The 261,660-nt window shown below is 35.6% G+C and overlaps 26 protein-coding genes, 2 long non-coding RNA genes, 1 other non-coding gene and 3 pseudogenes across 39 annotated transcripts; 16 read left to right on the forward strand and 16 right to left on the reverse strand.

Annotated features, from left to right (window-relative positions):
- The first annotated feature begins 1,334 nt into the window (after window positions 1–1,334).
- On the forward strand, window positions 1,335–3,287 carry LOC106361088 (plant intracellular Ras-group-related LRR protein 9). 2 transcript variants are annotated; one of them, XM_048750404.1, is made up of 4 exons: window positions 1,335–1,599; window positions 1,684–1,741; window positions 1,818–2,007; window positions 2,383–2,824. In XM_048750404.1, the coding sequence occupies exons 1-4, from the start codon at window positions 1,503–1,505 to the stop codon at window positions 2,536–2,538; spliced, it is 501 nt and encodes a 166-aa protein (XP_048606361.1). In that variant the 5' UTR covers window positions 1,335–1,502; the 3' UTR covers window positions 2,539–2,824. The 2 variants fall into 2 exon arrangements, with proteins under 2 accessions (XP_048606361.1, XP_013656242.1); XM_013800788.3 differs by lacking the exon at window positions 2,383–2,824 and adding an exon at window positions 2,858–3,287 and having other exon boundaries at window positions 1,336–1,599.
- A 20,353-nt stretch (window positions 3,288–23,640) lies between these two features.
- Window positions 23,641–26,061, reverse strand: LOC111211909 (annotated as a pseudogene).
- Window positions 26,062–29,126: 3,065 nt separating this feature from the next.
- On the forward strand, window positions 29,127–32,559 carry LOC106359773 (endo-1,4-beta-xylanase 5-like). Of its 2 annotated transcripts, XM_048750406.1 has the most exons (6): window positions 29,310–29,407; window positions 29,493–29,539; window positions 29,621–29,840; window positions 29,943–30,106; window positions 30,607–31,494; window positions 31,798–32,484. In XM_048750406.1, the coding sequence occupies exons 1-6, from the start codon at window positions 29,356–29,358 to the stop codon at window positions 32,155–32,157; spliced, it is 1,731 nt and encodes a 576-aa protein (XP_048606363.1). In that variant the 5' UTR covers window positions 29,310–29,355; the 3' UTR covers window positions 32,158–32,484. The 2 variants fall into 2 exon arrangements, with proteins under 2 accessions (XP_048606362.1, XP_048606363.1); XM_048750405.1 differs by having other exon boundaries at window positions 29,127–29,407; window positions 29,621–30,106; window positions 31,798–32,559.
- An 829-nt stretch (window positions 32,560–33,388) lies between these two features.
- LOC106359774 (endo-1,4-beta-xylanase 5-like) lies at window positions 33,389–39,177 on the forward strand. Its single transcript, XM_013799412.3, has 6 exons — window positions 33,389–34,731; window positions 34,898–34,944; window positions 35,018–35,237; window positions 35,327–35,490; window positions 37,315–38,202; window positions 38,654–39,177. Exons 1-6 carry the CDS (start codon window positions 34,683–34,685, stop codon window positions 39,005–39,007), a joined length of 1,722 nt encoding a protein of 573 aa, XP_013654866.1. The 5' UTR covers window positions 33,389–34,682; the 3' UTR covers window positions 39,008–39,177.
- A 19,987-nt stretch (window positions 39,178–59,164) lies between these two features.
- LOC106358969 lies at window positions 59,165–62,745 on the forward strand (annotated as a pseudogene).
- A 25,788-nt stretch (window positions 62,746–88,533) lies between these two features.
- LOC125584700 lies at window positions 88,534–88,640 on the reverse strand. Its single transcript, XR_007321609.1, has one exon. It is a non-coding gene; the product is annotated as a small nucleolar RNA R71 (small nucleolar RNA).
- Window positions 88,641–88,719: 79 nt separating this feature from the next.
- On the forward strand, window positions 88,720–96,167 carry LOC125583296. Its single transcript, XM_048749942.1, has 5 exons — window positions 88,720–91,045; window positions 92,012–92,358; window positions 94,852–95,271; window positions 95,332–95,656; window positions 96,085–96,167. Exons 1-5 carry the CDS (start codon window positions 88,771–88,773, stop codon window positions 96,165–96,167), a joined length of 3,450 nt encoding a protein of 1,149 aa, XP_048605899.1. The 5' UTR covers window positions 88,720–88,770.
- An 11,138-nt stretch (window positions 96,168–107,305) lies between these two features.
- LOC106361089 (fatty acyl-CoA reductase 3) lies at window positions 107,306–115,334 on the forward strand. Its single transcript, XM_013800789.3, has 10 exons — window positions 107,306–107,485; window positions 109,173–109,276; window positions 109,444–109,643; window positions 109,940–110,040; window positions 111,583–111,775; window positions 111,895–112,056; window positions 112,313–112,394; window positions 114,176–114,442; window positions 114,738–114,865; window positions 114,971–115,334. Exons 1-10 carry the CDS (start codon window positions 107,395–107,397, stop codon window positions 115,119–115,121), a joined length of 1,479 nt encoding a protein of 492 aa, XP_013656243.1. The 5' UTR covers window positions 107,306–107,394; the 3' UTR covers window positions 115,122–115,334.
- Window positions 115,335–121,205: 5,871 nt separating this feature from the next.
- LOC125583450 lies at window positions 121,206–125,572 on the reverse strand. The gene is made up of 3 exons (XR_007320476.1): window positions 124,575–125,572; window positions 121,795–124,202; window positions 121,206–121,622 (listed from the first exon to the last, which is right to left on the reverse strand). It is a non-coding gene; the product is annotated as an uncharacterized LOC125583450 (long non-coding RNA).
- Window positions 125,573–126,466: 894 nt separating this feature from the next.
- On the forward strand, window positions 126,467–128,025 carry LOC106358971. Its single transcript, XM_048749943.1, has 2 exons — window positions 126,467–127,208; window positions 127,316–128,025. The coding sequence occupies exons 1-2, from the start codon at window positions 126,467–126,469 to the stop codon at window positions 128,023–128,025; spliced, it is 1,452 nt and encodes a 483-aa protein (XP_048605900.1).
- A 1,804-nt stretch (window positions 128,026–129,829) lies between these two features.
- Window positions 129,830–132,767, forward strand: LOC106359776 (inositol-tetrakisphosphate 1-kinase 2-like). The gene is made up of 9 exons (XM_013799413.3): window positions 129,830–130,348; window positions 131,145–131,226; window positions 131,328–131,360; window positions 131,468–131,588; window positions 131,674–131,766; window positions 131,843–131,962; window positions 132,048–132,280; window positions 132,365–132,449; window positions 132,535–132,767. The coding sequence occupies exons 1-9, from the start codon at window positions 130,086–130,088 to the stop codon at window positions 132,624–132,626; spliced, it is 1,122 nt and encodes a 373-aa protein (XP_013654867.1). The 5' UTR covers window positions 129,830–130,085; the 3' UTR covers window positions 132,627–132,767.
- A 1,528-nt stretch (window positions 132,768–134,295) lies between these two features.
- LOC106361090 (aspartate--tRNA ligase, chloroplastic/mitochondrial) lies at window positions 134,296–138,530 on the forward strand. Of its 4 annotated transcripts, none has more exons than XR_002657333.2 (16): window positions 134,296–134,714; window positions 134,823–134,966; window positions 135,043–135,152; window positions 135,250–135,361; window positions 135,450–135,521; window positions 135,624–135,715; window positions 135,818–135,938; window positions 136,084–136,206; window positions 136,419–136,614; window positions 136,730–136,917; window positions 137,008–137,079; window positions 137,170–137,268; window positions 137,359–137,439; window positions 137,510–137,567; window positions 137,793–138,014; window positions 138,209–138,530. XR_002657333.2 is itself a non-coding variant. In XM_013800790.3 (16 exons), exons 1-15 carry the CDS (start codon window positions 134,352–134,354, stop codon window positions 137,960–137,962), a joined length of 2,001 nt encoding a protein of 666 aa, XP_013656244.2. In that variant the 5' UTR covers window positions 134,296–134,351; the 3' UTR covers window positions 137,963–137,994; window positions 138,209–138,530. The 4 variants fall into 4 exon arrangements, 3 of the variants coding, with proteins under 3 accessions (XP_013656244.2, XP_022555847.2, XP_022555849.2); XM_013800790.3 differs by having other exon boundaries at window positions 137,793–137,994; XM_022700126.2 differs by lacking the exon at window positions 138,209–138,530 and having other exon boundaries at window positions 137,793–138,159.
- A 239-nt stretch (window positions 138,531–138,769) lies between these two features.
- Window positions 138,770–144,315, reverse strand: LOC106359779 (pathogenesis-related protein 1-like). The gene is made up of 2 exons (XM_048750409.1): window positions 143,600–144,315; window positions 138,770–142,793 (listed from the first exon to the last, which is right to left on the reverse strand). Exons 1-2 carry the CDS (start codon window positions 143,847–143,849, stop codon window positions 142,528–142,530), a joined length of 516 nt encoding a protein of 171 aa, XP_048606366.1. The 5' UTR covers window positions 143,850–144,315; the 3' UTR covers window positions 138,770–142,527.
- A 2,780-nt stretch (window positions 144,316–147,095) lies between these two features.
- On the forward strand, window positions 147,096–150,107 carry LOC106361092 (LL-diaminopimelate aminotransferase, chloroplastic). Its single transcript, XM_013800793.3, has 10 exons — window positions 147,096–147,272; window positions 147,552–147,628; window positions 147,790–147,857; window positions 148,105–148,221; window positions 148,395–148,457; window positions 148,646–148,750; window positions 148,838–148,888; window positions 148,986–149,306; window positions 149,379–149,585; window positions 149,688–150,107. The coding sequence occupies exons 1-10, from the start codon at window positions 147,190–147,192 to the stop codon at window positions 149,979–149,981; spliced, it is 1,386 nt and encodes a 461-aa protein (XP_013656247.1). The 5' UTR covers window positions 147,096–147,189; the 3' UTR covers window positions 149,982–150,107.
- Window positions 150,108–150,181: 74 nt separating this feature from the next.
- Window positions 150,182–151,982, forward strand: LOC106361093 (L-galactose dehydrogenase-like). Of its 4 annotated transcripts, none has more exons than XM_048750412.1 (5): window positions 150,182–150,388; window positions 150,553–150,783; window positions 150,888–151,057; window positions 151,495–151,623; window positions 151,720–151,982. In XM_048750412.1, the coding sequence occupies exons 3-5, from the start codon at window positions 150,998–151,000 to the stop codon at window positions 151,849–151,851; spliced, it is 321 nt and encodes a 106-aa protein (XP_048606369.1). In that variant the 5' UTR covers window positions 150,182–150,388; window positions 150,553–150,783; window positions 150,888–150,997; the 3' UTR covers window positions 151,852–151,982. The 4 variants fall into 4 exon arrangements, with proteins under 4 accessions (XP_048606369.1, XP_048606370.1, XP_048606368.1 ...); XM_048750413.1 differs by having other exon boundaries at window positions 150,200–150,388; window positions 150,925–151,057; XM_048750411.1 differs by having other exon boundaries at window positions 150,200–150,388; window positions 150,959–151,057.
- A 154-nt stretch (window positions 151,983–152,136) lies between these two features.
- Window positions 152,137–157,663, reverse strand: LOC106361091 (dynamin-related protein 3A). 2 transcript variants are annotated; one of them, XM_013800792.3, is made up of 20 exons: window positions 157,163–157,663; window positions 156,807–157,089; window positions 156,685–156,713; window positions 156,469–156,570; window positions 156,198–156,266; window positions 156,058–156,117; window positions 155,655–155,768; window positions 155,166–155,214; window positions 154,959–155,068; window positions 154,742–154,834; window positions 154,510–154,602; window positions 154,292–154,429; window positions 153,950–154,063; window positions 153,780–153,878; window positions 153,601–153,640; window positions 153,306–153,454; window positions 153,073–153,219; window positions 152,805–152,857; window positions 152,618–152,717; window positions 152,137–152,515 (listed from the first exon to the last, which is right to left on the reverse strand). In XM_013800792.3, the coding sequence occupies exons 1-20, from the start codon at window positions 157,568–157,570 to the stop codon at window positions 152,318–152,320; spliced, it is 2,448 nt and encodes an 815-aa protein (XP_013656246.2). In that variant the 5' UTR covers window positions 157,571–157,663; the 3' UTR covers window positions 152,137–152,317. The 2 variants fall into 2 exon arrangements, with proteins under 2 accessions (XP_013656246.2, XP_013656245.2); XM_013800791.3 differs by having other exon boundaries at window positions 153,780–153,881.
- Window positions 157,664–158,100: 437 nt separating this feature from the next.
- On the reverse strand, window positions 158,101–162,033 carry LOC106361094 (protein EXECUTER 1, chloroplastic). The gene is made up of 11 exons (XM_013800794.3): window positions 161,526–162,033; window positions 161,339–161,455; window positions 161,175–161,240; window positions 160,969–161,075; window positions 160,771–160,852; window positions 159,776–160,528; window positions 159,558–159,681; window positions 159,170–159,339; window positions 158,936–159,010; window positions 158,749–158,841; window positions 158,101–158,648 (listed from the first exon to the last, which is right to left on the reverse strand). Exons 1-11 carry the CDS (start codon window positions 161,937–161,939, stop codon window positions 158,556–158,558), a joined length of 2,094 nt encoding a protein of 697 aa, XP_013656248.2. The 5' UTR covers window positions 161,940–162,033; the 3' UTR covers window positions 158,101–158,555.
- A 559-nt stretch (window positions 162,034–162,592) lies between these two features.
- LOC106358973 lies at window positions 162,593–169,352 on the reverse strand. Its single transcript, XM_048749944.1, has 5 exons — window positions 169,245–169,352; window positions 168,960–169,010; window positions 168,742–168,824; window positions 168,441–168,513; window positions 162,593–164,054 (listed from the first exon to the last, which is right to left on the reverse strand). The coding sequence occupies exons 1-5, from the start codon at window positions 169,350–169,352 to the stop codon at window positions 163,719–163,721; spliced, it is 651 nt and encodes a 216-aa protein (XP_048605901.1). The 3' UTR covers window positions 162,593–163,718.
- A 914-nt stretch (window positions 169,353–170,266) lies between these two features.
- On the forward strand, window positions 170,267–171,965 carry LOC106358974. The gene has a single exon (XM_013798748.3). It carries the CDS (start codon window positions 170,397–170,399, stop codon window positions 171,792–171,794), a length of 1,398 nt encoding a protein of 465 aa, XP_013654202.2. The 5' UTR covers window positions 170,267–170,396; the 3' UTR covers window positions 171,795–171,965.
- Window positions 171,966–175,648: 3,683 nt separating this feature from the next.
- LOC106358975 lies at window positions 175,649–178,851 on the forward strand. Its single transcript, XM_048750415.1, has one exon. It carries the CDS (start codon window positions 176,250–176,252, stop codon window positions 177,624–177,626), a length of 1,377 nt encoding a protein of 458 aa, XP_048606372.1. The 5' UTR covers window positions 175,649–176,249; the 3' UTR covers window positions 177,627–178,851.
- Window positions 178,852–181,476: 2,625 nt separating this feature from the next.
- On the reverse strand, window positions 181,477–183,858 carry LOC106361095 (beta carbonic anhydrase 5, chloroplastic). Its single transcript, XM_013800795.3, has 9 exons — window positions 183,612–183,858; window positions 183,480–183,535; window positions 183,113–183,256; window positions 182,986–183,034; window positions 182,775–182,888; window positions 182,630–182,683; window positions 182,187–182,269; window positions 181,984–182,089; window positions 181,477–181,899 (listed from the first exon to the last, which is right to left on the reverse strand). Exons 1-9 carry the CDS (start codon window positions 183,756–183,758, stop codon window positions 181,699–181,701), a joined length of 954 nt encoding a protein of 317 aa, XP_013656249.1. The 5' UTR covers window positions 183,759–183,858; the 3' UTR covers window positions 181,477–181,698.
- A 902-nt stretch (window positions 183,859–184,760) lies between these two features.
- On the reverse strand, window positions 184,761–186,130 carry LOC106361096 (annotated as a pseudogene).
- A 3,851-nt stretch (window positions 186,131–189,981) lies between these two features.
- Window positions 189,982–190,843, reverse strand: BNAC03G66540D. The gene has a single exon (XM_013799415.3). The coding sequence runs from the start codon at window positions 190,384–190,386 to the stop codon at window positions 190,102–190,104; it is 285 nt and encodes a 94-aa protein (XP_013654869.1). The 5' UTR covers window positions 190,387–190,843; the 3' UTR covers window positions 189,982–190,101.
- A 1,144-nt stretch (window positions 190,844–191,987) lies between these two features.
- LOC106359781 (protein STABILIZED1-like) lies at window positions 191,988–196,983 on the reverse strand. The gene has a single exon (XM_013799416.3). The coding sequence runs from the start codon at window positions 196,115–196,117 to the stop codon at window positions 193,259–193,261; it is 2,859 nt and encodes a 952-aa protein (XP_013654870.2). The 5' UTR covers window positions 196,118–196,983; the 3' UTR covers window positions 191,988–193,258.
- A 205-nt stretch (window positions 196,984–197,188) lies between these two features.
- On the reverse strand, window positions 197,189–197,942 carry LOC106359782. The gene is made up of 2 exons (XM_013799418.3): window positions 197,475–197,942; window positions 197,189–197,397 (listed from the first exon to the last, which is right to left on the reverse strand). Exons 1-2 carry the CDS (start codon window positions 197,794–197,796, stop codon window positions 197,375–197,377), a joined length of 345 nt encoding a protein of 114 aa, XP_013654872.1. The 5' UTR covers window positions 197,797–197,942; the 3' UTR covers window positions 197,189–197,374.
- Window positions 197,943–202,213: 4,271 nt separating this feature from the next.
- On the reverse strand, window positions 202,214–203,423 carry LOC106360340. Its single transcript, XM_013799923.2, has 2 exons — window positions 202,338–203,423; window positions 202,214–202,236 (listed from the first exon to the last, which is right to left on the reverse strand). The coding sequence occupies exons 1-2, from the start codon at window positions 202,660–202,662 to the stop codon at window positions 202,214–202,216; spliced, it is 348 nt and encodes a 115-aa protein (XP_013655377.1). The 5' UTR covers window positions 202,663–203,423.
- Window positions 203,424–203,612: 189 nt separating this feature from the next.
- LOC106361097 (copper-transporting ATPase PAA1, chloroplastic) lies at window positions 203,613–205,216 on the reverse strand. 2 transcript variants are annotated; one of them, XM_013800796.3, is made up of 5 exons: window positions 204,714–205,215; window positions 204,555–204,608; window positions 204,299–204,452; window positions 203,945–204,014; window positions 203,613–203,863 (listed from the first exon to the last, which is right to left on the reverse strand). In XM_013800796.3, the coding sequence occupies exons 1-4, from the start codon at window positions 205,092–205,094 to the stop codon at window positions 203,986–203,988; spliced, it is 618 nt and encodes a 205-aa protein (XP_013656250.1). In that variant the 5' UTR covers window positions 205,095–205,215; the 3' UTR covers window positions 203,613–203,863; window positions 203,945–203,985. The 2 variants fall into 2 exon arrangements, with proteins under 2 accessions (XP_013656250.1, XP_048606373.1); XM_048750416.1 differs by lacking the exon at window positions 203,945–204,014 and having other exon boundaries at window positions 204,714–205,216.
- A 4,166-nt stretch (window positions 205,217–209,382) lies between these two features.
- On the forward strand, window positions 209,383–210,719 carry LOC106358976 (transcription factor MYB54). Its single transcript, XM_013798749.3, has 2 exons — window positions 209,383–209,743; window positions 209,849–210,719. The coding sequence occupies exons 1-2, from the start codon at window positions 209,584–209,586 to the stop codon at window positions 210,442–210,444; spliced, it is 756 nt and encodes a 251-aa protein (XP_013654203.1). The 5' UTR covers window positions 209,383–209,583; the 3' UTR covers window positions 210,445–210,719.
- Window positions 210,720–211,922: 1,203 nt separating this feature from the next.
- On the forward strand, window positions 211,923–215,615 carry LOC106361098 (BRASSINOSTEROID INSENSITIVE 1-associated receptor kinase 1). Its single transcript, XM_013800797.3, has 11 exons — window positions 211,923–212,307; window positions 212,437–212,569; window positions 212,636–212,707; window positions 212,793–212,936; window positions 213,058–213,129; window positions 213,221–213,292; window positions 213,372–213,448; window positions 213,526–213,657; window positions 213,728–214,069; window positions 214,609–215,003; window positions 215,091–215,615. Exons 1-11 carry the CDS (start codon window positions 212,235–212,237, stop codon window positions 215,412–215,414), a joined length of 1,836 nt encoding a protein of 611 aa, XP_013656251.2. The 5' UTR covers window positions 211,923–212,234; the 3' UTR covers window positions 215,415–215,615.
- A 565-nt stretch (window positions 215,616–216,180) lies between these two features.
- On the reverse strand, window positions 216,181–219,729 carry LOC106361099 (peroxidase 47-like). Its single transcript, XM_013800798.3, has 4 exons — window positions 219,402–219,729; window positions 219,139–219,327; window positions 218,885–219,047; window positions 216,181–216,749 (listed from the first exon to the last, which is right to left on the reverse strand). Exons 1-4 carry the CDS (start codon window positions 219,627–219,629, stop codon window positions 216,370–216,372), a joined length of 960 nt encoding a protein of 319 aa, XP_013656252.2. The 5' UTR covers window positions 219,630–219,729; the 3' UTR covers window positions 216,181–216,369.
- LOC125583451 lies at window positions 216,768–218,437 on the forward strand. The gene is made up of 2 exons (XR_007320477.1): window positions 216,768–217,870; window positions 217,974–218,437. It is a non-coding gene; the product is annotated as an uncharacterized LOC125583451 (long non-coding RNA).
- Window positions 219,730–223,071: 3,342 nt separating the features above from the next.
- Window positions 223,072–224,801, reverse strand: LOC125583297. The gene is made up of 5 exons (XM_048749945.1): window positions 224,417–224,801; window positions 224,189–224,301; window positions 223,871–223,960; window positions 223,550–223,773; window positions 223,072–223,444 (listed from the first exon to the last, which is right to left on the reverse strand). The coding sequence occupies exons 1-5, from the start codon at window positions 224,799–224,801 to the stop codon at window positions 223,072–223,074; spliced, it is 1,185 nt and encodes a 394-aa protein (XP_048605902.1).
- Between the last annotated feature and the right edge of the window lie 36,859 nt (window positions 224,802–261,660).

Below are 261,660 nucleotides of genomic sequence, written 5' to 3' on the forward strand. Positions count from 1 at the left end.
TGAAAAGTCTAGAATATGGATCTTTTAAAACCGGATGGAGTATATGCTAATAACTCTACAAATTTGCTTTCTTCTTCGATAAAAATACTAATTTTTTTATTCAAATTGAAGAGAGGACTCCATATATTGGATTTTTATTCTTAAAAGTCAGTGGCGTAGGTAGGATTAGAAATAGACATACGGTCTCCTGTTTAATATGTGTGAAGTTTGATATTCCGGGAGGCAGTATATTTTTCAATTCTTATTATTTAACGTTAAAATCATTCGATGAAATATCATGAAAGATTCATTACAGTAGCCCAAAAATGTTATTTTCCATGTATAAAAGCAGTTTCTGTTGTGTTCCCAAATCCATTGCTCATAAGATGGCTGCAAGACGCTATGGAGCTCCTAACTAAGTAGTTAATTTGTTATAATATGTTTGCAGTAGGATATGCACGAATCGAATATATAAAATTTTGTTTTCTCAAAAAAAAAAAAGAATATATAAACTTTTGGAGGTATTTGTAATCCGATCCATTTCGGCCGAATAACCAATTATCCGATCCGATTTGATTCGTAGTTACTCAGATATTCAGTGTCTAGATATCCAAACTTTTTTTAATCTCGATATCAAATTTGATCCGTACAGATAAAATAAATAAAAATAAATAATCCTAAATAATATAAAATAATAAAATTTTATTACAAAAATAAAAATTACTTACTTTTTAGAAATCCAAAAATTATTATAAAAATTACATAAAATATAATATTTATATAATTCATATACATAATTTTTTTAATATATGTATATATATGTACATATAAGAACAGATCGGATGAATACCCATTCTCCAAAATATTATTCCCTCCGTTTTTTAATATAAGTCGTTTTAGAATTGTGCACATAGATTAAGAAATCATTAATTTTTTATATTTTCTAAACAAAAACATCATTAATTATTTACCTAACCACAAATCAACCAATAATTAAATAGAAGGTATATTATCATTGGTCATATAACATTAAGTGTTAATAAATTTTACATAGAAAACCGAAAACGCTATATAATTTGAACATAAAAATCGACTTATATAAAAAAATGGAGGAAGTAGTATTTTTGATTTGCTTCATTTCTTACGAATATACATATTAATATTTATCTTTTCGTAAAATTACCGATATCCGGATTTTTGGGTCCGGATAGGAACATATAACAAATCGTATCAAAACTTACGGATATATATTTTATCCGCCCCTAGTTTTCAGCCACATATGGTACGTTCTTGTGTAGCCTATCTGATTTCTCTTGCCAAAGGAAGTATATATATATATATATATGTATATGATAGTGTGAACCATGATTTTCCATCACACAAATTTCATAAGTCTACAATGAAGATTTGTAATGCAGTTCGAAATTGGGAATTAAGAAAAAAGAAAAATAGATAATAACTGAAGGCACGTATCTTAATTAATTAGGGGTGGAAGAAACGTTTATTATTAGACACGTGTCTAAATGGCGATCTCACTCTTGTCTTCTCCGTCCTGCTTCAATCTTCCACTAACGCCATTGTTAATCCTTCCAAAGTCAAGCAGGTTTCATCGAAATCCAGGTTTGTTTGCCGAAAAGTTCGAACCTTTCAATGTTAAAAATTCGATGAATCCGAGAATTTATATGGTTTGAAATTGTGTTTCAGGGCGTTTGTTTATGAAGGGTTTCTCACGGAATTGGGATGTGATCATATGGTTTCGCTTGTGAGTTTTTTCTTCCCTTTCATCTTCTTTGCTTGGTTTGGAAACTTCTAAATTTCGATTTGTTCGTTGAAAAAAGGCTGGTGAGGATTTATGAGTCTGTGGAGGTGGATGAGGAGGAGAATGTTAAGGAGGTGGAGGTTGTGGGAATACTGCAGAAGGCGTTGGAGAATACGGTGGATTTGTCTGGGAGGAAGCTGAGGTTGCTTCCTGAAGCGTTTGGGAGGATACAAGGGTTGCTTGTTGATCTCTCCAACAATCACCTCCAGGTTACTTCTTGTTCCTTTTGAAATTACAATTTATTGCATTGTTGTGAAAGGGGTAAGTCTTGGGTCTGTTCCTGGCTTCTATGGAACTTTTATGGATGGAACTCAACTCGTGCTTTGGAAGTTATGGACAAATTGTTCCCCAAGGTACTCCTTTACTTAATTACTTTCTTGTTTGGTTCTTTCCTCATTTATATAGATTCTTAGTTTCTTTATGCTAAAGACCCTACATCTGTTACCAGATAGATGTCTCTTATATGCCTGGTTCGAGTTTTTCTAGGTTGTTTAGCTGTTTTTTCTCTTACAAAACTTTCCTGGGATTTGATAGTTTTGTAGAAATATGAGCTTAGGTATTTGAAATAATTGTAACGGATGCAGGGTGCTTTGGTACAACCTTCTCTGGTAGTTGCATATTTTGGAGGACCGAAGTCTCGTGCTACGCACTGGAAACAAACAGTCATGTACCTTGAAGATAGGTTAACAATATGTGAAGGTGAGACAATCACTGGAAGCATGCATGTCGGTTTCTTATAACAAGAAGAATCCTCGAGACGTTGACATAAAGCTAAGCTATTCTTTGGATGGTCAGCACTCCAAGGTTTCAAGAACTCAACACTACAAAGCGTTGAAGTTCCCTCAAAAAGAAGCAGAACTTCAAACTTGCAGCTGTAACTGAGAAGATACAGTTTCTCTAATTGTGATATTAGTTTTTGTATTTCTTTTTTCTTCAAGTTTTGCAACATTCCCTTTGCTTCACAGTCCACACTGCTACATTGGTCTTTATGCTTCAGAGTTTCAAATATAATTATTTTCCCCTAAACCAGCTCTTGTATGCGTCTGTCTTGTGTTACAGAACTGGTGTTGATCAACACGTAAGTGACATGTTTGTCTTGAGCTTCAAGTGTTAGATAAACTTGTTACCAGTCGGTTCATATCCGCCAGCATAGTGAAAGTATGATCCAACAATGAGAGCATGATCTGCGTCACCAGTCGATGTCCATATCGAGATTGCTTTAGTGAAGAAGCAACGGTTGGAGAAGCTGCAGAGATAAAGACAAGAGAGGGAGTGATCCGTTTGAGAATCCACAAGACTTGGCAGGTTTGTGTTAAAAGAGAACCAACCTCATTAGAGCGAGTCCTCCTGGCTTGAGGATTCTATTCATTTCCTTGAAAACTATAAGTGGTTTTGTAAGATAATCCACACTTACCTATTGACATACAAATAAACACATTGGTTAGTCATGACTTGAGTTTTAATTATGAAGTTTACTTTTAAACACTTATTTTTGTTTTTATGTTTTTATTTTAAAATCAATGTTAATAAGAAAAAAAAAATTGATGTTTAATTAAAAAAAAAAAAAATTAAGAATCCTTAATTAAGAGACTTGTATTGGAGCAGGTAAATTTCCGGATCTCTTAATCCAGTTTCTTAATTCACTTTTACAATTAAAAAATATTTAAAAAAAAATAATAGACCCATTTAGGATCTCTAGGTTAACGGTGCTCTAACTAAACAAGCTGCAAGCATAATCTTTCCACGTCCGTTCTTACCGTCACCTTAATTAACTTCTTCCACGGCTTCTAAATGTCGCCGTATTTCATGCACCGTGTGTTTGATGAATAAACGAGCAAGTGCAGATGATAGTCAAGTTCAAAGAGCTACGTTGACTATCATGATATACAGAGACTGATAGACACAATGGTTATGTTTTTTATTTTATTAATTTGGTATTCCAGACCTATAGAAAAGTATATATACTAGTAATATTCAACCGGAGATGCAACCTACGGATACATTATTTTTCCTATTATTCAAATGAAGATTAAAGCATGGTTTCTTACCCAAAAAGGCCAAATATAATAAAAAAAAGTTTTATTACAATAAAGAGGACAAAATACGGGTGCAGTATGGAAATGAGAAAATGACTAGGATATCAATAAAAAGGTTTTTGTATAGTCTCTAAGAATAAAAATGACCAAAATAGCATTTAATGTTTTATCAAAAGAGATAAATATACACTTATACTTCAATAGTAAATTAATTTAGACATTAGGGTTTAGAGTTAAGGGGTGGAGTTTAGGATTTAGGGTTTAGGGGTGGGGTTTAGGGTTTAGAGTTAAGGGGTGGGGTTTAGGATTTAGAGTTGGGGAGTGGAGTTTTGAGATAAGATTTCAAATTTTGAAAAATAAAATAAAATAAAATTTTTCAAAAGATAAAATGATATTTTGGTCATTTTAGTTTTTGTGACATAAACTTAGAAATGTGCTATTTTGAAAATTTGTTCTACGGAAATTTCGAACTTGGATTCGGGGGTTCAGAGGATGAGAACGGTGACCAACTGAGCTCTGTCATATTACTATATTAAGTTTACAAATCAACTTTTTATATTTAACCGGTGTCAAGTGGACCTGTTTTTCCTCTATGGGTCCACCCTCGCATCTACACCGATTTAGTATCGTGGAATTGATTCGAACCCGAATCGGTTAAATTTCCAAAACTCACCTACAATATAGACTATCCTTGTGTGGTTGAGACACTGATTAAGCTCTCGCATTGGTTTTCATTACTACGTTATCAACCATATGTCACCTTTTTGTTTGCATGCCACACTACGAGTATTGGTGCATATCATAATGAAATAATCACAACAAGTTTCAAAGCAAAGAAAAAATTCATAACGGAATAACGACAGTCATCCAACGTTCCAAACCAAAAGAGAATAGTTTACGTAAAACTTCCCGAACCATTGTATGAATGATGGCCACATAAAAACTTCGGCCGCGAAATGTCCATTCCCACACGTTTTAATGAATAAGACCATTTCATAGTTCATGAATAATTTACTTAATTCTCACAATGGAATGTTTCAGTACTGGTTCTGCGCATATAATTTTCTACAGTTGGATTTTTTATTAAATTTAATTGTTCCCATGCAACAGCTGTGTTTGGACCATCGTGTATATAATATATATAGCTATTATTCCTCGACAAGAGTTTGAATATACATAATATCAGGGGATTAACTAAGAGTGCCAGATTTTAAAGTATTTATTAAAAGTAACCAGAAAAGCATATCCATTGTTTCCACTACAATATTATCAGCAATCAATATTATTTTTGGCAATCAATATCAGATATTTGATATTTATTTGTGTTCTTTATTCATATATATTCTCAAGAAAAAATATACAACTAACTTCTTTTTGTCAACAATTAACTATTGTTTTAATACTTTGAAAAGTAATTACAATTTTTTTTTTTTGGTAATCGTGGAGATCCCAAAGACTTTATACTTTTATAAACCCACGAAACCTTACATCCGAATACCAACTAATCCATCTAAATGGCATGATTAGTCTAATTGTTGACAAAAAGAACTATTGTTTTAATACTTTGAAAAGTAATTACGAATTTTTTTTTGATAATCGTGGAGATCCCAAAGACTTTATACTTTTATAAACCCACAAAATCTTACATCTGAATACCAACTAATCCATCTAAATGGCACGATTAGTTGGTTAATGCAAATCAAACTCATGATTAAAATTCCAGCTTGAACTCATTTACCGTTAAGCCGAGAAGACTTGGTTAGTAATTACAAGTTCTTTATTGCATCAAACTTCAATCAGTTTCTAATTCATAATTTCATGAGTGACATCAAAACTATAATTCCGCAGCTCTATCCAGTTAATCCAAAAGTGATTATAGAATGTATTGCTACAGATTTATCCATTTTATAAATGTATTGATATCTGTTAATAATTTTGTTAAAAACTGGAGTATAAGTTTTTTTAAAAATGGTTCTCTTTTAGCAAAAAAAAAGTTTCTCAAAAACAAAACATAACGAAAGTTTATGGTTGTAAGAAAAGCATAAACAATTATTGGAATATTTTAAGAAATGTCAACTATATTAGAACAGGTAGTATTCCATTCAGGAATCATATACATACCGCAAGTAAAGTTATGTAAATTTTAAAATTGTCTTTATCAGAAGAAGAATGAAAAATTGACATGATAGCTATTAAAAAGATTTTTAATGTCAAAACCTCTCAATTATGTTTCATTCGGGTATAAACCCCCTAATTATTGATTCAACGTAGAAACCCCTTAATTCACTTATCTTAGTGTAACAGCCCCTCTGTTAGTTTTACCGTTTAAACAAAACGTTGAGTTTTGATTATTTTTGAACTACATGATTTCTTAATAAAAACAACACCGCATTTATTTAAAACATCAGGTAGTACTTATGACTTACGCTTTCTTTAATCTCTAACTATTTCTCAAACTATCGAAAGAAAGAGATGACGACTCTTACGTTTTTCAAATTATGGGAAGAAATAAGTATGTTGTGCGAGTAAGAGACAATGTTTCCTGCACTTGCCGAACCTATGACGTAAGTGGCATTCTGTGCTGCCAGAGACTGTTGTATCGGACTGATATTAATTATATTGAGAAGTGGAAGCTCTGTTACAGCTATCTTATTTTCCCTGTCAATGGGATGTAGTTATGGGATAAACATTCTAATGTAGTTGTCATGCCTCCTCCTGATAGAATCATGCCGGGAAGACCAAAAAAGAATGACAGAATCCGTGATCCGAGTGAAAAAGACGGCTGTGAACCAAGTCAACCCCAAGATAAAATCTCTGAGCCAGAAGAAACTCTTTTAGAGAAAATTGTTGTGGTAAGTTTTTCTGTTTTTTGGTTAATATTTATGCCTCAGTGTCTGCTTGAACTTCGCTTTTTTTTTGTAGAAATGTTCTAATTGTGGAGCTCCCGGACATAACAAAAGAACCTGCAAGAAAGCACCAGTCAATCCACCTAATCCACCAAAACCACCTCTGGAATTTTCTTCATTTCATGCCAATATTATAATGGTAATGATAACTTTTTATGGTTTCTTATTGCAATGCCTATCAGCCTAAGTTATTTCTCTTTATTTCTTGTTTGATTCATTGTTTTCTTATTTTGTAGACATGTAGTAACTGTCGCCAAACTGGACACAATAAGCGAAAATGTAAACTACCTTCTGTGCCTAAGCCACCCAATATGCCACAAGGAAGACCGTCCAAGAAACCGAAGAAATCCTCACCATCCACTGAAAACGACCAAACTGAAAAGTCTTGATAAATTAGCTTATTTTGATGTTTTTGTTCAGGATTATCTAAGGTTAATGTGAGGCTTTGGTGCCTCTTGGGCCATCCGGGACTGGGCTGGTTAATGGGCTTCGACTTAAACCTGAAAGATAAAACAAGATGGGCTTAGTCTTGTGCAATAAGGAGTCCAAGTTCTAATAGGAAACAAGATCAGATGCATATGACGGTGGATTGATAAATCCTTCTCCAATTAGAACTAGCACAAATCAGGTTGTATAAATATAGGTCTCATCTCTTCCTTGTAATACACAGAAACATAAATACTCTCTAAAGCATAGAACACGCAACTAGTGCGAAGCTTGTAACGTTTTCGATTCATAGTGATATAGAGTTTGTCTCCGGTTTGGAGAGGACTCGCCCAACATATTGTTGTGTCGATTTACTTGTTACAAGAAGCAGCCAAGGTCGATTCTCTACAAGTGGTATCAGAGCTAAGGCTAATCTAGATCCAAGTACAGAGATTCGAAGGCAAGATTCAATAAAACAAACAAGCAGAATACTTATCTGGTGTGGTAAGAAGGTCTCAGCTCGTTGTTATTGAAGCTTGAAGGTCAGGGCGCGTTACATCAACCTGCAAACAAAGAAACAAATAGTTTTCGGGTTAATAGAGAGATGGAAGCAACATCAAAGAAATTTGAAGTGGAGAAGTTCGATGGGAAGGGTGACTTTGGTCTATGGAAATACAAGATGCTATGTCAGTTAGAGATTTTTGGTTTGGGGTCTGTTCTTAAGGAGAGAGATCCTTCTACGGTGGTTGAAGGTGAAGAACAGAAGGATACTAAACTTGATCCTAAGGAGCAAGACAAGGAATTGCGTACCAAGAACCTGATCAGTGTCTGTCTATCTGATCTCATACTACGCAAAGTCATGCACGAGACAACAGCATTAGCTATGTGGAAGGCTCTAGAAGCCGAGTATCAAACCAAGACGTTACCTAATCGAATCTACATGAAGCAAAGATATGCAGGTTTCAGAATGGATGAACATAAGTCTATTGAGGAAAATTTAGATGTGTTCCTGAAACTTGTGGCTGATCTAGCTAGTCTGGATATCAAGATTAGCGAAGAAGACCAAGCTATTCAGATTCTAACAAGCTTGCCTAAGCAGTATGAGTCTCTCGTGGATGCTCTCAAGTATGGAAGCGGGAAGGAGACTTTAACAGTCCGAGATGTTACAAGCTCTGCCTATTCTAAGGAAGTAGAATTAAGGGAGAAGGGACTTCTTAACAAGTCTAAAAATAACTCGGAGGGGCTGTTTGCTGGCGACAACAGAGGCAGAGGTGAGAAGAAGAACGATAAGACTTGGAGAGCTAGATCTAAAAGCAATAACCGATCAAAATCAAGACCTAAGTTCTCTAAAGAATGTTGGACGTGTGGCAAGGAAGGACATTTTAAAAAGCAGTGTCCAGAAAGAAAGAAGCCATCAAATTCAGTCAACATAGCAGAAGAGAAGGAGGAACCATTAGTATTAGTGGCTAGCCAGCAAGCTACTAAAGACGAGTGGGTACTTGATTCTGGCTGTACATTCCATATCACCCCAAATAAAGATGTCTTATTTGATCTTGAAGACATAGAAGGAGGAAAGGTTTTGATGGGAAATAACACTATCAGCGAGATTAAAGGGATCGGGAAGATCAGGATCATGAATAATGATGGATCGAGCGTGATTCTCACTGATGTTCGTTACATGCCTACAATGGGAAGAAACCTTATCTCCTACGGTTTATTGGAGAAGATGGGATGCAGATACGAAGGCAAAGACTTCATGGTACAGTTTTACAAAGGAGATCAGAAGGTTATTTCTGGAAAATACTGTGATGGTCTGTACTACTTACAAGGGACAGTATTGGATGGTGAAGCTGCAGTCGCAAGGCCTGATATCGATTTGACTAAAAGGTGGCACTCTAGGCTTGGACATATGAGTCTAAAGGGCATGAATATTCTAGTCAAGGAAGGATATTTAAACGCAAAGGATGTGAAGACGTTAGAGTTTTGCGAGAATTGCGTTCTGGGTAAAGCACACAAGCTAAGCTTTCCAAAAGGCAAGCACACGTCTAAGGAAGTCCTAGAGTACATCCATTCAGATTTATGGGGTTCACCTTCGGTGGTAGAGAGTCTCGGAGGATGTTTCTATTTTGTTACATTCATTGATGATTTTTCTAGGAAAGTTTGGATCTATTTCCTAAGATCAAAGAATGAAGTGTTTCAAAACTTCAAGGAATGGAAAACATGCGTAGAAACTGAGACAGGAAAGAAGGTGAAGTGTCTAAGGACGGATAACGGATTAGAGTTCTGCAATACACAGATGGACACATTGTGTAAGGAAGCAGGGATTAAAAGACACAGAACATGCGTCTATACTCCACAGCAAAACGGAGTATCAGAACGCATGAACCGTACTATTATGGAGAAGGTAAGATGTATGTTGACAGAGGCAGGCTTAGAGCAAAAGTTCTGGGCGGAAGCGGCTTCTACAGCCGTCTACTTAATCAACCGATCTCCTAGTACAGCTATTAACTTCAAACTACCGGCAGAGGTTTGGTCTGGAACCAAAACAGACTTAAATCATCTAAGGAAGTTCGGGTGTACAGCTTATGTTCACGTGACTCAGGCCAAAACCAGTCCAAGAGCGATGAAAGGAGTTTTCATGGGATATCCAGAGGGGACTAAAGGTTATCGAGTGTGGTTACCAGAAGAGCTAAGATGTACAGTGAGCAGAAATGTGATTTTCAATGAGGAAGAGATGTTTAAAGACATTAAGGGAGTCAGCGAGAAGAAAAGGAAAACAAAAAAGGTAATGTTCAATCCTGTGCTGATTCAAGGACCTTCAAACACAACTACAGACACTGAGACAGAGGATACAGTTCAAGGTGGAGCTTCTCCACCATCAGAAAACTCGGAACCTGAATCTTCAAGCTCAGAAAGAGAAGAAGAAGTTGTGGGAGCTCAACAGGAAAATCTAGACAACTACATTCTTGCTAGAGATAGAATCAGGAGAGAAGTAAAGAAACCTTCTAGGTTTGATGATTCAGATTGCGTGGCTTATGCTCTAGCTACAGCAGAAGAAATAAACAAGGATGAGCCTAAATCCTATTTGGAAGCAAGAAGGAGTAAGAACTGGAAGTTATGGAACGAGGGAATGCAAGAAGAGATGGATTCATTGGAGAAAAATCAGACTTGGAAGCTGGTTGAGAAACCAGAGAAAAAGAAGATTATTGGCAGCAAGTGGGTTTTCAAGCTGAAAGAAGGCATTCCTGGAATTGAGAAGCCGAGATACAAAGCTAGATTAGTAGCTAAAGGGTTTTCACAAGTTGAAGGGATCGACTACACAGAGGTGTTTGCACCAGTGGTGAAACACGTGTCGATTAGAATTATGTTGTCACTTGTTGCAAATTATGATCTAGATTTGGAACAACTAGACGTGAAAACGGCTTTCCTGTACGGAACGTTAGACGAGGAGATTTATATGGCACAACCAGAAGGTTTCGTTGAGGAGGGAAAAGAAGATCAAGTTTGTCTCCTGTTGAAATCCCTTTACGGATTAAAACAGTCACCAAGACAGTGGAATAGGAGATTTGATAGTTTCATGAAGCAACAAGGCTTCGAAAGAAGTGCATATGATCCTTGTGTCTACATGAAAGGTTCAGATTTATCTCATATGGTTTATCTCTTGATCTATGTTGATGACATGCTCATAGCATCTAAGGATTCTAAAGAAATTAAAAGAATCAAAGATAGCTTGAAGAGAGAGTTTGAGATGAAGGACCTTGGAGCAGCTTCAAGAATACTTGGAATGTATATTATTAGAGACAGGAAGAAAGGAACTCTAAAACTATCGCAAGGGAAGTATCTACAGAAGGTGCTGGAAACTTTTAACATGGCAGAGAGCAAAGCTGTGGTTACTCCTATCGGACCACAATTTAAGCTTAAAAGTTTGACACAAAAGGAAGAGCATGAGGAAGCAAGGTTCATGAACGTGATTCCATACGCATCAGCCGTTGGAAGTTTAATGTATGCAATGGTGGGATCTAGACCAGACTTATGTTTCGCAGTAGGCTTAATCAGCCGTTATATGAGCAAGCCAGGAAGAATACACTGGGAAGCTGTTAAGTGGGTGATGAGATATCTTAAAGGAGCTCTAGATTCGGATCTATTGTTTACTAAAGGAGAAGAGTTCAAAGTACAAGGATTCTGTGACGCAGACTACGCAACCGATTTGGACAGAAGAAGATCTGTGACAGGATATGTGTTTCAAGTCGGAGGCAACACAATAAGCTGGAGATCAGGTCTCCAACATATTGTCGCACTATCAACGACAGAATCAGAATACATGGCTTTAGCCGAAGCTTTTAAAGAAGCATTATGGCTTAAGGGGTTTGTTAGTGAATTGGGATTCAAGCAAGATGATGTGAGAGTGTTTTCAGATTCACAGAGTGCTATACACTTAGCTAAGAATGGAGGATTCCATGAAAGGACTAAGCATATAGATACTAGACTACACTTTATGAGAGACGTAATTGAGGCTGGCAACGTTACGGTTCACAAGATTCACACATCTATCAACCCTGCAGATTTTCTAACTAAGTGTGTACCTGGACAGAAGTTCGAGACATGCTTGGAGATCCTCAAGGTTCTGCCTTAGAAGGTCTCGCGTGGCTGCAGGTGACAATGCTGTCGAGTTGATCACCTCGCGGAAAGGCCACAAAAGGAAAATATCAGTTTCAGGAAAAGTAAACTGATGGTTCGACAAGGTTATATAAAGCTCGGGAAGAAGATGAATTTGAGTGTAGAAGATTACCTTTGAAGAATGATGAGTGTAGACAGGAGCCGTCTATGAAAGGAATCTGCAAAAATTATTTCAAGGAATACTAGTCAAAGAATTTTTATGCAGAGGTTAAGCTTAAACAGAAGCTGAAAATCATTATAAAGAAAAGAATCAGAAGTTATACCTGAAGGATTACGTGATGTTGCAGAAAGGAACGTCTTCAACAGAGCTGTGAATACATGGTTATTAATTCATAAGTTCAAAGCTCTTAAAAGAATTGAAGCAACAATTCTATTTGATTACCTTACGGAAGTAACGATGGTGAAGAGACGTCAACACCATGAGCTATAACATTAAACAAGGAGATATGTTTAATTATTCAGCAAAAGAATCTTTCATTACAGGTTTCTAAGAGGGCTTAAAGACACGTATATATACAGGAAGGAAAGTCAAAACAAAAGAGGATACCTTTTTTGTCTTTGACAAGTTCTGGTTCGTTTTTTCAAAGGGGGCGTGAGGAGAAGTTCAGTGGCTTTGCCATTTGATAAATCACAAAAGCTACAACAAATTCATCAAGGCACGAGCTGGAAAGAAATTGAAATCAAAGGTTAAGGTTTGGTCGATGTCTAAGGAAAAAGACATGAGAAGAGCAAACGGAACCTGGATTTTCAAGGGTGAAGGCGGTGAGAGCAATCGCCGGTGAAGACGAGCGGCGGTGAAGTCGGGATCTTGTCTTGGTCACGGGGAATCGAAGAAGAGAGAGGTTACAGCCGGAGCGAGACAAAGAGGAGCAAGGATCGGAGAGAAGCATGCATCTCAGGTGACGACGGCGTCGAGGAACAGACGATCGTCGGAGAAGACGAAGCGGTGAGCTCGTCGAAGCTTCTGGTCGCCAAAGAAGAAAAAGGAGAGACGGAGAAGTCGATGAGTGAGGCCAAAGAGTCAAGGTGGAGAATGTGAGGCTTTGGTGCCTCTTGGGCCATCCGGGACTGGGCTGGTTAATGGGCTTCGACTTAAACCTGAAAGATAAAACAAGATGGGCTTAGTCTTGTGCAATAAGGAGTCCAAGTTCTAATAGGAAACAAGATCAGATGCATATGACGGTGGATTGATAAATCCTTCTCCAATTAGAACTAGCACAAATCAGGTTGTATAAATATAGGTCTCATCTCTTCCTTGTAAAAACACAGAAACATAAATACTCTCTAAAGCATAGAACACGCAACTAGTGCGAAGCTTGTAACGTTTTCGATTCATAGTGATATAGAGTTTGTCTCCGGTTTGGAGAGGACTCGCCCAACATATTGTTGTGTCGATTTACTTGTTACAAGAAGCAGTCAAGGTCGATTCTCTACAGTTAAGGTCATTAGAACCATGTTTTGTTGTTTCACTTTGTTGTTTTATTTTGTCTCGTCTTAAAGTCACTATAACTTTTTTTGGTGTTTCAAATTATCTCGTGTTGAGATTACTCTTCTTTTGCCTTTTTATAAGTTTCATGTTATGTTTAGATTTTCAAGTTTACGTTTGTCACAATAAAACTTCTAATATTTTGGGCAATTCTAGACATATTTTACCTTTTTTTATGGGAAAAATAGTAAACTGGATTTTAAAAATGTTAAAAAATATGAAAACTATTGGAAACATAAGTATGACAATATATATGTTTAAAAGTTTTTTTTTTAAAGTGAAATCATATTTTATTTTATCTTCTAGCTACAGTTAGAATACTCATTCTGGTTATCTACTTAGTCTAGAAATCGGATACTAAGTTTTATACATAGATATATCTTGGGTATACAATGTAAACTAGCCTTTCTTATATATTCTAACAAAGCTATAATTCGAAACGTTATAATCAAGAAAGATGTCTTCAGTATTTACCTACAGCTTGATAATGACATATAACCACAACACAGTGATTTACCTTTTCTATATTTTGTGCTATAACATGTTCTGCCTTTTACCTTATGTGTCGCTTAAGGAAGAATATGTTTCACATCTACTCTACTGTGTTCTGAATTAGCTAGGATATATATTCTACAAGAAATCCGAAAAATATGGAAACTTCCATATTGGGTTAAAGATGTTTCCTAAATCTAAACTAAATCTTCCATAAATATCTCGTAGAATATTTTCTCCCACGTTTTTCTCCTTCTCACACGATCTTTATCTCTTCGTTTTTTGTGTGTTCTCTCTTCTTTATTCACAAAATCATCTCTTCTCTCTATCAATACAACATGGTTCTAATCTATGTTAAATTTGGTGAATGGATGTCTAGTTGCAGTGAAGAGTGGAGTTTCGTAGTAGACAAAGAAAGGTGTGGTCGAATGGTAACATTAGAAACTACTAGTCCATTAGAAACTACTACTCTATCTGCAGAGGACAATAAAATAGAGACGCACTCTTTTGAACAGTGTGGAAGGCTTTCATTATTAGATTGGGAAAGATGATGAATGTAATTTCAGAGATTTTTGTCAAAAAAGTAATAATAATCAATGTTGTTGAGATCAATTCACAATGTAAGATGAGATCACAAAATAATATATTCATTATATTCTGCTTCATCTTGATTTTCATATTCAAGATCAGCTCCGCCATAGAATTCGTCCTCTTCTCCATTAGCTTCTTCAGTACTGTAATCATTGTTCCAAACTGGTTTATCTTCTTTTGGTGCATCTTCTTCAGAGCCCTCAGGTTCCAAAAGGCATTCTTCTTTGCTGGTTTTCTGTGAATTTTTCACTTGGTCACCAACAACAACTGGTTCTCCAACTTAGTCATCTTTGGAGAGTTCTCCTACACAGAAGTGAATACACATAAGAGATTACACAAAGAAACAAGAGGCTAGATAATGTGACAGATAATGCTAGAGAGACGGGGGTAAACTTACATCATCAAATAGCTTATCCAAGACATCCAAATTGATATATGCACTAAGTCTATGTACACAAGAAGACACAAGAAATTTAGCTACAGATGAAAAACTAAAAAAGATCCAAAGATATATCAAACTATAACAGGAAACAAGCTGGAGGAAGAGTAGCACTGACCTTTTTCTTTTCGCTTTCTGCATTGCTTAGGCTTGTGGTTGCAGAAGTTTTCTTACTAGGAGGAGCAGTAGTCTTACTAATAGGATCTTTTTTTTCACAGCTGTAGGTTTCCTCTGCATTCCCTGATAATCGATAGAAAATGTAAGTATCATTAACAAGAACGTCAACATAACAGTTAGCAGAAATCAAGAAGATCAAAAGACAGGATGAAAGCAAAAATACCTTTTTGTACTCAGGGTTCATCATCTCCCACGCCATCTTCATCAGAAGGGATTCTTTTGTAGTATTCAGATAATCAGCAACCTGATGAGCAGCAATAAACCATAAAAAGTCAGAACAACAAGTATATAAACCAGGTTTTATCATGCATAAAACCGAACAATAGACACATCAGAAAGAAAGCAGAAGATAGGCGTGATAGGACTTACATGTGTAAAAATAGGCGTGGTTTGCCACATTCGAGGAACCAATTGTTGTGTTTACAGAGACGAGATTAGAGATTACGGGCAGATGAAACACCGACGAAGAACATGGCTTCTCTCCGTTGAACCCTAAATCGCCATGGAAGAGAGCCACGACTCTGCGGCGGAGAAGACAAGAAGAAAAATAAATTAGGGTATAGGGGTGGCCACGTCTCCCTTTTGTCTATTTTAAATTTTTGTTATTTTTAACTTTTAATATTTTAACATTTAAAATCAATTACAAAAATTACAATTTATAATAATAATTCAAAATTAAGGGTAGTATGGTATTTACAGGAATTAAAATCCTAATTTCCTAAAACATCTTCTACAAATCCTATTATGACAAATCAAAGTTCAAAGTGTCCAATTTTTCCAATTTTCCCTTATAATTACAAGAATCTATAAAAGAGTTCACTGAAATGACATCTATTAAGAACCCCTTCAATATTCAGATTTTTGTTAGATTAGATACATTTACTTTTTTCTTATATTTTTGTTAGATTATAAACAGATTTACCTTTTTTCTTAGGTTGCTACTTCTTATTCAGGTCTATATCCTTAAAATTACGTTTTCTTTTGAAATACAAATACTTTCATTAAACTATGGTGGGCTTTAAAAGGAAGAGTCCGGTAGTAGAGTCATATTACAAAGGCATGATATGGCTAAAGTCTGCATGCCTATTAAAAACTCTTGCAACAAAGGAAATATAGCATAAGGGGAAAGAGGAGACAAGAGGAACTATCCGAAAAGGACACCAAAGAGTTCAGTAGAACCTCATTCCAGTTGATAGCTTTGACGAACACTTGAAAATCTTATCTAAGCAAGATGTGTGAAATATGAGAGATAGAGCATGCATCAAGGCTCCTCGAACAGCTAGGGCTTCCACCATGGGAGCAGAAGAAACATGAGATTGGATGAGCGATCCTCTGTTGATTTCAATAGATTGGGCATCGGCGAAGATCCAGCCATGTCCCACCGTATATGTGTCTAATTTCTATGCTGCATCGATATGACATATGATGGAGATCAATAATTCAGATTGAGGAGGTATCGCTGGAGGTGATCGAGAGAGAGTAGGGACCTACGTGTTTTGGGACTGATCCCATTCTCTAGCTGCAACAATTTCTTTTTATAATGTATCTTGTGGTGAAGCTGCTCTTGTTGGATTAAACTCGAAGAAAAAGGAAACTTGAGAAATAAGTTAATTTTTAATCTTACCGAATTATGGTTTAAAGGATTAGGAAATATCAAAATAAGTTATCCTAATGAGTTTAGGATTAGGAAAAAGGAAATATGTGTTTTCTAGTGAGTTTAGGAAATTTAATTTATATACTAGATTTTGACCCGCGCTTTCATAAATACTTTCATTATTATAATATATTGATGATATAGGTTGTTTATTTCAAGATCAAAATGTGTTACTCACTTACTTTATACCGTTCTTACTGGACTGACTTCGGTTTGGACCATGTTCTTACGATATATTTTTATCATAGTCTAAATTTAATATTTGATTTTATAAATATTTATTGTGTTTTTATTGTAAAATAACACAGAGTTTTATAAATACATGATAATTTCTAATAATATAAGTTTTAAAATTTTGTACTCGATTTATTTATATTTGAAGTTTTTAAAAGACATGTGTAAATTATTTATATATTTAATTGTTAGTTGGAAAAAGAAAATTTAATAGTTATTTTATATGTTTAAACATGTTAATTTTTAGAAAATAATAATTATGTTTTTGTATTGGGCTCAAATATGTTTATACATGTTAAGTTTTAGAAATTATCAGACGTAAGAGCCCATATGAAAAAATATTAATCAGCGTATTGGGCTCAAATAATTTTTTCGTAAACTTGACCCATCCAAGTCGAGTACTTGGTCGTTTTTTTTTTTGGCCAATTTAGTACTTGGTCGTAAAGACCGTTTACGTGTTGAAAAAAAAGAACAGAAAGGAAAGAAAGATAAAAAAGGACAGATTCTTAACCGAGGATCAAATCGTTCCCCATGGTGAAAATCAAAGATAGTCGACTATTGCCTGAGTAAATAACAACTCAGAAACTCGAAATCAAAAGGTATTACTATCATTTCCTCATCTGTTAATTGTTTTTGTTAGATCTGAAATACAGAGTCGTAATGAGATTTTTGACAGATCGTAACATACAGATGAATCTGTTCTTAGATCTGAAATATTATGAAAGGGAACAGACGATTACCATGCTATCATCATACGTCGGGGATTCTGCATAAATCTGAAGAAACCTGGTTTATACTGTATAATCTTCTCCTATGATTCTTTGTAACTCTGTGATTATTTGTTGTTTTTTAGAAAATTAATTTTTGACAGTACCATCGAAGATACCATGTTTGATTGAGGAAGACTCGTTTTATGTTTGGAATGTTATCTTAATTAAAATAAAGAATCCTGCTGATTTTTCTGTTTATTTCAGATGGAAACCACGAGAAAGAACAATGGTGGATTCATTGTCTGCTCCGGCTGCAAGAGAGGAAAGGATATATAATACAACCGTGAAAGATAAGTTCCTTTAAACAATTGTAAAAAGAACTATTTATTTAAATAGAAAGTTCTTAGACTTTTAGTCTGATATATTCTGTTGTAGTAAGTAGAGAGTAAACAAACGCTTACATTCTCATCAGCCAAGATGAATTTTATGGTTTCCCTTGATAGTTGTATGTTTTGTTTTCAAGAGTGTAGAACCTTCACATGAATAAATCATGTATTTTTCGAGGGCCTCAAGTCTTAAATGGCAGTAACTTTTCGTAGAAGCTTTCGTCATTTGGATTTGCATGTTTGAAGCCATAGTTTGTTTGACGGTGTGGGTTTGAATAGGAATAGGGCGTTGCCTATTTATAATAATATCTATATGTTAAAGGGAGAGGTACTTAAGTTATAGGAGAAACTTGGGGGATACTCTAAATCGTATCTAACCAGATTGTGTGAACTTTATTTTCGATATCATTTATGATTACTATTAGGCAAATTCGGTTACCAATTTCAAACCTAAGATATTTTCTGTGTGTTCGTCACGTTAATTTTACTTCAATCGTATAATCTTGTTAGTGATTGAGCACCGTGATTTTAGTTTAGTTATATTAGGGACCGTGATTTTAGTTAAATCGTAAATTCTTGTTTCTATATATTCTGCTTTAAATTTATTGTAAGCAAATACGCAAAAAAAAAGGAATGAGTTAGAGAATATACTTGGAATTGATTTTGTTTCAAAGGGAAATTAAATTAGTGGCTGTTTAAAAGTTCAATACAATTATAAAACCAAATTATACAGAACTTTATATAGAAATCCACAATTTGTTAAATTCGGAATATACTGTAACACCTTTGGTTGAAAATCGATATTCATATTTTTTGGAATTATTAAAGTGATAATACAATGTAAATAATTTATTTTATCGACTTCATAAATTAAAATTTTAAATAAGGCATGGGCATTTGGAATGAACTCCAATATAATTTGTACATCGGTAAAATTTTCTTACATACGTTATAGACGAATGGTTCATGGGCTTAATAAGTTGGGTTTACACTTCACACGAAATAGGCTAAAATTGTTGGGCTGAAATGGTGCTGACATTTTGATTGGTCAAGCTTACTCTTGTTTCTGATTGGTCGAGTTATAAATGGTCGTAATTCATTTTTTTTAAAGGAAAGGCAGTGGCATTTCCTTGTAATTAACTTGAAAAATTAAGGGCAGAATTCTAGTAGGAATTCTGCTTTAATAGTATAAATAAGGAGATGCAGGGGTGTTGCATAACTTATGAGTTTTGTGATTGTGTGAAAGCATAAGGTTTTTGAGTGAGTTTTACTTAAGAGATTAATAAGAGAGTTATTCTTATTATTGAGTTTTATACAATTCTGGTGTTAAAAAAAAAGAGTTTTATACAATTCTAGATTCTATAGCTCTGTCTTGGAAGCAAAGTTAATTACGAGCACACCAGATAGTCCAACAGATCCACGGAAACAAGTTGGTGGGGGTTCCTAGCAGTGGTAGATTGGTGAGTTTGAGTGAGGCTAGCAGAGAGGCTTTGAAAGATGATAATTGGTTCGCTGTCAAGGGTGTACTGTGTAGACCACAGTGATATTCCAGACTTCTTATGCAAATTGACACTGAAAGAGGAGATAGAGTAGAGATTCCGAGGATAAACTAATTAGATAATCTGTTGAAAAAGAAATAGAACCGCCTGAGAAATAAAATTTTCGTTTTAGACTTACAAATTTTAAGTGGTGATTATAATATTAGTCATTAGATCATTTTCAATTCACCTCTATATTTGTCTATATAATAGTATTTTGAAACAAAATTACTCCAATTAATCTATATTTCTTCTTCTAAAGTAAAGATTACTATTTTTTCTATATATTTGGAAATTGGTACTATAGAGAAATATACATTAAAACAAATCTCACTTCTATTTTAGATGAAGAAATAGCAAAATACATTGTTTTAAGAAAAATAGAAGTTGTTTTTGCTTCAAACTGTAATTACTCAAACACCATAAATTCTGAAACAGAACAAAATTCGTGTTGATATGCCTTGAATCTGGATGTTACATCTAGGCGATGGATGTTACATCACGTACATCATACCGACTCGGTTGCATCAAGAGCGTTGCATCAAGTTATTATGGATGTTACATCTGATCGTGGGCTTAGGCCCATGAGTCCATATAGTCTAGGGTTTTAGATGCGAGATGCTACTATATATATATTGTATTCGAAGTAACACTAAACTTGCACTCTGTAAGCTCAATATCGCCTCCAATAATAAGATTTTTCTTTGCCCGTGGACGTAGCCCTAGGAGTGAACCACGTTAAATATATGTGTCGTAGTTACATCGCTTTTATTCATCTGTTTCCGCATCTGTTTCTTCTCACGTCCGTTACAACAAACTGGTATCAGAGCTCGGGGTTTGTGATCTTGTGAGAAGATGTCTGGAATAATCGCGAAGATCGACAAGTTTAATGGGAGAAATAGCTTCAGTCTTTGGTAGATCAAGATGCAGGCGTTGCTGAAGCAACAAGGCATATGGGGACCATTGTCAGAGAAGAAATCTGAAGCAGCTGATTTGGAGGCTCTGGAAGAGAAGGCGTTCTCAACAATTTTGTTGTGTCTAGCAGACGATATTATCATCGAAGTATCGGATGAGAAAACGGTTGCTAGCTTGTGGCAGAAGTTGGAGAGTTTGGACATGAAAAAATCTCTGACGAACAAGCTACTTCTGAAGCAACGCCTCTTTGCCTTGCGTATGCAAGAAGATATTGAGCTTCGCGACCATCTTGACAAGCTAAATTCGATATTACTGGAGCTGCGTAACATCGATGTTAAAGTGGAGGATGAAGACGCGGCACTAATCATGTTGGTATCTCTGCCGAACTCCTTCGAGAACTTCGTGCAATCGTTCATTTTTGGCAAAGATACAATGAAACTGGAAGAAGTTAGGTCGGCGCTTCATAGTCGGGAATTGCGCCATAAGGCATCCAGCTCAGGGATATACATTCAAGCATCGGGGTTGTTTGTCAGTGGTGTGAAGGGACATGGGAACAGAAGGACTTCGAAAGATAGGAAGTCGTTTCCAAGGGGTACTAAAGCATCTGATATTTGCAACTATTGCATAGAGAAGGGACATTGGAAGTCAGACTGTCCCAAGATGAAGGAGCAGCAGTTTGGGTCTGTTGCAGTAGCCGAGGATGAAACCAAGTCTGACGATGATATCGCTCTTGTTGTGCACGAACACACACTCTCTTCTGATGTGTGGGTTCTTGATACGGGAGCATCCTACCATATGACACCAAGGAGAGAGTGGTTTTCAGAGTACACAGAGGTACTTTACAGCAAGATTAAGATGGCAAACAGCTTTGTCTGCAAGATTGTTGGGATCGGCTCAATCAAGCTCAGGACACATGATGGTAGATTCTGCACATTGAACAAGGTTAGGCATGTTCCATCAATGACGAAGAATTTGATATCCGTGAGTCTTCTGGACAGGAGATGGTTCAAATATTCGGGTGGTGATGGAGTTTTGAATGTCTACATGGGTTCTGATGTGATTCTGAAGGGTTTCATGAACGGTACCCTGTATTTGCTAAAGGGTACAACGGTTACCAGTTCAGCAAATGTTGCATCGCCAGAGATCCCAGAGGAAGATATGAATAAGCTATGGCATATGAGGCTTGGACATATGGGTGATCGTGGGATGCAACATCTGTCGAAGCAAGATCTGCTTCATTCTGATATTGGTTTAAAACTCTGCTCAGAAGAGTTTAAACAGTTTTGTAAGGATGCAACATCTGCCAAGCAGCTTACACACAGGAGAACACCACAGCGGGATGATGTTGCAAAATGGATAAACCATATAATGCTAGAGAGAGCGATGTGCATGCTCTCGAGTGCTGGTTTGGAGAAGCGGTTTTGGGCTGAAGCAGTTAACATGGCTTGCTACTTGATAACTTTTGGTCCCCACACAAGCATCGAGTGCAGGATACCTTCTGAGGTGTGGTCATGTAGATCTGCTGAATATTCACTTTTAAGAGTGTTTATGGGCTACGGTGATGGAATCAAGGGATACATGGTATGATCTCCATCAGAAAACAAAGTGGTTCTAAGCATGAATGTTTTCTTTGATGAAACATCTATGGTTAGAAGCTCAGGGTCCAGTTCAGAAGCAGAAAAGGGTAGCACTGATAAACAGGTGGAGCTGCAAGATGATCATGAAGTGATTGATGTGCAGGAACTCACAGAAAATCAAGAGGAGCGTGTAGAAGATGTTCAGTTGGAGTCTACTGAGACTCAACCGCTTGATGCTACAAAGCATAACATCGCGAAGGATCGACCAAGAAGGGTTGATGTCAGGCCACCAGAGAGATATCGCTTCGACGATATGGTGGGTTATGCACATCAGGTTGCAGAGGAAGTGGATGCGTCATCCACTTACATGGAAGTTGTTTCTAGTCCCGAGTCTGAGAAATGGCATGTTGCAATGAGAGACGTGGAGTCTTATCAGAAGAATCATACATGGGATCTGGTCACATTACCATCGGGGAGAAGGGATGTTACATACAAGTGGGTCTTCAAGATAAAGGTTGAAGCATCATCGGCAGAAAAAGTTAAGTATAAAGCTCGGGTTGTTGCAAGAGGTAAGTCAGAGAGAGGGAGTATACTACAATGAGATGTTCTCACCTTTGGTCAGAGATACTTTCATCAGAGTGTTGCTAGCGCTGGTAGCACGTTAGGACTTGGAGCTTGAGCAATTTGATGTGAAGACATTGTTTCTTCATGGAGAGCTAGAGGAGATATACATGACTCAGCTAGATGGTTGTCGAGTTCCTAGAAAAGATAACTATGTGTGTACGTTTCAGAAGTCACTTTCTGGATTTAAGCAGTCTCCCAGACAATGGTACAAGAGATTCGACAGCTATATAATCAAGTTGAGCTACATCAGAAGTCCTTATGATTGGTGTGTTTACGTGAGTAAGTTTAGGGATGCGGCGTTCATCTGTTTGGTACTCGACGTGGATGACATGATGATAGCTGAGGAGAAGTGTGACACCGAGAAGCTGGAGCTTCTGGGTTCTGAAGTTGAGATGAAGGACTTGGGTGCAGCAAAGAAGATTCTAGGGATGGAGATCTTCAGAGATAGGGAGAAGGAGTTGTTCTTGTCACAAAGGCCTACATTAATGAGGTGTTGACATGGTTCGTGATGTCTTCAAGTGAACCTATCAGTATTTCGTGCACTGCAAATGTTCATCTCACCATGTATAAGGTTTAGCCCGTTGGGGCATCCAGCCCGAAGGGGCATCTGGCCCATTGGGGCGTCTGGTCCGTTGGGACGTCTGGTCCGTTGGGACCTTGGTTTAAAAAAGCGCTTCAACCCCTGAGGCGATGAAAAGCTCAAGCTCGCCTCAACGCTAAAGCGTCGCTTCGGGACGCGTCGCCAATTTAAAGCGTTATATTAACATGTACGTAAGATTAGTAGTTAGAACATATACATCATTCAGATCTTCTGTTCTTTGTAATTATCTAACCATTTAAAACTTAAAATAAATAAATCTCCATAAAATAAAACTTAAAAACAGAGAATTAATCCCAACAAAGTGTTAAAAAAACAGAAGAATTAATCCCAACAAAGTGAAAAAAAAACAGAAGAATCAAACCAGCAAAGTCTTAAAACAGAGAATCAAACCAGCAAAGTCTTAAAACAGAAAATCAAACCAACAAAATCTTGAAACAGAGAATCATAGTCTTCGCTGCCTACATACTCATCAACGTCCACATACTTATTAGCCCCAGCTTTAACATCTTCTTCAATTTCATTGTCATCATCCTCATCAATCAACATCATTTGAGATGTCCTTTGAGAAGCTTTTTGACTTGGAGTTGAGCTTGTGGATGAATTCTTTCCTCTTTCATTCCTATTTGAAGTTGCTCTAGTAGTGTAACTAGGCTCATTAGCTCCACATGCCTTGCTTACCAATTCCCATGGTAAATCATCATCTTCAAATACTAGATCAACACCATCAGTAGATTCTCCATCCATTGTTCCTACCAGCCACTCATTACCCTCATCAATTTCTTCTAGGTCAATGGGATCAATTGTATCTTTCAGATTGTAACGACGTTGAAGAGCACGATTGTACTTAACAAAAACCATATCATTCAACCGTTTTTGGATCAAGCGATTCCTTTTCTTGGTATGGATATGCTGAAATACACTCCAATTTCTCTCGCAGCCTGTTGCACTACACGTGAGACTTAGAATTCTTACAGAAAAATCTCTAAGTGTTGGAGTAGATGCTCCATAAGACAACCACCACTCAGCTGGTGCCTTTGTTTCCCTTTGTCTTATCGCCATGGGATGGCCAAAGAGTCCAGAAGCACTCTTAAAATAATCCAGCTCTTTAAGTATCTGATCTTGAGTTGCAACTTCAGGAACCAACTTTCCAATGGTGTCATATAATCCTCTCATAACCTCTTCACAATTCACTTCTGGTCCTTTGTACTGAAACTCAAGATTCAAAAAGTGGCCAGCAGCATGCAAAGGGTGATGGAGTTGGCAGTTCCATCTTTCATCAATTATTTCAAAAGCACGCTTGTACTGATCTTCTTTCCACAGTAAGTTTTCGGAAATCTTCTCCTTAGCTTTATCCATTGCTTCATAAATATACCTCATAGCTGGTTTTCTCTCCCCATCTACCAATCGAAGAACTTTAACTAATGGCTCAGTCAACTTGATTGCATAAAGAACATTTCTCCAAAAGCTCTCTTGCATAATGATTTGTTTCACCCTCTTTGCTCCTGCTTCTTTTGACCACTTTGCATCATTCCAATCTTGAGAAGTTACAAACTTTCTCAAGTTATTCTTGTGGTGGTAGTACTGGCCAAGTGTGATGAATGACGTAGCAAACCGAGTAACTGCTGGTCTATGCAGATTTCCCTGGTCTGTGAACATTCTCATCATATTCACCATAGATGTATGACCATAGATGTAGCCATTCATGAATATGCAGCTTCTTATTGTAGCCTTAACTGAAGGAATCTTTCCTATATCCTCCAACATGAGATCAATGCAGTGTGCCGCACAAGGAAGCCAATATAGATGAGTTCTTTTGGCCTTTAGTAGCTTCCCTACGAATTAGAAGAATAAAAGATTCAGTTAGATTCATAATAACTACATAATCAAAAACACATAAAGATTAGACACAAATAAACTTAACAGCTTTAACATAGTTTGATGCATTGTCAGTTACCACTTGGACAACATTAGCCTCTCCAACTTCATCAACCATACGATCAAGCATGCAAAACAGCAAGTTAGCGTCTTTCACAGCCTCTGAAACATCAACTGATTTGATGAAAACTGATCCCTTTGGAGAGTTGACAACGAAGTTGATGATGTCCTTTTGAACAACTGAATCACGCCATCCATCATACATGATTGAACAACCTTTTGCTGCCCATTCTGTTTTGTGTTCCACCAGCAGATTCTCAACTTCCTTAACTTCTTTAATCAAGAAAGGACCTCACAGCTCATACATACTTGGTGGCTTAAAACCAGAACCATATCGACCTACTAATTCAAGTGCCTCCTTGAAACTGTCATAGTTGGCGGCATTGAATGGAATCGCTGCATCATAGAACCACTTTGCAATAGCTCTACAAGCATTGTTCCTTTCTTCTTTATCACATACTCCATAAATATCTTTTCTGTCTTTTCTTCCTTTCAAGACATCAGGAGGAGTAGGACCAACAAACTTGTCCATAGGACCCTTACGTTTCTTCAGATTAGGCTGAGATGGGCGTGGTTCTTCTACTTCTTCATCATAATCAAAGGCTGGTTGTTGCATTTGGAGAGCAGCTTTAGCATTAGCCTTGTTTAAGAGGAAGGCTTTGATTTTTTCCCTCACATGATCAGTGACTTTAGGACAGAGAGTTACAGTAGAGAAGCCTCCAACCAGATGATGTTTGACCCTTAAAACTCCACCATTCATGGTTTTACCACAAAAGTTACATATCCAACAACCTAATTTCTTAGCATCAGCAGTTGCATATTTTCTTGCTGGATCCATTTGTTTAGTTGAAGTAGACATGGTGAGAAGAAAAGAGTAGAGAGATTTGAAACAGAGCAGAAACAAGAACCAAAAGGTTTGTAGAACAAGAAGTGCAAGCAGAAAGAGATACTTGGACAGTGCAAGAGTCGTGATGATTTTTTTTCTTTCAAAAAAGTAAAGAAATCAATTAGCCAGTTCACGTAGATTGATATTTTGGAACCATAAACAGAAAGTAAATATGATCTCAATCATAATTCCTATTTTAAAAATGTAAAATAAGTTTTAGTCGTCAAAGCAACGAAGCGTGATGAAGCGTGAGGCGTCCAAAGCGGCTCGAGGCGAGGTTGAAGCAACGCTTTCTTGAATTCGCCTTGCTTCACGACTCCGAGGCGGTGAACCCCCAAACAAAGGTCGCCTCACGCCTTAGCGACGCCTTAGCACGCTTTTTTAACCAAGGTTGGGACATCTAGTCCGTTGGGACATCAGGCTGATGACGAACGTCTGGCTCTAGTTGAGCATTTGACCGTTAAAGGGCATCTGGTTCGTCATAGCAACACATCTGGTCCGAAGGGACATCTGAGGCAAGGAGAGCGATGGTACATTTGGCGTTGATGGCGCATCTGGCACTTGAAAGTGCATCTGGTACATTTGGAGCTGATGGCGCATCTGGTACATCTGGTACATCTGGCGCAGAGACACGCATCTGGTACATCTGGCATTTGAAGGTACATCTGGTACATCTGTTATTGGGAGGATTCAAGTAAAGGTGGAGATTTGTTGATATGCCTTGAATCTGGATGTTACATCTAGGCGATGGATGTTACATCATGTACATTATACCGACTCGGTTGCATCAAGAGTGTTGCATCAAGTTATTATGGATGTTACATCTGATCGTGGACTTAGGCTCATGAGTCCATATAGTCTAGGGTTTTAGATGCGAGATGCTACTATATAAATCTTGTATTCGAAGTAACCCTAAATTTGCACTCTGTAAACTCAATATCGCCTGCAATAATAAGATCTCTCTTTGCCCGTGGACGTAGTCCTAGGGATGAACCACGTTAAATATTTGTGTCGTAATTACATCGATTTTATTCATCTGTTTCCGCATCTGTTCCTTCTCACGTCGGTTACATCAACTCGAGGTGTGATCAGCTTGATCGTGACTAACAATTGCTCTTGGTAACTTCTTTTTTGTTTGGAACAAATTTCTCTTGGTAACTAGAAGTACAATATATAGTCCAAAAAATGTTAGGCAAATTTGTGTCCCGAGGGCACATCTCAGTGGACCGTTTCGTGTGATACGTAAAGCCCACATCGTGAAAGATCTCACTCTTGGGCCCAATAGTTTCGTTTGCTTGCAACTTGTCACGCGGAACACGGGAGTCCAACTACCTTGTGGACGAACCTGCAGAGGCAGCGGTGGTCTTAGCATAGCGAAGTGAAACACTGGATTAAGACACCTAAAATTTTATAAAAAATTTTACATTGAAAAAGATCAAAAATTAATTAAAATTTTCTTTTTTATTAAAATCTTGCTAAAATATTTATGATTTCTGTGTGAACTCCCCCCATACATCTTCAATGCGGGTGCTCTTAGGGACTTCCTAACATGAAGACTTAACTGATAGCTAACTAACCGCCGAACAAATTACTTTACGATCAAGGGCATATCTATGATTTCATATAGATATCCCGCTTCTTTCTCTCTTCTTCACCGTCTTAAAAAAACGTCCCTTCGACGATGATTTAATGTCTTTGTATTGGAGCCGGTTTTGAGTCAAATCGCCTCAAATCTCTAATTTTTTTGAAAAAGTTATATATATAGACCCACAAATTTATGAAAAAAATTTAAAAGCTCAAACTATTGAAATCTTTATTAAATCGTCTGTAGCTCCCAAAAATTCTCAGCCCGACCATTGCTCAAGTTATCGAACAACCTCTACTAGCTCCACTGAGATTTCTACCAACATTCTTGCCCCTCCTCCGAGAGAATAATCATCAACGCAATCAGAGAATCCGTCAATGCTCCGAAGATACACACAATTGTTCCTACGTGACTTTGCCATGTCCACGATAAAACTGTCAAGTTATCATGTCTCGACTGGTCCTCTTTACCACTTTTTGTTTCGTACTTCCTTTCCATTTTGTGAGTCATTGTCATTTCCAACCCGTTGTCTGTGGGCGCCTAAAACCCAAAACTTTTAAACACAGTTACAAAAATGTATTTTTTTCTAAAATGAGGAGCTCATGATTGGAACCCTGCCCATTATGTTATCTCCAACCACTAGGCTACAACCAATTCATTGAAATGTACTAAATATTTAAAATAATTTTGGCGACCACAGCGTGGGCTTTACCAACTTTATCCCAGGGATGATCCTGGTCATTGTGTATATCCACGACCATTTAAAGTAAAGCATCAAATCTGAGATTCTATAGTTGCAAAAATAATATGATGTCGTAATATTCTATTGGATCAACTTTGCAGACATTTTTTCTTCTATGAATTTTTTTAGTATATGTAATAAATGAATTTATATTATTTACTTTTTCCATCTTTGCTTTAGTTTAATAGAGACAAACAAATCACCAAGATTTAATTATCATTTTATACAAAATATCTAATTTGTAAAACCAGGAATTAATTACATTTTATACAAAATTAATAAATCCTTTTCATTGATATGAAATTGTGTCAACATAACAACGAGTCGACATTAGAGGAAACAAAATATTCTGGGAAATAGTCCTCGTGTATATTTAGAATGAAAAAAAGAGGAACTAGACCAATGTTCAATACTTAACCACAAGACTTAACCAACATAACTGAAACATTTATAACCGGATAAATGGCTTCACAGATAATATTTAAGATTAATTTTGTCATTTTGTGTGTTTCTTTTAGGAACTTTATAGTTTACATATCTAACTGTTGATTATTGACTATTTTTGTTTACTTTTTTTCTGTCAACTATACTTTTGTTTAATTATGTACGCACTAGACTATAATTTCCTTGCTTAAAGTTTTAAGTCTTTGAAAATCACTTACAATTTTAAGATGGTGCTTCTATTGATAGTTCATGGATAAATATATTGAATTTTATTTACCAAAACTAGTATATTTAAAAGTTGATAATAGTTAATATTTATCAAGGCAATCAAGATTAGTAAAGCTTGTTTTTTGTTTTTTTTTTTGTTTAGTAAACTTCTTTTTGTTCATCAATTATATCAAGATCTTCAAGAATAGTATAGATTTCTTACTATATCAAGATCTTGGGAGAGTCATAAAAATAAGATCAACAAAAACAAAACTTCATTATCATCACAATGAAGCGTCTTCTTCTGCAGCTGCTTGCCCTCTGGAGCTTTTCTCTATCAAGTTGTTCTCCATCTTATCATATGATTCTTATTTTCTTCTACTTTTTAATATTGAATATTTTGTTTATGTTTGAAAACATTTGCAGGATGTGAATCAACGTTTGTACCGTATGATTATTCTGCAACCGTAGAGGCAAGCAATGTTATGTTCAATTTTCTGAAGTTGGACATGTTTGTTTAAATTATTATTGTCTTTTGTTTTGTTTTGGTGCAGTGTCTAGATAAACCTTTAAAACCACAGTACAATGGAGGAATCATCGTGAACCCTGACCTACGAGATGGTCCACAAGCTTGGTTACCATTTGGAAACGCAAAAATCGAATTTAAAGATATTGGACACGATAAATTTGTTGTTGCACGAGAGAGGAAACAGCCTCATGACAGCGTCTCACAGAAGGTTCATCTGGAAAAGGGACGTCTCTACACTTTTTCTGGTAAAAATAAAAATAGGTTTTTCTGTTTCTTGGAGCAAACTCTTTCGAATTTTGTAAACCCTATCAGAACAATGGCCTGCTTTGTTTTCATGTTCCTCATAGCTTGGCTACAAGTAAACAACGGAAAGGCTCCAGTGAGTGCCGTTTTCAAGACGAACGGTGAATATAAGCATGCAGGTTCGGTCATTGCTGAATCCAAATGTTGGTCCATGCTCAAAGGTGGTCTCACTGTTGATGAATCTGGCCCTGGCGAACTCTACTTCGAGGTAATCATATCATGGTCCCGAGTGCTTTTCACAGTCTTGCGTTCGGCTATCCTTTTCGGTTGAGTCCGGTTTTATGGATTTTTCAGATTTTGGGGTTTCAGTCTCTTAGCAGCCCCGTCCGGCGATTATTTTGGGTCGAATTAGTATAATAACACTTCGGGTTCAGTTACGAATGTACATGCCAAGACTCATTTTGTAACCAATATTTATTATGGTTTCAGTTATTTTAATTCTAGTTCAGATATCTTCGGATCGGGCTTTCAGATTTTAAAATTTTTAAGGGTATCCTTTTGAGTTCGAATAGATTTTTGTATCACCATATAGGATCCATTCAGATAATTTTCCATTGATTTTCTGTTTGCATTTAGTCCGCAAATTCGGGTTTCCAACTTTTTTTCCCGGACCTGGTTTCTCACATTTTGAAATATTATCTTCACTTAAGCGCCAGTTTTCGCATTCAGCGAGTTTATTTTGTGTCTGGTTTCATTGCTCATGTGTAGAGCAACGACACAAGGGTTGAGATTTGGGTAGATAGCGTCTCACTGCAACCATTCACACAAGAGGAGTGGAACTCTCACCAAGATCATAGCATTCATAAGGAGAGAAAGAGAACCGTGAGAATCAGAGTCGTAAACAGCAAAGGCGAGCCAGTGCAGAAGGCAAGCCTTTCCATAGAACAGAGGAAACTCGGCTTCCCATTCGGCTGCGAGGTAGAGAAGAACATACTTGAGAGCCACGCATACCAAAACTGGTTCACTAAAAGGTTCACGGTGACAACTTTCGCCAATGAAATGAAATGGTACAGCACCGAAGTAGTCAGAGGCAAAGAGGACTACTCGATCGCTGATAAGATGTTGAGATTTTTCAAGAAGCACGGGGTCGCTGTACGTGGTCACAATATTGTATGGAACGACCCTAAGTATCAAACTAAATGGCTAAACGCCCTCTCTAGTCGTGAATTCTACAATGCCGTGAAACGAAGGGTTTCATCTGTGGCTTCACGATACAAAGGCCAGCTTGAGGGTTGGGACGTTGTGAATGAGAATCTTCATTTCTCGTACTTTGAGAAAAAGATGAGTCCTAAGGCTTCTTATAACATCTTTAAGATGGCTCAAGCATTTGATCCAACGTCAACTAAGTTTATAAATGAGTACAATACGTTAGAGGAACCGAGGGATTCAGATTCTAGTCCAGCAAAGTATTTGAAGAAGCTTAGGGAGCTTAAATCTATCGTGGTTCGTGGAAATATATCGTTAGGGATTGGTCTTGAGTCTCATTTTAAGACTCCTAACATTCCCTTTATGAGATCAGCTCTTGACATTCTTGGTGCCACTGGTTTGCCTATTTGGCTCACTGAGGTCGACGTAGAAGCTCCTAAGAATGTTCAGGTAACTCTTACTCTCTTATAATGGTTAACAAAAGTCCCGTCCTTACCACTGGTTTGTAGGCTAGTGGTTAACCAAAGGGATTAGTCCTATTGAGCTCCTTGTTCGAGCCCGGTGGAAAAAATGTTTTGAGCCGTATTATTGGCGTTCGCAAATACTGGTTTTTAGACAGAGGAAGATTATTGCCTAAGCCTAAGGCCCAAACTCTTCCTAGTTAACAAAAAAAAAGTCCCGTCTCTCACATCCATTATTTTGTTTAGGGCCCTGAGCACATCATTATCTGATTGATGTTCGGTTTTCTTGCAGGCCAAGTATTTCGAACAGGTCCTAAGGGAAGGCCACGCACATCCTCGTGTTAAAGGAATAGTGACATGGGCAGGTTATTCACCAACAGGTTGTTACCGAATGTGCCTCACTGATGGAAACTTCAAGAACCTACCCACCGGTGATGTGGTCGACAAACTTCTGCATGAATGGGGAGGCTTCCGCCGACAAACCAAAGGTTTCACTGATGCTGATGGATTCTTTGAAGCCTCATTCTTCAATGGTGACTATGATCTCAAGATTGATCATCCTCTCACCAATTTTAAAGCTTCCCACAGCTTTAAGTTGGTTTCTGATGTCTCCTCAAACACTCAACCATCATCTTTTGCCTTTCGTCTTTAAGTAGCCAAGTATATAAGAATTTTATATTTCAGTAGCTTGATTCTAAGTAAGAATAGTGGCAGATGTATAGTATGTTTTGTTACTAGTCTAGACATGGTATATATATATCCGTGTCTGCCGAAACCCACAAGTGCTAATCATGAGCATCCTTGGGCTGTGTTCTTAATGCATAAGCCTTTCACATTGTAATGAAATTTATCAATCATATTGTAAAATGCTTATTTGTCTCCATAATTTTAGGATGAGACTTTAATTTTAGTAAAAAAAATTTCTAATCATTAATTTTTATAAACAATTTTAGTAATTATCTTATATTATGATCTATGATTACTATGAGACTTTCATGTGGTTTAGTGTAAAAATAAATAAAAGATTTGCAAACCAAACTGGCAAACCATTATTTACGCTATGCGGCTATAACAGAAAGTTTAAGTTACCTCTTCCTAGAGCACTACCTATTTCATTGTTAGAGCATCTCCAAAATAAACTCTATAACTTCAAATATAGAGTTTTTTTCTCTACAAAAAAAAACTTCAAAACTTCAAATTTAGAGTTTTAAAATGAAGTTTCACCATTCAAAACTCCAAATTTGAAGTTTCAAATTTTTATTTGCATTTTGGTCCTTATAATTAATTACACATCATATTTATAATTCTTAAGTTATTTTTTCATTTATCGTTTTAATCTTTAAAAATTTTATATATCATATATATTTCAAATTTATTTTTATAAATTCAAATTTTACACATAAAAAAATATTAAACAAGATTTATAATATTTGATAACTAGAATTAGACAATAAGGACATTACAAAACAAAATTAATAAAAAATATTTTAAAAAGTTACACGAAGACATAATTATTGCATAAATTTAAATATTACAATAAAACTAATAGTTTAGTAAATTTGCTTCGGAGCCTCTAAAATATTGTCCAAAAAAACTTTGTGTAATCAAGATAGAGCATTACGGAAATATTTTTATGGAATAATGTGATATTTTACTTGTACTTTAATATTTAATTATGTATTTTTATTTATAATTTTATATCTTAGTGTAAGAGTTTATTAATATTACTATAATATTTTTCTATATGTTTCTATATGTGCTAGTTATTTATAAAAGTTTTATGGTTTTATATTAATTATGATAAATATAAGGACTATAGTGTAAATTACAAATAATTTTGAATGTAGATTTGAAGTTTTGCTTTTGGAAAAGAATTCCTTGAAACTTTAAATATAAAGTTTTGCAAACTCTAAAATACATAGTTTTTTTGGAGATGCTCTTAGAACTTCAAAATCCTCCGCCGGTGAACACGGATAATAAATCTTATTTCTACATGAGGAACCATCAGATAGTAAATCTTGAAATTTTTTGAGAGATTTAACATTTAAATATATTTAGAACACTATCTAAACAAAAATAACTTTAAAATTGTCTAACTAGCGCCAAACCAATAAAAACTAGAAAAATATAACACTATGTAGACTAATATATATCTAATTTGTAGAAAAATGAAGATCTCTCAAAGAGATTCTAAGCAATAAAATAAGTAGAAAATGAGTTGAAAAATATTGTTATTTTTAAAGTAAGAGAAAGTAATTTAAAATGGATATCTCATTTGAGGTACTCAAAAAAAATTTTCTGAGAAATCCAAAGACACTTGTTAAATAAATATTTAAATTTTTTATAAAAATATTATAAATGGTGAGATAGATACTCTTGGTGAGATAGATACTCTTGAGAGTATCTAACCACTAATAATGTTCTAAGTCTTTTGTATTATTGAAATCTTATCTTTAGTTGCCTTGTAATAGTCCAATATTATTCTAATATTGATTACAATTTACAATGTAAAACAATTCTCTAATATCATAATATGATAATACTAGAAATGAAATGAAATTAGAACAAGTCCGGTCTTAAGATTTTAGTGGTTAAAGATAATTTTTAATAAGTTTAATGTTTTTTTCTTTTACAATTTAGTTTATATCTATGTATGTAACCCTTCAAATTTGGGGGGACCAACAATAGTGTTCACATTGTGATGTCCAAGACCCGTCCTGGTTGGCTACTATATCAAAGGAAACAAATCAATTTGAAATACCAACAAATATATAGGATATACATATCTGTTAACTTTTTTTGGCATATGTATTGACTATTGACTATACTTATTTGCTTTCTGTTGAAGATTACTGGGGCGGTAAGTATCTGAACTTCTTTGTCCAAAACAATTATGGTAAAAACTATATCAAAGGAAACAAATCAATTTGAAATACCAACAAATATATAGGATATACATATCTGAACTCTTTTACTGACTATACTTATTTGCTTTCTATGAAAGATTACTTGGGCGATAAGTATCAGAACTTCTTTGTCCAAGATAATTAAGGTAAAAATTTATAAAGTATATATAGTCTTTTTTTTTGTTAATTCACTATATCACGACCATAAGAAAAATAGTATAAATATTATTTGAAACCCATAATTATCATCAAGTGATTCTTTAGTTCTACAATGAAGCTTCTGTTGCTGCTGCTTGCCTTCTGCTGCCTTTCTCTATCAAGTTGTTCCCCTTCTTATCCTCTGATTTCCATATACGATTATTGTTGTTATGTTAAATTGAATCTCCTATAAGGTTTCTCTATCAACATATAGTTTATGCTTGTACATGGTATTAACGAAAAATAAATAATTAACATAATATAATTTTGTGTGAAAACGTTTTGCAGGCTGTGAAGAAAAGTACGTACCATATGATTACTCGGCAACGATAGAGGTAAGCAATTATGCGTTCTTTCAGAAATGTTCATTATGAAGTTATGTTTCTGATTCCTTTTGTTCTGGTGTAGTGTCTAGGGAACCCTAATAAACCACAGTACAATGGAGGAATCATCGTGAACCCTGAACTACAAAATGGTTCACAGGGCTGGTCACAACTGGGAAACGTCAAAGTCGATTTCACAGAATCTGGAGGCAATAAGTTTGTTATTGCACGAGGGAGGAATCAATCTTATGATAGCGTCTCTCAAATGGTTTATTTGGAAAAGGGACTTCTCTACACTTTCTCTGGTACATATAATTTCAAATTTTGTTTCTTGGCTAACACTCTTTGAATTTTGTAAGCATTGTCCCAGCTAAATGTTATATGTTACTTGTAGCTTGGTTACAAGTAAGCCAAGGGAACGCTCCTGTGAGAGCCGTTTTCAAGAAGAATGGTGAATATAAGCATGCCGGTTCAGTTATTGCTGAATCCAAATGCTGGTCCATGCTCAAAGGTGGTCTCACTGTTGATGAATCTGGTCCCGCCGATCTCTTATTTGAGGTATCTCCATATACAAACATAGTCGTGGTCTAGATTGTTTGTCGAACGAAAAACTATACTACTTTAATCTATACCATTAAAAGAAAAGGATTATAAAAAAATCTACTTATGCAAGGTTGCTGCACTCTTTCATTAGACTAATCTTTTTTTTTTTGGTCTTCCCTTATATTTTTCTAACTATATCATAATAAATTCTTTTATTTATCTTTTGTTTTTTTTGCCTTTTAATACACCTAATCTTAATGAATCCGATATAAAATATCCAAGAAATTAATTGAAATCGGTCAGTTATGATTTGTGCTCGGTTTAGTTTACTATATATATCTTAACATGTTCTTCTATCTTACCCCATTTATTGCCAATGTCACATTATAATATCAAAAACATAAATCCATATATACTGCTATATACCATATAATAAAAACTCATGTGTATATGTATCATGTGTCAGTGATATCCTATCAATCGTTATACCCTAAACCCTTATTCAAAGTATAAAAGTTTAATAACTTTGTAAGGGAACCATGATCACGATAATAAATTTTGTATTCTCATATCTATTTTATGGTATAATATATTTTTGTTCAAATGTGTGATAACCAAATCTTTTAATTTCAAAATTCATAAATTTAACTTTAGATAAACATTAAAAATCCTATAAATTAAAATGCATAACATAAATACAATGCATTTACCTTATATAACAAATCAAATAGTTTATTTAGTTTTATGTTCTATTATAAAATATATGAGAAGTTAAATAAATTTATAAGAACATATTAACATTTTTCTGGGTTTTGACCGGTCAACCAGTGTCGGTTCACGGGTTAATGAAATTTTTTTGGGTTTTATAATATTTTTAGCTAATAAATTTCTATAAATCCGAATTTCGTAAAATGTATCAGTTGGTAGAACATCTAATAGAATGCCATATGAGGAACATAACCATATCCGAATTATATACGGCCACAGGTTTTAATGGTTCGACCGCGAGTCCATATCGGATATGAAAACATTTCTTATATTTTCAATAAAAATTATTCGGATAATTTATATTTTGGGTAATTCTGTTTATAAATAGTATTTTAAGATATTTGGTTATTTAGAAATTAAATATAATATATTTATAGGTAAATGATTTGTATTTTAAAACTTCAGATATTCATTCGGTTCTCGGTTCAATTTCAATATTTTTGTTCCACAGATATAGGATCTGCTCGGTTATTTATGAAATTCAATTTAATTTTGATTTCATTTTTTCAGTATGGTATGGTTTGGTTCCTTGATTCCGGATAAGTATTCCCAGACTTATACACTATCTTATATTCTCTCCGTTTCATTTTAATTTTCGTTATAGGTTTCTGCACACAGATTAATAAAATATATGATTTTGTATATTTCCAAAATAAAAACATAATTACCTATACATCTAACCATATTTCAACCAATAGAAGAATTTTGTTAATATAGCTTTGCATTGAAATTCTAAACAATGCTTATTTTGAAACATAAATTTTTCTCTAGAACGACAACTAAATTGAAACGGATGGAGTATAGCATTCATTTTAATTTGTTTATTTAAGTCTGAAACTAAATCCGCGATTTCCAAGCGTGGGTCAAAATCTAGTATATTTTTTAAAATGAATATTGCAACAAGAAGACTAAACTTTATTTTTGAAAAGGAAGGACTTATTTGGGAAAAGTAATTTCTGATTTATGTTTCTGTACATTTTAAAATGTCAAAAATAAAACGTTACAAGTAACTGGAAACAGAGAACTGACCAATGATGATTCTTATTGACTTATTGTCATGGTCATGTATAGAGCGAGGACATAAGCGCTGAGATTTGGGTGGACAGCGTCTCGTTGCAACCATTCACACAAGAAGAATGGAACTCTCACCACGAGCAGAGCATTAACATGAAGAGGAAAGGAGCCGTGAGGATCAGAGCCGTAAACAGCGCCGGTGAGCCAGTACCGAACGCAACCATCTCCATCTTACAGAACAGACTCGGGTTCCCATTCGGGTGCGCCGTAGAAAATAACATACTTGGGAACCAAGCATACCAAGACTGGTTCACTAAGAGATTCACCGTGACAACTTTCGGGAACGAGATGAAATGGTACAGCACGGAAGTTGTAAGAGGCAAAGAGGATTACTCGACCGCAGACGCGATGGTGAAATTGTTCCAGCAACATGGGATCGCTATTCGTGGCCACAATATTATATGGGACAACCCTATTTATCAACCTAGTTGGGTGAACGCTTTGAGCGTATCCGATCTCTACAACGCCGTGAAGAGAAGGGTTTTCTCGGTGGTCACAAGGTACAAAGGCCAGCTTGCGGGTTGGGACGTTGTGAATGAGAATCTCCATTTCTCATTCCTTGAGAGCAAGTTTGGTCCCAAAGCCTCTTACAACGTCTTTGCGCAGGCGCATGCCCTTGATCCAAAGACTACAATGTTTATGAATGAATACAATACGTTAGAGCAACCGGGGGACCCGGTTGCTACTCCAGCAAGGTATTTGCAGAAGCTTAGAGAGCTTCAATCTATTCATATGGCCGGAAACATTCCTTTAGGGATCGGTCTTCAGTGTCATTTCAGTACTCCTAACATTCCGTATATGAGATCAGCTATTGACACTCTTGCTGCCACTGGTTTGCCTATTTGGCTCACTGAGGTCGACGTCGCAGCTCCTCCAAATGTTCAGGTAACTCATACATAATATTCGTTTGTAAGCCCAACGAAAAATTACGTCCCATTCAGTATAGCATGGCTGGATCTGAAATGTGGGGACATTTTTAGGTTAATCTTGATAAAAAAAAGTTTTTGATAATTTGGGGCATTTGATTATTTGGGGCATTTGATTTATGCATAAGATTTTGGGGGGGGGGGGGGGGGGGGGCGTGGCTGGGTCTATGTAAAAAATTTTTTTTTACGAATTTGGAGGGTTAATTTTTTTTTTTTTGGGCCTATTTGTATGTAATTTTTTTCAAAAACTTTAGGGGCCTGTTGCGAATGTTTCACCTAGCATGGCTCAGAGCCGACCCTGATAAGAAATTTTTAAAATTTAGAAGCTAATGCAAATGTTTCATCCGGTTGTGTCCAGAACCAACACTGCCATTTTGCTCCTATTTGTCTGATGTTCGTGCTTCTTGCAGGCCAATTATTTCGAGCAAATCTTAAGGGAAGGCCACGCACATCCGCAAGTGAAAGGAATGGTGACATGGGCAGGTTATAATCCAAAAGGTTGCTATCGAATGTGCCTCACTGATGGCAACTTCAGGAACCTACCCACCGGAGACGTTGTGGACAAACTTCTGCGAGAGTGGGGAGGGCTTAGTGGGCAAACCACAGGTTTAACTGATGCTGATGGATTCTTTGAAGCTTCACTCTTCCATGGTGACTACAATCTCGATATTTCCCACCCTCTCACCAATTCCACAGCTTCTCACAGCTTTAAGTTGGCTTCTGAGGACTCCAACCCATCTCCTTCAATTGTCTTTCGAGTTTGAGACGCTAAGTTTACAACTACTTTGTAATGGAGTAGTTTGATTTTTAATTTTAGTCTTGTGTAAGGAAACTCCAGAGGGTTATTATTATTCATAAACACCAATTAGGTTGGTTTACTAAAGTTTAAGCCCTTGATAACATCTATCAATCAATAATATATACTTATAAGCAATTCCAATATTTAACCGATTTAAGTTTTTTTTTTGTCATCAACTTATAAAGATTCATACTGACTCTGATCCAACATCAATACTATTAAAATAGAAGTAACTTTATCTATTTAAAAATATTCTAGGTGTAACCATTACATTTAACTAGCTTTCATGGCTGGGTCTATGTAAAAATATTTTTTTTACGAATTTGGAGGGTTAATTTTTTTTTTTTTGGGCCTATTTGTATGTAATTTTTTTCAAAAACTTTAGGGGCCTGTTGCGAATGTTTCACCCAGCATGGCTCAGAGCCGACCCTGATAAGAACTTTTTAAAATTTAGAAGCTAATGCAAATGTTTCATCCGGTTGTGTCCAGAACCAACACTGCCATTTTGCTCCTATTTGTCTGATGTTCGTGCTTCTTGCAGGCCAATTATTTCGAGCAAATCTTAAGGGAAGGCCACGCACATCCGCAAGTGAAAGGAATGGTGACATGGGCAGGTTATAATCCAAAAGGTTGCTATCGAATGTGCCTCACTGATGGCAACTTCAGGAACCTACCCACCGGAGACGTTGTGGACAAACTTCTGCGAGAGTGGGGAGGGCTTAGTGGGCAAACCACAGGTTTAACTGATGCTGATGGATTCTTTGAAGCTTCACTCTTCCATGGTGACTACAATCTCGATATTTCCCACCCTCTCACCAATTCCACAGCTTCTCACAGCTTTAAGTTGGCTTCTGAGGACTCCAACCCATCTCCTTCAATTGTCTTTCGAGTTTGAGACGCTAAGTTTACAACTACTTTGTAATGGAGTAGTTTGATTTTTAATTTTAGTCTTGTGTTAGGAAACTCCAGAGGGTTATTATTATTCATAAACACCAATTAGGTTGGTTTACTAAAGTTTAAGCCCTTGATAACATCTATCAATCAATAATATATACTTATAAGCAATTCCAATATTTAACCGATTTAAGTTTTTTTTTTTGTCATCAACTTATAAAGATTCATACTGACTCTGATCCAACATCAATACTATTAAAATAGAAGTAACTTTATCTATTTAAAAATATTCTAGGTGTAACCATTACATTTAACTAGCTTTCATGGCTGGGTCTATGTAAAAATATTTTTTTTACGAATTTGGAGGGTTAATTTTTTTTTTTTTTGGGCCTATTTGTATGTAATTTTATTCAAAAACTTTAGGGGCCTGTTGCGAATGTTTCACCTAGCATGGCTCAGAGCCGACCCTGATAAGAAATTTTTAAAATTTAGAAGCTAATGCAAATGTTTCATCCGGTTGTGTCCAGAACCAACACTGCCATTTTGCTCCTATTTGTCTGATGTTCGTGCTTCTTGCAGGCCAATTATTTCGAGCAAATCTTAAGGGAAGGCCACGCACATCCGCAAGTGAAAGGAATGGTGACATGGGCAGGTTATAATCCAAAAGGTTGCTATCGAATGTGCCTCACTGATGGCAACTTCAGGAACCTACCCACCGGAGACGTTGTGGACAAACTTCTGCGAGAGTGGGGAGGGCTTAGTGGGCAAACCACAGGTTTAACTGATGCTGATGGATTCTTTGAAGCTTCACTCTTCCATGGTGACTACAATCTCGATATTTCCCACCCTCTCACCAATTCCACAGCTTCTCACAGCTTTCAGTTGGCTTCTGAGGACTCCAACCCATCTCCTTCAATTGTCTTTCGAGTTTGAGACGCTAAGTTTACAACTACTTTGTAATGGAGTAGTTTGATTTTTAATTTTAGTCTTGTGTGAGGAAACTCCAGAGGGTTATTATTATTCATAAACACCAATTAGGTTGGTTTACTAAAGTTTAAGCCCTTGATAACATCTATCAATCAATAATATATACTTATAAGCAATTCCAATATTTAACCGATTTAAGTTTTTTTTTTGTCATCAACTTATAAAGATTCATACTGACTCTGATCCAACATCAATACTATTAAAATAGAAGTAACTTTATCTATTTAAAAATATTCTAGGTGTAACCATTACATTTAACTAGCTTTCATATTATTTCTATCTATATCTAACTTAATTATTATTAAATATATATCATATCCTAAAATTAATGACCTAAATAATTAATATAGTTATAAAACAAGGAAGATGAAAGGATTTGAATCTGTATATTATTCAATCATGGAGGTTCATTTATATACAAGAATAGACCGTCATAGATAAATGGAAATCAATAGTAATATGAAAATCCTAAACATATTAGAAAAGGTAAAGATACATATTCCTAATCTAATTAGGAAAAGGAAAATCTAAGTACATAAGTAAAAGGAAAGTCGGTCAAGTATAATGGAAAGCTTCCAGCCGCCTTTGGACATGTGGTACGAACCAGATGGGCCGGTTCTGGTCGGACTGGATCAGGCCGGTTATGGCTCATCCACATAAGGATTTTTAACCCTCCCCCTTGGACGCCATAACCATTCAGGGTTTGTAATGTGCTTCATATTGCCTCATTAAAACCTTTCCAGGAAAACCCAGTGGGACAAAACCATGGATAAGGAAAAAGAGTACAACACACACACTACTCCCCCTAACTTGAACCTTCCTGAATGTTGATGTTCAAATAGCTCTTGCTGAATTGTAACTTGAACGTAATGCTTGAAATTCTCATGTCTTCTGGAAACTCGTGTGTGCATGGACAAGGCATGAATCTTTGCTGTCGACCACTCATGAACTTGTAATTTCAGGTCGTAAGCCTATGTTCTGGTGCATCTTCTCTACACGGATGTATATCAACCATATGCACCAATGTCTTGTCCATTACGGTTGATCTTTCTTTATTATCATCAGCCATACTCTAATCTGATCGATCTATGTTGAGTCATAGACCTCGTCTATACATGTCCATAACTTGTCTCATGAGTGTCTAAGATCATGATCAATGGTCATTGCTGCAATGAGTTTCACAATCTCATCAAACTATGGCTCTGCGGCCAAATACACTCATGGACCTCATACATGGTTATCGTTCTCTCTTGCTTTCGGTAATGTCATATACATTAGACCTTGACCATACATACCTCTGGTCAATCCCTTTGGCCATTATGGTTCTACCTTGTCTATTGATATACATAATGGTCTATACTTACATTTGCAGTCCTATATTTATATCTTGATGGCGTCCTATGACCTGTCTTGTCGTGGATCATACCACTCACTGGAATATATATTAGGTCATGGACCTCGACCACACGTGCTTTTGGACTGCCACATGATAGCTGATCTTTCTTTTCCACTAGCCATACTACAATCTGGTCGGTCCATGTTGATATATCAACTTCAACTATAAATTCTCTTGGCTAGTGTTGCACCTTAGACCACTCGGCCAGCTAGTGTTGCACCGATGGTTTATAGTCTTTCTGAGATTTAATAGATAATCTGTATCAACCAATTAACCTCTCTTTAGGCTGGTTTAGTATAAAGTAAACACAAGGAATTCAAATTTCTTTTATAAGTATATATGGACTGAATTGGATTGTTCTTATATAACTCTTTTACTAAGTATTACATACTATATGCAGCTGCTTTGTTTCAGTCCATAAACAGCTTAGGAACAATGTTGTTCTTTATCCAGTGATCCATATGCTGCTTACTACATCATTATATGTCAATCTAATTTCTTCCTTATGACCAGACCTTTATCAATTCGAAAATATGTAGTAGCATCCACCACAATTGAGTATATCTCCTTATAAACTGTTCCTGGTCTCTGTGAGTATCCTTGTGTAACAAGCCATGTTATAATGCTGTAAGTAGGAATATGGACACCTTAGACCACGTGATCATGTTCTTCATCTCACGATTTTATTTTCCTCACAGGACCCATTTATCCACTGGCTTAATCATCATATGGTGTCTCTATATCTATATGGCCAATACGCCTATCTCTTTATATACTTTAATCCCACGTTCCTTTTCAATCTGATCTTAATCTTTACGAGTACTCTTATGTGGGTTCATGATCCTCGCTTATATCTTTATGTTCAAGTGCTACTTTCTTTTGCATCCTTATACAAATATATCATCTATGTGTCGACACTCTTATATATAGTTCCATTGTGTTCCAGACATGATTTAATCGATTTGAGATCTCATTATCCAGGACCTTTATTACCTAGCAGCTTGGCGTCCCAAGCTACATGGTTTGGTACCTTAGATGTTCAGCTGGCCAGTGTGGGAACCGAAATTCGCACTGTCGATTTCCGTTTAAATAAGGAAACTAGGAAAACCCTAATTTCCCAGAGGTCCCGGATATCTGCTAATACCACACGCCAAGCAATCATAACACAATAATGACAACGATAAAGTATAAGAAATCGAAAAGAGAGCAAAGTAGATCTTATTCTGAATTCACGTTTGAGCGTTACAACAAGGTAAGAGCCTGGGCTACGAGAGATGTCGGCGAGATTTCTAGTTCTAAAACCCTAAGACGGCAATAACCTAGTTGAGTCGCAGCTTGAATAACAAAAACGGAAATATGCCTAATTGCTCTAAGTGCTAAGTTTTTTCTGAAAAAGTTCCTCTCCATGCCTCTCGCCTAAGACCCCTTATATACTGGCTCCAAGTTCGGTTTACGCCTTTCCTCTTCTGCTCTTAAGCCGCCATAGAATAAAAATGGAGATATTCCATTTTTTCTGATCTTCGTAATTATCTTTGAAATTTCGTATTTATCCGCGGAAACTTAACATTTATCTTCCCTTGCGGACCAAGAGTAAACCAACATGCGGTTTACGGGCTGTTGGTTAAGAAATCGCAAGTTGGGCCTCGAGTCGTGTCTTAGGTCCCTTTGGGCCGTCTTTCGACTCTAAGCGTTTATTACGGCTTCTTTCGATAAAGAATGAACTTTCCACGATTTTTACGGTAAAGTTTGATTGATAACTTAGAAATGGCGGGGAACGTGAGATGGGTTCGCTACGGTATTCGGGAGATAGCGTCGAAGGGTAGACGAGAACGCATGGACTGATGTCGTATCGACGTTTTGGAAGAACTCGGTCGCTACGTAGCGACCGAACTTTGGTTCGAGCTCGGTCGCTACGTAGCGACCAAACTTTGGTTCGAGCTCGGTCGCTACGTAGCGACCGAACTTCGAGCGACCGAACTTTGGTTCGAGCTCGGTCGCTACGTAGCGACCGAACTTTGGTTCGAGCTCGGTCGCTACGTAGCGACCGAGCAGAATGGGCGTTTGGTCGCTGCGTAACGATCCTTCTCGAGCTCTTGTCTGATGATTCGCGTTTCTTCCGCAAAGGTTTTTCGTAAAGAAGAATCTATTACGAAAAAGTATTTGCCGGAGAAGTTTCCTACGTTTTTCTTCTTCGGGGATTTTGGACGTTAACTTCGTCGTAACCGTTTTCGACCCCAACAGTTAGCCCCCAGCACATTGGGAACGTGGATTTCTAGCGAGGTCCCAATGCGTGGTATGGCGAGTTTGGACGAGATTGGTGTATTTGGGCGAAGTTTGTGTCCAAAAATCCGCAAGTAAATAGTAATTTCTCATGCCTATAAGAAGGGAGGTAACTTCTTCATAACCTTCACACTTACTCATTCTCATACTCATTCTCATAGAGAGGTTTTTCTTGAAAAGTTCTTTCTCTTTTTCTCTGTCATTTCCTCCTTGATTTAAAAAAAAAAAGAAAAACACGGGATGTCGAGTAAGAAGAGGAGTTCGAAGAAATGGTCTTTGCCCGCAAATATTTCTGAAGAGCTTCGAGTGCCGAAGATGGAATTCGTTTCTCATTCGGTAGACCCCGCCGAGAACGAGGCTTGGTGGGTGGCGTGTTACGGTTCGATCACACCTCCCATAGAAAAATCGTTCCCTGTCATGAACCATCGTCCGGTGGAGGCAGGTGCACAGAGTAGGAGCACTAGCGGATTTTTCTAGGTCATGCGGTCGTTCTACCATATTTCGGACGCGGTGGAATTCAGGATTCCTTGTCAAGGAGAGTGTGCTAGTAGTCCCCCGGAAGGTTTTTTTACTTGTTACGAGGCATTTGTAGTGCGTTGCCGTTTATGGTTTCCGATCCCCGAGATCATCGTCCGTGTATTGGGTCGCTTCGGCGTGGCGATAAGCCAACTGAATCCTCTTGGCATCCAGCACGTCATAGGGATCCTGGTCCTGAGCTACGAGCATGGTCTTTCTCTCACCGTTGATCACTTCGAAGCGCTTCTTCGATTACAGATCATTAGGGAAACAGACACGTACAGGCTGGTTCCTCGGAACTTCATGTAAGTGGTAAAGGGGTTCACTTCTAACTTCAACTTGTGGAGGAAGTTTTTCTTCTTCGTTCGTGTAGACGCAGCGTCCGTTGAGGAGAGTTGTATCCCACTATTTCAGAGGTTGCCGAACGATCGTCCCTCTATCAACCCTCTTGCTCCATTTCCTGAGGACATTATTGCGATGAGGGATCTGCTCAGGAATGGTCCTTTTTTCTGGAATTCTTTTACGCCGAAGAGAGTTCGTAAGGCGTTGAGGTTTGTGCATCCTGGTCCTGCTTCGAGCGGAGAAACAAGGAGTGATTCCGAACCTGAAGACGAAGGTCCCAACGCCGGTACCAACGCCGCTCCCACTATTGTGAAGGGGCCGAATTCTTCGAAGGGGAAATAAATTGATCTCGGTAACCTGGAGTTTTCGGTGGACGATTGCATGCTTCCAGGATGGGATCCGAACCTTTCTTTTGGCGATGGAAGTGGTACTAGCGAGGTCCCTATTTCGGACTTCGACGATTTCTTCGCTGGTCTTCCATCGGGTTTTGACGCTCCTCAGGCCACGAGCGAGTCAGGGAGGCCGAGAGTCATTGCGGAAGGATCTCGCATCATTAACGGGGTATAGTTTTTAAGAATTCCGACGATCGTTATTATTATTTTTTGCTTATAACGTGTCAATCGGTTTTACATGGTTTGAACTTGCTTGGATCGGCCATTGAGGCGAGCCATAGAGAGGCCATGATCTATCGCTTTAAAGCGGAGAAGGCGGAAAAGGATCTTGCTCGCATGCGAGACGAGATGTTGGTGCGAGACGCTCAACTCGCTCGTGATCATGCCAGGGCTGTTCGCAGGGCGGAACGGAAGGGCAAGAGGGAAATTGTCGAGGTGATGAAGACTTGCGCTTCCCAATTTCAGGTTGAGTACAGGAATCTTAAGGGTGCTTTCAACTCGCTGGGCGACTTCCGTGAGTGTCGCGGCTCCGTCGGGAGCCTTTGGAAGACGCAGGAAGATGACTACGTTTTTGAGAGGGAGATGGAGTTAATGAAGGGTGGCATGAAGGATCATGCTCACGCTGAGGCGACCATTCCTCCGATCGACAAGAAGTTCCAGGGATTCTGGGATCCCATCCCGGTTTCCCCTGATACCGTAGAGACTACGGCTGATTTTGCTGGTGATGATGAGGAAGTGAACTTTCCCGCTGATGCATTCGGGGCTTCCTTGTCCGGGAGTTTTAACTTTGACCTGTGAGTGTTTTGGCGGGAAGGAGTTTTTCCCTTTATCTAGTATTTAGCGGCCGAGTGTGGCCTTTGTTCATATATGTCTGGCCGAGTGTGGCCTTGAACCCCTACCGCTATGCGGTTTATATAATGGATGTCTGTTTGGGTTTACTTTGTTTAGAGTGGGTTTGAAGTGAACATGAGTTGTCGTCTCATATTTATCTTCGTTGAGGCGTTCATTCTGTTAGTTCGTTCGAGAGGTGAGTTTTCGTAGAAATCATTTATGATTTTTCGGGAACGTTGAGTTATGAATGAAGAGACATGTTTTAGGAATCTCGTATCGTTTAGATATCATGTCTTTGAGATGTTTGAGACCAATGCGATGGGTTTAGGGCAAGACCTAGGTTTACTCTCGGTTTTAAGGTTTGTGCGGTGACTAGCCGGCTATCGGTTTTCCTGTTGTGATTTCTACATGATTCGTACCGATTTAAAGTCCGCGATAGGTTCTCGGCTTATACGACTTGTATGGTACGAATCGAGCATCTTTCCAGAGATAATTTTTAAGCCAACTGGAAGTGTTAGACCAAAATTTTCGATTTTTTTGTAGCGCGCTTTCGTCCTTGTGTTGGACGTTTGAAGATCAAAAGAGTGATCAGGTTGCGTTTGTTTAAGACGGCTGATGTGTTCGTCGGGGCCAATCGACGAACGGAGTGTAAGATTTATAGTGGTCGCGTTCGGACAATTTGTTCGTATCATCTTGATTTTTAACTTGGTGACGTCTCGCAGTTATTTCGAAGACTATACGTATATTGCTGAAGTGAGATTGTTTTTCGATTTTGTCTTAAAAAGAGCGACGAATACTTCGTAAAAAGTTTTAGAATTCTTGATAGAATTCGATTACAATAACGCATCTTTTCCTATGTGGGAGTATATGAGTATACGCACCCACTCCCCCCCCCCCCTTTTTGGAGAGGGGGATAGCTAAACTCGTCCTTCGACGAGCTGCCTACGTACCCCTTTCGAGGATCAAGCCATCTCGTAGTTCTGTTTTATGCCGCTAGCGTTTTTACTCGGCGGTTGTCGCCGTGCTGACCGCCTTGATCGAGATGATCGTGGCAGGGTCAATGTTCTCTTCTGGATGTTCCGATTGAATTGTAGTGTCGGCTCCGGCCTCATGTTGAGTTTCGACGCCCAAAGCGTCTGCGTCGGCAGACGATGTGAAATTGTCTTTTCTCGAAACGTTGTTGGTTGAAGATTTATCGATCTTTGTGCGTTTGCGATTTGCCGTTGCAGAGGTTGTTATCTGTCTTAACTTGTGTTATGCGAGGAAGCACAGTCGCGACTGTTTCTGAAATCCCCAGATAGCTGCGACTCCGTTTGGGGTCGGGAATTTGTCGCCCAGGTGGTATGTCGACGGAACGGCTTGCATAGCGTTGAGACACGGGGTTCCCATGATCACATTGTAGATGGCAGGATGATCGACTACCGCGAACTCTACGATTTTTGTGACCTCCTTGGCCATGACAGGTAGCTGAATTGATTCGAGGGTCATCGATACTTCGCCAGAAAAGCCTGTGAGCGGTTTCGGAGTTGGAGTTACTTCTCCGAGTTCAATGCTCTTCCGATTGAGAGTGTCGCGGAAGATTACATTTACCGTGCTCCCCGTGTCAATGAGTACTCTTCTGACTTCCAGATCTCGTATGACGAGGTCTACGACGAGCGGATCGCAGTGAGGCTGATCAATTCTGATGGCTTCCTCCTTTGTGAAGGTGATTGAGCATTTCTGATCATCTTTGGTAGGAGACCATGTAGGCCAGTTTGCGCTCGACTCCGCCTTCTGTTGGTAACCCTTGATGGCGGAGACCGTATCGTTGCAGAACTGCGATCCTCCGATGATCATGTTGACTCTACGAAGATTGTTATTGTTCCCCTTGTCGTCTGGCCTCCTGTCGCGTTTAACCCCAGATTGGTTTCTTTGGGGAGATCTCTCCGCTGGAGGATTTCTGTCCGGCTTTGGGGGGCGATCCGTCTCGAGGATGAGATCTTTTATGCTGGTTACTTCCGAGAGTTCTCCGGCTAGTAGCTTCACGGCCAGCCTCGCTCCCAAGACCATGCAGTTAGTCGTGGAGTGTCCTCGGGATTGGTGGAACTCGCAGAAGGTGTTTTCGTCATATCCTTGGTTGCGAGTCCAAGTATTACCCGTGGTTCGGCCCTGGTCTGAGCCGATCGCGTAATTATGTGCTCCTTGGAGTTCTTCCCCCTCGTGATGGACATAGTTGTTGTTACGAGGGTTCTTCTTCCTTGTTTCCGGGTCTACATCTTTCGAGGACGATCTTGCCAACTTATGCTTCTGCGATAAGATTTTTGTTTTTTCCTCGATCATGAGGTAGTCCGTCGCCTTGTGGGGGGCGTCTTGGATCGTCCGCGGTTTTTCTAGGGATATCAATTTTCTGAATTTCGACTTGTACCAGAGCGCCTTCCTGAGCGCGTCGATGGCCACCTTGTCGCTTTTCCCGCTGACCCTGGACATCACCAACCTTAACCGGCTGATGAACTCGCGAAGAGGTTCTTCTTCCCTCTGGGACAGACTCCAGAGATCGACATCGGAAGTTTCTCTATCTATGAACATAGAGTATTGCTTGAGAAATTCCGATGCGAGCTGTCGGAAACTCCCGATAGAGTTTCATTTAAGGTGCGCAAACCATTCGAGGGCTGCTCCTTCTAGATTCTCGACGAACAGGCAGCAGTAGCCGGTATCTCTCTCGCCGTCCTTCAGCCTCGCTCTTCCCATCGTGATGTGGAAAGCATGAAGGTGCGCTCTCGGATCGGTTGTACCATCATATTTCGGTACTTTGATTTTTCCTAGATCGGATACCCTCGTATCTGAGATACGAGCGGTGAAAGGGGTCTTCCGAGCCCCTTCCAGCAATCTGTCGATCTCGGGGGCCGCGCTCGTAGCATGATGGATTTGAGATTTTACGGCTCTTACTTCTGCCGCAGTATTGGTGATATAGTCACAAAGATCGCGTATATCCGATGTCTCGTCAGCAGTTTTCCGCGCCTGTCGGCGTTTACTGCGAGTGAGCTCGGTTTATTTTTCAGCCAGCTCTTCCTGTTCGTTTCGATAGATGATTTCCTTCTCTTCTGTCATTGGTTTGTCGAACGGAGAGCTTTCCCGAGTGAATCGGCTTATGGTCCTTCTTGGATGTCTGTCGGTGTCCTCATCAGTATTATTAGAGACATCGCTAGGATCCAGGTCGACTTGCTCGGCTCCGTTGTCCTATGAAGCCTTCGCGGGAGGCGGAGGGCTTTCGGAATTTCCCTTTTCGACGGGAGACTTCTTGCTAGGGTTTTGACCCGAAGGTCGTTCCTGGGCGGCTCCAAGCCTGTTGAGTGGGGTCGCAAAGTCAACTCTTTTCCTGCGGACCTTAGTGGTTCCATGGGGGTGGATTGCTCTAGTCCTTGCCGTTAAAGTTTCAACTTGTTTGGTCAAGGTGCTCACGAGCTTATCCTGTTCTTCCGACCTTTTTTCGTAGGTGGCGAACATCTTTTTAAACTCCTCGAGCGCCGCGGCGTTGGGTGGTGCGTTGGCCACGGATACATCCGCTGCGGGAGTGTGGAGATCAGTGCTGCTGCCTCCGTTAAGAGTAGTCTGCATGTTATCCGTGTCGTCAGTTGACATGTCTGGTTGAGCGTGATGTGGTTGAGAGTTAGATTGATCCGTACCCCCCCTCTTTCTTGCGCCAAACTGTGGGAACCGAAATTTGCACTGTCGATTTCCGTTTAAATAAGGAAACTAGGAAAACCCTAACTTCCCAGAGGTTCCAGATATCTGCTAATACCACACGCCAAGCAATCAGAACACAATAATGACAACGATAAAGTATAAGAAATCAAAAAGAGAGCAAAGTAGATCTTATTCCGAATTCGCGTTTGAGCGTTACAACAAGGTAAGAGCCTGGGCTACGAGAGTTGTCGGCGAGATTCCTAGTTCTAAAACCCTAAGACGGCAATAACCTAGTTGAGTCGCAGCTCGAATAACAAAAACGGAAATATGCCTAATTGCTCTAAGTGCTAAGTTTTCTCTGAAAAAGTTCGTCTCCATGCCTCTCGCCTAAGACCCCTTATATACTGGCTCCAAGGTCGGTTTACGCCTTTCCTCTTCTGCCCTTAAGCCGCCATAGAATAAAAATGGAGATATTCCATTTTTTCCGATCTTCGTAATTATCTTCGAAATTTCGTATTTATCCGTGGAAACTTAACATTTATCTTCCCTTGCGGACCAAGCGTAAACCAACATGCAGTTTACGGGCGGTTGGTTAAGAAATCACAAGTTGGGCCTCGAGTCGTGTCTTAGGTCCCTTTGGGCCGTCTTTCGACTCGAAGCGTTTATTACGGCTTCTTTCGATAAAGAATGAACTTTTCGCGGTTTTTACGGTAAAGTTTGATTGATAACTTAGAAATGGCGGGGAACGTGAGATGGGTTCGCTACGGTATTCGGGAGTTAGCGTCGAAGGGTAGACAAGAACGCATGGACTGATGTCGTATCGACGTTTCGGAATAGCTCGGTCGCTACGTAGCGAACGAACTTTGGTTCGAGCTCGGTCGCTACGTAGCGACTGAGCGGAATGGGTGTTGGGTCGCTGCGTAACGAACCTTCTCGAGCTCTTGTCTGATGATTCGCGTTCCTTCCACAAAGGTTTTTCGTAAAGAAGAATCTATTACGAAAAAGTATTTATCGGAGAAGTTTCCTACATTTTTCTTCTTCGGGGATTTTGGACGTTAACTTCGTCGTAACCGTTTTCGACCCCAACAGCCAGCCTTATCTCTATGTCTGGTCTGGTTTCCCTAATGACCTCGGATTTGTCTTATCTTTCTATGCACCTTTCTCCTTTCTTTCCGAGGATTCTTATCTTATGGAACTCATTGGTCTATCTTGTATAGACTCTGTAGCAATTTGACTATGTCTCTTTCTAGGACATCAAATTCGTTTGGTGCTAAGCTGGTATGACTTAGTCATTCTTTTCTTTTCGGGTCAATGTGTCTGGCATCTGATTAGCTAGCTTTGTATAATAATTTTTTTCTTTGGACGTCTTAAATCATATTATTTAGTCTGAAGATCTTGCCAAGACAATGATGGTTAATACCATTCTATTTCTCTTCTCATTCTTTTACTCTTTACCAGCTTATAACTTTCTCCTTCTAATGTTGGATAGTCGGATTCATTAGTCATGCAATCCGTGTACCTGGCCTTAATCTGATCACCCATATTTGGCTCAAGGTTTCTTAAAACTCATGGGAGAAAGACATACTCATATCCAACATATATTCCCAATCCTTTTCTGAGGTTCCATCTTAGACGGCACATATGTCTGTGGTGGTTTATTCAAAGTCTCTTAAGATGGTATATGTCTGGCTCATGACCCGTATTCAATCTAAGATGGGGATATCTATGCTCACTTGTATGGCCTGATGCATATTAACCTTATATAAATGTAAAACTCGTGATGTCCCCAAGCTTTAGGCTGGATGTGGATTATAAAAAGGGTCCAGTCAAGCCGTTTATAGCATGGTCATAGGCCATGGTACACGAATTTGTAGTATGGTCATGGACCACGGGTTTATCCTCACTCCCCTCATGAATATACTATAATTTCGTGATGCTTGGGACAATAAAGCCTAATGAGTTTCCCTTGTGTACATGTTATATAACGTGAGATCCTATGGGATAACTCTGTGTGCCTTTTGCAATTTTTGCATCAAGTTTATACTACGATGACTAATCCAGTCGTGCCATAAAGTGTATAATTTCGTGGGGTATACCAATCTGGTTGCCATGGCTCTTGCCTCTTATCATACTGATCTTTGACATAGTCTAGATCAGTAGAGTACGCATGTATAGTCTTGACCACTTTCTTATAAGGCCTTAGGCGATTTTTCTTAAATCTGAAGGAACTTTTTGTTTCCTTTTTGCCCATTGTTTCTATTTGGAAACCATTTTATTATAACTCAATGGGTCACGAATTCTTGGGTGTATATAATACCCTTTAGGCAGTGCCCTGGCCGTCGATTCCTCACTAGGCTACTATACCCGCAAATTTGTACTCTTTATCAATAAAATCATTCACATTATCAAGCAAAATCAGGCAAGGTATAATAGCAATGAACTCAAAACAATTCTATTATTATAAGAAAATTCGTGAATGACAAGAAGGTCAAAGCAAATCATAAATCAAAAACACAAAATCAGTATGTCGAAATCTTATTTTCTTAGTCAATAGACAAACCGGCCATACCATCCGTTACTTTGGACACGGCTACCTTGGATTCTTTATAATCTTCTTCAGCCTTATTGGCTTCAGGATGTCTCATATCACTGCTTTTCTTTAGCAACTTATTCTGCTCAATTATCAATAGGCATGAAAGCAGATCATTATAGGTGGTGAAACCTCTTTCTATATAGATATGTGCTGACAACAGATCTCCTGAATGGAATGTAGAGTATGTCTTGAACAGTAAATCCTCGTCTGTTACCACTTCACCACATAGTCTCAGTTTGTAAACAATTTTGGTCAAAGCAAAGTGATATTCATCCACAGACAAAAAGTCCTGGAATCTGAGACTCATCCATTCATGCCTGACCTTTGGTAATAACACCATTGTGTATTTGGATTTTAATTATGTCCAAAGGTCACGAAGATTCTCAATATTTAGGTACTGATTTCTCAGATCCTTAGTGAGATGATGGCGCATAATTGTTATGACCCTATACTTTTCACTTTCAGTTGCATAATTACCCTTAATGATACTCCTACCGAGTCCTCTTGATTTCAGGGCAACTGAAGTGTTCATTGCCCATTCCAGATAATTATCTCCAGAGAGATTTAGGCCAGCATAATCCAAGTTACATATTTTCGACATCTGAAATCATCAAGTCTTAGGGTTTCATAATTTCATAGAATACATGCTGCTAAATCAAACAATCAATTCACACAAGTCTTTAAAACAAATTTCTATGTAACCATGGTGCGTAATCTTAGTAAACGGTTTCTATATGAATATGTAACCAATGCATCAATCAGAACAAACAATCTTGAGAATAAGCCGCACGGCCAAGATCAATATAATGCAACAGTCTTAGGTTAGATGATCTATAAGAAATAAGGCCACACGGCCATGAATGAATATGCACTAAGCCACATGTTTTTCGAATTCTATATGAATATGCGGTCAATAATTTTAATCAAATAAATAATTATCAAGCAAGGCCACACGGCCACGAGTATGATGCATAACAAAAACCACACGGCCACAACAAAATGTGATGCAAATAGGATGTTTAGGTAAGATGCATTCAATCTTAACATTCAGTTATATGCATATCAATTAGGGTTTACCAATTTCAAGGTTGGTAATATGCGGCTAGGATTTAAGGTTTCAGAATCAAATAATCTAGCAAACTAATTCTCATGCAATATGTAAACAATCCTAAACCTCAAATCAATCATTCAAATTTTAAGCAATATTGGATTTAAGGTTTCAAGGCCTTAAGATTTTAATTCGAGATTCAATCAATCTATTAATCTTAAAACTCAGATTATCAATCATTCAAACAAGAATAATTTAAAGCCTCAATGATCAAACGATCAGACAAGAACATCAAACAAACCGATTTACAATTAGGGTTTTAGGGTTCTTCATACAACCGAATTTTACATCCTATCATCTGGTTCTATATGATCAAATAATCACAAAATCTAACCGATATCCTATCATGAATTTTTTGATTCCAAACTTAGAGTATTGATTTCTATTATTAGGGTTTTGCAAGATTTTAATTTGTCTTAAACTTTTATCAATCAAGCCAAATTCGATGTGGGTTCTTTATTAGGGTTTCAGATTTACCTTTTTCTTTTGTAGGGTTGAACCGGACCACCAAAAACAGAGAGAGTTCGCGAGCTGGTGCGTGCGGACTAGTCGGGTCGGGAATCGGGAACGAGCTGAAGCTGGTCGGATTGCTATCGGGTCGCTATCGTCTCGCTGGATCGTGCAGGCTGGACGGATTGCTACCAGGTTGCTATCGGCTCGTCGGATGCGGCTGATCCTTCGGGAACGCGAGCTGGTTGAGGACGTCGGACGCGAACGGGGAACGCCTAGGGGCTGAGCTGATCGTCGAAGTTGGGACGAGACGGGGAACGCCTTAGATCGCCGCCGGGTTAGGTTTTTAGGGTTTAGTAGTTGGCTCAAGGTTTTTTGGACTATCATGCTGATAACGTGTTATAAAATAAGGAAGATGAAAGGATTTGAATCTGTATATTATTCAATCATAGAGGTTCCTTTATATACAAGAATAGACCGTCATAGATAAATGGAAATCTATAGTAATATGGAAATCCTAAACATACTAGAAAAGGTAAAGATACATATTCATAATCTAATTAGGAAAAGGAAAACCTAAGTACATAAGTAAAAGGAAAGTCGGTCAAGTATAATGGAAAGCTTCCAGCCGCCTTTGGACATGTGGTACGATCCAGATGGGCCGGTTCTGGTCGGACTGGATCAGGCCGGTTATGGCTCGTCCACATAAGGATTTATAACAATATATTGTGTTTTTAATAATGAATTCAATTTATATTAACTCTATAACTAATCAATATTTTTTATTAATATATAAAATTATATATACATATTAATTCATATATATATCTATATATAACTATATTTTAATCTAAATTCAGAAAATACATAATTATTAAAATTATATATATATATATATATATATATATATATATTTGGTAAAATAAATATTAATAGTTAGTTAATATTAATACTTAATGATATGATGAAACATGTTACTATTGATATTTTTATGAATATAATTTTACAAGTTTTTCCAGCAAACATGTAAAATATTTATCAAATGTAAAACTAATTAAACAAAACATAAAACACATTTTAAGTTTGGCTTGGGCGTTCATATACCCGTTGGGATATGGGTTGGGTATTTTGAATTTGGTTTTATTTATATCACATCATAGGTCTCATTCTGGTAGATTTGTTAGTACAGATCGAAATCAGATATAACACATCGGTTTGATTCTAATTTGTATTCATATTAAAATACATAAAATAACCATATATTGTTTGCATTCGTTTTAAATTGGTTCGGTTCAGATATATCCGAAGTTAAATCCAATTTTTTTTTAAAAAAAAACATAAGAAGTAAATATTTATTTTTATAAAAGACTTATTTAAAAGTTAAATATTTATTTTTTAATTATAATTTCAAAATAAATATAGAATTGAATATTTGAAAGAAATATTTATGTTTCAAATATTTATATTTGTGATTTATTTGGACAATCAGATCAGTTTTCTAGATTTTTCAGTGTTTTGGATTCAGCTTATTACACTTCGGAATATGTTTTGTAGCACCCTACAAGACCTATTCTGGTATTTCTTACATATGACCGGGTATGGATCGGGTTCTTTGGTCTGGTTCGTGATGTATTTTGTTTTTGACACATTCCAATATTGTTTTCTAAAGTGTTTTCGAGTATTTATCGAGTCCTTTTAGTCTTTTTTGAGTCATTACATGTCAGGAGTTGCATTGGATTGGATATGGATCACTTAGAGCAAAAGAGGCGGAAAAAAAAAGAAATGGGAGATTTTCAGAACAGAGCAGCCGTTCTCAAATGAAGCAGCTGCTCTGGCGACTGAGATTTTTAAGAACTTTTTCAATATTTAAGGATTTTTACCTAGGGATTCTCCTTTTTCCTTCTGAGTCGCCACAGACCTGCAAATATATTGTTTTCTATTATTTTCATCAGGGAGCTACCTTTTGAGAGAGATTGAGAGGACATTTATCGAATTTGAAAAAGAGTCAGAAGAAATGGCTAGAAAGCTTGTAATCTTGTTAAGGGAGAATAATCTCTACACACTCTTGAGAAAAATCATGAACCCTATATTTATTATTACAATCTATTTCATCATGTTTTCTTCATCATCTATCACTGTGTTTTCTCTGTTCATGTCTGAGTAGTCGGCTTGCTTAGTCTAAGGTGTTAGAGTGTTTAGATCGATGAGCTAAATACAAATAAGATCATTGTTTGATTGTCTCCATTCATGATTACGCTTACTGTCTGCATTAAACTAATCATTTACTGTTTGAAACTAGGTTTAATCTAATCATCAAAAGTGCTTAGGTTTCTAGAAACAATATGAATGGACAATTTGTCCCTAACCAGCGAAAGTAGATGTTAGGGCAACTTGTGAACAAATCGAATCTGAGCAATAATGTTTGTCATCTTTCTCGAATCCAAATGAAAGTTTAGAAGTTAGAATTTTTTTGATAAAAGGTGAGACATTTCGAGTTCTAAACTTGTTTGAAATCGTTTCTTGAATAGTTATTTGGCTCATGATCGCTAGACACCCGATTCATCACTCTAGGCCTAACGCTTTATCTCCTTGATTTTTACATGGTATTAATCATGATATTTATTTACTTTCGTTACATAAATCATCAACCAAATCGCGTTGTCTAAGCTAATTTATTTCACTCTGAAAGAATGTAGTGTAACCGTTAATCTCTGTAGATTCGACCCCTAGAATATTATTTGGTTTGCTGTGCACTTGTAATAGATTTATAGAGTTTTAAAACCTGAGATGAAATTTTTTGTATCAGTTTGGTTCGTACTTTGGTTTACGGATTTTATGCACGAGCATACTTTAAATAAAGAAAAAAATGAGATTATATATACTGAAAAATTATTCAGCGCTTTAGAAAATGCGGTTCAAAATCTAGTTAACTGTTAAGCTTGTAGGAAGTTAAACTAATCAAATCACTACATATGGGCACTCGTAGTAAATAATAATGAATAATTGAGTGTTGATTAAGTGTAGTTAAATGGTCAACTATTTTTTTCCAGAATGTATGGGAAATTTAATTGGGTCATATTAGAAAATTGAATGAAACATTTTTTTTTAAAATTGAATGAAACATGCATGTCCTTTCTATGTGTCAAATGATAGAACATCTCTTTATACTCAAGTTTATGTGGGAAGTTAACAGTTTTTTGTCTCCCAGCCACAGCCACTCCCAGTACCATTATCGAGTTGCTTAGCAAAATAAGGTTAGGAATTTAAAATAGGGTACCTGCAATGTCGTTCATACCCAAACCTAAGAGATAAGACTGTTTGGGTCAAAAACGGTAATCTGGAAATCAACACCCAGGATTGCTAAGCTATTTTCAAAGAAACTTGATTCGAAATAACTTCGGAAAAAACTTAAGGGATAAACTTTGGAGTACAAGAGGTTACGAACATCACAGAACGAGTCTCGTAGGGCGGTACAAATCATATCCGAATCTGAAGTGTTAATTAGCTGAACTCGAAGCCCGAAAACAGAAAACAAACTTAAAAAATGCAAAACCGATCCGAATGTCAAAATTAATCACATATAAAAATATTTGAGACATAAATATGTACTTCAAATATTCAGTCCTATATTTATTTTGAAATGATATATAAAAATAAGTATTTAATTTTTAAATAAGTACCTTAAAAATCCAACTCTATATAAATAAGTATTTATTTTTACGTTTTGCTTTTCAATTTTGGATTTGACTTCAGATACATCCGAAGCAATCCAATTTAACCCGAAACCGAATGATATATGGTTATTTTATTAGTTTTAGGATGTGATACAAATTAGAACAAAAACCGATATGTTATATCCGAACTCGATCCATACTTACAAATTTACCAGAATGAGATGTAGGATGTGATGTAAATTAGAACCGAAATTCAAATTACCAACCCGTCTTATATTAATTTTATTTATAGTTTAAAGCTATAAATAATAATATGAATTTATTATTAATTTTTTCTATTTGAGAAAATTTATTTTGTGATAATATAAATTAATATATGTCCTTCGACATGTTTCATACTTTATAAATATTTATATGTTTATTAAATAACCCGTAAAAACTGTAATAGTAAAACTTACTTATATTTCTATGTACCATATAATCAAATAATACTAATATAAACAAAATTTAGTATCGCATTTTTATCACATTCAATATATTAAATATATTTTAATAACTAATTAAAATATGTATATTAAAATATAAAATTTCCATTATTTTAAATATCTTACTTTATTATTTTATTTTAATAAATTGGAATATGTCAACATTAATAAATATATTTCATTCTGTATATGTACTTATTTTATTTTTATATTTATAAAATAGTCAAAAAGTATATGAATTTCTTTTATATTTATTGATTGTTGTAGTAACTTAATTATGAATATAAGTTATGTATATATAAATATTATAGAAATGTTATTTCTTATTCTATAAATCAAAAAAAAAGAATTAATATTAATTTATAGTAAAATAGCTAATATTAATTACGAATTTTTATTATTTAAAAATAATGCTAGAAAATATATATTTATATTCTAAATAAAAATATTATAAAAATATAATCTTTGAAAAGATATTTAAGAAAATATTTTTGAGATCTCATTTTTTAAAATATTTAAATAATATGTTAAGTTAATATGTATGCTTAATAATAAATAAATTAGTTGTAGACAAAATAATACGAATGTAAATAAATTTAATGGTCCAACTTAGATTATTTGTAAATAGATTTTTATTGCTTCTGTTTTAATAGTATAGAAAAGTATCTGAACCTTCTTTTCAAATAATTATGAAAAGATCTTATAACAAGTATAGTCAAACTTCTATTTTTGTTAATTCACTGTATCAAGACCGTAAAACAAATAGTATAAATATTATTAAAAATTCTCAAGCATTGCTTCTGTTTTAATAGTATAGAAAAGTATCTTAACCTCCTTTTCAAATAATTATGAAAAAAATCTTATAAAAATATAGTCAAACTTCTATTTTTGTTAATTCACTGTATCAAGACCGTAAAACAAATAGTATAAATATCACTAAAAACTCTTAAGCATCATCAAGCGAATTGTTAGTTCCGCAATGAAGCTTCTGTTGCTACTGCTTGCCTTCTGCTGCCTTTCTCTATCAAGTTGTTCCCCTTCTTGTCCTCTGATTTTCATAAATTATTATTGTTGTTATGTTAAATTGAATCTCCTATAAGGTTTCTCTATCAATATATATTTTTAATGCTTATACGTAGTAAGAACTTTTGAATCTCTTATTATTAACGAAAAATAAATAATTAATATAACATAATTTTGTATGAAAACTTTTTGCAGGGTGTGAAGAAAAGAACGTACCATATGATTACTCGGCAACGATAGAGGTAAGCAATTATGTGTTCTTTCAGACATGTTCATTATAAAGTTCTGTTTTTGATTATCTTTTTGTCCTGGTGCAGTGTCTAGAGAACCCTAATAAGCCACAGTACAATGGAGGGATCATCGTTAACCCTGACTTACAAAATGGTTCTCAGGGATGGTCACAAATGGGAAACACCAAAGTCGATTTCACAGAATTTGGAGGCAATAAGTTTGTTATTGCACGAGGGAGGAATCAATCTTATGATAGCGTCTCACAAAAGGTTTATTTGGAAAAGGGACTTCTCTACACTTTCTCTGGTAGATAAAATTTCGAATTTGTGTTTCTTGGCTCACATTCTTTAGAAAGCATTGTGCCAAGTATCGTCTAACGTGTTTTATGTAACTTGTAGCTTGGTTACAAGTAAGTCAAGGGAATTCTCCTGTGAGAGCCGTTTTCAAGAAGAATGGTGAATATAAGCATGCCGGTTCAGTTATTGCTGAATCCAAATGCTGGTCCATGCTCAAAGGTGGTCTTACTGTTGATGAATCTGGTCCTGCCGATCTCTACTTTGAGGTATCTTCTTCATATACAAACATAGTAAATTAGTAATGGTCTAGATTGTTTGTCTAAGAAAACTACTACTTTTAATATATTCTTAAAAGGAAAGTTGCAACATGACACCAAAGTTTATTTTTAAAAAGGAAGAATTTTTTTGAAAAGTAATTTATGATTGAGGAATTTTTAGGATAACACTAAATTTTTTTTTATCATAAATATAACACACAAAAATCAAAATGACCATAATATTTAATTAAAAAGGTTAAACAACACTTATATCCCTAGGGTTAATTAATATACACTTAAATGTTTAGATTTGAGGGCTGGAGTTTAGGTTTTTTTTTTTAAATATTATTCAAAATTTAAAATAATAATTTATTAAAAGTTTCAAAAATAATTTTAGGATTTTAAAAGAAATTTTTGAAAAAAATATATTCGAATTGAAAAAATATTTAGAATTAAAAATATTTTTTATTATTTATTTCAATATTTATTTATATTTATATATCTTAAAATAATGGTAGAAAGATCTTTTATCTCTTTAATTAAACTTCTTTTTATCATTGTTTATTTTCAAAAAAGAATCAAAAACAAAAAAAAGGGTCATTTTTTTATTTATTTGCTCTTTTGGTCAAAAACACTTATTTTATGGTCTTTTGGGAGATTTGCTATGATTTATGGTTCTTTTCATTTTGAATGTGTAAAGGAAAACGTTACATTTAAGTGGAAACAGAGAAACTGACCAATGATGATTCTTATTGACTTATTGTCATGTGTAGAGCGAGGACACAACCGCTGAGATTTGGGTGGACAGCGTCTCGTTGCAACCATTTACACAAAAAGAGTGGAACTCTCACCACAAGCAGAGCATTAACATAACGAGGAAAGGAGCCGTGAGGATCAGAGCCGTAAACAGCGCCGGTGAGCCAGTACCAAACGCAACCATCTCCATCGTTCAAAACAGACTCGGGTTCCCATTCGGGTGCTCGGCAGGAAGTAACATACTTGGGAACCAAGCATTCCAAGACTGGTTCACTAAGAGATTCACCGTGACAGCTTTCGAGAATGAGATGAAATGGTACAGCACGGAAGTTGTAAGAGGCAAAGAGGATTACTCAACCGCAGACGCGATGGTAAGATTATTCAAGCAGCATGGGATCGCTATTCGTGGCCACCATATTATATTAGACGACCCTAAATATCAACTTAGTTGGGTGACGGCATTGAACGGACCCGATCTCTACAAAGCCGTGAAGAGAAGGGTTGACTCGGTGGTGTCAAGGTACAAAGGCCAGCTCGCTAGTTGGGACGTTGTGAATGAGAATCTTCATTTCTCATTCTTTGAGAACAAGATGGGCCCTAAAGCCTCCTATAACGTCTTTGAGCAGGCGCATGCTGTTGACCCAACGACTACAATGTTTATGAATGAATTCAATACGTTAGAGCAACCAGGGGATGGGGTGTCTAGTCCAGCAAAGTATTTACAGAAGCTTAGAGAGCTTCAATCTATTCGTGCCCCCGGAAACATTCCTTTAGGGATCGGTCTTGAGTCTCATTTTTTCAGTACTCCTAACATTCCGTATATGAGATCAGCTCTTGACACTCTTGGTGCCACTGGTTTGCCTATTTGGCTCACTGAGGTCGACGTCGCAGCTCCTCCAAATGTTCAGGTAACTGAAATATATTTAAGGGTTATAAATATTTTAACGTTAATCTTAATAACAATATTTTTTTTTTTACAATTTGAAAAAATCTTGGGGGTAAATGTTTCATCCGTCTGTGCTTAGAATCGGCTCTGCTCTTACAAGGGCTACTGGAAATCCTGTCCCATGTTGGTCCGCTCTGTCTGATATCTGAGTTTCTTGCAGGCCAATTATTTCGAGCAGGTCCTTAGGGAAGGCCACGCACATCCGAAAGTGACGGGAATGGTGACGTGGTCAGGTTATAATCCAAAAGGTTGCTTCCGAATGTGCCTCACCGATGGCAACTTCAGGAACCTACCCACCGGAGACGTTGTGGACAAACTTCTGCGAGAGTGGGGAGGGCTTCGTGGGAAAACCACAGGTTTAACTGATGCTGATGGATATTTTGAAGCTTCACTCTTTCATGGTGACTATGATCTCAGTATTGCTCACCCTCTCACCAATTCCACAGCTTCTCACAGCTTTAAGTTGACTTCTGATGATTATCACCCATCTCCTACTGTCGTTCGTGTTTGAGACGCTAAGTTTAAGTTTACAACTACTTTGTAACTGAGTAGCTTGATTTTAAACACCATTAAGTTGGTTTACTAAAGTTTAAGCCTTGGTAGCATCTATCAGTCGATAATAATAATAACCAACTTCGATGTATAACCGATTTAAGACTTTTATTTCTTATACTAGGTAGAGACCCACGCGAGATTTTTGTGACAATAACGTAATGTAATTTACATTTTTTTGGGGATAGTTTGTATAAAGTTGGATTATGCATTAGTTTGTATTAGGGCTAGGTAAAAAAAAAAGAATCCAAAAATCTAAAACCAAATCTGATCTAAAACATAGTATCGAATACGATCTGAAATTGGTTAAATATCCGAACGGATATAAAATTTTCTTATTTAGAAAACCGAAACCGATCCGAACGAAAGAATTTTGGTGTCCGAATCTATCTGAAATAGATTTATATACTTAAATAAATTAATTATTTTATATTTAATATATATAAAATATCTAAATATATAAGATATTTTGAGGTTGTCCAAAATATTTGAAAGTATCTACAAATAGTCAAAATTAAATAGCTAAATAAGCAAACAATACTCGAAACACTAAAAATACTTGAAATATCTAATCGATTATCAATCCAAATATTCAAGCTAAGCCAATTTATATGTTAAATTTAGGTATTTCAGCATACATTGTCCAAATTTATATGTAATATATTATTTTTACTTCTAGTTTTGAAAGTTTAAAGTATATATGAATTTTAAATTTAAAAATAAGTTAAAAGGGTCATCCAGACCCGAATTGAACCCGCAAAGAGCCGAACCAAACCGAACCAAAATTTACAAATACCCAAATGTGACTTAAATTTTAATCTCGAAAATTTGAAACACGAATAGATATGAACCAAAATTGAATGGATACCCGAACGGTTAAAGCGTAAATAGAGAATACACTCATGTATTTTGTAATATTGACTTTATCCCGACAAATTGTGAAATGGTATTCACTAATAGAGAACTAAACAGTTCAAATGATCTTAGAATTGGTTTAATGATCTTCATATACTAAAGTAGATAACGCCAAAGAGATATATAGTATGTTCTAAACTTTTGAGGTGGACAAAATAAATGGCTTAGTTTTCTTCTCTGTTTACAATGGTGCTTTTATTCTATATATAAACTCTTATGTAGTCACTTCTTACCGTTTGCGTTCAAAGTTTGAATACAAATTATGAAATGGTATTCACTATAATTGGTGAAAATGTTAGGAAGATAATCATTTTTTTTTGTTCATAATTTTATATAACATTATAAATTAATTAGTTACATGCTATATTAAATTAAGAATATTATAGGTTTATGGATAGATGTAAAATTCTCATGTTTTGTATCAAAATGTTGGGCTAGAAAAATCTATGGACCAGGACTTAGTCTTTAACTATGTCAATTGGTTTGATACAGAATTTATGAATAATTAAACAAATAACACATGATTTTAATACAGATTTGAAAATCATAGAACCAATAACACTAGATTTAGTTTTGATTTTCAAATTCATTAAAATACAACAACCAATAACCCCTACAAAATGCCTTCTAAATTTCATTTCAAAGAATTCTAGGGCATCTAATATAAAGTATAGTTTAATCTAATGGTGTCACATTATTTCATAATTATATAACACTAGAGAACATTATATTAACCTAAAATATATGAAGTGTGTATTTTTTCCATAAATAAAAGCTACGAAATTATCTAATATGATTTACATATATACGGGAATTAATGATTATGAATAATAAAGATTTGATAACAATTTTTGCATCCTTCTTCATTTTAGTTTAAATTTATATTATTAAAAAAAACTTAAACAATCACATTAACCATATAATAAAAAAATTAGATTTTTTCTTATATGTTATATTTTGAATTTTTTAAAATGACTTTAAATTACAAAAATGAGGAAACTTTTATATGTTATATATATATTTTTTAAACGACTTTAAAATACAAAAATGAGGACACCTTATATGTTATATTTTTCTTATATGTTAGAATTTTTTTATATGTTATATTTTGAATTTTTTTAAAACGACTTTAAATTACAAAAATGTAAGTTTTCCTTAAGTACACGACTAGAAACATTAAAATGACATGTATCAATTCGATGGTTGATTTGAAAGCTTTCAAAACCATATGGAAGATAAAAGTCAAAATAATTCAACTGTGAACAATACTGTTCACTTTTTTCAAGAATGTGTTCGCTGAAAAAAATAAGGTTTTTATGTCATATTTTGTTTAATGTCCACTAGAGAACATTATATCAACCTAAAATATAAGAAGTGTGTATTATTTCCTTAAATAAAAGCTACAGAATTATCTAATATGATTTACATATATATGACAATTAATGATTATGAATAATAAAGATTTGATAACAATTTTTCCATCCTTCTTCATTTTTGTTTAATTTTATATTATTAAAAAATAAACAATCACATTAACCATATAATAAAAAATTAAATTTTTTCTTAGATGCTATATTTTAAATTTTTTAAAATGACTTTAAATTACAAAAATGAGAAAACCTTATATGTTATTTTTTTCTTAAAACGACTTTAAAATACAAAAATGATTACACTTTATATGTTAGATTTTTTCTTATATGTTATATTGTGAATTTTTTAAAACAACTTTAAATTACAAAAATGTAAGTTTTCCTTAAGTATACGACTAAAAACATTAAAATGACATGTATCAGTTCGATGGTTGATTTGAAAGCTTTCAAAACTAAAATTAAGTTAAAAGTCAAAATAATTTAACTGTGAAAACAATACTATTCACTTTTTCAAAATTGTGTTCGAGGAAAAAAATAAGATTTTTATGTCATAAGTTGTTAAATATCCACTAGAGAACATTATATTAACCTAAAATATAAGAAGTGTGTATTCGTTACCTAAATAAAACTACAAAATTACCTAATATGATTTACATATATATGGCAATTAATGATTATGAATAATAAAGATTTGATAACAATTTTTGCATCCTCCTTCATTTTGTTTAATTTTATATTATTAAAAAAATAAACAATCACATTAACATATAATAAAAAATTAGATTTTTTCTTATATGTAATACTTTGAATTTTTTAAAATGACTTTAAAATTACAAAAATGAGGAAACCTTATATGTTATTTTTTAAAAAAAAACGACTTTAAAATACAAAAATGAGGACACCTTATATGTTAGATTTTTCTTATATGTTAGATTTTTTCTTAGATGTTATATTTTGAATTTTTTAAAACGACTTTAAATTACAAAAATGTAAGTTTTCTTTAAGTATACGACTAAAAACATTAAAATAACATGTATCAATTCGATGGTTGATTTGAAAGCTTTCAAAACCATATGGAAGATAAAAGTCAAAATAATTCAACTGTGAAAACAATACTGTTCATTTTTTTCAAGAATGTATTCGATGGAAAAAATAAGGTTTTTATGTCATAGTTTGTTTAATGTCCAATTCGATCAACCCAAGATGTATTAATTATAGCTTTGTTCTATTATTTTTAATAAAAATTGATCTGATCCATCGGAAATAAATTATATAATAACAACAACAAATATTTTATATATATAAATAAAATGATCACATATATAAAAAAAATTATCGATAATATATACAAATAAACTCACCTTGCGCAGGGCGCAGGTCTTATTCTAGTATCCTAGTAATTAAAGGGTCATTAGCTTAATTGGTTTAGAAGGGCTGTGAGCTCGCCACATCATGAATAGTGGCAAAATTGTTATTAATCAACTAAAGTAAGGTAGTTATTCAAAATGCTTCTTGATTAATAAGTAAGGGATTTGTAACTGAGTAGCTTGATTTTAAATTGTAGCCTTCTGTGAAGAAACTCCCGAGGGTTATTATTATTCATAAACACCATTAAGTTGGTTTACTAAAGTTTAAGCCTTGGTAGCATCTATCAGTCCATAATAATAATAAACCAACTTCGATGTATAACCGATTTAAGACTTTTATTTCTTATAGGCAGAGACCCACGCCAGATTTTTGTGACAATAACATAATGTAATTTACATTTTTTTGGGGATAGTTTGTATAAAGTTGGATTATGCATTAGTTTGTATAGGGCTAGGTAAAAAAAAAAAGAATCCAAAAATCTAAAACCAAATCTGATCAAAAACATAGTATCGAATCCAATCTGAAATTGGTTAAATATCCGAACGGATTTAAAATTTTCTTATTTAGAAAACCGAAACCGATCCGAACGAAAGAATTTTGGTGTCCGAATGTATCTGAAATAGATTTATATACTTAAATAAATTAATTATTTTATATTTAATATATAAAAAATATCTAAATATATAAGATATTTTGAGGTTGTCCAAAATATTTGAAAGTATATACAAATAGTCAAAATTAAATAGCTAAATAAGCAAACAATACTCGAAACAATAAAAATACTTGAAATATCTAATCGATTATCAATCCAAATATTCAAGCTAAGCCAATTTATATGTTAAATTTAGGTATTTCATCATACATTGTCCAAATTTATATGTAATATATTATTTTTACTTCTAGTTTTGAAAGTTTAAAGTATATATGAATTTTAAAATTAAAAATAAGTTAAACGGGTCATCCGAACCCGAATTGAACCCGCAAAGAGCCGAACCAAACCGAACCAAAATTTACAAATACCCAAAGGTGATTTAAATTTTAATCTCGAAAATTTGAAATCCGAATAGATATGAACCAAACTTGAATGGATACTCGAATGGTTAAAGCGTAAATAGAGAATACAATCATGTATTTTGTAATATTGACTTTATTATCCCAACAAATTGTGAAATGGTATTCACTAATAGAGAACTAAACAGTTCAAATGATCTTAGAATTGGTTTAATGTTCTTCATATACTAAAGTAGATAACGCCAAAGAGATATATAGTATGTTCTAAACTCTTGAGGTGGACAAAATGAATGGCTTAGTGTTCTTTTCTGTTTACAATGGTGCTTTTATTCTATATATAAACTCTTATGTAGTCACTTCTTACCGTTTGCGTTCATAGTTTGAATACAAATTATGAAATGGTATTCACTATAATTGGTGAAAATGTTAGGAAGATAATCATATTTTTTTATTTTTTTTGTTCATAATTTTATATAACATTATAAATTAATTAGTTACATGTTATATTAAATTAAGAATATTATAGGTTTATGGATAGATGTAAAATTCTCATGTTTTGTATCATGTTAGGCTAGAAAAATCTACGGACCAGGACTTAGTCTTTAACTATGTCAATTGGTTAACAAAATTACTTGTAAAATGACATATGCAATATTGACGTAAGGAATATGCATTAATAATAATGCCGAAATTTATGCAACCATTATCCTAATTGATGCAAGTACTATATTCTAACTTGTAGTTCTACGGCAAATGTAATATGCATTAAATGTTATTGAAATTTTAAATGAGCCGTATTAAATTGTTTACAAGAAGAAAAAAATGTATAATAAGGACCAATGGCATAGAATGTAAATATCCTAGTAATTAAAGGGTCATTAGCTTAATTGGTTGAGGAGGGCGGTGAGCTCGCCACGTCATCAATAGTGGCAAAATTGTTATTAATCAACTAAAGTAAGATAGTTATTCAAAATGCTTTTTGATTAATAAGTAGGGGATTTCTGATCCAACATTAGTTGTTAAACTCGTAGGAAGTTAAACAAAGCAAACTACTACATACGGGCACTCGCAGCAGTGGCGGACCCAAGATTTTTTTTACTCTGGATCAGGGACAAATTAAATTTCAAAAAGTAAAATAAAATGGGTATTGAACCCGTTAACTCATATATAAGGAGGTGGAACACTACCATTTGAGGTGAGTAGACATACTTACTGTAGTCCACAAGAAACGTTTAACAATTGACACACCATCTCATAAAGTAGGTCCGCCTCTGACTCGTAGTAAATAAAATATTTTTGAAGAATGCATAGACCAAGTGTAGTTAAATGGTCAACTACTTTTGAAGAATGCATCGATTTGGGTCATATTAGAAAATTGAATGAAACATGTATGTCCTTTCTATGTGAAATGATATAAAATCTTTCTTTTTTTCTTGGTAAAAATATAAAATCTCTTTATATGCACGTTTATGTAGGAACTAGGAAGTTAACAGTCTTCTGTCTCCCAGCCACTCCCACTACCACTATTGAGTTACTCAGAAAAATAAGGTTAGGAATCGTATCTTGCATTTTGTTCCACACAGTCAACTGTTATTTATCATAAACAAAAGGATTTATTGTTTATCTTTAGGTTCACTGTATCTTCCTATATGCCTTACAAAGGTTGATATGCCTAATCATTGTCTAACAAGAAAGCCTCTCTACATTTTATTCAAAAATAATAATAATAATAATGGGTTTACTAATTTGATTGTTTAACAGGCAAAATACACTGAATAATTTTTTTTTTTTTTGATAAATTCTCTCGGCTATCCGGTTGACCTCTAACCCGAAAGCGTATTATTCTACATGATTCGAATTTGAATATTTTTCGACTTATACCAAAAGATTGATAGATTTACGGTCCATCATGCTAACCAATTTGGGCCGCAACTTAATTCTAAACTTACCAAATAGCGATAACTTAGTTTTGAGCAGAAATCAAATTCAAAACCGACGGATTTATGCCGAGTCCTAAAAAATTACTATACCACTTCTTGGTTAATTCCCTATATATTAATTGAGAAGCATTTGAAAAATTAGAACCTTAATTTTGTATTAATTAAAAAAAACCTCAAATCCTAGGTGGCACTCTAAATGCCTTCTAAATTCCATTTCAAAGAATTCTAGAGCATCTAATATAAAGTATAGTTTAATCTAACGGTGTCACATTATTTCATAATTATATAACACTAGAGAACATTATATTAACCTAAAATATAGGAAATGTGTATTCTTTCCTTAAATAAAAGCTACAGAATTACCTAATATGATTTACATATATATGCAATTAATGATTATGAATAATAAAGATTTGATAACAATTTTTGCATTCTTCTTCATTTTTGTTTAAATTTATATTATTAAAAAAATTAAACAATCACATTAACAATATAATAAAAAATTATATTTTTTCTTATATGTTATATTTTGAATTTTGTAAAATGACTTTAAATTACAAAAATGAGAAAACTTTATTTGTTATATTTTTTTTTTTAAAACGACTTTAAAATACAAAAATGAGGACACCTTATATGTTATATTTTTCTTATATGTTAGATTTTTTCTTATATGTTATATTTTGAATTTTTTAAAACGACTTTAAATTACAAAAATGTAAGTTTTCCTTAAGTATACGACTAAAAACATTAAAATGACATGTATCAATTCGATGGTTAATTTGAAAGTTTTCAAAACCATATGAAAGATAAAAGTCAAAATAATTCAACTGTGAAATCAATACTGTTCATTTTTTTCAAGAATATATTCGATGGAAAAAATAAAGTTCTTATGTCATAATTTGTTTAATGTCCAATCCGATCAATCCATGATGTATTAATTATAGTTTTGTTCCATTATTTTTAATAAAAATTGATCCGATCCATCGGAAAAAATTATATAATAACAACAAAAAATATTTTATATATATAAATAAAATGATCAAATATATAAAATAAACTATCGATAATATATATAAATAAATTCATCATGCGCAAGGTGCATGTCTTATCTTAGTATTATAGTAAAGATTGGACTTATCTGGGAAGCCTACTTGCATCCTGCGGTGGAAGGCATCACACACACCGATAAAGATTTCAACGACACAGAGACAGGAGATGTGATTGACAAGTTGCTCAAGGCGTGGACCAAAAAGTTACAAAGAAGAGATGTATCATTGTTGCATAGACATTACGACGTGAACGTAATTAATAAGTCATCCACTATTTATAAAGAGCTTGTTTACGGTCCACATGTTTGAGCTTGGAGGTAACTAGCTAGGGAGATGGGTCAGCTCCAGGTGGTTAGAGTTGTAATTAATGCTTAAAACTAGGATAAGACATACGCCTTGCGCAGGATAAATTTATTTATATATATTATCTATAGTTTTTTTTATATAATTGATCATTTTATTTATATATATAAAATATTTTTTATTGTTCTTATATAATTTCTTTCCGATAGATCAGATCAATTTTTATTAAAAATAATGGAACAAAACTATAATTAATACATCATTGGTTAATCGTATTGGACATTAAACAAATTATGACATAAAAACCTTATTTTTTTATCGAACACATTCTTGAAAAAAATGAACAGTATTGTTTTCACATTTGAATTATTTTGAGTTTTATCTTCCATACGGTTTTGAAAGCTTTCAAATCAACCATCGAATTGATACATGTCATTTTAATGTTTTTAGTCGTACACTTAAGGAAAACTTACATTTTTGTAATTTAAAGTCGTTTTAAAAAATTCAAAATATAACATACAAGAAAAAATCTAACATATAAGAAAAATATAACATATAAGGTGTCCTCATTTCTGTATTTTAAAGTCGTTTTAAAAAAATATAACATATAAGGTTTCCTTATTTTTGTAATTTAAAGTCATTTTAAAAAAATACAAAATTAACATATAAGAAAAAATCTAATTTTTTTATTATATGGTTAATGTGATTGTTTATTTTTTTAATAAAATAAAATTAAACAAAAATGAAGAAGGATACAAAAATTGTTATCAAATCTTTATTATTCATAATTATTAATTGTCATATATATATATGTAAATCATATTAGGTAATTTTGTAGCTTTTATTTAAGGAAAGAATACACACTTCTATATTTTAGGTTAATATAATGTTCTGTAGTGGTAGTGGACATTAAACAAATCCCCTATATATTAATTGAGAAGCATTTGAAAAATTAGAACCTTAATTTTGTATTAGTTAAAAAAAACTCCAAATCCTAGGTGGCACTCTAAATGCCTTCTAACTTTCATTTCAAAGAATTATAGAGCATCTAATATAAAGTATAGTTTAATCTAATGGTGTCACATTATTCCATAATTATATAACACTAGAGAACATTATATTAACCTAAAATATAGGAAGTGTGTATTCTTTCCTTAAATAAAAGCTACGGAATTACCTAATATGATTTACATATATATGGCAATTAATGATTATGAATAATAAAGATTTGATAACAATTTTTGTATTTTTCTTCATTTTTGTTTAAATTTATATTATTAAAAAAATTAAACAATCACATTAGCAATATAATAAAAAAATAGATTTTTTCTTATATGTTATATTTTGAATTTTTTAAAATGACTTTAAATTATAAAAATAAGGAAACTTTATATGTTATATATTTTTTTAAAACAAATTTAAAATATACAAATGAGGACACCTTATATGTTATAGTTTTCTTATATGTTAGAATTTTCTTATATATAATATTTTGAATTTTTTAAAACGACTTTAAATTACAAAAAATTAAGTTTTCCTTAAGTATACGACTAAAAACATTAAAATGACATGCATCAATTCGATGGTTGATTTGAAAGCTTTCAAAACCATATGGAAGATAAAAGTTAAAATAATTTAACTGTGGAAACAATACTGTTCACTTTTTTCAAGAATGTGTTCGAAGGAAAAAATAAGGTTTTTATGTCATAATTTGTTTAATGTCCACTAGAGAACATTATATTAACTTAAAATATAAGAAGTATGTATTTTTTCCTTAAATAAAAGCTACAGAATTACCTAATATGATTTACATATATATGACAATTAATGATTATGAATAATAAAGATTTGATAACAACTTTTGCATCCTTCTTCATTTTTGTTTAAATTTATATTATTAAAAAAAATAAACAATCACATCAACCATATAATAAAAAAATTAGATTTTTTCTTATATATTATATTTTGAATTTTTTAAAATGACTTTAAATTACAAAAATGAGGAAACCTTATATGTTATATTTTTCTTAAAAGGACTTTAAAATAAAAAAAATGAGGACACCTTATATGTTATATTTTCTTATATGTTAGATTTTTTCTTATATGTTATATTTTGAATTTTTTAAAACGATTTTAAATCACAAAAATGTAAGTTTTTCTTAAGTATACGACTAAAAACATTAAAATGACATATATCAATTCGATGGTTGATTTGAAAGCTTTCAAAACCATATGTAAGATAAAAATCAAAATAATTCAACTGTGAAAACAATAGTGTTCACTTTTTCAAGAATGTATTCGAGGGAAAAAATAAGGTTTTTATGTCATAATTTGTTTAATGTCCACTAGAGAACATTATATTAACCTAAAATATAAGAAGTGTGTATTCTTTCCATAAATAAAAGCTACCAAATTACCTAATATGATTTACATATATAAGACAATTAATGATTATGAATAATAAAGATTTGATAACAATTTTTGCATCCTTCTTCATTTTGTTTAATTTTATAGTATTAAAAAAAACAATCACATTAACCATATAATAAAAAATAGACTTTTTCTTATATGTTATATTTTGAATTTTTTAAAATGACTTTAAAATACAAAAATGAGGAAACCTTATATGTTATATTTTTTTTTAAACGACTTTAAAATACAAAAATGAGGACACCTTATATGTTATATTTTTCTTATATGTTAGATTTTTTCTTATATGTTATATTTTGAATTTTTTAAAACGACTTTAAATTACAAAAATGTAAATTTTCCTTAAGTATACAACTAAAAACATTAAAATGACATGTATCAATTCGATGGTTGATTTGAAAACTTTCAAAACCGTATGAAATATAAAAGTCAAAATAATTCAACTGTGAAAACAATACTGTTCATTTTTTTCAAGAATGTGTTCGATGGAAAAAATAAGGTTTTTATGTCATAATTTGTTTAATGTCCAATCCGATCAACCCATGATGTATTAATTATAGTTTTGTTCCATTATTTTTAATAAAAATTGATTCGATCCATCGGAAAGAAATTATATAATAACAACAAAAAGTATTTTATATATATAAATAAAATGATCAAATATATAAAAGAAACTGTCGATAATATATACAAATAAACTCACCATGCGCAAGGCGCATGTCTTATCCTAGTTATGATATAAAAACCTTATTTTTTCCATCGAACACATTTTTGAAAATGTGAACAGTATTGTTTCCACAGTTAAATTATTTTAACTTTTATCTTCCATATGGTTTTGAAAGCTTTCAAATCAACCATCGAATTGATACATGTCATTTTAATGTTTTTAGTCGTATACTTAAGAAAAACTTACATTTTTATAATTTAAAGTCGTTTTAAAAAAAATTCAAAATATAACATATAAGAAAAATCTAACATATAAGAAAAATATAACATATAAGGTGTCTTCATTTTTGTATTTTAAAGTCGTTTTAAAAAAAAAATAACATATAAGGTTTTCTCATTTTTGTAATTTAAAGTCATTTTAAAAAATTCAAAATATAACATATAAGAAAAAATCTAATTTTTTTTATTATATGGTTAATGTGATTGTTTAATTTTTTTAATAATATAAATTTAAACAAAAATGAAGAAGGATGCAAAAATTGTTATCAAATCTTTATTATTCATAATCATTAATTGCTATATATATGTAAATCATATTAGTTAATTCCGTAGCTTTTATTTAAAGAAAGAATACACACTTCCTATATTTTAGGTTAATATAATGTTCTCTAGTGTTATATAATTATGGAATAATGTGATCCACCATTAGATTAAACTATATTTTATATTAGATGCTGTAAAATTCTTTGAAATTGAATTTAGAAGGCATTTAGAGTGTCACCTATGATTTGAGTTTTTTTTTAATTAATTCAAAATTAAAGTTTTAATTTTTCAAATGCTTCTCAATTAATATATAATTAATATATAAGGGATTACAATAATTAATCAGTAAGATATCATATAATGAGATAAAACTTGAAAGAATTTGCAGAAGAGTGTTTTTCAAAAAAAAAAGAATTTGCAGAAGAGTGTAGTAGTGGGTCGAAGTGCGTGTTCTTGCACGTGCCCACCTGTGTGTATTTGTTGAACCTTGCGTATTTCCTTTTTACATGCACACGTGCCTACTTGCTGCTTGCGTGACTGATTTTGGTATCGAATTCCTTCGTTATAATTTATATATCAATCAAAATTCATTTGTTCTTATTTTCTTAAAATATTTGAACTTACATGGCATGTGTACCAAAACAGAGATGCACTTACATAGCTATCGAATTCCTTGAGTTCACATGTTGCGAACTTGCAAATAACGCTCGAGTGTGCCTGAATAACGCCGACTTTTCATGTCAATTAGCTTTTATAAATGTTAGTTCGTTCATATGTATTCTCTAATAGCGACAAAACAAGAGCGAACATTATTAGAGACCAATCTAAGGTTTAAAAATTAGAGTGAATGCGTGGAATATATCCAATTAAAGTCCAAATTAGTTGAGTGCCCATAATTATGGATAACCCAAAAAGGAGTAACTTTTTGATACTGTGCGGACGAAAATACACTCATGCTTTATCGAAAACAAGTAACTCTAGATTTATCAGCTAAATATTTACATAGCAGGTAACAATCTACATATCAACTAACATATCAGCTAATAATTTCAGTATTATCTAACAATCTATGTATCAAACAAATGTATCGACTAACAAATCATATATCAGTTAATGAAACTATTAACAATTAATTAGTTATCTATCAAATAGCCCCAAAACTATTTGTAACAGCTAACACTTCATGTATCGATTAAAAATCCATTAAAATCTAAATAATAGCAGGTAAGTAATAAAATACCAACTAACGTATATATTATCTAAAAGTTGATTGTGAGTCGAAATTAGAAACATTGGAAATGGAGTGAGATAACAAGATTAGCATTATGGATGTCAAAAGAATCATAATAAAAAAAATAAAGATTTGTGTTGAATTAGAAGATGATTTGAAGAATCTATACGAGAGATAAAGAGATTAGAACACATAAAAAGGAAAAGGGAAAATGGAGAAAGATAGAAATAAGGGTATTATAGTCATAAAAAATGTTAAAAAAAAACAAAGATAATTATATGGATTTTTGGGTGCATTCTTACCAATTACTCTAAAAATTAATAGGCAGAAGTAGGAGACCAAAAAGTTATTACAAAGTTAAAAAAAAGAAAAAAAAAAGATACATACTCCGTACGTATTGAAGATAAGACCAAAAAGTTGAATCAAATTTAACCTAAGAAGTAGAAAGGAAACACACATGGAGAGATAGAGATGCATGTGTATAAATTAAGTCGATTCTAGTTTTAATACCCTAAAAATAAGAAAATGTCGCGTTCGTCGGAATGGAGTAGTGGATGCGAGTCAGGATGGACTCTGTACTTAGACCATTCTGTTTCTTCTTCTGCACGTCTTTCTTGTCTCCGAGACATCAGTGGGTCTGAAGACAGAAGAAGAAGCAAAGTTTCATGGAACCAAAACTATTGGCACCAAGAAGAATGTTGTAAGGATGCGAGAAGATAGAGATTAACAGATGGATAAACAATAAAGAAAGATACAGAGATTTAACGTGGTTTACCCCTAATAGCTACGTCCACGGGCAAAGAGAGATTTTATTGATGGAAGAATTACAGAGATCTGTTTACAAGAAGATCAGATCTAGTTTCTCTACGGCTGCTAACTAGGTTTAGAGGAGGCACAAGATATATATAGCTGTGTCCCAGAAAACCCTAGCACTAGTGGGCCTCAAAAGCCTAAGGCCCAACAGATTCAAAGCATTATTCAACAAATCTCCACCTTGACTTGAATCCTCCATAATCAGATGTACCAGAATGCACTTCTTCGTGCTCAGAATACAGATGTACCAGACTCTCTCTTTGCTCAGATGTTCCGTCGAACTCAGATGTCAGATGTCCTGTCGGACCAGATGCTCCTCAGAGCCAGATGCTCTCTTCGAGCCAGATGCCCCTCAGGGCTAAATGTCCATCAGGACCAGATTTAACAGCTTGAGATGTTTAGCAAATCAAGAAAATGCTTGAACTTTCTATGAGGAACCGACTTAGTGAACATATCCGCAGGATTATCAGTTGTTCCTACCTTCTTCACTTCAATCCTCTTCTCATCTCTCAGAAAATGGTATCTTACATCGATATGCTTGGTTCTCTCATGATGAACCTGATCCTTGGCTAAGCAAATAGCACTTAAGCTATCACAGAACACAGTAGCCTGATCATGATGAAGACCAAGATCACTGACCAATCCTCTCAACAATATTGCCTCCTTAGCAGCTTCTGTCAATGCCATATACTCTGCCTCAGTTGTAGACAAAGTCACTGTCGACTGCAAAGTCGCCTTCCAGCTCACAACAGAACCACCCAAAGTAAATATGTAACCAGTCATAGATCTTCTTCTGTCCACATCTCCTGCATAATCCGAATCAGAATATCCAGTAACCAGTTTTGGATCCTTGTCTCCATAGACAAGACCAATATCAGATGTACCCTGTGGGAACCGAAATTCGCACTGTCGATTTCCGTTTAAATTAGGAAACTAGGAAAACCCTAATTTCCCAGAGGTCCCAGAGATCTGTTAATACCACACGCTAAGCAATCAAAACACGAGATATCAACGAAAAAGTACAAAAATCGTAAAAATAGAGCAAAATAGATCTTATTCTGAATCCGTGTTTGAGCGTTACAACAAGGTATAAGCCTGGCCTCGAGAGCTGTCGGCGAGATTCCTAGTTCTAGCAACCCTAAGACGGCTAAACCTAATTGAGTCGCAGCTCGAAATAACAAAAACGGAAATATGCCTAAATCGCTCTAAGTGCTAAGTTTGCTCCGAAAAAAGTCTCTCCCCATGCCTCTCGCCTAGGACTCCTTATATACTGGCTCATTGGTCGGTTTACGATTTTCCTCTTCTGCCCTTAAGCCGTCATAGCATAAAAATGGAGATATTACATTTTTCCGATCTTCGTAATTATCTTCAAAATTTCGTATTTATCCGCGGAAACTTGACATTTATCTTTCCTTGGGAACCAAGCGTAAACCGTCATGCGGTTTACGGGCTGTTTGTTAAGAAATCTTAAGTTGGGCCTCGAGTCATGTCTTAGGTCCCTTTGGGGCGTCTTCTGACTCGAAGCGTTTATTACGGCTTCTTTCGATAAAGAACGAACTTTCCGTAGTTTTTACCGTAAAGTTTGATCGATGACTTAGAATGGCGGGAAACATGAAATGGGTTCGCTACGGTCTTCGGGAGATAGCATCGAAGGGTAGATGATAATGCATGGACTAATGTCGTATCGACGTTTCAGAAGAGTTCGGTCTCTACGTAGCGACCGAGCGGAACGGACGCTCGGTCAATACGTAGCGACCGAGCGGGACGATAGCGACCGAGCGGAACGGACGCTTGGTCGCTACGTAGCGACCAAGCTTGGCTTGAACTTGGTCGCTACGTATCGACCGGACAGCGCGCATGTACGGTAGTTGCGTAATGACCGAGCTTTGTTCGTCCGTGTTCTGATCGTCATACTCGGACCTATCCGTAGCTGGTCTGGGTATGTTTCCGATGGCTAATGTTTGATCTAAATAGAATTCGAACGAAGCTTTATATCGCTGTGACGTTTTCTTGACCGAGCATGATTTGTTGCGGAAAGACATACTTGTATTCTGCGGGGATTTGGACGTTAACTTCGTCGTAACCGTTTTCGACCCCAACAGTTAGTCCCCCAGCTCGTTAGAATCGTGGATTTCTAGTGAGATTCTAACGCGCGGTATGGCGAGTTCAGACGAGATTGGGGTATTTGGGCTGAAGTTCGTGTCCGAAAATCCTCAAGTAAATAGTAATTTCTCATGCCTATAAGAAGGGATGTAACTTCTTCACAACCTTTACACTTACTCATTCTCATAGAGAGGTCTCTTGAAATTATTTTTTTTTCTCTACCCTTTTCTTCTTGATTCTTAAAAGGAAAATACGAAATGTCGAGTAAGAAAAGGAGTTCGAAGAAAGGGTCCTTGCCCGCGAACGTTCCTGAAGAGCTCTTTGTGCCAAAGATAGAATTCGTTCCTCATTCGGTAGACCCGGCCGAGAACGAGGCATGGTGGGTCGCGTGTTATGGTTCGATCACACCCCCAAAAGAGAAGTCGTTCCCGGTCATGAACCGTCGCCCGGTCGAGGAAGGTGCAACAAGTAGGAGTACTAGCGAATTCCTGGAGATCATGCGGTCGTTCTATCAGATTTTGGATGCGGTGGAGTTCCGGGTTCCTGGTCAAGGAGAGTGCGCTAGCAGTCCCCCGGAGGGTTACTTTACTTGTTACGAAGCATTCGTAGTGCGCTGTCGCTTGTGGTTCCCGATTCCCGAAATTATTGTCCGTGTGTTGGATCTTTCGAGGTGACGATAAGCCAACTGAATCCCCTTGGCATCCAGCACCTCATTGGAGTCCTGATCCTGAGCTACGAGCATGGTCTCTCCCTTACCGTCGATCACTTTGAAGCGCTTCTTAGGTTACAGATCGTCAAGGATATAGACAAGTATAGGCTGGTCCCTCGGAACTTCATGTCAGTGGTTAAAGCATTTACTTCCAACTTCAACTCGTGGAAGAAATTTTTCTTCTTCGTTCGTATAGACGCTGCGTCTGTTGAAAAGAGTTCTATCCCATTGTTCTGGAGGTTGCCGAACGATCGTTCCTTCATCAATCCTCTTGCTACGTTCCCTGAGGATATTATCGCGGTGAGGGCTCTTCTCAGGAACGGTCCTTTTTTTCTAGACTTCCTTTACGCCGAAGAGAGTTCGAAAGGCATTGAGGTTTGTGCATCCTAGTCCTGCTTTGGGCGGGAAACATGGAGTGACTCCGAGCCCAATGACCAAGGTCCCGACGCTGCTCCCACGGTTGCGACGGGGCTGAATTCTTCGAAGGGGAAAGATATTGACCTTGGTGACATAGAGTTTTCGGTGGACGATTCCATGCTTCCAGGATGGGATCCAGACCTTGCTTTCGGCGATGGAAGCAGTACGAGCGAGGTCCCTATTCCGAACATCGATGATTTCTTTGCTGGTCTTCCCTCGGGCTTCGATGCTCCTCCAGCTACGAACGAGTCGGGGAGGCCGAAATCGTCGCGGAATGATCTCGTATCATCAACGGGGTATAGACTTTAAGAATTTTGACGATCGTTTCAAGTATATATATTTTGCTTATAACGTGTTAATCGGTTTTGCAGAGCTTGAACTTGCTTGGATCGGCCATTGAGGCAAGCCATAGAGAAGCCATGATCTATCGCTTTAAAGCGGAGAAAGCGGAAAAGGATCTTGCTCGCATGCGAGACGTGATGTTGGCGCGAGATGCGTAACTCGCTCGTGATCATTCGAGGGCTGTTCGTAAGACGGAACGGAAGGGCAAGAGGGAGATTGTCGAGGTGATGAAGACTCACGCCTCTCAATTCCATGTCGAGTACAAGAACCTCAAGGATGCTTTCACCTCACTAGGCAATTTTCGTGAGTGTCGCGGTTCAGTCGGGAGCCTTTGGAAGACGCGGACGGACGATTACGTTTTCGAGAAGGAGATGGAGTTAATGAAGGGTGGCATGAAGGATCATGCTCGCGCTGAGGCGCTCATTCCTCCGATCGACGGGAGGATTCACGGATTTTGGGATCCCATCCCGGTTTCTCCTGACACCGTAGAGACCACGACTGAGTTTCCGGGTGATTCCAGGTAGGTGGATCGTCCCGCGGATGCGTTTGGAGCTTCGCTGTCCGGGAACTTTTACTTTGAACCTTGAGAGGTGGAGTGAAACTCTGGAGGGAGGAGGTTGTTTATTTATCCTGCGTTTGTTGCCGAGTATGGCTTTTATTTGTCTTTTTCTGCCGAGTGTGGCTTTGATTTCCCACCGCTTTATGCGGTCTTTATATATGATGGGCGTTTTATTTCGAATTGTTTCGAGTATATTTGAAAAAAATTTGAGTTGTCGTCTCATATTTAATTTCGTTGGGACATTCAATCTGTCGGTTCGTTCGTGGCTTTTCGTAAAAATTCTTATTCTTACAACTTTCGGGAACGTTGAGATGTGAATGGAGAGACATGGTTTAGGATCTCGTATCGTTTAGATATCATGTCTTGAGATGTCTAAGACCAATGCGATGGGTTTAGGGTAAGACCTAGGTTTACACTCGGTTTTAAGGTTTGTGCGGTGACTAGCCGGCTATCGATTTTTCTGTTGCGATTTCTACCTGATTCGTACCGATTTAAAGTCCGCGATAGGTTCTCGGCTTATATGACTTGTATGGTAAGAATCGAGCATCTTTCCAGAGACAATTTTTAAGCCACGTGGAAGTGCTAGACCAAAATTTCGGATTTTTTTGTAGCGCGCTTTCGTCCTTGTGTCGGACGTTCGAAGATCAAAAGAGTGATCAAGTTGCGTTTGTTTAATACGGCTGACGCGTTCGTCGGGGCCAATCGACGTACGGGGTGTAAGGTTTTTGTGGTCGTGGTCGGACAATTTGTTCGCATTGTCTCGAATTTTAACTTGGCGACGTCTCGCGGTTGTTCTGAAGACTATACGAAATATTTTCGGTGCTGAAGAAAGATTATTTTCCGATTTTGGGCAGGATGAGGCCGCTGACAAGAGTCTTAATGTTCTTAGATTTTCTAGGCGTGTCCTAAGACTTTTGCGTTTAACTGAAGTGTAAGCGTTTTAATTAAAAAGGAGCAATGCATATTGTAAAGAGAGAGTTTTTAAAAAAAAAAATCTCAAAAAACTCGATTACAATAACGCGTATTTTCCTATGTGGGAGTATACGAGTATACGCACCCACTCCCCCCCCCCCTTTTTAGAGAGGGGGATAGCTGAACTCGTCTTTCGACGAACTGCCTACGTACCTCTTTCGAGGATCAAGCCATCTCGTAGTTCTGTTTTATGCCGCGAGCATTCTTACTCGGCGGTTGTCGCCATGCTAACCGCCATGATCGTGATAACCGTGGCCGGATCAGCGTTCTCTTCCGGATGTTCCGGTTGATTTGTAGCGTCGGCTTCGGACTCGTGTTGAGTTTCGACGTCCGAAGCGTTTGCGTCAGCAGACGATGTTAAATCGTCTTTCCTTGAAGTGCTTTTGGCCGAAGATTGATCTATCTTCGTGCGCTTGTGATATGCCATTGCAGAAGTCGTCATTTACCTTAACTTGTGCTCCGCGAGGAAGCATAGTCGCGACTGTTTCTGACATCCCCAGATAGTTGCGACTCCGTTTGGGGTCGGGAATTTGACACCTAGGTGGTAAGTCGATGGAACGGCTTGCATGGCATTGATCCATGGGGTTCCCATGATCACGTTGTAGATGGCAGGATGATCGACCACCGCGAATTCGACGATTTTTGTGATCTCCTTGGCCATGAGTGGCAGCTGGATTGACCCGAGGGTCATCGATACTTCTCCTGAAAAACCCGTGAGCGGTTTCGGCGTTGGAGTTACTTCTCCGAGTTCGATGCTCATCCGATTGAGAGTGTCGCGGAAGATTACATTGACCGTGCTTCCCGTGTCAATGAGTACTCCTCCGACTTCCATATCTCGTATGACGAGATCTTTGACGAGCGGATCGCAATGAGGTTGGTCGATCCCGCCAGCTTCCTCCTTCATAAAGGTGGTTGAGCAATTTTCACCATCTCGGGTAAGAGACCATGTAGGCCAGTTTGCGCTAGACTCCGCCTTCTGCTGGTAAGCCTTGATGGCCGAAACCGTATCGTTGCAGAATTGCGATCCTCCAATGATCATGTTGACTCTGCGACGATTGTAATCGTTCCCCTTGTCGTCCAGCCTTATGCCGCGTTTATCCCGGATTGGTTTCTTTGAGGAGATTTCTCCGCGGGTGGATTTCTGTCCGTCTTCGGGGGGCGATCGGTCTCGAGGCTGAGATCTTTCACGCTGATCACTTCCGAGAGCTCTCCAGCTAGTAGCTTCGCGGCCAGCCTTGCTCCCAAGACTTTGCAGTTAGTCGTGGAGTGTCATCGGAACTGGTGGAACTCGCAGAAAGTGTTTTCGTCATATCCTTGATTGCAAGTCCACGTATTACCCGTGGTTCGGCCGTGGTCCGAACTGATCGCGTAATTGTGCGCTCCTTGGAGGTCTTCCCCCTCGTGATGGACATACTTGTCGTTACGAGAGTTCTTCTTCTTCGTTTTTGGATTAACATCTTTCGAGGATGGTCTTGCCGACTTATGTTTTTGCGATAAGACTTTCGTTTCTTCCTCGATTATGATGTAGTCCGTCGCCTTGTGGAGGGCATCCTGGATCGTCCGCGGGTTGTCGAGGGTTATCCATTTTCTGAATTTTGACTTGTACCAGAGTGTCTTTCTGGGCGCATCAATGGCCACCTTGTCGCTTATCCCGCTGACCCTGGACATTACCAGCTTGAATCGGCTGATGAACTCGCAGAGGGGTTCGTCTTCCCTCTGGGACAGACTCCAGAGATCGACATCGGAAGTTTCTCTATCTATGAACATAGAGTATTGCTTGAGAAATTCCGATGCGAGCTGTCGGAAACTCCCGATAGAGTTTCGCTTAAGGCGTGCGAACCATTCGAGGGCTGCTCCTCCCAAATTCTCGACGTACAGGCGGAAGAAGCCGGCGTCTTTTTCGCTGTCCTTCAGTCTCGCTCTTCCCATCGTGATGTGGAAAGCCTGAAGGTGCGCCTTCGGATCGGTCGTACCATCATACTTCGGTACTTCAATTTTTCCCAGATCGGATACCCTCATATCTGAGATGCGAGTGGTGAAGGGGGTCATCCGAGCCCCTTCCAGCAGCCTGTCGATCTCGGATGCAGCGCTGGTAGCGTGATGGATTTGGGATTTCACGGCTTTTACTTCTGCCGCAGTCTTGGTGATATAGTCGCGAAGATCGCGGATATCTGACGTCTCGCCAGCAGATTTCCGAGCCTGTCGGCGTTTACTGCGAGTGAGCTTGGTTTGCTTTTCAGCCAGCTCTTCTTGTTCGTTCCAATAGAGGACTTCCTCCTCTTCCGTCATCGGTTTGTCGAACGGAGACCTTTCCCGAGCATATCGGCTTCTGGTCCTTCTTGGATGTCTGTCGACGTCCTCATTGGTATCGTTGGAGACATCGCTAGAATCCAGGTCGACGTGCTCGACTTCGTTATCCTACGAATCTTTCGCTGGAGGCGGAGGACTTTTAGGGTTCCCCTTTTCGACGGGAGATTTTTCGCTAGGGTTTTGACCCGAAGGTTGTTCCCGCGCGGCTCCAGGCCTATTGAGGGGGGTAGTGAAGTCGAGTCTTTTCCCGCGGACTTTAGTGGTTCCGCGGGGACGAATTGCTCTAGTCCTTGCCGTTAAGGTTTCAACCTGTTTGGTCAAGGTGCTCACGAGCCTGTCCTATTCTTCCGACCTTTTTTCGTAGGTGGCTAACATCTTTTTAAACTCCTCGAGCGCCGCGGCGTTGGCTGGTGCGTTGGCCGCGGATACGTCCGCCGCGGGAGTGTGGAGATCAGTGCCACTGCTTCCGTTAAGAGAAGTATGCACGTTATTCGCGTCTTCAATTGACATTTCTGGTTGAGCGTGATGTGGTTGAGAGTTAGATTGATCTGTACCCCTCCTCCTTCTAGCGCCAAACTGAGGGAACTGAAATTCGCACTGTCGATTTCCGTTTAAATTAGGAAACTAGGAACATCCTAATTTCCCAGAGGTCCCGGAGATCTGCTAATACCACACGCTAAGCTAAGCCTGGGCATCCGGGTCTTTGGTTAGGGTTCGGGTCGAGTATTGTCGGGTCCGGGTCCTTTGGGTCCTAGCAATTTAGACCCATATAGTTACCTATAACTTTTCGGGTCGGTTCTGGGTCGGGTCTTGTCGGGTCCGGGTCGATTCGGGTCTATAATTTCAATACTCGTAAAATACCTAACATTTTTGGGTATATTTTGGGATCCAAGTCAGTTCGGGTATTTAGAACCCGAAATAGACCCGAAATACCCGAACTGGACCCGAAAACTCAAAAAATACCCGAAGAACCGCAAAAATACCCAAAAATTTATCCAAAATCAGACCCGGAAACCCAAAACATACCCGAATTTTACCTGAATACCCAAATTATATTTTCTAAAAATCTAAAATTTCACCAAAAACCTACAATTATACCCGAAAATCCAAACCCGAAACTTTAAAAAAAATCTGAAATACCAAAAATATACTCAATCACCCAAATATACCTAGTATATACAATTATTTGTGGGTACTTCGGATACCCGAACCGAGACCCGCGGGTCCAAAAAAAAGACCCAATAGGTACTTAGCATGGACCCGAACCCGGACCCGAACCTGTATTTTCGGGTCGGTTCCGGTTCAGGTCTTCGGGTCCGGGTAAAATGCCCAGGCCTAAGCTAAGCAATCAGAACACGAGATATCAACGACAAAGTACAAAAATTGTAAAAAGAGAGCAAAATAAATCTTATTCCGAATCCGTGTTTGAGCGTTACAACAAGGTATAAGCCTGGGCTCGAGAGCTGTCGGCGAGATTCTTAGTTCTAGCAACCCTAAAACGGCTAAACCTAATTGAGTCGCAGCTCGAAATAACAAAAATGGAAATATGCCTAAATCGCTCTAAGTGCTAAGTTTGCTCCAAAAAAAGTCTCTCCCCATGCCTCTCGCCTAGGACTCCTTATATACTGGCTCCTAGGTCGGTTTACGCTTGTCATCTTCTGCCCTTAAGCCGTCATAGCATAAAAATGGAGATATTCCATTTTTTCCGATCTTCGTAATTATCTTCAAAATTTTGTATTTATCCGCGGAAACTTGACATTTATCTTTCCTTGGGAACCAAGCGTAAACCGTCATGCGGCTTACGGGTTGTTGGTTAAGAAATCGTAAGTTGGCCCTCGAGTCATGTCTTAGGTCCCTTTGGGCCGTCTTCTGACTTGAAGCATTTATTACGGCTTCTTTCGATAAAGAACGAAATTTCTGCGGTTTTTACCGTAAAGTTTGATCGATGACTTAGAATGGTGCGAAACATGAAATGGGTTCGCTACGGTCTTCGGGAGATAGCATCAAAGGGTAGACGAGAATGCATGGACTAATGTCGTATCGACGTTTCCGAAGAGCTCGGTCGCTACGTAGCGACGTAGCTTGACTCGAGCCCGGTCACTACGTAGCGACCAAGTGGACAAACGCTCGGTTACTACGTAGCGACCGAGCGGGACGGACGCTCGGTCACTACGTAGCGACCGAGCGGAACGGACGCTTGGTCGCTACGTAGCGACCTGACAGCGTGCATGTGCGGTAGTTGCGTAATGACCGAGCTTGGTTCGTCCGTGTTCTAATCGTCATACTCGGACCTATCCGTAGCTGGTCTGAGTATGTTTCCGATGGCTTATGTTTGATCTAAATAGAATTCGAACGAAGCTTTATCTCGGGAACATACGCTGCGACGTTTTCTTGATCGAGCATGATTTGTTGCGGAAAGACATACTTGTATTCTGCGGAGATTTGGACGTTTACTTCGCCGTAACCGTTTTCGACCCCAACATACCCTTAAGGTACCGGAAAATCCTCTTCACAGCGATCCAGTGCTCCTTTCGTGGCTGAACCATGAACCTACTCACAACACTAACTGCGTGTGCAAGATCTGGTCTTGTACAAACCATAGTGATATCTTGCATATTTCTATTGTTTTATCCATTCATCCATGTGCATTTTGATCATATAGATTAGGATTTAGCCATGTTTAGGTTGCATTTTGCATACATGAGTCCTTATCAGGTATTGGAGTACCACATGGAGTTCTTGAAGACACTTGGAGGCATTTGGAGCTCAAAAATGAGTGTTTAGAGTGGTCATTGGGCGAGCAAGGCATGGGAGCGACCAGTCTGGAGCGACACCACCAAGTCGCTCTGATCACCCTACTGGAGCGACCTAACCAGAGCGACAAGGAGAAGTCGCTCGCGGTTTCATCACTCGGAGATGCGAGAACGAGCCCGGAGCGACCTTTCGGAGCGACACAGCGAGGTCACTCCAGCTGGGAGCGACGTTATGGGAGCGACAGGGAGAAGTCGCTCGCGGTTTCATCACCCGGAGACGCGAGAACGAACCCGGAGCGACCTCTCGCAGCGACACAGCGAGGTCGCTCCCGAAGCCTAGAGCGACTTGTTGGAGCGACAGGCTGAGGTCGCTGCGCGTTTTATTTCTACTCGAACTTGTGATTTCTCAAGGGCCTTTTGGTTATTTCATTATGCACGTTTTTATTTTCTAAAACTATGTTTTAATACTCTAGGAGCCACCAAGAGGGGGGTCATCTTTGTTCTTAGAAAAAGCACCAAAAACCTTTGGAAAGTCATCTCTTTGAATCAATTGATCAGTTTATTATTGAGAATTCTGTGTTCTTATCTATTTCCTGTGTTTCTCTACATGATTAATCTGAAATCCAACATGGGTTTAAGAGGAATCATGGAGATTAGTGAGTAATTACCTTTTGAATTCATGGGTTAGGGAGATTGAGGGTGATTAGGTTAGAACTAGGATGTTTTAGTGTAGATCATTCATATTTCCTTGCTAGTAGAGTGAGCATAAAGCATCTTCTGAGTTGGCCACTGAGTAGTTGAACCTTAGGCATTTCCCCCCCGAAAGGTGTTCGAGGAAATGCCCGAGACAACTCTTCTTAGCTTTTAGCATACTTTGCCAAAGACATTTGTTGTTAGAGGTGCTAAGATAGCCATTGGACTTGCTAGTTATGATTGCTTTCATATTATTCAACCAAAGACATTTGATGTTTGAATTGTGTTAAGTAAATGAACATTCATCTAGACATAGAGTTTGTTTAGGATTGTGTCCAAGCTTAAGGTTAATAGATTGATTGATCGTTTGCCATCTTTAGTTCGAAACTTGATCACCCGAGGTCTAATCCCTATATCCATGAGTTCTCTTTTCCAATAGTTAAGAAAGTATCATTTAGTTATTTCTTTTAATTAGTCATAGTTTAAAAACCCATCTAAATCATTGGTTGCACTTAGATTAAGTGATACTTGCATTCTCGGTGCTTTGATATCTCTCAGAACTGGTTCGACAATCATTTATACTACAGCATTTGTCTTAGGAGCCTTGAAAACTCCTAACATCAAATTGGCGCCGTTGCCAATTTCTGAGTAGATTTAAACATTGAGATTTAGTCAATTGCTTGAGACTAAGTCATTTTTATTTTCTTTTGTTACTGACTCTTCTTCACCTCCCTTTAATCTACAGGTGTATGAACTTGCGGAGCAGGGGTCCATCAAACCTAGTTCCAAGAGCAGCAGACATCAGAGCTTTAGAGAGAGAGTGTGCTAGAAAGAGAAGAGAAGAAGAACATCAGGCTCAATTGCAGAGACTGAACACTGACATGGGAGACGTTCATCAAGAAGATGCAGGCGTCAATGGCGCTAACAACAATGGTCCACCTAACCAACAGCGAGCAGCTCGGCCCATTGGCACTTACGACCGTCCAAACATTCATGGTCATCGATTGGGAATCCGAGCACCCGCTGTGGCAGCCAACAACTTTGAGATCAAGTCAGGACTCCTCAACGTGATCGAGAACAACAAGTATCATGGCTTGGCTCTAGAGGATCCATTTGATCACTTGGACAGGTTCGACAGCTACTGTGGGTTGTCAAAAACCAATGGTGTCTCCGAAGATGCCTTAAAGCTCAAGCTATTCCCTTTCTCTTTAGGGGATAAAGCACGTCAGTGGGAGAAGTCTCTACCAAGCGACTCCATCACCACTTGGGATGACTGCAAGAAAGCATTCTTGGAGAAGTTCTTCTCTACTTCAAGAACTGCTAAGCTGAGAAACGAGATCTCCAGCTTTCAACAGAAGGGCTTGGAAGGTTTCAGTGAAGCCTGGGAAAGATTCAAGGGGTACCAAGCTCAATGCCCACACCATGGTTTCTCTAAAGAGAGCTTGCTGAGCACATTCTACCGTGGTGCTCTTCCTAAGTACAGGGCCAGACTGGATACAGCTAGTAATGGATTCTTCTTGGGGAGAACTGAGGAGGATGCAGAGGAGCTGGTTGACAACATGGTTAAGAGTGATGCAGTCTACAGTGGAGACCACGACAGAGGCAGTAGATCTGATGATAAGCAAACGAGGAAGGAGTTGAAAGCTCTACAAGATAAGATAGACATCCTCCTTGCTGATAAAGCTACCCAAGAGCAGCTGCACTTTGTTGGCAACCCAACCCAAGAGACACCAGCTGTTGTCCATGAAGTTGAAGGTTTGGAAGGTCAGGAAGAGCTGTGTTTCATCAACAACAATGGTAGCTGGTACAAGAAAGAGCCCAACTTTCAGTACAACAACTACCAACAGAAATCCTATTCCAACAACCAACAGAGTGGTTACCAGCCTCGAAACAATCAGCAAGGCAGCTATCAACCACAGCAAAACCCTCCTCCTGGTTTCAACAACAAAGGCAACAATTCTTCCCAACAACAATCTAATCCCTCTACCTCCACCCCTCAAGTCAGCAGCACTGATGCTCTACTGAAACAAATCCTGGAATCTCAAACAAGAAGTGAGAAGCATGTTGGCTATGAGTTGAAGAATCTTCACTCAAAGATTGATGGGAGCTACAATGAGCTCAACAACAAGTTCAGAGCTTTGGAGAACCAGTTTGCTGCCATGAACACTCAACAAAATCGCCAACAAGGTTCTCTACCTGGAAAGTCTGAGCAAAACCCCAAGGAAACCATGAAAGCTATCACTCTCAGGAGTGGTAAGGAGTTACCTCAGAGAGCTCTCACCAAGGATGCTGAGAAACAAAGTGAGGGGGTTGCCATCACCATAGATGATGAAGTGGTGATTGTTGATGAGAAGATCAATGACGAGATCTTGGAAAAGATAGTGGAAGCCAAAGGAAAAGGAAAGGTTGGAGAAGAGAAGAAAACAGTTAAAGATGGTGAAGTTGTCACTCCTGCAAGTGAAAGTTCTTTTGTTCCTCCTGCCTATGAACCTAAGCTTCCATTCCCAGGTCGATTCAAGAGGCAGTTGCTAGAGAAGTACAAAGCTCTGTTTGACAAGCAAATGAGTGAAGTCCAGGTCACAATGCCCATTATTGATGCTTTCATGCTGATTCCTCAGTACAGTAAGTTCCTAAAAGATGCTGTAGCTGCAAAGAAGAAAGAGATGGAGGGCATGGTGATTCTCACTCATGAGTGCAGTGCTATCATTCAGAGGCTGGTCATACCAAAGAAGCTAGAAGATCCAGGATGCTTCACATTACCTTGTGCTCTTGGGCCTATGGTATTCGATAGGTGTCTCTGCGATTTGGGAGCTAGTGTCAGCTTGATGCCCCTATCTGTTGCTAAGAAGCTCGGTTTCACTCAGTACAAGAAGTGTAGACTTTCTCTGGTATTGGCTGATCGTTCAGTTAAGTACCCTGTGGGTATCTTAGAGGACCTCCCAGTGATGGTTGGAAATTATGAGATCCCTACAGACTTTGTAGTGCTTGAAATGGGTGAAGAAGCTCAAGACCCTTTAATCCTTGGAAGGCCTTTCTTAGCCACAGCTGGAGCCATTGTTAATGTGAAAGAAGGCAAGATTGATCTCCATCTGGGTAAAGGGCACGTTCTCCATTTCGACATCAAGGAGGTAATGAGGAGGCCAACAGTTCAAGGGCAGGTGTTCTACATTGAAGAGATGGACGCCCTTGCTGATGAAATCCTTGAAGAGTTGTCACTAGAGGACCCTCTACAGCATGCTTTGACTGTAGAGAAAGAGGCTGAGGTGGTTGAGAACCTGGAGAGTACTGCCTATGGGATGATGCTGGATTCACACCAGGGGTTTTTCAGTGAGGATCAGTACGAGGAGCTTCCCCAGATGGTTCACCAAGAAGTCTCAGTCACTCAACAAGAGGACAACCAGCAAGATGACTGGAGTGAACTTAAGGCACCTAAAGTGGAGCTTAAACCTCTTCCCCATGGTGTAAGGTATGCATTTCTTGGTCCTAATGAAACTTACCCTGTCATTGTGAGTAGTGAACTTACTGAAAGTGAGCTATCTGAACTTTTGAGAACACTTAAAAGATTTAGAAAGGCAATAGGTTACTCACTAGATGACATCAAGGGGATATCACCCTCTCTGTGCATGCATAGGATACATCTTGAGGATGAATCAATGACTTCTATCGAGCATCAAAGAAGGTTAAATCCTAACCTGAAGGATGTTGTAAAGAAAGAGATTCTTAAACTCCTAGATGCTGGTGTTATTTACCCTATCTCAGATTCTAAATGGGTATCACCTGTGCATGTTGTACCAAAGAAAGGTGGTATCACTGTGATTAAGAATGACAAGGATGAATTGATACCAACAAGAACCATCACAGGTCATAGAATGTGCATTGATTACCGAAAACTAAACTCTGCATCTAGAAAGGATCATTTTCCATTACCATTTATTGATCAGATGCTTGAGAGACTTGCAAATCACCCATTCTATTGTTTCCTTGATGGGTATTCAGGATTTTTCCAAATCCCCATACATCCCAATGATCAAGAGAAAACGACATTCACATGTCCCTATGGTACCTTTGCATATCGAAGGATGCCATTTGGTCTATGTAATGCTCCAGCCACCTTTCAAAGGTGCATGATGTCAATTTTCTCTGATCTGATTGAGGATGTTGTGGAGGTATTTATGGATGATTTCTCTGTCTATGGATCTTCGTTTTCTGCTTGTTTGTCAAATTTGTGCAGGGTCCTACAGAGATGTGAAGACACCAACCTTGTGCTGAATTGGGAGAAGTGTCACTTCATGGTCAAGGAAGGGATTGTGCTAGGACACAAGATTTCAGAGAAGGGGATTGAGGTGGATAAAGCCAAAATCGATGTTATGGTTGGTCTGCCTCCACCAAAGACAGTGAAAGACATCCGGAGTTTTCTTGGCCATGCTGGATTCTACAGGAGGTTCATCAAGGATTTCTCCTTGATAACTAGACCTTTGACCAGGCTGCTGTGCAAGGAAGCTACCTTCAGTTTTGATGTGGAATGCCTACAAGCTTTCAAGAAGCTAAAAGGTGAACTCGTTAGTGCCCCAATTGTCCAGCCACCTGATTGGGATTTTCCTTTTGAGATCATGTGTGACGCCAGTGACTATGCTGTGGGAGCTGTTTTGGGGCAGAAGAAAGATGGCAAAACCCATGTGATCTACTATGCCAGCCAAACCCTCAATGATGCTCAGATGAGGTATGCCACAACAGAGAAAGAGATGCTGGCAATTGTTTTTGCCTTTGAGAAGTTCAGGAGCTACTTGGTTGGGTCTAAAGTCATTGTCTACACCGATCATGCTGCCTTGAGACACCTTTTGGCCAAGAAGGATGCAAAACCCAGGCTTTTGAGGTGGATCCTTTTGCTCCAAGAGTTTGATATGGAAATCAAAGACAAACCCGGAGTTGAGAATGGAGTAGCTGATCATTTGTCCAGGTTGAGGGTAGAGTCTGGTATCCCTATTGACGAAGGACTTCCTGAGGAGCAGATCATGGCTATCGAAGCAGTGATAGCAGTCTGTGAGACTGGTAGGAAGCTGGAAGAAGTCCAAGCAACAGAGGAGAAAGAACCTTGGTATGCCGATTTAGTGAACTACCTAGCCACAGGAAGAGAACCTCTGAATCTTGTGGGCTATGCCAAGAAGAAGTTCTATAAGGATGTGAAAAGATACTACTGGGATGAGCCCTACCTCTACATTCTCTGCAAGGATCAGCTTTATAGGAGAGTGGTTGCAAATGAGGAGATTGATGGGATCCTTGCACAGTGTCATGGATCATCCTATGGAGGTCACTTTGCCACCTTCAAAACAGTTGCAAAAGTATTACAAGCTGGATTCTGGTGGCCACATATGTTCAAGGATACACAAGACTTTGTTTCGAAGTGTGATTCTTGCCAAAGAAGAGGAAACATCACCAAGAGGAATGAGATGCCTCAAAATCCAATCCTTGAAGTTGAAGTGTTTGATGTCTGGGGTATTGACTTCATGGGACCATTTCCATCATCTTTTGGCAACAAATATATCCTTGTGGCTGTTGATTATGTCTCCAAATGGGTGGAAGCCATTGCAAGCCCCACCAATGATGCTAGAGTTGTAATCAAGATGTTCAAGAGCATCATCTTCCCAAGGTTTGGAGTTCCAAGAGTTGTAATCAGTGATGGAGGTTCCCACTTCATTAACAAACTGCTTGAGGGACTTCTCAAGAAGAACGGTGTGAAGCACAAGGTGGCAACTCCTTATCATCCCCAAACAAGTGGCCAAGTTGAGATTTCTAACAGGGAGATCAAATCTATTCTGGAGAAGATTGTGGGGATTACAAGGAAGGATTGGTCCAATAAGCTTGACGATGCACTTTGGGCTTATAGGACAGCGTACAAGACACCACTGGGCACCACACCTTTCAACCTAGTGTATGGGAAAGCTTGCCATCTGCCAGTGGAGCTTGAGTACAAGGCACTATGGGCAATAAAGTTGCTGAACTTTGACATCAAGAGTGCCAAGGAGAAAAGGCTCTTTCAGCTACACGAGCTTGATGAGATAAGAATGGATGCTTTTGAGAACTCAAGAATCTACAAGGAGAAGACTAAGGCTTTCCATGACAAGAATATCCTGAAGAGAGAGTTTAAAGAAGGAGATCAAGTTCTTCTCTACAACTCTAGGCTGAAGTTGTTTCCAGGAAAGCTTAAGTCAAGGTGGTCCGGTCCTTTCAAAGTCAAGGAGGTTAGGCCATATGGAGCAATAGTTTTGTGGAGCACTGATGGAAGAGACTTCACAGTCAATGGACAAAGGGTTAAGCTCTACATGGCTACTGCACCAGAGGAAGATGGGGTTTCAACTCCACTGTCTGATCCTACCCCGGCCTAATCTAAAAGGAGGCAAAGTCAAGCTCGGGACTTAAAACAAGCTCACTTGGGAGGAAGTCCCATGCGTATCCTTGTATATATTGCATTGGTATTTTCATTTTTCATCTTATTGCATAAAAAAAAAAAAAAGAGAGAAGTTGTGTGCAGGTGCTTGATCGGTTCAGTTTTGAGCAGGAGTCGTGCGTGGGAGCGAGGTCTCACAGCGACACCTCAAGGTCGCTCCAGCTGGGAGCGAGGTTTCGAGAGCGACACTCCAAGGTCGCTCGCGTTTTCGTCGCCGGATCAAGAAAAAATCGCCTTAGAGCGAGGTCTCGGAGCGAGGTCGAAAGGTCGCTCCAGATGGGAGCGACGTTATGGGAGCGACACCTCGGAGTCGCTCGCGGTTTCGACGAAACGGAGCTCAAAAACTGACCCGGAGCGACGTCCTAGAGCGACACCTTGAAGTCGCTCCAGCTCAGAGCGAGGTTTCTAGAGCGACCTCCAAGGTCGCTCGCGGTTTAGTCGAAACACGACGCGAGGAAACGACTCGGGAGCGACCTCTCCCAGCGACACCCTCACGTCGCTCCCGAACCGGTCCAGGTAAGTTTCCTAACTCTAAACCCCGGTTTAATTCAAGTAAACCGACCCTAACCACCCTAGACCGAACCGGACGACCCTAAACCTACCCCAACCCCCGCGACTCCATCTCTATCACTCTCCCCTCCTCTCACAAACTCACAAACTCTCTCAAACTCACCCACACCAAAATTCCCAAAACCTTCTCAATTCTCACCCAAATCAACTAGTTCTTGTTTCTAAATCCAAGCTTTCGCCCCTGTAGTCTATTCTTCACTACCCATTCACCATTTCCTTTCATCCAGAGCAAGGTATTGAGTTTTTAAATTCAAATTCGTAGGTCCATGAACCCTAGAATTTGAAAGTCGAAATTTGGTCCTTTTCTTGCTAGATTGTGGTGAAATAGACTAGGGAAAGTTTATCTATCAAGTTGGGTTGTTGAATTAATGGTGAAATTGAGTTTAAATTGCACTTTGGCAAAATTAGGGTTCATGGATTTGGGGGTTTTCGAATTTGATCTTAATTGGGTGTGTTTGTGGGTGGACTAGATGCGTTAAGATGTTACATTGTTGCATTGTGTTGAACTTGAGTTTAAACTGAAAAATTCACCTGTTAAGTTCACTTTTGCAAAATTTTCACTTGCAAAGTCTTGCTTTTCTTTACTTCCATCTACTTATCCCTTTCCAAGTTTGTAATTTTTCAGGTGAAAATGGTTAAGAAGACAAAGGGAAGGTTGGAAGCTGAGAGGCAAGAAGCCGAAAGTCAAGAGTTTGCACTAAGAGGAAAAGCTTTAACCAGCGAGCCAACTGGCTCAGGGACGCAGAGGACTGTGCGACAGCAGACGTTGGCTGCAAGGAAATCGAAAGAACACGAGAAGAGGGCAGGGAAAAGTGTACCAGTTCCCACCCATGAGGAAGGTGAAACTGAGAGTGAAGATGAGCCGGCACCTACGAAGAAAGCCAAGATGTCAAAGGGCAAAGGGGTTGCTGTTGATCGAGACAGAGCGAAAACTCCATCTGTGGAGGAGCTATATGATCATTTGAAGAATGGAGTCACTTGGGCTCCAACCAGGTTTGCCGACCTCGATTTGCTGAAGGAGTTGGGTCTAGAGTCTGATATTGAGGCGATGCTGGGACATTTGAAGATGCCAAAACTCCTCACCATGGCTTATCCTTTCTACAAGGATGTCACTTGTCAGTTCCTATCCTCTCTTGTGGTCACTTACCACGACACGGCGCATGTGAGACAAGGATGGGGAAAAATCAGGTTCAAGGTCAATGGAAGAGAATACAACATGAACTTCAAGGACATTGGGAGGGTCATGGGGTTCCAAGACCTAGAAGACCACTCACTTCCCAAGTGTGAGAACCTCCCCACAGAGCTCTGGAAGTTGATCACTGGAAACAAGCACTCTACCGGGGCGGACAAGAACTCACACATCCGACACCCGTCTGTACGCTACCTCCACAGATTGCTAGTCCATGCTTTTTACCCACGGAAGCAAGCTGGTACGGTTACTGAGGAAGACATGCGACTGCTCTGTCCGGCTATCCGTCCCTACGCTCAACCTGGAGTGTTACCCCTTCCCAGCACTGACATCTATGCTACCTTTGGGATGGTCAGTTTCTTTGTGGGCCGTCTCGAGCACTACAGAGACTGGGCGTGGTACACCACTGATTCGCGCCCAAAGATGGGGATAGGCGGAATGATCACACCACTGCTCCAATTTCTGAATGTTCCCTTGGGAAAGGACGCAGCGGGGCCTAGGTTCATTGATGGCACCTACTTGAGGATTGCCACCTATTTCAGTGGGATGTATGGGAAGGACTACGTCTACCACTACTACTTGCAGGGCAAGCCAGTCGAGGTGGTTCTTCCAAACCGGAACCTGACGAGTTTAGAGATACCTGGAGCTGTCAGCTTCAACATTCCCCAGGAGTACTTTCTCGGAGAACACGGGCCTCTCGATCCAATTCAAGCAGCTCCATCAAGGAAAAGGAGTGTCCCTACGCAACCTGATTCGCCTGTTGCAGACACATCTGAGCATATCTATGGACCTCCGCGCTACTACTTCAAGCCCCATGACGGAGTCCTTCCCCCTGGAGCTCTCCGTGATGCTCATGACCACATTGGTCGTCTCCAGAGGTGGAACAAAGCTCAGGACAGAACGATAGAAAAGCTGAAGGATAAGTGCAAGGCGCTCAGCAAGACTGTGAAGAAGCAGGCAAAGACTTCAGCCAAGTTCATGAAGAAAGTAGCTGATGTCTTAACTAGGGGAGGAATAGCTGGATGTAGCTCAGCCGATTTCGCTTTCGCGAACACCTCAAACCCCCAGCCTCCACCCCCGCCTGATGCTCTTGGCTTCCCCCTCACTGCTGCGCAGCTTCAGCGTAAGTGGAGGAACCCACCCACTCAACCTTCCACTTCCGGCAACAAATCCCCATCCCTCGCTTCTTCAGACAGTGAGGACGAGATTGACGAGGTTGAGAGCCAACCATGGTATGGAGGCTCCGGTTCAGCATCCGGTGGTTACTACACCACCTTCCCTCCTGACGACGACGATGCTGGGGCATCTGCCCCCACCTACTATCCATAGGAGGTACTTCTTTCTCTCCCTTGTATATACCATTTCATTTTTGCATATTAGTTTTCTTCTCGGTATCTCTCTCTTTCCTTGACCACACAGAGACTGTGTATCTCAAGTTTGAGGGAGGTACCAAGCATTTGATCATGTTTGCTTTGATTGTGTTTCATTTGAGTCATGCATTGCACACCTATTTGCATAAAAAAAAAAGATTTTTCATTTAGTTTGCATCATTTGCACCATTAGGAGAGTCTAGAGCATATAGGTTGCATTCACTTGCATTGGGAGCAATGATTTTAAATGCCTTGTAAAGAACACTACGTTGCACCTGAGTAGCCATGCACCTCTCGAAAAGACTTGTATGTTTCGAGCCTTGAAAACTCTTCTTGAAACTTGTTGATTGTAGAAACTCAGTCTTTGAAGCCAGCTACAACCTTATTTGAACTGAATGAACTTAATGCTTCTTGCTTAGGGTCTCTTGTGTACTGAGTCATGGCTATACACACTTGAGTTGTCACATCTTTTATGCCATTCTTTTTGACAAACTCTAGTGGTAGACCACTCCCAAAACCTTTCCTTCCTTTTAAGCTTTCATTGTTTGATGAGTGAGGCCTTCTTCGGAAAGTTTTACATGTGCATAATGTTGAGAGTATCGGGAACGACAATGCTTGATCTTCATTTTTGCTGGATTGGACACTCTATTGTCTAGCTATAGGTGGGAGGGTGAGCGTTGTAATCATGATTTGGGAGAAATAAAAAGGATAGATTCTTGTGCTCAAGTGAATTGATTTATTGGGATAAGTAGAGAACCTCCAGCTCTAGTTTTGAAAAGTCTTGGCCCCCAACCTAAAAAAAAAAAAAAAAGGGGGGGCTAGCAAAGTTGTTAGGAGCTGAGAGACATTTTGAGGTTGTGAAAAATCCCTTATAGATTTCAAGGAAAAAGAGCTGATGTTTTTAGAATCTTTTGGTGAGAGGTGTGAGTTGGGTTTGACATTTGAGAGTGAATGTGTAACTTATATGTTTGGGAAAAGGGTAGAACAATGGAGATTGAGCATTGTATGCATGAGTTGGTCCCTTTCTTAGATATATTATGTGCAATGTCAAGGCTACTTGTTTTGAGAGTAAACCACCTTAAAGATCATATGTTTTGAACCTCTTGAATCACTTGAATAAAAGCCTTCCCTTACCCAACCAAATGACTTGGACCAACTGACCATTTGCAAGAATTCACTTGATATCTTATGCTTAATGAATGTGAGAGTTGGCAGATTTGAATGTGTGGATGCTTGATGATGAGTGTAGGGACAAAAGGAGTTGAGATAGGCCTAGAGAAGCTAGAGTGTAATAAGAGAGTGGGCTAATTGTGTTTGCTAGTGGTGTTTCTTTTGGCTATGAGCTCCCACCTTCAACCTCTCTCCCTATGAGTTCTAGAAAGTTCACTTGTGGACAAGTAAAGAACAAGTTTGGGGGAGTTGATATCTTGCATATTTCTATTGTTTTATCCATTCATCCATGTGCATTTTGATCATATAGATTAGGATTTAGCCATGTTTAGGTTGCATTTTGCATACATGAGTCCTTATCAGGTATTGGAGTACCACATGGAGTTCTTGGAGACACTTGGAGGCATTTGGAGCTCAAAAATGAGTGTTTAGAGTGGTCATTGGGCGAGCAAGGCATGGGAGCGACCAGTCTGGAGCGACACCACCAAGTCGCTCTGATCACCCTACTGGAGCGACCTAACCAGAGCGACAGGGAGAAGTCGCTCGCGGTTTCATCACTCGGAGACGCGAGAACGAGCCCGGAGCGACCTCTCGGAGCGACACAGCGAGGTCGCTCCAGCTGGGAGCGACGTTATGGGAGCGACAGGGAGAAGTCGCTCGCGGTTTCATCACCCGGAGACGCGAGAACGAACCCGGAGCGACCTCTCGCAGCGACACAGCGAGGTCGCTCCCGAAGCCTAGAGCGACTTGTCGGAGCGACGGGCTGAGGTCGCTGCGCGTTTTATTTCTACTCGAACTTGTGATTTCTCAAGGGCCTTTTGGTCATTTCATTATGCACGTTTTTATTTTCTAAACCTATGTTTTAATACTCTAGGAGCCACCAAGAGGGGGATCATCTTTGTTCTTAGAAAAACCACCAAAAACCTTTGGAAAGTCATCTCTTTGAATCAATTGATCAGTTTATTATTGAGAATTCTGTGTTCTTATCTATTTCCTGTGTTTCTCTACATGATTAATCTGAAATCCAACATGGGTTTAAGAGGAATCATGGAGATTAGTGAGTAATCACCTTTTGAATTCATGGGTTAGGGAGATTGAGGGTGATTAGGTTAGAACTAGGATGTTTTAGTGTAGATCATTCATATTTCCTTGCTAGTAGAGTGAGCATAAAGCATCTTCTGAGTTGGCCACTGAGTAGTTGAACCTTAGGCATTTCCCCCCCGAAAGGTGTTCGAGGAAATGCCCGAGACAACTCTTCTTAGCTTTTAGCATACTTTGCCAAAGACATTTGTTGTTAGAGGTGCTAAGATAGCCATTGGACTTGCTAGTTATGATTGCTTTCATATTATTCAACCAAAGACATTTGATGTTTGAATTGTGTTAAGTAAATGAACATTCATCTAGACATAGAGTTTGTTTAGGATTGTGTCCAAGCTTAAGGTTAATAGATTGATTGATCGTTTGCCATCTTTAGTTCGAAACTTGATCACCCGAGGTCTAATCCCTATATCCATGAGTTCTCTTTTCCAATAGTTAAGAAAGTATCATTTAGTTATTTCTTTTAATTAGTCATAGTTTAAAAACCCATCTAAATCATTGGTTGCACTTAGATTAAGTGATACTTGCATTCTCGGTGCTTTGATATCTCTCAGAACTGGTTCGACAATCATTTATACTACAGCATTTGTCTTAGGAGCCTTGAAAACTCCTAACATCACATAGCATACATCAAACTTCCTACAGCACTAGCGTAAGGAACACGTGACATATAATTGATTTCCCCTTCAGACATTTCATCACTCATGGTAGGATGAAAATTTGCAGCACATGGAATATCGATAGGCTTAACATTTAGCATCCCGAATCTTGTCAAGACCTTTTCAATGGAGGCCTTTTGTGACAAAAACAGCTTCTTCTTCGTTCTATCCCTAAAGATCTCCATTCCTAGAATCTTCCTCGCAGCACCCAAATCTTTCATCTCAAACTCAGAACTCGGTAGTTTTTTCAGCTTCTGAACATAACACTTCTTCTTGGCAGCTATCAGCATGTCGTCTACATACAGCACCAGGTAGATATATGACTCATCCTCCACCTTGCTCATGTAGACACAACAGTCATAAAGACTCCTGTCGTAGCCCAACTTGACCATATAGCTGTCAAACCTCTTGTACCACTGTCTAGGAGACTGCTTAAGTCCATACAGCGACTTCCTCAACTTGCACACATGATCTTCTTTACCAGGAAATAGAAAACCCTCAGGCTGAGTCATATAGATCTCCTCCTCAAGCTCTCCATGAAGAAAAGCAGTCTTCACATCAAGTTGCTCCAACTCCAGATCCTGACGTGCTACTATCGCCAATAGCACTCTGATAGAGGTGTGTCTGACCATGGGTGAGAATATCTCATTGTAGTCCACTCCTTCTCTTTGACTGAAACCTCTAGCAACAACTCGAGATTTATACTTGACTCTCTCTTCTGGTGACTGACATTCTTTTAGCTTATAAATCCACTTGCAAGTCACAACTTTTCTCCCAGGTGGTAGTGTGACCAGATCCCATGTGTGATTCTTTTCATGAGATTCCATCTCATCTCCCATTGAAGCAAACCATTTCTCAGATGCATAACTTGAAATGGCTTCTCTGTAAGTAGACGGCTCGTAAGTGTCCACTTCCTCTGCAACCTGTAGTGCATAACCCACCATATCTTCAAACCGATATCTCTCTGGTGGCCTAACATCACCTCTCCTTGGTCTGTCTTTAGCAATACTGCGTTTTTCAGACCCAATACGTTGATTTCCAGAATTTGAAAATTGAGGCTGCTCATCAGACGTCGATCGCTCGCTCTCTTCCTGAGGATCGATCGATCTCGTGTTGTCTGACATCGATCGGAGATCTCTGCTATCGCCCAATCCTGTGTCTGGCGTAGATTGATCGCTCCCTGACGCTGGATCGGTTGATCCTGGGTAGTTTGACTGCACTTCCTGCAGCTCCTCCTGCTTGTCAACATCCTCTTGCTCTGCTTCTGAAATGGACTCAGCTGAAACTTTGAACATAGAACTCTCATCAAACACAACGTTCCTGCTCATAACAACCCGTTTCTCAGATGGAGACCAAACTCTGTATCCCTTTACACCATCTCCATAGCCCATAAACACTCCCTTCTTCGCTCTTGGTTCCAGCTTTCCTTCATTAACATGATAGTAAACCGTGCAACCAAAGACTCTCATAATAGAATAATCAGCAGATCTGCCTGACCAGACCTCATTAGGTATTCGACACTCGATCCCTGTATGCGGTCCAAGATTGATCAAATAACAAGCCGTGTTCACTGCCTCAGCCCAAAACCTCTTCTCTAAACCAGCATTAGAAAGCATGCACCTCGCTCTCTCCAGCAATGTCTGGTTCATTCTCTCTGCTACACCATTCTGTTGTGGTGTATACCTGATTGTATGATGCCTAGCAATCCCTGCATCCTTACAAAATTGATTGAACTCTGTTGAACAGAATTCCAGACCATTATCAGTACGAAGCCTCTTAATCTTCTTCTCAGTTTGATTCTCCACCAGTATCTTCCACTCCTTGAAGCTGTTGAAAGCTTCACTTTTGTGCTTCATGAATATTATCCAAGTCTTCCTCGAATAGTCATCAATCATGGACACAAAATACCTGTGACCCTTCAGCGACTCCACCTTGGAGGGACCCCAACAATCTGAATGGATGTAATCCAACGTGCCTTTTGTTTTATGAACAACCTTAGGAAACTTCTTTCTGTGCAGCTTCCCAAACACACAGTGCTCACAGAACTCAAGGCTCTTGGTCTTATGACAACAAAGAAGATCATGCTTCGACAGAATCTGCATCCCACGCTCGCCCATATGTCCAAGCCTCATATGCCACAACTTGTCCATGTCTTCCTTGCGAACCTCTGGAGATGCAACATTTGTTGAACTTGAAACCGTAGAACCTTCCAGCAAATACAAAGTACCATGAATGAAACCTCTGAGAATCACATTTGAACCTCTGCAGACACTCAGAACTCCATCTCCACCTGAATACTTGAAACCTTTGCTATCCAAAAGACTAACTGAGATCAAGTTCTTGGACATAGATGGAACATGTCTAACTCCAGTCAATGTGCAGACTCTATCATCATGTGTCCTGAGCTTAATAGAACCGATTCCTGCAATATCGCAAGCAAAGTCATTCGCCATCTTGATCTTGCCATCAGTCACCGCCTCATAGTCTGAGAACCATTCTCTCCTTGGACACATATGATAATATGCGCATGTGTCCAGGACCCACACATCTCTAGGATGTGTTTTTCCATGAGCAACCAGCGCAATATCTTCATCAGATTTAGCCTCATTCTCGGCTACCGCAGCGGAACCAGTCTGCATCTTCTTCATAGGACAATCAGATTTCCAATGTCCTTTTTCTTTGCAGTAATTGCAAATATCAGTTGTTTTAGGATCCTTTGAAAACGACCTTTTGTCTTTCGACTTCTTGCATTTTCCAAAGTTCTTTCCACCACCTACAAACAACCCAGAAGCTTGGTCGTCTGTACCAGAACAAGATGCCTTGTGTCGCAACTCCCTGCTATGAAGTGCTGACCTGTATTCCTCCAAACTCACTGTATCCTTACTCCCTATGAATGACTGAACAAAGTTCTCATTGGAGTTTTGTAGTGATACCAACAAAATCAGTGCTGCATCTTCATCTTCCACCTTAACATCAATATTCCTCAGATCCAACAAGATGGAATTTAGACTGTCAAGATGATCTTGGAGTTGAGTACCTTCTTGCATCCTCGGAGCGAAAAGACGTTGTTTCAAAAGTAGCTTCTTAGTCAGAGACTTCGTCATGTATAGACTCTCTAACTTTGACCACAAATCAGCTGCAGCATCAACACCGGAAACTTCGATGATGATCTCATCTGCCAAGCACAAGAAAATTGTTGAATACGCCTTCTCTTCAGTAACCTCCATCTCAGTAGTAACAGGGTCAACCTTCTTCCCTGACAACGGTGCCCAAAGACCTTGTTGCTTCAGCAACGCCTTCATCTTGATTTGCCAGAGACTGAAACTGTTCCTTCCAGTAAACTTGTCGATCTTCATATTCATCCCAGACATCTTCTCACCAGATTCAACCCGAAGCTCTGATACCATTTTGTTGTGACGGATGTGAGAAGATAGAGATTAACAGATGGATAAACAATAAAGAAAGACACAGAGATTTAACGTGGTTCACCCCTAACAACTACGTCCACGGGCAAAGAGAGATTTTGTTGATGGAGGAATTACAGAGATCTGTCTACAAGAAGATCAGATCTAGTTTCTCTACGGCTGCTAACTAGGTTTAGAGGAGGCACAAGATATATATAGTTGTGTCCCATAAAACCCTAACGCTAGTGGGCCTCAAAAGATTAAGGACCAACAAATTCAAAACATTATTCAAAGAAGATGAAGATAATGGAGAAGAAGATTTGTCAATGATTTCAGATGCATCTTCTGGTCCAAGGAACATCTATGAGGAAGACTCGGTGAAAATTGTAAACAGTCTTGGTCCCAAGAAACAGAACAAAAGAGAAAACAACGGAAGAGATTATGAGAAAATGACTCGGTTCTTCATGATACTGCTAGTTCTCATGTAAGATTTTTCTTTTCAAAGAAGTTAACTAATCTCAAGATTTTTCATTTTGTAGTAGAATCTGTGGCCACTTCAGAATTTACATCACATAGAAATGTGTGATTAGTTTAGGCTAACAACTATTAAACAAAGACTTTCCATTAGGTTTTAAATGACAGGGCATTGATTTTATCTTTCTTTTGGGTTTATTTCTTATAGATGTTGCATAAAAGTGTGTGGTAATATTATAGATCAAACCTTTCCCGAAAGTACATTGGAGTATTCGCAAGGCTTCTCGGCAACTCACTTTCAGTTTCAGGTCTCTGTCTCTCTGAGATTATGTTGAGTACACATGACTTGTCTCAAAAGACTCACTATATGTGTTTGTGTATTGAAACAAGTAGGACAAAGCAGCAATCCAAGAACATTGTGTTTATTTGCATATGAGAACAAAGATTCTAAATAACGAGTTCAGTAAAATACATACATATAGATGTTCACTAGTTGTTTACTCTTACTTTATGAAATTTGTTTACTCCAATGATCCAATCTGACTGACTAAGCGTTGTGTACTTAGCAGGTGGTTTTTAATTTACCGTCAGGATCGAAATTAAGAGCAGCTATTTTGGACCTTTGTGAAGCTTTTATGGGTTCAAATAATGATTTAAGCAAAAAAAAAAATGATATATAAAAAGTGAATGGATCTAAATCTTTTTCTCTCTTTTAATTTGTAATCTCGTCACAAATGAGTTTGTCCTTGTAGATGCTCTTTTGTAACTCTTGCTTTACAAAAATTCAATTGCAATTTTCTGTCATAGTGTAGCAAACTTAAGTGTCTAAGTTTTTAATTTGTTGAGTACACGACTTGTTTCAAGAGACTCACTATATGAAAAGCAGAGATTTCAACGAAATTTTGGAATATATTAAAAAAATGTAACAAACATACAGTAGAACCTCTGCAAATTAATAATGTTGGAACTTTAAAAATTTATTAATTTATAGAGATATTAATTTACAAAATTTTTCTTATTTAGATTTCTTATTTTAAGATATATTTATTCCAAGATAAGAAAAATATTCGATTTTAGTGTATAGACATTAATTGTTATTTTTTGAAATTTGATATTTATATTAATTTTATTATATTATTTGGTGTATATAATATAAATTGCATAGAACTTAAATGTCGTTTTAGATATAATATTACTAAATCTCATCAAAAATATAAGTGTTAAGACAATATAAAGATAATTCCATTGTGAATATAAAATAAATAATATAATAATAGGCTATTACTTATATAAAAATATGTATACATATAAATTATTAATTTATAATTTTAATGGGACCATATATTTACATTGAATTTTATAAAAAAAAATATTATCTTATTATTTTATCGATTTGTGTCAAATTTTGAACCGTCCAAGTTGTGACCGGTAAAATTTATTAATTTATAGAGATAACTAATTTATAGAATATTGATTTATAGAATATTGATTTATAGAGGTTCTACTGTATATTGTAATTTAAATATTTCATGAATAGAGTATATAGATGTATTTATCTATCTATTTTTTGAATTTAAATATTCTTTGATTTTATTTTGATCAGAAGTTTAAGATCATATATATGCTACTTGTCTTTTTTTTTCAGTAAAAGGCCATACTAGTCCATATGCTACTTGTCTAAAATATGCTTCGTAGTCGATATTGTTTCAGTTAGCCATAAATAAACCTAATATTGGAGCCAGACTGATTTAAATTTAATTTATAGTATAAAACAAGTCAAACACAGGAATACAGATACATCGTAGACGTACATGAAAATATCAGTGTTATCAGCTGCTGTATCTGTTCTCATTAATTAATTTTAGTTTCTATAATTCGAATGTGAGCACATGAACATTAATATACCACTTTGATAATCTAGTTTTTTAGTATTTTTGTTCCTTAATCATGCCTTTATTATAATTAGCCCACGTTAGTCTATATGGTTGTAAGTTGGATCTAATTTTTCTTCAATGTTGGTAGGTTCGAAGGGAGAATACTTTAAAGTTTAGTCAGATATGAATAATTCAGTAAAGCTTAAGAAGGGGTTATTGGAACATGAATTTCGGTGAAATTTGATGATTTTAATAGTTGAGAAGATTTTACAAGTTAACTAGATTTAACAAATTTTATCAAATACTTTTACATAGATTTTCATTATTTGTGTATAGAATTCTATTGATTGTTATTAACTTTTAAAGTAAGAAATTAATGGTGGTAGAAAAAAATGGAAAGAAAATCATTTCAATTAAGGTAATTCTTAAACAATTTTTAAAAAAGTTTTTCTCACAAAAAAGATCTCAAGAAATAAAATGACCAAAAAATTTAATTTCTACTTTTTAGTTTATAGATATATAAATAATAAATAATAAAAATATTTTTTATATAATTTCGAAATATATGTTTTAAACTTGAATTTTTGTAAAAAAAAATTGAATTATTATTTTTGAAATGTTTTTTTTTAAATTTGAAAGTGCTTTTTAAAACTATTTTACAGTTTTTATTTTAAATTTTTAATATTTTTTTCTAATTTTTTAAGTTGTGAATTTTATTATGTTAAAGTTGTGATTTGTATATTATTTCATTCTTCAATTTGAGTTTTTGTATGTGAGTGTATTTTATTATATTGATTTCAAAAATCTTATGGGTATAGATGATATTCTCAAAGTTGAATACTATGAGTAAAAACAAAGAAAATTTACATCCCAATAACAATAGATTTTAATAGAATCTTAAAATTAATGAAAATTAAACCTTCCCAATAACAAAGGATTTTGAGTGGAATTTAAAAATCATCACCTCAATAACAATAGATTCTATTTAGATTTTAAAAATTCACAACCCCTAAATATCTGGTTAAAAAAAAAATATCTGGTTAATCATGCAATTTCTGATTATAATCCCGATTAATTTTCAGAAGCCGCACTTGGTATACAAATTCGTCTACTCTTTGATTTTGAATTGAATAACTATGTTCACTTGGTTTACCATCACATAGTTAAGTCAGTTTTGAATTGAAGAAGTTCATATATATATTCATAGTGCATGTGATTAAAAAGGAGAAGAAGGTAGCTTGCTGTCATTGATTTCATTTTTAAAACATAAAATTAGAAATGTTAGGACTCTATATGATTTTGTTGTTGTACTTTGTCGGATTCATTATCATCTAAATGTAGAAATTTACAAATGTACATGTGCCGACAGAAATCCAGCCTAGACTGTTTTCTTGTTCGGAAATATTTTGAAAAATGAATACGGGTTAAAGTACCACCTCTTTTTAGTTTCTATGCTGTTTCCATTATTAGACACGACGCATACCTTGCCGAGATTTTATAGTAGCATAATTTGTGCGGAATATTTTTTAAAAAATAGTATAACCAATGATAAATAATCACAAAACATTATTGTTTATATTTTGTATTGAAAAATGTAAAACATCATTTGAACTTTTTGGTTAAAACGCCACTGTATATGATATGAAAGGAATAATGTTTTTATCTAATATTCAAAAAATAATGTTTTTATCTTTTTCTTTTTAATGAATTGAAGATGTCTATATCTACAATTAGTAGAAGTTGAAATGAATAGTCATTTTTATGAGAATTGTTGACAGCTAATGCCAAGTAGCTGGGAGAGGACAAAAATGTAGGTGCACACATTGATTTCACCTTGTAAAGTCCATGATTATAAATCAGACCCTGCATATGATTTTGTTGTTGTACTTCGGATTCTTTCTCTCACTCAAAGTGCATACACACATAAATTATGTCGACAGAAATGGAGGCCGTAAGTGTTCTTCAGTACCTTGACAACAAGTCCATATTGGTCATTGGAGCGGCTGGGTTCTTAGCAAATAGTATACTCTCTCTCCCTTATCTCCCTATATATGCATGTATCCTATGTTGCTTGGTCACCCATTTTGGTTAAATGATCTATTTGCTTCTGAAAACTCCTTTTGTATATAATGCTATATTAGCTTATCCGTTTGTAAGTATCCATATTTAATCTTTTAGCAAAAAAAAAAGTATCCATATTCTTTTGTAATGCAAGTATCTTTCAGACGTAAAAAAACTATGAAGTTATTGACAATACAGTCGTGATCGGCTAATCAATTTTAGAGCATCTGCAATGATAGTTAAAAAAATGTTTTTACATAAAATAATAAAAAATATGAGTGAAGAAGAAAAAAAATTTGAGAAACTCTCTAAAAAAATTCATTTGAGAAATTTTTTTAAATGGTAAGAGATTTTCATGCCACTTGTCCTCTTCTGGCCGATGTATTTTTCACCATTAAATATTAGTCACACAATCAAACTATTTTATATTAATATTTTAAAATTGATAACAACTCATTTAGAAAATTTATATTAGTATTATTTTTAGAAATTCAAATTATTGATGCTCTTAGAATATGCAGTAATTTTTCAAAAAGGCTTTCATCAAGTTTCAAACACCACCGGGGGGGGGGGGGGGGGGAGGTCCCGATTTCTCCGGTCAGGCTAGCTTACCTTTGGAGTTAGTCAGACTCGTCTGCCGCCTATTTGTGTCGAACCCCCTCCAGACCAATCCCAAAGATTTGTATCACCCAAGATTAGCAAAATAATAAAAAAATTAATAATAGAAGGGCATTATGATTATGAAAAAAAATACTTCAGCTACACTCGAACAGTTATAAAATTGCATGACAATGATTGGTTTCTCCGCTACCACCCACAAACCTATCTTTTGTGGTTCGTAGCGGTTGATGGCATTATGCAATAATCTCAGAATACGCTATAAATCGTTTCAAACAGCTATAAATCGTTTCAAACGGCTATAAATCGTTTTAAACCGTTAAAATCTCTTAAATTAAAAATTTGGTTTCAACTAACGTTTGCGGTTGCGGGAGGGTAAAATATAAGAAACTACATAAATATATAAAAAAATTAAATATTCAATTAAATTTTAAATTTCAATAATATAAATACTATATATATATTTTTTAATTTATATAAAAACTTAAAAGAAAATTATTTTCTATAATTTTTAAAACTTTAATAGCATAATTTTATATTTATTATAATACTATGCTTTTTAATATTTTTATAATTATAGAAAATGTAAATATCGTTAATTTATTATTTAATCACTGCTGCATTTGGTATTTAACGAATCATAAGTATTCCGCTAACGCAATAATTTCTAAAACCGTTGTACCAGTCGTACAAATCTCTTAATAATGCTTAAAACTGCAACTATCCGCATATGTATCCGCAAACTTCCGCAACCGCACCCGAAACTGATGGGGTTACACCGGTTAAGCCTTTAGAAGCAGTCTCAGTAACTGGGTTGTTCTAAGAAAAGCATATGCGACTCATTTTAATTGTTTGACCCTGTATTACTCTATGGATCCAAACAAGACTGCGTATATGTAAAATTTCATATTCGATACAAATTGCTTTTTAATTCGCTCTATATATAGACAAAAAATAGTTTTCTATAGACTATCATTTAATTAGACAAGATTTAATCCGTATAATAATGTTGTATAAATTCATATGCAGTTTTTGTGGAGAAGATATTAAGGGTGGCACCAAACGTGAAGAAACTCTATCTTCTTCTAAGAGCATCAAATGAAAAATCTGCTACCCAGAGGTTTAAGGATGAGGTTTGTCTCAGCCTACTTAGATTTGGAGTGTTGAGTTTATATGGGTTTAGTTGTTGTATATGCAAAAAAAACTCCCATTTGGCTTAATTAATAAGCCTAATTTTAATCAAATAATTCAAAAGGTCATATGGACCGCCAACTTTTTGAGGTGTTTAAAATCAATGCAGATCTTGGGGAAGGATTTGTACAAGGTGGTGAAAGAGAAGTATGGTCCAAATCTAACTCAACTTACATCTGAGAAAGTCACTGTCGTCAATGGTGACATTTGCCTTGCGGATTTGGGTATTCAAGACTCTTTGGCACATGAGATGATCCACCAAGTTGATGCCATTATTAATTTAGCGGCAACTACTAAGTTTGATGAACGGTATTTATCCAACCAACATGAACTGAATTTTATTTATTGCTGACAATAACGAACAAAAATACTTATTTAGTTACTGATTTATGTCGGTATATATTTACCCCCTTAGCAATAAATATGTTATCAGTCAATTCAAAACCAACAACATCTTAGCACGACATAAACTGTTGTTACTGTTTATAAATAAAATAAAAGGTTATAGACCGATGGAAAAAGTCCATATAGTCTTCATACTGTTCAGTAATTGCAAGTGATGTGTGTTTATATTACTAATCAAGGAATGTTTACATTAACCGCAGATACGATGTAGCACTTGGGAACAACACATTGGGTCCCCTCAATGTCTTGGATTTCGCCAAGAAATGTGAAAACGCTAAGATCTTTGTTCATGTATCAACAGGTAAATATATATAGAAACAAAACAATGCTGTTAATGACTGAAATAATTCGTGTTTATTATAGGACAAATCTCCAAAATAGCACTTTTTTAAGTTTATGTCACAAAAATAGTCTTCAAAAACTAAAATGACCAAAATAGTATTTTATCTTTTTAAAAATTTAAATTTATTTTATTTTTCAAAATTTGAAATCTTATCCCAAAACTCCACTCCCCAACTCTAAACCCTTAAACCTAAACTCTAAACCCAAAACCCTAAACTCTAAACCCAAAACCCTAAATCCTAAACCCTAAATACTAAACCTTAAATCCTAAATCCTAAACCCCACCCCTTAACTTTAAACCCTAAACCCCATCCCTAAACTCTAAACCCTAAACCCTAAACTCTAAACCCTAAACTCTAAACCTTAAATCCTAAATTCTAAACCCCGCCCATTAACTCTAAACCGTAATGTCTAAATTAATTTACCTTTGGAGTATAAATGTATATTTATCTTTTTTGATAAAACCTTAAGTGCTATTTTGATCATTTTTATTCTTAAAGGCTATATTTGTGACAAAAACTTTTTTAGTGCTATCCTAGTCATTTTCTCTTTATTATATCGCAAGTGATATTTATTTTACGTACAAGTGTTCTTCCATGTTAACTAATCTTTCAAGTGAACATCTGCTAATAATAAATTCAGTTTCTAAAGCCGTATCTTGATTAGAAGGATCATAATATATACGTTTAAAGTTTTCAATTTTAAGGCCACTTCGCAAGTGATGTGAAACGATAAAGACATTTTTGAATTTATATCAAGAAATACAAGTGGTCACATTGAAGATTAAATGGGACTTTATATGGCAACAAGAAACCATAATGCAAATTAGCTTAGGTTAAGACGATTTTGACATGTAACTACTAAGTAGCAGTGCCGTGCGAAGGCTATGAGAGGCCTGGGACAAAGATGATTTATTTTATATCAAATAATAGTAATAATTTTTTTTAATATGAACCAGAAAATAAATTGTTTTCTTATCTTAAATTTTGACATTATTTTTAAGAAAAAATAATCTTATGAAAATTAGTGGTAAACGTTAAATTTTGGTTACAACTGAAAATTGTATATATAAACCCAAATTATATGCAGAAAAAGTGTTCTTGACATTTAAAATTAACATTTAAAATAAAAAGATAATGAAATTAATATCCACAACAACTTAGTAGAAATGATCATAATTATTGAAAAGTATTAAGAGATAGTATAATTTTCAACATATTATCATATATTGATGATATGATTTATGAATATGGGGGCCCCAAAATGTATTGATGTGAGAGGGGACTGAGGCCAATGCCTCAAAAATGATAAGGTGAGGACGGCCTCTGCTAAGTAGTCCCAAAAAAAAACTACTAAGTAGTCCCAATACTGTAGAGATATTTTTGGTTTCTTACACTTTCCTTTCTAGCACAATTTTAGTATTCTTTCTCGGAATATTTCATTAGCATTAAGGAATATTTCATAATTAAAACCAACAACTAACAACATTTGCATAATACAGCTTACGTGTCCGGGGAAAAATCTGGTTTGATAATGGAAACACCATACCGTATGGGTGAGACGTTGAATGGAACCACCGGCTTAGATATCAACCATGAGAGGAAATTGGTCCAGGAGAAACTTGACCAGCTCCTAGTCATCAAAGCCCCTCCCGAAACAATCACACAAGCCATGAAGGATATGGGACTCACCAGGTTATAATCCCTACTTATGTGTGTATATATATACGTATATTGTTTATTACAATAAAAATGAGATTTAGTGTTAATCCTTGAAACGGGGAAATGATTATAAATCTACCTAACATTTATAGGGCAAAAATGTACGGATGGCCAAACACATACGTTTTCACAAAAGCAATGGGAGAGATGATGGTAGGAGAAAAAAGGGACAATATATCACTTGTGTTGATCCGTCCATCAATTATTACCAGCACTTTCAAAGAACCATTCCCTGGTTGGACCGAGGGCATCAGGTTAGGACATATCTTTTTGTTACATAATGTTTATAAGTAATGTCGTTTTGTATTCAATTTTTATTCCTAGTTCTTTAATATTTGACTATAAACATTAAATAATACATGAGAAGTTAAATATTTTCTTAATATATGCTAAGATCCTAAAATTATATTTATAACAAACTATGAGTATTAGAAAATCTTGTAGAAAATAAATACTTGTGATATTAGTGTGCTTGTCCTTGTCCGTTAATTAACTACTCTGATGTTACAGGACTATTGATAGTTTAGCTGTCGGATACGGTAAAGGCAGACTCACATGCTTCCTTGGTGATCTTAATGCTATTTCTGATGTGGTACTTCTTTTCCTTCACATATGATCTTAATCTACATTCTACATTAACATTTCCTCCTTACATTTGTTCAAGACGACTTCACATTGATCCTAATCTACATCCCCTATATATTAATTGAGAAGCATTTGAAAAGATGTAACCTCAATTTTGTATTAATTAAAAAAAAACTCTTGCTTATGTGACACATCTAAATGCCTTTGAAAACTTTTTTCTAAGAATTCTAGAGCACCTAATATAAACTATATTTTAATCTAAAGTTGTTCCGTTTTTCCATAATTATATAACACTAGAGAACATTATATTAACCTAAAATATAAAAAGTATGTATTCTTTCCTTAAATAAAAGCTACGAAATTACCTAATATGATTTACATATATATGACAATTAATGATTATAAATAATAAAGATTTGATAATAATTTTTGCATCCTTCTTCATTTTTTTTTAATTTTATATTATTAAAAAATTAAACAATCACATTAACCATATAATAAAAAAACTAGATTTTTTCTTGTATGTTATATTTTGAATTTTTTAAAATGACTTTAAATTGCAGAAATGAAGAAACCTTATATGTTATATATTTTTTTTAAATGACTTTAAAATACAAAAATGAGAACACCTTATATGTTTTATTTTTCTTATATGTTAGATTTTTTCTTATATGTTATATTTTATATTTTTTTAAAATGACTTTAAATTACAAAAATGTAAGTTTTCCTTAAGTATACGACTAAAAACATTAAAATAATATGTATCAATTCGATGGTTGATTTGAAAGATTTCAAAACCACATGGAAGATAAAAGTCAAAATAATTCAACTGTGGAAACAATACTGTTCACTTTTTTCAAGAATGTGTTTGATGGAAAAAAAAAAATTTATGTCATAATTTATTTAATGTCCACTAGAAAAAAACATTATATTAACCTAAAATATAAGAAGTGTGTATTCTTTCCTTAAATAAAAGATACAGACTTACCTAATATGATTTACATATATATGGCAATTAATGATTATGAATAATAAAGATTTGATAACAATTTTTGCATCATTCTTCATTTTCGTTAAATTTTATATTATTAAAAAAATAAACAATCACATTAACCATATAATAAAAAAATTGATTTTTTCTTATATGTTATATTTTGAATTTTTAAAAATGACTTTAAATTACAAAAATGAGGAAACCTTATATGTTATATATTTTTTTTAAATGACCTTAAAATACAAAAATGAGGACACCTTATATGTTATATTTTTCTTATATGTTAGATTTTTTCTTATATGTTATATTTTGAATTTTTTAAAACGACTTTAAATTACAAAAATGTAAGTTTGCCTTAAGTATACAACTAAAAACATTAAAATGACATGTATCAATTCGATAGTTGATTTGAAAGCTTTCAAAACCATATTGAAGATAAAAGTCAAAATAATTCAAATGTGAAAACAATACTGTTCACTTTTTTCAAGAATGTGTTCGATGGAAAAAATAAAGTGTTTATGTCATAATTTGTTTAATGTTCAATCCGATCAGCCCATGATATATTAATTATAGTTTTGTTCCATAATTTTTAATAAAAATTGATCTGATCCATCGGAAAGAAATGATATAATAAAACAAAAAATATTGTATATGTATAAATAAAATGATCAACAAATATATAAATAAATTATCGATAATATATACAAATAAACTCACCCTGCGCAAGGCGCAGATCTTATCCTAGTTCTATATTATTTACTTGTTTCCTGGTTTTGACACAATCTATGGACCAGATGCCAGCAGATATGGTAGTAAATTCGATTCTAGTATCGATGGCCGCTCAAGCCGGGAAACAAAAAGAGATTATTTATCATTTGGGTTCCTCGCAAAAAAATCCGTTGAAGAATGAGAAACTTCCTGAAGTAGCATACCAGTATTTTACTACCAAACCATGGACTAACAAAGATGGGAAGCCAGTTCGTGTACGGAAAATAGAGATTCTGAGTTCTATGCCAAGTTTCCACCGATACATGGCCATACATTACTCGATTCCACTAAAGGTACATAATTCTTTGGCTCCAACTGGATTGTTAATTTTGGAATAGAATGATGTGGAATGATTCATCCAATTAATTCCATAATAATTTTTAATAATAAAATGCAATAATCATTCTATCAATTCTACAGTAATTTTTAAAATACAAAGAAAAATATTTCTGAACAATTTTCTATAATTTTGATTAAAAATGAATGGAATGAATATATTTCATTTTCAACCAATTCCCTTCCCTTTTATAACCAATTCCTCTATAATTCTATTTCATGGTTACCATTATTCTTTTTGCTTTATTACAGGGACTTGCTGTACTAAACATGGTACTTTGCAAATTGTTGGATAAAAGCGTTACGGATTTTCATAGGAAGATAAATCTTGCATTGCGGCTTGTTGATCTCTATCAGCCTTACCTCTTTTTCTATGGGGTGTAAGTGACTTTTTGAGCTTCTCACTAAGTTTTTTTCTCTAATCTAATGTGGTTTGAGATTTAAAATATATGTTAATGTTATGCTATGTGATTACATATGTGCAGATTTGATGATTCAAACACAGAAAAACTGCAAAGAATGGTGTTGAAGACCGGAGTCGAAACTGAGATGTTCTATTTTGATCCAAAGATTATCAACTGGGACGACTATTTTGTGAATACACATATTCCTGGGCTGGTTAAGTACGTTTTCTAGTGATATCATTTCAGTAATATTTATTTTATCGTGATCAAAAGAGTAGAGACTAGCTATGTGGAAGTTCTACTACTCGTTGGTTTGTTTTCATATGGCTATGTTTTCAAAAGTGTGTTATTGGCCTGGGTTGTTTTTTATTTCTTATGTCTTATTTCAGCATCTGTATCTCTATAAAGTTATTTTTTTCAATATAGTTTTATTTTACTGTCGTAATCTATATGAGTTAATAGTAGCTTATATTGAAAATAACTACTAATTCCATATTAATAATAGTAATCCCAAAGGTGAATATCTCGGAACTCCGTGACGAACAATGCACTAAATCAACAAATTAAATGGTCTGAATAGACTGGCCCGCTGTGTAAACAGCATAAACAGACACGTAAAGCAATCTCAAAGGAATTTTTTTTTTTTTTGGATTCTCTATATATAAATATTATTGTTTAATTATGAGTTTTTTAAAACTACAGAAATTCCAACAATTTCAAGAAACTTATAACTAAATAATAATATTTATATTTATAAATATATGTACTTTGAGAACTCCAAAGCGAACTTCTTATTTCCACAAATTTATAAACTGCCGTTAAAAAAGAAGCAGCAAGTGACTATTGAAAATTTAGTTCACTGAACATAAATATCGGACATTTGGTCACTAAACCTTTTGTGTAGGCCCAGTCTCATGTCTAGTATTTTGGTTTCCAGTACAATCGATTAAAATATAAGTTACAACTTCTTTTCATATGTGATTTTATTTATGTCTCACGTTTAACAAGAATCTTCTTAGTTCTTATATTAATCTAAATGATATTTATTTCCCCTAAACTAGCAAACTGTATTTAAATAATTCATTAACCCTTAACTGAATTATGACCATACCGGTTCATGATTAATAAAGGAGACAATTTACCATGTTATTCGTGCTAAAAATTATATTCATATAAACCAAGTTTTGAACGTTATAAACATGTATTACCATACTCTAACTTTGGGAGCAAAATGACATATTCTTATGAGATCCAACCGGATTATATTCGTCTTTACTAACACTTACATAACCATGCTTATAATATTCAAATAGGTTCAGATATAAAACCATAATCGGTACATATGACAATACATATACCCAATATCACATACTACATGTTTACTTTATGACTAATACACATGACAATGTCAACTTATTTGACCTGTATATATCATGAATATTCTATATTGAAGAAACTTACCTACTCTATATATTGTACACATTGTATATATCCATGTCTAAAATGACAACTTTATAGAAAATAAAACCAAACCAAACCAATCCAATTAAATGAATAAACCAGATAAATTAAAAACATTTAAAATATGGTACTATTTTGTTACATTTTTTCTGTTATAACTTTGCTCTACAATTAATCGGCCACTTATTCTGTTACATTTTTAGTCTTGGCTTAAGATAATTGGAAGATTAGAGTTTAACTCACTTTAGTTATAACTTTTAAATATATTGGCCCATTTATATCGTCCAATATATATATATATATAGAGATAGAGAGGGAGAGAGAAGATTGTAGAGAGAGAGAAAGATAATAAATTGTATTTATACTCTATAGTTTATAAATAGAATAGACCACAACAAAATTATGTTTCAAAGAATAGACCACAAAAAATTTACTATACTATGTAAATATTTAATATAGTATAGATTTACAATCTAATTTATGGAATATATTAGATAGCTTCTTCGTCCTAACTCCTATGAGATTTATTCAACTTTCTGGTGATTCTCCACTATTTTATGTATCCAAATACATTTTCTCACATCGCGATTCATCCTGGTTTGATTAGAATGACGAAGAACTTGTCATATTCTCAAACAGGAAAATTGGGATCACTTGATTTTAAAGGGGAATAACTTCTTCATCCTAACTCCTATGAGATTTATTCAACTTCCTTGGATTCTCCACTACTCTATGTATCCAAATACAGCTTCTCACATCGCAATTCATCCTGGTTTGATTAGAATGACGAAAAACTTGTCATATTCCCAAACAGGAAAACTGGGATCACCTGATTTGAAAGTGGGATAGCTTCTTCATCCTAACTCCTATGAGATTTATTCAACTTCCTGGGATTCTCCACTACTCTATGTATCCAAAAACAGCTTCTCACATCGCCATTCATCCTGGTTTGATTAGAATGACGAAAAACTTGTCATATTCCCAAACAGGAAAACTGGGATCACCTGATTTGAAAGTGGGATAACTTCTTCACCTTAACTCCTATGAGATTTATTCAACTTCCTGGGATTCTCCACTACTCTATGTATCCAAAAACAGCTTCTCACATCGCCATTCATCCTGGTTTGATTAGAATGACGAAAAACTTGTCATATTCCCAAACAGGAAAACTGGGATCACATGATTTGAAAGTGGGATAGCTTCTTCATCCTAACTCCTATGAGATTTATTGAACTTCCTGAGATTCTCCACTACTTTATGTATCCAAAAACAGCTTCTCACATCGCGATTCATCCTGGTCTGATTATAATGACGAAGAACTTGTCATATTCCCAAACAGGAAAACTGGGATCACCTAATTTGAAAGTGGGATAACTTCTTCATCCTAACTCCTATGAGATTTATTCAATTTCCTGGGATTTTCCACTACTTTATGTATCCAAATACAGCTTCTTACATTGCGATTCATCATGGTTTGATTAGAATAACGAAGAACTTGTCATATTGCCAAACACGAAAACTAGGATCACCTAATTTGAAAGTGGGATAGTCTCTCCATCCTAATTCCAATGAGATTTTTCAACTTCCTTGGATTCTCCACTACCTTATGTATCCAAATACAGCTTCTCACATCGCGATTCATCCTGGTTTGATTAGAATGACGAAGAACTTGTTATATTCCCAAACAGGAAAACTGAAATCACCTGATTTGAAAGTGGGATAACTTCTTCACCTTAACTCCTATGAGATTTATTCAACTTCCTGGGATTATCCACTACTTTATGTATCCAAATACAGCTTCTCACATCGCGATTCATCGTGGTTTGATTAGAATGACGAAGAACTTGTCATATTCCCAAATAGGAAAACTGGGATCACCTGATTTGAAAGTGAGATAGCTTCTTCATCCTAACTCCTATGAGATTTATTCACTTTTGAGGGGATTTTCACTACTTTATGTATCCAAATACAGCTTCTTACATCGCGATTCATCATGGTTTGATTAGAATGACGAAGAACTTGTCATATTCCCAAACAAGAAAACTGAAGTCACCTAATTTGTTAATATATCAGAAACTGAAAGTATTTAAAATTAGAAGGGGAAGTATATTAAAATAAAATAAAAATAAAAAACTAAGAGACAACACTTACACACGCATATGCAGGGGTGAAATGGCAAATAATACAAAAAATATAGAGTGTATTTTAGCCATCAAGTTGTTATGTACATTTCCTTAATTATAATTTTTTTTATGTGTCATAGATTCAAAGATTCTTTTTTTTCGAAGCTGTCAAACGAAAGTTGTACTATACTATAACCGAATCTTATTGAAATAGAATAGTACATTGATTTATATGTTGAGTATAGTAAGCTATGTATATTTAGGTCTTGCAATTCCATGTTTTATAATATATATTATTTTGCTATGGTGTTGAATATATGCTTTGAATTAATGAAGATTTACAAGCATGTATGTATAGACGGTGTATGTCGTTCGTACGATTATAGTAAACTATTCTATTTATAGAAATAGTGTACCCTCTCTCTCTCATATGGATTGGTTTCCATGCTATTTATTTAAAATATAGTACAGTATAATATGTTACTTATGTTTAATACATCATATTCACACACACTGCAAGGAGAATAATGTCAAATTGTGCCCAATTGTCCCATCGGATGGTTGCCACTTTTCCATAGTTATATTCTTTATTTTTTTGCTTTCTTATAAATATACAACAAATTCACTCATATTTAGAACCATTACATAAAATAGAGCAAAACTTGTTTTTACTCACACAGCTAACTAGGCACGACTTTTAATTTTGAGTAGGGCCTCTCATAAGGATGGATCGGCACTGTGTTTGCAAACGCTAGAATCACATCCTAACCTAAAAATCTATAATGAATGTATGTTGACCGAATCCCTATTGAATGGTGGCTGTAACTATGACTTTATTTAGTTAAAAAAAATAACTTTCCTCAAGTAGTGAAGTTCTTGGTTCAATAAGTTCTGACTTGCACGTGATCTTAGAGCCGAGACCACCGTACCATGCACAAGAAAACTTGTTGCTGGTGGAGCCGAAGAGAGTAACTTCACATGAACGGTATGAGATAAGGAATTTAAGAGGTCTAATATAATTTCTCTTTTAACAACATTCCACTTGATCGTTGACAATCGAGAATCTTCAAACTTTGCATTCTCCTCCTCTAAAGTTATTCTGAGTCGCTAATTATTTCACTAATCAAATATATGTAAAAATTCGTTTTGTTATTTTGATCTTTTGGCTTCAGACTGATGCGGATAGGACACTCCTGGCTGCAAAAGGCAGCATCCCAATTGGCATTGGCCGAGACTCTCACATTAAAAGAGCTATCATTGACAAGAATGCTCGTATTGGTGACAACGTCAAGGTCATTTTCATTTTAACTACTTGTTATCAACTCCATTGTCTCTTGTTCCAATTGTCTAGACGGCTGACAGTTTTAATATCCTCTACTCTTTGCGTTTATTCAGATCATCAACACGGACATTACTTTATCACCTATGTAAAGTTTAGATTCATAACAAGAAACATTTATGAAAAACAACAGCTCAAGTATGTGTATCTAACCTAAATGCATTTCTGTATCACCTATGTAAAGTCTAGCTTCATAACAAAAGAACATTGCTCAAAAAACAATTTTGGTGTAATTTATTTAATGATATGCCAATATGCCATTTCATTATTGGATATTAATCATTCTAACTCACATTTGTTAAATCAAAATTTAATTTATTTTCTTGACCAATTATTTCTCTTCTAAAGTTGAAATCAATTCTTAAAAATGGAAAATTTATGAGAGCATATCCCCTAGACATTTTTGAGAAGTAATTTGTCATATTTCATCATCACATTGATTTTGAAAGAAAAATGATGGAATTACATACTATCAATGATGGCATGATATATTAACAATGATGACATATGGTTTGAAGCTAATTATGACATGAACATTTATATTTAATGTTAATTTATATTTTTGGTAAATTTTTAGAATCGGGTAATAACTCATAAATCATCATTAATATAACAATAAATAATACTCACTTCGTTTCTAAGAGATTTATGTTTTAGAATTTTCACACTTTTTAATAAAGCATATTAAAACTTAGCTATAAATGCATAGTTTTTTGTAATTTTATATTTCCTATATTTTTAAACCAATAAGATTTTAAGAAATACAATTAATGTTTTTGAACTTCACAATCTACTCTATTAAAATAGAGTCCTAAATTTATCTACCATAAAAGTTATCATTTAAGTTTTGGCCTGTTTGAAGTTTGTTAGGAAGCTACTTAATTTATGGACCATAACAAGTTAATTACATTATTATTATTAGATATATCACACGCTTTTATCTCCTATTAAACTGACGACATCTATTAACCCAGCATCTAAACTCTATTAAATGTAAACCAATATAACATACGATTTATTTTAAATCGTGAACCCACCATCTACTCTATTAAATGTAAACCAATATAACCATAGGATTTAATTTAAATCGTGAACAAGTGTTATATACAATTAGACTAAACCAACTATGTACTCTACTATAAGTATAACAAACGAATTACACTTAGAGATAGCTGCCATTATGAACACAATATGTGTTAAATAAACTTCAATTATATATAAACTTCAATCACATAATTTCATGTATGCCAAACTTAAAAATATAAGTTTCGCAAAGTTGCTTTTTCGAAATACATAAAAAGTTCAAAATTACATGCATTTTATTTTATTTTAAATTTGTATATACTATTTTCATCAAATCTAAACTGTCTTGACGTGCACACCAAGTTATCAATAATCAATAACAACTTAATATAGTATATCTTTAACGCTATTTTGCGAAATTGAAAATAGATATTTCTTTTTGCCTAACAAGATTTCCTCCCTTATTTTTCTACTACGTTTTTACTCGACTATCCATCTACGTTCATAATCTTTTAGATCTTAAATTCATATAACAACTCCAACAGAATATGGTAATCAGAATATCCTATCGAATTTAACTATATGGAAATCGAATCAAATCTTCAGCACGCTATCATTAAATTAGCATATCACTATAAATACTAGGACGATCAACTAATACCTCCTACATCCGCAAAAAAAAAAAAAAACATACACTCATATGGCTATGATTACCTCAGACCCGACTATCACTTTGCTCAATGATGTCAAACCATACAAAACATCTTGGAAGGTCGAAGTTAAAGTCCTGCATTCATGGACACAACATTCATCTTATTCTGGTGGAGATTCTCTTCAGTTCATTCTCGCAGATAAAACAGTAAGTTTATCTATTAGTTAATTTTTGTACATGTTTAAAATGGGCGTCTAAACTGATCCTTATATCAAATGTCAATGTAGGGAGTTAAGATTCATTGTACCTGCAAGAGACTCTTCTTTGCTTGTGTTAAGAAACTCCAGCTTGGACAATGGAGGTTCATTGAGAATTTCTCACTAACCGCAGCTGCCGGAAAGTACCGACCGACGAGTCATAAGTACAAAATGTCGATCCTCAGCAACTCCAACGTCACCAATTCCACCCTCAAAGATGAGGATAATTTTCTGTCATTAACATCTTTCACAGAAATCATGAACGGAAGTCTTGATTCTAATTTTTTGATTGGTACATTTTTAGAGTTTTCTTATTCACAAATATGCTACGGTTTCTGATTAATAATCTTCTTATTTTTTAATAATATGTTTGTAGATGTTATTGGCCAACCAATTGATATCGGAGATATCCAGGTTGTGCCTGTGCAAGGTAAAAAAACAAAGAAGCTTGAGTTTACTTTGACAGATACAGGGTAAGTTATAGATTACCTTTTGCAAATATACTTTTCATATGTAATCAAATCGTGTTTTTTAATGTGTTAATCTTCTAATGTATATTTCAGGGATCACCAAATAGCATGTTGTCTTTGGGGCCGGTTTGCTGAACATATGCTATATGCATACAAAGTTGCTCAAGCCAATAAGAATTTTCTCTGTTTACTGAGATTTGCTAAAATCAATGTTTACAAGGGTAAGAATTTGACTAAACGATTAAGAAATTTTTTTACATTATTATGCTTTTGATTGACTTAATAGATTTTTATGCTTTGTTGCAGGACAAGTTCAGATTACAAATGCTTTTGATTCTTCCACTATCGAAATAAATCCACCCGGATTTGATGTCCAAGACTATCTACAAGTGTACATTTAATTCTAATCACATAACAACTATTTTATATCTACTCATTAAATATACATGATCTCTCTAACCGTATGGTTAATTATTCAGGTTGCCTAAGAACGAGCTTGCTCTCACAACTGGTAGTCATGAGCTTGCAAAACATAAAGGAAGCAAACGCCAACCTGATAAATGGTCTATTTATCCTGAGAGATCAATTCTGGATATCATTATGGCGACTGATGTAAGTTTTTAGTATATCTAAGGTATATACTGTTACAATCTACCTATATTCTAAAACTAATGTTATTTTTGTAGACTGAAAACTGCATTCTTAAGGGTACAATTTATGCAATTGACACAGACTGGGCTTGGTTTTATTTTGGTTGTGTTAAGTGCCACTTCAAAAAGGTTACCGACATTACCAAAAGGGATGTGGTTCCTGTGAAACATCTACGGTATTGTGATTCATGCCATCAGTCTGTAACCAATGTTGCACCTCAGTGTGTTTTTTGATCTTAATTGTATAGATATATGTATCTGACTCATATAACTTACCAATTTTAAATTTTTCAAGGTTCAAACTCCATCTACTTATAAAGGATGACACTGGTGAAACTAAGGTGATGCTGCATGATACTATTGCTGGACCAATTTTGGGAGTGAGTGCTGAAGTGCTCTTAGATGGTTCTCTAGAAGAGGTATGTAAAATTTTCCATTTAATTGTTGTATATTACATACATATAGTCGTTTTTAATATAGCAGGTGTTTGTTTTTTATTTAGGTTGAAGATCCTGAAGACTTGCCTGATGCTATTAATGAGCTTATTGGAAAAACTTTCAAATTTGGTGTCTATGTGAGCAAAGACAATGTTGACTATGAAGCTGATATATTTAACATTGGGAAAACATGGTCTGCTGATGAGATCATAACTCACTCGGATGATGAGAATACTGATGATATATTGACTAACAGAGCTTTATCTGACCGTTCCTCAGGACAGGTCTACTCAAATTATCATTATTCTTCCTAATTAGATATTTTATTATTCATGTTTATATGTGTATTCATTAAAAGTTTATTCTATTATTTTCAAGGTCTCTTTGATCAGCATGGAAAGTGAAGAGAACACATGTTTGTCGTCAACCCCACTATCAAAACGAAAGGAAGAATGTGAGATTGATGATCTTTCTTCTACCTCTAAGAAACAATGCTCAAAGATAATGAAGCAGGAAAAGAAGTAGAAGTGGAAAAAACTGAGATGATGCGTGTTTTTTTTTGCTTTTAATAATCTTTTTATTTTCAGAAACTATGTTTTTTTGAATTTTCTATTATCTGATTTATTTACATATGTCGTATTGTTTGGTTTTTATCAATAAAGAAGATTTTTAATTAAGACTAGATTTGTTTTGTGAATCTAACCTATCAAACTGACTATCAGGAAAATGAATACATGTTTAAACTTATAAATCTTTAAATAAGTTTTCACAAAACGCACTTAACTAAATATATGAGCATACAGAAATTTAAAAACAAATATACTTACTTTAACAAGCTGTTGTTGAACTCCCTTTAGTAAATCAGCTAATGTAAATTGTTTGATAAATCCATATTTGCATCCTAAACAAAATTAAGTTGTTAGAATATTTCATATAATTATATAAAGAAATAAGTTGTAGTACTCAAAAAAGTAACTCAAACGAATATATGTTATAATCAATTACAATTATTACTTTGAACAAGTAAAGATATTAAACGTATCCGTGAAGATATAACCTACAACTAATCTACATTTAGATATTCATGTGATCTAAAGAGATTTTATACTATATTTCATATGTAAAGAATCTTAACTTAATTAATTCTCTTTTCAATTATTTTCATAATCCCGCCTATACTACAAATTAGAAAGTTTCAATGTATAAACAAAGACGCCATTATATTCTTATTAGCAACAGAATGACTCTGAGAATTCATTGAACAATTTTAAACCTAGCAACTTTGTTTTAAAGGTGATTATACTACTCCTCAGTTCCAGTGCATGTAACTGAGAACAAACCGTGTATTTTTCATATGCTGTCTTTAATACGAAGAGTTTCTGCTAACATAGCCCTTCTATGAACATGATGAAAAGAAAGCATCAACCTCGCTTTGAGGATGATGGTCATCGGCTGCGTTCCCAATCTATTTCAAAACAGAGAATAGATCATTCTCAAAGAAAAGATGTCCCTTTGAGTACAGTTTTTCGAAGATTAATGAGTGATATTACCAATAATAGCCTTTCATCAAGGTTTAAAATGCAAGTTTCAGTGTCAAATCCTACAAACAAACGAGGTGTTTTATATTCTCTATTGACCATTGTTTATATACCAGGCTTCCTCACATTCAGCTAATATCTCTAATCTTATTTGGTGTAGTTTGTTTTGACAAAAAAAATAATGAGAACCCTAATGACACAAAAAAGAGTCGAAGAGATCAAGGTCTGTTATATATCCTAATTTACTGATAATAGAAGAGACTACAATGGTAGCTGATTAATTTTTTGTTCATTATATAATATACTAATATAATGCTCCCATCTCAGGTATAATAAGAGGATCATGTTCAAGTCATGTCACATTTCAAAGAGAAAACACACCAAATACAAAAATACCTATGACATCCACCAGTCATACTACATTTGATTCAGGAATTTCAAACACATCTTATATAGAACATGATTGTTCTATAGATGATCTAGAGAATGAAGGTAAACCGTTTTTCATCCAGAGAATGATTTGAACTTTATGTTGTTTTGTCCCTAACTAAATTCATACGTTGGATACTTTTATCTATTGTATGTTTTACAGATTTACTGTGATCCATAGATGAGTGTGATGATCTAGAAGTCGAGTGTAGTAGTCAGGAAAGTTCAGATACTGAAATTTTAGATGAAGAACAGTCTATTGTACAAGAACCACTGAAAGAAGATCAAACAGAGAGAGTTAGCTTTCTAGCAGCTTTATTTTAAAAAAAACTTCTCTGAGGTGAAAAAACCACAGAAGCCAAAAGTGAAAGCAGTGTCATCATCTGAATATGGTAAGCTAAAATTTGTCAAGAGATGGTTTCTATGTAGATAATGTTTTTCTAACCTATAAACATTCTTATAAAGCAGATTATGTTGATGAAGGTGACCTAACTTACACCTGTGTTCATTGTGGGGCTATCATGTGGTTTGAGGAGCGCATAAATAAGACCAAATCTAGAAAAAAAAACTATATTTACATTGTGTTGCATGCAAGGTCAGGTCCAGTTGCCATTATTAATGAAATCCCCTGATGTTCTAATGAAGCTTCTTACAGGAAATGATAAGCTGAGTAAACATTTCCAGAAGAATACCAGATCATATAATATGGTTTTTTCATTCACTTCACTTGGTGGTAAAGTAGATAAGTCTGTTAGAAAGGGACGAGGACCAAAAATGTTGGTGCTTCATGGTGAGAATTATCATCTGATGGGAAGTTTAACCCCACCTGAAGGAAATTATGCCAAGTTTGGACAGCTTTACATTGTTGACACAGAGAGTGAACTTCAAAACAGATCTAATGCTTTGAGGTAAGTAATTTAATTTTTCATATAAGTGCTTAAACATTACTGATAACGTGTTACGTAAACTTATTATATCTACTTTACAGTTTTTCAGAAATGGGAAAAATGCTCAGACAGAGAGTACGATAGATGGGTTGAAGAAAGAAATTATTCAGCCTATAATGATGATGTTGAATGCTGTTAATCCATATGTTAAGCAGTTTCGATCAGCTAGAGATAGATTTCGAATGAATCCGGAAGAGACTTTCCATATGTGAATCGTAAGTAGAAGTGACAGAGATGGTCGGACATATAATATGCCAACTGCATCTGAGGTTGCTGCATTGATTCCTGGAGATTTTAATTTAGGAATGGATAAGTGGGATATTATTCTACAGCATAAGTCTGGTAGACTTACAAGGATCGATGAGATTCATATTTCCTATTTAGCACTACAGTATCCTCTGCTATTTGTGTATGGTGAGGATGGATTCAGGATTGGCATTAAAAAGGGTGTCACAGAAGCGTCAAAGAAACTAAAAAAAGATATTATCAGTATGAGACAGTTTTTTGCTTTCCGGATGCAAGAGCGAGAAAATGAATCGCATGTTCTTCTATATTCGAGAAGGTTATTTCAACAATTCATAGTTGATGCATATACGACTATCGAAGCCTACAGACTTAGGTATTTGCAGCTCAACCAGACATGCTTGCGTTCAGATAGTTACGACTCTATCAAGAAGTCTGAAAATGCTGGACAGTCAGACATGAATGAACAAGGTCAGCAATTTGTTCTACCAGCTACTTTCACAGGGGGTCCAAGATACATGAAGAATATGTACTTAGATGCTATGGCCATTTGCAGACATTTTGCTTTTCCATACCTTTTCATCACCTTTACATGCAATCCAAAATGGCCAAAACTTACGAGATTTCTGAAAAAGAGAGGTCTGAATTCAGATGACAGACCAGATGTTATATGTCGGATGTTTAAGATGAAACTCGATTCTTTGATGCATGATTTGACAAAGAAGAATATATTGGGGAAGACAGCTTCATGTAAGTTTTGTTTTGACTCAACCGTAGTTTAAAATATTTCTTATTATTTCTATACTGACTTGGTCGTTTTCTTACAATAATGTCAACTGTTTTTTTATATATTTCAGCTATGTATACTGTTGAGTTTCAGAAGAGAGGTTTGCCACATGCTCACATACTGCTTTTTATGCATCCTTCATCCAAATTTCCAAAAACAGAAGACATCGATAAAATCATATCGGCTGAGATTCCTGATAAGTCACTTGATCTAGATCTCTACGATGTTGTTAAGGATATGATGATTCATGGTCCGTGTGGAGCTGCTAATAGGAATTCACCGTGCATGGAAAATGGACAGTGCTCGAAAAGTTTTCCTAAACCCTTTGCTGATAATACTAGAGTGAAAAAAGATGGATTTCCTGTTTACAGAAGACGTGAGCAAGCTAACAGTTATGTTGAGAAGAATGGTTTGAAATGTGACAACAGATGGGTCATCCCTTATAACAAGAAACTCTCTCTTCGGTACCGAGCACACATTAATGTAGAGTGGTGCAACCAAGTTGGTTCCATTAAGTATTTATTTAAATACATTAACAAAGGAGCTGACCGTGTAACTGTGGTAGTTGAACCAACAGGGCCAGATGTTACGAATCAAACAGCACCAAATTCGTCTGCAGGGAACTCAGCTACAGCGACCTCGGCCGCAGCGAGCTCAGTTGCAGCGAACTCAGTAGCAGCTAACTCGGCGTTAGGAAACTCTGCCATAGAGTCTGGTGGTAACATATTGAAAGAAGCTATGGAGATTAAAAAGAATGAAATAAAGGATTTCTTTGATTGAAGGTAGTATATTAACTGATCCATAAATATTTTATTTTCAGTATGTAGTATTTATTTCAATCTTATATTCTAACTTATATTGTTCTGATCAATGTAGATATGTTTCAACTTGTGAAGGATCATGGAGAATTTTTAAGTTTCCAATACATTACAGATCTACTGCAGTTGAGAAGTTGTCATTTCATCTTCCAGGGAAACAAACCATTATCTTCAAAGGGAATGATAAAGTTAAGGACGTTGTCAGTCGTAAGCTCATCGAAAACACAATGTTCTTGGCATGGTTTGAGCTGTGTAAGGTTGATGCTTTCGCTCAGACTCTTACATATATTCAGATTCCCAACTATTATACATATTCGAAGAGTCAGAAGAAGTTCAATAGAAGGAAACAAGGTTTCAGTGTTGGAAGAATTAATTATGCCCCAAGGAAGCAGGAAAGCTCTTATTATTTGAGAGTTTTGTTGAACTATGTCAAAGGTCCTACTAGCTATCAGGATATTAAAACATATAATGATGTGGTTTATGAGGGGTATAAAGAAACATGTTATGCTCGGGGAATATTGGATGATGACCAGGAGTACATAGATGATTTGATAAGGTGTAGCTATGATAGTTCTACAACAGTTGTTCGTGATCTATTTGTTCTAATGCTTCTGTCGAACAGTCTTTCTCAACCAGAGGTGGTTTGGGAAAAAACTTGGGAACTCTTATCTGAAGATATCGAGTATAATCGCAGACATCATTTCAATAGTCCAGGTACACTACTAACTTCTTCTATCAAATTCCCCTATTGTATCTACGTTTTTGTCAAATTGTTGTTTGTTGATTGTTCTAATAATCAGCTATTTATTATGTGAGACTTTTGTTTTATTAGAATTTACAGCTTCACATGAGAGTTCTTTTCGTGAATTGGCAGGACTTAAATTGACTGCAATGACAAGAATTTGTATGCTCTAATAGAGATTGAGAAGCTTATGAAAAGAAATGGGAGTTCACTTTCACTATATGAGTCTATGCCAAAGCTTCCTGCCAATGCCAAATCGATTGAAAATGTCTTGATATTGGATGAGCTAAGTTATGATATGGAAGACTTGCAAGCCACTCATGATATAGATTTTCAAAGATGACTGATGAGCAAAGAAAAATGCAAATTTATATATATTTTAATAATTTTAATAATTTTTCAATGCAAATTTTGAAATTAACATATTTATATATATTTTAAATAATATATAATTTAATTTAAATGATATTAATATATATATATATAATATGAAAATATATTAATGAGACTTCATATTCATACGATTTATGATCATTTGTATCTTGCTTGAACAGAAAAAAAAAGTTAAACCATTAATTACAAAATTTTCAGTGTGAGACTTTTACTATTTTTAGTAATATATAGTCATTTAAAAAAAATTCAAAATATAACATATAAGAAAAAAATCAAATTTTTTAATTATATATTTAATATGATTGTTTATTTTCTTTTAATAGTATAAAATTAAACAAAAAAAGAGATATACAAAAATTGTTATCAAATATGTATTATTCATAATCATTAATTGTCATATATATATGTTAATCATATTAGTCTATTCCGTAACTTTTATTTAAGGAAAGAATTGAGAATATTATTTTGTACACTAATAATCGATTTGATAGTTAGTTTAATAAAAAATAGAATATATATATATATATATATATTTATACTAACCAACTTATTTTATTTTTTTAAGTATTTTAAGAATTATGCTAGTGATAACATTTGCAAGGAAAACATGTTGTAATGGTATAAGATTAATATATAGGGGATGATTTCGAGTCCAATCTCTCCATCAAAATTCTTCTCTGATACAGTATCTCTCGTTTCTAACTTTTAACCCTATACGTGTAGTGTCGTACTCATATCTCTCTAGCTCTCTCTTCTACGTTTATGGCAGCGTTAGAGACTGTAGGGCAGTGACAATTCCACCACTTGCGTGTGTAAGCGGAGATAGAATCTTAAAGGGATCTATAAAGTATCTCCCTTTCTTCTTACCCATCTCTCTCTCTATATTAATGTTTGGGACTCTCGCTTCCGGAGAACTCGAAACCGCCAGATTGAGGCGTGATTTAGGGTTTTCATGCGGTGGTATAAGAATGGAAGGCGAGAACATGGTGCCACAAGGAGGTGATGGAGAAGGGGAACAGGTGAACGAAACGGTGCCGTTTCAGATTCAACAACACCCGTTCGAGCAGACGCAGAAACTCGTTGTGGGGTATGCTCTGACTCCCAAGAAGAAAAAGAGTTTCTTGCAGCCCAAGCTTGAAGTCCTGGCTAGGTAACCAAACATAACAAAAATGTTACATACATAGTTTTCAAAATTGTGTTACAATCTTCGATGTGTGTTTCTTGTCCTGAGACGACTGTTCGTTTGATTGGCGTATAAAACAGAACCGACAATGTGTTTTCTACTTTTAAAAGGATATTTAGGACTTTGACATTTTCACTAGATTTGGTTCTTGTTTCCTTACTCCTGTTTTGGTATAGCTATTGTTTGTTTGCATGATTCTATTGTGGAGGACCATAGCGGCATAGCCACTAGCAATTGTCTTGTCATGTGCCATGTTTTTGTCTTTAACTTGCTTAGACTTGCACTAGTATACTTGTGGTATCAGGAACCTTGTTTCTATGGGAATATTCCTTCTTTTTATCCTTTTGGATTAGTCTCTGTTGGAGTTTGACTTTACCCTCCTTTAAAAAAATATACTTGATATTATGCCTTTTCTATGGCTTGGAAACCTCTTCTTCACCCACATGGGTTGTTTTAGTTAGAACAATGACCAACTCTTACTTAAAATTATCTCAAACAAGGATTCTATAGTTCAAAACCACATCCCACATGGGTGTTTTAGTTAAAACAATGACTGGTTCTACTTAAAAATATCATGTTACAGAATCTCTCAAACAAGGATTTTATAGTTCAGGGAGAAATCTTTTTAGTGAGTCCGGTTTGACGTCTGGTCTAGTACTTTTGCTTCTTTCTAATCACCCCATAGCTTTCAGGCTTTTTTCTTTTTACAGCAGAGTTTTTGAACAAGTGTTAACAGTACTACTTTTGTGTGTCTCTATTTTAGGAGAAAAGGCATTTGCTTTGTCCCCATTGATTTGAACCGTCCACTTTCTGAACAAGGGCCATTTGATATCGTTTTGCATAAGGTTTGTTGTGAGAATTATAAGAATGCTTTCAACTGAACCTTTTTAAATATGTATTTCTGCTAAAAATCTTATGATTTATATATATGATTCTGCATTTGCAGTTGCTAGGAAAAGAGTGGCAAGATGTTATTGAGGTTAGTGGCTGCCTTTTGGTTTGAGAGTATTTTCCATGTAATGAGACTAGTGTGGCAAACACAATAGCTTGTTTGACATTCTCATGTTAGCCTCTCAATGTTTGTAGGATTACCAGAAAAAACACCAGGAAGTGACTGTGCTTGATCCTCCAGGTGCAATACAACGTATACATAATCGACAATCGATGCTTCAGGGTTTGGCAGATTTGAACCTGTCTGATTGCAGTGGTAATAATTCACATTTGTTATTTATACATTAAGATCAACCACTTTTGTAAATTTCTCTATAAGTGATTTTGGTAAATCTTTGTAGGCAGCATTTTTGTTCCAAAGCAAATGGTTGTCTTGAAAGATTCAGCATCTAGTGCTGATAGAGCCATAGAAGCTGGTCTTAAATTTCCATTAGGTAGAAAAAATTTCAACAAATATATATTATTTGCAATAAACTTGGTCCAAACTTGATTCTTGTAACTTTGTTCCAGTTGCAAAGCCACTCTGGATCGATGGAACTGCAAAGTCACATCAGTTGTTCTTAGCTTATGACAGGCGCTCGCTTGCAGAACTTGATCCACCTTTAGTCCTGCAAGAGTTTGTTAATCATGGTACTATTGTGTTTTACGTTACACTTTAGTTTGCAATTGTCTCAAACTATAGTATGCATCTTAAATCACTTTTTGGTATCTCAAGGTGGAGTTATGTTCAAGGTTTTTGTGGTGGGTGATACTATAAAAGTTGTGAGACGATTCTCTCTACCGAATATTAGTAATTGTGAAAAAGCCAAAGTTGATGGCGTCTTCCAGTTCCCAAGGGTTTCATCTGCTGCTGCTTCAGTCGATAATGCTGACTTGGACCCTAGTGTTGCTGAGCTACCTCCAAAGCCTTTCCTAGAGGCCCTTGCGAAAGAGCTACGAATCTTATTGGTATATAAACTTTGCTGCTTCTTCACATTTTTTTGCCAATCAAGTCTGTTTTGTTTTAAGTTATTTATGCTTTGTTTTGAATAGGGACTTCGGCTTTTCAACATAGACATGATCAGGGAACATGGGAGCAAGAACGTGTTTTATGTTATTGACATCAATTATTTTCCTGGTTTGTATTTGAAGCTTTTCTGTACGCAGTGTGAATATGATTTTGTCAGATAGATGAACTTATAGCTTTGAAATTACATTTACAGGTTATGCAAAGATGCCAGATTATGAGCAAGTATTTGTAGATTTCTTCCACGATATGGCGCAAGCCAAACAGAAGAAGAGACATTGTAAATGAAGAACCTCTGTACTTCTAAGGAGTGTTTTAAACTCATGCAAGGAGCAGTGAGAAAAGTATAATGACTAAACTAATGATGGATTTGTACAGAATTAGCTCTCATCCCTTTTGGAAGCTTTATCAGATGACAAGTTTTGATTAGCGATTCTGAGTTTTTTTCCAATAACTCAAAACGCTTTAGAGAAGTTGCTATAGGATTCATTTTACCACAAAAAATCATCCTCAATATTAGGCCTTACTCCTTAGCAATTGTGATTGAACCCAAAATCCGAACCAAACACTAGCAAGGAAACTTAAAGATTGAATCTGCAAAAGATACAAACTCGAAACGAATCCAAAAGATACTAGAAAAATTCGGAAAACTTGATCTAAAAATCGAAATTAGTACCCAAATAAATAGTGAAAACGTAAATAAATATTTCAAATGTTTAGTTTTATGTTTATTTTAATATGATCGAAATATTATTGACTGGAATCGAATGAGTTCAGATCCAGAATAGATATTTGGCATAGATAAATTTAGTTGAATTCAAAGTATTATTAACCAAACATGGATTCATACTTGAATGGATGGGACATATACAGATGTCAAGCAAGTTTATCCATCCCGTTCCGTCCCGTACCGCGGCGGGTTAGTCGTCGAGCGGGTTACAGCGGGCTACGGGTTTCAAAATGCTGTTCCAAACCCGTACTGCAGAATATATAAGCCTTCGCGGGCCGTTCCGCGGGACGTCTCCTTATCAAACCGCCTACTACAGTTTTTTTCATGAATGTTCAAGTAGGAGAGTTGTGTAAGAGAGTTGAAGAGAGCTCATTAAGCTTCACTAAAGCATTATCAAAATCAATGCCACAAAGCTCCGTTTGTGCTTGCGTTCTTGAGTTAAAAGCCTTCTTTTACTATCAGCATAAGCTTTTGTTGAGTTTGAATCTGATTGAGTTGTTGTCTTTGTAATAATTTGGATCAAGTGTTGTATGTCTTCATCAAACCATCTCTCTTTTTAATTATTTGGATTGCAAAAAAAATCGTGAATCACTTTGCCAAATTATACAAGTGACGTGATATACAACTTATTTTTCTCCTAAACAACACCATTGCAACCAAATTTAATTTAAGAAATATCACATTGTAATAAAGCAATTCATAGTTGTGTGTAATAAAAAGAGAAAATCAAATCAAAACACCACCAGAGCTCGAATCATCATCGCTGGAGCTGGAGTCATCATCGCCGGAGCTCGAATCATCATCATCGGAGCTCGAATCATGCATCATCACCGAAACTCTTTATGTTTTCTAGGGGAAAAGTCACAAGAATCGCTTTCTTCTCACTTTTTTCTCATTTTTTGAGGTAAAATAAGAAATGAAGAAAAACAATGCGGGTCCATGTAATCCCGCATGATCCGTTTCGGCCCATCCCATAAAAGATCCAGCCCCGCAAAGATCCGTCCCGCGAGGCCCGCAAATTTACGGGCATAAAAAACCTCGTCCCAATACCGTACCGCGATAGTCATTTACGGGCCGGGTCCGCGGTCCAGATCCATGATCGCCAGGGACATATGATATGAGGCTAAATCAGTATGGCCAACAGAATTTCGGTTAGTTACATAAACCAAACCAAACCAAACCAAACCAACAGGTTTAATCAAATTTGATTTCGTCAACTCTTTGTTTCTAAAACGCAATCCTTGAAACCTTTTCATCTCTTCGCTACTCTTCTCCTCCCAACAATGTCTCTCCTCCTCCGAACTCTCCCTCTCCCTCTCCGACCTTCCCCTTTCCTCTCCGCCACCGCCACCGCCAACGCCGCCTCTCTCTTCCTCTTACCAAAACTGAGAAACCCACTTCCCCGAACCCGAAGAACCTTCTCCAATTCCACCGCCGCAGCCACCTCCATCGACTCCGTAGTGAAACCGCCTCCTCCTCCTCTTCCTCCGTCGGTTCTCAGGTGGGTTTCTCGCACAGAGCTTTGCGGTGAGTTATCAGTCGAAGACGTTGGAAAAAGAGTCCACCTTTGCGGGTGGGTCGCCCTCCACCGAGTCCACGGAGGTCTCACTTTCCTTAACCTTAGAGATCACACAGGCATTGTCCAGGTCTTCTATCTCAACTAAAGTCTTCCACTTTGTATCAATAGAGATTAGAAAGTTTCTTCTTACCAATGCACTTAAGTTGTGTTCGATTCAAAGTTTTATAATTATTAGGTTAGGACGCTTCCGGATGAGTTCCCTGAGGCGCACGGGTTGATCAATGACATGAGGCTTGAGTACGTTGTTTCAGTGGAAGGTACTGTTCGTGCTAGACCAAATGAGTCCATCAACAAGAAAATGAAAACTGGAGTCATTGAGGTATATGCTTTCTCTTCTCTCATTCATGTTTATATATGTTTTGGTCTTTCTGAAAGTTAGTAGGTTGTTGCATTAGGTAGTTGCAGAGCATGTTGAAATATTGAATCCTGTGAGGTCAAAGCTTCCCTTCCTCGTTACTACTTCTGACGAGACAAAAGATTCGATTAAAGAAGATATTCGCTTAAGGTGATATATTAGCTATCTTTCATGGTTGGTCTTTTTTTTTTTTTTGAAGCTCCAAGTGCTTAAATGATGCTTTTGGATTTTGTTTGTTTATTGGTAGGTTTCGATGTCTTGATCTACGCCGTCAGCAGATGACGAATAATATTGTTCTTCGCCATAATGTGGTGAAGCTGATCAGGAGGTATCTAGAAGACATGCATGGGTTTATTGAGGTACTTCCTTCTCCATTCGAAAGAGAGTCTGCATAGTTCTTTTGGTCTTACCTAGTTTTATTTCATCTTGGTTTGTTGTTTGTGTTAGATTGAAACTCCAATACTCTCTAGATCAACTCCAGAAGGCGCTAGAGATTATTTGGTTCCCTCAAGAATTCAGGTGCATTTTACTTCTTTTCATCTTTCATTTATTGCCTTTAGAGAATGAAGAAGCTTTCATCATAGTTTATAGATCTGATTATATCAAATGTCTCTTTCGAAGTCAGGAACATTTTATGCTTTGCCACAAAGTCCTCAGCTCTTCAAACAGATGTTAATGGTCTCTGGGTTTGACAAGTATTACCAGATAGCAAGGTATGTATGTATATGATCTTTGGCTCTAAAGCATGGTCTAGAATAAGACTCCCTAGCATACGTGGCTCATCATGCAAATGATTTTTCTTTGGTACTTATCAGATGTTTTAGAGATGAAGATCTAAGAGCTGATAGGCAACCTGAATTCACTCAGCTTGATATGGAAATGGCGTTCATGCCTATGGAGGACATGCTCAAGCTGAATGAGGATCTTATTCGTAAGGTTAGGGCTCCATTGAGCTATGTTGATGATGTTTTACGTCCTGTAATTCTGTTCCTCGTTTTCTTTGTGAATCTCTTCACTTTAATGATAGTTTGGTGAACTTCAGCACCTTTTTTATAATTATTATTTGAAACTTCTTGTGCAGGTCTTTGCAGAGATCAAAGGTATACAGCTACCTGATCCATTCCCAAGACTGACGTATGCTGATGCAATGGATCGACATGGTTCAGATAGACCAGATACAAGATTTGATCTTGAGTTGAAAGACGTAATATTATCTCTGCATCTTGGTTATTTAGCTAACTGTTACAAAGAAGTATATAAATATCTCTGCCTGCTTTTGTTTCCTGCAAGGACATAATTGCTTATGCTGGTTTTTAGTTTGACTTAGGTAGTGCGTCAGAGAGCTATTTTCCATATTTTGTACAGAAGCATTGAAGTCTATTTTAATGTTTAAACTCCAAGTTCCTGAAATTGCAGGTGTCAAATGCTTTCACAGGATCGCCCTTGAGGGTTTTCACGGAGACCCTTGAAAGCGGTGGAATCATTAAAGTGTTATGTGTGCCTTTGGGTGCTAAAAAATATTCAAACTCAGCTCTCAAAAAAGGAGATGTTTACAATGAAGCAATCAAATCTGGAGCAAAGGGTCTGCCTTTCTTGAAGGTCTTGGATAATGGTAAATACATATAATCATACCTAGTTGTTTCTCCCTGTCATTCTTGTATAGTGATAGTCATATATAACTATACTTTGTACATTCAGCTCTGATTAGAGCTAATCTTCTTATGCAGGCGAGGTCGAGGGAATTGCAGCATTAGTGTCTAGTTTAGACCCAGAGGGTAAAGCAAACATTGTGAGACAATGTGGAGGAAAGCCTGGTGATCTTATTTTATTTGGAGTGGGTCCTGTTACTTCTGTTAATAAAACCCTAGACAGGTTAAGACTCTTTGTCGCCCATGATATGGATTTAATTGACCATGTAAGTTCTTTAATTAGCCAGTGACTTCTTCTTTTTTTCCTCTTAATGATAGTTTATCAGATTAATGCCTTATCAATGTTTATTATATAGTCCAAGCACTCTATTCTGTGGGTAACAGACTTCCCAATGTTTGAGTGGAATGAACCAGAGCAGAGGCTTGAGGTCTGTCAGTTCATAATCTGATTTCTTCCATGAGATGAGATTAATGGCCAAATATGTTGTTTGCTTATATGAAATACCTTTTCTCTTCAGGCATTACATCATCCATTCACAGCTCCTAGGCCTGAAGATATGGATGACTTACCTTCTGCAAGAGCTCTCGCTTATGACATGGTCTACAATGGGGTCGAGGTAAATAAAACAGCTTGGCCATTTACTTTACTTTTTTATGGAACAATGGTTTGGGAGATTTTTTTGATACGCTGTCTTAATTTATAATAGATTGGCGGAGGAAGTTTAAGGATATATAAGCGGGATGTCCAAGAAAAGGTTTTGGAGATCATTGGCATCTCAGCTGAAGAAGTGAGACTCATTTTCTAAATTGACATCTACATGTAAGCCTTGTCTCATGTTTTTTTTTTCCTGCAAACAGGCTGAAGCGAAGTTTGGCTATCTTCTGGAGGCTCTTGACATGGGTGCTCCTCCTCATGGTATGTAAATTTACACAGCGTGTCCTTTCATGTGTCGGGATATTTAACGTACACCATAATCAACCCGTCGACAACTTTCTGCCTTGGATCTTTAAGGAAAAATGGGATTAAATTTGTCTGACACTTTGTTCAATAACTTGATGGCACTCTTCTGATGATGATGTTGCTGAAGAAGATTATTCAAGCATGGTTGATGAAGCATTAGTATTTGATATATTATTTCAGGTGGAATTGCTTATGGATTGGATAGGATAGTGATGATGCTGGGAGGTGCGAGTTCCATAAGGGATGTAATAGCTTTCCCAAAGACAACCACAGCGCAATGTGCCTTAACCAGAACTCCCTCTGAAGTCGATCCAAAGCAGCTCCAAGATCTCTCCATCCGCACCAAATAATAGCTCTGAGAAGATGATCAAGTAGAGATGTGGTAATAATAGTATATCGGAGGCAAAGCTCTTGTCCACATCTTCTATATATCCTTAACACCATTGGTTATTGATTTTACAGAAATTTGTATGGATATTACTTTTTGGAACGATATTTGGAGAGTTCCCACTTGAACATGAAAGATAAAAAATTACCCACAATAATTTTTTTGAGTTGCATTTTTTTGAGTTGCTGATATTCATGTCTTCTTACAGGTGGAGAGAGAGGGAAAACAGACTGAGCTTCGATAAATCTAGAGAGAGAGTTTATATAATAAGGGAACAAAGAGGGCAAACTTTGGAGGAAGGAAAGAGTGCAAAGGACATTGGTAAGGCCCAGATAGAAGAGGGTCAAGCTTTAAGGGAAAAGTGCATATTTCAATCTGAATTTTACCCGTTGTGCCTATTTTCTCCCGAAATTTGAAGTGGTGCATATTCCATACCGAATTACAGAAAAACTCCAAAATACTACATAAATTCTCAAAATTGTGCTTATATATATATATATATTAATCGTCAAATGTGTTATTCAACCATCTATCAAACGACGTCGTTTTTGATAAATTCTGTAGAATGTAAAATTTAAAAATACTACATAAACTCTAAAAATCGTGTTTATATATATACTGACGAAAAAAATATTAGTCATCCGTTAATTTATCAAATAACGTCATTTTGGATAAATTCTGTAAAATTAAAAATTAATTTTCGGAAGGTTCAAACTCTCATATTGGTGGACAAGTAAGATTAGATTAACTACTAGATCAAAGTAAATTTCTTGTATAAATTTGTAAACAGTAACTAATATTTAATTTTTAGTTTAATCAAATAAATATTATCAAATTTTTAATGTTTCAGTTTTTTTAAAAAAAATATAATCATTTATGTTTTAATTTAACTTTAAAATCATTATTTTATAAATATAAACCAATTATTATTAATTTAAATATTTACTTTATAGTATTACTAAAAATTGCACTATATTGTAAAAATTTAGAATTTTGTGTTGGTTTGCCTTTAGATCAGAGGCAAAAGATGTTGTTTTTGATAAATTCTGTAAAATTTAAAATTTGAAAATACTATGTAAACTTTCAAAATCGTGTTTATATATATATATTGACAATCAAAAATGTTAGTTATCCGTTAATTAATCAAAATGACGTCATTTTGGATAAATTTTGTAAAATTAAAAATTAATATGTAAACACGATTTTGAGAGCTTATGCAGTATTTTTAAGTCGTTAAAAAAATGTAGTATTTTTTAACTAAAAAATTACAGAATTTATCAAAAACTATGTCGTTTGATAAATTAATGGTTGAATAACACTTTGATGGCCAATTATATATAAGCACGATTTTGAAAGTTCATATAGTATTTTTGAATTTTTGTTTAGTTCAGTATGAAATATAACACTACTGTAAAGTTCGTGAAGGAAAATGCATAACGCTTAAAGTTCATGTAGTATTTTTTGAGTTGTTATATAGTTCGGTATGGACACTATTACAAAGTTCGGGTATGAATAAGCATGATGGGTAAATTTCAGGTTAAAATAGATACTTTTCCCCGAGCTAAGACTATTCTACTCCCTCATTTTATTATTATTTATTGGGGAATTAATTTACAATTATTGACAACATTTTATATAAATATTTGCTGTAATCTTTTGAAATATCCTCAATTATCAGAACTCATTCTAAATTTGTAATCTTGAAACTGAAAATAATTTTGGGAAAAAAAACATGCCATCTTTTTGTTTGGAATGGTGAATCCTCCTATGTAGATGTAGTACGTAGATATTGTTCCTGGTTATAATAACACAACCTTGTATGTCTTGAAAAAAAGATTTATAACAAAAAAAAATTCCAAACAAAAAAATCTTTAGATGACAAAAACTCAAATTAAATAGAACTATGAAAGCATGATCACTGATAAAAGGCATATTTAAATATTTAATAAATATAATATTAATAAATAATAACGAATAATTATATTAAAATAAGTAGGTTAATTTTAAACTAAAAGAAAAGTTTGTACATTTACAGATTGGCAAATACTATAAGAGTTTCTAGCAAAATTTTAAAGAATCTAAATTAAAAACCGTTTTTCATTTTTCTCTTGCTTTTTTTTCCAGAAAATGTTAATTCCAAGAAATCCAATGAGAAACTTCCGTTATTAGTATCCTCAGATATTTCAAATTAATCTGATTAAGATGGTTTGTAAGAGAATGATTTCAGCAATGAAAACTTAATATGTGTATGAGTCATTCTTGAAGTGGTCAAAGTGGCCTAGACAATGGATCAAGACCACAACAGTAAGAAATAAATTTGTTGATTGAGCAGGTAGTACACATTTGATATATCGTCTTATTTGTGCCTTTTTCTTTTTTTTGAGGGTCAACCTGCTCTCTTTTTTTTTAATAAAACATATGTTTTTTTTTTCTTATTCCAATTAATGAGACCAAACTTTTATTTTGGTTAAAAGATAGGAAAATTTCCTATAACTTACACAATTTCAAAACATAGGAGAATTACTCGATGTCCCGCACCTTGTGCAGACTAATATATATATACCTAGCAATTCTTAATTCTAATGTTTATTTTTAATAAAAATTATTAAATTAGATACAAATTTAGATTAATATTATAATTATAAAACTTCAATATTCATACTGGTAATCAATGTGTTAAATTACCTTCTTTTGTTTCATATTTTTATTTATGGGATGTGGATTTTGGATAAAAAAAAATCTATAGTATTAATCAAATTAGGAAATTTGGATTTGAAATTAAACACTTATTGTATTTGTACTGAATGGATTATAATTAATTACAACCTCTAAAACGTTAACAAAATAACAATAGCCTAGGGGTGTTCAATCCGGTAAAACCAAACCATTTAAAACCGAACCAAAATAGAGTAAATAGTTTGGATTTGGTAGTATCAAATAAACCAAATAGTTATTTTGAAAACTCCAGTATATAGATACAGTTCAGTATATTAACCGATCCAACCGAATAAACCGAAGAAACCGATTAATTAAAATATATTAGTATACTTATATATAAATTTAAAATAATCTGTATATATTTTGAACAATATTTCTAATAAAATCATAGAAATTGGATATAATATTAGTCATTAAAACCATACACTAAATATAAGCTAAACATAATTATGATATTACCTGTAGATATTGTTAATATCAATTGTTAATATATATTTAATTAAATATTTTAAATATCATGATAATTATATATTAGAATTTTAAAAAATAATAGTATAAATATAGGTAGAATAGGTTAATATTTATTAATTATCTTAAAATATTATGATAAAGTTATATATTAAAATAAAAAATTTAAATAATATTATTAATTAAACTGACGACTTATCCTAAAATCATGGAGAATATGACAAGTAAAAAAATTCACTAAGATCATGGAGAATACGTCAAGTAAGCAAATTCACTTCTCAAATAATAATATAGATTTATCATTGTGTCACGTTTTCAATTGCCTATAACTTACACAATTTCAAAACATAGGAGAATTTTAACTTTATCCTAAGTTAGTTGCCAATTTTCAAATTTACTTTTAAAAGATAGCTATTTTCATATATACCTTAAATCTGTGATTTAAAAAAATTAAAATAACTTTCCTACAACATTTGTAAATATTAAATAATAATTTATAAAATATTTATAACAGTTAATAAACCCAATCACACCTTTAAATACTAAACCCTAAACACAAATGTTAGAGTATTTGATTAAAAAGAATTTTTGAGAAGTGGTAATCAGCGTGTTTTAATCAATTTCTCTCAAAGCATTGTGAAATGTACGCACGTTATCTATGGTTTTAGATGCGGAAAAGGTGATATATATGTTTTTTTTTTAACTGAGGTGATATATATGTTCGTACAGCTGAAAGTGATGACTATCTAGGACAGCTAAGGGGGATGGAACAATATCTCTAAAATTATTAGTTTTGGCTGTGGATTATATATATTTTAAGAAAAAAACTTGTATTTTTGGTTCAAAGATCGATTTCTTCCATTAATCGCCTAGCTCACGATAACTAAGGTGATGAAATAATAGCTAGTTCAGTGTTTTAGCCAGAATTGTGTATTTCTAGAAAAAAACAGCAAAAATGAAAACGGTACATCTATCTATAGTAGAAAACATATTACAGAGAAAATAAAAATTAAGCTAAACGTTTGGAAACTCTTTAAAAAGGATTCAACTAATGGTTTGGAAACGCTTTCATCAAAATGCAGCTAACGATTTAGAAATTCTTGGCATATTATCACAACTGAAAAAAAGGAGACTTGTACATACTACATAGCAAACAAAGCAAGTGCATGCCGTAGTATTGCAGTTTTCTTATTCCATTATAGAAACACACGCATAAATATGGTACAAAAGACGACGGGACCAAACAAACCAATCATTATTAGCTTATATATAAACAACATAGAAACAAACAATACACACATAGACTTCGAAACATATTCGGGGATCATAGGTTATTTCCTTTTAGTAAGGCCACTGGCCAACAATGTTACCGGGAGGATCATAGTTGCAAGTAATATAGGTTCCTCCATCATTGATGCAGCTCACTTTTGCACATCCCAACTTAACCGAGTTTCTCCAAACAACCTGAGTATAGCTTAAGCAATTTGTTAACGGATCAGCACATGTGTTGGAATTATAATCGTAGTCAGATTTCTGGTTAACCCACGCTTCAACTGCTTCAGCGGCTGACATGCTACCACTATTCCAAGCGAGGTTCTCGCCATAGGTATAACGCTCCGACCACCCACGGCTAATGGGCAACCCACGTCCGCTCTCTCAGCCCGTGGGCCCCATCCCATCCGACGGTCGGTCCGTTAATTTCTGAAGGCTCGAAATCATTGTTTACTGACCCTGCAATCACCACCCGACCTTTTTCCATGCTTTGGCCTCACTCGCACGCTATCGCGAATCACTTCCCGATAGATCACCCATCCTTCCACTACTCCAGCTCAAGCACGCTTAACTCTGAAGTTCTTTCAGGATGTGCTCCGGAAAAGGTAAGTCAACTTTGGTGACATAGGTAGCCAAATCAATTCTCTTAAGCCTTTTCACATATCACAACTCGGGATGTTACAATTCACCCCCTCTCAAAGAACGCAACGTCCTCGTTGCGGCCCACGACAGGTCTCAAGACGCCTCTCAGGTCAGAACTGAGATGGCTAACCAGCTCTGATACCACTTATAACGCCCCGACCGCCCACGGCTAATGGGCAACCCACGCCCGCTCTCTCGGCCCGTGGGCCCCATCCCATCCGACGGTCGGTCCGTTAATTTTTGAAGGCTCGAAATCATTGTTTACTGACCCTGCAATCACCACCCGACCTTTTTCCATGCTTTGGCCTCACTCGCACGCTATCGCGAATCACTTCCCGATAGGTCACCCATCCTTCCACTACTCCAGCTCAAACACGCTTAACTCTGGAGTTCTTTCAGGATGTGCTCCGGAAAAGGTAAGTCAACTTTGGTGACATAGGTAGCCAAATCAATTCTCTTAAGCCTTTTCACATATCACAACTCGGGATGTTACAATAGGGCCCTGGCTCGCCACTGGCCCCCTCCGAGTTTTTCAAAGCGCAGTCGCCTCTACGGTGGTTCGCATAGGTAGTGGCATAAAGAGCCACCCGAACGTCCCACGTTAAATGACCCACCCCAACGGCAGCTCGTGCTTCGTTGTGAGCTGCCAAAAAGTCTTCTGGGCTGTCTTGGGATTTTATGGGAGCAATAAAAACGAGGAAAATGGTTGTGGCCAAGATTAGGTTTCGAGATGGGATAAAGATTTTCATCTTTTTTGTTTTGAACGTTTAGAGTTTTTAAGTTTTGGTGCTTCTTAAAAGTGAGGATTATAACCAAGTTATATAGTAGGTGGCAGGGAAACTTGTGAAACGTTCTTTACTTTCCGAAGCTATCACTTGTGAAATTTATATTGTTAAATAGTAGAAAAAAAAATAGTTAGAAAAGAATGCGTCTTCGGTCTAATATAGTTGGCCAGTTCATTAAGAATTATTTTTTTGTTTACAACAGTTCATTAAGAATTATATTCCTAGAAATTTAATTTTCTCTTAAATTTGTTGTCTTAATTATTTGAAGTACGAGGATGACCTTATGAAACATTTTAATGACTTGTTGGTCGTATAAATATGTATGGAACAATATATACTAGACCCTGATCTGCGCGCCAGCGCGGGTATGAATTTTCAGTTTTTAATTATTTATTTTATTAAATGTTGTATTTGTAATATTCGTTCATATTATATTCATTAAGTAAATATTTTTTTTTGCATCTTAAACTATCTATTTTTTTACGAATGTGTGATATTATATAAAAAATAAAAAAAAATGAGTATAGAGTTAATTAGATAATTTTAAAAACAGAAATTTTTCTTTCGTATGCGATATCATATAAATAATGATCCGTCCAGTTAACAAAAATCATGATTATTTTATGTGCAATTTTTTTTTTATTTTGACCATTTCGTTAAAACTATATTAAATTTTACATATTTTAATTAGAATATTTATAATATCTTTACCTTTTTATTTGAAATACAACTCAATATTTTTTTAACAATTATAACAAAATATTTAAAAAATATTTTTAGAATTTATTTGAAAAATATGAAAATTACATTTTAAATTAAAATTATCCTAAAATATGATAAGTTTTGATGTAAACGAAAACTCAAATTATGTCAAAAATAATGATATTCAATGATAATGACAATTTTAATTGATTATTTTTTAAAAATTACATTTACAAAAATATTGTTTGAAAGAAAATTCATTTATTTTTCAAATATAAAATGAAAACAGTATAATTAAATAATAAAAAATATAAATAAAAACCATAAATTTAGCAAATGACAACTGAGTTATATTATGCTAAAATTTTCTTTCTAACAATTTATCAAATGACAAATGAGTTATGAGCAAATAATACCATATAATTTTTAAAAACATAGCCATTGTTAAATATTTTTTGATTAAATAATTATTTTAAAATTTAATCAACTGAAAATAATATCCGTACACTTGTGTGAGTCAAATTCTAGTTTTATTGATGCATGTTATATATTAGTGCTGCATGTTTTAGGTAACATTTTAATGATGCACGTTTTTAAAAATCTCCATTATTAAAATTATGCACGTAAGGATAACTCATGAGTTTTTTTGGTTGATTAAATGACATTATATCCAAATTTATTTAAGGATATTTCATTAAGGTAACTGAAAAAGACAAACAATAAAATATGAAGTTTAAATTCATTTAAGCATATTTCATTAATGTAACTGAAAAGACAAATAATAAATTAGGCAGTTTTATTCGTTTTAGGATATTTCATAAATGCAACTGAAAAATACAATAAAAAAGAGAGTTTAATTAATGAATTCAGAACATTTTCAAATGGGTACTTCTCTTTTAATAATATAGATATGGAACACGTATAACTTGAGATGATTTTCTTGTGTGTTTGTGATTAATGCTTTTAGAAAGCTTACAATTTTACATGTATATAAATGATAGTTTATGGTCTAGTTTGTGTCAACTTTTCAATTGACTAGAAGTTATTCCAAACACTATGAACGGACGTACGCACGATATTCAGGGTTTTAGACCATTTCTAATGTATTCCCCTATTTTTTTTAAAAAAAATAGAGTAATTATAAAATAGAGATTTTTTTAAAAAAATAGAGTAATTATAAAATAGAGATGTGTTTCTTTTTAATGTATTCCTTTATTTTTATCTCTAAAAATAAATATTTTTAAAAGTTTTTTTATTTTACAATAAGTTCCTTTTATTTATTGAAATTTGAAAATTAACCTTATGTACTTTAACTTTTGCCATTCTTTTATAAAATTTTGATTTTGTTTAAACTAATATTTTAAAGACTATTATGTAAATAAAAGTGTGATTTTATTTTACAAAAAACTGTATTTTTCTACAAAATATTTGTTTTAGCTAAAACTATAAAAGTTTAAAAGTTGAGGAACAATTGTGAAAATGAAATAGTATGATTCTATAATAAAAGAATGTTATTTTTTTCTTTATATTTATAGAAAAATAGCAATTAAAAAAATAAATAAAGATGAGTTAAAACATATTATTATAACATATAAAAGTAAAAATAGCAATGAGTTGGAAATGCTTTTAGATGTGCAAAAAAATGGCATATTTTATAGAGATGACCCTTAAATTTTAGGGACTATAAAAATTAATTTGGCCACCTTTTAAGAAAAACGCAAAAAGATTAATCCAAATTGGACTCATGAAGAATCGAAACCGAACAAGGGTTTAACAAACAATTTTAGTATTGTGCGAACAAAAACTAAGTTATTAGAGTGCCAGGCATGTGCTTCCTTGGTTTGGTCAAAAGGCCAGCTTCGTGTAGAGCTGAGAGTGATGACTATATCGGACAGCTAAAATGGTGATGGAACACAATCTATAAAATTATTAGTTTCAACTGTGGATTACATATTTTAAGAAAAAAAACTGACTTGTATTGTTTGGTTCAACGACCATTTCTTTCATTAATCGCCTAATTTTCTGATAGCTAAGGTGTGATGAAATAATATTCAGACAAATTTCAGTAACAACACTAAAAAGGTTTTATGACAAAATATCACATAGTGAAAAATTACGAAATAGCAATCATTTAACAATAAAAGATTAAATTGCCCTAAATTTTAAATCATACTCTTAAGTTCTTAACCTTTACTCCCTAAACACTAAATCTTTTTTTTTGATCAACAAACACTAAATCCTAAATCATAACCACTAAACCATAAACTCAAATATATATATTATAATTTATTATTTATATATGCCAAGGGTTTCTAAACCTTTAGCCTAAATCACCGAATCAAGACGAGTGATTCAAAAGATAGAACCGATAACTAGGTGGAATCATCTGACGCACGGTTCAATCCCATTCGGACCGGATTGGGAGGAGTATTTCGGTTTATTTTGGTTTGGTAGAGAGAATTGTTGGAGTAAACCGGTTTCTGCTTTCCCTTCGGACCAAACCGAAGAAAGCCCTAGTTTTTATTTGTCTGAACCCAAAACACGTTCCTTTAGCCTCATCTCCTCCTGCAAATTTGTTCCTCTACTGAGCCAAGTGTGAAAGATGTCGTCGACTCATCAACTAACTTCTTCGATGATCTCTTCTTCCTCCTCCACTTTCTTAGCTCCTTCACTTCTCAATCTCAGGTGGGTCAACTTGTGTTTCTTCCCTCTCTGTTTGCTGCTTATGAACTCTCAGGAGGATAAAGATGAGTTTTTTTTTTTTTTTTTTTATTTGTGTGTGTGCTTTGTGGTGTAATGAATGAAGATGAGTTTCAACTAAATCTTATAGAAACCAATTGTTAGGTTGTTTGGGCATTGAACAGTGTATAACATTGTGATCATTTCTCTTGTGTGCTTCTCTCTAGTTTTGTGGTTTGCTTTATGCCTTTTGATCTCTTTTTTCTTTTTTGCTTTTGGCTTCAGAGCTCGAAATGCTTGCTTACCAATGGCGAAACGGGTCAATACCTGCAAATGCGTTGCTACCCCACAAGAGAAGATTGGTATAACTCTTCTTGTTCTTGCTCTTTCGAAAAACATAACTCCATTTTCTTTCCTGTAGTGATAAGTAAGCTTAGTTAGTTATATAATGGTTTATTGACTCTTTTTATCTCTTGCTTCAAAATACTGTGTCTTACTTATTTTCTGTTTTGATGTTTGGTAGAGTATAAGACAAATGTGTCACGGAATCAAAACATGTCAAAACTTCAGGCTGGATACTTATTCCCGGAGGTTTGTATCTGTTTATGTCTTTGTTTACTTAAGATCTTCTGATACTTGTTTTATCAAAATGAATTGTCTTTCATTCAGTATAACTTTTTCTCCATCTAAAACACAAGAATTGCTAGCTCTTGTGACAAATAAAATGTTGGTACCAATTACACATAAGTTTGCTTATGAAATAGCCATATATAAGTTAAACTATCTTCTCTGTATTTCTTTCTGTATGACTATCCTTTCGCTTGGAAAATGCAAACAGATTGCAAGAAGAAGGTCCGCACACTTGCTGAAATACCCAGATGCACAAATTATAAGTCTTGGAATAGGCGACACAACTGAGCCAATTCCAGAAGTCATCACTTCTGCTATGGCAAAGGTACCGCCTTCTTAACCCATCTTCATATACTTTTAACTGATTTTACCAATACTGTTCTAGTATGCACTGTGGTCCATCTTCACAAAAGATAATACATTTTCTATATTTTTCTAACAATGAAAACTTAATATAACTATCCTAGAGATTGATTCTGTCTTTTTCCTCTGTGACAGAAAGCTCATGAGTTGTCCACAATAGAGGGATACAGCGGTTATGGTGCTGAACAAGGTGCAAAGGTCAGTTCACCCTTTATTGCCACCTTATGCATTGTTTTATTATTATGTCATTTGCAATTTTAGTTTCACTACGTATAGTCTTGAACTACTGCCAAATCCAAGAGAAGTTTGATTTAAAACTCTTATAGCTTCTTCATTTGTTTAAATTTTATATCCAAACTAAACCTTAACCTCACACTTTTGAACAGCCACTGAGAGCTGCTCTTGCGAAAACATACTACAGTGGCCTTGGCATAGGGGAAGATGACATTTTCGTTTCTGATGGTGCCAAATGTGACATCTCACGTCTTCAGGTTTGCTTACCTCCCAACTGTTCATCCTTACCTAATCTAAAAGATCAGGAGAACTAAGCACCTGTTTCCTTATCCCACTTGTTGCAGGTTATGTTTGGTTCCAATGTTACAGTTGCTGTTCAGGATCCTTCATATCCGGTAACTGAACATTTCTGAAACCAAACTGCAGTTGTAGTCTTGTCTATTTTTGGCTTCAGTATAACATTTTCAACCTTGCTTTTCTTATCTTCTATAGGCTTATGTAGACTCCAGTGTTATTATGGGTCAGACAGGACAATACAACACAGATGTGCAAAAGTATGGGAACATAGAGTACATGAGATGCACTCCAGAGAATGGCTTCTTCCCAGACCTTTCCACTGTTGGCAGGACGGACATAATCTTCTTCTGTTCCCCAAATAACCCTACCGGTGCTGCCGCCACGAGGGAGCAGCTGACTCAGTTAGTACAGTTTGCAAAGAAGAACGGATCAATCATTGTGTATGATTCAGCTTATGCAATGTACATGTCTGATGATAACCCACGCTCCATTTTCGAAATCCCTGGAGCAGAGGAGGTAAACAGATTGATTGATTACAACTTTCAAAAGGTACATTTTCTTAACAACCTTCTCCATTGTCCTTTACAGGTGGCTATGGAGACAGCTTCCTTCAGTAAGTATGCTGGTTTCACTGGAGTTAGACTTGGTTGGACCGTCATACCAAAACAGCTTCTCTATTCAGACGGCTTCCCTGTTGCGAAAGACTTCAACCGAATCGTCTGCACTTGTTTCAATGGTGCATCTAACATCTCTCAAGCTGGTGCTCTTGCTTGCCTCACACCAGAAGGACTTGAGGTTAGCTTTAGCTTAGCAAAAGATAGACTTCAAAACTTAACACAGTTCCCACAAGTAATAATACACTCAATATGATATTTTCGTCTTTATTAAACATTGCAGGCAATGCAGAAGGTGGTTGGGTTCTACAAAGAAAACACAAACATAATCATCGACACGTTCACTTCTCTTGGCTATGATGTGTATGGAGGGAAGAACGCGCCTTACGTTTGGGTCCACTTCCCAAACCAAAGCTCATGGGATGTGTTTGCTGAGATTCTGGAGAAGACTCATGTGGTTACAACTCCAGGGAGTGGGTTTGGGCCAGGAGGTGAAGGGTTCGTTCGTGTTAGCGCCTTTGGTCACAGAGAGAACATCTTGGAGGCATGTCGAAGATTCAAGCAGCTTTACAAATGAAAATTCTTGTAATCAACACTCATCATCATTATCCTCCTTAATGACTTGACTTGGATTGAAATAATGTCGTCTCCTCTGTTTTCTTGAATTGTTGTTGCAGCTAAGAAACTAAATGTTACACAATCATTGCAAGAACGTTAATGTGTCGAGTTTTGAGAACGTACGAATAAAATCTAGTTATGTTTGGTCTGAAAAGGGTATTTTCGTAAATTGCGTTAGTTTAGAACCATGTGTCTGTCCTCTGAACCAAGAGTTGTTTTCTTGCATTCTTACAAGCTTCGTTGACTCTGTCAATGGAGCTTCGGCCTCTAGGGAATACAGGGCTTAAGGTCAGCGCAGTTGGCTTTGGTGCATCTCCGCTCGGAAGTCATTACAGTCCAGTCGCTCAAGATGATGCCATCGCCGCCGTGCGTGATCACTTCTTCTATTCCTTCACCTCTTCAAGACATTTATCATCATCTTTCCATACAGTTTTTTACTTACTATTGATGATGAGAGAACGTTCAGATGAGATTACATCAAAGTATTTAAGGAAACTTTCAACCGAGTGATTCTCTATTTATCTGTGAAGGTATTATGGAGGAACGCTTTCTGAGAAAGTGCTTGGTAAGGCACTGAAGGCTTTACAAGTCTCTAGAGGTGACTATATTGTGGCGACCAAGTGTGGAAGATATGAAGAAGGTTTTGACTTCAGCGCTGAAAGAGTAAGAAAGAGGCATCGACGAGAGCTTGGAGAATCTTCAGTTAGATTATGTTGACATACTTCATTGCCATGACATTTAAGTTCTGGTCTCTTGATCAGGTTTACTTCTCTCTCTCTCTTGGTTTATTACTGTCTGTGTCAACATCTGCTAATTGTTGTTCCATTGAATATCTTCACTTATGTTCTTGATCGAGTGCCTCTAGGGACGATCGATGTGATACTATCATACTGCCATTACAGTATTAATGATTCAAAGTTGCTACCTTACTTGAAGAGCAAAGGAGTGGGTGTGATAACTGCTTCTCCATTGGCAATGGGTCTCTTTACGGAACAAGGTCCTCCTGAATGGCACCCTGCCTCTCCTGAGATCAAGGTTTGACATTTTTCTTGTTAACATTTTTTGTAGCATTTGTATTGAAAACATACCGTATAAGAGTTCAGTGATAGTGTTGGAACACTGTTATGCAGCATGTATAGAAAGGTTATTTTTATGTAGACTGAACGGCACTCAGGCTGACAATTCCTCAGTTTCTTAATTGGAACTAACGCTGTGAAGTGATTGCCTAGGAAACCTTCAGCTTAGCTAACCGTACAATCAACATATCGATTGGTCTTTGATGAGTACTAAGTAGAGGCTTGAACAGATTCTAGAATCTTTGCTTGATTTGAGGTTTGGTAGAGTAGGGGATGCTCTTGCGTTAATCTCTAGGTGTACGTTTTGTTCTTCTAATTTTTACTTTGGTTTTTTTCCTTTGCAAATTGTTCTTACATATGATACTAAAAAAAAAACCCTTTTAATGTCTCTTGTAGTCTGCGTGCAAATTCGCAGTTGTTCACTGTAAATCAAAGGGTAAGAAGATCGCAAAGTTAGCATTGCAATACAGCTTAGCAAACAAGGCTATTTCATCTGTTCTGGTTGGGATGGGCTCTGTCTCAGAGGTACATAACTTTCCTAGCAAAGTCCCAAAAATGTTCCATATATCATGTAGGAATTAGATTTAAGAAAATAAACAATGTATTTTTTGTTTTAATCAGGTAGAAGAAAATGTTCAAGCATTTACAGAACTTGAAGGTTTGGGTATGGATCAGGAAACTCTATCTGAGGTTGAAGCTATTCTCGAGCCTATAAAGAATCTGACATGGCCAAGCGGAATCGATCACAAGTAAAAGCTCTTGCTTTTGTTTTTTTTGTTCACAGTAAACTCTGTTCTTGGTTCTTGGAATGCTTAATGTGTCGGTAACAATGTAAGTTCTGGTTGATATGTATTAAACAAATCATAGCATAATCGCATTCATTATTGATGTGTTCAATTCTTCTGAACCAAAGAGTAAGCAAATCGGCTATCGGTTGTTACCCAACGTATATGATTTCTACCGTCTGAAACAAAAAACAAACTGTATCCACCCTTTCACAACTCTCTTAACAGCCAAACACCAAATGCAGACTCCAAACACCAAAATGTATACCAATTTTCTATAAAAATAATTTTCTATAAAAATAATTTTCTATAAAAATTATTCATTTTGCCAACACATATAGTTTAATAATACCAAAACCTGATAGAGAGCCATTAAATGAATAAAATGCGTTTATCAGTTATCACGAGTCAGATATAATTATTTTCGGATCATGTTAGAAACCGTATCCGTTTTGGTGTTGATCTACTGCTCTTCTAGATCTTCTTCCTGTACCCGGAGATGCAGTGTATGAACTACTGCTCGTGGTATACTTCGAAGAAGAAGTTGGCAAGTCCAGATATTTTGACACACCTGTTGTATCCGTACCATGATTGTGCACTGATTCTGCTTCCAAAGGCAACTCGTCTAGTGTCTGTTTAACACACAAACCCAAACCCATATGGTTATATAAATATATGATTTTTCTTTTGCTGAACGGAACCAGATACACAATAAAGTCTGGCTGAGAACATACCCTGTAAGCTTGCTGAAGAACGTGTAGAGTCGCTTGAGTGCGTTTCCTCTTAACTGCTATCTCATCTGTCTCTTGGAGCATTTCCTCAAACAAGTTCTCCCTGCACCAGATGATATTAACTACTCAGTAATAAGAGTCTATCCAAACACAGAGCATGAAGCATTTTAAACAAAAACGCAGGCAGCACCTGTAAAGCTTCCTAATGAAGACATTGTGCAGCTCACGTTTTGTGTGGTTTACCTGAGTATGATATAGAAATGGTATCAGTATCTTCAGAGTTCGGTCTAAATATTCTATATCAATAGGGTTTTGTTGCACAAGATGGCCTAAACTGTTTTTCATTTGCAACTCTTCAAAAAGAGAACTAAAAAAAAGGATCAAATATCAAAGTGGTGATATATTGTATGAGTTTTGAGTTACTGCCAAAAAAAATTGGGGATGTATAAAGTACTTGCCAGGAAATGCATGATTGCTTTTGGTACCGAGTCCTCAATGTTCTTCCTCACAATGTTATAGTATGACTTGAGTAAGAGCTTTGTTATCTGAATCTCGACTGCTTGCTGTTCCGAATGGGTTTCAGATGGCCTCAAAACAGTTGGGGGCTTCAGGGAAGTAAAGCAAACAGTATGAGTTGAATAGGTACAACTTTTTATGGGCAATATGTACAAAGACAGCACAGAAGACGCACCTCCTTAAGATAGATCATGGATAGGTTCTGAGACATATCCTCAACAGCTTCACTGAATGGTTTGTTTGAGAAGTTTTCTTTGGTAACTGCCCGACTATCGCTCCCTCGAAAGATTGAAGGGAGACCCCACCTTGAATCACTCCCATTTGCTATATCAAATATAAATTGTCCGATAAAACCACAATTAAACTCTACCACACAGATTTATCACACAGCCAAAAACTCCTCCGAAACATGCTAAATTATCTACTTGCATGCAACAGAAGGCCAAAAATGAGAGTAATTCGAACGTTACCAGCTGGTGCAGCTTTTTCAGAATCTGCAGACACAACTCCCTGAGAACAAGTCATGGTGAAAGTGTCAATTAACAATCTTTGCCGAAAATTTATAATTTGCTCATGGGCGATTAGTGCTAACAAACAGTACATAAAGATATATAGATAAAACTATATTACATAAGAAATAATAGCATACCTGATCAGCAACAATTCCATTAGCTTGTCTGCCGAGGAAAGATCGAGATTTCACCTGACTTGCGGAAGAAGAAGATGTTCTATCAGGCTCCGCTATTTCCTGCTACATTAAATTAAATTTATAAGAAACACTAATTATTTTTGTGTCTTGTTGCTCAAAGCACTTCATACCTTTGGTCGTGACACAGAATGGGGAATCCTAGAAGACTTCACGTGTTGCATGGCTTGCTCCACCGCCTTGGTTCCACCAATAAAATTTGGATGTGACGTGTTTATGTAATCCATCTGCAAACAACACTCAAGAGATTAATATCACCATTGAAGCCATTATGACAACCAACACTAATAGTTAAGTTCAAATTTGGAAGCAACTAATCAATCAAAACGAGTCCTAAACAACCAAAATCAGAAACGATCAATCTCTCCTCCCTAAACACAAACAGGGTCTCAACTGATAAATTCAAGTGTAACTGGCGTAAATGATCATATGGATCTCCAATTTATTATACAAACCTCCATATCAATGATATCCCCGATCATAGCTTCCGAGGGTTCAAGACCATCTCGCAGGAAATCCCCAATAACCTCATCCATGCGCTTTCTCAGGACAGGGAAGCGCTGTAACTCATTCATCATACATTTATGGCTAATCTGTAGAGAATTTCAAATTTATGACCAAAATGAAATTAAAGATTATTTATTATTTATCAATAATCACAAGAAGACATCACCTTTACGAGTTCGTCAAAAATGAACCTAGCACACTGAAGGCTAGGATCTAACAAACGAGATATCTGCCTCTTAACAAGAACTTGAAATGGAACCTATGCAGAAAAGATTGGATCAAGAGACTGTAATTAGATACCCCGGGAAGTAAAAAGGTAAGGAAACATATGTATGCTTGGAAGCCCTGACAACCAATATGATATACAAACATGCTAAGAAACATCTTAGGAAACCTACGTCTGGAACAAATAATGCGGATCTTGGACCGGTTGCGTTCTGGATTGCAGTCCGGATATCATCATCTGTCAAGTCTTCGCATGGATCAACCTCCTGAAGAAGCAACGTGAAGGAAGTCCATCAGTCTAGAGAAATTTACCTCAGGTAGCTCCAAAAAACATACACAGATTAAGAAAGAACTAATTGGAAACAAAAAAAATATGTAAGCTAAGCGAACCTCCAAACTCTTAACAAATATTGACTGGAAAATATAGTGAATTCTTGCTCCTCCAGAGAGCTCGGATGTTGACATTTCTTCACCTTTCCCTTCCAGCAATGAAGAGTAAGCTGTTTCAAAAGTTAACCATGAGACTCACTATGAACCAAAGAAAACATAAAGTAAATTATCTATCATTCCAACCAAAATATCATCTTCGAATATTACCTTCACAGTATTTTGAAAGAAAGTTGAGGAGAACAGCTCCTTGACCACCCTAAAGATTTTAAGGACAGTAAAGACCCGCAGAATATGATCAGTTTGACAATTTAAAGATCTATTTAAAATCATAAAAAAGAAGCAAGTCGTTACGAAATGACAATGTAGAAAATAAGAAATTCGATTCAAAAATGTAAATACTTAGGTTAACTACACTTTGGCCAACGTTTTATCCCTGCATATAAGATCACTTTCAGATGCTAATATTACCAGCTAAAGGTTTTGTTTTGCTAGTCTACTAACAAAAAGCACTCCAGAATGTTATGAACACATGGCACATGCATGAGCAAATAGTCTGGAAGAGCAAAAATTGTACTCAAGCGAAAAGACAAGGCAAAAGACATTGCAAAGAGGAACAAACGGTAAGTTACCAAAGTCAGTGTCACCATGAACAAAGAATTTGGTAAATGAGCCGTAAACTGGAAAATAAATACATACCTTGGATTCTGTAATTTCACCATAGCTCTGATGCTCCTTAGCTGTAGCAACCAGAGCATTACTTATCCGCGACTTCAAATCAGGAAGTAGAACCTTAATATGTTGAACAAGAATCTAGAGAAATACAACAAAAAGGCTAGCTTCAGTTAGTCATGTTCAAATATAACAATTACCAATGCAAGATATGAAACCTATTAAAAAGAAAAAACTAGTCAAGAACAAAAAAGAAATATGTATATAAATCAACTTCGTAATTAACTTGTCTACAAAGATGCCTAAAAAAACTCTAACATCATCCAATAATAAATATTATCCAGAATATATCCTTTATGCCGTACACAACAAATGAACAATGACTTAGTGTAAGGAAGAAGAAGAAAACTCTCAAAACTGCACGAAATACCTGATTTAACTTCTTCGCTAGCTGAGGGATACCCAGACGGTCAGCAAGACCATGGTAAGCCTGTGTAGTACAAAAAAAATATAATGAGGACAAATCGCAAGAGTATCAGGAAGGGGGGTCGAAATATGATGCAATCATACTGGACGACTCCGGAAGAACTTCTCTTCTGCGCTAAGAGCTTCCTTGACTGAACGGTTTAGCAAAATATCCTGTTTACAAAAAAAAAAAGACCAGACGTTGCATGAATGCAAGGCCACAAAATAAAAGCAGAAAAAAGTATCACCAGCATTGAAATGATGTGGCTGAGACTAAGAAATAGAGCACAAATAAAGGAAGAATAGTAAAGAAAGAGTCAGCATACTAATACTATATGCCGGCAAGAGAAATATAAGCACAAGACCACAGCTTTACCTCCTGACAACGGTTTACCACTCCCACATATCCAAGTCGTAGAGGAACAATTTTTCCAAGAAGTAGATTACTAGCATCGGTACCTTTGTCCATGATATCCAACTGAATCCAACGAGAAATAAAATATTAAAACAGTTGATAAAAAAACAGGGACAGCTAGCTTTACGACCACACTACAATGATAGCAAACAAATGTCTGTGACAAGGAATATTCACCTTCGTGATAACACCTATTGTTCTGTGACCTGGAGACAGCATCAATACACAAAAGGTGAAGATGAGCAATGTCAGATACATACTACCCATGAAAGTAATCAAATTTTTTTAGCAGAAGTTACCATCAGGATCGGCGGCTCTTGCAACTTGAAGTGCATCCGAGTTCGCCAAATCGGAATTCGCGGGAGTAACAGCCAGTATCAAGCAGCTAGGTTGCTTGATGTAAGACAAGATCATAGTTCTTATCTGTGCTTCGATATCAGTTGGCTGATCACCCACAGGCACCTTGGTGATACCAGGGAGATCCACAAGCGTGATATCCAATACATTAGGTGAATATATCTTTAGACGAATCTGTTTAGCTGATACACCTTTGTTATCTCCTGCTAACCTATTCGTCTCAGCCTACAAAGATAATTCCAATTTAGAGCAATCCTTGTATTGTAATGTGTGCCAATACAATAGAAAAGTAACAAACCTCGATTTCGCGACGAATCTCCGAGAAGTCATAGATACGATGGTTGTTAGGGAGGTGAAGGAACTCGCCCCACTCGTCATCGGATCCGCCATTGGACTTGCTTTTGGTCTGGAGGAGCTGGAGGACGAGAGGGCGACGCGTGCAGATATCGTTGCCACGAGGGAGGAAGTCTCGGCCGACGAGAGCTTCGAGGACGCTGGACTTGCCGCTGCTCTGGCTTCCGACGACAGCTACCTGAGGAAGCTCGATGGAGGATTGGCTTCCGAGCTGAGCGAATATGTCTTGTAGCTTGTTGACGATCGGAATCACGGAGGATCCTAGTGGCGCGGCATTGCTTGAAGCGGTGCCGGCGGCGGTGGAGGAAGGCGGAGGCTGGGGAGCGTCGGCGGTTACTTCTTCAACAGACATTGATGGTGATGGATCGGGCTAGGGTTTTCGCGAGAGGGTCAATACTCGATTTCGTGCTCTCTCTCGCGAATGTATGAATGATGGAGCAAATTTTTATTTATTTTATATACGCTAATTTTATATCTGTTGTTTTTACTTTGTCAACAAGCTCTAAAATTCCCAAAATCAAATTTTTTTAAAAAAAAATCACCGTCGTTTAACTAAAATTCAACGTGTTCTACAAGGTTCGATAATAAACATTTTTTTAGTTATTATTGATAACATGCAAAAATCAGTTTGAAAGTTTTTGGTACCATAAACTCTCTCTCTCTCACACAGTATAAGCTTTTGATAAAGTTTTTGGTACCATAGATACATCTTGTCCAACAGCTTTTTCAAATGAAAAATTTCAACGTAATTAGCCATGGCTACATAGATAAGACCACAAGCAAGGGAGAAACACATCACTACTTCAATGTAACACATTCATGTACTACGTACATGGACAAGTTTAACAACTCTACAGCTCTCAAAACCAAGGTGTAACCAAATTTCAATTAATACTCAGATGAGAGAAGTACCTCTCATTCTTGTATATCTTATTATACTATTTGAGAACTGAAAGAATATACAAGGAAGTTATATATATAATAGCAACTCTTATCAAACAAGAAATCTCTGAGAAACATTACACATAATATCTAGAGAGAAAGAGAGACTTCTCCAACCTGACAATCCGGTTTCCTTTCTGACTTACATTCTCAGAATCCAACTAGTTTCACTGCATGATCAAGTAAGTACTCTGATGTGCTCAACCTTGCCGCAAGAAAAGAGCCAGCAGCAACTTGAAGTAATCTCATCACCAGTCCAGAAATATAAGAGCGACCCTTGAACGTGAACTAATCTTATATAACCGGTCCCATGAATGTGTACTAGTACATTTACAATGGTAATAGCAGAAGAAAACTACTCCTCGGTTGCAGGAAGAGAAGGTAAAGACAAAAGACTAGGATTGAAGTCTCAGGCGGTTGAAGAACATCACAAAGTGATATTCAGGTGCCCAGTATACAAATCCAACGACAGGTCCTCCTTTTACATACTGCATCACAAACCACACAAACACATGTCATAATTTGAGTTTTTTTTTTTTTTATCATGGACAAATTGGTTTAAGTCTAGTGAGAGATGAAGAGAAGAACCTTGCCATCCAGGATAACAAGCTCGCCATCTACCCATCTTGGATTACGGAATCCAGGATCAGCAAGCCTACCTTGTCCCTTGTATCTAGCAATCTGTATACAAACCTCCATTATGAAGCTACACAAACTAGAAATCCAATGATAAAACAAATTTTACTGATAAGTTTGGACAGTGTTGTAAGCATACCACTCCAAATTCTTCAGGGATGAGACCTCTATGTGGAAGCTCATAACGTCTACCAATCTTTGCGCGAAATGCTACCTGTCATAAGATACCACTGTGATAAGGCCACACATAATGTAATTGCAATAAAAGAGTTTTTCTCATCAGATTAGTACCACAATGAATATCCTTTCATTCAAATTGCGGGTTTTCATATTTGTCTTAGTACCTGATCCTAGAACAAACAAAGAAACTAACCTTCCCAGCAGGTACATAAGGATCTCCAGTTAACTTCACGGCTTCTACATATTCATAGAATTCAATTTCTGTTGACTTCTTAGACTCCTTCCCACCTTTCCACTGGCCGAATTTGCGTTTCAAATGAATTACTTCTGATGTATACAGACCATGTGCGCCAATATATAACCCTGGATACAGATGAACATACATTTTCAGAATCCATTCCATAATGAGAGCTGATGTGAGAATAATTGTTATTTAAAGAATATGGTTGCAATATTCAAGTAATCACCCATTAGTGACACTGAAAAATATTAACTTCTAACCGCTAAGTGTGCCATACTGGAAAAATTGTAGAGATTTTCTCTAAAGAAAACTTTCATGTTCAATCAATTTACTAACTCACCATCTAGAGGATCTGGTGATGGAGTCACATCAATGCGCCGGAACTTCGTCAAACCCGACAACTGTTGACGGTTTTGAGCCTGGCTGAGAGTGAGGCTTAGTAGCTCCCCAACATCCTTAAGCATCTACAAAGCGATGTTTCTAGAATAAGCTTGGACTCCCATTATACTATGAAACAAGAAGAAACAATCTATAGCCAAAACACACAGCAAAACAAACCTTGAGAGAAATCTTCTTCTCTTTCTCAATGGACTTGGCCAGATCAACCATAATGTTATCAATCCTGCGTCTACTTTGCCTGTTACCTTTTCCATCAAGTAAAGTACTCTCCACACCCTTGGACTCTTGTTGTACGTTCAAATCTTTCTCTAACCGAAGATAAAACGAAGACTTCTCCACAGATTCCAGATTTGCAGGTGACCGTAGTGACTCTTTAAGAGGTTGGTTTCCAGAAAGCCTATCAACAATATCGCCTATCACAAACTTAACCGCGATTTCTCTCCCTCCGTTGTTGTCAATGATCTCATCAGTCACAGACTCCAATTCAATGTCAGCGTTTTTATCCTCACTTTCCGCCTTAGTTCCCTCTTCCACTTCTATCTCTTCTATATCAAAGTCCTTCTCTTCATCTTCATCTTCATCTTCTTCGTCTTCTTCATCATCAGCTATCTGCTCAATAACTTTTGAGATGAAATCCTTGTCCACCTTTCCAGGCGCAGTCACTTTCATAACCTTGACTTTGACCCCAGGGATCATATCTCGCAGGAACGTCTGGAAACCAGAAGATTCCTCGAGGAGATCAGAATCGTCGTCTGAGTTATCACTCTCTTCATCTTCACTACTCTCCACCGCGAGATTACTTGCGTCTTCCTTCCTACCCGGTGGTGGAGTCAAGAACCTGGGAGAGTTCAGAGATCTGGAAGGCATTGTTGGAACGTCTGGAAAAATCTCCTTCCATTTTAAGTATACAACCTGAAGATGCACACATCCCAAAAAGAAAGTCGTGAGATAATTTAGACGAGCAGTTTAACAGTTTGCTATCTACTAAAAAAGGTCAGCTTCCAATAAAGAACCAATGTTCATAGCATTTAACTACATAGCAATAAAGAACCAAGTTCAAAGCAGTTTACAGTTTGCTATCGACGAAATAATTCTCTAACGACAACTACTAAAACTGGACAGTAACTACACAGCATTAAAGAAGGAAACAAAACCTGTTTTCTGTAGTTTCCTTTTACATCTCGTGTCAGAAAGATTTCAAAAAGAGGAGCACCCGTAGCAGATGTACTAAGCTGCCTGAGAGAGAGAGTGTTTTCAGAACAAGAAGTGACCTAGAGAAACTTGGCTTTTTGATACAGAAAATGTTACTGCCCGCATTCAAGTTGATGAACTAAGAAGAACAAGTAATTTACCGAGGGTTATAGCTTCTTGCCACATATCTTCCATGCTCTGCGGTGATTTGAACGATAAGACCAAAAGGATCTTTGACATCTTCCGAAATCCCCGACCACCACCCTACCTGCAAGCGACACAGAAAAGACGATGTAATACCTCAAAAACAAGTAGAAACAGAAGAAGCTCTTTATACAGCTATAAAAGAAACAAAAAACGAGCTCACCAACCCAGCACCAGCTTTGTCTCGTAAGTAAACTGCATCCTTGTAACGCTCTTCAAGAACAGCTCTCTATCACAAAAAACGCAGAAAAGAACATCTTTAAGAATCAACCAAACGGAAAAGAGAGACTAATGATTCACGTTTCACATAGTAGATAGAGTCTATACATTGAAGCTGGACATCACTCTGCCAACAGCATCATTCGTAGCAGCAGCAGCAACTGCCACCTTGAGCCTCGCAGCATCTTCATACTCTTCTCGTTTAACAGCTCCATTCAATTGCGACTGTACACAAATTACAAAGTCATCGCATGAGACACATTTTCTACAGGACCATAAAAAAAAAAGTAGGAACCTTTAGGACGGAGATGAGACGGTCTTGCTCGTCAATTAGTTCGAAATGCTTCTTCCATCGCTCCCAATCCCAATCACTTTCCTCACCTTGCTCCCCCGAAACGACGTCGTCGTCGTCGTCTCCAGCATCCTTACCCTGACCCGTGGTGCTGTACCAGCTCAGGACCGAATCGAAGCGCTTGATGGCGCTCTTAAGGACATCCTGGATCGCAGCGTCCCATCTAGGAGGGTCATCATCGGCGGAGGGCGAATTTCCACCGGAGGAGGAGGAGCAGCGGCAGAGTGCGGCAGGATCCGAGAGACGATGAGGGTAAAACGGTCTTTTGGTGGGAGTGAGCCTTGATGAGGTGGCGGAAGCCGCTACGGCGGGGGAGAAGGCGAGGTTTTGCGACGGAGGCGTAGATAAGGAAGGCATCGCCGGAGAGACAGAGAGAGAATAATTTGTATTGTGTGGATGAGATGGGCTTTTTGTGTTTCGTCCAACGGAGTGTTGTTTTATTACTAACCAACCAAAACGCAAACGTTTTCTTTGTCGGATGTCTGATTTAGTTCAGGATAGATATTTAGAGCAACGAACGCACGTGCGTACTTATCCTAGATTTTTTTTTTTTTTTTTGCTATGCAGTGTGTCTACTTTATAATCATTGTGATTATCCTTCTAATTCTGTTGAAAACTTATCCGTATAATTTGTGTTTTATTTTTGAGGTAGATAGTAGGCTAAATAAATAGTTAACAAGTGCAAAAAATAATAATTGTAAAAATAGTTAAGCAGTTATCCCAAAAAGGAATGTAGGTGTAGATGTATCTCCTTGTTGTTTCGTTACATCTCTCATCGCCAGTCTCCGAGTTGTTGTTAATTTGCTTGTTGCTATAGCTCCTTCAGGGACAGTCTCTTACTCTTTCTCTCTTGTCTCTCTTACCAGGTTGGCCATAAAATTTATCCGATCATAAACATCTTAAGATTAATTTTAATAAAAAAAATTATTTTGATATTTTGACAAACATACGAAACAATGTATAATATTTTTTAAAAAACTGAGGCTAAAGCGCATTCGACTGTGTCACTCTTGATCTTCCTCTGATGAAGCTTTATGATCATTTCCTGGCGGCTATTTGATTGGATATTCCGGTCTTATGCTATCTTGATTGCTTATTTGTGGTTCTTGCCGAGACATATTGGGGATTCATCCTCAAAATTTTAAAGCGTTCATATCTTCATTCTGTTATCTCCACCTTTTTTTGTTCTTCTACTATGCTTCTTTCATCATAATTAGCTAATTGGATTATGTACTCTTTGCAACAGATTCTTGAGTACTGGGCTTGGAGAGGAATGCTTCAGATTTTGACGTATTCATTTAAATCAGTTGCAATATACATGAATCCATTTGTAACAATTTCACAGCTCAAACGAGATGTAACCACAATTTCAATTTTCAATTGTTACTTAGATGATAAGGATAATTCATTCTTCTGTCTATTCATAATGGTGGATAAGAGAGCCAAACAAATATACATGAGATGGGAGATATCCATCTTCTTTTAAATATATCATCAAGTTTTTAGCCTCTTCACCATCACATTAGAACTTGTTATAACGAAGTTTCCTCTGTCTTTAAAATCATCGCTTGCGACTGGGCTTCCCTCGTCATTAGACAACACAAAAGTATTATAGCAAGAACGAGCAACTACATCTCTACTATTGTTAAAGCCTTATAGGTGACCAACTTGTGTTAGCTATTTTGTTACACCGGTGCAGATTCTTTTAGTCATGTGTTTAGGGTTTTGATTGTTGAACTAACTTAAATTAAAATTATTGAATTGGCAATATAGTTGACCACAAAAAAAAAAAATTGTCAATATAGTCTAAAATAATACAATAAGTTGAACTAACAAGGCTCAAACCAACCATAAAATACACCTACCAAAACCATAAAATATTATATCTGTGATAAGCTTTTTTGTAATCCATATAGACTCTTGCCACTATATATACTGACAACATATAATCAACACAAAGCAATAAACCGAAGAAGCAATAAGAGAGTGGCTTAACCATAATCTAAAACTCATCAACACATCAAAGATGGCCTCGTACAAGCTTTTTCTCATTGCTTGCTTAGTGACTCTTTCTTCCACTATTATGATCAATACTTGTTCGGCTTCACGACATCTTCTTCAGCAACAACCTCTTCCTCAAATTCCAAACATGCCTATCCCAACAACGGGACTACCTCCATTGCCATCGACCATGCCACAACCAACTCTCCCCACCATTCCCACTTCAATTCCTCCATTGCCATCAACATTGCCACAACCAACTCTTCCAACCATTCCCACTTCAATTCCTCCATTGCCATCAACATTACCACAACCAACTCTTCCAACTATTCCCACTTCCACCTCTCCATTTTCAATGCCAACTTTGCCTTCATTTCCAACAACAATCCCTTCTCTCCCCACTAGTTTCCCATCCATTCCCTTTTTCTCTCCTCCGCCTACTACAGCTGCATCGAGTCCTTGAATGATTAGCTAATTCATGAGTTTTCTGTATTTCTAAACTATAATGAGTTGTTTCATTGTGGTGTCTTGTGTTTGGTTGATTACACATATATGATCCGTATGATTGTACCTTTAATTTCCCTTTTGATGATCATTATCTTGTATTTTATATATGATGTATGCTTATTTGGTTTCTTTACTCTTGATTATATAAAATTTGTTTTTGTTTGTAAGATTTAAGTTTAATATGTTCTGCGTGTATATTTATTCTCTTACATCTGCAGTAAAACACTACTTGAAATCTTTAATTCTGTTTATACGCACACATTTCTAGTTTGTAAATTATAAAAATGTGTACGGCTCTCCCTCTCTCGTTCTCTATTTATAAACATGTATTAATATATAGTTTTTTGCTAAAAATAATAATAATAATAATAATATATATATATATATATATATATATTAATATATAGTTTTCAGCGTACAAGTTCATATTTTACACTAGTATTTTACCATGTCATAAGCAAAATTGATATCCTTTTTACAAAGTATATATCTGGTATACTATGATCTGCAATCTAAAAATATCTTCAAGAGCTGAACGACTAATTTACGAAGAATTGTCAAAAATAGCACTTTGAATATACCACTTTTCATTTCTACTTTAATCAACTTGACCATTAAAATTTTAATTGGAAAAGTACCTTTATACTCTTAACTAGTTAAACCTAAGACTAACTCTTCTCTTCTACATCTCACGGTAATTTAAATCTCATCATCTCAGATTCAAATCGGCGTTGACGAATTCCGTGGTGATGAGTTCTCCGGCGAGATCGGACGACGCTGCAGAGTTGTCCGGCGAGATCCGACGAAGCTATAGAGAGATCCGACGAAGCTACGCAGAGATCCGACGAAGCTATGGCTAGATCCGACGAAGCTACGGCGAGATCCGACGAAGCTATGGCGAGATACGACGAAGCTACGGCGAGATACGACGAAGCTAGGCGAAATCCGACGACGACGAGGAGTTAAAACGTAAAAGTCGACAAAAGCTTAAAAGGTACCGGATAATCGATGGTGATCGTCGGTTTTTTTGTTTAGTTTTAGCGTGATTTCTCAAAAATTAGTTTCTGCGAAGGGAGACGAAGATTTTGACATGAATTTTTTAAATCTCAAATTTATAAAACCTTATAAATATTTATCAATGAAGAACATATTGATTATGTATTTATCGATATATCTTGTTGATCCTTCCCGCTTTGAATATTTTTCCCATATTCTTATAATCAGGTTATGATAATCGAAATATGCTCCATATGTTGAGAATGAAAACTAATAAATGGAATTCACTGGGATTTCATAGTGGATGATGAACGAGGATCTTCTCTTAGTATGATTCATCAAGATATTAGCTAGAATGCTTTGATTGTGGTTGTTTAGAAGATTTTGGAATTGATGACAACATAAACAATGTAAATCTTAGCTATGTCTCACCTTCAAATTTAAACTTTGGTACAAAAGAGTTTCCTTGGTACATCCACAAGAGTTAAGGTAAGTAGTAGTATTTATAAAACTAAACCTTGAAATGAGTTTGTTTGATTCTGATCACAAGCATGGTCTCTGTACAGTCTACAGAGAGGGTTGAGGCAATATATCCCTTGTTGAAGGACATGGCTATTTCACCAGATATGCTAGAAGGAAGCAACACGATGAAACAAATGTTTACTTTTGCCTTAGATCAGCTAGAAACGGTATTGTTACAGGAAATCATGTTTTAGCCGAGGAAGCTACATCAATCACTATCTGGTGTGTTCTACAATTTATAAATACTTATAAATAATTATAAACTCTTATTAATGGATACAGTTTTATAAGAGTTTATAAATAATACACAAAAGAGGTTTTTTAGTACAAAAGAGGTTTTCCTAGTTTTTATTAGGAATGATCGCCAAGTGGCCTCCTTTACGAGCAAACATAAAGAAAGTGGAGGATTTCTTCATTTTTGTGCAACAATTTCTGAGATTAACTCTTTGGTCATGTTTTATTTATAAGGCTTTCTTATTTACTTTGACACAATCACTAGTTTCGTGTTTTTATAATGCAAAAATATATGTACACACTCTCTTTGATTGTGCGAAAACAGGTTGTCTATGGTAATGCACTTGAGATATTTAGAACTCCTTTTACATTTTCATAAGGACTTAAAAATTTATTGTATAGAAATTATTGAGTTCATGTTTTTATGTTGCAAATGGAAAGGCATAGATCACAATTAATTATGTCAAACATGATACATACACGTAATGACATTTCTAGTACTCAAGACTTCCTCATTGCTCGAAGTAGCAAAATCTTTGAGGTGTTTATTACAATTTAATACTTTCAAGGACATAAAATAATAGTCAAAACTTATTCATTTCATGTCTAAGATTTTATTACATTGTTTACATTTATAAAGACTTATAAAATAATTGTACAATCTTATTAGTTTCATGCTTTTATGTTACAGATAGAAACACAAAGTCACCACTGATAGTACCAAATATGGTAGAACCCGAGATGAAGTTTTTAGTACACATATTTGCCTATTGCTGAAAGTAGTAATATTCTTGAGGCATGAAGAAACAAATTATTTATAAGAGTATATAAACCATTTATAAAGGCATGAAGAATTTAATGATAAGTCTTTATAAGGGTTTATAAAACATTTATAAAGTCCATCCAATTCAGCAAAATCAATAAGCCTTTATAAATGGTTTATATACTCTTACAAATAATTTATAAAGATTTATAAATGATTTCCAAATTTTATAAATTATTTACGAACTTTATAAACTGTTCTTTTATAAACTTCATCTTGGGGTTCTATCAGGGTTTACAAACTTTATAAGGGCTTATAAAACATTTACATACCCTTCATAAAAGGTTTATAGACTCTTTATAAATGATTAATAAGTCGTTATAAATGGTTTCTAAACTTTATAAAACCTTTTATGAACTTTATAAATGTTTTATAAACCCTTATAAATTATTTACATACTTTTATAAACCTTATAAATGGTTTATATACTCTTACAAATAATTTATAAACATTTATAAATGAATTAAAAACTTTGTAAATGATTTACAAACTTTATAAACTGTTCTTTTATAAACTTTAAAATGGATTTATAAACTCTTATTTCTTATTTACATATTCTTGTAAACCCTTATAAATTATGTTACAAACTCTTATAAATTGTTTTATAAGCCTTTCTAAATAGTTATAGATTCTTTTTTTTTTTTTTTTTTTTGTTTAACCAGGCGGGGTTCGAACCTTCGGCCCTAATCCACTCCTAGGCCCGGAGCCAGCCTGCGTCTGTACCTTTTACGGTCCTGGACACTCCTCCCCGCCCGAGACTCGAACTCGTGACCTCTCAAACCGGATCCTGAGGTGTTACCAGTTGAGCTAGCTCGTCCGGGTAAAAACCCATAAAGATAGTTAATTCGCTATGAATGATTCTTATGAAAATAAGAACCCATAAAAATAGTTATAGATTCTTATGAATGATTTTAGGGACTTTAGGGATTTTATAGAGGCATGAAGAAACAAATTGTTTACAAACCCTTTATAAAAGGTTTATATGCTCTTTATAAATGATTAATAAGCCATTATAAATGGTTTCTAAACTTTATAAAAACCTTTATGAATTTTATAGATGTTTTATAAACCCTTATAAATTATTTACAGACCTTTATAAACCTTATAAATTATTTTACAAACCTTATAAATTGTCTTATAAGCCTTTATAAATGGTTATAGACTCTTATCAATGATTTAAAGACCTTTTAACTGATTTTTTTATAAACATTTAAAAATGGTTTATAGAATTTATAAACTTCTTTATATAAGCCTTTATAAATGGTTTATGTACTCTTACAAATAATTTATGAACATTTATAAATTATTTCCAAATTTTATAAATGATTTAAAAAACTTTATAAACTGTTCTTTTATAAACTTTACAAAAGATTTATAAACTCTTATTAACTTTTATTGATTATTTACATACTCTTGTAAACCCTTATAAATTATGTTACAAACTCTTATAAATTGTCTTATAAGCCTTTCTAAATGGTTATAGATTCTTATGAATGATTTAGGGACTTTCTAATTGATTCGTAAACCTATATAAACCTTATAAATTGTTTATTAGCTTTAACGTTTTCATAAACATTTATAAATTGTTTATATACTTTACAATTTTTTTTATAAGTCTTTATAAATTGTTTATAAAATTATCTAGAACCTAATCAGACAACATTCACCCTTTAGTTGCAATAGAGACAAGAGGAATGCAAATTATGTAGAGATGACTCAGCAAAAAAAAAATCAGAGGGCAGGTTGGATTATAACCTTTGAAGGAAATTCAATACGGCCACAGAGACACCATCAAGTTCTTGTGTGGAATAGAGACTTCTCAAAGACCCAGATGTCAAGTACAAGCACCTGCATAAGCAACAAACTTGTAACTCACTTGCAGTTCTTAAAAAAAACTCAATTCTAAGATAAAAATTATGCTCTGCCTTTCAATGTCGAAAGACTAGATTATACTTGAGTTTAAAAAGTGATTACTAGTGAAAGAAATGCAGACATGTTGTTCACTCTTGGCATTAGAAACATCATTTCTCAAAACATATAAGTAAAAAAGGTACGTAAGTCTAATGCCAAACTTACCTTCGCCACCACGGAATTTTCTCATGAAGTGCATAAGGTTTGGAAACAAATCCATGGCTTACCGTCGACCCTCTAAAAACACCCTGCACTCGTAAATAGTTGATGTGAGACATCAAATCATAGGAAACAACTGACATATGAGACAAAAATGCAAGAAAGAACAACATAAACCGAATTATTTAACACACTATTTTCTGCAGTTGAGGTGGATCCTTTACTTGCGTTGTAGCATACCTTTTATCACCGCTAAAGGGAACATACTCTGCAATCTAAGACACAAGAAGAAACAAAAAAAAATGTCAATGATTGGTCAATAAGACTTAAGAAAAAAACAAGAGCCAATGATGAATATGGTGATTACCATTGTAGATCGAAGCAAATGTGTGCTGGCAGGGTTCTGGCTCTCATATAAGCTTGAACACAAGCTTTTTCCATGAGTGTCGGGAACTGAACATGTCAATTACATTACTAAATAATTCAAAAGTATCAAGTCAGAGTCAAACCAGTGGAGAAATGGGATCTGGATTCACTACCGTGTGAAAGAGAAGAATGAAAGCTCCTCCAACGCCCCAATTTGAAATCATCTCCAACTTGAGTCTGAGAGAACTCATTTCCACTCCGAAAGCTGGAGACAAATGATGGATGACGATAAAAAATGGATTACTTTTAAGCTGCCACAACAATGGAAACAGGATGCAGAAACTAAAAATTGAATTTCTTTTTTGCGTTAAATTGAGATTTGAAAACTCTAAAAGGTTGATCGAGTAGCTTGTGGTAAAAGCAAACGATTCATAATTCAACGCATTTTTTCCTAAAACTTAGATTTACAAAGGGTTATAAATTTTTAAAAACTCAATGTTCACTAGCGTAAATCTTTCTCTTAGATCCGATTATTAATAGATAACTTACAAAATCCGAGAAAATTACTTACAAGTTGTGATTCTTGCTCAATCTCGTCGCCGTCGTCGCTCGATCTCCCCGTCGTCGCTCGATCTCCCCGTCGTCGCTCGATCTCGTCTGCTTCGTGAGAGAAGATACACTCGATCTTGTCACCGTCGCTCGATCTCGTCGCTGTCGGTCGCTCGATCTTGTCGTCGTCGTTCGATCTCGTCGCCGTCGTCGCTCGATCTCGTCGCCGCGTTGCCGTTGCCGTCGCTCGCTCTCGTCGTGTTGCCGTTGCCGTCGCTCTGTCGAAGATTCTGTCGAAGATTTTTCTCGAGGGAGAAAGAGATAGGAAATTATGTTAGAATTGTGAGGGTTATTTTTGTCTTTTGTCTATTAATGATTTAGGTATTTATGAAAATGTCTTCTTTCTAAGCGTATATTTGAATAGTGGTATTAAACAAAGTGTAAAAGTAAAATTTCTCCCTAATTTATATAAAGTATACTTTGCTACGAACTTTGCGAACAAACTCATAAATGCCTTTTTAATTTTGTAGAAATAAAACAAGAAGCTTGTGTTGGCTCATGGCTGATGCTAAAAACTGCCAAAATGTGGTCACATCGTTGATAACGTTCTTTTTCCAACATGCAATTTATCAACCTCTTTGGTAAAAAAAGTTCACTTCACTTTTCCTCTCACGAGTTTCATTTTCACATCAATCATCAAATAGAACCATTCTCTCTCATGACGTTCATTCACTCTCCCTCATAACATGACTAGACGCAGCGTTTCATGGAGACTAGTCACTTGCTTATCCTCCTCTCCTAAGTTATCCTTGAATGTCTTGTGCCTTGTCGTCACAGTCTTTGTTCTTCTCCAAATATGGTCATTTCACATTACCTTACAACCCATTTTACTCCCTCCATCACTACTCACATATCTAAACCACCACCAACAACAACAACAACCTGAAGTATCCCACAACGATTACTTGGTGGAGAAGCTACGCGAGTCGGTAACATTTCTTCCCCTAAAAGACCTTCGTTTTTCAAACAAACCACTCGAAGGTCATACATGGTTCATGAGCTCTCTCTATGATAACCAAACCAAAGGAGAGGTTCAATATCAAGAGTTTCCTTCAGAATCTTCCAGAGAAAGGCTTCTGTGCTTGAAGGGGTTTGATAAACATGATGGGTCATGGAACTACTACGCACTAGCTTGGCCTCAAGCTCTTCCGGTCAACGCTAGTCTCCAAGAGGGATTGACATTTGTTTCATATAATCATTACGATTACGGTAACATGTGGCATGGATTATCTGCCATGGTCCCGTTTGTTGCTTGGAGCTTAAGAAACCAATGTGAAAAGCCTCACAGATGGGTTTTATACCACTGGGGAGAACTCAGGTTCAACATGGGAACTTGGTTGAAAGAGATCATCACAGCTACTTATGATCAAGAACCAGAATTTGTACGGTTTGGTGATGAGAACACACCAGTTTGCTTTGAGAAGGCGGTTGTAATGAGACACAACGAAGGTGGCATGTCAAGGGAAAGAAGAATAGAAGTCTTTGATCTCATTAGATGCAAAGCAAGAAGTTATTGTAACAGCTCATCCAAGACCTCAAAACCTCGAATCGGTATGACATTGCTTATGAGAACCGGACCAAGATCGTTCAAAAATATTTCAGCCGTGACAAATGTTTTTAAGAGAGAGTGTAAGAGAGTAGAAGGGTGTGAACTAAAGATTGCTTATTCAAACAATCTAACATTTTGTGAGCAAGTGGAGCTAATGAGAAACACAGATGTGTTAGTGTCACCACACGGTGCACAACTCACTAACTTGGTTCTAATGGATAGGAATAGTAGTGTGATGGAGTTTTACCCTAAAGGATGGCTTAAGCTAGCAGGTGTTGGTCAGTTTGTGTACCAATGGGGAGCTAATTGGTCAGGAATGAAACATGAAGGAGCGTGGCGTGATCCATTTGGAGAAACATGTCAATTTCCTGATACTGATAGACGATGTATGTCGGTCTACAAGAATGCTAAGATAGGATACAACGAGACTTATTTTGGCGATTGGACGAGAAGCGTTTTGGAAAGAGTAAAAAAGATGAAAGATGTGGTAGAACGCAACCATGGTTATGAATCTTTAGATGGTTGTATGTGTTGATGGAAGTGAAGGCAACCAAAAGTACTCTAATTTTTCTTGAAATATAGAATACTAGGGTCGACCCGCCCTACAGGCGGAATTTGATAGATTGATTTTTATAAAAGACGTCACTTTGTAAAAAAATCTTTTATCTTAAATTGGGTGTGAGTATGGTTATTGCGTACACCAAATTGAATTATATCACTAACTAATGATGACCAAGTTCTTAGTATTGTTGGCTTTTTAATTCCGAGTTGAAAGAATTTATAGTGCGTTAAGTTATTATATGTGTTTTGGTGAATGTTAGTAACTGATAATATTATCAATTTTGTTTTTATGTTTAGCTTTTTGTGTTTTTTTAGTTATATTTGCTTATATATAATGTAATTAATTGTGGTTATAAGTTTAATAGTAAATATAAAATAGAAAGTAAGAAATAAAGAGAAAAGGTAAGAAAAACAACAAATGTATTATTTTGGACAATCTGAGCACGGTACACGAAAATGAGAATCATTTTAAATAAAATATTGTGTCTCAAAATGTAGGGCATTTTATGTTTATTCAGATCCAATCAATTATGCATTGGTATCAGTAAACATGGTTTAGATCTGGTAATAATGATTTTAGTGAATTGATATTATATTTAAAAAATCACGGTTTATGGATATGGTATGGTTTATTAACTGAGCAAACCAAGCGAACCGAAGATGTTGATTTTATATAATATAGTAGTATATTTAAAGGGTTTAATAATGTACACAATACAATTTTATTGATATTTAGTAATTTTTTTGCATACAGTCCAAGTTAAGGCAAATAAACAAAATCTCTCCGTCGACAAAATATCTGATTTAATATTTACTTATTTAATAATATTATGGTTTAACATTTTATTTTTATAGTTTGTTATTATTATTATCTTAATTGGTTTACTAATTATTTTTCTGTATTTTCTAATTTTTTGTTTTATATTTCGTAGGGTACTTCAAAATTTTATGCTCATTGCATATATATATCCTAACTATATATATATAACTTTCCTTATAGGGATTTGTTAGTTATACTTAAACTACTCTTTCTAATCAACCATTAAAATTTTCACAGTACAATAATTTAGAAGTTTGACTAAACTATAATTTTTGATATTAAAGCGTAATTTAATTTATACATAAATACGTACGATAAAAATTCTCTTATTGAATGTAGTTATAATTTTTTCTACCTTTCTTGCTATAATATTCATGAAAGAATATTTCAAGTAGACATAATAGTTTATTTAATTAAACATGGATTTTTTTTTTTTTTATGCTGGCTCTTTCTTTATGGTGTCTTTGTAGTATGCATATAATTCTATTATATATTTTGTTGATATCTTGATCCTTTAAAACATAGTATATATGTAATGTGTGTCACAGACTCTTTATATGAAATCTTAAATTAAAAACAATGTTTAAGCGTTAAGAAGAAGGTTTTCATAGTTTAGTCAAAATATGACACTTAAAACACTGGTGAATGATATCTTCGTCGAAGCCTATAATTGTTGAAGAACACAGTGGCTGCTTTTCCTGCGATGATAGTGATAAAGTCAGTACTTGAGAACATACCGGATCAGAGATAGCCAACCAAGTAAACCACTTCAATGCTAAGCTATAAATATAATGTATACAGGTGATGTGTTTAGCTTCTTAACTATTATGGAGCCGCCTTACTGTGTGAGCATTATATTTGTTGAATAAAATGCGAATGAAGGGAAATATCAAATATGAATGGACCATCGCATGTTTAGTATCTGCTGTCATTGTCAAATTGGACTCAAAATATGATTGTTGTTTACAATCATGATATAATATAGAGAATACTAACTTAGAATTAAAAAAAACAATATAATACCAAATATTTCTGAAATGAGATATATTTTATATTTGGTATTAAAAAACCAAATTTATAGAAGTAGCAAAGAGTGAAAGTCAAACTTGTTCATAAAACAAACACCAGAAAAGGAAAAAAAAAACAGCATAAACGACTTAAGCATTAAAAAAAAACTGCGTCTTGAACTCCAATCCTCTTTCACCTATGCATTGTGTGCTTTCTTCACCTTCTCCGATGCTATCTGCGCCTGCCTACTTCCACCTTCAGCTTCACCACCAAAACCCGACCAAAGATATGATGGCTTTACCACATCAGTCTCAATGATCTGATCCAACGTTCTTGGAGTGTCACAGCAGAGTAAACCCCAGTCGAAACGTCTCAGCGTCTCGTGAATCAGGTCTTCTCTAAAGGAAGAAGATGGTAGATTGATGATAACTCTCAAGAAAGGCCAAAACTTGATGATGTCTCGACGGTAAATCTCTCGGAGACTCTCGTCCGTGTAATCAAGAACCAGAAGAAGCTTACCCTTGTTGTGATCGCCGTGTGAGAATTCGTTAAGTAGTGATGTTTCTTCGTTGCATCTTGCCATGATATTAGTCCAGTTCAGTCTTGACGCTTCAAGAACTTTCTTCACAAACCTGTGAACTGAGTCCTTCTCTAGAAGATTCATGAATCATGAAAAGATAGCAATCTAATCTTCTCTTCTACTGTTTCTTCTTCCAGACGTATCCTCTCTAGAACAGACACATGACTTGGTTGCTCCTGCTCTTGTTTCAGGTATTGAATGTTTCTGTCTCATTTTTCTAGACCCAAACTTGATTCTTGGAACAATTTAGAGCATAAGTTAAACATTAAATCTGTTGTAGAGACATAAGAAATGTCTTCTCTTGTTCTCAGAACTTACCCCTGATGAGCTCTCAAGATATCTTAGACTTGTGTACTCAGCAGAACCTGTAAACTTGTGGTTCAGAGACCTTACATTGGTGAGGATTCAGATAAAAATCTCCAATTCCTTGTCCAAGGAGCACAACTTGAACCTCACTCTTCTCTTCTCCAGCTTCTGTCTTCTCTCATTGAGTTTTATCTACCAGCCGCTCAACTCATTAGGAACTTCATGTATTATCACATTATGAAAGAAGATATCAAACATCAAAAGCTGGGAAATGGCTCAGCAATAAATCTAAATAAACTAATAGTCAGAAACGAAGAATTTTCACAGCCGTAAAAATATGAATATTATGAAAAGAAAATAGCAAACATTAAAAGTTGGGGGATGGCTTGGCCATAAATCTACGGATTCCAAAACACAATGAATTTTAATAATTAAGAATCAAGACGGTGGAGATTTGTATAGAATCTAACCAGAGATCTAATTAAAACTATAAACAAAAAAAAAACAGTGAAATAGATTACCTGAGAATCCAGAAAAAGCATGTCAAATCAGAGCATGCGAACTTGAATAGAGGAGGAAGAGCGGCCAGTCCATAGATCAGAGAGGAAAACCAAATCGTTAGCCATGACTCAAACTTTTTGTCTACTGGTTAGTTTAGAACGAAGGATGATTCTGAAAGCATGAACTCGTACCTTTTTATAGCAGAGCGTCCACCGCCTTGCACTCTACGGGGTCGCATTGAATGGAGATCGTGTGTGATTGATTAAGGAGGGCTTTATCAGGGAATCGGTTACCGTCTCTGTTCGTGGAAGAAGAAGACGAATCAGTCGATGGAGGAAGATTGGAGACGCGAGACGAACACTACGAACCCTAATCCAAAACGCAACGTTTAAGTTTTGATATCCAATGTAGAGTTCAACGGGCCTGACTGCGTGGAAGAAGCCCAACTTCAGGGGAAAGAAACCCAAAATTTTATAAATCATACGGCGAGTTTTGAGAGTGAGTGGACAGGTGTCGCACCCAGGATGATCGAATTAGTGACGTGGCGCTCTCACAGGAGAGAGTAACTCTACTTTATATTATTAGATTCTATTTTTTTTATTTAACTAATCAATCCCATAAAAAGACTTTAAAATTAACATCCACCAATACTTTACAAATTAAAACTAACACAAAAACAAAAAATATTGACAAACCTTTAAGAAATTAATTTTCAAATATGCATCGTGATAATATTTAACAAAATATTCATTTTCTGCTAAAACATGCAGATATGACATTACGTTTGTTTATTTATTAAAAATTATATTAGATATTATTATATTGTTTATGATAATCAAAAATAAAACAGCAGAAATAAACAAAATTCAAAAACAATTCACATCCATTGAAAAACAAGTTAACATTAATGACGGCTAACACAGGAAACTAAATAAATACCAGTGGCTTAATTATTTTATTTATATGAATAATTCTAGTAGACAACTGTATGCATCTAAGCTAGAGTAGTTAAAATAAAACTTATCGTTGAATGTAAACCGGTCAATTAAAAATTGTAAAACTCATGTGCTGGTTGATCCAAAATCTGTCACGAGTATTAATGGCGTTGTGCAAGTAAACGTTGCGTTGACCATCTATTGCTCACAAGTTTATTTTCACATATTGAATCTACTCTGCTTCACTCTATGTGATTCACTCTTACTCCCTAATTCACAATGGCGACTAGTGTTTGGCGAAGGCTAGTTGCTTGCTTTTCCTCCCTTAAGTTCTACTTAACCGTCTTGTGCCTCGTTGCCACTGTTTTTGTTCTTCTCCAAATCTGTTCATTTCAAATCACTCAACATTCCCTTTCACTCCCACCTGCACTCTTGACGTATCTGAAACACCAACCTGAACAACAATCTGAGAACAAGACAGCTTACTTGGTTGAAAAGCTACGTGAATCAGTGACATTCCTTCCACTCAAGGATATTCGCTTTTCAAACAAACCACTCGAAGGTCACACCTGGTTCATGAGCTCTCTCTTTGATAACCAAACCAAAGGCGAGGCTCAGTATCAAGATTTTCCTTCAGATTCCTCCAAAGGAAGGCTTTTATGCTTGAAAGGTGTTGATGAACATGATGGATCATGGAACTACTACGCGTTGGCTTGGCCTGAAGCTCTTCCGACCAATGCCATTCTTCAGAAGGGTTTGACTTTTGTTTCATACAATCAATACGATTACGGTAACTTGTGGCATGGACTAACGGCAGCATTCCCATTTGTTTCTTGGAGCTTAAGAAACCAATGTGAAAAGCCTCAAAAATGGGTTTTATACCACAAGGGAGAACTAAGGTACTGGATGGGGAATTGGTTGAGCGAAATACTCACAGCCACTTATGGTCAAGAGCCAGAGATTATACATTTTGTTGATGTGAACAAGCCGGTTTGCTTTGAGAAGGCAGTTGTTATGAGACACAATGAAGGTGGAATGTCAAGGGAGAGAAGACTAGAGGTTTTTGACCACCTTAGATGCAAAGCAAGAAACTACTGTAACATCAGCTCACCAGAGACATCAAACCCGCGGATCGGTATGACATTGTTAATGAGAACAGGAGCCAGATCTTTCAAAAACGAGTCAGCCGTCATCAATGTCTTCAAAAGGGAGTGTGAGAGAGTAGAAGGGTGTGTATTAAGTGTTTCTTATTCAAACAATCTAACGTTTTGTGAGCAAGTGGATCTGATGAAGAAGACAGATGTGTTGGTATCACCACACGGTGCACAGCTGACTAACTTGTTTCTAATGGATAGAAATAGTAGTGTGATGGAGTTTTTCCCCAAAGGATGGCTTAAGCTAGCTGGAGTTGGTCAACTTGTGTACAAATGGGGAGCTAATTGGTCAGGGATGAGACATGAAGGAGCGTGGCATGACCCTTTTGGAGAAACATGCAAGTTTCCTGATACTGATAAGCGATGTATGTCGTTGGTCTATAAAAACGCTATGATTGGATACAATGAGACATATTTTGGTGAGTGGGCGAGACTCGTTTTGAGTAAGGTTCCGGAACACAACAAGGGTAACGGTTCGCTAGATGTATGTCCTCAATGTTGATGTAATATGATTAGGCTTGGTCAATTCTACATCTTATGGATATGTTTTGTTGTTTACAACTACAATGTAACATATGTTTCAAACGAGTAGCAACAAGATGGTAACAATATTACCGGTTTTCTATTCTTAATAATGAAAATATTAGGTGAACCTATAAAAAGAAAAAAAAAAACAGTCAAATGAAATTACATTTGTACTCGCTATCTTCTTCGAGTTTGCTTCTATATAAACCCACGTCCACTAGGAGAAGAAAAACTCAAACAAAACACACACATCAATTAGCATTGAAGAGCTTTTTCTTTTTTGTTTCTAGCACAATGGCTTCGTCTAAAATCTTCTTAGCATCTTCTATTCTCATGGCTCTCATGTTCTCCTCCATGATCACTTCAAGTGTAGCTGCAAAACAACTTACCAAGAAGAAAATGTTAAGACGACGATTTTTTAGACCTCATTTCCCCAAACCCGGTTTTCATCTTCCAAGACCCGGTTTCCCAACCAATCCAATGCCATTCCCTCAGTTCCCCAAACCCGGTTTTCCTCAGTTTCCGGGTCCTGGTTTCCCAAAATTCCCTCAGTTTCCCAAACCTGTTCCCCTTCTTTTCCTCCAGCAACACCCTCTGGAAACCTCAAGCCGGTTCCATCCATCTCGCCGCCGCCCTCTCTCCCTGCAACTCCCACTATCAGCCCTTGAGTTGTCTCTATAGACTTAATAGTATGATTCAACTATTGTAATTAACATATTGTTGTAACCTAACTCTTCCGTATATGTGAAGATTAATCATCAACTTAAGCTAACTATTGACTGTATTTCTTACCTTATAATAAATGAATGACAAATATATAGCAACTAGATTAAGATATGCGCCTTGCGCGGGATGAATGTTGGATATACATAAAATTTTATGTAATATTGTAGTATTTGTTTGTGTTCTTTTACTTATATTAAATTCGTGAGAGATCAGTGACTATTACATATGCAACTAAATTAGTGCAGACATATAGATCAAAATAATTAATTTTATTTAAAATAATTTTATGGTAAATAAATTCAAATAATCATTTTTATCTTTTATACTTTTATAATTAAATTTAATGATATGAACATCGATGTATAGTATATTTTTTTAATATGACTATTTATTAAATAAAAATGTCCTATTTACATGGTTTTATTGAAACATTGATAACCAAATTTTCAATATGGAACTTTTAATATTTTTATTAAGTTATAATCATTTTTACAAATTCAATGAAAATTTTGAAACTAAAATATTAAATTCTTAGTATTTGTTCAATGAAAATTTTGAAATTTAAATATTTATGCATTTATATAATATCTAATTTAATTTAAATGATATATATATATATATATATTTAATCTAATATTTATTAAATAAGACATCCTACTCATATAATTTTATGAACATTTGTATCTTGTTATATATAAAAATTAAACCACTGATCATAAATTTTCAAAGTGAGATATTTAAAAATTTATTAATTTATATTCATTTTTAAAAATTCAAAATATAACATATATAAAAAAATCGAAATTTTTATTATTTGGTTAATTTGATTGTCTAATTTATTCTAATAATATTAATATATAACAAAAATGATAGAGGAAATATAAATTATTATCAAATCTTTTTTATTTAAAATCATTAACTATTATATATATTTTTTGAATAGATTAGGTAATTCCGTATGTTCTATTTAAAGAAATAAAGAAGAATATTTTTATTTTAATAATTAATTATATAATTAGTTTAATAAAAAATATACTATATGTTTAGATAGACCAAATTATTTTTCTAAGAGTTTTGAAATTGATTCTCGTGATGACACGTGTCATGGTTCAGAATTTGTAATGTTTCTCTTTTAATATATAGGGGATATACTACTCTCTCTTTTTTTATAACATAAGTAGTTTGAGGATAATTTTTTTATTTCAAAATATAAGTAATTCTCACATTTCTAGATAGTTTTTATATTTATTGAATATAGTGTGACCAATCAAATTATATAGATTTATTTATGATTGGTTCGGTTATATTTAATTTATATATTAAATGATATATTTTTAAAATAAAATAACTTCTTTCTTAAAGCAAAAATTGACACTTATCAGTAGTGGCTTACGTTGCCGACGTAATCTCTTTACAAACTATTGTTTCCCAATTTTATTTTGTTTCTCTTGCTTTCTTAATTTTTTAATTATTTTTACATGGAGAGACGATCTTCTATGGGTACCCTTAGAGCATCAACAGCCGTGGACTGCTCAAAAGAAGTTTTTTAGCTTTTGTTATATTCATTTTTAATCTACAAATAATAACAATCTTAATTAATTTAGGCTGGGAAGTAAAACCAGGACAGACCGACTTTGATCCATAATGAGACAACGATATGTTTCTATTTACGTGAAGAGTCAGTCCTGAGGAGGTTAAATAAAATATAGCTTTGGATTATTATTTTCACCTCTTTTTATGTCGATATCACTGATTAATACTTTATAGTAAATTAATTGACAATTTGATCCATTTTATTGTTGAGTAGTGGACTGCAAAACAAAAAAAATAAACACCAGAAAGTAACCAGTGATATTTCAATTGAAAAATAAATGACATCGTTTATATGATCATAGTTGTGGAACAATTTTTATAATTTCAAAGTTCTACAACACTTTTATTACAATATCATTATTAAATTCATTTACATTCAAAATTGAAGATTTTATTAAGGAAAATGAATCCAAATATGAATATAACTTTAATTACTCATTATGTGATGGGGAAATTGGAATTGTAGCATATAAAATTTTGAAGGGTCTTATTCTTATTACTTTTAAAGTAGTTGTGTCCAGAGAAAATTCACCGAAAAAATCATAATACTATCATTGACATTTCAATTCCATGATGTTTCTGTAATGATACTTGGGAGTGACAAACAACTGAAGATTCTTTCAATTTGTATAATATTATACCAAAACTTGCTTCTTAAATCATGTAATACTTTGGAAAGAATTTATATAAATGATACAAATAATGAAGAAGAAAAGAAGAAAGTGTGTACGATATACTAAGAATAATATGTTTGCAGATAAGAACTCTTAAAATTACCAGTACTTATGTTTTCGACCTTATATGTTTTACATGGTTTCATGAATATCCGACTTGTCGTTATAAGTTACTTTATTAATTTAGTAAATGATTAGATTATAACGAGTTCATTTTAATTAGTTTCAAATATTCAGTTGTATTCGAGATTTCAAAATAAATTATAGTGGATAAGAAGACATATCTCTTATTTGGTATAGACATATTTGTAATTTTGTTACAACCAAATATATAAAATAAAATCTATATTTTTAGTATTATCGATAAATAAATATAAATGCATGCAAAATATTTTTTGCATTAAGTGTGTTTTTCGAAAGCAATTGTAAACAAGTTTTACAAAAAAAAAATTTTAATAAAAAAGTATGGTTTAATTGTTTTTTTATAAAATGACTTCCTTCCTTACCTAATAACACTAAAAGTAAAATAATTAAATTTGAAAAAAAAAAATTATGCAATGAATAAAGAACAAGTGGCTTTCAGTTTCTTAACATCCAGAGAAAATACCTACATAAAGGGATGATTCTGTCTTTATTCTATTCCTCTCTCCTACTATTCATTTTCTTTAATAGTTTTGTAGTGAGAAACTCTATTAAATTAGAGCCACTGCGCATGTTCTTAGTCTTTCTACTTTTAGCTAAAATTAGTTATATTATGAAACCGAGCAAGTACTTGATGAGCATGAGCATGAGCACGAGCATGAGTACTAACCGTATGCCTCTGATCCCATTACATTGGACAAAAATAATCATATCAAGAAAACCAAAAGGAGAAACATGAATTCACAAACCATAAAAATGACAAAACAAACGTACGTCTCTCTCGAAATGATCTTTTCAACACACAACCGCAACAAATTAAAAACGTAAGATGATCCAATTTCAAGAAATAAGGTCTGAGATATTTCTCAAATTATGAAAGAGAATCCTATGAAAGATGGAGATGGTCATAAGTCATCACCAAACAGACCGGTTTTTAACAGCAATCCCACTGCCTTCTTTCTTGCCTCTGCTTTCTCCATAATCAACGGTCCACTTCTCAAATGTACAGTTTATAAAATCATAGTACCCGCCATGGAGAGACAGTGATCCTTTCCGCACTTTCTCTTCTATCCAAGGGTAACCAAGCAGCCTTTCTAATGAATGATTTATCGACGCCTGCACTCTTACACCTTATATATAAGTTCATTGATTATCTTTAGATATATATAAGTTGCATTGATTTACTAAAAAAGACATCACCTTTTCACAATGTTGGCACTGGTGATCAAAATGGAGGTTTGAAGCAACAGCTTTTGTGCTTTCCTTTGCCTTTTTCCCCACTTTCACCCAGTTATGTATGAAACTTCTGTTTACAGGAAAGTATAATAAGACAAAGATCAGCAACTAAGAAATGTTTATTTTTTCTCCGGATAGAGTGATTAAATGAGGTGATTAAAAGAAACCTTGAATCTCCTTCGCCTTGCATGCTCATTAAAGCTTGAATTCCTCCACACCGGCTATGACCAATAATTAAGATGTTCTCCACCTACAATTTTTAATATATCAATCCCACAACTCCTCAATGAGAAAAAGAATTGCAATGAATGTGTTTATTTGGTGTATATTGCCTTTAGATTTGAGTTTTTTTTTCCAGTGGTTCAAGATCTTGACAAGTGAATCAAAAAGTATAAATCTTTAGAAAGCTAATTTCATGGAAGGAACAGAACCATGAACAGTATAAACTGTGGACAAATGACATTTGTTAAGATTCTATAGAAAATTTCTTAAAAACAAATGCTCTACTTATAACAAGTTGAAACACAGATTTATTTTCATACATATGTTTTATTAAAAGGGTGCAATGCATTATATCTTAATATAATTGCAAGAGCTAAAAGATGCTTACATTAAGAGTATTCACAGAGAACTCCAGAGCAGCTTTTGTTTCGGTAGGTGCAGACTACAACAGACAAATGCAATTATATCAAATGTGAACCAGTCCTGAAAACGAAAAAAAAAAACACTGGCGGTCTGCAGTATAGACTTTGTACCTCATATGAAGGTACTAAATTTGCAATATTACGAACAGTGAATGCATCACCCGGTTGAAATCCAAGGATGGCAGAAGGACAAACCCTAGAGTCTGCACAAGCAATCACCAGAAACTGTTGCTTCAAGTGTTAGCAACCATTCCCTTCTCCATAACAATATAATCTCAAACCAACCATCAACAAACAAACAATAATAAACTTTTACAGCTACCTTTGGAGCTTGAGCATCTGCCAATTTTTTGAAATGTTCCAAGTTATCCCTGTCAACCAAATCCTCCATAAACCATATGTATTAAGAAGCAAAAGACTGAAGAAACAAGGTACTCTCTGACACTTACATGTACTTATGCTTCTTAAAGGCGAGGAACCGCTGTTTCATGTCGTCAAACACGTCCGCGTTATCTTCTCTATCAACTGTAGCTTCCTGAGTCAGTCCAGGTGTCTTCCCTGATGCCATCATTTGCAAGTTGACAGCTTTTTTCCTGTAAACACCCACAAAAAGAACCAAACACTACTGTGAGGACCTGAATGTAACAGTACACATCTCCACATAGGTTTTTGCCATTTTGAACCATAACAAAAACAAATCTTCTTCCAGTAACAACCTAAGAGACTAATAACATAAGATGTACTAACGAAATGCATCACAAAAACAAAATCTTGTTAGATTCATATTATTACTAAACTGAAAACTCAGAGATATACCTGAAAGAAACCGGAATTCTCAACTGGGTCTTCTCAAAGTCCTTAGAACGGAAGATCTGAATCAAAATGCGACAAACCCACGATCAAATCCCGACGAATAAAGAGAAAAGGTAGAGACTTGACGACACGTACCGTTCTTTGGGTTTGGAGATTGAGGAGAGAGGTGGAAGAGGAAGAAGAAGAAGGATCAAGGGAGAGAGAGAGGTGAGTGGGAGAGGATGATGCCATGAAAGGAAAGTTGGGTGTTTCGAATATGCGACAACAAGGGACAAAGAGCATTCATCTGAGAGATAGAAGAGGCAAGAAGAGATTTAAATTAAAAAAAATTGAATTTTTATTTGTTTCTGTAAAAGAAGTGGATATGAATGCATTTCTCCAACAAAGACGGAGAAACCAAAGTGTTTGTGCCGTGTCAGCTTTGGACCCCACTCTCAAATTCCTTTTGTAGTTGTCAAAAGCATTTCTACTCCCTTGATGGAGAATTGATCAAGGATTAATAACGGATGATTAATTTTAGGGGAATTTACTATCTTCAAAGATTTTAAATTTGAATTCAGCAAATGTTAAGCATCTTTCTCTACGTCCATTTTTTTGAACCAGTTTCCTTCTCTTTCCTTTTTTTTTGATCAAAGAACCAGTTTCCATGTGATAGTGATCTGATGGTTGTACAAAGACCACCAGTTTTTTTTTTTTTGTGTTTCCAGTTTGATTTTTCTTTTTGGTATATAATGATTAATTAATGAATATTATCCTTTCACTTGAAATTTTTAAAGACTGACTTCAAGTGTACGGTGGAGATTATGAGTTTAAGATCCCAGAATTTCCACTACTTTTATTTATAACCCTCTTGGCTTAACATTTCCCTGTTAATAAGTTTTGTTGTGTGTCCTTTTATATGTAAAACAGCGTGAAGTTAATATAAGGAGGAACAAAACATTGTAAGCAGATGACCAAATAAATCCCAATTTCACATGAGGAGGGGCTGTTTTTACTAAAAAAAATTTAAGTTCACAAGGTATTTTATGTTTTGAGTAACGGGTGAACGTTTTTATGTTTAGGATAGTTCAATTTTAGAAGAAAAATATGTATTTTTGTCACCTAACTCCATACATCAACTTAGGTGGATTAAGTTTGGTGAACGCCCTGAAGAGTTGATCAATTCATATTTAACTGATTTACATGGGAAAATAGCAGTCTCGTTAGCTGCTGGGTACAAATGTTTATGAAGAGTTTCGATAAAAGTTCCAGATCAGTTGTTCAAGAACGCTAAAAAGAGTAGCATTCAAAATGAAACCTTGGTATATATATATTAATTAATAATACTTATCAACTTACAACCTATTGTATCTAAAGCAAAGTATAAGCTGTGAGAACTCTTTTAACTTGACAAGAGTAGCAGCTTTGATAAACAATATGCAGTAGGATCATCCTCTTCATATCACCTTAAATACATATAATCTACCTTATCTTTCGAGTCTTATTTTGATTTTCTTTCAAGAAAGTATATAGTACATTTGTATAGAGCTTGTTCTACTCACCATTGTAAGAGATAGACCTCTTCAAGAAACTTGACCTCCCAACAACAGAAGATCCAACACTGCCTCTCTTCACCTTCTCTTTTCCTCTACCAGCAGCAACAACTTCACTCACCCTTAAACCCGATAACGAGCTCAAAGACACTGACCTTCTCACTCGCTGCAGCGACTTCTCTTCTTCTTCATCACTAACAACAAGACTAACAAACTCGTCAGCTTCTTCCTCATCACCCCTCTCGGTTTCTTCATCGAGTTCTCCACTTTCCTCCTCTAGAATCCTCACAAGGATCTCCTCAACACCGTCACTATCATCACCACTTACCGCAACAACAGGAGCACGACAAACCGGGCAATTGGTGTGTGATCTAAGCCAAGTATCAATACAAGGAACATGAAAAGCATGTCTGCACTTTGGTAACAACCTAAGCGTCTCTTCTTCTTCGAACTCGCTTAAACAAACCGAACAATCAGTTCCTTCCACAACACCATCTTGTTTGCTATACTTAAAAACTTTGATCGAGCTTATAACCGTTGGATTCAAACCGATGGTTCTTATATGCCAAACCGGATGATCAACAATAACCGGTGACGGTCCATCAAACTCCCAGGTCCTAGCTTCCTCCATGCTCCATCTTCTTGATAACGCTCTTGATCTTCTCCTGTTGTACCACTTGAAACAGAGAACGAGTAGAGTAAGGAGAAACAGAGTTGTGATGATAGAAGTAGTTGAGATGATCAAGATCCTTTTCACGTTTCCGTCTATGTAGTGGTGAATCACTGTTGGTGGAGAAAGATCTGTAACATCGACCTTCGGGCAGATGGAAGGACACTCTTTATAACAAATGGGTCCACAAAATTCTAAAGCTGTGTGCTCTTCTTTGCAACCAACGGATCCACAGTACGGGGTGTTGGTCATATCCTTCGACAGAAACCTGTGAAGGATGGTCATGATTCTTGCTCCAAGATCATCAATAAGCTAGGGAGATGGGGGAAGGTAGGGAAGAGAAGAGGCGATGAGAGTCTTCGTCTTTGTTCTCTCTTTTGCGTTCTTTCTTTAAAATCAAGTTTGGTCAATAAAAGTAGGTAGGCTGTATATATCATCTTAATTTCACGAGATAATTAATTTCCTTTTTTCACTAGAATTTATTTCCTTTTTATGTAGTAAATTTTAAGAGTGCACGTTTTTGGAATAGAAAAAAAAACAAGTAACAAAATCTAAATATGTTTTTTTTTTCCAAAGAATACATTAAAAATGATCAGAAAAAGTTCCAGAAAATTATAATTATACTCTTACTCTATAGATATATAAATATAAATAAACATTTTAATATATATATATATATCTATTTTGATTTAAAAAAACTTTATTAAGTTTTAAAATTTTTTTATTTTTTCAAAAACATTTAGAACCCTTTTTTAAATCCAAAAATCAAAAATGAACTTTTAAAAATCACTATTTAAAATTTTCTATGCTAATTATAGATATTTTTAAAAAAAATTAAACCCACAACTCCGAATCTCATCTTCAAATCTAAACCATAAGTTTAGATTAATCAACCCTATAACTATAGTTGTTTTACATTTTTAATAAAATTTATTTTAACCATTTTAACTTTAATGTGTTATATTTGTGATAAAAAAATTGTAAAGCCAATCATAAAATATTTTTCAAAAATAATCGATTACAAAAAAGAAATAAATTTCAAAGTAAAGGTCTAATCATGAAACATGGTAAAGGAAAAGAAAGACGAGCATATGCATCCTCACGAAGTCGGTGTAATTTTAAATTGTATTGATTATAATTTGGCTGTGTTAGGGATAGTTGTTGAGTTATCCGCGTGGTGTACAGTAGGCTTGGGCGTTCGGATCTTCGGGTCGGATCGGACCAGTTCCTTTTAGATCCGGATCTTTCGGATTCTAAACATTTAGATCCAATAGGTATTTGAAAATTATCGGTTCGGTTTCAGATCAGTTCTTCTCGGATCAAGTTCGGTTCGGGTCTATAATTAAAATACTTATAAAATACCCGTAATTTTCGGATCCATATCGAATCCGGATCGGGTTCGGGTATTTAGAATCTGAGAAGGACATGACATACTCAAACTCCATCAAATTTAGTCAATATTTTTCATATATCTAAAATTTTACAAAATAGTTTAAATTAAACTATTAATAATTAAAACAAAAACATGTTTAAACTCTAAATTTTACATTTTAAAAATATTACAAAATAATAACAAATATGATTAACAAAAGATATTTCAACTAAATCATAAAATAATATATATAAAATAGAACACAAAAAATCATAGTTTTGGATATACATGTTTTCAAGTCGGGTACAATTCGATTTATATTGGATCGGGTCTATTCGGGTTGATTATTTTCGGGTTCGGGTTTATTCAGGTCGGTTCTTTTTAGTTTCAGTTCTTTTGGGTAAAAGAAATTTGGACCCAAAAGGTACTTGTAAATTTCCTGTTCGGTTTCGGATCGAGTAATTTTAGATAGATTTCAGTTCAGATTTTTGGGGGAAAAACGGCTTATTCATGCCCGCACTATGAAGCCAGAGAAAATACATACCCAAACAATATTAACGTGCCAAAACATTCCTAAATTAAATAAGAATTTGAATTGCATACCTAAACTCATAATAAATAGCTAAAACATACCTCGTAACTGACACGTGTCAGTCCATTTTAAAATATATTGATTTATTTTTTTAATTATTATCTTTTAGTTTTTGTCATCTTATTTGTTTGTAAAGTGACACAAATAATTAAAATCATCAAATTGGCCTTATTTATAATTTCAAAATTGGAAATAAATTTTAATATATGGTGATATATAAAATATAAATATTTTTTTATCAAATAAAATATATTTAATAATATAAATATATTATTTTTATTATTATTTCATATTGAAATATTTGATACAAAAAATTTAAATAAATAGAAAACAACATAAAAACAATATCATAATTTAAAGCCTAATTTAATCCCACTAGTTCTTAAAGTTTATAAAATATTTTTTATATTTTCTTAGGTTATTTGAGTTGCAAATATTATTATATGCTTGCGTGATATATATAATATAAATAAAATTAAAAATTTGTAATTTTTGTTTGTAGTTATCAAAACCAATGTTAATTAAACTAGGCATAATATGTGCGCTTGACCCTAACCTAGCGCCGAATCAATTATTTGGTAATTATACGAGAATTAATCGGGAAATAGTTTTGTAAACTTTTTGTGTATTATTAATATTACATACTAGTTTTGTAGCAAAATACAAATAATGTAATATGGTCTAGTGGTTTTGTGCGATATTTGCTTTCTTGAGATGATGCGTTCGAAACTATTTTTGGTTAACTAGTCATTCTTTTCTTTTTATTAAGTAAGGGTAATCTTATTAAAGATCTCTACTCTAAAATCAAATTTCTAAAGAGTATTTTTAGTTATGTTGATTAAAATTTGAACGACTATACTTGTAAGGAAAATGTTATATAAATATAAATTGATTGGTATTTCTTGTAAATATTACATATGAGTAATATTATTTATAATTAATTCTCATGCTTTAATAAGGTAGATAACATACTTTGATAACTAAATTAATTAATATATTGTATAAGATAACTATCTAAATTTCTGATAAATAATTAATTTTATTATTTAAATTTAATTAAAATCTGGTAAAAAAATAAAATTGTACTTTTCAAATTAAAATTATAAATATGATAAAATTGATTATTTAAGTTATTTAAGACATATTAAAAAAATAGAATTATAGGGATTAAACTACAAAAAAATTTTAAAAATATTCCAAATCATCATATAACCGGTTATATGAATGTTTTAGCTATTTATTATGAGTTTAGGTATGCAATTCAAATTCTTATTTAGTTTAGGAATGTTTTGGCACGTTAATATTATTTAAGTATGTATTTTCCCTGGTTTCATTGTGCGGACATGAATAAGCCTTTTCCCGATTTTTGGGTCCAAGATTAAAATACCGAGGCCTAGCGTGTAGTTTTGAACTTTTGATATAGTGAGAGGCTTTGTCTTTTTATAAAGAACTTGGCAAAATGTTTTTGACTAAAGTGATTGGTGAACAATACTATCTGTGGACACCATTCAAGTGGCATATTTTTCAGCTTGTCCCACCACACAACAAACCGCGTCCACTGCTTGATATACTTTTTACATTTTAATGCATTTTTTATTAGTTACAAAAGATAAATTGTAGACTTCAAAGAATTAGTTATGTCTACTGATTTTTTATTGATTAAAAATTATGAAAATAGTTAATCATAAAAAAAAATATTTTTAATATGTATGAAAATTACAAAACATATTCCTCCCCTATTTCAATATATGAATAGTTTTAGCGGTTTTTTCTTATTTCAAAATATAAATTGTTTCTAAGCTTCGATACAAAAGTTAATTAGTTAGCTAAGAAATTGCAAAATTTAATGTATAATTTATTATTGACTATTCTCTTTCCTTTTTCGACTAGATGTTAAAGATAAAAATGATTATTTTGAAATTTAAGCTTTAAAGCAAAACTACTTATAATTTGATACTGAGAGAATAATTTTTTAAAAAAATTAGAGAGTATAAAATTGTTTCCCCTGATGGAAGAGCAACCGTGAGACCCAGGGATCTGTCTCAGCCGGTTGTACATTCATGTAACATGATGCGAAAGTTAAGATTCTTTGTGGTGCATCATAAATCGAGATAGAACTTTTTTTTTATTGAGCTTAACGCTCCGGTTTGTTTTCTGTCAAGTGTCCCAATATTAAAACCCAACTTATGTATGCAGGTATAGTAAATAGTAGGACGAACTCTAAACCATTTAATTAATTTTTTGGAGAGTACTATTTTCGACCGGACTTGAACTTGTAACTTCACAGAATTCTACTAAATAATCTAAAATTTTAACCAATAGACCAATTCATCGGCAAATTACTTTCAAAATTGATAAAATTTGTTTTAAGCTTATGAATGGTTCCAAGTTAAAGCTGTGGTGGGCCTAAAAGTCATATCGAGACGTACATGAATACAAACAAGAATACAATAGGAGATTTAGAATCTAACGGTGGTGGGACCAAAGCAGCTAAGCCCCATAGCTTTCTCAAAGGACTTGGTCATGCGCTGTTTGGATCTGATAATATCAGCCGATGAAGAAGAAGACGCAGGAGGAGGAGGAGAGGAGCGAGATGGGATAATGATGGTACGGACATGAGCCATGGCGTTTTTGTGGAGTAAACGGAGAGGGTAGTTCCAGCGAGCAACGCCTTGGTCCTTGAGCACTTCCACCACAGCTATCACAGTCGCCACTGTCCACGAAGCTTGCTTTCCGGCGTTCATCTTTTTATGTATCTCTTTTAGTTAACAGTGTATATTATCTTTAGCTCTGAAAAATTAATGTGCTTGGAGGGTTTCGTGGAGCGTTGCGCTTATAAAGGTGAGAATCGAGAAAGTGGTACATAACGTAAACCAGTGGCTGCAGAAGCCGCAAGTATTAAGTTACAAAAAAAAGAAGCCGCAAGTATTGTTATAATCGGGGAGCTAGTGGTTTTGTTACAACTTTATGACCAACGAAAAATGTTACCTGTGGGCTTGGTTTTTTAGTTTACTATTTACTCTCTTTTTTTTATCTCTCATAGAGTAATTAAGTAATTCATGATATGTACTATAATGTTACTAAGAGTGATGGAGTGTAAATTTAAACCTATTATTTAAAGTTTAACAAAACACTAGATTTTGATCCGCGCTTTCAAAACGCAGGATAATTTTCGATGAAAACTTTATATAATCGCATTTTATCTTTATTTAAAGTAGATTTGGACATAAAATCCGTAACCCGGAGTCTGAATCGAATCCAAGCTAAAAAACTCATTTCGTATCCGGTCCGAAATGTAGAAATAGCAAAAATAGTCTTGTAGGATGGTACAAACATATCCTAATCCAAAGTGTTATTAGCCGAATCTGAACAGATAAGCCGAAAAATTAAAAATCTAAAAAATCCGGAAAATTGATCTGAATGTCTAAATTAATCACAAGTATAAACATTTGAAACATAAATATGTACTTCAAATATTCAATTTTATATTTATTTTGAAATGATAGCTAAAAATAAGTATTTAAATTTTAAATAAGTATCTTAAATATCCTATAGTATATAAATAAGTATTTACTTATTATCTTTTGCTTTTAAATTTTGGATTAACTTTGGATATAATCCGCTAACCATAGTAATATAATATAACCTGAATCCGAATGATATATGATTATTTTTTGGGTTTTATGATGTGATACAAATTAGAACCAAAACTGATGTATTATATCCTAATATTATTTGTGCTTATAATATGAAATTATTTTTTATATTTGTAAAACTTTTATTTCATTATAATACTAATTCAATATTATTATAATATAAATTAATTATATGGCGTTCAATCCGTCTCATACTTGATAATTTTTTAACATTTTATGAAATAGTTGCAAGTAACTATAATTGTAAATCATAATACATAATTTAATATACCATATAAACAAATAATATTAATGTCAACTAAATTTAGTATTGTATTTATCAAATTCAATTATATTAAATTATATTTTGATATTCTAATTTAATATTATATTGAATATAAAATTATTGATTATTTAAAATATTTATTTTAATATTTTGCATTAATAAATTGAAATATGTTGGAGACTGTATGAATATATGTTATTATTATGTATATGTAATTATTTCAATTTATAACTTATAAACCAGTCAGTAAATTGATTAAGTTATCTTATATATATGATTTACTGTAATAATTTATTAATGAAATGAATTATGTATATATATATATATATTATAGAAATTTTATTTCTTATTCGATAAATCAAAATGAATTAATATTCATATGTAATAAAATTAAAAATAATTAAAAATTTCATTATTTAAAATAAATATTAAAACAATAAATATCTATATTTTGAAATAAAAAATATATTAAAGATATTGTTAAAATGCAATATTATAAACGATACTCAATAATATCTTTTGATTTTAGTTTGAAAAATATTTAAATAATATGTTAAGATTATCTGTATATTTAATAATAACAAAATTTATTATATGCAAAACAATAAAAACTTAATAAATTAAAAGGTCTAACCTATACTATTTGTAAGTAAATAAAAAGTGTTTCTGTTTTAATAGTATGGATGAATTAGATGATAAAAACATGAATTAAAAATTTAAAACAAAGTGGCGTATTGAATTATGTATTTAAGATGATTTTAGTTGCACTAAAAAATTGCAATGATTTTTTTAAATCACTTCAAAATCTCATACATATAACTACGAAATTTAGATTTTTTATGTTTTAACCAATTTGTATGCGTGAGTCAGACGGACGGTACAGGCTTATCAAATTAAAAGAAAAAAGTTGGAGTTTAATTGGATAAGTTATGCGTGTGTGGTAAATCCGTAATTTTATAATCTTCTTCTTCCTTGACGCTGCAATTTTCCAGTAAACCTCCTTTCTTTTTCTTAATCACTTACATCTTTTTCACCGCTTTCTTCCTCAAATCTTTCGGATCTTTATAGATCTAACTAAAGTAAACCCATTTTTAATATCAAATGAAACGAAAAAGAAGTTTTATTCACAACCCTATTTAATAACTAAATAGGGCTGATTTACTGGCCGCCGCACGTATAATCTTCGGCCAGGCAGCCGCCTCGTCTGAGTTTTTGAGCATGAGTTTACCTAAAAGACTCTTTTAAAATACTTCATTATAATCTTCTCAAATCCATTATTTAAAATATTTTGAATATCCCGTAAATTTAAAGTACATTTTTTGAACATCAATAATTTTGAATTTTAAAAAAATATAAATACATTTTAACATAAATTTTGTTGTTAAAAAAGTTATTGTTTTAATAAAAACCACTTTAAATTTCACACTTAATACATCCCCAAAGTAAATAGTGTCATCGCAGTAGAAGGTCTCGTAGACCGTAGTGAATTCAAAATCATATAAAACTAATGACATAGTTAAACTTATACAGGCAAATTCAATGTTGATCAAAATAAGTTGAATATTTATTCAAAAAGAAAAACCTGATAAAGATTGCAAAACATCAAGGAGTTTAAAACCTGATAAAGCCTGCAAAGACAACAAGTAAGGGTTTTAATCATCAAGTTGGAGAAGAACGAAAAAAGCTTGAAGTAGTTTAAGTTAATATATGGTCTTCCCTGTTCAATGCAATAGAAACTTTCTTCAAGATAACTTCAACACTTTGGTGTGAATTCTCCAAAGCTTTGGAAACAGCTTGCCATTTCTCACCATGCTTTGGCTCAGAGACCACACATCTGTTCAAAACCTCCTTTTGCTTTTCCTCGGAGCCATGTTGAACCTCGAATTTGTAATACAGCGCCCAAAAATCTCCGTTATCCGGGTTAAGTTTCACGGTACGTTCAAAATATTTTCTAGCTTTATCCACTTTCTTTGCTCTCCAAAAGATTTTAGCAACCGATGCAGTAACATACGCTTCTTTAACACAATTCTTCTTTAACGCATCCTTGATCTTGATCTTCGGGAGAGGACACTGCGGAGCCATTTGAATATCAGTTGCTAAGAGGATACCACTTTTGGGAAGCTCTTGAAGTGCCTTTGACATTAACCTCTCTGCTTCTTTCTTATTTCCATGTCTGAGTTCAATACGAATCGCGGCTAACCAAAGCTCGTCTTCTTTCGGATACTTTTTTCTAGCGTTTGTGAGAATGACTCTAGCTTTGTTGAGTCCGTTCAGTTTCTTCTCTTCAAGATCAGCTAGTGAGAGACACAATGGTATACACTGAGGACAATGATTCAAACCAGACGAATAAACTCTCTTGGCTAGTACTAGATGGTTAAGCCTTTCTTCGAGCTGTCCAAGCATTAACCAAAGCTTAAAGAACTTCGGGAACCGCTTCACGCCTTGTTCGAGCAATCGTTTCTCTTCTTCGACGTTGCCTAATTCCCTCTCGAAAACCGCTGATTTCATCCATACTCTCCCGGTTCCTCCTCTTTCTCTTGCTTTCCCCAAAATCATCCTCGCTCTTTCAATTTCTTTATTCTCAAACTCAAGCTTGAAAGCAGCAAGCCAGATTTCCTCAGAGTTTGGAATCGCGGCATTAGCTTCTTGTAAAATAACCCGAGCCCCGGAAACATCTCCAGCTAGCCACTTCTCTTTAGCACCCATTAGCCAAAGAGCCTCAACTTGAGGCAAGTACAACACAGCTTTACGCAACACTGCGTCAAGAGACTCTCTACTCCCATGGCTTCTCTCAAGATCTGCCGCATGAATCCAAATACTCTTCTTAGTCAAGAAAACAGTAAGAGAATGCGCGTAAATCGCTCTTGCGGTCTCTATAGAACTTCTCTTCTCACATTCCTCTGCATCAGCAACCCAAGTTCTCTTCCTATCTTGTTCCTCAACGTTAAAACCAATAACATTCTCAATAATCGCCTTGCACGTCGCAACAGCTCCGGTTCTCTCACAGGCCTCAGCTTCTTCTATCCAGGTTTCCCGGTTAATAACAACGCCTTCACTCTGCAAAGCCTTCAAACCTTTCTCGATAATCGTTCCCACTTTATCGGTGTTCCCATTAGCTTCCTCCACCTTAGCTGCAGTAATCCAAATCCCGCGCTCTCTAGGAAGCTTTATCCTCGCTTTATTCAACAGTTTCTTCGTATTCTCATACGTTTCAAGCCTCGCAAGTGCTAACCACAGTTCTACATCCAAAGGACAACACTCCACAGCTCTATGAAGCAAAACAATCGCATCTTCTTCATTAACCATATCAACAAGAGTCTTCCATAACCTAACCGAATCCGGAACATTCTCCAAACCTCTCCGCAACACTAAACTCTTCTTCTCCTCCTCCAGCTCCGAAGCCTCTAACCATAGCTTCACAGAGTTCGGTATCTGCTTAACTCCTCTCGCAACCACCGCTTTCTTCTCCTCTGGTTTAGCCAATCTACAAGCTTCAATCCAAACATCCTCCTCTTTCGGACACTCGTCACATCCTCTCTGAATCTGAACCCTGGCGACTTTCAACTTCCCCGCCCTCTCTTCCAGCCTAGCAGCAGCAATCCAGCCGTTAGGATTCTTCGGGTTCGACATCGTTACACTCTTTAACAAAACTCGACTTCTATTGATATGAAACACATCAGCAACCTCCACTTCAAGATTCTTCAGCTCCGTCAAGTATCCTTTCGGATCAACAGAGGCTTTCCCCGAAAAAGAATCAGACAACTTATCAAGCTTCAAAGACAACAATGTGCCTCTTCCTTCACCTACAGCAGTCAAATCCAAGGCCTTATCCAAAATAACCGAATCAGGAACAGGCACAAAGCTCTCGAACCTCTTCTTCTTCTTCTTCTGACGCGAGTAATTCGCAGTTTCCGGGATACTATCCCATTCTTCAGCAGACACTGTATCTAGCTTCCTCTTCAAATCCGTAAACTGCTCGCAGATTTTCGGATTCGAAGCTCTGTAATTCTCGACTTCTTCTTTAAAATCTTTCCTTCTCGAATCAATAGCTTCCCATATCGCATCAGCTTCCTTGTCCTCCTCGTCGTATACGGAATCCGCGAACAATCCGGCGTCGTTCCCTTCGAATTCATCAAACTTGTGATGACTCTGACTCTCCTCCTCTTCAGCTTCGTTTCTCGACTTCCCTGGCGCACCAGCGGCTATACGAGCAGATCCGATATCGGATCGCGTTGTGAATCCGGTAGCTCCACGGCCCAAACCTGCGACGTAGTTCGCCGGAGGCTTTGAGTCGAGGAAATCGAGTCTTGCTCCGCCGCCGAGTAGAGGGATGTGGAGATATACCGTAGAGGAAGAACCGAATCCAAGATCCGATAACGTAACATCGGAATCGTCGTGAAGGTTAGCGTTTCGGAGAGAGAGGGAGTAACGAATGAGGGATTGAGGAAGATGAGTGCGTTGGTGAATCAATTGTGAGAAGGCGGAGATTGTGGTTGAATTAGGGTTCACGTTGATCGATAAGGTCTTCTCGTTCGGAATCGAGAAGAACACCATCTTTTGATTTTTTTACAAGAAGAATCAAATCGCACCAAGGGAAAGCCTATATATATATATATAGATAGAGAGCTCTTAAAAGACCTAAAAGCAAAATAAAATAAAATTCTAAAACGTGCTGGACAAGGAAACAAAATAATAAATAACCAAAAGCACCTGTATAAATAAATAAGGAACACAAATACGTTTCTAGTGAAATAGGCCGTAAATAAATAGGTCAAAACTCGACGTTTTATACTTATGCCTCGAGTATAAAGATTTGAGAAAAGTGAAAATACTTCACCGTGATTTTTTCTTATAAAAAAATCATTTTCTAAATTTTTATATCATAACGTGATACCTTTTTTTGTTATACTAATCAGACCATATTTATGGTTTTTACACCAGATCCAGATTTTAATTTCCGGAGAAAAAAATTTATTAAACAATTATGTAGATTACGGAAGAAAAACTTACAAGGAATCTTCAACATATATAGTACAAGTAAACCCGGTCAAGCGTGGATCTTCATAGGACGATTACGGTGATGCAATTAGATGTAGATCTTCATAGGACGATTACGGTGATGCAATTAGATGTAGATCTTCATAGGGCGGATAGTATTATCGGTTGTCGAACCGTCTATGTAATTTTTCTTATAATTGTAATATCCTAATAAATCAGCGTTAAAAAAAAAATCAGACCATATGTATAGTATTTTAAAAAAAACCTCACATTTTTTTTTCGCAACAATTACCACTTTGATAGAAACACATGACAGAAGCGAGTCGAACTAAACGTCACTATCTCAATGTTAACTTCTATAGAAGTAAGGACAAAGTCACGAACCAGTCATTATATATTTTTTTTTTTTCACTAACCAGTCATTATATTTAACCTTATTTTGGGTCTTTGATGGTAATTGATCGAACAGGGCTCAACGTTAAGTAGTAATTAATAATTGGAATACATATAGAAAATTAGTCAGCTAATTCAGTCTTTTTTCTTCTTAACCTATCTAGATCGGTCTTTTGTTTTTCAGTTTTCCTTATGAATCAAAAACAAAAACACACTTTAATGATCTGATTTCAATGCTCACAAACTCTTACCGTCTTATTATCTTCCAACCATGGCCTCCATTTTGATTTACATAAACTTATTACAAGACACAAATCCTGACATCACAATCATTTCTCGTCATTATTCAAACATTGATACATCTTATTATTTTTTTTATAGCAAATCCAAGTTCTGTTGGTATATATCCTTCGTCTTCAACTAAGCCGCCGGAATGGTGTAACCTAATAGATTCAAATTCAAATGATGACATACGGTTACAAATAATAAAAGTATTAAAGAAAGATAAAAGGCTACTTACTTCCACATTTATAACCAGATGGAATCTTCTTGCCACAAGAACGAGCAACGTAAACAACTTTATCCATATCAATATAGTTTGTAACATCCCTTGAAACGTAGCGGCAAGCACAGGGTACGTCGATAGGACGGATTAGAGCACAACAAGACCGAGACGGCGGCGGAGAATTTGGTCCGGCGTTGCTGACGTAGCGTTGACACTCATTCATCAGTCCCGACACGTTAGCTCCACAGAACTGAGCTGTCGCCACGTTGACATTGTCGGAACCGATCATGAAGAAAGCTATTGCTACAACCATGATAATTATCCTTCCACTTGCCATCTTTATTGTGTGTTGTTGTTTCTCTTTGTCAACGGTTTGTAATGAAATCTATGTTGTGAATGTTTGGTCTGACGATAGATTTGTATATATAGCATAACGTTAATGCTCTGCTTAGTTTTGTAGGAACATACTTTTGGTTAATAGTGGAGAGCACAAGGGGAGGGAGTGCTCTATTTTAATTGTTATCTTCATTTAATTGTCAAATATGATATCAAGTTATGGTGCGTTGTGTTGTTGTTGGTGGGAATTTTTCGTGGCAGTTTCTGAATGAGGTTCCAACTTATATAATGGAGTGGTTGATCTTGCGCGTAGTGTCATCATGAAAGTGTACGTGTCTCTAAGATACATCTGGTTTGGTTTAGTTTTATTTTTGAATCCAGCAGTATCCCGAATTGTAATATATGATATGTCACCAAAGTTTACTTATATTTTTCCGTCACACATCCGTTAAGTAATGGAAAAATAGGTGATCTATCGGAAAGTGATTCAAAATACCGTGCGAGTGATGCCAAAGCACGGAAAAATGTCATATGGTGATTACAAGATCAGTAAACAATAATTTCGAGTTTTGGAAATATTAATGCACCACCCGCTGGAATGGGATGAAGCCCACGTACCGAGAGAACAGACGTGCGTGGCCCATTAGCCGTGGAAGGTCGGATCGTTACAAAAAATTTCTCAAAGTATCAAGCCACTAGTCATTTAATCTTATTTTTGGGACTTTGATGGTAGATGATCGAACAAAACTCCAAGTTAAGTAATTGTAACTGGAATACTTTCTAGGGAATGAGATATATAATTCAGAATTTTGTTTCTTACTTCTCCGTAAGCAAAAACATAACGGCGCTATAATGATCTGACTGAATGCACACAAACTATTACCATCTTATTACCCTTCCAACCATGACCTACATTTTGATTTACATAAACTTATTACAAGACCCAAATCCTGTCATCGCAATCATTATCGTCATTATTCAAAAATAATACATCTTACTAAGCATTTTTTATAGGAAAATAAAAGTTAAATCGAACGGTAAGAATTTCTTTTTTATAACAATCTAATGGTCAAGTTTTAGTTTCATTTAAATATATGATGTCATCAGTAATCTAAACGGTGCTCTTAGCGTTTCGTTTTCGAATCATCGCTTTTCAAAAGACACAACCCCTTCTTCTTGTACCAAAAGACACAACCGCGTACCAAAAGACACAACCCTTCCAAAAGAAAATTTCTTAACAAATTTATATATTGTTTCTTTGTCACTTTGTCATGCCATTGTTCTTACTCCCTTTCATTTTTAATGTCCCACAGTTTTCGTTATGGAAACAAGTGTTTAAAAACGCAGCCGAGTTGACGTAAAATCGGCCGAGTCAGCGCTGCAAGAGAAGGTGATGATCGGTCATTCGGTTGGCCTAGGCGGTGCTCCGAGTTATAACCATGTCAACCCATGAGATATGAAAGGGCGGCGCGTAACTGTGAAAAATGAGTTGAAGAAAAAAAATTAAAATCCAACAGTCATATGATAGTCATGGGTTGATCAAACGCTGTGTCTCTCGGTTGGAGAGTGTCTCTGGTGGTGTTTCTTTTCGGAGGCCATGGTTTTCCATTGGAATATTTAAGTCGGCATAGGTATCACGTTTTAAACTCAGAAAAATCCAATGGCATCATAATTGGAATAGTTAAGAATTGTGAATTTACATTGTTTTCTCCATGCCTATTTGCAACTGCCTGTTTTGGATACGTGCTTAAAATTTCCAAGAGGATATAAAAACATTCATAAGAGATTTTATGTATATTATCCCACACAAACATATTTAATTGTTGGTTAGAGACAAACAAAAATGTTATAGAAACCTAAAATTTATATATGTTCAATATTCTTAACGAAATATTTTTGAAAGAAAAATCAAAAACACACAAAAAAACACATCATACAGTTTATTTTCTTTGTTTTAAGTCAGTTGCATCTAATTTTTGTTAACAACCACTTATTTATCAAAGTAGCAACTTTTGACACATGTCTTTTCAAAGGTGTCGTCGCTGGCCGTGAAATGGAAATCAGTATTCGTCGTACAAACGAAATTTAGACTATCTCACATTTTAATTTGAATGGATATTTCTTGGTTTACACATTTCTTACTTCGATCTTGAAATTACAAATGTTAACAATTTATTTCTTTGTTTAGCAGCACAAAATATATTTAATATTTAATTTTAAATTTGTAATGTTTTATGTTTTCCATCCAACCAGCTTTCTTTTATAAACCTCCTTTGTGTAAATCGAATATTGGTTTCATTTCAATAGCACTTAAAATAAGTGCAGTGAAATTAGCATTTTAATTCTGTATTAAAATTTTCCTTAACAGTATGTATTGATAAACAACATTTCATGTAAGATTAAAGTTTCCGGTGCACAAAAAAAGATTAAAGTATCCAGCAACATATACAATATCTTCTTTGTGTTTAGAAAGTGTGAAAATTATCTTAAATATATTACTTTATTTTGTTTGTTTTTCCAAATCCATAGTTCAAATTTAAGCAGGTACATTATGTAAGTGAACAAACTTTTTAATGAAATAAGTTACGATTTTAAAATAAATGATTAGATCTTAATTTTCCTCTAAATTCAGAAATGGGTTTTCTATAATTTTATTTTTCTACATTTTACATTCACAATTTAAGTTATCAAAATTTATTGTTTTAACTATATTATTCATTATGAAATGAAAAATATTAGACACAAAATATATTTTATAATAATTTTAAGATCAAAGTACTTTTATTAAAATACTGTTCTCAAGTTTTTTACAATATAATTGTTCTACATTTTTTAAAAAATTAATATATAATACTTTTCCATGATTTCGAGAGAATTTGGCTGGTTGGGATTGTGTAGGAGGACGTGAATTGAAATGCATCTTTTTGGTGACGAACTCTCTCTCCTCTCGTGTTATTCGTTTTCTGTAAATTTTAATTTCTTACTTTATCATCTAAAATATTTGTAACAAACCAATAAAAATGGTGTCAATAAAAATCAAGCGAAAAAAAACACTAATGAGCGGTGAAGATTGTATTACATATCTTAAATGTATTGAATTATGTTGAAAAGGTATATTCTAATACGCGTCACATTGTTTTCACTAAAAATAATGAAAAGAAAAAGTCAATATCTTATGAATTGGTATAGAAAAATATATTTGTGGTCAATCAACATTTAGATGAACATTGCTATTAAAGCTTTCATTCAGTTTTGCCAATACTATTTTTTTAAACGTAAAAAATTGATAGATATTAATTCCTACACAAGCTTTTTTATCATAAGATCTTTCTTAATCATATAATCATTATAAATGACTTTAGCGATGCAATTTTCATTATAATTTCTTTCATTACCATTAATTATAAATATTATATACTCCAATTATACATTAGCTTTGTAACAGATTCTTACAAGAAATATTGCAATTATTTTATCTTTTCAACTCTATTTTTTTTCAATTTGTATGACATATTCTCATTTAAATATTATAATGTCCAGTTATTTGAAAATTTTACCAAAAAAAATATTGAGAAAGTTTTAATCTCATTTTTACCCGATTGTTGCTATTGTGTGTTTCAGAAAAGCATATTTACTAGATGGTTATATATGAAAAAAAAATGTTAATAGATGTATAAGATATGATTTACATTCTACTTTCAACAAATATGTTTAAGACAATTCAGTCATTATCAACGTACAATTTTGTTTTGACATCCACTCATGCACAATTCAGTCATTATCAATGTTTGTATTTTATACCAATATTGACTGCTCACTAAATTAATATGTTCATCCTTATGTTGGTATGTTATGTAAAATTTGAACTTTAAGTATTACTGTAAAATGCCTTAAATATTATAAGATAATATTTATACAGTTGATCGTAAAATTCTTAATTATTTCAAAATTGCATATATTCATTTAGTCTTATTTACAATTATTTTTGGATACACCAGAATCCAGATCAGCTGTGTAGTTTTTCTCTATGATGTTAGTTCATTACGAAATTACAAATCCACTAAAATTTTATACTTGAAACATCTTATTAAAGGCACCATATTCTAGCAAAATTAGTATTTTAATTTTGGTGCCCAAATTTATAATAAATTAGTGGTTCTTTTCAAACATCGCAATAGAACAAATTAATTTTATCTTATTTGGCGATTATGTATCCTTTAATATATATTAGGTTTAACAGTAATTAAAAAGATTAAATATAAATTAAACCTTTTTATGTGTCATCATTTTCATTTCAAATATTTTATATAATTTTTATTTTTAATTGTATTTAAAATTTTGACGTCTTTTCCCCGCAAACTGCGGGGGTCTTTATCCTAGTTTTTTTAATAGCAAACTCAAGTTCCATTGGCATATATCTAAGCCGCCGGAATGGTGTAACCTAATAGATTCAAATCCAAATGATGACATACGGTTACAAATAAGAAACGAATCATAAGATTAATATAGTATGTTAATAAACTTGGTTCAAATAGTACTTACTTCCACATTTATAGCCAGATGGAATCTTCTTGCCACAAGAACGAGCAACGTAAATCAATTTGTCCATATCAAAATCGTTCGTAACATCCCTAGTAACGTAGCGACAACCACACGGTACATCTATAGGACGGATCAGAGCACAACAGGACCGAGACGGCGGCGGAGAATTTGGTCCGGCGTTGCTAACGTAACGTTGACACTCGTTCACCAGTCCCGACAGATTAGCTCCACAGAGCTGAGCTTTCGCCATGTTGACATTGTCGGAACCGATCATGAAGAAAGCTATTGCTACAACCATTACAGTTATCACCAGTGGCGGAGCCATACATTTTTTGTACTGGGGTCAAAAAAAAATCAAAAGCATAATGTATAAATGACCAAAAAAAAATTACAAATGTATTACTCCAAAAAAAACTAGAAATATATTCGACACTCACTCATAGCTTAAAATTTTTTTTTTTAAGTTTGTTTATTTTTAATGTTTCTATATTAAACTAACATTAACAATGTTTAAAATTACAAAATATGTTTAGTGATTTACTAAAGTTTTGTAATTATAGAAAAATAAGATTAAAACTAATATAAATCCAAAGTTTTAAAAATAAAAATATATTAGTTGTAATTAAATTTTGTCTTTAATGTTTTGTAATTATTTTTCTGGGGTCAAATTTATTTTTTTAATGGGGTCAATAAAAAAATTATACAAATTTTATCTAAAATTTTTTTGTACAAAAAAGAAGTGGGGTCAGCTGACCCCCCACCCACTAAGCTGCCTCCGCCCCTGGTTATCACTCCACTTCCCATCATTTCTTATTTCAACGGTTTGTAATGAAATCTATGGTGTGATTGTTTTGGTCTGGCGATAGATTTGTTTATATAGCACAAGGCGTTAATGCCATAGTTTTTTTAGTAACATCTTTTTGGTTAGCAGTGGAGAGCACAAGAGTAGGGAGTGCTCTATTTTAAGGGTTGGCACCATATTCCACCCTATACTAATGTCTTTCCTCCTATTTCACCCCAGACCTCTCTATTTTATATCTCAAAAAGTTTGGCTTCTTTACCAAACTATACAAACTTTTTTTTAATTTAAAAACATCAAATTTAATTAATCTAGTTATTAGCGTTTATTAAACCACTTTAGCTGTAGGTGTGCAATAGGTGATAAATGTAAGTGGAGGATATACTGCTCTTATGACACTCCTGAACAAGTGCTTTCTCTTCTCCATCTTTGATATGTACTCTTCTTCCATGTTCTTAAAATAGAAGATAGCTAAAGAAACACCAAACAACAGTATAAGATAACAAAGACGGTCCTCAGGTGACACCACTAATTGTTTTGTTATAGAACAAGATTATGCTGTCTGGTCCAGAGAAGGAATGACATCAATGGAAAACATAAGATAAATACATGGCCTTATGATAACCAATAAACCAATATATCACAAAGGAGACCGACAACAAATTACCACAAGAACCAGAAACTTATGTTCACAATCCATTCCTCACTAGCAATTGCTCTTAATCATCTGTTAAAAGGAAAAGTAAGTTAACACACTTAATCAGCTGCTCGAATCCGCAATTAACAATTATCACACACGGAACATTACCATATCTTTAGTGATTGCTGCTGGCGAAATTTTTCATACTGTCAAGGTGCAATATCTTCAGGAATTTCCTCTATCCAACCAAGGATTCACGAAAATATAATGAGACTTGTGTTTTTCACTTCCAATCAATTAGCATTATTGAAAAAATAAATCTTGATTAAGGCCCTATGTTTCCAAAGAAAATTAATAAGAGGCTAAACCAATTCACAGGACTATACTATAGTTCAACTGGTATTAATCTTTGTATCATGCAGTCATCTTAGTAGCTAACTAAATGTTCATCTCTGGACTATCCTGATTGATTCCAAATGAACCTTATCCCTAGAATTAACAGAGACTGATGCACCGTCTCACCTCGAGGAGTGGACTGAAAACCACAGTTGGTGAGATGATTAGCAAGGGTCTCGCCTAAAGTCTTCTGCCAATCAGTTACACTTCTGGCTTCCGGTACAGGCCACACTATTGCTGTCTCGGTGGTGAGGTTAACACTAGCAGAAGCAACTTGCGGCTATATAGCATAGAAAAGTTTTAGCTTATCTGAATCAAAATAATCAGACAAGCATTTTCTACAGACCATAAAAACACGAGTTTGGTCTTATTAAAGGCTTACTTGGCTTTCCAGGATCTTCTTCACACTTGCTGAACAACCACCACATGTCATCCCCTTCAATTCATAGACCATTCGATGTAAAACATAACAGTTAAGTGAATATATAATCATCAATCATTAAGAGAAAGAGACAGTGAGAGAGAGAGAGAGTAAACATACTCCGACATTGAGAACAATGATGTCTGAAGACGGAACAGAGACGCCGCCATCACCTGCTCCAGCACCCAATTTCGACTTTGAATCACCACTATCCGATCCTCCCCCGCCTCCACCGCCGCTTCCGCCGCTATACCCGCCGAATCCAGCACCGCCGCCACTGAAGGACGGAGATGAGCTGGAAAAACATTGCAAACGGCGTCGGTTCACCGGCACAACAGCAGCTCCCAAGCCACCAAGACGGCGAGCGAGCAATAGAGTATGGACGTGTCTGGCGCCGGAATTGTGACTGTTAGAGATAGTGATGAGAGGCAATGAAGGACCAGCTGTTCTGGCCGTCGTTGTTGCCGAGACGATTGAAAAAGCGGCGAGTGTAGACTCCATGGAAGTGGTTCCTGAGATTCTCGTTATCTTTTTATTTACTCCACGTTCACGGGCCTGTCTTTGTTTTTAGTTTACTTCTTCTAGATGAGTTGTGTCAGGTCTGAAACTTGTCTAACAGACTCTTGTTTTCGTACCACTTGTTTTGGTTTGTCAAAGTATACTATGTGGCCCTTGGATTTACACCCGAACCAACCAGCCAAACCTAACCAAATTTTTTGGTTTTCAGTTTAAAACCGGTTATGAGTTCGGTAAAGTTTTGAAAAAAAAATCAGTTTTTGATTTGGTTCGGTAGTCGGTTGAATCCGGTTTTCCAAACAAAATTAAGCATTTTTTAAAATAACTTCGAACCGAAAACAATCAAACTAACCAAAAACCAAACTAAATTAACCGAAAAATAGAAACCTACCACAAAATTAACTGATTCTTTCCTGAAAATTTACCAAATTTAACCACAAAAAATTGGCTGGTTTCGGATAATTATTTGAAAGACCAAAATTAATCAAACCGGATTTTTTTTTGTCAGTTCGGTGAGATTATAGTGGAACCAAACAAATCAAAAGCGAAAATAGACGATCCAAATAAACCAAAAGAAAAAAAGTCGAAACCGCAGGCCTACCTATGACTATGACTATGCCGTTACAAATTTTAACTGATTTACCGGTTTATTAAGTCAGGCCACCTCATATTATTACCCAACACACAAAAAGAAAACAACAGTGTATGCTAGGGGTGGGCGTTCGGGTTCGGATCTGGTATTTCGGATTTTCGGGTATTTCGGTATAGAGGTATGGAACCCGTTCGGGTATTTCTGTACTTCGGATCGGGTTCAGATATTTTTAGTTCGGGTTTGGTTATTTTTGATCGGGTTCGGATATTTAGATTTTAAAAAATAATTTAAATTTTTCATATCTCAAATTTCTTGTATTTAAAAATATAACTTTCATTTAACTATTTTTTTATTTTTAATAGATTGAATGGTTAATAGATTTCGACATAACATTTTGAAACTAAAATAGACATTAATTTGGTTATTGTTTTTAAATTTTGGATGTAACTTTTTGTTAATTCTTGAAATATAAATTTTGACATGCATTTTAAGTGAGTAGCAAATCATTTTCTCCGTAATTCTATGTATATCATATGAACTTAAAGTATGTGTAGTATCAATATAAATATTTTATATAAAATGAGAGATGTAAACTAGAAATATATGGTTAATTATACATATGTTCGGTTATCTTCGGATATCCATTCGGATTCGGATATTACCCGTTCGGGTTCGGATATCCAATCTCTCCTAGTTCAATACCCGTTCGGATATCTTGCTACTTCGGTTCGGATTTCGGTTTGGGTTTTTTGGATCGGGTTCGGGTGTGGCTTCGGATATCGGGTAAAGTGAACAACATCATTGTTCTAGTGATCAATGAAATCTGGACGAGGTCCCAGGGTTGTAGGAACCCCGTTAACAAACTTAGTGTATCATTTACTTTCTGCTCTATAATTTTGACTCATCCGCACTTACAATTGGTATCAGAGCGGGGCTCGGTAGAGTTTACGACTAGTTCGAATAGATCAGGATGAGTGACAGAAACTGCGTCAGAAAGTATGACAGAGTTTGCATCAAGATTGATGGAGAGAGTCAAGTTTCCTTTCAAGAAGAGTTTTATGGCGTTCACTACTCTGGATTCTTAGTTCTGAGAAGAAGTCTGCGGCATGATCTATGTCATCTTCTGTGTCAGAGTCTACACGTGGAGGTGATGATGTTGATGGAATATTTGGTCATTATGGAGATGGTGGAATGAGTTTTTATCCTCAATATGGAGGATAGCGATCATCTTCATGTAGTTTTTGACCATGATGTGACTCAAAAGAGGAGATTGAAGATGTTGCTTCATGCTTGGGTTGTTGAGTTCACATGCATAGTCAAAAAGGGGGATATTGTAGATGATATTTCCAGAGAGGTTTTGATGTAGTTCATGATGTACATCAGAAGGTGTGTCAAGACGTACGGCAGGACGTCGAGTGGAGAAGTTTCTTACAAGGAGATTGTCTAAGGTGATTGCGTGTGTAAGTGGAGATTAGAAAAGGAAAGAGAATATATTGTTGTTGACAAATGACGTTTTCCATTAAGCAAAGAGACTTTGCTTGGAGAAGAAGTGTTACTTGGAGAGGAATATGAAGTTTCCTTATATGGGAATGAAAGTTCATTAAGGTGCATTTAATGAACTTGGAGAGCAAGTCTACGGTTTATATATAAGGAGGGACGTGCCCTTATGAGAAAGACAGCACCCAGAGTGAAAAGAGAGAGAGAATTTTCATGAAGTGTTGAGTGTTGACCTACGGTCTGACGTAGTGTCCGATGGAGTCTGATGTGGACTTAGTTTGGTGGCATTGGAGTTGGCGCTTTGTGTGGTAGAGTTAGCCATTGTGTGTAGCTCTTGTGAGCTTTGTGTGTGCTTGGGTGATCAAGCATTTTGGTGTGTCCGTTGAGGTGTGGTGACCAAGCTGTGCGTTGGTGTGACGTGCTCGTTGATATATGTGGTGTGCATCTGGTGTTGACGTATTCAGTGACGTACTTGGTGAAGTACTCGGTGACGTACTTAGTGAAGTACATGGTGATGTACCTTCCGAGAGGTGGTAGGTTGAAGCCTTGACTCAGGGGAAGTTTAGCAAAGAAGGTTTCATTGATGAGGTCTGGAAAGATTGCAGCTGTGTGAATACAGTGAGCTCTGGTGCGGCCGGATGGGATCTATGCCTGCGTGCTTGATTTCTAATCTTCATAGATATCTATCTAGAAAAGGGCGTATCAAGAGGTTTGTGTCTGATGTATACGTTAGTAAATAATGATGTATTTGCATTCTTTTTCTAGTGATCAATGAAATCTGGACGAGGTCCCAAGGATGTAGGAAACGAACCCCGGTAACAAACTCAGTGTATCTTTTACTTTTTGCTTTATATTTCTGACTTATCCGCACTTACAGTAAGGTGTCCAATACAAGCGGCCCTCGGTAAAATCATCCTGATTCAGATTCATGTGAGTATATCATAGCTCTGAGCCTCTGAAGTTTCAGTTTCTACTGAATTACAACGCATACATTTCACAAATACACTGGTTCTCAACTTGGGGTCCACAATGCGTCACAAAATACAAACTTGGTTCAGACCGCATCATGCCACATTGAGAATCTGAACATCGTACGTGTTTAATTATCTATATATTATGTTATAATCGTAACATCTCAAAAGACACATCAAACTATCTATAAGCAAAATACCGAAAGCAATGGTATACCAGATGGAAGCATCTAATCTCAAAAAAGTTGTAGTATACATAGAGAGGCAATGAAAGCTGGAAAAGTTAATGAGCTTTTGTAAACGGTTATATAATTAAACTAACATATATACATGAATTTATAGAAAGTTGTGTGCCCCCTATTTTGACCATACTCATTTACTTGGTCAAAGTGAGATACTAGAACAATACTCCCTCTGGATTTAATTGTATGATGTTTAAGGTTTTACACACATTTTAAGAAACAATAAATACACTATTTTACTGGTTACTTTTTGGTTATATCAATAAAGTTTCACCATTCATAATTTAACTTTTTAATTTATGTTTAAATTTTAAAACTAAATGCATTAATTATATCTCAAAACATCACACATTTGTATACAAGATAAAAAGATGAAACATCATACATTCGTATCCGGAGGGAGTATATCTTTTAAGATGGCACTCAACATGTGACATCTAACTCGGTTTCAAATCTGTGTGCATGTATGTATGAGTTGTGGATAAGAAGAAAAAATTATGGTAAAACTTCAAAGTTTTAAAGTTAGCCTCTTTTACTTTTAATTTTTTTTAATAAGGCATGTGATTTGTTTTTTTATAATCTATTTAAAGCTACTTGCATCTTCGAAACTACGAATGATTCCGCTATTTGTAATCAGAAGAATAAGATGGAATCCAACCAAATAAAACATATTTTGGAAAAATAATAAGAACGAAAAATTTGTTATGAAAATTAGATACATTTTACCAAGAGCTCTTGGTCTAGTGGTAATGGAACTCCAGCTGGAGTGCCCGCCTTGGGTTCGAGTCGCCTTAGCCACCTTTCCGCCTATAACCGTGCGTGCCCGGATGGAAGGTCTCGTGGGGATTAGTCTGGATTTACCGCCTGGGATCCCCCACGGATATCAAAAAAAAAAAAAAAAAAAAAATTAGATACATTAGAGATGAGAATAATAAGCATACTATATAAAAATGAGAGGGTGTCTTGTAAAAAGAATAAAAGTGACTTATCATCTATAACCCTAAAGAAGAGAAGAGAACCAATACCAACCCTCTCTTTTATATTCCTTTTATTTTTCTTTCTTATGTCTTATTTTTCATCATTTTTATCATTTCACCTTAGACTAATCTATCTTATTCATCTTTCCTCAACAATTGCTCGGTTTGATGTAGGTGGAGATAGAGATTGCATCCATGGAAATGTCTAGAGGAAGCAATAGTTTTGACAATAAGCAAATAAGTTGTCAGAGAGGTCACTGGAGACCTATCGAAGACGATCATCTCCGGCAACTCGTGGAACAATATGGTCCCAAGAACTGGAATTTCATTGCTCAACATCTCTATGGAAGATCAGGTAATAAATTCATATCTTCATCTTTTTCATATATGTATTTTCTAATGAAAATTTTAGTAGATCTATGTGTTTTTGTAAATAATTGAGAGTGGTATCGATTCATAGGGAAAAGCTGTAGATTGAGATGGTACAATCAACTCGATCCAAACATCACCAAGAAACCTTTCACAGAGGAAGAAGAAGAGAGACTTCTCCAAGCTCATCGGTTCCAGGGGAATCGTTGGGCATCCATTGCCCGATTATTCCCTGGGAGGACGGATAACGCTGTCAAGAATCATTTCCATGTCATCATGGCAAGACGCAAACGTGAAAGCTCTTCTTCCACGGCCACTTCTACGTTCAACCAAAGTTGGCATAATATTTTGAGCCATAGTTCTAGTCTTACAAGGCTAGATAGGTCCCAGTTTGGGTTATGGACGTATCAAAAGGACAAGAGTCGCGGTCTCTGGCCTTACACTTTTGTTCCAGCACCTAAAGATGGTCAGTTTGGATCATCATCTATCTCAAGTTTACACAAAGACATTTATCCTGAGAGAATAAAGTCTAAAGAGTTGGTGGATCATCACAATTACGAATTTCAGGCAGCTACACCAGATCATAAGAAAAACTCAATAAGTGAAGATGGACCATCCATGGGAGATAATGGTGGGAAGAAAAATGTTACTTTCATTGATTTTCTTGGAGTTGGATTACTTTCTTAGGATATAATGTCACAATTCAGTGATCTTAAGGGTATCTATCGTTAGGGTTAGGTATTATTTTCAGCCTTTTGTTTCCTTAAAATCTCATATGAAAATCAGTTACAACTCTCGTTTTCCATCCATCCATGTATACATAATTACATATCATTTATTAGGTGTCTCTTTATAGATGTATATCACATGCACTTGAATTGGTATATACACAAACATGTATCGTTAGTATAATGCACGGTTTGATTTTCGTACTGATTCATGTAATAAATCTGTATTTGCATATTATAGGGCGTATTTATACACAAGGATATATGCAAGTCTACTAATTTTATATATTACCAAATTGCTAATTAATGTATTAGAACTTGTAAAGCTTGAAATTTGTGTATCTAAATGGGAGCTTGTATTAGAAAGCATGTTTTATATGATATTTATAATGCGTTAGTTACATTAAGATCGTCACTAGCTACGTACACACATATTTGCATGGTTCTGGAGAAATGGATTAATCGTTTTCTTCTAGCTGGCTTTACGGACGTGCTTAAGACCAAAAATCTATATTAGTTATTTGATCACATAGTTTTTGCGACTGTGTGAAACAATATATAATTTGCAAAAAGCATAATATTAAAATTACACAAGTTATATGAATTCAATAGTATTTGAGTGAGACATATCACATATACTGCTTAATCTTTTAAAGCTAGAAACTTTAGTCATCTACAAACAAAAAACTCACAAAACTATACTTTGTTATACTATGTTACCCAAACCAAACCATGTAAAACGTCTTTTTTAATTATGATTGAATTATCTTTCTTCATATCATTAGACACACACAGGAGACAGAGAAAAAATATTTATTTTTCGTCCATTCGTAGCTTAAGCTTTGCACACCATATTTTTGTTGTTTCAGTATTTTAAAATGTATATATACACTAAAAACGTAAGCAGTGCAATATTAAGTTTGTTTTATATGCGTCTATTTTCTTTTTTTTTTTTGATCAAAGCGTCTATTTTCTTAGATATCATTTTTTCCTTGTCAGATATTTGTACTTGCAAACTATAAATCTAAGTTTTTTATTTGTTTCATTTTTTGATATTTCTAGATAATATCCAAATAGCTACACTAGTTTTATCTAGAGCCCACAAAACAAAAAGAGCCTCTACAAACTGAGCTGGGCCAATTTGGACTCACCCTTTAAACCTAGACATGTCTTTAACAAAATGTTATGATATTAATGATAAATAAATTAATAACGAATGGTATCACACCATTCACCATCACGCTTCTTATCATCATATGAGCATCCCCAGTTGAAGTCGTGCGCGTTTGACTTTGACCAGCTAAAAAGAGCTTGAAATGCTCCACGTCATCAAAACTTTTGTCGTTTTCCTCGTTTTGCATTAAATGTCATTTTTAATTTCACTGTACCAACTCAGACAAGTATAAAACTCTTTGGCTTTGTCTTCTTTCACATTTACTTTTTTTTTCTTGTAATAATCTCTTTTTTTTTTTTAATTATTCGTTCTTCTTCCAATAACTTGTTTCTATCATCTTCCTTGTTTCGTTTTCTCTCAAATCTTAAATCCTCCGGTTTAGTAGTCAACGGTCAGCGATCTCGGCGTTTTCAAATCGGAAACACATAGCTCTGAGAGACTATTTGGTTATCGATTTGGGTTGGTCTTCTCTTCAAATTATAGTCAACGGTTGAAAACGCGTCAAGGGCTTTTGTCATTGATTCGAGATTCTATGAAGGAGAGTTGTTCTAGGGTTCGTTTTTAATCTGCGAGGAATGATGAAACCTAGCTTCTTGTGGCTTCTTCTTGTTTTCGATTTGGTTCTCAGAGTAGCTGGCAACGCCGAAGGTCTGCTTCTCTTCGATTATTTATTGTATAAGCAGAGTTTTCTATTTGACTTGAATTACGTTGTGTAATTAATTGATTGCAAAGGTTTGAAAAGTGTTTTTTGATTCTTTCTTTTGGTTTAAACCGCAGGTGATGCTTTGAGTGCACTGAAGAACAGTTTAGCAGACCCTAACAAGGTGCTCCAGAGTTGGGATGCTACACTTGTTACTCCCTGTACATGGTTTCATGTTACTTGCAATAGTGAAAATAGTGTCACACGTGTGTAAGTTTCTTTCTTTCTGTCTCTGGCGCCAAGAATGTTGCCTATTAAGAATTCTTCTTTGCTCAGTGACCTTGGGAATGCGGATCTATCTGGTCAGCTAGTAATGCAGCTTGGTCAGCTCCCAAACTTGCAGTACTTGTAAGTTCATCTCTTCCTAAACATGATATCTAGGTGAAGTAGCTTTTATAACTTTTGTAATATGGAAGAAAGTGTAATGATACAGGGAGCTTTATAGCAATAACATTACTGGGACAATCCCAGAGCAGCTTGGAAACTTGACGGAATTGGTGAGCTTGGATCTTTACTTGAACAATCTAAGCGGTCCCATCCCAAAATCTCTTGGCCGACTACAGAAACTCCGTTTCTTGTATGCAACCCCCCACTCTTCTCTTACTACTATTTTTTTTAATAAGCAGCCTAACTATTGTCTTCAGTTTCCTTGAAAAGCTATTCCTACTTGTTAATGGTCTTTTGATATTGGTGTTTAGGCGTCTTAATAACAATAGCTTATCTGGAGAAATCCCAAGGTCTTTGACTGGTGTCTTGTCGCTACAAGTTCTGTGAGTGTACCTTTTGTCTCTCTCTCTCCCTAATACCTTTGTGTTCATGTTTCTGATTATTGTTTGGTATTAACTTTATTTTGAAATGCAGGGATCTCTCAAACAATCCTCTCACTGGAGATATTCCTGTTAATGGTTCCTTTTCACTTTTCACACCTATCAGGTTTAGTTTCTTTCTCCTAATTTTAAATCTTTGTGGACATGTCAGAACAGTTGTTTAATTATTTGAAAGATATCTGCAGTTTTGCCAACACCAATTTGACTCCACTTCCTGCATCTCCGCCGCCTCCCATCTCTCCTACACCGCCATCACCTGCAGGTTTTTTTTTTGTTTTGTCTATGTCTACTTATTAAGAAAAACATTCAAAGACTAAGTTGTTCGTATCATACTTGCAGGGAGTAATAGAATCACTGGAGCAATTGCTGGAGGAGTTGCTGCAGGTGCTGCACTTTTGTTCGCTGTTCCTGCCATTGCACTTGCTCTCTGGCGTAGGAAAAAGCCACAGGACCATTTCTTTGATGTACCAGGTTAGTGAAACTTTCATAGCCTGTTTTTCTCATTGACACTACTTTGGCTGAGTTTTTGTTTTTGTTACAGCCGAAGAGGACCCAGAGGTTCATTTAGGTCAACTCAAGAGGTTTTCATTGCGTGAACTACAAGTTGCTTCTGATAATTTCAGCAATAGGAACATATTGGGTAGAGGTGGTTTTGGTAAAGTTTATAAAGGAAGATTAGCTGATAGCACTTTAGTGGCGATTAAAAGACTGAAAGAGGAGCGCACCCAAGGTGGTGAACTGCAGTTCCAGACCGAGGTTGAGATGATTAGCATGGCTGTTCATAGGAACTTGCTTCGGCTCCGTGGTTTTTGCATGACTCCAACAGAGAGATTGCTTGTTTATCCTTACATGGCTAATGGAAGTGTTGCATCCTGTTTAAGAGGTAACTCTCTCATCTTGTAGCTTATTCCTTGTCCTCCTAATTGCTGCAAGGAAATACCTAAAAGTTCGTTTAGGACCGGTTATGAGATTTTGGAGGTTACATGCAATTTAGTAAGAATTTTAATTTAAAAAATTTAAACAATTTTGGTACCTGTTCTGAGATTTTGAGGTTACATGCAATTTAGTAAGAATTTTAATTTAAAATTTTAAACAATTTTGGAACGTTTATGAGATTTTGAGGGTTTTATGCAATTTAGTAAGAATTATTTTTAAAAAATTTAAACAATTTTGGTACCTGTTCTGAGATTTTGAGGTTACATGCAATTTAGTAAGAATTTTAATTTAAAATTTTAAACAATTTTGGAACGTTTATGAGATTTTGAGGGTTTTATGCAATTTAGTAAGAATTATTTTTTAAAAATAAACAATTTTGATATCGGTTCTGAGAATTTGGGGGTTGCATGCAATTTAGTAAGAATTGTTTCACTTGTATACGTTTTGATCTGCTAGTAATGTGTTATTCTCTTATCTTGTCCTTAGACCGTCCAGAGTCCCAGCCAGCACTTGATTGGCCAAAGAGACAGGGTATTGCGTTAGGATCAGCAAGGGGGCTTGCATATTTACATGACCATTGTGACCCAAAGATCATTCATAGAGATGTGAAAGCTGCAAATATATTGTTGGACGAAGACTTTGAAGCCGTGGTCGGAGATTTTGGGCTTGCAAAACTCATGGACTACAAAGACACACATGTAACAACCGCAGTGCGTGGTACGATTGGTCATATAGCACCTGAGTATCTTTCCACTGGAAAATCATCCGAGAAAACAGATGTGTTTGGTTATGGAGTCATGCTTCTTGAGCTCATTACTGGACAAAGAGCTTTTGATCTTGCTCGCCTCGCCAATGACGATGATGTCATGTTACTAGACTGGGTATCTATATATTATGTGTTTCCTCCCACTTGTATAGTTGCTTATATTCGTGTCAGTTATAAGTGTTTGTTTTGTACTATTAAACAGGTGAAAGGGTTGTTGAAAGAGAAGAAGTTGGAAGCTCTAGTAGATGTTGATCTTCAGGGTAATTACATAGACGAAGAAGTGGAGAAGCTAATACAAGTGGCTTTGCTATGTACTCAGAGCTCACCAATGGAAAGACCCAAAATGTCTGAAGTTGTGAGAATGCTTGAAGGAGATGGTTTAGCTGAGAGATGGGAAGAGTGGCAGAAGGAGGAAATGTTCAGACAAGATTTTAATTACCAAAATTATAATCAACCAAACACTGCTTGGCTCATCGGTGATTCCACTTCCCACATAGAAAACGATTATCCTTCGGGTCCAAGATAAGATTCCTAACACGAATGCTTTTTCTCTGTCTTTATTTTTCTTCTTATGTATTTATTGAGGGTTTAGTTTATGCTGATCCATATTATTGAGTTCTTTAAGCGAGTACATGTATGAAGATTCTGGTGGGGTTTGTAAGTTGTAATGTTTACGTGAAAAGGGACTTGAATATTTGAAAGCTAAAAACTGAACAAGTTTATAATCTCTGGCCACTATGTCTCTCCCAAAGCCTAATAAGTGAAAGCTCTAGGAAACACACTAGCATAGATAAAGCGTACGGATAGATGTCAACGTATATACACATGCATGCAACAACCAAACAGTTAAGTTATTTTTTTAACACTGAGTAATATATTATATCTTTCGTATAATCTCTAACTCTATTAAACAGTTATAAAGTTATTTAATTAAAGATCACGTAACAGTCCTAGCTAGATAATTTATTAATCAAAAATAAAATGTACGATCGATATGTATCATGTATGTTTTTTTTGTTAGTCCACTTCCGAGCTTTAGTCAATATAATTTTCCGTACCCTAGAGTCAGCCTTTAGATATTTCGATCTAGAGAATAACTTTCCGTACCAAAGGTGGTTTGAACCCAGGGCACATATAAGACTTCTCCATCTTTTCTAAACCAGTTCCAACTTCCAATGTACGCAGAGGTTTCACCGCAAACGGAAGTTCCAGCATGTTTCCTTCCCACCTACCTAATATATAGTTAGTCTATATACCCTCCCTTCTTCTCGGCTATATACATAGATAGAGAATACATAGACAAACGTCAAACGTTTTTATTAGATTTGTGAAGCACACAAACAATTACACCCAACATATTACGAAACACCAAGTTTTTAGATGGTGCACAAGTGATTCATCATGAATCATATCATCGAGATACATATAACCGATGGTAGGAGCACTGGTACAGAAAATCATAAATACATTTGGTACATGCTTTAGTTAAGACAGCGACAATGTTTACGGATTTCACCTTGAGAGCTATTTTTGACATTGAACTTGCTCATTTTGCGCATGGCCTTTTGAAAATCAAAGAAAAACTTAGTTTGGTTAAGGGCATAGCCATTAACAAGATTCCTCGTCACTGGACTGTTGAATAAGGCTTGGTCTGAAAAGAGGACTCCTGATTTCATCTGAAGCGCATTGAAATAAGCATTGTCGAAATCGTTGCGTGTGGCATCAAGTGGTTGCTCTGCATTGTCACCGGCACTGCAAGTTTTTGAGAGAGTGTTTGCAAAAGAAGAGTCTACTGAAGAATCTAGGGTGATAAGTCTAGCCTTGAAGGATGAGCATCGTGCAACTCCAAGGGTATGTGCTCCTATATATAGTTCACAAATTAGGTTAACAAATTGCTTTGGAGTATTCACATTCTCGATAAACATATATATTGTATGGATTTCATTCTAAGTGATGTAAAGTATATTAATATACTAAAGAAGACTTACCAAAGAGACTCTTTACTACCTATGCCAATATTATTTCAAGTCAGTAATCTCTACAATATTATTTGATAAGTCATAATAATCTATATGTCAATCTCATGTTAATTTTAAAACACTACAAGAAAAATGAGTTTTGATAGCAGTAGAGGATAGCATTTTTTCGCTTTCTGCTATGGTTGACATACCCGTTAGTTTTAGATAGCTTTTTTTTTTTTAGAAACGCTATGATAGAGCAGCATAATTGGAAACGCTATGATAGCAGATGGTTTTATATGTAACACTTATGTTTAATAGCAAAACATAGTTAAAAACGTTATGTTTGGTATTTTAAATCCCTAAACCCTAAACAATTTTTTAAACTCTAAACACAAACTTTTAAACTCTACTATTTTAACATCATATCTTAAATTAAACTTCAATTCTTAAATATAAACTTAAAATTAATATTTTTCAAAAATTCATCTCAAGTCTAAATCAATACCCTAAACCTCTAACCCTCAAACCATATACTCAATCTTTTATTTTAAACTCCAAACTTCAAATCTAATATTTTCAAACTTAATACATCAAATATCATAGTTATAAATCATAACACTTATTAAATTCATTTACATATATACTTTACACTAATTATATATAAATCTTAAATTTATTTACATTTGTACTATACATACCCTAAACTCTCACAAAAAAAAATCTGATTGGCTAGTCATTTTCGTCTGTTAGATTGGATTCAATCCAATGGACAAGATCTTTCCCTTCTCATTTTATCAGTCTTATTTCTCATTGGATGATAAATGTTGGCGAGGATAACCAACTTTTAATCTCTACCATTGATAAAATCTTATCCAATGGTGAGGCTATCAAGAGTTTTTTCTCTCTATCTCTCTCATCTCTCACAATCTCCACCTCTCTCAACCTCTGTATCTCTCAATCCAGTCGCCATGTCTCTCAATCTCTCTCAATCTCCATCTCTCGTAACCTCTATGTCTCCAAAGTAGCCATGTTTTCCATTCTTCAATTCCATTCGTTTATTTGCTTTCTACAGTGACCCTGAAACATGGATTCAAGTTTGGTTGAAACGTTTTGTTGTTGTTTAGGGAGAAGAAGTAGTGGATAACGAAGGAATGGATTCGGAGCGGGACTAGCTACGCCGGATTCTGTAGGCGGAGGAAGACGGTGGGACGATGACATGGTAAAGAGAAGTGGTGGTGTGAGAAGATGATGAAACGGGAAAGAGAAGTGGTGGAGGATGGAGGAGGACAGCAGATGGCATAGCTAACAGCGTGGTTTGAAGCGTCGATGCGAAGGAGTTCGTGATGGTGGTTGTTAGATCCGGTGAAGGAGGTGGCTGGTGTAAACAAACAGACGAGGCGGAGGCGGAAAGGTGGAGGCACGAGGAGTTAGGTTTCTTTTTAGGTTTTGCTTTGTAGGTTTATTTTTTTGGTTTACATTAAACCAATTTTGATTTATTTTTATATGTGAACCAGTTTTAATTATGAATAATTTGTAATTCAATTTCATTTATAATTTAATTTTAATATATATATCAGTTTTAATTAAATTGCAATTTCAATAATATAAAAAAATTTAAATATTTTTATTGTATTTTTATTTTTTTATTTTTAACCATGTAAATAATAACAAAAAAAAAACGCTATTAAAGAATATTTACTTGTATACAAACAAACGCTATAATATATGACAGTAAAATAGCAGTGCGAAAAACCGTTATCTAATGTGCCTGAGCTATTATGACGGGCGATGATACATCGCTTCAAAAACCGCTATCGTATCCATAGATAGCGTTATTCGACCGCTAAGAAAAACATTTTTTCTTGTAGTGAAATAATTAATTAGAATAGTAACTTTAATAAATGAAGTTTATTACTAATAGCTTTTATTTAATTTTTATTAATATTTGTTTCAAAATCACCTTATTATAAAAAGACAATATATTTAACATTTAACATGAAATGGAACTCAAGTGTGACGTAAATAAATAACTTACCAGAGAGAGCAACAACATCTTTCGGACTGAAGCCACGTTGGCCAAAAGCCTGAATGAGTTGAGAGGCATTGAAAGAAGGTGGAAGAAGATTTTTTGTATCTTCTATCTTGGATCTTTTACCATCAAATCTTCCTTTAGGTATTTGATAAAATGGACCACCAGCCTAATAAAAAGACCCATTTACTAATTCTTTCTAAAAGTACATAAATCATCATAATAATATAATCACCAATGATCGATCTTGATCAGCTTACCCAAAAAACAGCATCTCTAGCAGCCATGGCAAGTATATCTGCGCAAGATACAACTCCTGGACAAGTATTCTCGATTTCTTGTTTTGTATCATCTATGATCTCGTAGCCACGTAGACTCAGATTCCCAGGCGAATCCTTTTCTGCAGTGTTGTCATTTGTTGAATCTAGCAGAATCGAAGCGTCACATCCCTTAATAGGACAAATAAATAAGTTAGTTTTCAAAACTTCTATTAGTGTTCTTTTATGTACATAGAAAACGTTACCTCAATGAAACAGTCGTGGAAGAGCATACGGATAAGACCTGCGGCTAGAGTGGGATCGGCTTGAAGAGCAGTACTAACACTATTTTTCACAATCTGCTCTGCGTTAGGACAGCTCTTCATGTAGTAATTCTTACTTAAGCCCCTCACGTTAGAAGAAAGCGCAACGATTGCATGCATAAGCATAATAACGCTCAATAAATTTGCCATAACCATCTTATTATCTCCCATCGTAAATAACCTCCCCACCGTGATATATATATATATATATAGCTATTATAAATATTTATATTTATATTTATATTCTGTTTCAAAGCCTTTTTAATATGATATTCAGTCATAAGCTTGTGTATATATCACTTACCATTTATATAGAGTATGAATTCACTCTAATTAGTACATGATTGGTTGAAATGCAATGGTTGGCTGCAAGTGCAATAGTGATTTAAAAGTTAGTAAAAGATTCATATGACAAACATTCGGAAACAAATGCATTTGTGTGGTTGCTATGACTAATTGATAAGTCGATGCAATATCAAATAACTAACATATATAGTTATAATATAAAAAAAACATATTATGTGGCATAAAACATCAAAACATACTATAATAATAAATTATTTAGTTTAGTTAGTGATCATAAAGTATGTGTATAATATATATTTTTTTAGTCTTTAATTTAAATGAAAATTGCGATTACGAGGGACAAATGTTTTATTTCGCTGAATTAATGTTAAACTTAATTTTGTGTGTATGTTAGATTACTTAAAATATAAATTATAATAGATAGTTAATAAATTTAATTAGAAAATGTCAGATTTATATGTATCAATATATTTTATTATTATAATATCCAAATATTATATTTTATATTATTACATATATTCTAATTTTTAACATAAAATTTATGTTTTTAAATAAATGTATTATTTGCATTTGTTCACAACCACACACTTTTAGAATAAGTAAATCTATGAGACATCTGAAATAATGCAAAACAGTAAAAATATTTTTATTAGTTATTGTTAAACGTCAATATCTCTTATATATTAAAGGAGAAACATCAGAAATTGGTGTCTATACACCTAAATAGATCTCTAATTTGCAATCTATCTTCACCTCTTCATCTCAAATTTCATTTTCGTTTTGCCCCTCTGCCATATACCCACACATCATATAGGTGTCTCAGTTTGTGTGTAGGCAAGTTGTCTTTACTACCTCTCTCTCACTCTCTCTCTTCATATGTTCTATTCTCTTATCTCTCACTTTTTTCTCCACGAAAATCAATTCCTCTCTCTCTATATGTTCTACTTTTAACTCTTTTTCTATATACTAATTGTAAACTAAGAGAGAATAATTTGTGTTTAATCGTGTGTGTATTCCATGATTGAGAGTCATACATATATACTTGTTACAGAGAGATATTCTATCAAGATACTCTAACAGTTTAACTCTATCACATAATCATCGGGACTTATCCAGACCAGCTTCATCCTTATCTCTTGGTTGCGTATTCGAACCACTGAACCAGACCAAACCACCTTACCATTCTCAACACTCCCCCTCAAGTTGGAGCATGTAAGTTGCAAACGCCCAACTTGCTGAGTAGGTAATGGAACTGTACACTCCCCAACTCCTTAGGCATTATGTCTGCCAGTTGCTCTGTGGTGCGGACATGTCTCGTAACAATGAGTCGATCTTGGACTGCATCTCTGACGCTGTGGCAGTCAGTCTCTATGTGCTTCGTTCTCTCGTGAAATACTGGGTTTGCGGCTATCTGTAACGCCACTTTACTATCACAGAACAGGTCCATGTGTGACTTGTGTACAACTCCCAAATCCGACAGTAACCGCTTCAACCATTTCAGTTCACGCAGTGCAGCAGCCATTGCCCTGTACTCAGCCTCCGCCGATGAGTGCGACACAGTGTTCTGTTTCTTCGTTTTCCATGACACAGGTGAGTCGCCTAGTAAGACAATGTAGGAGGACAATGATCGGCGGCTTACTGGACATGACGCCCAATCTGCATCGCAGAATGCTTGAATATGCAGGTCACTGATTGCCTTCAGCATGATCCCCTGACCTGGAGATCCCTTCAGATATTTCAGCACTCGCACGACCGCGTCCCAATGTGCTTCTCTTGGCTTCTGCATCACTTGAGAGAGTACGTGGACTGCGTAACTTAACTCAGGACAAGTTATCGTCAGGTACACGAGACGGCCTACATAGCGCCTGAACCTTGCTGGATCCTTGAAGAAAGGTTCGTTGTCGGAGAGAAGCTTATGGTTCTGCTCCATAGGCGTTGACACTGGCTTGCATCCTAGCAGCCCCGCCTCAGATACTATGTCAATTGCATATTTTCTCTGCGAAAGGAACATGCCTTGTGGTCCTCTAGCTATTTCGATGCCCAAGAAGTACTTCAGCTTACCAAGGTCCTTCATCTTGAAGCATTTGCTCAGGTGAGCCTTGAACTTGGTCACCATGTCGAGCTCACTTCCCACAATGACGAGGTCATCAACGTATATCAAGACGCGCAGACTTTTGCCTTGTCTTATGTATGTAAACAAGGAGTAGTCTGAGTAACTTTGCTTGAACCCGGCTTGCTTGAGTGCAGTTGTCAGTTTAACAAACCAACACCGAGGAGCCTGCTTCAGTCCATACAGCGATTTCCTTAGCCTGCACACTTTATTGGGATCACTAGCTTCAAATCCAGGAGGCATCTTCATGTACACTTCTTCTTCCAGATCACCGTGTAAAAATGCGTTGTGCACGTCCATCTGGTGCACTTCCCAATTCCTTGCAACCGCCACCTCAAGCAGCGTTCTCACAGTCGTGAGCTTGGCCACTAGCGCAAAGGTTTCCTCGTAATCTTCTCCTTCTATCTGTTTGTTACCGCACACGACCAGTCTCGACTTGCCTCTCTCAATTGTGTCATCGGGGTTGAATTTGTATTTGTATAGCCATCTGCAGCCCAACGCTTTCTTTCCTTTCGGCAAGTCGGAGACATCCCACGTTCTCTGCTCTTCCAATGCTACCACTTCCGTTCCCATGGAGTTGTTCCAGAAAGGATCACGCACGGCCTCTTTGTAACTAGGCGGTGGTGATGCTTCTGTGATTGCCGCCAGGAACGCCTGATGTTTCTCAGATAAAACAGCATCAGTAACATAAGCAGAGAGTGGGTATGAGGAAACCATACCTGGACGCGTTTCAGGGGGCTCTGACGGAGCTGGTGACGAACGGTTGCGGTGTTTATCAGGGTGACAATGCGCATTGTAGCTGACATAGTCGCGTAGTTTGACTGATGGTCTAGACACACGATGCCCTCTGCCTAACGCTGGATCCGCAGCTTCACTCACTGATGTGGTCTCAGTTTCTGCTACCACGACTGCCTCTGTTTCTTTACCAGTCGTCTCCTCTGCTGCAGTCACGTGCCCCGGTTCTACGGCTACTGTGTTACCTCGCTCTGCACCTGCAGTAGCTGGAGGGATCACCATTGTCTCATCGTGATCGAGATCATCACTCCCCCTCGACTCGAGCACCGGTTCTAGGGTTTCAGTTCCTCTGACCAGTTCGACATCTGCAGGGGCCGCATCAGTGTGATACGGGAAGACTGCTTCGTCAAATACAAGATCTCGTGACGTGAAGAACTCGTGCTTGTCTAGGTCGTACAATTTCTAGCCTCTTTTGCCGAAGGGGTATCCCACAAACACGCATCTTCTGCCTCGAGCCTTGAACTTGTCCTTGTCTCGCTGCATGTTATGCGCAAAGCAAAGACATCCGAATGTCTTGATGTCGGCATAGGATGGAGCTTTTCCGAACAGACACTCGTATGGGGTTTTCCCTTGCAACAGGCTCGAGGGGGTTCTGTTGATAACATGGGCAGCCGTAAGCACACTCTCACCCCAAAACTTGATCGGAAGGTTGGCCTGAAACATAATAGACCTGGAAACGTTTAAGATGTGACGATGTTTCCTCTCCACTCTTCCGTTCTGTTGTGGGGTTGCTACACACGAGGTTTGATGCAGAATTCCATTCTCCGCAAAGTATCTCGAGAGGCACATGAATTCTGTACCGTTGTCACTTCGGACTGTCTTGACTAGCTTGCCAAACTGTCTGTGCTAGGTGACAGAAGTTAGGCAGAATCGTCTTTACCTCGGACTTCTCGAGGAGTAGGTGTATCCATACGGCTCGAGAAAATCATCTACAATGGTGAGAAAGTAGACAGCACCACAAGATGATTTTGTTCGATAAGGACCCCATAAATCGACATGTATTAGTTCAAACGGAACAGATGCTTTATTAAAACTCTCAGAAAACACCCCGAGTCTGTTTTGACTTAAAACAAATTCCACAACCATCAAACTTATCAGTATTATCTAGAACACCAGAAACAAAAGACAAAAATCCAAAAACACCAAATGAAGGATGTCCCAATCTGCGATGCCAAAGAGTCTTGTCTTCTGCAGCCTTAACTCTGAGTCCTCGCGCCATTGTCACATCCCGATAAACATAGATACCGTCCCGTTCTTCACCTGCTCCAATCAGGGTCCTCGTAAAACGGTCCTTCAAAATGCATAAGGTATCAGTAAACACAGCCAGACATCTTGTTTGTCTGAGCAACTTAGCGACTGACAGGAGTGTACAGTTCAAGTTCGGCACAAACAAAACATTTTCTAAGACAATCTTATCTGACAATTTCAACATTCCAAACTGAGTAGCCTGCACCTGGCTCCCGTCTGCGAAATGTACTGGACAACCTACCATCTTACGTAAATCTGTAAGTAGACGTACATCCCCCGTCATGTGGTGAGATGCACCAGTGTCGAGAATCACTTCTCTAGTTTGAACCTTACCATTCAACTTATCTGGAATCGGAGTTAGCTTCTGTTGCTCAAGGAGCGCAGCTAGCGAAGCCCACTATTCGTTCGTCAAGCTTGGAACTCCTTGTCCTGCGGTGCCTGCAGCCTGCATTGCGTTGGACCTAGCCTGAGTTCGGCCACCCCCTGCCTCTGCCACGACCTCCGCGTTCTCCCATTTGGTTTCTCTCGGTCCACCAGTCTGGAAAACCGATGATCTGCCAGCAATCTTTCTTGTCATGGCCTGTCCTCCCACATTGAGAGTACACCATTCCTCCTCTGCTTCTTGCAACAGCCGTGATAGCTCCACTGTTAGGTTGGTTCTCCGACTGTGATGGCTCCGATTTAACCAGAAACCCTGCTGCCTCTTGTCTCGTCTCGACTCGAGATGTCTGGAGGCGTCTCTCCTCTCTCACTACTCTCTGGTACACAGAGTTTAGCTCTGGTAACGACTCCATCCCTATGATGTTTGTGCATACGTTTCCGAATCTCGCTTCATCTAGCCCCATCAAGAACATGTGCACTTTCTCTTCCTCGTAATCAGACATTATCTTGTCTGATGCTCTACACGTGCAGGTGGGAAGAGGTTTGTAGTTGAGGAGCTCCTCCTACTTCAGAGACAAGCGCCCAATGTACTCCATAACGCTCGCACCTTCATGCTTACACGCCGCGAGTTCAGCTTTGAGCTGATGAACCCGAACCGCGTTTCCAACAGAGAACCTCCTCTTCAAGTCTCCCCACATCTTCGAAGCATCAGCTGTGAACGTGACCGTCGAACGGATCGCAGGGGATATCGACGCTCTAATCCACCCCACGATCATTGAGTTGACCGTTCTCCACATCTCTGCCTCCGTTGGGTTCTCCTTTTCATCTGGCAACAACAATGTACCATTGATGAATCCGAACTTGCGCTTGGCACGAAGCGCGTTCTCCAACTCCGACGCCTACTCGGCGTAGTTTTCACCGTTCAGCGACACCGGCGAGATTGACACTCCCGGATTGTCTGATGATGCAAGAAAATTCGGTGAAGTCATACGCGACTCCACGCTACCACTGGCGACCACTGATACATCTGTTTTTGACATTTTGTTTTACGTTTCTTTCTCTCTCAGACGAGCCCAAATAGATCTTCAGATAGGCTCTGATACCATGTAAACTAAGAGAGAATGATTTGTGTTTAATCGTGTGTGTATTCCATGATTGAGAGTCATACATATATACTTGTTACAGAGAGATATTCTATCAAGATACTCTAACGGTTTAACTCTATCACATAATCATTGGGCTCTATCACATAATCATTGGGACTTATCCAAACCAGCTTCATCCTTATCTCTTGGTTGCGTACTCGAACCACTGAACCAGACCAAACCACCTTACCATTCTCAACACTAATTCATTGTAAATCTTCACACTCTCCATTGATCACCAAAAAAATTCATTTTTTATATGAATACACCACGTTAAGTTTCAAATCACAATCCACCTTTAATTTCATAAAAAAATTTGTTGTTGTGAAACGAGAACGAAGAAAAAGAAGACTTAGTCTACTGAGAAAATATGGCGAACCGTAAAAGATTTTTCCTATTTGGTTTAGTGATTCGTTGTCTCGAACGAGCTCAAAAAAAAAATGACCCAATCTGTGGGTTCAAGAGGGTTCGTTAAGTTATTTTTTATTTGGATAACATCTTTGTTAGCCGAAATTTTATTAATTATCTGATATTAGTTATCTTTTAGCAAATCCTCAATTTTATATTGATGCATGTGGTAATTTTTTTTGTTAGATGTTACATGCAAAGTGCCACTAATTAATAAATGGTTTGTAAGATGTTACAAAATATATTTTGTTAGCTGTAAATAGTTTGTTATAGTTGTTATATGATTCGACACTGTTTGTTAGCAGATAATTTATTTGATAACTGGTTTGTGTATCTGATAATGAAATATGTTAAAAAATAGTTGTTGTTAGCTGATACATGATTGGTTAGATGATACATGAATTGTTATATGATACCTACTTTGTTATTTTATATATGGTTTGATATTGAAGAATGAGTATTTACTATTATATATTTTATTGTTCATTAAACACTTTGTATTTTTTATGAATTACAGGTTTTTTTATATGTTGTAAATAATATTTCCAGTAATTATTAAATAGTTAGTAATATCTTACAAAATAGTTATCATTAGCGGCTAAATGATTTGTTAACTGTTATATGGTTTAATAAAATGTTTGTTAGTTGATACATGATTTGTCAGTTGATACATTGTTTGTTAGTTGGCATTGATACAATAATAGAAAGTTAGCTCACTACGAAGATGATTGGGAATATATGGCCAATAAAAATAGTGTGTTTAAAGAATAAAACATACATAATAGCAAATATTCATTCTTTGATAGAAAACATGTTACAAAATAATTGTTGTTAGTTAATATATGATTTGTTATATGCTACAAACAACTGACTAACAAAATTTGTAACAGCTAATAACAACTATTACGTAACATCTTATCGATCATTTATCAATTAACTGCAAAAGTTTGTAACAGCTAATATATGTACACGAATGCCGATATTAAATAGAGAATCCGCTGACGCATCTTTATATATAAAGTAGACTTTTTCCCTTTTTCCGACAAGTGGCAGGGGGGTTTGCTGCCACGTGTCATCTTTTTGTCTTTTTACATTTTAGATCCTTCTTCTTTTAGATTATTGCAATTTGGTTCACTATTTTCTAATTATACATTATCTAATCCTTCTCACACTAACCATCATCATTTGAATTTTGCTAATATATTTTAATCTATTTTATTGTTCAAAAAATTGCAAAACGAATAAAGAAATAAGTAAAAAATATAAATGTACTTTAAATATTTAATTTATTCGCAGCTAAAAATAACATAAACTTTCGTTATTTTATTATTTTTTACTATTTTCTATTATTTCATTTACAACTATATATTTATCTTAATATTAACCAAACTAAAGCAGAACACATAATTTAAACATAAAACCACCATAATCCCAGAGAAAAAAAATGCCAAAGAAACACTAACTCAATAAAGGTCCAGAGCTCAAAGGCGATCAAGAACGAAAACTAACTTACCCCACTTTATCATAGAGTATCTTGGCCAAAACAATCAAAAGTCAGTAAAATGTAGAAATATAATCTTCAGATAAAGCAATCCCTCGAACACAAATGAGCGTGATCAAGGACCAATGCAAAGAACCAAGAAAGCGGGTTAGAGTAAGAATAATCAACAGAAGGCCAAAATCACCACGAAGCAGGAAGAGACATACATAACAAACGATAAGCACAACCACCAGCTAAGAGGTAAGAAGCATCTCACAAACTAAACAAGCACAAACAAGACGCCTATGCCGGGGAAGAACCACAAAATTTTGGATAGAAGGGACCAAAGCTCCAAGAGTCTAATATCACACATTTATACTAAGGGAAGAAGAGAACAACATGAGTGAGGGAGAAATGAAGCCAACCCCCGAGAAACATGAGTCCAGACTTGAGACCAGAAACAATCTTCCAAATCTACAGAGCATACTCGGAGGAGAACACTATCCAAACCTAGAGTGGCAAACATGGCGAAAGAGAGAGAGAGAGAGTCACAGAGACGCAAGCAGGGTTGAAAGCTGCAACGAGATGAAAGAACATAGCTGGAAGGGTAGACAAAACGAAATCATCAAATCGTGGAGCCGTCCTCGAGCTATAGAAGTCAGATCACCAAAAACCATATATTGAAAACCAAGACGAGAGGGGAGTAACAATGGTAAGCCAACGACGAGGAAAACAACTTCAAAGATGACTAAACTCTGACCCAATCCAAAGAGATGCAGTTCCTAACATCAGCTAAAATCTAAGGAAGAAGAGGAGCATCCAATATTGCATGGAGTAGCCTAAAATGATGCGAGAAACAACCGCACAACTGAGAACTCCTAAACCCGATCTACAATAAATACCAGAAATCTCAAGGTGAAGAAGGCGATAAAGAACAAGAGCATGAGGTGAGTCTTTTTTGGTGATGATGAGAAACACCGCATACCAGAAACGTAAAGAAAATACATAGATGTTGAAGGCTCAATGTAAAAATATGGGAAAAAAAACGAAAACATCTTGAAAGTTATAATGTTCAAAAATATAAAAAAAAATTAAAAGAAAATTTTGACGCTGAAACCGTAAATCTTAGAATCAACAAATACATAAATGCAAAGTTATTGAAATTCAATATATTTTTATATTAGATGCTCACTTCACTGCTAACAAATACTATACACACAAAACACATTATTAAAAAAACAAAGACAAAATATATTAACATATCACTATTACTACTACATAACACAATAAAAACACCAAATAACATTCTTAACAAATAAAAGTGATCACATAATTACATTATCCAAAAAATCATACTTTTAACAACAATAAAACAATATCCCGCGCGAAGCGCGGACACCCCCCTAGTAATTAATATGGCTAACTAAAATAATATCAACTAACATATATGTTATCCAGAGTGAGCTCTTCTTGAACATCTAATACAACACCTCATATATTATGGGTGAAGAGCAAGACAACAACGCAAAATTACCTGAACGTCGATATAAAATAAAAAAATTGAGAATAACCACGCCGACGTGTCACGTGTGGAGAGCTTCTTTGTCAAACTTTACATAAATGTGTTCACACTATGTACTTTATGTTTTGTTTTTAAATATAAAAGTCACTTGTAAGGTTCCAAAAAAACTCAAATTGCTAACCGAGGCACCGTATATCCGGTTGACTACCGATCGAATCGACACTAATACCTCCAAATACCCGGATATTCGATATAGATTTTTTTTGATTCAAATCAAAACGGATAACGAATCAAAAGTCTAATTATACATATATTATTTTTATTATTTACGGATAGAGTGGGAAAAATATTCGTAAATTTTTTATTCGATTCGTTATCCTTTTAATTTGAACAAAAAAATCTAGATATCTGTAACCCTACGAAACAAATCACAAATACTATTATTTTTAGGAATGGATATTTGATTCGATCCGTTATATGCACATATATATATATATATATATATATATATATATATATATATATATGAAGAATTATATATATAAGTTATATATATTATAGTTTATATAATTTTTACAATATTTTTATGTATTCAATTTATTATATTAGGTATTAGAGTTTAAAAAGTTAAATAAAATTTTATGTTGTAATGAAATATTATTATTTTATATTATTTTTAGATTTTTCATTTATTTTAAAATTTTTATTTTATTTAATTATCAAATCGGATATCCGTGAAAACTCTAAAGTTTTCCGGATATCTGAGGCACCAGATATTCGATCCATGCCCACCCCTATTTACAGATACAATTTTATTTTCTTTATATGAAAGAAAATTCACTAATGTCTAGGTTTATTTTATTATTAATTCATTTGATTTTAATTTTTTTTATCTTTTATGTTTTATTTTAAATAAAAATTGTTAATATTGATTAACATTATCTTTATATATTTACAAACCACTTTTATATGTTTTACATACACATGCATGTAAATATTGATGTGAGCACCTATATAATTAAATATTGACCACAACTAAAGTATATAATTCTCTTGGAAGTTGAAATATTTTTTTAATGATTCTTTCACTATCCCCAAATTGTAGTGAAATTATTTATCTTAATAATTTTATTTTCCTTTTCCTAAATTATTATATGTTTAAAAACTATAATATGAAATCATTGGTTCGACATAGGACTATCTAAAATTCGTATAACATGAAACCAAACAAATAATAACTATTTTTGGTTATCGCCGAAAAAAACAAAAACATCAATAATTTGAACCGAACAAACTAAAATAAATATTGATTTAGAATTATAGATACATTTTAGGAGATCAAAAACAGAAAAAACAACCTAAAACCGAACATGTATCTAGATTAAACATATTTAATATTTCTTTATTAAAAAATAATAAAAATAATAATTACATTTCGTGCGATGCACTCCTTGTATTCCCGTGAACACAATATCCGCGGATGGTAATAAGATAATCAATCAACCCATTAGACACGCCTTATATTGGAGTGGTTGGAACATGGAAGTATATGGAACATTTTTTTTATCAAACATATATAGGCCGTGTTCGTTTACATGTCGCGCGACCTGCGACATGCGACCTGCGATTGATCGCAGGTCGCAGGTTGTTGTTCGTTTTGCTGTCGCGTAACATGCGACCTGCGATTGGTCGCAAATCGCAAGTCGTAGGTTGTTGTTCGTTTTGATGTCGCGCGACTGATCGCGCGACCAGTCGCGGGTTCCCATTTAAGTCGCCCGAAAAAACAGCGACTAAAAATTAAGAAAATTTTGATCGCACGACTGGTCGCAGGTCGCAGGTCGCGCGACACATATACGAACATAGTTTTAGTCGCAGGTCGCTGGTTTAGTCGCAGGTCGCAAGTCGCAAATCGCGCGACACGTAAACGAACGTAATCTTAGTCGCAAGTCGCAGGTCGCGCGACACGTAAACGAACGTAATCTTAGTCGACGAACATTGCCATATTTTATGGAACATATATATAAATTTTGGCTATAGGTTTCCGGCTGTTTATAGGTTCTTATGGGTTTCTTTTCGTTATTTCTTTTTCCAGTTGTATTAAAGTGGGCCAAACACCACTTTTGCTACTCTCTCACATTTTTATTTTAATGCAAGAAATAGTTCAAAAAAAACATATATATAAACCCAAAATTTATAACTAAAGCATTGGGCCCATGATGGGATTGGGGTCTTTTGTGCATTCCTGTGAGATATCTTCCTTCTATCGACTGATCTATTCAGCCACAAGAAAACGCACTTATTGCCTACAGGGTGGTTTTGGACTTAATCACTTGGTGTTAATGGCTGACCTGATGTGCATGTTATTGCATGAAAAGTGGCACGTTGTATTGACACATTAACTAGACAGTTTGTTTCCTTTACCCAAACCGGAATTCACTTTTGTCCACAAAATAAACTACTAGTAATTAATAGTTTAATTACCACATAAATCACGCTTAATACACTTAAACAACAAGTTTTATTTGAAAACAAAAACTTTTATATAAATATTTTTAATACGAATATGTTACTCACTACAAATCAGAGAATAATTAAACTAAATTACAAAAGCGTAACCAACGTAATTAGAGCGGTTGATGCTAAAGAAACATATGAGAACTCAAGCATAAATGAGCCAGATATAGATTAGATTCCATTAACTGTCCTTTTAAGATCTGATTATGCCTATTGTCTTCAACAAAGAATGTTAGTTGTCGACCAAAATGTCCAAAACTAAATGCGGTGTTAAGTTTATGAGATATCAACACCACATTAAGAAGTGAACTCAAAGATGCATGTATGATTGAAGTGAACAACAAGATACAAAAGTCAAACGAGAAAGCGAGACATGTAGCTGGCTTGCATTAGCTAGCAACATCCATATAAATTGACAGGAGAGGCTAGTTGGTATTTTTAATGTAATCGTATGTCGATTTCACTTTGCAATTGAGTGTTTTCGTCGCTGAATTTCTAGCGCTACATTGTCCACTCCCTTATCCGGTAAGGACAAGAACAGTTGAGCCTAGTTATTTTATATATTCTTTTGCTAAATCTGGAAAATAATATTGACGTATTATATACACTTCTAAAGAAATGGATCAACACTGAAAATGTATATCTTTTTTTTACGATTTTTGGAACTGATTTGAATATAATTAATATAGATGGAACCGATATGGTGTTAATGTTACAGAGTTTGTTACAAATTTGTTGGAAACCATAAAAATTACAACATTTGCAGTCCAAAGAAAGCTAAATAATACATTATCCTCAATTTGTATATATAGATCATTAGGGCACTGATTTTACATACTTTATAAAACACTTAAATTTCCCATCATTTTCAAATGATAATGACAACTTTTTAAGAAAAATATATATCATAAAATTAAATAAAATTTCTTTTGTAATAAGATTATACACTTAGAACTTAAGTGTAGATTTTTCTTCCACGAATATTTTGGATGTATGTAAGGTATATAATGCAATAAATCAGATATATACTTACTACTCAAGACAATATCTTTATTCATTCTTTTTTTTGTTTACTTAAGGATACAAGAATTGAACAACTCCTCTGATATTTTTCCTACTAAACGTTTTTTGTTTTATTTTGTTTTATGTTTTTGAGCTATCTTGATTGACATTCATGAGATTTCTCAATGAGATTGGATAATGCAGGTCCTAAGGTGTGGTACCTATATATGATCCACATCAAAAACGAATTTAAACATCATAATCTCAAATATTCTTCACACTGATCAAGCTCATAAAACAGAACAATGACTTCATTTACAACACAAGCATTGGGTTGAAAAGTTTCGATCAACAAAATTTCGGTTAGAAAAAGAAGTCCCAGATAAAGTAGAGATGGCTAAGGTGAGTGGGTCAAGAGACTCAAGACACCTGCAGCTAGAGCCGAGACCAAGCCAATGGTGTACCCAGGAAGTGCATATATCATTTGTATTTGTGACCCTTTGAAGATTTTTAGATCAAAGATCTTCACCACATCTCTAGTTTTAGGATAGTCAAAGCAGAGGACCAAAGCCAAAAGCATTGCAGGAATAGCCTGGAACAAACAAAACAGTTCAAATCTGACAGTCACAGAAACAACATTTCCTGCAGTAAGTGGACATGGGAAGAAACCAATCTTAAAATATAATAAAAAGGGTTTTGATCTGTACAATGTCACCAAGACCAAGCATCATAAAACCTGAGACCAAGCCCAATAGGTTCCTTGAGAACACCATTTTTACTGGCAGTTCAAATTTCTTTGTGATCAACTCCAGCCCTGGAATATTCAAACTGCTGGCTACTCACTGCCGGTCCGGTTCATATGGCGCCTACAGGGCATCAATTTATGCCTTGTAGCAAAAAAAGTTTTTAACAAAACCATTCTAAAACAAAAAAAATCCAAAATTGTTTTTGGCAATAACAAAGTCTCACCAAAAAGCTTACAAACTGATCTAATAGAAAAAGTAATGATTCTTAAACTTTTCTCTGCATTCAACTTGTTACTTGAGAATACATAAAGTTTCGGGTTACATCAATTTATCTACTTAGAGTATCTCCAAAAAAAAAATTCTATAACTTTAAATATAAATTTTTTTGTTTTCTAAAAAGAAACTTCAAAACTTTAAATTTAGAATTTCAAATTTGAAGTTTCATCTTTTATTTGCATTTTGGTCCTTATAATTAAGAGATTTTTGCAAAATTGACCTAAAACTCAAAGTCAAACACAAAACTAACCTCTTTTTTTTTTGGAAATTAGTTTTGCCCTACTCACCCCAGAAGTTCATATAATTCACGAAAATGCCATCAAATTTTATTTTTTTTTTCGAAAATGACATTTTTACTCTCTTACCCTCATCATCTTCAAGTAATTACAATATTAACATTGTCATCAATACCCCAACCACCATGAACAACCAATTTGAAGCTCTTAATGCTCCCAAAATCGATTTACCCTTCTTCTTTCTCCATTCTTATGAACTAAACACAACATCTCTCTCACTTTCTCTCCACATTCAGCTAAAAAACCCAAGATTTTGATTCTACATTTTTTTATGGTTCATAGAGTCATAGAAGCTAACGATTCTGGGTGGGTCACTTTCGTTTGAGATTCTGTGTGCTTGGAAAAGCCTTATGTGTGCTAAGGAAGTTATCTCACCAATTTAAGGTATGAAATCGAGTTTTTTCCAGATCTGTTCGTCCAGACGACTTACCAGGTAAGTCATCTGACTGTAGACGAATTACCTGGAAGTCGTCTGGTCAATGCAGAGGTTATTTTTGCAATTGACTTTGAAATCTGTTTTCTGAGACGACTGAAATATAAGTCGTCTGCTTTTGTTTGGTTACAAAAAAATCTCCAAAGAACTTAGACGACTTACATGTAAGTCGTCATAGGTTAGTTTTGCATTTGACTGGATTTTGTCGGAATTTTGACTTTCCTGGACGACTTATTCGTCAGCCGCCTGGTGGAAAATTGAAATATCAATATTTTATTAAAACCCGACGACTAACATGTAAGTCGTCGTGTGGGTTAGTTTTGCCATTGAAAAAAAAAGCTTCAATATTTAATTATACCCAGACAACTTACAATCCAGTCGTCCGCCCGACGACTTACATATAAGTCATCCAGGATTTTATTCCGAGATTCTGGTCAAACCTCGTAAATCCTGGACGACTTACATGTAAGTCGTCGGACGGACGACTGAATTGTAAGTCTTCTATATATAATTAAATATTGAAGTTTTATTTTTCAATTGCAAAACTAACCTATGACGACTTAATTGTAAGTTGTCGAGTTTTAATAAAATTATTGATATTTCAATTTTTCACCATACGACTGAAATGTAAGTTATCTAGCTTTTTTGGAGTTTTTTTAACCAAACAAAAGTAGACGACTTATTTTTCAGTCGTCTCAGATTTCAAAGTCAATTGCAAAAATAACCTCTGCGTTGACCAGACGACTTATATTTTAGTCGTCTGGAAGACTTAGATTGAAGTCGTTCGCGTCGATCTTTAATAAACTTTCTTTTTCTTTGTTCTATGTTTGCTAATGTGTTTTATTTTGACTTTTTCAGATGATGCGCCAGTTACATGCAGTGTATGGAGAATGGTTGTTGAAAGATGGATGTTGGAATTTTGTGGTTGATCATTTCAAAGGAGCGAGAATGTTATTTTTGAGTGAAGGTTCGACACATGCTGATCTTGTTGCAATGGCTCAAGAAGATTATAACCTGGACATGAACACAGAGTCTGTGGAGTTAACCTACTCATTATAACAGATGGCTCCAGACCTTCCTCCTATTCATGTTACAAGTGATAGACAAGTTTGGAACTTGCTCGAGATAACTAAAACGCATGAAGTACGTCTTTGTGTATCAAGCTTTAGCAAGATGAGAACGGTTTCAGAGGAAAGGGATGAAGCTGAGGAAAGGGATGAAGCTGATGTGGGGGATGAAGCTGAGGAGGGGGATGAAGCTGAGGAGGGGGATGAAGCTGATGTGGGGGATGAAGCTGAGGAGGGGGATGAAGCTAAGGATCATGATGGGGAGGAGGATGCTGAGATCCCTGTTATCGCTGATGCTGAGGATTATAGTGAGTATGGAAATGTTAAAGACGAGGATGAGCAAGAAGATGATGAAATCTGTTTTGAAGATTACAAAGGGGCATATGGTTGTGAAGGAAAAGGATCACCTGCAGACATAATCTATGTCAACCAGAGCTTTGCTAATAGGGATGCACTGCTTTCAGAGTTGCGGTTGACAGCTGTGAGGCGTAGGTTCTCCTTCAGAATATACAAGTCAACGAAAACTCTATTTGTGGTAACATGTCGTGTTAGTGGTTGTCAATGGAAGGTTAGAGCAAGTGTGAAACATGGGACTAAAACGTTTTGGGTAACCAAGTATGTGGAAACTCATACATGTTCCATCACAGACAGAATCGCTCAGCGGAAACACTGTACTCCGAAGTACATTGGTCGACTTTTCATAGATCGTGTTGGAATCATTGATGAGTTGAATCCGCAGCATATCAAAGATGCAATGAAGAACATGTTTGGCATGACACTTGATTACACCACTTCATACAGAGCATTGTTATATGCGCATGAAATGGTGAGAGGATCAGCGGAAGATGGGTATGAGCGACTGCCTTCATATTTGGAGCAAATCAAGGCAGCAAATCCGGGTTCTATCACTGCTATAGAACTTGATTCTCTGAATAGATTTAAGTATCTATTTCTCTCTTTTGGAGCTTCTATCAGAGGTTTTAAGTATCAGAGAAGGGTCATTGTGGTGGATGGGACTCACCTAAGTGGGAAGTATGAGGGTACTATGTTGGTTGCAGCCGCACAAGACAGTAATTTTTAGATATATCCATTGGCTTTTGGGATCGTATGGTGAAAATGATGAATCTTGAGAATAGTTTTTCAAAAAATTGGCGAGTTGTGTATCTGATGAGTATCCTCTGGTGATAGTCTCTGACAGACACTTCTCCATTATAAAAGTGTGTGAAAAGGTGTTTCCTTGGGCAACCCGATGAATATGTTATTATCACCTTCAAGAGAATATTGTCAAAAAGTATAAAGGAAAGCATCTCTTGTACTTGGTGAAAGGTGCTGCTTATGCTCATACACTTTAGGATTTTGATCGGTACATGGATGAGATACGGAGTGCAAATCCGGATATGGCTGAGTATCTGGAGGATGACGATGTGAGCCTATGGTCAAGGGTTCATTGTCAGGGAGACATGTACAACTTAAAAACGAGCAATATCGCTGAATCAATTAATTTCGCACTGAAGCAAGCAAGAGGATTTCCTATTCCGTTCCTGCTGGAGTTCATAAGGGAGAAGCTTGGAAGGTGGTATTGGAAAAGGAGAGGAGATGCTTTGAGTCTTACAACTCAACATAGTCGGGGTGTTGAACACTTGCTTGATGTTCGAGAGGACATCGCGTATACTCTGAGAGTCCAACAAATTGATGGATGGAAGTTCTTTGTGAAACGTGGCAATAGGGACTGTAATGTTGATCTGGAACTTCAAAAGTGTGATTGTGGTGTCTATCAAGTCGAAAAAAAAACCTTGCTCTCATGCTATAGCAGCTGGAACAGCAGCTGGTTTGCATATCTCCACACTTGTATGGTCGGTCTACTCAAAGGATACTTTGTTTGCAGGATACTCAGAGAATATATATCCTTGTGTTGGACAACAAGTTGAGGCACGCACATGCTTTCCTCCGGAAGTAAAGCGTGGTCCGGAGAGACAGAAGAAATCAAGATGACAATCTTGGTTGGAGCTATCCAGGATGAGAGGACGCACACCCCGGAAGAAATACATGGTTTATAGATGCTCAGTCTGCAAAGAAAATGGCCATAAGCGTCCACAATGTAAGAACTGACGTGGACGACCTTCAAGTAAGTCATCCAGAAGACCTACTGGTTAGTCGTCCAACGACTTAACTAGAATTCTCTCATGTCTTCGAATCTATCTATCTATCTATAGACTCTATGTTTTATGAACTTCTCTATAGACGACCTTCTGGTAAATCGTCCAGACGACCTTCTGGTTAGTCGTCCAACAACTTAACTAGAATTCTCTCATGTCTTTGAATCTATCTATCTATCTGTAGACTATATGTTTTATGAACTTCTCTGTAGACGACCTTCTGGTAAATCGTCTAGAAGACCTTCTGGTTAGTCGTCCAACGAAAGGTTACAAACATTACATTATCCGAAAGGTTACTGCACTACCAAACTAATTTCCTACGGAATTCTAGTTTGGTATGAGGATAGGTTACAAAAAACAACATCCTATCCTGACCCTGTTAACGTAGCCTAATCTACCATACAATAGTACACAAAAGCATCAAGTTCAAATACAAATAACACATCCAATATCTACTCATACGTTCTCAGGTTCTCATCATTGTCTTGGTTTTCCCATTCATGGCACATAGGAAGCTCTTGAAATATATCCACCGCCATCTTCTCCCTGATGGTCTTTCCGTTTCTAGGACATAACGCTTTGGGAAATTCCATCCCAAGAGCATGAAATTCAATGTACTTCAGAGTGAAAGGGCCACAATCACCAGCTCGGCACTGAGGTACTCCAATGGTTTGTCTCTCATATGTGTATGGCTCCAATGTGTATTGAACCTTTTGTTCGTCAGAGACAGCGCACTCAACAAGCAGATAAGGGACCATTGTGACAAAAGGCTCCATTATCTCATCGAGTTCTTCAGGGCTAATATGTTTGATAATGCTGTCCCAGATGACTATGTGCCTCTTAGGGATCGATATCCATATAGCAAACCAATGCTGGTTCTTGAAGTTCACAGGTGCATAGATATCATCCACATCCACCCCACAAACCTTCTTAGATTGCCAAAAAGAAGGTATCTCGCCTGCATGATAATTCCACGCCCCACCAGGGAGTCTTCTTCCTAAACCGTTGGCATCTCCCTTGTCGCTCTTAAAATCAGGATAGGAGGCCCTCCACTGCCGAGAAAATATATGATCAAGAAAGCACATTCTCTCGCTCCTGAAATGTTGTGGATGATCTTGGTACCGTTGCCTCGGTAAATTAATAAAAGCATCTATTTGCTGCATATAAAACAATGCAAGTCAGAAGAACTACCAGACGACTTACGTATAAGAGTACGAAAATAGCAGAAGACTTACATTGTCGGTCAGCCATTCTAAGGGGGTTCGGAGGACCTGATAAAACCGACTTGGACATCTACGTAGTTTTTTTTCAGAGGCAGTTTATAAGAACTACAAACACAAAATGTAAATAATCAATCATTTTTTTCAAAAGCTGTTTTATAGGACATTCCAGCAACTTATGGATCTTCTTCCATCCATTCAGTGAGCTCCTTCGACTTCTTCTTGTCATAGGGTGCAAAAGGATCATAGCCTCGGCCAACCTTTTTGTTTGGAATGATCTGTTTGGCAGTGATGTTTCTCTTAAAAGGAGTTTGCTGTGTGGGAGCAAGTTTCCTTTCTCGCTAACTTTTTTCACGGAGATTCACCATAGCAGTCTCCTTCTTTTTCTGCCTTCTAGCTTCCTCCAAGAGTAAATCTGAAGCCATGGGTACTTTTTTGTCCAATATAAGAACGCTAGGTTCATCACTCGGTAAGTCGTCTGCAGGTTTCACAAGACAGAGCTCTGTCGAGGAACTCGGTTCTTTAGTAACACTCGGTTCTCTGGCTTCTTTCTGTCCTGCTTTCGCCCCATTCACATTTTCACTCTGCAATTTCGAGTTCACAATGTGTTTATAAACTATTAACCAAAGATCAAATTCACACATGAAATAAACTATTAACCAAAGATCAATTTCGAGTTCACAATGTGTTTATAAACTATTAACAAAGGTCAAATTCACACTAGAAATAAAGCACACATGTTCAGAATCAAGGCATACAATGGTTCATCAAAGCAAACAAGAAACAAAGCACATCAGTTCTGACTCTTCCTAACACTTTGCCTAGTGACTCTCTTCTCTGCAATTTTGGGAGAAGTTTTGGTACTAACTTCGGGTTCGTGCACAGGTTTTGTAAGTTGAAGATCATCAGATGAACTCCCTTTTTTGGTGATTCCCACCTTCTTCTCCACAGCTCCCATCCTATCCCCCAGAAACTTGATCTCCCTAAGGCACGTCCCAAAGCCATCACTCATGGCATCAGATATGTCCTTGAAGGCCCTTTCAATCTGCTCTTTTGTCATCCCAAATCCATCACTACCCGCTGCAGGTGGCTCAGCAGAAATAAAAGACCCTTTACGAACTTTCTTCCTAGGTCTGCTACTTTCTTCCTTCACAACACTCTCTGACTTCACTGGACTCACTTCCGTCTTCACTGGACTCACTTTCATCTTCACAACCTTGTGAGTACCGGTGACTTGCCAGCAGTCCATGGTCCACTTCCATCCAGGATCATTAAACATAACTTTAATTATGTTATCCGCGACAGGGCCCTCTACGTCTCCGTCCCATTCTGGAAACATTTCATCAAGGTCCTTCTGAACAAAGTTGTTCACATTAATATGCAGTAAATAAAAGATAGAAACTTAGCTATTTGACGAATTAACAAAGATGGACGTCTTCCAACAAAAAGACTTCTCAGACGACTTAACTTTAAGTCGTCTGAGAAGTCTTCCAACAAGAAGACCACTCAGACAATTAAAGTTAAGTAGTATGAGAAGTCTTTTTGTTGGAAGACTTTCCAGACGACTTAACTTTAAGTAGTTTGAGAAGTCTTAGGGAGTAAAGTTAAGTACCTGTCTGTTGATAGCCGACTAAAAATATCTGCGTCGTCCTTGGCCACCCTTGTAAGCCAGCAACAGTGGAGACGGTCTATCTGGTATGGGAGACCCATAATTAGCACCCAATTCTGGCATAGCATAGTACGCCCACACCTGGAGGACTTGTGTAAACCCATCAACAGTGTAACATGTTTGCGTCAAGTCTTTTACCTTCAAAGAATCCATCAGCACCTTAAACGCCACTCTCCCCCATGGATAATTCTCGAATTTTTCTAAATCCATCACTAGCCTTGCAAGACTAGCCGGTGTAGCAGTTGAGAACTTTTTCCCTTCAATATATCCTGCGTAGATGGCAAGGTATCCCATCTGCTTGCGATCATCCCGAGACCACTCGTCGCATCTGTAAAATGCTTCTGTTTTCTGTTCAATACTTGGCCCAATATCGAGATCAACACCCATCTTCTCCTAGAAAGCAGCCATCTCTTTCGTAACCTCACACCTTGGATTTTCTAGGTCCTTGATGTAATCGCAGTTCAGACCAGTGAGGTGTTCAAACTCTACCTGTGAAAACCTCACAGGTTGTGAAACGACAAGACTCCAGAGCTCAAACTTCTTCTTGATGTCCAGCTGGAAACAGAGAATAAAATGTACCAGCCTTGAAGTCCAACCAAAGCCAAGCTCCTTGAACTTGATGAACACTCCCAACTTCGACGCCTTCAGATCCTCATATTCGTCAGCTGTGAGATAATCACATAGAGCTTTAAACAATTTTGTGTCATCAGAATGATACGAAATGCTCCTGATTGCAGCGGGCTCTTCTCCTAATGTAAACATCCCCGGCGGGAGTTCTGGTAAATCCATTTTAAGGCCTGCAAACAATCACAAACAACCATCTCAAACACATAGGTAGAGCGCTATTCTAAATACAATAGAAGACTTGCAGACGACTTCCAGGAAGTGAGAAGACTACTCGGACGACTTCCAGTAAGTGAGAAGACTACTTGGTTCCATTCTTGGAAGTCGACCGAGTAATCTTTCAGTAAAAGACTACAACAATCGTCAAAACCGACCTCCTACAGATCTCAAAATCTTGTTGAGCATGCATATCTGAATAAATAGAAAAACCATTTTTAAACAAAAGACGAATGACTTACAGTCGGAGAAGATATTGCCGGAGAATATATGGTCAGAGAAGATGTGGTCCCAAGTGGTTACAGATCTGCAAATCGAAGGGAAAAGAAGAATCAAGATTACAATTTTTAGGGTTTTCCGGCGGCTAAACGCCTTAAGACATGAGAACTAACATACCGGCGGCGGAGTTTGGCAAACGAGATTTCAGATCTAAAAAAAAGGAAGCGGATGGTCAGTTTAAACTACGAAAATACTCTACGGCATGAAGGAGAAACGTGATTCGTCGTAATCGGAGAGATTACCGGCGAAGAGAACGGCAGAACACGATCACGGTAGGGTTTTCGTCTTATCGCCTTCGAAATCGCCCTTGGAGAGAAACGGCGCTAGGTTTCATAAAGTTGTGAAAAAGGTGAAAGCATAGTTTTTATATGTCCGGTAAATGATCCGGTTAGGTTAAAACGTACATTGGTAAAATTAAAGGTTCGGTACGATGTGGACGACCGAAATATAAGTCGTCTGGGTAAAATTATTCACCAGATGACTGAAATATAAGTCGTCCACACTCTAAACATAACTCCTAAATTTAATTATCTAATTAAACACTTCATAAAATCAAATCAAACTTGAAAAGTGTTTACTATACACAGAAATAAACACATATAGGTGAAAATTAATTTTTGAAAAAAATATTTCAGCTTTTCAAAATCTAACCCTAAGAATACATATAATACTACAACATATGTTTGCCAAACCCCTAAATCAAATAATATCATGATTCACTACTTCCACTCATCTATCTTGAAAACAAATCAATTTTATCATATCTTAATTTATATCACTTAAAACTGTTTATAATTACATGATTTTTATTTTTTACTCATCAAAATATTTTTTACAAAATTTATAAATTATTTTTAAGATAAACTGGTACCAGACGACTTCCAACATCTCAGACGACTCAAACGACTTACTGTGGCTATATTCGTAAAAATGGCTTCTGTTTTTTTGTTTGGTCACAAGGGGCTGTGCTGTAATTTCACAAGGCTTTTAGGTTAGTTTTGCATTTGATTCAAGTTTGAGTATATGTTTGGGGTTAAAATCAAGTTGCGGGTTAGTTTTGGCAAATTCCCCTATAATAATTCCACATCCACATTTATAATTCTTAAGTATTTTTTTCATTTATCGTTTTAATTCTTAAATCTTTTATATCTCATAAGTATTTTAGTTTTTATAAACTCAAATTTTACACCAAAATTAAATAAAATTTATAATATTTTAAAACTAGAATTAGACAGCAAAAATATTATAAAAGAAACCTAATAAAAATTTTTTTTAAAAGATAAATAAAGAAATCTTATTACACAAATTTAGATATTACAATAATATTAATATTCTGTTAAATTTGTTCCGGAACTTCCAAAATCTCCAAAATAGTATCCAAACTGATTTTGTGTAACCGAAGATGGAGCATTACAAAAATTATTTTATGGAGTAGTATAGTATTTTTTGTATTTTAATATTGAATTATGTATTTCTATTTATAATTTAATATTTTAGTATAAAAATTTATTAATTAATATTGATGTAGTATTTTTTATAAATGTACTATTTATTTATGAAAGTTTTATGAATTTATATTTTTTATGATAAATATAATGACCATAGTGTAAAATACAAATAATTTTGAAGTTAGGTTTGAAGTTTTGCTTTTAGAAAATTTAGGTTTGAAGTTTTGCTTTTGAAAAAAAATACAATCTTAAAACTTCAAATATAGAATTTTGAAAACTTCAAATAAAAAAGTATTTTTGGAGATGCTCTTAGGTGAGTTCTTACTTTGTTTCCAGCAACACTTTCTACAAATGCATGAAAATTAGAATAACTTCACATTTACTTAAAGTGAATAAGCAATACATAATTGGTAAATACAACAACACAAGACAACGATCACAGTGAGATCTGTTTAGTTTGTAAATTTTACTGAAATTTTCAAGTCAAAGCACGAGAGAGTCCAAGAGAGTATTTAAACCCAACAAGAAATATTTCATATTTGTTCTTTGTTTTTAAGATATTTGGGTGAAACAGAACATAATAGTAGAAGGAGAAGAAACGGGAAAACGGCCGATTCCACCATGAACTTGACGTCTCCATTGTTTTCATACACAAACTATTGAATCAAGCCAAAACCACCACGAACTAAGTTTAATTTTGAATTTCAGACATGAACTTTTCCAATCTGGTTAATAACTACATAACCGAATCTGATTTCGGTTTATTTAGCTTCGGGTGCTGACATGGCACACACGAGGCTAGAATGGTATTGGTCGGTTTAAAATCAGACCAAATTAATTTTTTTTTTTCAATTTGCCTTGACAAAATGGCGTCGTTTTGTCGTCTGAAGTAAAAAAAAATTGGGAAAATTAAAATTAGGGTTCATCGTGATTTTAGAAGAACAGAACAAAGAAGAAGAAAGAGGAAAACAGAGACGACATGGGAGATACCGGAAGAGGCTTTCCGACCTACTGTAGATGTGGCACACGAGTCATACGGCTCACATCAAAAACCATAACTAACCCGGGGCGTCTCTTTCACAAATGTCCCTATGGCAATGAGGTATGTCAGAGACTGAGAGATTGAATGATGAACCCAAAATGTTGTTAGTTAGTTTTCTTTTGTCTTTGTAATGAATTTGATAGGGAATTTGATATCATAGATAGAAAATGAAGATATAGTGGAATCATGATTGAGCCGACTGATATTAACGTAATGTCGTATTGTTATAGAACAATCGTCATCATTTGTTCAAATGGACAGATGAATCAATGGTCGAGGAGATTGAGGATATGAAGCAAAAATTCGATGAAATTGAGAGAGCTTCAAGCACCTTTGAGAAGGGTTTACAAGTTTGTGAATCTGAGATGGAATCTCTTGCAATCGAAACTCGCACTTGTTGCAGTGTGGTTAGCGGTTATGAGAAGGAGCTAAGAGGATTTGAAAAGGAGATTGAAGATGTCAAGATGGAACTTAAGAGCTTGAAGAACATGGTTGTGTGTGTTGTAGTGTTTGGTCTTTTGTATAAGCTCTTTATGTAGTTTGGTTATGAATCTGCATTATGTTTGTAGTAAGACATGTATTATTTAGTAAGAAGATGAACTTGTCTTGTACTGTGTCATGTTTTATGTAGTAATAAGATGAACATGCGGTTATTAAACATGTTTGCCTCTATTTTAAACACCAAAAGTAGTGGCTTTTCATAAAAAAAAATACCATTAAACAAACAAAAGTCTTGGAGATGACACACAATTAGTATCAAAAGACAAGAAACATAACCTTAGCCTAGCAAGCACAATAGAGATGAGAAAAATACAGCAAAAGAATCACATAGAACTAAGATTCTAGTCAATCACTTGGCTAAGCATTGGCTGCGAGCTTTCCTTGTTCTTCTTGGGTGGACGTTGAATCTCAACACCTATGCTAGAACATTTTCTCGAATTGTGCCCAACTGCTCCACATCAAATTGGTGTTCATTCCTCTCGACCTCATATCTCTCTGCCTCTGAATCTGCCTCATACCTCTCTGTCTCCTCTCTCCCGTTCTCAGCTCTTGACTCATCTCCTTCTGTCTCTAGCTCAACAAAGATATCGATTGAATCTACCCATACTGAAGCTCTACACATCTTTTTTACTTCTGACGACAAAACGACGCCGTTTTGTCAAGGCAAATTGAAAAAAAAAAATTAATTTGGTCTGATTTTAAACCGACCAATACCATTCTAGCCTCGTGTGTGCCATGTCAGCACCCGAAGCTAAATAAACCGAAATCAGATTCGGTTATGTAGTAATTAACCAGATTGGAAAAGTTCATGTCTGAAATTCAAAATTAAACTTAGTTCGTGGTGGTTTTGGCTTGATTCAATAGTTTGTGTATGAAAACAATGGAGACATCAAGTTCATGGTGGAATCGGCCGTTTTCCCGAGAAGAAACACATACATGAGTGAGTAAGATAACAAAACGGTGAAGATCGACCATGCAAGAAGGAAATCTAGAAATTTTTGAAACTCTAATTAGCAAAAAGTAAAATATGAAAGAAGAGGAAAAATGAATTGTATTTGGTAAATGGCTGCTATTTAGAAAAATAAATTAGCTTTTTAGTTGATTTGTTTTTGTCTTCGATGATTCACGAATGAAAACATAAGTCAACCCACTATACCTACGAGCATAAATTGTCTGTTTTTGGCACCTTTATATTATATACACATTTTAGCGCTTAAAACTCAAGCTTTACATGTTTTATCCCAGGGCCGGATCTATGGCTACTGTATAAACCGGGTTTAAAGCTTGCTGGGTAGCCACGGACACCCTGACGCTAGCACCAAAAGAACCTTTCAGAGAAGAAAACCCACAATAAAAAAAATTAAACTGATTTGATCAGTTCGTCCTAGAAGAAACCTCCCAGGCCCGGGTTCCGATGTGCGCCGCTTGGATGGATCTCCTCTGCTTCTCCACCTCCGCCTAGCTCTCCACCCTCTGAAGCAGCTCCTCCCCTCCTTCATGATGATGATGGTGACTGCTCCTCTCTGTCCTCTGTTCAGGCCTCCTCCCGACCCACCACCTTGCAAGTTCCTCCCGCTGGTTTCTCTCTCTCCCGTCGCTCCGCCGGAACCACCAGACCCTCCGGATGCAGCCGCTGTCGTTACTCTTCTTCGCTTCGTAAACACCTCCTCCAGCTTCTTTCCTCTAGCTATGACCCAAATTCCAGATCTGGATTTCCCAAGTTCGAAGCCTGAGTCTCGAGTCTGTGATGTTCCCCTCTTGTTCTCTGGTGTTTCATCATTCGTCTATGGATGTCTCTTTCCTGCAGTATGCAGTTTGTTAGCTCATCGGCTCAGTATCGGGTCTTTGCTATCATGTCATGTCTTGTTTTCGTCTTCCCATTAGGTTCACCTCTGCTTTTCACTCTATGTATATTGTCTTGTGGAATGGTATGATATGCTAGTTGTTTGGGTGATTCTGGATGTGTGGATTTTGGTTTTAAATGTTGATGTTCTGATGGACTTAATATCCTTCGGTTCTATTGTTGTGCTCGAATGTAGCATATTTGTCGCTTCGATGCGACTCTCGCCTGCAATATGCAGTTTTCGTTTTGTGTTCAATCCAACCTTTGGATCTGCAAATTTGTGTGCTCCTTTTTGGTGGTGAATTGCAGAAACACTCTTCGTGGTATCTATGCCGATGAATCCGGTTATGTCGAGTATAAATTGCTAGGTTGCTTCCTGTTTGGAGCAGTCTCTTTTCCCAATGTTTACTCAAGTTTGGAGTGAAATGGATGAACAAGCAAAGATGGTATTGCAAGGATCTTCCTCCCTGACAAATCTCTTCTCTGCTATTAATGCAGTGTTTGTAACCTTTCTGGTTACTCTAGATGCACTTATTCAAAAAGCCTCTGCAATTTTTGTTATGCAATTTTTATGGTTTCTTGTTGTAAGTTGTATCTTCAAATTATCTTTCAGCTTATGTAGCTTCTTGATTTTCCTGGCTTTCTATGGCCTTGATGTATCATCCTTTAATGGAGTTTGAACTCATTTATATGTAATGCAAGTATGGTTTGTCTAAAAAAATAAGAAAACCCACAAGATGTCATATAAAAAAAAGACACAGGAGGAGCATACCACTTTTTTTTTGTAACACATCTCTTATATATTAAAAGAGAAGTATTGTCATTTAATGTTTTCACACTACATTAGACACGTGACAGCCTCACATCGATTTCAATTTGAGTATATTGACGTGTCGATTTCACAATCATTTAACAATTAAAGTTTTCACATATTGTTTTCTTTTTTAATTCTACCACAGACAATTTAATGTGTTCACACTAATTTTTTTTAATCAGCCAATTTTTAGTTTTGCATTTTTAACATTTGTATTAATGAACTGAAGTTATCTCCGTACAACTACTCAATAATATCATTTTGAAAGAAAGAAATTAAAAAATAATTAAGATTCACATAAACTAAAATGCTCAAATGAGAATGTTTTTGGAAATTGAAAGTTTCGTATCTTGCCGAACTTAACCATGGTTGAGGCTTTTATACACGAAGGCAGTAAATAATTGTGATTGGTTATGAATTAAGAAAATTGAGGTAAAAATACCACACACAAAGTTGGATCTTTAGTTAAGCCAAATATTGTTTTTCTTTACGGAGTGTTCATATCAGACCAAAAATTAAAGACATAATCAGCTTGCAAGAAAAAGTCAGAAATCAGAAGAAAAAAAATTTAAAAAGAAAATTCGTGAAATCGATTAAAAACATAATTCAGGTGCTGAGTGAAGAGATCACATTATTTTCTACGCAACTCTAACACTTTTCACTCGATTGTATTGTGTTTTTATTATATTTACCAAGAATGTTTTTATAAGAAAATACATGTTATTGGTTTTAAGCTATATCAATTTTGTAAGATGCTCAAAAATATTGACACAATTCTCAACCATTTTTATTGGTATTTTTAAATTATACTCCAATAATTATGTATATTAAATAAACCGAGAATATTTGTTTCGCATTTATTCTGTTTTACTTTATATTAGTAGAATGAAGTAAGTCCGGTAAAACATCTGGATCCAAAGAACCAAACTGAAATAGATTTGAAAGCAATACTAAATACAAATTAAAACTGATTAAATACTCCAATATATCTAAAAGTTTAATATCCAGATAACAAGATGTGAACTTGATCCAAATTAAAATATTTTGGATACCAAAAATATCTAAATCACAATTAAATATTTTAATATGTTAATTATTTTAAACTTTATATTTAGTAGATATTCAAAAATATGAAAATATCTAAAAATTATCAATATAGTCAAAAGTAAATATTCAAAATACTGAAAATATTTATTTGTTCTCCATCCAAATATTTAAATTGAACTAATTTTTATGTAAAATTAAATATTTAGTCTTACATTATTCAAAATTTTATGCTTTATATTATTTATTTTAATATTTAGTATATTTGGATTTTGTTAAAAAATACATAATTAGAATGGGTATCAGAACTCAAATCCGAACCGAACCCGCAATGATTCGAACCAAATCCAAACCAAAATTTGTAAATATCTGAATACAATTAAAATTTCTAACCCTAAAAGTCTGAAATCTGAATAGATTAACTGAATCCGAACAGACATATGAATGCTCATCCTTAGAAAAAATTATACAACAAGTCCCTTAGTACAACATACAATAAATAATCTACTAAACTATTTAATTCTCGCATAGCGCGGATTACTACCTAGTATCTTGATATTAGGAAGAAAAACATGGTTGACGAAACCAACACAAATGGAGATCCCAAGCAAGTTTTTTGACACCCAGTAGCAGCCATGACACAAGCAAGGTCGGCTTAACATGTCCTAGGAAATTTTTTTTTACATTTATATTCATATAATTTTTAAAATAGTTTTAAAATTTAATCAGTAATAGTTTGTATATTTTGTGATGACAAAAAACTATATACATATCAAATATTTTGGGCCTTTTTAATTTTATTTATTAAATCCTTTACTTTTTGTATAAGAATATTGATTTATAAAAAAAAAATTGTGTCCTTTAACTATTAATATACGAGAGGACACAGATTTGGACTCGGGGTAGTCGCACCGTTTGTCCCCCCTAATTAGCCGGTACTGGACACAAGCCACAAGCAGCAACAGAGCAACTAGGCCTGGGCGTCCTGGGCCCATCGGTTTCGGTTCAGTTGATTCCGATTTTTGGATTTCGGTGTTATGCTCATAAGTCCCGTTCAGGTTTTACTAATTAAAGGCCGGGTTCAGTTCGGTTTCTTCTGGGTTCGGTTCGGATCAGATTGTAACCAATGTTTGAAATCGTCAAAAAATATATTTTTCAAACCTCAAAAATTGATAATTTTTTTAAAAAATATAAAAATTATTCACAAATCTAATTAAAAATTAGTTAAACTATCTAAATTAACTAAAAGATATTCATAATAACAAATAAAACAAACTACAAAAATATTTTGAATACTCCAAAAATATCTAAATCACCTTACCATATATAAAAACATCAACATATTTAACTAATTTCGGATATCTTCGGATCGTAGTTTGGATTTTGGTTCGGTTCAGGTTATATAACTCAACCCTAAAATACTAAGCTCATAAGTTCCGTTCGGATATTTTTGTATAACAGTTCGGATTCAGTTTTAGTTTTTTTGGTTCGGGTTTAGGTAAGTACTTCGGATTGGGGTAAAAACTCCCATGTCTAGGAGCAACCCTTGCATCCTTGTAAACGATTTGGAACAGTTTAAAACCAATTTAAATCAAATAAATAGTTTAAAATGAACAAGGTCATTTTTATTTGGACATGTATATTTTTAGTACTAGATTACCAAAATTAGCGTTTGATCTATTGTTTCGACAATAAAAAGTTCAGTAAAATTGTTAACCATGTGACACACATTAAATTATGAATATATATTCTACTAATAACTGTGTAGTTTATGTAACTAGGGATTGCCTTGTATTTTCCTTATAGATATTAACTACCAAATCATAGGTTTGTGTTATGTTATTGTTATGCTACCGTGGAAGCGGTCTTCTCCTTAGTTTCACATGTCACCATCAAGAGTTTCTTTTGATGAATCATCCTCTCGTGAATTGCCAGTCAGTGGGATCTGTATCGTAGTAGGAACACAGTCATTGTAATTACTCTGCTTACAATAATAGTAATCATCAGGAAGTGCTGACTATGGTCCTCTTCAGGACATTCTTCTTCTAATGTTCTTGAAGAACGAATCTTGAAAGACGAAAAGAGTAATAGAGTTTCGAATCTTCTTTTGGTCATGTGTATATGCATTTAGGAATACATTTATATAAAGTATATTTACTATACATGTATGTTTATGGATTTTACGGATAAACCCATTCATTTAGAAATTTTCATCTTAAAAAGTTATGTTATGTTTTGTGAATGTGTTTGTGTTTTAATATTGTTAAATTTTATTTCTTGATTAATTTGTCTTCAGGCTACGTTTTTGCCCTTTAGGTTGTTCATGAAGAATAGGACACATTGTTGATTTGTTATCTAATGGAAAACGTTCAACGGTTTGTCCCTGCTTTGCTATAACGTACAAGACTGAGATTTTATGAGAATTAAGAAAGAAAAGAGAAATTAAATGAAGAACATGAAGACTAATGAGAGACTTTCTTGAAAGATAATGAGAAAGAAGGAATTGAATTGCTTGATTGTTTCATGTATCAAGAGTACTTATATATACATCAAATGGGGAGCCAAAACAAAGAGGCTCTCATGCACTAAGTGAGGCTCCCTTGCACTAAGGAGAGGCTCTCATACACTAACTAAATAAAGAAATGATAGTGCATGATATGTGGGCATAATACTCCACTCACCAAGCAACCTCATTTTACATTTACAACAATTTACATTCATAAGTTTACTTATCTTTGCTTTATGATCAACACTCCCCCTCAAGCTTGACACAAGTAGGTATCAAGCTTGGAAACCATGAAGCATTCCCTCATTAAAACCTTTAGCTTGGAAAAACCACATGGGATAAAAACCAAGCTAAGGAAAAAGAGTAGAACACTTCATGGCTAAGGATCAGTGTGATGGGAGATCCACGAGTCCCAACTTAGAATGTATGAATTCACAAACCTTAGTGCTTGCAGCCTTGGTAAAGATGTCAGCCAGCTGATCTTCACTTCTTGTGCAACAAGGGAGGATGATTTTCTGTTCCACAGCTTGGCTCACCTTGTGACAATCTACTTCAATGTGTTTAGTCCTCTCATGAAAGACTGAGTTGCTAGCGATGTGTATGGCAGCCTGATTATCACAATGCATAGTGATTGGTGTTGTAGTCTCAATCCCCAAGTCTTTAAGCAGCCCCTTGATCCATATCAGTTCACTTGTGAGTTTTCTCATAGCTCTATATTCTGCTTCAGCACTTGAGCATGACACTACTTTCTGCTTCTTGCTCTTCCAAGTCACAAGGTTGCCACCAATAAATGTGCAATATCCAGTGGTTGATCTTCTATCAACTCTATCTCCTGCCCAATCAGCATCACAATATCCCACTATTTCAGTGCTCTTGTTGCATCTCATCCAAACTCCTTGGCCTGGTGCCTCTCTTAGGTACCTTAATATCCTTTCCACCATGTTCCAATGGTGAATTTTTGGCGCCTGCATCTGCTGGCTTACTTGGTTCACAGTAAAGCAAATATTAGGTCTTGTAATTGTGAGGTAGATGAGCTTTCCCACCATTCTTCTGTACTTCTTCTCATCTCCAAAAGGCTTATTTTCAAACTCCCCCTGTCGCAGCACTTTGTAACCATCTTCCAGTGGGGTCTTTGCTTTCTTTTCTCCAAGCTCACCTGCCTCACTCAACAAATCAAGTATGTACTTTCTTTGAGATATGAATAGCCCCTCTTTAGATCGGCATATCTCAATCCCTAGAAAGTACTTTAGCTCACCCAAGTCTTTAACATCAAAAGAGGATTTAAGAAAGGCTTTGGTTAAGATGATACCTTCCTTATCACTTCCGGTAATGATAATGTCATCCACATAGATCAATATGACTACAATCCCACGCTGAGATGTGTGGGTGAATAGGGTGTGATCAGCTTCAGACTTGCTGAATCCTCTTCCATTAAGAGTTGTACTCAGCTTGTGGTACCATGCTCTTTGTGATTGCTTTAACCCATAGATTGCTTTCTTTAGCCTCAGCACATTCCCTGGTTTGACAAGGTTTTCAAGCCCTGGTGGTGGTCTCATGTAGACTTCATCATCCAATTCTCCTTGAAGAAAGGCATTCTTCACGTCCATCTGCCATAAGTCCCACTCTAGGTTGACAGCCAATGAGAGAATGATCCTTATAGTGTGAAGCTTGGCTACTGGTGCAAAAGTATCCAAATAATCCTCTCCATACACCTGAGTATATCCCCTTGCTACTAGCCTTGTCTTCTTTCTTTCTGGCTTTCCATTTGCTAAGTACTTGATAGTGTGTATCATGCGGCTTGTCACTGCTCTCTTGCCTTTAGGGAGTTCAGTATCATACCAAGTGTCATTTCTGATCATGGCATTGACCTCATCCTCGACGGATGCTCTCCATTCATCATCTACCATTGCTTCTTCATAAGACCTTGGAATGTACTCTTGATCTAAGTTGGTGATGAAAGCTTGATGCTCTGTGGGATAGTGAGCAAGAGAACATACTGCTTGTATAGGATGAGCTACTGCTTGGCTGTTGAAGTAAAAAATTTTGTTGATCCAGTTTGAGGCAGGCTTTCTCTCCCTTGTACTTCTCCTAAGTGGTTGGACTTCTTCAGTAACATGCTGCTCATGTTCATCTCCACCTGAATGTACCTCAGTGACCTCAGTGTGCGGCTCCTCCACTGTCTCTTCTTGTTGTCTCACATCCTGATCATGATCCTGACCAGTATGTGTATCATCTTGTCTCCCCCCTTCAGGATCAGGATAGGGATTGTCTCCAGCGTGATCAACCACTTCAATCACAGTCCTTGGAACCTGTGTATCCTTTTGATCAGTTCCAGTCTCTGATGGTTGAGCCATATTGATGCCAAGACTCTCCATTATGCGCTTCAGATTGTTTTCCCTATCAGAAGATGATTGAGAGATGTCCTTGAGTTTATCCCAACTCTTCTCTTCATAATATTCCTTGATTCCACAAACTTTACATCTCTCGAGACCAGTACCTTTCTCATGTCTGGGTCATAGCACTTGTAGCCTTTTTGGGTTGAAGAATAACCAAGGAACACAGCCTTAGTACTTCTAGCCTCAAGCTTATTTCTTTGCTCCATTGGCTGCAAAACATAACACAAGCAACCAAACACATGAAAGTGATCAATAGATGGTTTTCTATTGTTTAGTACCTCATATGGCGTGAGATCATCTAGCACCCTTGTTGGTGTTCTGTTGATGAGGTAGCATGCTGTCATGACCGCATCACTCCAGAACTGCTTAGGTACATTAGTCTGGAACATCATAGATCTTGCCACTTCCATGAGGTGTCTGTTCTTCCTCTCTGCTACACCATTTTGTTGTGGTGTGTATGGACAACTGGTTTGGTGTATGATCCCATTCTTGGCTAAGTAATTTTTGAACGCATTGCTTGTATACTCCCCTCCATTATCTGACCTGAATACTTTGATCTTAACATTAAATTGGTTAGTTATGTGGTTCTGGAAATTAATAAAGGCATCTAGCACTCTATCTTTAGTTTGAATCATAGTTAGCCAAGTATATTTTGATTTTTGATCAATAAAAGTGACAAAATATCTATGATTCTCCCTAGATATGCATGGTGCAGTCCAAACATCAGAATGTATAAGATCAAAGCAATTTTGATAGATAGTAGATGACTTAGGAAACACAGTCTTGCAATGTTTGCCTAGGATACACGCTTCACAGCCATCATTTTTAAAGGAAATATCAGGAAGCAGCAGGTTTAGTGCACGAGAATGGGGATGACCTAGTCTAGCATGCCGTAAAACACTTTTATCTAAAACACGAATTGAACTGAAAGCTGAAGATAAATTTGAAACAGTCTTGGTGTCTTCAAGTAGGTACAAGTCATCCTTTGTAACACATTTTCCAATCAACTTAAGAGTCTCAATATCCTGAAAAACAACCTCATTAGGACTGAAAATCACATTACAATTTAAATCAGTGGTAGCTCTTTTGACAGATAATAAATTTGATGCAAAAGATGGCATGTAAAATGCTTTTGTATCTTTTTCAAATAGCTTAAGAGTTCCTACACCTTTAATTGGTATTTTATCTCCATTTGCAATCACTACATTACCTAATACGGGTTCTACATTACTAATCAACTTAGCATCACTAATCATGTGGTGAGAGGCTCCTGAGTCTATGACTAAAGGTTTAATACCACTAGATGAATGAGATGCATGTAGAGAAGTAACCATAACTCTAGGCGGTTTATATGATGCACTAAGGGAAATACCAAGTGTGTTACCAGACTCTTTTAGAGCTTTGATGAGAGCTTCAAGGTCTGACTTCTTGATAGATTCATCTCGTGTAGTTCTCACAGCTGAGCAGCCACTGAAAGACAGTGTCTTTCCTTCACTAGCACCATTAGTGCGCTTAGGAGTAGATGGCTCTCCTACTTCACCAGAGAAGTTTGCCCTTGCATCTGCATATGGAGTCCGAAATTTCTGAGGTTTGAGGTGTGGATGGAGGATCCAACATTTGTCTTTGCCATGACCCTTCTTCTTACAGTGATCACACACCCAAATCTTCTTATCTTCTGGTTTGTAGTACCCCTTGTTAGCTACGCCTTCTGGTTTGGTCTCTGCCCCTTCAACTTGATTTACCATGATGAGCTCTCCCTTTCTCCCAAAGATTCCAACTGATCCTTGCTCCTTTTGGATCTGAGAGCACACTTCATCTAGAGATGGGAGCTCATGTCCTCTTAGGATGTGTTTGATCAAGTCATTATACGCGGGGTTTAGATTGAAGAGAAGCGCAAAGACTTTATCTTGCTCTCTTCTCTGGTTCAGTACTTCAGGATCCGAAGTACTTGGCCTCAACATCTCTAGTTCAGCCCACAAAGACCTAAACTTTCCAAAGTGTTTATCAAACTCAGTATCCTCTTGACACAAGTTGTTGATAGCCCTCTTGACTTCAAACACTCTACTGATGTTGGAGACATTTCCAAACACCTTTTGAAGTGTATCCCACAGATCTTTAGAAGTTTCACAGTAGGAGTAAGCTTCCAAGATTGCGGGTTCAAGACTGTTGTGGATGATAGATAACACCATGAGATCTTCTTGAACTCTTTTCTTATCACCAGCTTCAGCCACCACTATCTCCTTACCATCCTCTCCTAGGATAGTCTTCTTCTTAAGGCCTCTGCCTTCTTCAACAATTTCCCAGAGACCTCTGCCTCCAAGAGCTGTCTTAGTTAGCCTTGCCCAAAGTAAGTAGTTAGCTCCCTTGAGAGTAACTGGAATCACAACCATCTTTGAATTTCCTCCAGAATCCATTAAGAACAGCTTCGCAATGAGAAGAACAAAATAATTTTTTTTTTTAAGAAAAAAATAAAATAAATAGAAACAAAGTGAAAGATTGCGGAAGACTTAGGTTTCAAGAGCTTGTGGCTCTGATCCCATGAGATTTTATGAGAATTAAGAAAGAAAAGAGAAATTAAATGAAGAACATGAAGACTAATGAGAGATTTTCTTGAAAGATAATGAGAAAGAAGGAATTGAATTGATTGATTGTTTCATGTATCAAGAGTACCTATATATACATCAAATGGGGAGCCAAAACAAAGAGGCTCTCATGCACTAAGTGAGGCTCCCTTGCACTAAGTGAAGCTCCCTTGCACTAAGGAGAGACTCTCATACACTAACTAAATAAAGAAATGATAGTGCATGATATGTGGGCATAATACTCCACTCACCAAGCAACCTCATTTTACATTTAAAACAATTTACATTCATAAGTTTACTTATCTTTGCTTTATGATCAACAAAGACAACATATGATCTTAAACGAATGTCCATTTACTGACGGAGTGAAAACCAGGTGGTGCTTTCTCTTTTTCTCCTTTGAGATTGACACCATGATATTCTTGATGCTCACTTCTTTGCCGATGGTACACACCAATTCATCTTCCTCATTGGATTCCAAGTTTGCTTTCATCTCCACGACTCCTTGCTTGTTCATGGCCTGACATTGCAAAATCGTTTTTAAGATGAAGTGCTTCAGTTTACCTTTCAAAAAATATTTCTAGTAAAATATTTTAAAAGAATAATATTTCCACAACTCCTATAACGAAATCAATGAAGACCAATGAGAGAATAATATTTCTAGTAAAATAATGAAGTGCTTCAGTTTACCTTTCAAAAAGTTCAACAACGTTCTTTTAATTTCATTTGAGTGCAAGACTAAATTGATTCTTCATATAATTAATCAAGAGTTTCTGAACGAAAGGAGAAAACATATTAGCAACAAAGTTATAAAGCAGAGACGAAAATATAATTGGCTCAAATAAATAAATACCTCTTCTTCTTTAGGTCCTGCATATTTCCCTTCAGGCACAAGAGTAATGCCACTTCTTCTTGCCATCCTACAACCACCAATCTACGTTAGTAAGTTTAAATATGGGTTTCAAGCACTGAAAATTTTAGCTGTAGCCATCAAAGAAGATTGGATTAGAAATCAGATTGGCCAGACAATCGTTCTTCTCTTGGAAACATGAAGAATTCAAAAAAATTGATACCTCAGATAATTTGGGATGGAACTAATTCTCAGTATCAACAAAGCGCTCAGTTTCAGCCAAAGAGAATTCACTAATTCTAAGAAGCCTTTCCCGAGGGCATATATGCAAGTAAAATATGCTACTTTTGAAACACATTCATAATAGAAAAGGTGTCATGTTAAAAAAAGCTTGAGACAAAGACAACCAATACAGCAAGCAAAGCATTAAGGGATAATCACCTCATCTCAAAACACTTGACCAATATGAGCCGTAGCAAAGGGAAGTTTTCTCCCATTGTAAGAAGACAAGTCCTTAAAATTCACAAATAAATTATTGTATAGTATTCCGAACGCATGGAACTCAGACACAAAAGTAAACTGATAAGAATTATAAAACTTAGGAAAGAAAGAAGTTCGGAGACAATCATAAAATGAGAAATACTCACCCAGAAACACGGATAACGGATAAGGATCAACAAAATGGCTTCTTGGCTTCGGAGCGGTGACGCAAGAAAGGCAACGACATCGTAAGCAGCCCTGACGAGTATTTATATGAGTGGCCTGATAAATAGTTGTAACAGCTGAAGGAGATGTTGAATCGGTAAAAGTAGTAATTAGGAGCATTGAAGAATAATAATTTTAGATGAAGCTAAATTTAAGGAATAAATACCTTTTGAAACATGAATGGTAGATGTAACTGTCGATGATTTACATTTCACGTTGCTTTGACGCATCTAGCGGAAACGACTCTTTGTCTTCGTCGCATAACTGAGTTTGTGCCTATTATGTATGTGCTAGTGTTCTTTTTGACCTGTTTCGTAAGCCATGCTGCTGACGTGGACACTCTGCAATGAGAGAGAACCGAGAGAACTGTACTATTATAATAGTATATATATAGATTAGAGGTTGGCCCTGCGCAAGCGCGGGGTTGTATATCTTCTCGTTTAATCTCCTACTCCCAATTTTGTTTTCTTGCCGTGTTTCAGCTGCCAAAGGGATGGTGCATGGTGCGGATAATCTATAATTAACAAAGCTTGTCATTAATCAACACATTATGTATTTAGATACTTTTAACATGAGAAATGAATTTCTTCTTGTTTGGTTTATCCTTTGATTTCTGTGACTTTATTTTCCGCGAAGGAGTATTTTGGTTTTCTTAAGCAATGACCTCTTCTTATATTAAGTCATGTCCTTAGGCTATTATGTGTAAGTCTCTGGATCAATCACAAATTGCACCGAGTGTGTAGTCTAGTCTAATTGTAAATTATTGCTTCTTCTAAATTTGTTCATCCTATTGAATTATATTTGAGGATATGGGGTTTAGACCTTCGATAAATTTCACGCTGTAGTCCACAAACTTAGACGCCTACAAAACTCAAATGCTAATCTTTAGGTTTAGTGTATTCGGCATCTAAAACTGTATTTTCAAACTCTTGATTTCCGAAAATTGTTACATCCTGTACAATCAAAAGATGTTCAAGATGGTGGTTAACCATAAAATCAAGGACACATGGAGGCTCCATATAAACCAGCTTTAAGGTAATAAGTGAAATTGACATACCTCTTTCAGAAAAGGTAGAAACATGCCGTAAATTAGTAAATGCATCACCTCCACCAGTTGCAAGTTGCAACCAATTATGTTTTCTTTCCAACAACTAAAGCCCATAACCTGTATAAAAGGACTAATCGATTAATCTTGATGTTTTTTTTTTTGAATTGAATGTGAAATTGTATTCAAACAAACCCTTTTGCACAATAACTGCTACTTCATAGCTGAGTACTCTTAAACAATTTTAAATATTCTGAGTTATAAAGTTATCAGTTCCCTGCAATTTTTTTCTATTGTTTTCTTTGAGATATCAAAATTTGCTCGTGGAAAACCAGATCTCTAAAGCTATGTCGTCGCTCCAGTCCTGAAGGCTGGAGTGAACGGATTGATAGTAAACGATTACGGACATTCTTGTCTATCATATGACCCAGTTGAGTTCCTATATTTGGATTGTTCCTTTCTCTCCAGATGTAGTAAAATGTAGACTGAAAGCTGTATCTTAACAGAAAAGTCTTGAGACACCCATAACCTGATTGAGCTGCATTAACCGATCCCAGTATGTGATGTAATCTGTTCCAAGAAGATTTTTGTTAAGTTTACCTCAAATCTTTGCCGCAAGCTGCAAGTAAAGAAGACCTGACTCCTTGTTTCTTCAACATTGTTGCAGAATACAGTTCACGGTGCTTGTCTTCCATCGCTTTAGTCTCTTCTGTTATCAGCCTGTTGATGAATATAAACATGTTCCATCAACATTATAAAATTTAACAAAACCTTTAAAAATACATGTTCATAATTATATGACTAATAGCATCAAAGGCATACCAAAAGATGGATGCGTCAAAGTTCCTAGTCCTCGTGCTCGTCATATGTGGCAATATGAATTCGCTAGTGTTCACATTCCACAGAAGTCTTAGGTAAATCAAAACCACATAATTCGCCAGTCACTCTAAATTTTTAAAATCAAAACAGTTGGATAAAAGTTTCAGCTCAAGACTTTATTGATAGTAAAGCGAACAACAATTACAGAAATATTGGGATTTTCAGAGCAATCCATTTGATAGTGTGTTTCTCCATGACCATTCTCTCTGCAACAGAATTGAAAAGACTATGAATCAAAGCCAAGGGCATGTCCTTTGATACGGTCTCGCATGATCACAGATTCAACCAAATCTCCATACTTGCCAAAATACCCTCGAAGTAGTTCTTCATATGTGTCCATCTTCTGCTCCTGCAAATATAAAAGCTATCAGTGAATCCAATCTGCCAATTTCATATACAAACAGAACAAAATCTGTTCTAGGCGAATCTAAAAGATCCCGAAGTGTTTCGATGATCAAATGTTTGAGGTGTATATTGTCAAGAGAGGGAGACAGAGAGACTGGGAGATTTAAAGAGTTTAACGTTAATGGTCCACTGGTGGCAGCGGTTCAGAGAGTTAAGACTCATCACTGGAGGTGAGAAAGAGGGGGAGATCGAGAGACGGGGGAAATAGATAGTGCTGGGTTTGCTGGTCAACCCGCCCCGCCGCGGGTTGAATCATTTTTTCTATTCAAAAACTCGACCCGCATAACCCGCAAACAAAAATTTTTATATCCGCACCCGCCCCGCCAAAACCCGCGGGTAACCCGCCAAACCCGAGGGTAATATTAATTATATTAAAAATAGTTATTTTAATTAAAAATGATTATTTTCTAATTATATAATAATTATTTAATTAAAAATAATTATTTTTTATTTATATAATAGTTATTTTTTAAAAATACTATTAAAAAATATATTTATAATTAAAATTATACAAATATTTATTGTTTTTATATATTTTACGAAAAATATTTTTTTTCAATTTTTTTTTTAATTTGCGGGTTGGCGGGTATCCGCGATTCAAATTCGGCTGACCCGCACCCGCCTCGCTCAAAATAATCTCGACCCGCATCCGCACCCGCGATTTAAAAATTTCAAATGGTTTGACTCGTACCCGCTCCGCGGCGGGTCAAACGTGGCGCGGGCAATGATTAAAATTTCCAGCTCTAGAAATAGAGAGTTAAATGGAATGAAAACTTAATCGAACGTTTCATATGAACTGGTGTTCTTCTGTTGGGCTCCTAAGTCCATTATCTTTAATTGAGTGGGCTTCATCCAAGTCGCAAAACTCGTCGCTAAAAACTTAAGTTCAGACCATCTCCAATGAGGTGGATGATGCTTCAAGAGGAGAGTAAACTATGGCATTATATATGTATGATTAGTGATACATTTTATTATCCAAATGACGGTAAAGTTTAGAACATCTCCAATGTATTCCTCTATTTTTACTTTTAAAATAGTGGAACTCTATAATAGAGATGTGTTTTACTCTAATGTATTTCTCTAAAATAGAGATCTCTAGAACAAAATATAGAGTAATGATATTTTTTCTTCTATAAATAGAGCAAAAACTAGCAATTTCTATTTTAGAAACAAAAATAGAGATGAGTTGGACTGATTTTGCTTCTAAATGCCATTAGAGTATCTCCAAAAGACATTATATAACTTCAAATATGAAGTTTTGAGTAGAGTTAGTTTCACTACTCAAAACTTCAATTTTGAAGTTTCATATTTTTATTTGCATTTTGGTCTCTATAACTACACATAACATTTATGATTCATAAATATTTTCTTGTTTATTGTTTTAATCCTTATAAAAAATTATATCTCATAAATATTTTAAATTTTGTTTACAAAATCTAAGTTTTACACATAAAATTAAATAAAACTTTAAAATAATATTTAAAATATTTAAAACTAGATTTAAACATCAAAAATATACAAAAAACTTAAAAAAAAGCTTTTAAAACATTAGATGAAGACATAACTATTACACAAATTTAAATATTACACTACCACTAATAGTCAGGTAAGTTTGATCCGAAACGTTTAAAATTTTTAAATATTGTCCAAATTTTTTTTTGTGTAACTGAAGATGGTTTGTTGTGTTGTTGATGATGATGTCTTTTCGTACAATTCTTTATTGTTCATATTGAATATATTCAGAAGTATTAATATCATCGATAAAAATTAGTCTTTTAACAATATTTTATGTTTCTTTTTTATTTTCTTGTTATGATCTAATGTATTTACAAGTATTAATATCACCTGATTTCAAATTTTTTTTTATTTCTAATCTACAAATTAAAAATGAGGAGAACCATTTTTACTTCGAAATACACTAGTAGATCATATATGCATTACGAAAATCATTTTATGGAATAATATGGTATTTTGCTTGAAGTTTAATATTAATTAAGTTATTTTTTTAAAAAAAATACTTTAATATAATATTTTATTGATTAATATTGTTGTAATATGTTTATATATGTGTAGTTATTTACAAAAATTTTATGAATTCAAATTAGTTATGACAAATATGAAGACTATATTATAAAATAAAATAATTTTGAAGTTGAGTTTGAAGTTTTGATTTTGGAGAAGAACACTTTTAAACTTCAAAATAGATTTTTTTTTGGAAACTTCAGAATAGATTTTTTTTTTGGAAATAC

Source organism: Brassica napus, chromosome C3, assembly GCF_020379485.1.
Source record: "Brassica napus cultivar Da-Ae chromosome C3, Da-Ae, whole genome shotgun sequence".
Taxonomy (NCBI): Eukaryota; Viridiplantae; Streptophyta; class Magnoliopsida; order Brassicales; family Brassicaceae; genus Brassica; species Brassica napus.

What these genes read in the sequence shown, in the direction of transcription:
- LOC106358974 (XM_013798748.3), top strand. Translation starts at nt 170,397, where the DNA reads ATGACTAGACGCAGCGTTTCATGGAGACTAGTCACTTGCTTATCCTCC.
- LOC106361093 (XM_048750411.1), top strand. Translation starts at nt 150,733, where the DNA reads ATGTTGACATACTTCATTGCCATGACATTTAAGTTCTGGTCTCTTGAT. An exon ending in CTGCCTCTCCTGAGATCAAG is followed by an intron (nt 151,058 to 151,494) that starts GTTTGACATTTT and finishes TGTCTCTTGTAG; the next exon opens with TCTGCGTGCAAATTCGCAGT. An exon ending in GGATGGGCTCTGTCTCAGAG is followed by an intron (nt 151,624 to 151,719) that starts GTACATAACTTT and finishes TGTTTTAATCAG; the next exon opens with GTAGAAGAAAATGTTCAAGC.
- LOC125583297 (XM_048749945.1), bottom strand. Translation starts at nt 224,801, where the DNA reads ATGTCTGATTACGAGGAAGAGAAAGTGCACATGTTCTTGATGGGGCTA. An exon ending in CTCACCACATGACGGGGGAT is followed by an intron (nt 223,961 to 224,188) that starts GTACGTCTACTT and finishes TGCATTTTGAAG; the next exon opens with GACCGTTTTACGAGGACCCT. An exon ending in TACTCCTCGAGAAGTCCGAG is followed by an intron (nt 223,445 to 223,549) that starts GTAAAGACGATT and finishes GTGCCTCTCGAG; the next exon opens with ATACTTTGCGGAGAATGGAA.
- LOC106361098 (XM_013800797.3), top strand. Translation starts at nt 212,235, where the DNA reads ATGATGAAACCTAGCTTCTTGTGGCTTCTTCTTGTTTTCGATTTGGTT. An exon ending in TCACTTTTCACACCTATCAG is followed by an intron (nt 213,293 to 213,371) that starts GTTTAGTTTCTT and finishes AGATATCTGCAG; the next exon opens with TTTTGCCAACACCAATTTGA. An exon ending in CCATTTCTTTGATGTACCAG is followed by an intron (nt 213,658 to 213,727) that starts GTTAGTGAAACT and finishes TTTTTGTTACAG; the next exon opens with CCGAAGAGGACCCAGAGGTT.
- LOC106358975 (XM_048750415.1), top strand. Translation starts at nt 176,250, where the DNA reads ATGGCGACTAGTGTTTGGCGAAGGCTAGTTGCTTGCTTTTCCTCCCTT.
- LOC106359782 (XM_013799418.3), bottom strand. Translation starts at nt 197,796, where the DNA reads ATGGCAAGTGGAAGGATAATTATCATGGTTGTAGCAATAGCTTTCTTC. An exon ending in ATCTGGTTATAAATGTGGAA is followed by an intron (nt 197,398 to 197,474) that starts GTAAGTAGCCTT and finishes TGAATCTATTAG; the next exon opens with GTTACACCATTCCGGCGGCT.
- LOC106359773 (XM_048750405.1), top strand. Translation starts at nt 29,356, where the DNA reads ATGAAGCGTCTTCTTCTGCAGCTGCTTGCCCTCTGGAGCTTTTCTCTA. An exon ending in CTGGCGAACTCTACTTCGAG is followed by an intron (nt 30,107 to 30,606) that starts GTAATCATATCA and finishes GCTCATGTGTAG; the next exon opens with AGCAACGACACAAGGGTTGA. An exon ending in AAGCTCCTAAGAATGTTCAG is followed by an intron (nt 31,495 to 31,797) that starts GTAACTCTTACT and finishes GTTTTCTTGCAG; the next exon opens with GCCAAGTATTTCGAACAGGT.
- LOC106359781 (XM_013799416.3), bottom strand. Translation starts at nt 196,117, where the DNA reads ATGGTGTTCTTCTCGATTCCGAACGAGAAGACCTTATCGATCAACGTG.
- LOC106361092 (XM_013800793.3), top strand. Translation starts at nt 147,190, where the DNA reads ATGTCGTCGACTCATCAACTAACTTCTTCGATGATCTCTTCTTCCTCC. An exon ending in CCTTCACTTCTCAATCTCAG is followed by an intron (nt 147,273 to 147,551) that starts GTGGGTCAACTT and finishes TTTTGGCTTCAG; the next exon opens with AGCTCGAAATGCTTGCTTAC. An exon ending in GTGCTGAACAAGGTGCAAAG is followed by an intron (nt 148,458 to 148,645) that starts GTCAGTTCACCC and finishes ACTTTTGAACAG; the next exon opens with CCACTGAGAGCTGCTCTTGC.
- LOC106358971 (XM_048749943.1), top strand. Translation starts at nt 126,467, where the DNA reads ATGCCAACTGCATCTGAGGTTGCTGCATTGATTCCTGGAGATTTTAAT. An exon ending in ATTGGGGAAGACAGCTTCAT is followed by an intron (nt 127,209 to 127,315) that starts GTAAGTTTTGTT and finishes TATATATTTCAG; the next exon opens with CTATGTATACTGTTGAGTTT.
- LOC106361097 (XM_013800796.3), bottom strand. Translation starts at nt 205,094, where the DNA reads ATGGAGTCTACACTCGCCGCTTTTTCAATCGTCTCGGCAACAACGACG. An exon ending in TCATTGTTCTCAATGTCGGA is followed by an intron (nt 204,609 to 204,713) that starts GTATGTTTACTC and finishes TATGAATTGAAG; the next exon opens with GGGATGACATGTGGTGGTTG. An exon ending in TTTTCAGTCCACTCCTCGAG is followed by an intron (nt 204,015 to 204,298) that starts GTGAGACGGTGC and finishes TTGGTTGGATAG; the next exon opens with AGGAAATTCCTGAAGATATT.
- LOC106361094 (XM_013800794.3), bottom strand. Translation starts at nt 161,939, where the DNA reads ATGCCTTCCTTATCTACGCCTCCGTCGCAAAACCTCGCCTTCTCCCCC. An exon ending in AGAAGAAGATTTCTCTCAAG is followed by an intron (nt 159,682 to 159,775) that starts GTTTGTTTTGCT and finishes ATCGCTTTGTAG; the next exon opens with ATGCTTAAGGATGTTGGGGA. An exon ending in ATCACCAGATCCTCTAGATG is followed by an intron (nt 159,340 to 159,557) that starts GTGAGTTAGTAA and finishes ATCTGTATCCAG; the next exon opens with GGTTATATATTGGCGCACAT.
- LOC106359774 (XM_013799412.3), top strand. Translation starts at nt 34,683, where the DNA reads ATGAAGCTTCTGTTGCTGCTGCTTGCCTTCTGCTGCCTTTCTCTATCA. An exon ending in CTGCTGCCTTTCTCTATCAA is followed by an intron (nt 34,732 to 34,897) that starts GTTGTTCCCCTT and finishes AACGTTTTGCAG; the next exon opens with GCTGTGAAGAAAAGTACGTA. An exon ending in CAGCTCCTCCAAATGTTCAG is followed by an intron (nt 38,203 to 38,653) that starts GTAACTCATACA and finishes TGCTTCTTGCAG; the next exon opens with GCCAATTATTTCGAGCAAAT.
- LOC106361099 (XM_013800798.3), bottom strand. Translation starts at nt 219,629, where the DNA reads ATGGGAGATAATAAGATGGTTATGGCAAATTTATTGAGCGTTATTATG. An exon ending in TCCACGACTGTTTCATTGAG is followed by an intron (nt 219,328 to 219,401) that starts GTAACGTTTTCT and finishes TGTCCTATTAAG; the next exon opens with GGATGTGACGCTTCGATTCT. An exon ending in AGATGTTGTTGCTCTCTCTG is followed by an intron (nt 216,750 to 218,884) that starts GTAAGTTATTTA and finishes AACTATATATAG; the next exon opens with GAGCACATACCCTTGGAGTT.
- LOC106359779 (XM_048750409.1), bottom strand. Translation starts at nt 143,849, where the DNA reads ATGAAAATCTTTATCCCATCTCGAAACCTAATCTTGGCCACAACCATT. An exon ending in GGCCAGTGGCGAGCCAGGGC is followed by an intron (nt 142,794 to 143,599) that starts CCTATTGTAACA and finishes CGGAGCGTTATA; the next exon opens with CCTATGGCGAGAACCTCGCT.
- LOC106359776 (XM_013799413.3), top strand. Translation starts at nt 130,086, where the DNA reads ATGTTTGGGACTCTCGCTTCCGGAGAACTCGAAACCGCCAGATTGAGG. An exon ending in AAGCTTGAAGTCCTGGCTAG is followed by an intron (nt 130,349 to 131,144) that starts GTAACCAAACAT and finishes TCTCTATTTTAG; the next exon opens with GAGAAAAGGCATTTGCTTTG. An exon ending in TGACATCAATTATTTTCCTG is followed by an intron (nt 132,450 to 132,534) that starts GTTTGTATTTGA and finishes TTACATTTACAG; the next exon opens with GTTATGCAAAGATGCCAGAT.
- BNAC03G66540D (XM_013799415.3), bottom strand. Translation starts at nt 190,386, where the DNA reads ATGAACGCCGGAAAGCAAGCTTCGTGGACAGTGGCGACTGTGATAGCT.
- LOC106358976 (XM_013798749.3), top strand. Translation starts at nt 209,584, where the DNA reads ATGGAAATGTCTAGAGGAAGCAATAGTTTTGACAATAAGCAAATAAGT. An exon ending in ACATCTCTATGGAAGATCAG is followed by an intron (nt 209,744 to 209,848) that starts GTAATAAATTCA and finishes ATCGATTCATAG; the next exon opens with GGAAAAGCTGTAGATTGAGA.
- LOC106360340 (XM_013799923.2), bottom strand. Translation starts at nt 202,662, where the DNA reads ATGGCTCCGCCACTGGTGATAACTGTAATGGTTGTAGCAATAGCTTTC. An exon ending in ATCTGGCTATAAATGTGGAA is followed by an intron (nt 202,237 to 202,337) that starts GTAAGTACTATT and finishes TGAATCTATTAG; the next exon opens with GTTACACCATTCCGGCGGCT.
- LOC125583296 (XM_048749942.1), top strand. Translation starts at nt 88,771, where the DNA reads ATGGTTAAGAGTGATGCAGTCTACAGTGGAGACCACGACAGAGGCAGT. An exon ending in GAAGAGAACCTCTGAATCTT is followed by an intron (nt 92,359 to 94,851) that starts GTGGGCTATGCC and finishes GTAATTTTTCAG; the next exon opens with GTGAAAATGGTTAAGAAGAC. An exon ending in GTCTAGAGTCTGATATTGAG is followed by an intron (nt 95,272 to 95,331) that starts GCGATGCTGGGA and finishes CCTTTCTACAAG; the next exon opens with GATGTCACTTGTCAGTTCCT.
- LOC106361090 (XM_013800790.3), top strand. Translation starts at nt 134,352, where the DNA reads ATGTCTCTCCTCCTCCGAACTCTCCCTCTCCCTCTCCGACCTTCCCCT. An exon ending in ATATGGATTTAATTGACCAT is followed by an intron (nt 136,918 to 137,007) that starts GTAAGTTCTTTA and finishes TTTATTATATAG; the next exon opens with TCCAAGCACTCTATTCTGTG. An exon ending in TTGGCATCTCAGCTGAAGAA is followed by an intron (nt 137,440 to 137,509) that starts GTGAGACTCATT and finishes TCCTGCAAACAG; the next exon opens with GCTGAAGCGAAGTTTGGCTA.
- LOC106361089 (XM_013800789.3), top strand. Translation starts at nt 107,395, where the DNA reads ATGTCGACAGAAATGGAGGCCGTAAGTGTTCTTCAGTACCTTGACAAC. An exon ending in CTTTGTTCATGTATCAACAG is followed by an intron (nt 110,041 to 111,582) that starts GTAAATATATAT and finishes TGCATAATACAG; the next exon opens with CTTACGTGTCCGGGGAAAAA. An exon ending in ATTACTCGATTCCACTAAAG is followed by an intron (nt 114,443 to 114,737) that starts GTACATAATTCT and finishes GCTTTATTACAG; the next exon opens with GGACTTGCTGTACTAAACAT.
- LOC106361091 (XM_013800791.3), bottom strand. Translation starts at nt 157,570, where the DNA reads ATGTCTGTTGAAGAAGTAACCGCCGACGCTCCCCAGCCTCCGCCTTCC. An exon ending in TTTTTGACGAACTCGTAAAG is followed by an intron (nt 154,430 to 154,509) that starts GTGATGTCTTCT and finishes AATTCTCTACAG; the next exon opens with ATTAGCCATAAATGTATGAT. An exon ending in AAGCAATCATGCATTTCCTG is followed by an intron (nt 152,858 to 153,072) that starts GCAAGTACTTTA and finishes TATCATACTCAG; the next exon opens with GTAAACCACACAAAACGTGA.
- LOC106361088 (XM_048750404.1), top strand. Translation starts at nt 1,503, where the DNA reads ATGGCGATCTCACTCTTGTCTTCTCCGTCCTGCTTCAATCTTCCACTA. An exon ending in GTGATCATATGGTTTCGCTT is followed by an intron (nt 1,742 to 1,817) that starts GTGAGTTTTTTC and finishes CGTTGAAAAAAG; the next exon opens with GCTGGTGAGGATTTATGAGT. An exon ending in TCTCCAACAATCACCTCCAG is followed by an intron (nt 2,008 to 2,382) that starts GTTACTTCTTGT and finishes TAACGGATGCAG; the next exon opens with GGTGCTTTGGTACAACCTTC.
- LOC106358973 (XM_048749944.1), bottom strand. Translation starts at nt 169,352, where the DNA reads ATGAGTTCTCTCAGACTCAAGTTGGAGATGATTTCAAATTGGGGCGTT. An exon ending in AAAGGTATGCTACAACGCAA is followed by an intron (nt 168,825 to 168,959) that starts GTAAAGGATCCA and finishes TTACGAGTGCAG; the next exon opens with GGTGTTTTTAGAGGGTCGAC. An exon ending in TTGATGGTGTCTCTGTGGCC is followed by an intron (nt 164,055 to 168,440) that starts GTATTGAATTTC and finishes CTCATGAATTAG; the next exon opens with CTAATCATTCAAGGACTCGA.
- LOC106361095 (XM_013800795.3), bottom strand. Translation starts at nt 183,758, where the DNA reads ATGCTCTTTGTCCCTTGTTGTCGCATATTCGAAACACCCAACTTTCCT. An exon ending in AGAATTCCGGTTTCTTTCAG is followed by an intron (nt 183,257 to 183,479) that starts GTATATCTCTGA and finishes GGGTGTTTACAG; the next exon opens with GAAAAAAGCTGTCAACTTGC. An exon ending in CAGATGCTCAAGCTCCAAAG is followed by an intron (nt 182,889 to 182,985) that starts GTAGCTGTAAAA and finishes TTGAAGCAACAG; the next exon opens with TTTCTGGTGATTGCTTGTGC.